At 37.5% G+C, this 261,502-nt stretch overlaps 1 protein-coding gene across 11 annotated transcripts; it reads right to left on the reverse strand.

Annotated features, from left to right (window-relative positions):
• Window positions 1–24,885: 24,885 nt before the first annotated feature.
• On the reverse strand, window positions 24,886–221,078 carry MBNL1 (muscleblind like splicing regulator 1). Of its 11 annotated transcripts, XM_059391718.1 has the most exons (12): window positions 220,990–221,078; window positions 220,782–220,904; window positions 163,672–164,668; window positions 61,415–61,585; window positions 51,151–51,351; window positions 42,786–43,043; window positions 41,532–41,585; window positions 40,448–40,601; window positions 32,735–32,770; window positions 31,951–32,045; window positions 28,906–28,980; window positions 24,886–25,706 (listed from the first exon to the last, which is right to left on the reverse strand). In XM_059391718.1, exons 3-11 carry the CDS (start codon window positions 163,843–163,845, stop codon window positions 28,924–28,926), a joined length of 1,200 nt encoding a protein of 399 aa, XP_059247701.1. In that variant the 5' UTR covers window positions 163,846–164,668; window positions 220,782–220,904; window positions 220,990–221,078; the 3' UTR covers window positions 24,886–25,706; window positions 28,906–28,923. The 11 variants fall into 11 exon arrangements, with proteins under 11 accessions (XP_059247701.1, XP_059247698.1, XP_059247706.1 ...); XM_059391715.1 differs by lacking the exons at window positions 220,782–220,904; window positions 220,990–221,078 and adding an exon at window positions 197,445–197,533; XM_059391723.1 differs by lacking the exons at window positions 163,672–164,668; window positions 220,782–220,904; window positions 220,990–221,078 and adding exons at window positions 131,225–131,344; window positions 197,445–197,527.
• Between the last annotated feature and the right edge of the window lie 40,424 nt (window positions 221,079–261,502).

Genomic DNA, 261,502 nt, shown 5'->3' on the forward strand with positions numbered 1-261,502 from the left:
CTTGAATATATTTAAGAGTAGTCTCCAAAGAATCAGGACTATGATCTCAAATTATTTGTACTGAAGTTATATGTATGACCAACATTCATTAGAATTTTGCGTGTCATTTCTTCTTCTCTGAAAACCCTTCTCTGAAAAGCTCATATTCATCCTTCAAGACTACAAATGCTTTCCTCAATGAAGTCTAACTCTCCCCTCTAGACATTGTTATCCTGTCTTCTGTGCTTTCTTGGTAACTTGTTCATAGCTTGTGATAGAACTTACTGCCATAATTACAAATTTCAAGGCTTCCTTTAAGGCAGCTAGAATATTCTATTTCTTTGGTACCTGGTAGGAGCTAAATATATTTTTCTGAGATAAACACATTGAAATTCCTCAAGCTAAAAAAAGCATCATTCTGGGAAGAAGTTCAGACAGAGAAATAGATAGTGAATATACTTTTTGGAGAAAAAGGAAGAATAAATTCATACAATTTACGTGCAACTAAAACAAGAGCAAACTAAAAGAGATGGACGAATCTGTTGGAGTCTTATCTATCTCCTCACTCACAGCAATATATTTCTGAAGAAAACATCCTACAAAAGAACAGAATTCTCTGTCTTTCCACACTGCACAAGAACTGAGGATCTGCACAGAACACTGCTTATCTTCTAGGTGAGGCCCCTGGCTTGGAGGACTTCTTAGATCACATCAAACGCCAACACTGACATCTGCTGGAAATACACACTGGACACATTTTCTGCTCTTGGTTATAAAAAGGGGGGGAAAAGTGCAAGATGATAAGAAACTACCTGAAAACTACCTCAGAACCCAAACCAAGAACTAATATATCAAGAAAATGTGAGCTTGAGCAATCTTGAACATTTCTTTCATTAAGAATATAATCTTGGCAACAACTTTTTGGTGATAAACATGGCCATAGACTTACAATTCTGAATTACTAATTCTTTTACAGGTAACCATTAGCATGGCCCCCAAAATATATTTGACATTTTTTTAAAAGCAAAATAAGATTCAATTGATTTCCACCTCACATCTTATAAATAGCACAGTTCGTGCTCTCTGGATCATAGGAAGCACTAACTCGTTTTGAGGCTTCCCTTTTCACAAGGATGAAGAACAGAGCCTTGACCGGGTTTGTGTTACTCTACCTATTCTCCTAGGTTTTCTCTTTGCTGTCTCCCTTGTGATACTATTTAGGTATTTGATAAACAGTCAAACTGAAGAATATTCTTTCCCCCACTTGTTTATTTATAAATTTTAAGTATAATCAGATGTAACATATTTCTTTCTAAACTTATTTTTCCTATCTATTGAGACATTTTGGTAAGAGAAAAAGTTCTGTGACTCAAGGAAATTATTTTATTTTTTAAATCTGCTTATTTAAAATTGTTGCTATAGAAATTAGCTCGTAGCTTCCTATCATGTGTTAAAGATGTTCTTATTTTCTTCTAAACTTACTCCGTAAGTTTTCTTTTTGAGAAACGAAGATATTTATTTCGTCCCTTTTTGCTTCTCAGTTTTTATCTCTTTATTGTAAAAATGCAACAAGTAAGCAGAAAAGGTATAGGGACACCTCAGAGATATTGGGGCTTGATTCCAGACCACTGAACTAAAGCAGCTATCATAATGAAGTGAGTCAAACGAATTTTTTGCTCTTCCAATTGCATATAAAAGTTATGCTTACACTATAATGTAGGTCCTGAAGTAGGCAATAGCATTTTGTCTTAAAAAAAGCAATGTATACACCTTAATTTAAAAATACCTTCTTACTAAAAAACACTAATCACCATCTGAGCTTTCAGTGAGTCATAATCCCTGACCATAGACCACTGTAACAAATACAGTAACAGTGAAAAGTTTGAAACATTATGAGAATTACCAAAAGGTGACAAAGATACAAACTGAGCAAGTGCTTTTGAAAAAATGGCATCAGTAGATTTGTTCTATGCAAGGTTATCATAAACTTTCAATTTGTTAAAAAAAAAAAAAGGCAGAGTATCTGTGAAGCACAATAAAATGTGGAATGACTACTTCTAAAACTCTAATTTATAGCTTACTGTATTTTAATAACATGAGCTCTCATGTAACCATCACTCAGATCAAGAAATAAAACATTGGTTACATGCTTACAAAAGCCCTGATTGCCCCTTCAGATTGCAATCCACACCCTTGCTTTTCCTGACATTTTAACCTCTAAATATACATCTCTAAAGACCATAATGTTACTGGTGGGTGCCTGGGTGGCTCAGTGGGTTAAGCATCTGCCTTTGGCTCAGGTCATAATCCTGGGGTCCTGCTGGGCGGGGAGCCTGCTTCTCCCTCTCCCTCACCCGCTCCCCCTGCTAATGCTCCCCCCCCATCTCTCTCTGTCAAATAAATAAATAAAATCTAAACAAACAAACAAACAAACAAAAAATCCATAGTGTTACTGGGGTTTTAGTTTTGTATCAGTGGGGTCATAGCACATGTTTTCTTTTAGGTTTGGCTTCTTTCAGTCAACATGCTGTAAGTATTGTCCGTGTTGCATGGTGGCTAGGACTTGTTTATCATCTCTGATCAATATTATTATTACATTTTATAATTATATCACCATGTGTTCACCTGGGTCTATCACTGATGGATATTCAGGTCATTTCTGGTCTGCTGCTGTTCCTGGTTCTAATGCTTCCCACAAGCATTCCTGTGCTTGTCTTCTGGTGCATTTACTGGCATTTCTGTTGCTTATAAGCCTAAGAGTGGATTTGCTGGGCCATAGGTTATATGCTTCAACGTCACAAAACTTTTCATGAAGTGGTTTTACTAATTCCAACCATATAGGAGTGTTTCGTGCCCTTGCTGACACTTGATATGGGCAGACTTTTCATTTCAGCAAATGGGGTGGATTTGTAGTAGTATCTCGTTTTGCTTTTATCTTGCATTGAATATCCTCTTTTATAAAGTATCCACGTAAGTCCCTTGCTCATTTTCTCTAATGGATTGTCAGTCTTTTTCTTATTAATTTCTGGAATTTAAAAAAAAAAAGTCCCTGTATTTGACTTTCGTTGGCTAGCCTCTTCAGTTTCTTACTGTTATCCTTTGTTGGACAGAATTACTTTAATATAGTTAATTTTATAAAGTTGCATCACATAAATGACCTCAGACTGAATGCTTCTTAAATCTGATGTTCTGGCAAATAAATAGCTCCATCTTTATGGATATAGAGAGCTGAGGATGAGGGTAAACATAAGGCCCATTGGCAACCCATGTGTCTTCAGATATGTTTTCCCTGCTGAGAGCTGATTGAAGTCACGTAGATATTCCAAAACACTTCATATTCAATCTGATAAAAAGGAATTTATCTCCATCCCTATTAAATCCCCCATTCTTTCTCCACCAATTGTATTGCTTGGCACCAGTGGCCAGAAATTTCAATCACCCTGTGTTCTTCCTCTCTTTCTCCTCCATACTCAATCAATCACAAATCACACATCTCCAGACTTCTGTACTTAATATATTCTTTCTCTTCCCTGTAGCAGCCAAGAATATGTACCTCCCAGATCTCCAGCTGTGTAGGGAGCACAACTGACTGACAATCCTAGCTGCTTTTCTCCTCAGTCCACCACTGCATTCATGCCAAGGCTACATTTCCCATGAGCTCGTCCCCCCACTTTCTTTTTTGGCATTGTAGAGCAGTGGGAAAATAAAGGTCTTTTAATTTGTATTCTTTTTTTTTTTAATCAACACGTTTTTTTAATTGAGATATAACTGACATATGACATTAGTTTCACATGTCCAACACAATGATTCAGTATTTGCATACAATGTAAAATGATCACCATAAGTCTCGTTATCACCCATCGCCATGCAGAATTATATTTTTTCTTGTTATAAGAACATTTAAGATCCATTCTCTTAACTATTTAACACTAGTCACCATGTTGTACATTGTATTCCCAAGATTTATTTATTTTGTGACTGGAAATTTATATCTTTTGACCACCTTCACTCATTTTGCCCAGCCAACTACCAGTCTGTTCTTTTTATCTATGAGTTCTGTTTTATTTTTAGAGTCCATATATATATATATATATATGTCCATATATAAGAGAGATCATATGGTGTTTGTCCTTCCTTGTCTGACTTACTTCACTTAGCATAATGCCCTCAAGGTCCATGTTCACAAATGCAAGACTTCATTCTTTTTTATGCCTGAATAATATTCTATTTTCTTTCTTTATGCATTCATCCATCTATGAACATCTAAATTGTCTCTATGTCTTCATCATTGTAAATAATGCTGCAGTGAACATGGGGATGCAGATATCTTTTCAACTTCATGTTTTCTTTCTTTTTTTCTTTTCTTTTCTCTTTTTTTTATTAACATATAATGTATTTTTTGTTTCAGGAGTACAGGTCTGTGATTCATCAGTCTTACGCAAATCATAGCACTCGCCATAGTACACATCCTCCCTAATGTCCATTAACCAGCCACTCCCTCCCTCCAACCCTCCCTTCCCTCCAGCAACCCTCAATTTGTTTCCCAAGATTAAGAGTCTCTTATGGTTTATCTCCCTCTCTGCTTTTGTCTTCTTTCATATTTCCCTCCCTTCTCCTATGATCCTTTGTCTTGTTTCTCAAATTCCTAATATCAGTGAGATCCTATGATAATTATCTTTCTCCGATGGACTTATTTCACTTAGCATAATACTTTCTAGTTCCATCCACATCATTGCAAATGGCAAGATTTCAGGTTTTTTGATGGCTACATAATATTCCACTGTATATATACACCACCTCTTCTTTGTCCATTCATCGGCTGATGGACATCTAGGCTCTTTCCATAGTATGGCTATTGTGGACATTGCTGCTATAAACGTTTGGGTACACATGCCCCTTTGGATCACTACATTTGTATCTTTGGTGTAAATACCTGGTAGTGCAATTGCTGGGTCATAGGGTAGCTCTATTTTCAACTTTGAGGAACCTCCATACTGTTTTCCAGAGTGGCTGCACCAGCTTACATTCCCACCAACAGTATAGGAGGGTTCCCCTTTCTCTACATCCTCGCCAGCATCTGTCATTTCCTGACATTTCCTGATATTTTTACCCATTCTGAGTGGTGTGAGGTGGTATCTCACTGTAGTTTTGATTTCTTTTTCCCTGATGAAGAGTGATGTGTAGCAGTTTTTCATGTGTCTGTTGGCCATTTGGATGTCTTCTTTGCAGAAATAGATATTCATATCTTCTGCCCATTTCTTGATAGGATTATTTGTTCTTTGGGTGTTGAGTTTGATAACTTCTTTATAGATTTTAGATACTATCTCTTTATCTGATGTCATCTGCAAATATCTTCTCCCATTCTGTCAGTTGTCTTTTGATTTTGTTGACTGTTTCCTTTATGGAGCAAAAGCTTTTGATATTGATGAAGTCCCAATAGTCCATTTCTGCCCTTGCTTCCCTTGCCTTTGGTGATGTTTCTAGGAAGAAGTTGCTGTGACTGAGGTTGAAGAGGTTGCTGCTTGGCTGTGTTCTCCTCAAAGACTTTTATAGATTCCTATCTCACATTGAGGTCTTTCATCCATTTTGAGTCTGTTTTTGTGTGTGGTGTAAGGAAATGGTCCAGTTTCATTTTTCTGCATGTGGCTGTCCATTTTTCCCAACACAATTTGTTGAGGAGACTTTTTTTCCATTGAACATTCTTTCCCACTTTGTCAAAGATAAGTTGATTATGAGTTGAGGGTCCATTTCTGAGCTCTTTATTCTGTTCCATTGATCTGTGTGTCTGTTTTTGTGCCAGTATCATACTGTCTTTTTTTTTTTAAGATTTTTTATTTGTTTATTTGACAGAGAGAGATCACAAGTATGCAGAGAGGCAGGCAGAGAGAGAGAGAGAGAGAGGAGGAAGCAGGCTCCCTGCTGAGCAGAGAGCCCGATGCGGGACTCGATCCCAGGACCCTGAGATCATGACCCGAGCTGAAGGCAGCGGCTGAACCCCCTGAGCCACCCAGGCGCCCAGTATCATACTGTCTTGATGACTACAGCTTTGTAATAGAGTTTGAAGTCTGGAATTGTGATGCCACCAGCTTTGCTTTTTTTTTTTTTTTTTTTTAACATTCCTCTGGCTATTTGGTTCCTCCCTCCCCCAGTTCCATATAAATTTTAGGATTATTTGTCCCATTTCTTTGAAAAAAGCTGATGGTATTTTGATAGGGGTTGCATTAAATGTGTAGATTGCTCTAGGTAGCATAGATAGTTTCACAATATTTGTTCTTCCAATCCATGAACATATAAAGTTTTTCCATTTCTTTTTTTTTTTTAAGTTTTTCCATTTCTTTGTGTCTTCCTCAATTTCTTTCATGAGTATTCTATAGTTTTCTGAGTATAAATTCTTTGCCTCTTTGGTTAGAGTTATTCCTAGGAATCTTATGGTTTGGGGTGCAATTGTAAGTGGGAGTGACTCCTTACTTCCTCTTTCTTCTCTCTTTTTGTTGGTGTAGGGAAATGCAATTGATTTCTGTGCATTGATTTTATATCCAGATGCTTTACTGAATTCCTGTACAAGTTCTAGCAGTTTTGGAGGGGAGTCTTTTGGGTTTTCCACATAAAGTATCATATCATCTGCAAAGAGTGAGAGTTTGACTTCTTTTTTTGCTGATTCAGATGCCTTTAATTTCTTTTTGTTGTCTGATTGCTGAGGCTAGGATTTCTAGTACTATGTTGATTAGCAGTGGTGATAGTGGACATCCCTGCTGTGTTGTGGACCTTAGGGAAAAAGCTTTCAGATTTTCCCCATTGAGAATGATATTCACTGTGAGTTTTTTATAGATGACTTTTATTATATTGAGGTACGTACCCTCTATGCCCACACTGTGAAGAGTTTTTTTTTTTTTTTAAGATTTTATTTATTTATTTGACACAGAGAGAGAGAGAGAGATCACAAGTAGGCAGTGAGGCAGGCAGAGAGAGAGGAGGAGGCAGGCTCCCTGCTGAGCCCCGATGTGGGACTCAATCCCAGCACCCTGAGATCATGACCTGAGCCGAAAGCAGAAGCTTTAGCCTACTGAGCCACCCAGGCGCCGCCCCATCTGTGAAGAGTTTGATCAAGAAAGGATGCCATAGTTTGTCAAATGCTCTTTCTGTATCTATTGAGAATATCATATAGTTCTTGTTCTTTCTTTTATTAATGTAATACTTTGATTGATTTGTGGATGTCGAACCACTTGGTCATGGTGAATGGGATCACAGTGGCTAGTATTTTGGTGAAAATTTTTGCATCCATGTCCATCAGGGATATTGGTCTGTAATTCTCTTTTTTGATGGGGGTCTTTGTCTGGTTTGGGGATAAAGGTAATGCTGGCCTCATAAAATGAGTTTGGAAGTTTTCCTTCCATTTCTATTTTTTGGAATAGATTCAGGACTATAGGTATTAATTCTTTAAAAGTTTGGCAGAATTCTGCTGTGAAGGGATCTGGCCCTGGGCTTTTGTTTGTTTGGAGATTTTGATTACTGCTTCAATTTCACTGCTGGTTATGGGTCTGTTCAGGCTTTCTATTTCTTCATGGTTCACTTTTGGTAGCTTATACCTTTCTAGGAATGCATCCATTTCTTCCAGATTGTCTAATTTTCTGCCATATATTGGCTAATAATATTATGAGTTATATTAATGAGTTATATTAATATTGATATAATTGTTTGTATTTCTTTGGTGTTTGTTGTGATCTTTCCTCTTTCACTCATGATTTTATTCATTTGGGTCCTTTCTCTTGTCTTTTTGCTAAGTCTGGCCAGGGGTTTATCAATCTTATTAATTCTTTCAAAGAACCAGCTCCTATTTTCATTGATCTGTTTTACTGTTCTTTTAGTTTCTATTTCATTGATTTGTTCTCTGATATTTATTATTTTCTCTTCTCTTTCTGGGTTTAGGCTTTCTTTGCTGTTCTTTCTCCAGCTCCTTTAGATGTAGGTTTAGATCGTGTATTTGAGACCTTCTTCTTTCTTGAGAAAGGCTTGTATTGCTATATACTTTTCTCTCAGGACTGTCTTTGCTATATCCCACCGATTTTTAACAGTTGTGTTTTCATTTTCATTTGTTTCCATGATTTTTTTTTAATTCCTTAATTTCCTGGTTGACCCATTCATTCTTTAGTAGGATGCTCTTTAGCCTCCATATATTTGAGTTCTTTCCAAATTTCCTCTTGTCATTGAGTTCTAGCTTCAGAGAATTGTGGTCTAAAAAAATGCAGGGAATGATCCCAATCTGTGGGTACTGGTTGAGATCTGATTTGTGACCCAGGATGTGATCTATTCTGGAGAATGTTCCATGCCATTAGAGAAGAATGTCCATTTTGTTGCTTTGGGATAAAATGTTCTGAATATATCTGTGATATCCATCGGTTCCAGTGTGTCCTTTAAAGTTTTTATTTCCTTGTTGATCTTTGACTTAGATGATCTGTCCATTTCAGTGAGGGGTGTGTTAAAGTCCCCTATTATTATTGTATTTTATGGTATTATTGTCAATGTGTTTCTTTGATTGTGTTATTAACTGGTTTATATAATTGGTTGCTCTCATGTTAGGGGCATAGATATTTAATATTGTTAGAGCTTCTTGTAGGACAGACCCACTAAGTATGATATAGTGTCCTTCCTCATCTCTTATTATAGTCTTTGGTTTAAAATATAATTTGTCTGATATAAAGATTGCCACCCCAGCTTTCTTTTGATGTCATTAACATGGTAAATGGTTTTCCACCCCCTCACTTTAAATCTGGAGCTGTCTTTGGGTCAAAAATGACTTTCTTGTGGACAGCATATTGATAGCTCTTGCTTTTTTATCCATTCTGATACCTTATGTCTTTTGACTGGGGCATTTAGCCCATTTACATTCAGGGTAACTATTGAAAGATATGAACTTAGTGCCATTGTATTGTCTGTAAGGTGACTGTTACTGTATATTGTCTCTGTTCCTTTCTGCTCTACCATTTTTAGGTTCTCTCTTTGCTTAGAGGACCCCTTTCAATGTTTTTTATAGGGCTGGTTTGGTGTTTGCAAATTCTTTTAGTTTTTGTTTTTCCTGGAAGCTTCTTATCTCTCCTTCTATTTTCAACAACAGCCTAGCTGAATATAGTATTCTTGGATGCATATTTTTCTAGTTTAGTGCTCTGAATATATCATGCCAGTTCTCTCTGGCCTGCCAGGTCTCTGTGGATAGGTCTGCTGCCAATATAATGTTTCTACCTTTGTAGGTCACAGATCTCTTATCCTGAGTTGCTTTCAGGATTTCCTCTTTGTCTCTGAGACTTGCTTGTTTTACTACTAGATGACAGGGTGTTAACCTATTTTTATTGATTTTGAGGGAGGCGTTCTCTGTGCCTCCTGGATTTTGGAACCTGTTTCCTTCCCCAGATTAGGGAAGTTCTCCTTATAATTTGCTCCAGTATACCTTCTTCCCCTCTCTATCTTTCTTCTTCTGGGATCCCAATTATTCTAATACTGTTTCATCTTATGATATGAGTTATCTCTCAAATTCTCCCCTCTTCAGTCAGTAGTTGTTTATTTCTCTTTTTCTCAGTTTCTTTATTCTCCATCATTTGGTTTTCTGTGTCACTAATTCTCTCTTCTGCCTCATTTATTCTAGCAGTAAGAGCCTCCATTTTTTATTGTACCTCATTAATAGCCTTTTTTATTTCAACAATGTTAGATTTTAGTTCTTTTATTTCTCCAGAAAGGGATTCTCTAGTATCATTTATGCTTTACTTTTTTTTTAAAAGATTTTATTTATTTACCTGACAGACAGAGACCACAAGTAGGCAGAGAGGCAGAGAGAGGGGGAAGCAGGCTCCCCGCTGAGCAGAGGGCTCAATGTGTGGCTCGATCCCAGGACCCTGAGATCATGACCTGAGCCGAAGGCAGAGGCTTAATCCACTGAGCCACCCAGGTGCCCCTCATCATGCTTTTCTTCAAGCCCAGTTGGTATCTTTTTTTTTTTTTTAAGATTTTATTTATTTATTTGGCAGAGAGAAATCACAAATAGACAGAGAGGCAGGCAGAGAGAGAGAGGGAAGCAGGCTCCCTGCTGAGCAGAGAGCCTCAGCTGGTATCTTTATAATAGTCATTCTGAACTCTAGTTCTAATCTTAGTAATGTCCATATTGATCAGCTCCCTGGCTATTGGTACTGCCTCTTGTTCTTTTTTTGAGGCGAGTTTCCATTTTGTCATTTTGTCCGGAGAAGAACAGGTGAATGAGAGAACAAAATGCTACAAAGGTAACTACAACCCCAGAAAAATATACACTAAACAAATTAGAAGAGACCCACAATGGGGGGAGGGAGGAAGAAAAGAAAATAAAAATAATATGATCAAGCTGATGAATAGAACAGAGACACACATTAGATTTTGTGTGTATTTTGGTCTATTAGAAGAAAATGCCTCCCAAAATTTTAAAGAAAAAAAACCCTTATATATATTCAAAAATAAGGATAAATGTGATGAAGGGATGGAATATGACTGTAAAGATGAAAATTAAAATGATTTTTAAAAAGGAATTGATAAGATAAGAAGTTGGCTGGATCAAGAAAGGAAACAAAAGAGGAAATATTGTGATCAGGTTAGAGACTAGAGAAAAGTCATGTGCTAGATTTATGTTCTATTTTGATCTGTTAGAAGAAATTGTATCCCAAAATTTTAAAGAAAGAAAAACCTCTATGTTAACAAAAAAAATAGTTAAATACAATGAAGGGATAGAATATGACTATGATAATGAAAATTTAAAGAGTTTTTATAAAGTTATTGATAAGATAAAATAGTTTTAAAAGGTTAAAATAAGAAAGAGGAAAATTTTTTAAAAATTAAAAATTTTTTTTAATTTAAAAAAAATTTTAAAAGGAAAAAACATAATTAAAAAATTTAGCTTTGAAAGACTAAAGGATCATGGGGAAAAAGCCATGAATTCTATGTGCTTCTGGAGTTCCACAGTTCTCATTGATCTGTGAACTTGGTCTTGGGTAGATGTTCTTGCTGTTCTTCTGGGGGAGGGGCCTGTCGCAGGGATTCGCAAATGTCTTTGCCCAAAACGGAATTGCACTGCCCTTGCCAGGGACCAGGCTAAATAATCTGCTTGGGTTTGTGCTCAGTAGCTTTTGTTCCCTGAATGCTTTCCCTACAGCTTTGGAGGACAGGAATGAAGATGGTGGCCTCCCAATCTCCTGATCAGAGGAGCCAAGAGCTGAGGGACCCACTCCTTAGTGCACTGTCAGAGTAAAGCAGTCAATCCCTCCCATCTCCCTGGTTTCCAGTCACACTCTGTACTGACCCAGCCTGTGACCCAGCATTTCTATCTCTGGTGCACAGTCCCATTTGGAGTCTCCAAACTCAGCAGATTTCTGTCACGTGTTCCTGCATTGCTCCTCCCAGAGGAGGAAGGAGGGGGTCTCCCTGGATCTGCCACTTGTGGGACCCCTGCTCAAGGAGCAGTGGTCTGACTGTGCCTCGGATCACAGTTTAAGGTAACACTGAGCTGAGAGCCCACTGCTGGGCTCCGTCTCTGCAGCTGGCTTCCCCATTCCAATATCTTGGAGTTTTGCTACACTAAGGCACCCTTGGTCTTTCTGTGACCCCATGGGTCCTGAGACCACATTGTCCCACTGAGGGGTCCACCCCCTGCCCCTGCTTAGTCACTGGAGCAATGTCCCTCCACAGAGCAGACTTCTAAAAGTTCTGATTTTGTGCTCCGCTGCCTGGGATCTGACCCCTCCCCCTACAGTCTATCTTCCCATTGCTTCAGATTCACTTCTCCACATGTCCTACCTGTCCTACCTTCCAGAAATTGGTCGCCTTTCTGTTCATAGAATTGCTGTTATTCTTTTCTTCTATCTCCTGTTGAGTTTGTAAGTGTTCAGAATGGTTTGATAACTGTCTAGCTGAATTCCTGGGACCAGATGAAAGTTAGGCCTCCTATGTCTCCACCATCTTGCTCCTCCCCAACCAAGTTCCTGTTTTCATTTCCTTCAGATAAATACCCAGAAGTAGGATTGCTATATTGTATGGTACTTCTATTTTTAATATTTTGAGGAAACTCCTGTTTCCTACAGTGGCTATACCAATTTGCATCCCCACCAATGGTGCACAACCATTCCCTTTTCTCCACATCCTTGCCAATGTTTGTTATTCCTTTCCTTTTTGATCATAGCCTTTGTAACACTTGTGTGATGATAGCTCATTGTGGCTTTGATTTGCACTTCCCCGATGACTAGTGATGTTGGACACCTTTTCATGTACCTTTTGGCCATCTGTATTTTTCTTTGGAAACATGTCTATTCCGATCCTCTGCTCATTTTTTTTAAATATTTTTATTTATTTATTTGACAGAGAGAGAGATCACAAGCAGACAGAGAGGCAGGCAGAGAGAGAGGGAGGGAAGCAGGCTCCCTGCTGAGCAGAGAGCCCGATGCGGGACTCGATCCCAGGACCCTGGGATCATGATCTGAGCCGAAGGCAGCGGCTTAACCCACTGAGCCACCCAGGCGCCCCTCTGCTTATGTTTTAATCAGATTTTTTTTCTATTGCTTTGTGGGGGTTCTTTATATTTTTTAGATATAAATTAACCCCTTATTCGATTGTATCCCAACACTGGAGGACTTCAAGTATCTGGTGAGCGTAGAAGATGCAAAGAGAAGGAGGAGGACAAGGTGGGGAAGGAAAAGGCACACCAAGAGGATAAGAAGGACCTGAGCCATCTACCACCATCCTAGTTCCTGGGGCAGCCTCCACTAGAGGAGGCCTACCAGACCCCAGCCCTAAATGGGCAGTTCCTGGAGCCTGAGCCCAAGCCCAGCTTGGCCTGGAGGAAAGCCTGGACATGCAGGGGAATCCACTATTGAGGAATAAGACATTGGTCTCAGGCCCAGACTCCTGGACTCACCCAACCAAGGGCCACATCCTTGCAAGTACAGACCTCACTGGAGAACCACACACAGGTTCTGGAAGTTCCAGAATGGGTGTTAACCTGGGCTATTATAACAACTTCCAGGCCCTGGACCTCAGCATCCAAGTCATGGATGTGGGAGAGTTGGGTATAGTCACTGCTAACTCCAAGTACAGCCAAGGCCTCAGACACTGCCCTCTACAACCTTCCCTGTGCGTAGAGAAGATCCTGAGCATTGCATGGTTGAGCCTGGCCTGGAGATGCTCACAGGGCCCGAGCGTGTGGCACTAGCAAACTGGAAAAAGGAGAAGAGCAATGCCAACTGCCTACAGGCCAATTTGGTGTCCGCAGCCAACACTTACAACCTCACCATCAAGGCTGTCACCTCCAGAGCCAAAGAAGACATGACATTTGAGGAAGCAGAATAGCTCCTGTGGTTCAGGATGAAGTATATGAGAGTCTGGAGGCTTCGCAGCTGAAGCCAGGCCACTGCTGCTCCTCACTGAGTTCCTGTAGCCTTGTGCTGGAGCGCCTGCCTGGCAATATCACCGTGCCCTTCCACAAGGTCAAGGGGCCAGCCTGGCAAGGTGAGTTCAGAGAGGCCATCCCCATTCTGAGAGTGGTCTTAAAGATGGAACGTTCCACATATACACACATTGTCCTTTGAGCTGGTGAAGAAGCCCATAGCCCAGCAGAGCATGGAGACTGCCCTATACTGGAGAACACTGCCCCACACCCCAGCCCATTGCCCAACAAGTAGCAAAGGTACCTGGTCCATCCCATGGAAGTGGCCTTGGGGCACGCAGATGCCCAGGAAGGTATGGCACTCTCTGTGGTCAACACTTCCGGGAACTAACTGACCAGGGGGGTTGCCACCTTCTCCATCTCGGGTCCCACGGTGTGCTCCCTAACTCCCCTAGGGTCCCTGTCCACTGTCTTCACATACCTAGCCCTCCCCACTGCATGCCCTCTCCAGAGCAGCAAGGCTTGGGGTTTGTGTGGCCCAGGGAGCAGCAGGGCTTGAGACCCTACAAGGGAAAAGTAAGGCAGGGCCAGGACTTTTCGTCCAGCCCTGAGATGGGGTGGCCCTTCATTCCTCCAGACCCAATTCCAACCCCACCTCCCTAGGCTGGTCTCAGTTGGCGCTGGCTTTAGTTTCTCCTTCCCAACATGTCTTGAGGCAGTCCTTTCTGCTCCAAACACCACCCAAACCTTCCCCCCATCCCAGTAGGAATGTCAGTCACTCCTGTCCGTCTTGCTACCTTCTGCCCAGGCTCCCCCATCCCACCCCCACCGAATAGTAAAACTAAGCCTCTCTCTCCCCCTCATACCCCTAAACGCAAAATGCAGACACAAAATAGCAAAATGTGGGGCTTCCTTAAGAGGCCACTTTGACTGGGGCGGTCTCTGTTAGCCTGGTTGAAACTTCCTTGTAACTATGCTGGAGTCTCAAACTCCTGATCTTATCCTCCTTTTTGCCCTTTGTCTTTCACCGTGTCAGATAATAGAATAATATGTGGGTCCTCCCCACTTTCTCCTGCTTCCTACCCAGTATGTTTTGTTTGTTTGTTTTTTGTTTTGTTTTGCATGTTTCATCCATCTTGGCGTCTACTTCCTGGAATGCCATTACTGCTCACTATCCTAATTCTGACCATCGTGTTTTATCACCAAGAACTCCTTTTCCTCTTTCTAGTTTTGCCTCCTCAAATTCTCTGCCAGTGGCAACCAGAATATTCCACCTGTCTATAGATGGCCTCTGAAAGTATAAACTCTTTACTGAGACCCGTGAGGGCTCTATGTCCCATGCCAGCCTGTCCAGCTTTCCCATTGACCCCTCGGTGCCTTGGATTTTAGTTGATAATGACATCAATGGCCTCGACCCATTTCCTCTGTGCTTTAGCTAAGGGGGCCTTTTCTGCCTGGGATCCCCTTCCCTCCTCTTCACCTAGATGCGGCTGCTCGTCTAATTGGCACCTCTCCAGGAAAGCTTCCCGTGTCACCTCAGTGCCTGACCCCACCAATCACCCTGTCCTCTAAGTGCTTCTAGCTCCTAATATGGTATGCCTTTGTACCTTTTCCTAATTGAACTATGACCTTCATCAGGGCAGGTGTGGTGTCTTATTTGTTGAAACTCCATAAACACCCGCTTAGCCCAGAGCAATCCTCCAACAAATACTTTTTTTTTTTCAGTAGAAAGTGCTAAACTCTAGTGATTCATGAATTTACGATCTTTAAAAACTCTCAGAAGACCAAATAATTGATTAGTGTGTTCAAGGATTTTGCAATTATGAGAGGACAAAGTGTTTGTAATTTGGAAATTAACAAGATAGAACAGCGGCTGCCCTGAGTTTTCTTCATTTCAGGATTATGGGAACCTCCACCCAGAGGGTCAGCAAAAGAAGAAAAATAATATCAAATGAAGAGCAATCCATTTTCCTTTGACAACGGTGCTGGAGGAAAAATTAAAATGTTAATACTAATGATTAAATTGTGGTTGAAATTTTGTGGTGATCTAGTTCACTCATTCAAACTTCAATATTCATATTTGAAATAAGACTGGTCAATAAATTGGGGCTTTGGAGGATTTTTTTAATGGAATAAGGTAAGCATTTTCATAATTTCTCTTATGTCTATTTCAAAATATTGTAACCATTTACCCAGGCACATGGTGGGGATGCACTTGATATTGGCAAACCGTAATTTAAAGAGATACTCACCTTCTGCCAACACATCAATCAATTCAGGTTAAAAACATAGTATTATCATATTTTGTGGGACCAAAACTCAGGTGATCATTACATCATTGAATTTAAGTTTTGGATATTGTTTGGATATTGTGTATCTATGGAAGGTAAATAATATAAAGCTTTTAGAAAGTTGAAAGACATGGGAGAACTGTAAAGCTAGAAAAGTTTGTGCCCATAGACTCCTCATCTTCTGTCTCGCTCTTCTCCATTGCTCCTTAGGAACCAGGGATCTTTCTCTCTCTTTTCCATAGCAGTTTGCATAGTCTTTAAGGGTCTAAGTTATCAGTTTGAGTTGTGGCTATCTGTTGACATCTTTCTAACTCTTCTCTGTGTTCTTTGAGCATGAGGACTGATTCAGATTAAATGTATTGTCATTGGTGTCTACCATAGTATATGACACAGACTAGCATTCTCTAAATTCTCATGGAAGAGAGAACAGGGGACAAAGGTGAAGACAAGGTGGGAGAGAGGGATGAAGAGAGAGAGAAAAGAAAGAAATGAATCTAAGTCATTTTCCCATGAAGTCTCCTAAAGCATTTAAATCTCATTATCTATAAAATGGAAAATTTCATCTCTTATTCAAGGGTTAATTAGCAGTGAACAGGTGGGAAAATTGTTTGTGGGAGAATGGAGTGGCTTCCCAGACCTTTTCAAGTCATATCAGATGAAATAATAGTTCAATAGGCCTTTTCATAGGAAGGTTCTGCTGGAAGCCAAGGAGCCAAAAATAATGATCAGAACTCTGAAGCTTGTGAAATAATTTAAAGGGGACAGGAAGGAGTAAAAAAATAAACTAACTAATTAAAACAAGATAAATATATTAAAAAGCATTCAGACTGTAGGTGTATATTTTGTACAGATCAATTTCGGCTGCAATTCTTATAATTTGTTCACAAATACGTGTCTGATGTTCCTCCTATGCTCTGCTGTTGATGCTAATTAACACAGGCTTGAGGTGTCTAGGAAAGGAATATATAAATAAAAACGTTCCGCAGATGATAGGGAAAGACACTCGCATGCAAGGCAATAGGCTCTCACTCGCAGACTTAGAAATCTTTTAAAATATGCAGAAATACTGTAAAGGTTTCTTCTCTCACCACAGACTTAGAAGAATATGTTCATAAGGTATATCACACATACAAGAATATCCCTCCCTACATGCTCCTCTCCATAGATAATGAGCTCAGTAATCACAGTTTTTATTCAAGAAGGGAGGGAAGTCCAATTAAACACATTCTAAATTACTCTAGTCAGTCGTACAGTGAAGGAGGTTCAGAGTGGGTTGTGGGATTGGAAATACCAGTGCTTTTCTCTGGACTATTTTTCAAAAAATGGAAGACCTTGAGATTCTGATCATTCTTTCTAGATTTTCGGTGGTCGCATTATTTTCACTGCCTGAAAAGCAGAGTTCAAGAGAATGTTCCTGATCTGCATGTTCAGCTGAAGCTAGGAAATAGATTGAATTAAAATTCAAGCGCACAAACATTTGACCAGCGGCTACTGAATACTAAAAACTTGGTGCTAAGCCCTGAGTGCCCTTCAGAGATGAGGAACCCTGGTTCCTCCCTTCTGGGAAGAGAGGACGAGAAGATTCGTATATCTTCCTTGGGGAGGTTCAGATTCATAAATAATACACTTGTAATGTCAGGAAGAATAAAAGAAGTATGAAAGCAGAGGCAAAAGCAGTAAGCCCGAGAACATAGAGCAAGGAATAATGAATGTCCCCTCGGTGATGCCAGGAGCAAAGAAGGGAATGCTTCTAGATGCAGTGGGATTTCCTGGAGCAGAAAAGATGAGTCAGCATTCAGCAGGAAGGATGTCTGGAAAAGGTATGCCACCAAGGTCATGTTAAGCCTTCTTTACTTCATTCAGGTCTGCTCAGATGCCACCTCCTTGGAGAGCAGCAACTTGTCCTCCACTCCCTGGTTAATAATGTGGTTACCCTGTTAGCAGATTTTCCTGAAAGTTCTTGTCTTCGAACTTTTCCAAAGACAGTTGTCTTTTTCGATAAAATTGTAATTTATATTAACCAATTTTGATGAACTAGGGTATCTTTTGGAGGGCAGGAGCATGAGGAGATAACTACCTAAATAAATAGTTATTTATTGATTTGATTGACTTAAAACAGAAAACTGTGCTATACATAGAGTGTAAATCAGGATGATAAAATCACAGAAACCAATTATAGTTTTGGAGAATTTTGACCAAAGATTATAGTAAGAGAGGTTTTATTAATACCCTTTTACTATTCTTCCCTAAAACAACATATTTATTTTACTGAGTTGGCAAGATACTTTACATAATTTTCAACTAACAGTAGTAGGTAAATGCATGTTTTGTAAGATATATTATTGTTCTGGATCTGGCAAACTGAATCACTTAAGTGGGTGGTTGGTCTAAGAAACAATGCAAATGATTCAAAGTAAAAAATAAAGGAAATATATCAAAAGTGATTTAAATAAAAAGCAACACATTTACTGAAACAATTAGAAGTTCTAAAACCCAGAAAATTTATAAAGCCTTCTATAATCCCACCACTAAAATTACTTTCCCATGTAATTATATCAATTTTGAAAAATGTTTTTTAAATACATAACACTCTGTGATAATTTGCTTAGTCATTTTCTACTGAAACCAACACTGTTCTTGGGTTTGCCATTATAAAAACTGTTGGAATTAACATACTTAATCATACCTATTTTTTCAATATTCAGATTACATCTTAAGGATAAAATGTGTTGGGAAATCAGAAGGGTAGTCAGGTTTTTGCACTCAAAATGAGAGTAATTTTCATTTAATGTTATTTTAAATTACTTTGTTATTTTAAATTTCATTTAATGTTATTTAAAAAATTTTTTTTAATTACTAATTACAAGTTAGTGGGCTTGAGACGGTTGTGGGGAGGTTGGAAATAATAAATCTGTGTGTATTCTGTATTCTATAGATCATATTTTAGTCATTACACTGTGAGCTTGTCACCATTCAATCTTCTATCTCAGAGCCTAGCACAGTGCCTGGCACATAGTTTGATTCTAACTACAGTGTATATACAGCTGAGTCAGTGCTACTTTTAAGCATCTAAAATAACCCTATGATAAAATGTGATATGGAAAGATTATGTTGATCAATATAATAAACATTTTAAATGCATTGCTTAAAGGCACATTTTTATGATTATTAATTAATCCATGCTTTTATTGGCTCTGAAGCACAATTTAAACACAAGACAATTCAAATTAATTAAGCTTCTGTATATCTGAACTATTGTTTTCAAACTGACATGGCTTTGGTAGGATATATGGTCATATTGTGCTGGAAAATAAAATACAAACTTTTAGAATGAGTCAAAAAGTACTTAATTCTATTTTTGAAATGTTCCCTGCATGTACAGCAATGAGCATGAGCCGTGGTGAATTAGAAGATCAAGTTTCACTACTTAACAGGAAAGCCAGAACTACAGTTAACACAAATAGATACAGTATATTGGCCCCAGGCTCCATGCAAAGGGAAGCATCACGGAAGAACTAGGACTGAAAGTTATAAAGATCGTGTGGAATAATCTACAAAGTGGCTAAGAATTAAACAGCAGTCTTAGGTAACCCGTACGAAGTGCTTGCTGTATGCCAGGCACTGTTCTAAGCACTTTATGTATATTAACCCAGGAGTTGCCTCCATAGCAATTAAGTCAGACGGTCTAGGGGTAGGGACCCAGCATCAATACTTCGTAAAGATCTGCCAGGTAATTCCAGACTGTAGCAGAGTCTGGGAACCACTTAAAGATCCTGCAAGTGCAAGGTATATATTCCTGTTACGATTTCTTAGTAAGGATGCACTGAGTCACAGCTAAAGGAACACAAAGTGTTGAAAAGTTGAGAAATGAATCAGGTGGTCTGGTTCCAGAGCCCTTCAGAGGGCCCCCACCCCAGGCTTTACTGCCATTTCTAATCCATAGCTTTGATTTTTATGAATTTGAGGAGATTGTCAACATGTGTCTTAAAAAGTCATTTTAGGAGGTTACGCTCTATTCCTATGCCGTTTGTTCACTACCAGCATCTGTGACATGGTCTCCCTGGGTAGTACCTAGCTTTACCACTCAAAAGCTTGTGCCCCAATTCCTTAACCTCCTCCCGCCCCCAGATGTTGCTACTTATAATTATCTTTAGAGCCCACCGAAGTCCACATCTGGAAGTTGGTTGGGCTTGTGAGAAAAAGGGGCCCAGGGGTCGAGCAAAGTGGAGCATACACTGAGGTTCTTCCTCCTCTTCCTGAGACCCCATTCAGGGCCGTCATTTTGACTGTTATTTAGACACCAATTACTGTGGCTTCTTTTGTTTAGCTTCTGCTGCAGGCTGCAAGTTCCCCTTTCATCCTGAACCGAAAGTCATGTTACATGATGGGACTTCAGGAGGGGTGCAGGGGGGAGCTAGGTTTTCTGCTTAGCTTTGCTACTCTCACTATACGACTTCAGGCAAGAGGCATACAGTTTCTTCCAGACCGGTGTACTGTGCGCCATTCTAAGCAGACAAGTGTCAATGACTCTGAGGAAGCATGGCAGTGGGGCTTGGGACAAGGAGAGATCCAGAGCCCCAAGCCCCGCTCAGGCCCGGCACACATCTGGATGTTGTTCTGGGATTCGGAGCACCCATGACACTAGGAGAAACCTACAGTCCAACTCCCAAGAGGTTTCAAGGAGAAACTGTGTCCCAGCATGGCCTCAGATTTACCACCCACCCCAAGCGCTGCTGGGGCCCAGGCCCCCTCTAGGGATGGTTGGGACCCCCATGGCAACAATGAAGAGCTGGAGGCTGGGCCAGTGCCAGCAAAAGGCACAGCGCCACTTTAAAGCCATTTCGGTAAGGCCCAATATTGTTCTGACAGATCAAGAGAACTTAAATCGCTGGACATTTAACTAGTTTCCCATTTTTGGACCCCTCTGTGATGTTAATCCAGTAGACTTTAAACTTTTAAAGCAGATACTTCCTAGGCTTTCAAGTTTCCAAATCCTCGAGTGACATTACAACACCCTATTTTCTCCAAAACGTTAAGAGTACCTCAAGCATTTAAAGTGACTGCCTCAGTCTCCTTAGAGAGTGGAGTGAAAGCAGCTAGAAAAAAATTACAAAATCTTGTTGCTAAGTGCCCCACTGGTTTGCTTACACCTTAAGTGACTATTTCCTGTGTGAAGGAAGCTACTGTTCAAAGTGTGCCTCAGTGACATTATAGATTGCTCCATGTCACTGACCTCCAGGGTAATTCCAAAGTGTAAACTCTGTGAGGGTCAAGGGTCTGTAATGAAGGAACAGCTCTAGCAACTGATTTTGCTCCTTAGATAAGAAAGAAGAAAGGAAGGACGGCTAAGACAGGGTCCCGTCTTGTGAGCTGAGGACCCCTAGTGGTCCCCGTAGTAATAGCTCCTTCCTGAACTTCAAGTGTTGCCTGGAGTCTGTGTATCAGAAACACCATTTTTCTGTTGTGATTAATAAAATACAGCATCATTTAAAGTACGGAAAATGTTACAATTTCTGTTCACTACTGTCATTAATTCTTTTTCCATTAAAAGATACCCAAATTCCTGTGACTAATTGGAGAGACTAAGATGTTTTGATGTTCCTCAAGTTTACAAACTCCTGCTTTAGACAGGACACCTACTCTATTTTTGATAAGTGGCCTCCGGAGAGCTGGGCCCACTGAGAATAACAGAAATGTTCTATAGAATTCAAACAGTAACAGAATTGTATTAATTATAAATAATATCTTACTTTTAGAAACAACAACAACACTGATCTACACCAGAGAATTTGCAGTCTTTGGCCAAATATGAAGAGGAAATCACATAGAACAGCACCTAAAGGAACGAATGAGCAAATTTCTTCACATGGGAACTTTGGCTTTCACTGGCTATTTGTGGAAATTGCAAAATGTAAAGCTATATAGGATACCAGATACAGGACGGGATGTTATTCTGACAGATCAAGAGAACTTAAACTGCTTGACATTCAATCAATTCCACATTTTTGTGAATGGGATAACCCTCACTTCAACCAAATTTTTAATTCATTGTTTAGAAAATTCACACACACATACAGGAGTTATGGCATGGCCTGGCTCAGCTGTATGTGTGTAACCGCTTTTATCCCCCTGAATCAATTACTATTTCATTACTGAAGTATTCTCTTAGATTGCCTGATTTTCTGGTGTTAGTTTCCTGGGGAAGTCAGACCAAAAAAAAAAAAAAAAGAAAAAGAAAAATTCTTTAATAGAAAGACAGTGCTCTGGAATTGATAAGAGAGAATTTTTTCCCCTTAAGGTTTCCCTCCCCTACACTCAAAATAATACCAGTCAGTACTTAAAGTGTCAGGGGAGGAGAGGGCAAGATTTTTCAGAAAAGACTGGGCAACACGTCACGTTTCTGATTCTCACTCCTGGCACCAAAGGACAGTTACCGAGAAAAACAGCCAACGCCTTCCTCGCGATGGGTTAAAACCAGATGATGAATTTTCTTATCAACACGTTTCTAAAGATAGACAGGCCTGAGTGCTTGAAAGGCGCAAAAATAATTTACTCTTCAGTCTCAGGTACGCAAATATACTTAAGAAAGAGAAGTTTTATTAGGGCAATTTCACTTTATTTTTCCATACAGCAAAGTCAACTACTGCAGTAATAATAAAATAAGCATAAAACAAATTGCAGCCCAAGACAAAATACATAATTTTAAGCAACTACAAGCAGAAAGTAAGTTGTGATTACATAATAGTAAAACCAAGCACATCTGTCCTTTCAGCAGATGAAAGCGGGAGGGTTGCCGGTAAGTGCAACATGATGCCAGCTGGAACGAAGGCTGGATACACAAATTCAGGAAACAAGTGCCCATTAATTACCACATTTGCTTTTTTGAGTGCTTCTGAGTTGAAAATTAAAACCGTGAAATTTGAACTGTGTTTTGTTTTTTTTTCACCTGCTGAAAGAACAGGATCCTACGGCAATTAAAAAACAATCACATAACAACTATAGCTACGGTGTGCTGTTTGGTTTGCCTGCTTATGGTTTAAATTTTGTGAAAGTCAATACTTGTTTTGAAGATTTTTTTTTTTTGTGAACAATAAACCACTGAAATTGGCAGAAACTGATTTGTATCATATATGTCCTTAGTATAGTTCTCTCTCTCTTTTTTTTTTTGTTTTTGTTTTTTTTCGTTGAAAGTTTTAAACATGCAGTAGTTTCGAAAAATGTACGGAATATCTGATCCATGATTTCACCTTAATGGTTGAAGTACCTGCTATTTTTGGTAATGATCTTCAGGCAGATTTGGCCCAATGGAGTTTTTGTCAGTCATGAGATCTCGGAAGGATGGCATATCTTTCCAGCTGAAAAAATCCTGGCAAACTACAAGCTGTCCACAATAAAGCAAAGCAACATGTTTGAAGGGGTATGGAGTGCTAACTCTGTGCCACTTTTGCAAGCAATTTTGCTCAGTCTGTCATTTTATTAGCCTTAACAAAACTCCTTGTAATTATAGACGTTTTTATTCAAAATAAGATCTTACTATTATACAGGTTTCTCTCTTTTGACTATATACAGAAGTGCAAAAAGTCAACCTTCTCTCTAGACGTTCCAACATGCTAAATTGCAGCATAATCAACCCTCAAGAGTTTGCACACACGCTATAATTCTCATTACGTAAACTTTGAGTATTTGGATTATCAACAAAAAGTCCCTTGTTCTATTTATTGATTATGCAGCTTATTTATAACAAGGCCTGATATTCAGGGATTTCAAAAATATTAAACAATACTTTAACATTTGAAATGGATACAGTAGAAAATAAATTTTATTCTAATATCTAGGATCTAGATCTTCTTATAATAACTAATTACAAACAAAATAAATCATCAAAATATTACTCAATTGTCTGCCAGGATTGTTGCGATAGCAACAACTTAACTTCTTACTTAGCAATGATTATATATTTATAAGATATCCATATAAAAGATCTTTGTTCTTTTAATGAAAACTAGACAAGAACTAACAATGACTGACATTCTTACACTTTAATATTAAATCAGTAAAATATAAATCATTTAGTTAACAATAATACGAATATTCGTATGACACTACATGTAATTCAAAACTGAGTATGTTATGAAGGAAAAACTACTTTAATTTTTTTTGTATTTTGAAAAATTCATCGGTAAAATCTAATAAAACAATAGTCTATAAACTGAAATGGTATTCAATTGTTAATAGAAAATGAAATCTAATAAATGTAGGAAATGAAAAACTACATTTTAACAAGAAAAATAAGTAGTATTCTATAATGTAACTAACTACAATAACATGTGAAGTCACCATTACTCTCTTAACATGATTGAAATTACATTGGTATGGGTTCCAACCCGTAATGTAATAATCTAAGGCTTTAATAGATGTACAGTACAATCAGTAAAATCAACACATCAGTCTTATATTAGAAAGCATCTCTCTCAAGCATAAAAACTTGCAGTAAACTTGGAAGTATGGAAAGTTCTATAACCGAACTTTCGCTTCTCCCATTCCATACTATAACTACCAGTGACCTAGCCCCTACTTCAGCAATTTTTAGAACTGCTGAACAGAGCAAAAATATCCATTGCTAGCTGCAACATCCAAACCACAAAAAAAGGAATTCCTTTGGATGAATCCATTCTTAAAAATTGAATGCACATCTATTTTTTTTTTAATTTTGTAAAAGGCTTTCTAAGGCTATAAGCAGTTAATCTGAACAAAATAAAACAAAACAAAACAAAACAAATCACATATAAAATTCACCCATGTACTTAACCCACCCAATTACTAGGTTAATTAAACATTTCCCATTTTCATATTTTGGTTTATCATGCATCTGATGACAGTGCTGCTTTCTTCTTTGTTTAGAGTCACTATTTTAAATGTGACTGTGATGAAGCATTTAAGCAAATGTGAAACCATTTTTGCAAAGCATTTATAGTCTTTTGACTTTTGACAGAGCTATAAATAGAAGCAAAATAATTTCCTCAAACATTTTTTTTTTTGTTATCGTGTCTCAGAAATGGCATATCCCTTTTGAATAACATGTTATACAGTATAGTATGCATAAATATTACACTACAATGCATTAAAATAATTATATATATATATATCTATTATATATATATCTCCAGTATGTGTGAGTTTATCTGTATCAAGAGAGTTTGTGTTGTGCTGTCTATTGTTACTGTAGAGTTAAATTGGCCATTTCTGAGACAGCTTTGGTTTCCAAAAAAAAAAAAAAAGAAAGAAGAAAAAAAAAAAAAAGAATGGTGCCCTTTGACTGATTAGTACTAGCAAATAAGCAACAAAATGTGGCTCTGAAAATAATAACACTGAAGAAATAATACTCTAATTTGATGTACAGTCTATGGCACTTCATGAGAATCCTTAACAACATGGTACTTAAAGCCATGATGTGCTTTAAAAGATACACAGTTGTGGTTTTGCTTGGCACATTCATCTCTGTCAGATCCCTCCCTCACCACATCTTAAAATCTATTACATTAAAAATATTACTCTTAAACAAAAATGACTGTGCATGCACGCTCTCGTCTATAATGGCAATTTTAAATACAAGGTGCACCTTTGTTATTTGTAAACCTTGAAAGAAATAAACTTATTTTTAAAAAATTATATCTTGGTCTACAGACGTACCAATACATAAGAGAATCATGGTTACACCATAGTCTGTCTTTTCCAGATGGCATGAATATATAGGAAACTAATGAGGTATGCATATCTTAATGCATAACTCTGTGCTAGAAAAGAAAGACGATGTTGTTCTTTTAGACAGGAATATCACCTCAGCACAAATATCAATTAAATGTACAAAGTGTATAGGCAACAGTGTGCAGTGGATTTCCATGTTGTCTTTTCTTCTGGTTAACATGCAAAATGTGGCTGTCTTGTGGCTGAGGGGTTTTGTGTGTGTTGCTTGACGGTATATACAATATGGCTAATGACCTCGTCCTTTACTCTAACCAAGCACACTGTCCTTTCCTCTTTAGTATGATCTACAAGGGAAAAAGAGATAAGCTTCGTTAAACCAGACAGCAGAGCAGTTGCCAATACATATCGAATATGAAAATTACGTTTCTGGATTTCAAGGGTAAATACACGGACGTTGTTCTATCTTCATATTAAAAAAAAAAAAAAAAAAAACCCTTCACAAGTACAGGTGGACCTAAATTCACACCTCTAGGAGAGTAACAGGACAAGCACAGCTTAATAAAATCATGAGATCTTCTGGAATATTACCCAATACGGAGCTAAAGTATAAAAGATATTTGGGGAATCAAGAGGCAGAACGTCGTCGAGCTCTTTTGGAGCGCAGACATTGGGGCTCAGAATTTAAGCTCGCTTAATTCATCTCTTTTATGGTTTAATAGGTTTCAAGAGTTATTACCTGGCCCTACAAAATGAAAATCCATGCAACGCTAAGTCCTGTGAAACACAGCTCATCCTGTTTGGGTGCTTGATTAGCACAGTGTATGGCAGGGGGCAGGGGGGTAGAAATTATACTTTAAATAACTGTTTTGGATAATTTAAAGTTTGGGATTTTTGCCCCCATAAAGCCAAGGGAAAAAAAAAAAATCTCTCGTGCTCCTGACAAATGAAGGTGGAAGAGATAGGACCCCGTACTTGTGAATTAACAGTTCCAGTTTTTACATGACCTTCGTTCTCATCAGAGGCTGTTTACATAGTAAAAGTATGCTTTAGAATACAATCGTGAGAATGAAAGAAGTCACCATTTTGCTACAGTCAATGACCAGTTTAATTATTGCGACTACTCATGAAAATAAGCAATCACTTGATAAATAAACACTACATTAAGAGTCGAAGCTTCAGTACAGACATATCCACTGGTTTGCTACTTGGTGAACTTATAGCCACTTGGTATCATTTTTTTCAACCTGGATTATTGCTCAGAACTAAACATAGTTACATATAATACATTTGAAACATACCCAACTGATTACAAAAGCTTGAAGTCCCTCTTTTTTTAAACATGTCAAAAGGAGAATTTTTCTTCCAAACCTACATACTACAAAGTAATGAGCATTGCTTGTTAAAAAATGTGGCTCTTGTTCAGGACAATTTATTATCAGGTTATTGAGAAAATTTATGAAGTAGACAAAAATCATTTTGAATAATTTAATTCATGATGGCAGCATGCCTCTGGTAGTACTTCTTGGATTGCTCTCAAATCTTGTCTATCTTCTTCTCCTGCCTGGGCTCATCCTCTGTCCCCTTATCGCAATGGATTATGACCACAAGGGATTCGGAACTGCTTCTCCACCACCAGCTCCTCACTCAACACACTGTCCCTTCTTCAGAAAGGCCCTCACGCCTCCCTCTCTCTATAGCAACCATCATGGCCCCGATTCACTTGTTTTCTAACTCTGCTGGAAAAAAGTTCTCCTTCATCTTTGCTCCAAGAAAAATTTGTTCAAACCTCTCTTATTTTAATATCATGTGCTGAAATTTACATCTTGATTTAATGGTCTATTCATCTTGATCTCATTGACATAGTAGCACATGGTCACCCAGAGTAGCACACACAAAAAAATCATTTGTAAATGTGTTCATGCACAGATACATGAAGGGAAACAACAAGAAGGATCACCCATCTTATTACCAGATTCAGTTTTAAATGTGGTGGCTGTTTTCAAGTATCAAAAATATTCTGAGGGGCGCCTTGTTGGCTCAGTGGGGTAAAGCCTATGCCTTCCCAGGATCCTGGGATCGAGACCCACATGGGGCTCTCTGCTCAGGAGGTAGCCTGCTTCCCCTTCTCTCTCTGCCTGCCTCTTTGCCTACTTGTGATCTCTCTATGTTGGATAAATAGATAAAATCTTTAAAAAAAAATATTCTGAGCACATATGATAGCTTGAATGCATGTACTCTGAATGAAGCAGATCCTCTCAGGATAAAAACTGGCCACCTTTCACAAGTATCTCAGTCAATGTGTTTGAAGGGAAATCACAAGAGTTTCAGAGTATTTTTGAGCAATGACAACATCTTCAGAATTATGCAACCCTCTAAGGTGACCACTTTGAAGTACCTGAAATTCATCTGGATACGTGGATGTAGGTGTACGCCTAGATTTAGTGTGTGTATATACACCTGTTTAAAGTCCACCTCTTGGGCGGCTGGGTGGCTCAGTCAGTTAAGTGTCTGCCTTCAGCTCAGGTCATGATCCCAAGGTCCTGGGATTGAGTGCCACGTGGGGTGGGAGAAACAGGGAGCCTGCTTCTCCTCCTCCCTCTGTTCCTTTCTGCTCTGCTTGTGCTCTCTCTCTCTCAAATAAATAAATAAAATCTTAAAAAAAAAAAAATCAACACTTTACATTCAAATAACCGTGTGTGTGTGGGGGGGTGGGTGAAGCATGGAGTCAAGAGGGTACATGTTCTCCTTTAGGATTTAGCAAAAAAATTTAAAAATATTAAAAAAAAAAAATGATGACCTACACCAGGGCTCAGCAAACTGCTACCTGGGAGCTAAAGTGGGCCTGCCACCTAGCTCTATACATAAAGTTTGATTGTGACAGAGACTCACCCCTTCATTTCCATATCACCTCTGACTGCTCTCCTGCCAGGAGGCTGGGGGTGGGGGTGGAGCTGAAGAGTTGCAACACAAGAGTGGCAACAGAAGCCACAGGGCCCACACAGCCACAGATATTTACTACCTGAGCTTTTCAGAAAAAGTCTACCAACCCCTGATGGATACCATCCATTTAGTTTTAAGTCCTATTTTTCTTTCTTCATGCTTGTGTTTATTTCTACTAAAAATAACAATCTAATCAACAAATTTTAATTTTCCTAAGTATTATGTATATTCACATGATATTAACATATGTATTCTAAGTGTGTATGATAAGATTCTTTATAACCCATTTAACATAAAAATGTGAGACCTTCCTTAGTCCACTCAAAACCTTCAGTACTGAAACATATGCTGTGTCCTAAGTTCATTCATTCATCTAAGCTTTGTTTAATTTGTCTGTACTTAGAGAACTGTGCCAAGCACTAGGCAGGTGTTCAATTAAGCATAGGAAGATCCTGAATTTTAAAAATAATTGAAATAACATAAAACATATAAACATTTTCTCATAAAAATTTTGAAAAATTTTCTGAAGCGCATAATACCAAGGTTATCTTAAAAAACCATTACGAATAAATACACACTATATATAGGACATAATGAACTTACTGTTTAGTGATGAAAATTCTACATCTGGGTTACATACTTGTGGCTAGTCAGATGTTCGGCAGATATTATGGGTATCTAGCAAACAAAAAATTATCTGATGAATGATCCATGCAAGCAAGCCAACAACCAAGAGATGAAAACATTTTAATATTAAATTTTTTTTAAGAGAAGTGAAATTCAGCTGTGAGGTGACAGTCCTTATCTGGCCAACATAACAGTAAGTTAATGTAGACTTAATGTCAAGGTAGCAACTCATTGTTTAAAATCTTTGTGTTAAATACTAGTCTATAAATGTTATCAGTTTTTAGGAAGTAAGAGAAGTAAAACTATCAAAAATTCATGCACAGCAATAATTGAAAGAAGCCCTTTTTGTTGGCCTACACACACACACACACCTGTGGTTTCACTTAGGGAGTCATCCAGAAATCAAAGTAGGAAATGCCTTGCCTGCTTTTGTGCAAACAATTGCTCATTTTCGTTCACCTCATGGTTTCTAGCTTTTTTTTTTTTTCCAAATTAAAAATACCAGGTATTAATTTTAAAGGAGTACTTCAAAGGAACCTGAGGTTCATTTCAGAACCTATTTCTGAATCCTGATGGCACAATGTATCGTATTATAAATGGGCATGAGAGTCCAAGTTGAGAGAGAAAATACAGGAAGAAATCAATATAGAGGGGCCTCATCACAATGGTCCCCAAAGCAGTGAACTTCCAATTTGTAGCCCGATTCTCCTCCAACCCAGAACTGTGGCCACTAACCTGGGAGCAGGCAGTGCGGTAGCGAGAGGCAGTCAGAGGACCGAAAGCACGGGTTCTAACCCGAGGGGGACCCATTTCTTGGCTGTGGAACCTTGAGCCAAGCACTTAATTACTCTGTGGCTAAAAGCTTCTTGTCTACAAAATGGCGCTCATCCCAACTCCACAAGGCTGGTGGGAGAAGAGCGGCATCGCGTCCATGAAGGCATTTCGTTGTTGTTGTCTCAATTTAGATGTCCTAGACTAATTCAACAGATTGCAATCCACAGTCTGGAGTGTAAATTAATATGTCTCTATTTTATTTCCATTTCTCAGCTGACATCTTTACACAATTGTACGGCATCGGCAAATGGCACGAAAATGTGCTCCAAGCATAATGAAGCTTCTCATACCATTTTTCCTGCTGCTGCAGGACAGGATGTTGCACCCAACAGTGTAGAAGCATCAAGGATGGGGCTGTCGAAACAGACCAAGGACCTTCAACACCAATCGATGCAGATGAAGGGCCAGCTATAAACTTCTGCATGCATGCAGGCTGCATTTTGTGGCATCAGCTATTTCCGGCATTGCTAATATACTGTAGGCATATACATATGTATGTATATGTAGATATAATATATGTGTGTATATATATATCCATTTCCCTTTTCTTTCTTTTGGTTGTAAAACAGTACGAAGACCCAAGATTATGCATGAAATGGTCACAGCACAATGCAAAAAGTAAAGTGTCCCCTACAACCCAGGTGGCCCCAGGGCACGTTGGAATTTGCTTGGCTGTAGTTCCGCTTACACCAGCAATTCTGTCGTCATCCGCGGTAAACTCACAGAGCTCGGCATCATTGATTTGCACCATAAATGGATCGTGTTGAATCCATTAAGAAATTTCTGCCATAGATTACTTACTAACATGCCACATATGCACAATCTAGTATTCTTGTAAATGAGTCTGATGTGTTAGCATAAATCCAGGGCTATTTTGACAAGCTTCAGAAAAACTAATGGTTCTTTGCCAAGAAATGTTTAAAGCTTGTCTGAAACTTTAAAATACATCCATTTTGGCAGGCTGCGTTTGAGAGTTGTATAATGGTTACACTAATAGTTTACAGTTCTTCAACAGGACGTGGTGTCCTGGGGAGGGCAGGATGCCTACTTCTCACAGCCCGAGCTACAAATTCGGATGGCACTTAATTGGCCTTTTCTGCCCAAGGGGTTACATGTTGGTTCCCATCTGATGCCGGTTCTTTTGCTTCTTCTGGCTATACTTAAACCACAGTCTGTGTGTGATCTAAAATTGGATTTGGCTCTAAATTTTTTCACATGCTATCAACTGTACTGAACTTTGCTTTCATAACGAGCACCTGTAAATTAAAGCCAAAACCTACTTTACCTAAGTCTGACTTTGATCAACCATTATTTTCCAGAGTACAATTTAAAATAGGATCAGAGAATGCTGGCTGAATCGATGTCCATTTTTAAAACTTCTAATATTCTAATAATCATTTTCTTTCATATAGTCATTCTTATAGGTCATAAAATTCAAATTTCTGAAAGAGATCCCACTTACTTATGAGTAAACTGTGAAATTGTTACTCCCTGAACTTGTACGAAATACAGAATGACTCAATTTACCATCTTTGATGTCTTTTTTTTTTCCCTCCGTAACTCTCCAAAATCTATGCTGACTAATTACAGAAATAAGAGTTCATAGGATTTTTTGTTTTTGTGTTTGTTTTTCCTCAAGAGCACTGAGAATCAAAACTTGGATGCCAATTTAATTTATTTTGAATATATAATCTGCTTATCAAACAAAACCCTCATGAATTTGTAACAAACTCTATTTACAAGACTGGTCATTTGTGGCATATAGAACGTATTTAAACATTTTGCTTTTTGTTAAGAATTTGGGCAAGCACTAAGACATGGTATATGCCAAATGTTTATAATAAACACCTAAAATCAGCTGTATTTTTGATCGGTCAAAAACACCTGCACAATTGAGACGCAATGAGAATTGCTTGTGTAAATATCATTTTAGTAGCTTTAGAAATGGAGCCGCGACAACTTTGGAGCACTTATCAATGGCATAAAAGCATTCTGCTGCTCATCATAGAGAGAATGTGTAGGCCAACAAGAGGTATCTTTGAAACCCCATGCTATTAAAGCACCCACCACAGCCCTCACGTACGCACAATTCCCACTGACCTCAATGGGAAATCCGGTGCGTAAGGGCTGTTGGATCGAGCCCTATTAGAGTTGGTTTTTAAGAAACAAAGCTGTAAATTAGCAAACCTGGTTGGCTGTGGCTGTTGCAGCGAAGGGAACACTTGTGGCAGATGTTGTTGCTGCGGACACAGTGGCTGGCGTAGCACCGTGCACCATGGGAACTTTCGGAGGGAAAATCATATAAGCAAACATACAGAAGAGTGTAGCAATATGGAAACCATGGCAACATGGAGGAGATAATTGGGCATGGTATTTATCACAGCAATAAGCCATGTGACGGGACATCATCACCAGCGAGTGACATGCAATCACAGCGCAAAGCAGGACAACATTCCAAGGAGAGAAGGGAAAGGGGGATGAAAGAGAAAAAAAAGGGGAAAAAAAGCTTGTTACCATCAAATCAAGAAAATTGACACAACAGGCTTAATTTGCTACGTCAAAAACAAGAATTTTATATAGTGTTCATAGTCAGACATTCAGAATCTACGTCAAAATACAGGTATTTACTCATTTATACAGTTATCCATTTGAATGAATGTACTTTTTCTCATTTATTATTATAAAAATACACAATATATTACTTTTATGATATAGATTTTTTGTTGTTACACACCAGAACTCATAGTCCAATCAAAATCCACCAAAGGTGACTAAAGGAAACTTGTGTGTAAAGAAAACATTTATGTGAGTCCATGTCAATTAAATAGAAAATGGCATTTAATTGACAGGTGTTAGTAAAAGGGAAATGGACTTGCCCAATAGGATATAAGTTAAACTTAGCAGTGGATTTTGAGGGGCTGTGAGGTGCACCACAGGTTTAAGATAATCAAGAAACAAAGCTGGCACCTACCAACACTTGTAGCGGGTGTCATGCACAATATTGAGCCTGCCCATCATGCATTGCAACAGGAAGGTGGATTTGAAAAGGGAAAAGAATTAAAACATCCCATCACACGTGTAATTAGGAAATTCATTTGAACAAAGAAGAAAAATTGTTATTATGGGAACAGTGGCATGTAACTGTCAGCACAATCAAATCATACAATAGCACAGTGATCAATTAGAACTAGTCTCGAGTGAAGAATAAAAGCCAGTTTAACTGTGTGCTGGTACACTTTGTTTCTCCTCATCGCTGCCTATAAATAAACGTATGCTGGGAGAAGTTGGAACTTGCTTCGTTCTTTTAAAAATCGTATCGTAATTTGTTTTGTTTTTACTCTGCTTACTAGCCATCTGGCGGCTTTGCTATTTCTGACTTTAACATAGGACTGCATTAACATTTTCTTTATATTGCGCACATGTTAAATAATTAGAGAAGTTATTTATTATTAAAATGCTAGGTAACCCAATGCACAGAACTGGCTTAACAACGTAATAAAACCAAAACGTTCATTTTCATTCCCTTGGTTTTATTTCCCTGTTCACCGTAGCGGCAACCACACAGACAGGGAAGGGGCGGTGACCATCCATCCCTACGGGAGGGGTACCAGGCAATAAATTATGCATAAAGAGAAAGTGAAACTTCAGCCTTGCCTTTGTTTGGAATTTAAATCTAGAAAAAACATTTAGAGGGGCTCTACTTCTATGTCTCAAAGTGGTTTGCTTAAAGGTATCTGGGAAAACAGACTGGTTTTCACTGCTGGGTTAGACCTTCAGGACTTCTTAGAAAAGCAACTGTTCTACAAAATTGTGCATACAAAAAAAAATCGTTGAATAGGCTTCAATGAAAACCCTGAATGGGAGATAATGAAGATCTATCCATCCCATATGGGGGCTTAAGAGTGATGTTTCAATTGTTCCAACCACGGTGTTAAGATGTTACGTATATAGTCCCTGTTCTCTTCTACATATAAACAGTACAAAATGTAATTTTTTTCTCCCGAGTACAGGGCCCTTCCCCACATAAAGAACAACTGTTCTTTCTATGAGATTATTTTAGATTTCTAGGTTTTAAAATATCAAATGATTTTATATTTCTATCTAAATCTTGGCACAGCCTATCTAAACACTAGCGGCATCTGGGATGAACATTTGTTAGAAAAATATCTGCCAGTTGAGTCTTGTCAGAGATGGCTCTATAAAACAAAGCTGCCATTGAGAAACACTGGGCTGGCTTCCCTGTAACAGCTGCAATTAGTCTGTTATCACAATCAGACCGTGGGCCCAAGGATCAGTGATCCAGCTCGGTCAAGGTCAAGGAGCTGGGGAGGCATCCTCTCAGGTGGAGTGATATTACCCGGACAGGCATTTTTTGTGGGGGGCGGGGGGAGACACTGGAATATCTCTATCATTTGCTGCTACTACCGCATCAAAGACTTGTGAGAGACAACAACAAAAACAGATCAGTAATAACAAAGACGTTAACTGGAGACAGTAGAACAAGTGAAATTTAATCCTGGGTCTAGATCCTGGGACGACATTATCCTCTCAAGGTGGGGGCAAGGGGACTGGGAAAAGAGAGGATGAGAAGATGAATGAAAAACAGTAATGTGGTATTCCAGGAATATTAGAGCCAGCTTAAGTACTGTACAGGTTGTATGTTTTAAATTTACTGTTTATTGTTATGCGGCACTTTGTCCATTATATTTCATCCCATGCATAATTTAGCCTGCACATGCCGAAAATGAGTTAACTCTCCTGTCTAAAGCTTCTGTGATCTGAATTTTAGTCTAAGTTATCTTCCTCGTTACCACTATAACCAGTGCACACAGTTTTGAGAGGGATTTGCAGCAAATAAACATAAGGCAGCAATGAAAATACTAGCCAGGTGCAATAACTCACAAAAATGAAGACATAATGCTGTAGGACCCACTTACCAAAACCAAAAATCACTTTGAAATGACCATAATATCCATCTTTACATCAAGTGAGTTGATTTATTAACAATGATGCACAAAGAGCCAATTGAAATTTTTTTAAATTTTCCACACAAGGTAAATTTTAAGTGAATGTGTTTGTCAATTTCAAATTTCCCCTATGAAGATATTTGCATAGCAGAAGGATGTGTTCCTGAGAAATGCATTACTGTTTGAAGATGCAGGAAAAACAAGTAGGAAGGTAATTTACAAATGCAATGTTTGCACAAGTTAAAAATACTTCATGGAGAAGGGAAGGATTTTAATAGAGATTTGGCTGGAGGTTTGAATTTGGATGTAATAATGTAAGCCTATGTATGGTTAGAAGTAGAAAGCTGATTTAAGGTCTTCTAAAATTTGTATCATTTAGGACTAAATTTGTGTCCTTTAGGGCTGAAAGTTCACAATCAACTGAATTAGTCTCAAAATTGATATCCGAAACAGCAACAGCTTCATACAGTTTACTTCTATTTCTATTCAGTGTTTAGAATTCTATTCGATTGTACCACTGACTTCAAGAAATCACAAATAAAACCTAGTGCTTCCTACCTTCCAGGCTTTATTCTAAACTCTTAGAACTGCCTATGAAAGTGCTTTGAGAAATTGTTTTCTGAAATTGCTTAACACTCCTTTAAACACAATCTTATGAAATGATTACCATTGGTATCCCCATTTTATTGATGAAAAAAACAAGGCATAAAGAGAGATTATAACTTGTGGTGGAGCCAGATTTAAATTCCCAAGCCTGATCTCTAATCACTACCCTGAGTTTCAAGTAAGCCATCTGCATTAATTTCATTAATTACAATAAAAGTGACAAGCTGGGAAATTTTGTTTTGTTTTGTTTTCATGCCCCTGCACCTCCCCTCTCATTCCCATTCCCCGCCCCCAAAGAAAATTTCCTAGCCTTCTGTTTCTCTACAGTAAGCCGCAGCACAGGCCAAAACTGAAGTTGCTTAAAGCACACTATTTTTAGATGGTCTTAAACCACAAGCCCACACTGAGGGGAGTATCCTACGAGGAGAGAAGAGGGGTGGTCTTCAGAGGACAGCAAGTAAACAAAAATGGTGAGGAAGAATGGGGAGAAAAATTCAAGATACAGAGGAAGGGAGTCTGCAGGGTCGTGAGGAGCTGGGCACACAGCCTGTTCTTCCACAACCAACCCGCAGGCACGGGCTGTCAAAGGAAAGGGCTGCTTATGAGGCTAAGGAGCTCAGGCAGGCACACCTGTACCCAAGGCAGCCCCAGGAACTCTGGAGTGCCTGCCTCGCTGAGACCCCGGAAGATCAGGCAAGAATCACACCAGCAGGGACCAGTGCTGGCTAAAGACGGAGAATGGGCAGCCTGTCTACCCTACTGGACCACACAGGACCTCTCTCTGAGGGTGAAGATAGGAGGAAAGGGAGGGGAGGAGGGAGTCCTGGAATCCTAGCAATGTCTGGTATTTCTATCCAAGAGGGTGAGCTTAGAAATTTAGAAGTGGACCGAATTTCAATCCAAGAAAATAAACAACTGATGTACATAGCAGTGTATTTCTCACCTACTCTAATCTCGGGGGTGAAACTCATAGCTACAACATAAGTAGACCCTAGATTACGCATGTACTAATAATTTAGTCTTAAAAGGTGAAGATTAAAAAAAAAAAAAAGTAGTACGTATCTAAAACTTAAAAAAAAAAAAAAGGAAAGAAACTTGAATGTGAACTTAATCTACTATCTGCATTTTTTTTAAGTGACATGGAGGGTACAGAACCCCAGTCATGGACTCAGGTTGTCAAAAAGGCCTAGTTCATCTCTTAGGCCACATCATTTTTTAGGACTTCATGTAAAGAGCTCATAGATGTTCAGAGACTGACTGAAACCCACCTGACCCGATTTCAAGTTCTAGCTAAATCTTACAAGCCATGCAACTTGGAGCAAATCAGTGGGCCTCTCTAGGTCCCAAATTACTCATTGGTAAAATGGGACTACTAATACTAACCTTTCAGGGTTGTTGTGAAAACAAATGAGATAATGTATATAACGTAACCAGTGTAGTATGGCACAGAGCAAACACTCAATAAAGGTAGCTCTTTTGAACAAAATATGTGAAACAGCTGGGCCAGAGGCCCGGGAGAGCCCTGGGGCTTGGAACTGGAGAGCATGTAGACCTTCCAAAGGATTAACATTATGTCTTTATTTAAACTAATAAACACTAAGTACTAAAAACACTGCTAAACAAATATTTCTTAATTCTAGCTTTAGCTCCTGGGTTATAAATTTATAATCCCTAGTGTCAGTACTGGTACGCCACGTGGCACTGATTGAATGAATGGATGGATGGATGGGTGGGTGGGTGGCTGGGTGGGTGGCTGAGTGGGTGGAAAAGAGGGAATGAAAAGAGGAAGGGAGGGAAGGGGTAGAAGAGGGAAGAAGAGATAGATGGTCAGAAGGATAGATGGATAAATGGACGGATGCATGCGTGCAGGGAGGGATAAAAGATGTGTACGTGCCATTTGGTCCAATTCTGTTGTTAAAAGTTATGAAATACAGTAATTTTTTTATCCAGCTACCTGGCTTGCCGCTGAACCCCGATCTTTTGCCGGCAACCTAGTCTGTACCCATGGTCACCTCCTCTAATGACTTAGGCAACTATGCTGCACTGTAACTTCAACGAAATAGACCTACATACCCCTGAAGTTATTACTGAAGCAAGAGACTACAGGGCTCTAAAACTCTAAACAGCAAAAAATAAATAACTTCTATTTTCTTTCCAGTTCCAATACAGCCTCCAAAATATACCTTCCAGATTTTTATACTGTGGGCAGTTAGGATGCTCTGATCATATAATTCATCTGTATGTCTGCAGAATAATGTAGTTTTTGGAAAAAAAAAAAAAAAAAACTTCCTTTTCTCCCAGGTATTATATATGAGATAGTAGGGATTTGTGGTAGGATGGATTTCCTGTAGTTCCTAACAAGCTTTTAAAAAACTGAAATAGTTGGAAAAATTTTTTAAATTTAGAAATGTCACATATAAACATCCAAATGAGGTGAATAACTGGAAAAGAAAACTCACAAGATCTGGTAATCCTGGACATCAGGGTGACTACATTAGATTGTGCAGGCTTGCACAACCAACCACCGGAGGCAGAGGCACAACTACACTACAATGTAAATGGAGCCGCAAAGGATGTGCAGTGTACAACAGGTACAACCTGCCAGGCAGATATTCCTCTGAGGCAATTAAAGGCTAAGTCAAAACATTCACTTTTAGATTGAGCCTGTGCTCCCCAGTGCCTCCCAGACCCCACAGTTCCTAATTTATTTCTTGTTCCATTTGTTTATATTTCCTGCCTGGCCCCTGAGGCATTTTAGTTTACATTCTCTGCATTACATTTCTTTCCCTTCTGGCTATCTGACAAAGTGGTTGGGCAGAAGTAAAGATGGGCTCTCCGTTTTAACCTTTTAATGTCGTAGAGCCAATTTTTTTGTACTCAAGCACGTATGACAAATAATGACAATAGTTTAAAAGAATGATGAAGGTATTACCTACTTCTTATTATGTGATTAATAAAAGTTAAGCCCCTTAAAACTGGGTTACAAATAAGTGTAACTTTATATTACTATTGCAATAATTTCATGTATTTGTTAAAATATCAAGAACAGAATACAAAATATCTCTGATGCAAAATTCATCAAAAATGCAAATATGTCTTCATATTTTCAGCACATTTCAATATAGTGTGACACATTTTTTTTTAAATTAACAACGCTTAGCTTCTCAACAGAGAGATAAGTATGATTTTGAATTATGAATGTATTTATTGTTCTACCCCTGACTTGATTCTTACCTAGCATCTTTCTTTCTCTGTCTTATCCACAGACTAAAACCTTTCTAGGGAGAGACTACTGTCATAAATATCATTGTATAATGCAGTTAATGGTTAAGCTTATTTAGAAAAGTCCTTAGTCATTAGAATGTTGTTGGAGAAAGTAACATAAAACTCACTTAATAAGACAGAAATGTTAGATTTCCTTAAATAATACATGGAATAAGTTAGATTTTTTTTATTTTTAGATTTTAAAGACATTCACTTTGAATGGCAATGTTTCATTCCTTGAAAATAAACTGATAAAGATAATCTTTAATTTCTTCAAAGAGATTATGGTAGTTACCTACCAACTCTTTAAACTTTGTTTAGTGATCTGACTATAGAAAAACTGACAGATTATTTATTGAAGATGGCATAAATCTAGGGGCATGGCAATTTATATGAAAGCCAAAAGATTAAATTCTGGGAATCTCCAGAAACCTATGTACTTTGAGAAAAAAGTTTTAATCTTATAAAAGGTAAGAGAAACATATAAAATATAAGAGAGATTTTCTCCTCCGAATGCAATAAGTACCTTACAGATCAAAAGGATTTAATTTGTATTCTAAAATGGACAATCTGCATTTTGATAGATCCTATTTCATGAGTACTAATATTTTATCCATGGTGCCTAAGGCACATGTTAGTCTAATTCATAGAACACTCCTGATACTCCAATTCATTGAATGCTGCTACAGATTCTACGTATGGATGGCCAGCTTTCAGAGCTGCACTATATAAAAAGTTGTGGTTTGTAGTAAAAACTAATGTGAATATAATTTATTCTTTTGTTCATGATTAAAAAAATAAATGATCACATGCCCTCATGGCATTATGAACCTAATGCATTTAAATACTGTCAATATAGAGTAATATATTAATGATGCTGGACCTCTGACCTACACACCTCATCATTAATTTATTAATTAGTAAGATAAAATCATCTTATTAAATAAGTCTCTGAAGCCATGGTAATTATTTTAGAAAGGTTAAGAGGGAAAGAGGAAAATGGGATTAGAGTCTCTGGCTAGTTGAATTCCAGATGATAAGTTTAATGTGTATTTTCTGAGATAATATGTTTTTTTCCAGATTCTAGTAAGTTTAATATGTATTTCTTCCTCTGCATGAAGAGCAAAAATAATAAATTTTTGAGTAATTAAATGACGATTAATGTTTCTAAATTTTATACCCTTGTGGAGAGCTCTAGAGTATGTTTATGTGACTAAGTTGAAATCAACTGAAATCACAAATGGGTAACTCAATAGTAGATGTAAACTTCCCTGGGCACTTAGGACTACTATTTCAATATTAGCTCAGGAGCAAATGATTTTAGGCAATCTACTGATTGGTACCAATAAGAGTACTCTTTATGAGCTCTGGAACACAGAGCCAGTTTTGTTTATTCTCCACCTCAAAAACAAAAAGGCTGAACAATAAAAATCAAAACTGGAAGGGTCATTTCATCAAATTCAAATTTACTCTATGGAATCATGAAGGCAAAGGGGTCTTACAGCAGGAAAGTATCATAAAATAGCTTGACAGACATACAACGGTGTTGAGGAAAGAGGAAAAAAAAAAAGAGAGAGAACTGTATTTCAATTCCAAATTACATAAACAAAAATAAATCTAGAGAACATCACACTGATCTTTCATTCACTTCTCATTAAGCTAAAATTCTCAGTTTTTAAGGAAAATCACATGAGATAACCTCAGGTCAGTTTCCACCTGTGGACCACCTTACCTTTCACCTTATCTATGGCTAACAGCAAATTATTGGGGGCGTGGCTTATCTGCTCTACCAGCACAAATCCCTGCAGCTCATCAGATTTGTTCATGAACAAGCTCAGACCCCTTACCTGGTGGGAGAAATGCTGTATGTTGTTGCAACTGCATGTTGGCTAGAGCCTGTTGGTACTGGAAAATACCAGTGTTAAAGACTGCGGTGGCACCGTTGGTTTTTTCAAGAGCAGGCCTCTTTGGTAATGGGGGAAGTACAGCTTGAGGAATTCCCTGTTTAGTGAATGAGTATAAAAAACAAATACCAGTAAAAAGAGAAAAAGAAAAAAGAAATATCAGTTGAAGGCTAAAATTGTTAGGAAGCATGAGCAAGCAAGCAGCAGAGCACTGAACTATCCAGGGTGGGGGAAAAATCCAATCAACAAAAATGAAAGGAAAAAAAAAAAGGCAAGATAAAAGCTTTAAAAGAAGCATTATTTTTGTCCAAAAAAAAACCCACAAAAAACAAAAAACAAACAAAAAAACCCCGAACCAATCCAAACAAAAAAAGAAAAACCCCTCTAGGACAAGATCACATGTTATAATGTGTTAAAGTGTTTTAAGTCCCATAATGCTTCAGGCTTTCTGTGAGAAGCCACTGATTTGGGGAAAGAAGAAAAGCTGCACTGCGAGCTCCATGAGGACTGACGAGTATAAGCAATGTTAATAGTTAATTGTACAGAGTGACTGAAACAGGTAAAATAAAAACTAATCCCACTCTGCTCCTCCCCCACCAGACCTATCTAGACATGCAAATGTCCCAGAGCATGCAAGTTTTTTTTTTTTTCTTAAACACTGAACTATAAATATTAAAAAATAAATAATTCTATCACTAAAGCCATGCTAACCAAACAGGTACATGAATATACAGTCATAAATACATTTTTAATGTCCTTAAAGTATTTCACTAGAACATTCTACAATGTAGTTAAACTGAATGTGGGCTGCTGGGCTTTTGGAATCTTTCATGGTATGATATCCGTCCAGGTACTTATAGTATAGTCTTTCCACTAATTTTGTCAGGAAACCACACTCAGTTTTTCATTGTACTTTACAATTTTATAACAGAAAAAGGAATATATATTTTTAAATTGATTAAAAAAAAAAAAACTTGTATCTACAATAAAGCTACATGCCAAGCTAAAAGGTGAAAGGTCATAGTACCAGGTCAAAGGTTGCCTCGAGGGGTCGCTTCAGTGATTTGACAGCCGACTGAGTCTTAATTAGCAGGCAGCGAGCACATGATGGCAATGGGCCAGTGGGGTTCAAGCGCATTAACATAAACAGCAAGCAGAGGTGCATCATGGGGGCAGCAGTGCATTTTTGGGTAGGTGAGAAAAAACAAATAAAAAAACAAATCATCGGAATGCCATATACAACGAATAACAAGACTAAGCATGCACAATAAAGGCACTACTGAGTTGTTATTGGGAGGATAACTCCTCTTTGTAGTTAATTACAAACAAGATACTCTAACAGAAAAAAAAAAAAGAGTGAAAGGAAGAGAGGAGGAGAGAGTCTGCCTTCTGTATTTTTGCTCAAGTATCCGTAAACACAGAAAAGACCTCTCTCGTGATTATTTTACTGTGCTGTCAAATACCACACAGTATGTTTTATGAATATTTTCATGATTAAGTCATATATTTATGTAAAAAAAAAAGGACAACATTAAAACAGCTAAGCAAAGAACAAAGAATGGACTCATTAAAATCAGCTATTAGATCACATTAAAATTTACCTTAAGAATATAGGTATCTGCTCTAAAAGATCCAATCTCTAACTCCCTGAGCGCTGCTGTCTGTCTTTCTTTCTGTATGATGGCATAGTCAAGCTTCTCTAGTTTGACAATTAAGTCTATGCCACAATATTATGTAAGACAATCTAGAGAGCACACTGTTGAAAATCTGGTGGCTAATCCTCAGAACAACTTTGCTTAAGCAATCCTCCTAAATAGTTCCAGATTATGTTATTGTTAAAAGCAAGATATATGTAGAGAAGAGTCTTGATGTGCAAAAGAACACACCGAAGGGGAACAATGGCTGATTAGATGGCACACAGAAAAATAAGAGGACCGAAAATGGCAATATCGTTAAGTTGAAAGGAGACAGGTGTTCTTTACAAAGCGGGAATTTCAGAACCCTATATCCAGAATAAGACAGAGTATTAAGAGTTAGGCCAAGGGCAGGAGCAATTGGAACCATTTGAGGAGTTACCCTCACATCTGTGAATGGTAACCTCATTACGTATTGTCTGGGATACCTGAACAAACATATCTTCAGCAAAAAAAGTAAAAAAATAAAAAGTAAAAAATAAAAAAAAAATTTTTAAGGTTAATAAATGAATAGCTTGTAGTCAGAGATAGTGATTCACTTTGCTTGACTGACTGCTAACAGAGACAGAGCTGAGGTCGCTACTCACCATGGCAGCTGCGGTGGCTGCAGCCTGAGCCGCTGCAGCCTGGTTGACCTGGTATTGGGCAGCCTTGATCTTGGCTTGCAGATGTGCGGGAGGATGAAAGTATTTGCACTTTTCCCGGGAGCATCTCCCTTTGATGTAATCCATACACACGGTGACTGTGTTGTCGTTGGTGTCAATCATTGTGCTGTCAGCAGGATGAGCAAACCGACAATCGTTTTCTCCTCTGTTGCAATTGCCTCGCTGGTACTCTCGACATACCTATGAGGTCATTAAGCGCAGGGAGCTCAGTCAACGTGGGCGAAGAGAATCCTTCTGAAGATTTTTAACTTAAAGTGTGTGCAAGACTGGTGGTAGAAGCCCACACTTGAGAAGAGGGAGAAGATCATGTGCAAAAAAAAAAAACACCAAATAACCTTGAGGAGCTCTTCATTGAGTACACAAGTTATAACCCCATTTTTAGTAGAACTTCCATGAGAAAGAAAATGCATTTTTCGTTCTAATTATGATATAACATCTAATTTCAATTAGGAGAAAAAAACTAATTAAAATTAGTAACTTTACACTGAAGAGACCTGGCAGGCCCCACTTTAACCAAGTGATCAAAATTAATAACACCAGGAAGAAGACATAATGGCATCATGTACCCATTGATAGGACACACCAAGAAGAAGGCTACCACATCACTTCCGTTGTATGACTGCCGAGACTGCATAACCTGAATTTAATCATAAGAAAACATCAGACAAACTGAAATGGGGGAATGTTTTACAAAACAACTAATCAATACTCTCCCCCAAAGTGTCAAAGCCATGAAAGGCAAAGGATGATAAGGCACTGCCACAGAGTGAACGGTCCCGGGGTGGGAGAAAGGATCCTGGGAGAGCAGCTGGTAAAATCTGACTGAGGTCTGTATTTGGTTAATTGCAGAATATCACAGAACTTGCTTTGTAAGTGATGACACGGTGGTACGAGTGGTTAGTATTTAGGTAAACTGGTTGGGTGGACAGGCAGACTATTTTTATAACTTCTGTGCTAATCTGAAATTATTTACAGGTAAAAGTATAAAAAGTAAAATCTGACAGCTTTTTAGTAAAATGTTTCCACGAGTTGTGTTCCTGATCATTAGAGATTCACTTGGTAGTTACATGAAGCAGATGGAAAAAGATTAATTTTTGTTACTATCTGCTTTATATCTGTTAATTCTGGATGGCGTCCCTGGGGAAAGGGTGAAAATGGATCAGTTCTCATGTGTCTGCTCAATTTTGACTCTTAACTATTGAAGTTTGTCATGATGGCTGCTCAAAGCAAGAGGTTAACAGCACCTTCTTCACTTGGGGTAGTTTGACCTTTTTACCACAAGAGGGCCATCTAAAACACAGAATGTCTTTTTAATATTTCCATGCTCCTACTTTGTGCTTCAAGGGAAGTTTTTGTTTTTCACCTATCTTTTCAAAAAATGAGAAAATATGCAGAACCTAAGCACTTTATTTTGGAGCACAACAAGAAAGAGAAACGGGAACCCTGTTGTGATTTTAAAAGCACAGGTTTTCTTGGCATTTGTGAACGTGAAATGATCACACTCAATTCTAGGTACTTTCACCCATTATACCCACATCCCATTACTGAGCAAAGCGTTTCCTTTTAAGAAGAATGCTATAATATATCATGCTACATCTGAAAATGAGCACTGTAAATGACCCCTTGAACTACTTTTTAAACCTCAAGCTAGCTGAAGCCTTGTGTTCCATATAACAGCAATGAACTGACTTTATTCATCACCTCATTCACTTTATTTAATTTACAAAGAGTTACTGAACAAATACTACAGGCCAGATACTCTGAGAGATATTAAGAATCTCAAGATGACTTAGGAACTTACAGAAGACCCTCTTGCTTTTTTTTTTTTTTTTTTTTCCACTGCATCTGTCTTCTCGAACAGAAGAAAACAAGGCTAACTGGGTTTTTATAATTTGAAAAGTGGAAGTGATCAAAGCTGTTCCCCTGAACTAGCATCCTCCATTCTGGCTGAGCACTGGAAATAGCTGCGGAGCTTTCTACACCACAAATTCCCAGTCCCTAACCAACACTTAACTGGATTAGGCTTAACAAAACAACCAGGACGAGAGAGACACACTTAGCTGAGAACAAAAACTTCTCATGTACGTATATGAAATTTAAGCTGAATTTATACTATCGTATGAACAAAACGCCACCTTTGCGTTGAGTCAGTGCAGTGTCCTGCAATAAGAAACTATATGAATGCATATTTCTGCGGTTAGTTCTCTAGTAATTCTGCTTTCTTGACATGCTCACGAAGGAACTAGCAACAGACAGGCTGATACCCTGTCTGTCAATTTACCTTACTCTGCCTCATGAACAAGAAAGATCTGAGAGCAGCCTATTTGTGGGCTCTTTAAGAACTATTAAAATCTAAGATTTGTTATTTTCTAAAAAACAACTATGACAGTGCCTGATGCCAGACATTTGAGCATCATTCTCCTAAAATACAACTTGAGTGCTGGGCTTTTGACTTTTTGTTTCTCTGTCTCAACATTCTTTTCACTTTCAATGATATAAACTGAGATTCAGAATGCACACAAATGGTCATTCTAATACACATTTCTCATTCCTCTCCTTCTGCTTCATGCATGTGAGCTGGTGGTTCCTGTACGTTAAGGACCAGTTAATTGTAATTTTCTACTGTTTCCTCTTTTGCAAGATGCAATTCAGGGGAATTCAAAATGTATTTAAGGGGACCGGTAAGTAGGAATCCACTTAGAATTTGTCCTAAAACTAGCCTTTTCGAAGGTTCAAAGGATTGAGTCAACTAGTTTGGCATGACTAGCACCATAGACTTTATTTCCCATTAAGCTTGAGCTATATGAGACTTTAAAAAAGGAATACTGGATAATCAATAATTTTATCAAAGTGTCCACAGCATTAGTGGCCATGAGTGTACAAGTTAATGCCAAGAATTATCTGTATTTTCAATTCAAAAAGGATTATAATCTCCACAGTTTAAAATTCTGGTAATTATGGGTAATGATCTTAGCTAACTGTATAGTTCGGTTCCCAAGACAGCTATCTGACGATATCTGTTATCTAATAATTTGGTCTGCCTAGACTTCAGACACCCATGTCAGCTACCTCAGAGGATTTCTGTTAAGATCAAATGGGAATTGTCTTTGAAATCTAAAAGGCAGAACCTCTCACTACCATTAGTCCAGAGAACAAGCATATAGATAATATAGCTAAGAGTTTGCCACTTTACCTCATGTAGTTAAAAATATGAATAAATAAATCTGAATATATAGGAATATATAGGAATGGTCAACTGAAAACAACAACAACAAACCTTCCATTAAATCTACTTCCAGGTCTTCAGTTAGTCATTCCTATGAATGAATGTATAAATCAACAGGCTCATCAATATGCCAAAATGCTGAAACCTATAGTTATTTTTATTATTTTTTCTAGATAAATGAAGATAGGGAAGTTAGGGAAATAGATAAATAGATAAATGAAGATAGGGAAATAGCTTTAAGTTGAAGGAAGAAAGGAGTGGCAGAACAGCAAAAATGAGTGGCTAAGCTTAGTAATTACTGTATTTCAAACAACTTACAAGTTTACAGCTCTTTCCTCCCCAAACAAAACTCCAACTAGCCACAGAGAATCATAACTGATGGACTAGACATTTCAAAGGGGATATGACGACATTGTAAGGAGTTATTCTAAAGCCTTATGACAGATAAAAAAAAATAAACTACAAAGACCTGTGTGCTTGAAACTTGTCATATTTTAGTAATGTTCTAAAGAAATTAAAGTAGACAAGCAGTAGCTAAACACCTTCCACAAAAATACAAAATGAAAATAATCCTATCAATAAGCTTCTCTCATTAAAAGCATCTGCTTTTCTAATCTTATTTTGAATCAAATGACTTTTCTACGTAATAGATCATGACAAATCTGTGAAACTCCTATAAAGATCTCAAGCTAGACATGCCTTCTACTATTACTCGAATCCTCATTTAGCTTTTAATGCTCTTTTTTTATGTAGTCAATCAAGACCATACTGTTTTATGCCTGCATGCGAAAAGTCACCAGACTTTTCTGTGTCCATAAGGAAAAGAAGCGATCAGCATCCAATGGCCTAAATTAGGTACTCGTGTCATGATTATGTCAGTAGAATAAGACTTCCAGCCCAAGAATAATCTATTTTAAAAACAAACCAACTCCAACTGGAAAACATCAGAAGCCAAGTGGTGTGCCCACCTTTTCTGGAATATATCTTATGTTTTTCTCATATAGACAGTTGCTATAAAAATGATGCACTTAACCAAATAGCAATCTAGTATCTTCATCAGCATCTGAAATATATGATCTCTGGTTAATTTTTTTGTTTAGTTAATGCTATTAAGCAGTATAAAGGACCTTAAAAATTATCAATTTACTTGAAATATTTCGTTATGTGCACTGTGTTCTTGCAACTGAATAAAATGTCAAATGTTCAGTGTATTGGAGGAGGCAGGTTTTTAATTCCGAGTCACAAATAACTGGACATAAGGTAAATGATGAAAAGTCAGCACTTAAATAGCAGGTGCTGGCATCCTGTGGGCTAAGTATTTTATAGACTATTGACATTTAGAATCACTGGACAGATCTGTAAAAAGACTCCCAAGCCCCACTGCAAACCTACTGCATCGGTCTATGTAGTCTATTTGTCTGCATTTTTAGCAACTGTCCCAAGTGATTCTAATCACACTGAAACTTGAAAACCACTGCTCTAGGACCAGGGGCATGAACAAGATACCATATTTTATAGCTGGAATGCTCAAAATGTAAACACGTTCCCAAGGAGAATGTTAACAAATGTTAAAAATCTGTCATGCTTTATCTTCTCTGTTTGATTACACTAAACTCTGAATAAAGTCATGTCTTTTTGTGATTAATTAATTAACTGGCTGACTGGCTCATTTATGCATTCATTTAGCAAGTTATTGGGTATCATTTATGAGCTTGGCACTATCCTGATATGGACTTTTTCTTGTTATGGGTAAGACAGCAGTTAAAAGATTTCAAAGATATTCCTCACAATATTTTTTACTTGAAAGATGCTCCCTCGTTCTCCCTTGGATACTGTTGCTCTTCATAATAAAGTACAGATATGACTGAAAACCTTAGTCCTTTCCAGTACCTATAGATTTAACAATTCCTGAAAATAATGACTGAAAATAAGCTGCTGCTTAGAAATTACAAAAAGGTATCCCAAAGTCACAGAATGGAATTTTAAAAGCTTCCCATTTCAGTGACCAATATTTAAGAGATTTGCTCTTCTTTACAGAATACCATAAATACTGAATTTTACAGCACAGAAAGTAGCAGCTAAGACTCCTAACTAAAAGGTATCCAATAAAGGATGGATAATAGGCCTACTGATACAAAGTTCATGTGTGTGTTTTACATCTATATATTTAATAAAATTTGTAATGTTTATTTATATACTTAAATAGGCTTATTTATATATTATATTTAAATAAAATTTTCAATAGTTTAAAGTGGCATGAAAAGCACAAAGACAACCTAAATGTCCCTTAGAACTTCTAACTGGAAGCGGCCCTACACATTCTCTCTTTCAACCCTCTCATTTTATATGTGTGGAATATAAAGCTCAGAAAAGATGAGAAATTCAACCCAAGGCTACTCACCTAATTAGCAAAATCGCTATTCTTGGGTTCCCATCGTTAGATTTAACATTTTTTGTAGACTCATATCAGGTGCTGTAAATATGTCAGTTCTTTCAAACAGAAGAACTAGAACGCTGATAATCTATGGCATTTTTAATGTCCTTATGGTCTAACAATGTGCAGCAAGAAGAAAGAAGTGGCAAGAAGAGTTAGCTGATATTTAAACTAACTTAAGCTTCTTTCACCTTAAAAGGAACTCAAAATTCAAACACGTACTTCAGAGTTCCATGAGGGAAAACTATAGATTTAAGTCCAAATGATAAACATGTGGCCAGTCGGCAAATAAGTGTGTGCTCTCACTGCCAAGCCATTTAGATCCTAGTATGCTAGGATCCTAGTGCAATTAGCAAGAGAGGAGATAAGCTGAAGAGAGGAAGGGTCTGGAATCTCAGTGCCGAGCAGAAAGCCATGCCCCTGAACTTCACACTGTAATAAGCTAACAGACTGTAACCTTGACATTGGAGCAGATCCTCTTTGCCAGAATAAGATAGGAAGCTGCCTTCCCACCATCAAACATTTAGATCAGAGGAATTCAGGTTGAGAGGAAATGACAGTCCTGGAGCAGCAGCCACTTGTGAGTAAAGCAGAAGATGACAAAATATACATGGCAGCTCCTCACAAAAAAAAAAAAAGGAAAGAAAAGAAAAAGAAAAAAGATAAAAGACAGAAACCCCCAACCAATGATAAAGTCGTTACTTTAATTAAACACACTACAAAGTACAGCCAATTACAGACTACCTAAAACTGTGGGAGGATTAGTTTCTAAGAGTTCTGACCACATAGCTCAGCCTTGAAAGAGATTTCAATAGAGATTTTTAAGCTTCCTAAATATCATCTCCTCCTAAGAAGTAATTCATTAAAGTTCATCCTGTGTTGCCTACTGGGTTCCCTTCAATCCACAATTACGCATTAGGAATCCAGGGTGCACTTTGGAAAGATTGGGGCAGGGGGAAGGTGAGTCACATGTTTAAGCATCCAGTAATTTTTAAATATTTACAATTTCCTAAAGTTCCTCTTATTTATGATGCTGCAAACAGCATCAATTTACTAGTGAAACAAGTGCAACTGCACAGTGACCAACCACCCACAAAGCAAAGTATATCTCTAGCACACCCTGGTCTCTGGTTCACAGGCGGCGTGCAACCAAGGTCTCAGAATCCCTTCTTGGTTCTCCATATGGTCCTCTCGTCATTAGTAGTTTTCTTCAAAATATGCACGAAAGGTAAGAACTAAGTCTGAACAAGCAAACAAAGAACTCGAAAGAAAATACGGGAGCCAGAATCGCTTGCTTCCTCCCTGTCCTATCACCTATATGGGACTGAGTTATACAATGTTTAAGAGTAGAGTTCTATGTTCATACCCAATTGGAACATCCTTTCTACGACCTCAAATAAGTTGTGCCCCGACTTTCCCCCTAAATTTATTGCCCTGTAAGATGGAGCTAATGATAGTAACTTCCTCAGAATCCTGTTTTGAAGATGAACTATGCGATGCATGTGATGGGCTGATGCTGTGTTTGGTAGATAGTAAATACCCCAAAAATACCCACTATTATTACTACCATCAAAAAAGGTGGTGGCAGTTAAAACTAGGCCGAAATCTGAGATCCCTTCTGCAGTGCATGCAGTGAAACCCTATCAACAAGAAACTGGTGCTTATTAAATGAATTCCTGCTCAACCGATGAATTATGAGTGTCAATTATGTTCACACAACAGTCTTATTTTGCCTCTTTCTCAGTAATTAACAACACTCAAAACTTCTCAGTCCTAAGTATTGCCTCATCCTAACCAGGGAAAAGAAGAAAAGAGTCATTTTGTTCCTTAGTTGGACAAGAATGGCAGGCTTCAGAGTCTCACTGTACAGTAATGTTGCCATTGTTTTTTTTTTCCCCTCATCTGGAGTTTACCAAATCCCTTCATTTACAGCCATGCCGAAATTCTGAACAACCACTTCAGTGTAAGAATTACCTTTCATTTCTCTTTCACGCTGCAATACCAAAGCACATACAACCGATCATCCTTGACTCTGAGACTTTGAGCATGCTGCAACTTCCAATTTTAAAAACTTGGAACAGAACACACTTTGCAAGCAAAGAGGCTTTGCTATTCCAACCAAAATACTGTGGGGCCTGTGAGAAACTTGCGATAATAAATTTTAAATTGCTTGATACATAGTCACTGAGCAAACTGTTGTGACAAAAGTATCAGGGGAGGAACAGAATTTGTTATTAATAGTAGCAACAACGGACATGTAGGGAGCTGTGTGCTTTGCTCACAGCTTTGCTGTGTGCCAGAAATCGGCCTCTTTAAGGGAAGTGCCATTATGACGTCCATTTTAAGGACGAGGAGCCTGAGACATAACGAGGTGAATGGCAGTCTGACCCCAGTCCAAGTCTCTATGCACCCTTATGCAAAGGGACACTGTGGTCTTTACACACATTCCATTTGTCAAACATAGCATACCTCAAATCTCCCAAAATGCTCTAGACACTAAACCAAAATATCTTCTTCGTTTTTTGTTTTTTTTTTTTTTAACCTTCATGGCCATGGAAGAAGCCAATGAACAGCACACTTTGAAAATCAGGATGGAGCCCGTGAAGAAACCGACTAATCGCTCCTACCTCAAGTCTGTCTGTCCGCATTAATTTCTGTGCGGCAGCTGCTGCAGCCGCAGGTACAGGGACCCCAGGATTCCCTGTCACCAACATTGGTGCGGTCGGCAAGATCTCTGCTGGAACCAGGCTTGGGGACACAGGACCCAGGTAGGGATTAAAGGCTGCTGATGCATTGGTGGCTAAGCTTGGTGCAACTGAAAACATTGGCTGGAAAAGAAAATAAAAAAGCAAAATTTAATTACAGGTCTTGGCTCGAATTTGCTATCCCACGTTATACATCGCTCCTTCACCCACCCCTCCATGATCCATTCCTCCTGCCCTCCACCCTTCCTCCCCCGCCCCCATTGAATTCTTTGTTTATTTACTCCCATTTGGGATAAGAATCGTTTGAAAATAAGCATTCATCAAGTCCATGATTTTCTAAAATATAATCGGTGAATTACCCATTAAATTTCTGCTGGGATTCTGAAACTTGTTGTCTGTAATACTTATAATTTCTCTTTGAATAACAGACCAGTTATTTGATACAGTAACTTCTTGTGGTCACCTCATCTTCATTTTTGCCCAGATTTAATCCCAGAAACTTGTCTAAGAAATACATTTTATAATTGCTATGTCAGATGAACTTGAAAGACCTGTTTACAACTGTTAATGGGTTGCAAGTGTCCTATTAGCTGGAATAAATAAATCAAGACTCCCAGGGGATAACAGAGTTTCACAGTCAATATAAACTGTGAATAAATCTCATGGGATATGGGAAAGATGATGATGACATGATTTCTTTTGAACACGTAAGGCACAGCATTTGGCATATTCACTTGTTGCATGTTTTTTCTGGAGAAACTATAAATATTCCACCAGCTTATCACACCCTTGGGAAATATTTAACAAAGAATTTACCTTACTAGGGAGAAACCATTCTTCATGTGAAGTCTGAAACAGAAAACTAAACAAAGGCTACAAGATTTTTCAAGGAAATATACAAGGTAGCACTGACTAAAATGTCACAAGACAGGGTTTCTGCCATAAATGCTTTCATGGATACAGGAGGGTGGTTTCTACTTGTGATACGAAGATGTGCACATCAGGAAATACATCTGTTCTTGAGTAGAATTAAATAATTTACCTGCAAGCTACTTTAGCGATTTGCTTTTCCAGTTTTTTTTTAATTTTTTAATTTTTTTTAAAGATTTTATTTATTTGACAGAGAGAGAGATCACTAGTAGACAGAGAGGCAGGCAGAGAGAGAGAGAGGGAAGCAGGCTCCCTGCTGAGCAAAGAGCCCTATTCGGCACTCGATCCCAGGACCCTGAGATCATGACCTGAGCTGAAGGCAGTGGCTTAACCCACTGAGCCACCCAGGTGCCCGCTTTTCCAGTTTTTAAAGCATAAATGTTGCATAACAATTTTCCACCTGATGGGTGGCCTATTTTTAACTTTCTAATTCAATGGGGTTTCAATTCTTGAAGTTTAATATTTTGTGTAATAATGTTTGTCTCCAAACCCCAAAAATTCATGGATAAAAATGGATCCTGTTCTTTAAAGGACTTCTGAACAATTAATTTTCTTTACCCTGTGGTAAGGAACAGAATCGTAGAATGAGGGGAACACTAGAATGCGGGGAACACTAGAATGTAGCTAATTCTTCCCTCTTACAGAAGTAAGAAGTTAAAAGAACCCTGAGTTTACACAGTATTCAAGAGAGCTTTGGAATAAAATTCTATGCAATTGAAATGTAAAAGTAATTCTTATAGCTCAAAAACAATCATGGAACACTACATCAAAAACTAACAATGTACTGTATGGTGACTAACATAACATAATGAAAAGTAAAAAATAATATATAAATAAATAAACAAACAAATAAATAAAATTCTTACAGCTCAAGAGAAATGTTTTTAAAAAATAAACTGTCCTTATTTAGTCAGGCCCTGACTTGTCCAGCACTAAGAAAAGTAAAATGGAATTCAAGTGTTGTTTTTCTTGGGGCAGTGGTTCTCAAGTCTCTATGGGTGATTTGTGCCTTGGCAGGGCACATGTCCCATGTGTAGGGCACATGTGGCAATGTCTGGAGACATTTTCGATTGTCACAGCTTGGGGGTGCTGTTGCGTCTATGCACAGAGAACTGGGATGAGGCTAAGTGACTGGCAACACACCTGAGAGCCCCTCACACCAAAGAATTACCCAGCTCCAAATGTCAATAGTGTGTAGGTTGAAAAATCCCTGTTCTAAGGGATGCACTCGTCTTTTGACTTCACAAATTGTTTTAGGACAAAATCTTTGCAGCTAGTGTATACATTCTTACTTAGAAGACCACGGAAAATAAAATACTTCATACGTAATTTGATTCACTTGGGAGAAGAAACAATACACCATACCTTCCACTGGGATTTTCAAGTTATAGTTATGCCTCCAGACGTGCTGGTTTGAATGCCATGGTTAGCTGTCCTGCCAGGTTGAGGGCTCCCGCCTGATGAAGTGGCCTAAAGGAATACCTCTGATCCTCACCCCCATCTCTGCCCAAAACACTGAAACTACCTGAGCTCTCCACATACAAACAATCAATAATTGGTCAGAAACTGGGGCCCAGAGCAATCTCTGTCCATCAACAGTTACTTGAAAAGCAGCTCATCTTACGCTGCTCCAAGGTCTAATGGCTGCTAAGTGTAGTGCCCTGGCAAGGGCTGACCTGTATCGTGAATCCACGTCGAACTTGGACTGCTCTTCAAACATATTCAGGTCGAACATTCACCATTACATACTGTCAGATACACTATGTGCAATTTCAACCAGACCAGCACTCTCATTTTCTATCAGGCATTTAAAAATTATAAGAAATTTAGCATAAAAGACCAGAAGCCCAGTTTTAAAATTTGGAGAGCACAGCCAGTCTGTATCACTCCTCTTCATATTCTATTGCTATGAATTAACAGGGATTTCCAGGTAGTAGATTTTTAATGTGTACTCTGCAAAGTTACAGAGATGTTTATGTCACTGTACATTATTTAGAAGCAGAGGTCAAACTTAAAAACGTATTTGGAGGCAAGAAAAGCATTTTTTTTAAGAAAAGCATTCTTATTTTAAGAAAATAAGACCAGTGACCAATAAAGCGCAGCTCTGTTAATTCCCAATGAATAAGATAAATTTATAATCCATGATGCATCTGAGGCAGCAGTTGCATACCACAGATAAAAGAATAGTTCTCCTAAATAAAAAATATTGATCTCACTAACTGGCAACAATTTTCCTGCTGGATTGTTTCTATAGAGGTGTCACGTGAATTGATTTTCTGACTTAATGCAGCAGAGCAAATTCAAATCTGAAAAATTTTAGGGCACCGTCACCCAAGTAAAATCTAGCAGTTTGAAAAATCTGAAACATCAACTACTCAGCAAGCATTCTCTCCAATTGTTCCCTCTTCAGATAAGTGGAGCTATTTGCTAAACCAGCAGAGGATCAATAATAATAGCTCTATACTTTGAAACTTGATCCCAAAAGCTGCCCCCAGAAAGGGCAACATTCCTTCCTTTATTTGGGGGTTTTGTAAATTTGTTACTTTCTTTTTTCAAAGAGCACCTTGTCGGAGGTAGGTCACTTCTTGGCCCCATCAGCGCCCTAATCAGATTAGTGAGGCGCTTGAACTGCCAAGTCTCCTTTCCAAAAGCCATCCCGGGGAGGGTTTCGGCAGAAAGGCAAGGGCAGATGTTAATGCTGTGGTATTATCAAGTGCCTTGCATTTTCTCTGAAGTATCCACAGGATAACATAAAACTACCTAATTGGAGTATTTGATACTGACTACATCCTTGTAATAATGACTTACAGATATCTCTGTTCCTGGAAGGCATAAAGAATGCTGGCTTATGATTGCCTTTTGCAAGTGAACACCCTGAGCAGAGAAAAACAAAATGCAACCTTACGAGTGCTGGTGCATTTATGGGCTAATCCCTGGTTTGTTTTAAATGAGACATTCTGATTCCATTAAAGTCATCAGGCTTTATTAGAAATTAAAATGATGTCCAATTTCACATGATGACCCTAGCTAAATGTGTGCAAACATGATTACTGCTATAATTCCTTCCATTTATTTTGTGCCAGGCATTGTGCTAAGGGCTTTACCTATGTTATTCGATTTAACTCATGTAACAGTAAAATATAAACTCCCTGGGCAAACACAGTCAACAACTCTAGTTGTGAATTGTGGCAGGGGCGGCTATCTGTATCACTCACTGCTAAATCCCCAGGATCGAGCTAGATGCCTAGCACATAGTAAGTACTCAATAAACATAGACAGACTAAGGGAGTGAAGGAAGGAATGTGTGAAGAATTAGAGTCTTGTCGGGTGGGTTTTATTAGTCCCTCCCATTTTGCAGACAAGGAAAAGGGCTCACACAGATTACGTGTTCATCATCGCAAAGGAGAGCACGAAAGACTTAGGATCTGGATACAGGTGTGTCTGGTTCCAGGTGATCCTGAAACCAGTGGTTCTTGGGGCCAGCCGGCCGTTAGCATCCTCTGGAGAACATCGAGCCCCGAATGCCCTGGCACTCCTCACTCATCACAATCTCGGCAGGACTATTTAAAAATCTCCTGGGTCATTGCCCTTCTATACATTACGTGGTATTCTACTACTGAAAAACAGAAACAGGTTCAGATTTCTGATTGTATGTGAGGTCTCCAAGGAGACATGCGTCCTCACAGCTTTCTTCTGAACAATGCTTTTCCCTCTACATGGGAGGTTGTTCCTGCCCAGCCCTTCTGTTTAATTCCTAATCACGCTTCAAGAATCACGACTCTTTCTCTTCAAGTTTCCCCTGATCCGCCCACATCTCCAACTATGAAGAGGGTTTTTTTTTTTTTTTTCCCTCTACCCTCTGTTACCATAGAACTCCTCACCACTCGAATTTGGCATTGATCACCACACTTGTTTACTTAACCCTCTCTTCTCAAATTTGACTACAGGCGGTCCAGTGGGTCTTCTGCACCAGGCTTCCCTCGCTCTGCATGGCACCAGCGGCTGTCATGGGCGCAGCTCCTCGGCATACTGGCTTCGTGTCAGAATTAATGCTTTTGCTGTGTTTCTCCAGCACATAAACTCACTTAGCAAACGCATTAAAATTTTTCTAGCATAGCTATGTGAACGTAAAAGAAAGCGATTTAATGTTACTTCCTCTCCACTTGACAGTGTAATCGTTAACTGGCCTAGGATGCTTGTTTGAAAACTATAATGTCTTTTAGTATTGTTTTGCGTTTGTTTGTTTTTTTTTTTTAATCCTCAGCTTTCTAAGTTTCCAAACGGTGGTATGACCATGCTGTAATGTTGTAAATATCATAGGAGCCCTAACTTATTTTAATACATTATGTGAAACAGTGTTTGTGATTTTTTTAAATGGGTAGAATATATATAATAAAGTATCTAATCAGCATTTGATGCGATTTATGGAATACAAGGATTTTTCTAGATTTTACCTTTGTGCATGCGTGAGTGTGTGTATGTTTGTAAATGCTGAACTTGCAAGCAGTACCAAAAAAAAAAAAAAAACCACCTTTTTTTTTTTTAAACTTGATAGCACATAATCAAGGTATATAAAGCCATGTTTCTGTTTCTGGGTACACACAACCCTGTACAGAAAGGAGAGACATTCCTGTAAACAATTATTTTGAATATTAAACAGCCAAAGGCTAATGGGAGTTCTCAACAAATCACATTACCAAGTATTTTTTTTTTCCTCCCCAAGAATGCAGCATATGACTAGAATAAAATAAGAATACTGTTTCAAAGTCTGCTTCTAGACTTTGTTGACTGGGCCAATCACAATGACCTCTTGGCTTTATTTTTTTAATGTCACCTTGCCACTTCAATCTTGTTTTAATGAAGTAACAAACATTTACATAAAGAAGACTCACTTCTGGCCCATCAAGTAAGAAGGTATCAGTACGTGTGGCCCAGTCCCTAAGATTCTGGCCCATCCTCGAGCTGCCTCAGAAAGCACCGGCTCCTTGACTGAAACGGCACTAGAAGGACAGGTACGTGGACCACGGATGACAGATATGGCCACGCTTTCTCACAAAGTGGCCTTATCTCAGTCACTAGTTGGGAAGCCTGGGGGGGTAAAGCACTAAAAACCAATTTAAGAATTCTAGGTGTTCCTGGAAATGTGACAAATGATGACTTCAAAACTTTCAGCACGCAGCTGCCAACAACCATGATGCAGGAACACCGGGCCAGCAAAGGTGAGGTGTCAGGAAGAGCAAAGGAGCTCCCAAGACTTTTCTGCTAAGTCCAATAACTTTGAATTTCTTATCGCTAGGCTATTTCAAATTCATGAAAGGCACAAGAATTCAACTTGAGTTATGTACCTCAAAGCAGCTAGGTGTGTACACCTTATGGGGAGCTGCCCTCAGAAATTATTAATGGCCAAGGCTAAGGTTTGGGAGCAAACCTTACGGAAAGGCACAGGAGTGGAGTGGGAGAGCAGAGCTCAGATACAGCTTTTCATAACCACTGCTTGTGCAGAGCTCTTCAAGGGCAATGACAAAAGCATGGAATCAAGAGAATTGCTGAAGACATCTTTCTGGGATGGATCAAAGAAACACACCAGATGCTTCCAAGTTGTGAGCCACAAGATATGGTCTATATTTGGTTAGGTTGCTTAGGTTTCTGGTTGGCTTATCTCTGCATCAGATAGTGCATAGCAAAGTAGTAATACTTTTTTTTTAAAAGTAGTACTTAGAAAAAATCCATATATTTAATTTTTTACATTTGGAAAACCAAATACTATAGGTCTTTCATTTCTCTTCAAAGATCATATAATAAAGAGAAATATGATCTTTTTACATTTTCCTTAGGGGCTTGGAAATGATAATAGAATTTAATGCCTATTACTTAACAATGTCTTATACAAATTTTAGGGAGTAGACACATAGGTAAATTCAGTGACTTATTTTCAACTACTTATTTTCTCATCTTATGAAATGGAAACAATTACGAGATTGTTAGGAACTTGCAGATAACATATTTGAAACTTACCACTCTATATTAATGAAGTCAGATGTCTCAACCGAGGTCCTCAACCAAGGACCCAGAGCTGGTTGGTGGGATGTTTCTACATTAGTGTTTCTACAGCACGGATGCCAGAACCTGAACAGCCTGGGTTAAAATCCTGGCCCTACCACCCACTAGCTATGTACCTTGGGCAAATTACTTAACCTTTCTGAACCTCATGTCTTCATCTCTAAAGTTGAGATAATATTATCTTCTTTATAGGACGACGGTGTGGATTTATGATACAACAAGTAGAGAGTGCAGTAAATGCCTTTAGAGTGTTGTCTCTGCCCCCAAAATGGAAGTCCTCTTTCTGATTCTTGGCTTGATGCATTTCATAACAACAGAATAAAGTCAACAAAAGAAGGAAGCTCTCCTTTAAAGCCCTACATTCCCCAAGTCAGCTCAGTGTCATCAAAATTTCTAAAAAGATGAAAACCCACCCAAGTGGGCTGGGTTTATGATGGGTAGATCACCGAGGCCCTGGCTGCCTCTGCAAATAGTGTGTTAGCATGAACCCAGCTGTACACCCCAGACTATGCTGCTATCTCTATAATGGGGCTTGTACGCTGGCTCCCGCTGATGATTCCTTTGGAACCACAGGGCCAGGTGAACTACCTCTGCCTGTCTTCCTTGTATTCAGGAAACGCCTTACATCATTCTTTCATTCATCAACGATTTTTGATTTCCCTATATGCCAGGCACAACTGGAGATGCTTCCGGATTTGGTTAGAACTCCCCAGCTCCAACTCCTCTTCGTGTTCCTTCAGCTGTGGTTTTAGGGACCAAACTGGTTTGCCCTAAAAAGATAAGAGGCTTCACCTACTCGACTACAAACCCCGAAACTGCTCAGGTACTCCCACCACTCCTGATATTATGGATCTGCTCAGAGTATCCTCTCCTTCGATAGAACCCCTACCTGGGCTGGATCCAAGTGTGTGCTGTATCTTCAAACACTAACATCTGTACTAATGGCCATCCTCTTTGAGTGACAACCATGTCTCGTAATAGTCACCTGGCTGCTTCCAGCCCTGTCATCATCCCTATTTGGTGACCCAGCATTCAAGTTCCAGTAAGCAGCTGGTCATGACCATCTCATTTATTTCTGAATATTCTGTATGATTACTCTCATCAGCCGGGCTGACTACACAAAGGATCGAAAAGTCTCAGGTGGGATTTTGAAGGCAAATTTCCTGGATTAGAGCCTTCTCTATAGTCATTAAAGCCCCAAATGCTTTAAAACTGAATAATTAAAATGACTTCTATACTTATTACAAAAATGCCACCCTGAACAGAGTATATTTTTAGACTATGATCTCAGGATGCCTTTAGCAGAAGGGTAATTCAGCATTCAAATCTAGTCATACCAGGGAAAATTAACATAAAGCCTGAATGTGCTCACAACTAATAAAAATAAATGTTTTGTCTAAGTAGAGAATTTTCCAACAAAGACACCAGGACATGTGATTTGTCTGATGGTTTCAGAAATTATGATTTTCTGCACACCACACATTTGTTACTATATTTCACAGACATGAGCATAAACATTTACGGTCTGTCCCAGGATTACCCATACAATGACCTTGGAATGGCCTTGAGAGTAAAGCTCAAGGACTAAGTCAGGAGATGGGCCAAGATGTCACAGTGAGTAGGAGCTCAATGCCATGACCAGCTCTGTATCCAGCAGTATGGCCCAGAGGTGCTGCCAGTCACTGAGAGGGTCGAGCCTGACAGTAAGCAGGCTTTAAATGTTTAAGTGGAACAAAGTATTTCACATCAAGGAGAGATCGCATATCAGCTAAAGTAGTAGCCACCCCAAGGATTTATCAGATTTTTGAAACCGTGTGAGAGGGCCAGCTGTTAAAGACACCTCCTGTCCTGTGTTTTATGCTACTGAGAATGATTATAACTAAACTTCTTTTTAAACCAAATGGAAATGTTACGCTATCCCAATGCAGATATAATACTAGCAGATGTCAGATGACACAAAAAATAAGTTTAAGATATCATATTTTAAACTGAGCCCCCAATAATGAAAAAAATATATATCAGGTTAAAACAGACACAGAATTATAATATTCTCTCACCTCAACTGTATAGTACTGATAATTGGTATCACTGCCGATGTGATATGGAGATCCCTCCCACCTCGAAATGCAATCCCCCCCTCTTTTTTGGAATGATTGGTGCATTAAGTTCTAAGAGAGAATAATAATTACATTGAGTTCAGGTGTTAAAATGTATTAGGAAAAAAATTAGTTAGCACACATGCTACAGTTAGCATATCAGAAAAATGTGGGTCTTCATATTCCCATAACCCCATAATATTGCATATAAGTTAGTGACATAAATTACTGACAGATACACTCTGATCATTACAAATTTTAACATGCATTTATATACAGAATTATTATATTACAATTAATATCAGAATACCTTTTGTCATCTAAAATTACTTAGGATAGTAATCTTACATTTTTATGAATAAATGGGAGTAAAGGTTATCAAAGTCGTTTATGGTATACATTCCCCCAAACTCCCCAAATAAAAAATAAATATGATCAGAATGAAAAGTTATTCCCATACACACTGCTCAGTAAACATTAAACCTCTATGACCAGCTACAGTTTAAAATACTTCGCGCTTTGCTTAAAAGCCCTGGGAGTTTCTGCCTTTCCTCTCCTGATTAGTTTTCTTTTAATGCATGATATTGATTCACCACTATCAGAATATTGCTAGCATTTCTAACTACAAAATAACTTCAGTTTGAGTTTGAAAGAATAACAGAAGCTCTTTTTCAATAAAGAAAATGATGCAAACAGATCCTCTTCAAGGAAGGAGGAAAGGGAGAATTTTTCTCAAAACTAAAGCTGATCTATACCAAATTATAAAAGTATTACTATTGTTAAAGGGAGCCTGAAAACGCACATGGACTATAGTGATGAGTTTGATGACCATTTTAATACCTGCAAATCACAGGATTTCACGTGAAGAGAATTTCAGGGGGAGAACAGGTCATAAGTAAATTTCCCCATGATTGAACGAGATGAGTTAACTTTGCAATGTGAAAACCGTTTCAGGCTTTGCTTGGTAATTTTGCTAGAAAATGCAAGACACCTGATACTGTTACCTATGTTCACTTAATCAAGTGCAATCATTACTTTTATACTGAAACTGAGCACTTGGAATTACAAACTCGATGAATGAGAACTGAAGATGTGCTTACCACGGGTTGTAATGGGGCACCGGGCATCATGGCATTGGCTAGTTGCATTTGCTGGGCCAACATGGCCATGTTCTTCTGCTGAATCAAGTTATTGCGCCCATTTATCTCCAATTGGGTTTTTAAGTGTGGGGGTGGATGAAGATATTTGCAGTTCTCCCTGGAGCAACGACCCTAAAAGACAAAAAGCAGAAAATATAATTTTAAAAAGATTAGACCAGTAAATCTTAAAAAATAAAGATAATGCAAACCTACCACCTGGACCTACCGTGGGTTTCTAGCACATTGCACTATACATACCCACTTATCATACATTTAGAAGAAGTAATGAATTCACCCAAATACACTATCCAAATGAGGTGTTAAGACATTCCAAAAAAGTCTTAAAGCTTAAAGAATTTCCCTTCTTTTAATATTAGCACTAATATTTCTAGTTCTAAGTTTAAAAACCTACAAACTGCCAGTGTAATCTTAAAATAAAGAATATGCAATGAAGAATATTAGCTCCTTCCAAATCTCCTGGTTAACTTTAATGAACCCAAAAGAATCACGAAGTTTTAGCATCTATTTTTACTTGTATTGAGTTCTAAGGAAATGAACTTAGAGGATTCAAGGCACACTGTATCTTCAGTTAAGCACCTTTATAAGTATCACTTTACAAGTATTAACAAATAAACTTAATTACTACTAAGCTTACAAACCCATGTATTAAGAAATTTACAGGTGAAAAAAGAAAATGCCCATATGTTCCCCCTGTACATAAAGATTAGTAAGTATAATGAAACATTGGTGAAAATGTAGCCTTTAACCTTTCAAAGATAAATCTAGTCTCCATTGACCAAGAGGTATAAATAGACATACATATCCTCCAAAAGATATATAACGTAAAATGGAGGAACAAAATGTTAGTAAAAATTAAGAAATATGAATATACCCTTTCTTTAGGGACAGTTCTTTTCATCAAAAATATACATTAAAGTCTGTAATATGAAATAATATAAAAGGGATTTAGTTCATATTGTTTCAATACTATCATCGTTCCACTGTTTTCCATATTATTTCAATATGTTCTCAAGCCTTTATAGTAAAAGGTCTCATCAATTATAACCCTGACAACTTCTTTCACCAATAGTTCTAATTAGAACTGCTTGGGAGGGTCAAAGGAAGATTCAACTGAAGCATCAATCACTTTCCTGAGCTTTCTTTGATTTTTCTAAGAAAAATCCATCTGCCATAACTTGATCTCATACTGTAAACTGACTCAGCATGCTTACATTTTTGATAAAAATCTTGTCACAACCCTAATTTGAAAGATCTATTTCTGGCTTGTTTTGATTCAGGTTTTTAGGAATAAGTTTCTGTAAAGGGCTAATCTCATAGAATACTGCCTTTCATTTTGGCAACCTTTATGTAATAAAGCATCGCTAATAATACTTTAAATCCGAAGGTAGCATAAGACAGTAGTTGATACCAAGGAACTGATAGGTCCTAAGACCTAGGCGAGAGGCCTAGGTCTCCCATCAGCAGCAGGAACTGCAAACAAAACTTAAGTTTCAGGCCTTGTATCCATGTCGAAATCGCTATAGGACCTACACCACATGTTTATTATGAAAATCAGAGGACATAATGTATATGTCATGCCCTTGGCACTGCATGGTACTCTATGGGCAAGGTAAAGGTCAGGAGCTGCTATTTGCGACCACCCCCACCCCTTTAATCGTATATTTAACAAAAAAAGACCAAAATATTGGCATGAAGGTAATTTTTGTAAAATCCCTTAGTTATGCCTATTGATATGTTCATAAAGTAACATTTATATATTTGTGACTTACTCCATTTGAAATCATGCTTGCTATCTGTTGAGATCATTAACATGCTATTAGCTTGAAAGCATCTGGATAAAAAGTAACTTGTTAAAAAAACAACACTTAGAGTCACAAAAGAAAACCCAAAGAACGCCTGGCCATGCAAATAAGCTCCTGGCTAACACAGGATGCGATCTCAGGGTTACCCAGTTGAGGTATCCTAGAGAAAACCTGCTTTTTTCAGGGCAAAGAACAATTTGGCTCTAAGTGAAACTCTGGTTGCCAGCAACTTCACATCATAATTCTTACTAATATTAGATCTATTTAAGTGAAATAAGCAAGGTTATAGCCCCCATCTCCCACCCCAGGACTCCATTACTGTCAATTCATTCTGATCGGTTTCTATAGCTCCACAAATAGCACAGAGATAGCCCTCGGCCTTGAACTAGGCCTGGCCAACACCAACACCTAAACTCTTCATCTGAGTGCTTCCCGTCACATGCACCACCCAGTCCCTCCTCCCCAGGAACACAGCTCAAACTGGAATCATGAAGACAAATCGTATTGTCCTATATACATTCTGTGTCAGATCACATCAGACCTTTCAAGAGATGCTGAGACCTTTGGTTTTCGATTTGTATTTGCCACACTTAGGAAAAATACCATTCTAATTTCTTACAAACGCTACCTTTCTATACACGTCTTGATTTGACTGCGCTGAAGCTTCCCTTTCAAAAAGCTCTGTTCCTAAGAATCAAGAGGATATCTGGTGAAAAAACAGGCAGACAAGCAGGCCTCTTCCACACAGTCTTTGGTGACAGACCTGCGGGGGGAGCCCAGGGAGCTGCATTGTCACAGTATTCCAGGTTAGCTTGATAGAGCAAAAAAACACTACAAAAACACAATTCTGCAAAGCCACGTGAATTTTTCATTGACGTGTGGTGGAAAAAAACCAGAGTGGCCTCCGCAGTTTACGTTAGATAAACTCAGCTTCCTAGGGAGTTCAGATCGTGTTTTATGCTGACTATGCAGCTGAATAATTGTGGTTTGACAAATAAAAAGGTCAAGAAAAGGTTAGAATAAACATCCTCTTCTAGAGGACTGCCTAAAACTCTGGAGAGAATCACAGCAATATACCTCTCATGAAGAATTAAGGAGAACACACCCCTGGTACCTCTCCAAGTCTGTCCAGAGTCTGCACTTGAGTTCCCAGCACCGTACCTCGGTACCCATTGGCAAAATCAATGAATGGACACTTCTTAAAAAATCCTTAAAGGTGACTTCTACTCCAACTCCATTCTGGAGACAATGAAAATAGTAGAACAAAAACTAACTCTAATACCAAACTTTGATTCAGAGCTGTACTAAGTTACTGATGCTTTTATTCAGAGGCCAGTAACTTGAACACCCAATAAAGTTCGCCATAATAAAGGGAGAAGAGGTAACAGAAGTTTTCCTTTCGTTTGGTTTTTGGTTATTTTTTTGTTTTTATTTTTTTATTTTTATTTTTTTTTAGTTTCAGCAGGGATTAAACTGGATTTTTGTAGTTTCAATGTATTTGGTGTCCTAAAACCTATACAGTGACATTCTAAAAATCTAAGTACGGAAATTCTGCTGGTATCTAGCACTCACACATGCAAATCTGTGTAAATGAACTGTGTTCTAAATCATCCAGAGATTTCACCCCAAGAGACAGTAAATCAAGCTGCTAGGATTAATGCTAAAATACAAAGTAGTTTTTATTCCTTTTTGATGGCTCTATGGTGTTTCACCTACTGCTTTATGACTGTACATTTTATCCTACACAGCTTGGTTTTTAAGAGCAGAATAGCAGCTGTGTTATTTATTTGCTGTATGACCAGATAGGAGCTAAGTGCTCTGAGTGGCCATACCTTTGGTCGAATAGTAACACCCCTACTGATTTCACTGGTGATGTGTAAGTGTTGAGCAGGATAGTGGGCCAACTGCATACATGGCTCCCGTGGTTTGCTTTTGTTGATTGCACTGACATTTATTGTCAATGAGCTTCCCAGACGACTGGCAGGCCACTCTATAGGGTCTATACCATAAATATCTTCCATGCCACTCAAAGTGGCTTTTTACAGGTTCACTGAACACAGATTTCAAAGACATAGTTGTAAGGTACATATTATATATTTTAAGGGAATGGAGGAAGTTCAGTAAAGTATCAATTCAGACTAAGTCTATTTTTCTCCAGTAATTTTTCTACATCTTTAAAAATGATCTTTCCGAAAAAGTCAAAATTTTCCCTGTGTCGTCTTAAAAGCCTCTCTGAGACCAATCATGGTCATTCAAGAGATCAACTCATCAAGTCTTTAATTTCTGAAGTTATAAACTGTTCAACTGTGAATTTAAGGGTTTTCTCATTAGCTTATGAAATGGGCATGGGTTTGTGATTTATAACAAAGGAAAATGTATGTTTAGATTAAATGTGTGAACTTCAAAATGGGCACCTGGTTAATTTTTAAACATTGTAGTTTGATAAAGTACACTTTTACAATTTAATTTTTTTTTTTATTTGAGAGAGAGAAAGAGAGGAAGAGAAAGAGAGAGAGAGAGAGAGAAAATGAGTAGAGGGGAAGGACAGAGGGAGAGGAAGAAGGAGGCTCCCCACTGAGCAGGGAGCCAGAGGATGTGGGGCTCAATCCCAGGACCTGGGATCATGACCTGAGCTGAAGGCAGATGCTTAACCAACTGAGCCACCCAGGTGCCCCAGTGAAATGTACTTTTAAATAACTCATAGTAAGATCATATATAGTACATACCTAAAAATGATGTGTATGTATATACACTATATATGTATATAGTGAGATATAAATTATAAATAAATTATAAATAATTTTATATTATATATTTTTATATATTTATATAATTTTAAATAACTCATAGTAAGAACATATAGTACATACCTAAAAATGATGTGTATGTATATACAGTATATATGCATATAGTAAGATATAAATTACAGAATAAAGATAAAATTGAATTTAACTATAGATGACAATTTAGAGATATGATGAAATTGTTTCTTAGCTATTTTTAATATTTATTTAAGAACTAACAATCAAAAATGAAATGTCTTACTTAGAAGTCAGTGAAACTTAATAAAACAAAAGAATCAAAATTCTATTTGAAAACTAGAAAAACTAATCTCCCATTGTTAGCTATAATTCTTCTATCTAAAATAAAAGGCACACTGTGATTTAAGAGTTCAGAATATAAAAAGAAAAGACATCTTGTTAAGCTGCCAAATGGTAACTATGTGGTAGAATTAAAATTACTGGGTCATATTTAGGTAGATTCTGGAAATAAAGGGACAATGAAAAACTCATAGGGGTACCAGTTTATACTCATGGGTCTTTTCCAATTTTCACTAGAAATACTGGTTTTCAGGAAAAACTGTTCAAATTGCAACCATTCATTTCAATTGTTAAAACAAAATCCATATTTCCTTTGGGACGACTGAGATACACAAATGTTTTTGAAGCACTTTCTGGCGATACTCATTGCTCAGATACTGGGCAGAAACTCTGTCAAAGGAATTTGGTAGCTTCCTATTGAAAATTCTTTCTTTTCATTTTTTCAGCTAAGTTGATAGAAATAGCTTACAAAATTTTTGCCAAAGGGGAAAAAATTGGCAGTCAAGAAATAACATTTCATGCATTTCCAAAATTGTATCTTATGGCTCTACCACGCTAATTTATGATTTTCAATTCTAATACAAGGTGAATAAATTTACATAGGTAGAATATCTACTTTAAAATCACAAGCATCTTGTGGTAGGAAATTTATGGCAGTTTAAAACATGATTAACATTTAGAAAACGGTACATACATGCAAACATGCATGCACACCTGTACAGACTCACTGTTTGTTTTCCTTTGGGTGGAGAGGAGCTTGATTAACTCTAGAAATTATAGTTTATGGGCTTGCAAATATTGAAAATACATTAATTGTACCTAACACACAGGATATTGTTGTTCCTGAATGTGTATTTCTTTACACCCTATCTGTTTCCCTAAAGGACTTGCTCCAGCTTACAAGAACACATGCATCCTAAAAGGCAGCTCAAGCTTTCTCAATCTCAGCACTCTTGACATTTTGGGCCTTACAGGGCTTTGTGGTGGAGCTGTTCTGTCCACTGTAGGATGTTTAGCAGCATGCCTGGCTTGCTAAACGGCTGCAGCACTCCTGTCCTCAGTTATGACAATGAAAATTGTCTTTCGGTATTGCCCCAGGTCTCTAGGGGGGAGGGGGGAGGCAAAATCATCTCCAGTTGGCAGTCAACTGCTGCTTTATACCTAATGGAATTTAATAGGGGCTGTATTAGTCCGCTTTGCTTGTCACAACAAACCACCACAGACTGAGTGTTTTAAACAACAGGGTTTTATTCCTCTGTTTCTGGTAAAAGTGCTTTCTGGCTTGCAGACGGCTACCTTCCTGCTATTCCTCATGCGGTCTTTCCTCTGGGCGTGCGGGAGGAGAGAAAGTTTATAGAGAAGTTTGTTCCACAGAGTCTCTGATAAGATTGCTAATCTTATCAGATCCCGGTCCTGCACTTGTGACTTTGACCTTAGTTATTTCCTTAGAAGTTCCATCTTCAAATATATCCATACAGGAAACAGGGCTTCAACATAAGATTTTTAGGGGGACAACAACGTTCAGTCCCTGAAAGGGGCACACAATTAAAAACTGTCAACCCAAAGTTATTTGTAATTAGCTTTAAGTGTTTTCATACAACACTTAAATGTCTGGCAATTTCCTCAAACATAAGATAATAGATTTGTCCTATAAAACCTGACTCAAAAAGAGTGGGCTCCTTCTAGTTTTGCTAGATTCTAATAGCTACAGCTTCTAAAAATTTCCAAGGTACGAATACGTGAGCTTCAATGCTGATTTTTTTCTTATTTGAAATTAAAACAAATAAAGACTGTGGTATATAAAAAAGTAAATAATTAAATTCCAAAATCATACTAATAGCTCCATCCACCTGTTAACCAGAATACTGGATATGCTGACTTTAAGAGTAAGGAAATTTTTTTGGTTTTACTTCCCTACGGAAAATTTTTATCAGAATAAGGAAAAGTGAGACATATACTCCTACTTTGGAAAAGAAGCTACTGAGAAAGGCTAATTAAGTAGCCAGAGAACCCAGAAAAATGATGAAAGGCTTCTGACCACCGCCTGAAATTGCAGCAAACCCAAGGCATAATGTTGTTTTTGGTCATACGCAAATGTATACATGTATATGTAAGTAATTATACACACACACACACACACACACACACACACACACACACACACATATTCATCCCAGTTATGTACCTATTTCTAAGAGCAACATATGTATTATAAACTTAGATTCCGCTTATGTTGCAAATTTAAGAAACCTAGAATATAAGACTTAAAATTTACATTTCATGCTTTATTTGGAAAAACACATACTTACAGAAAGCTATAGAATAAAACCCCAGAGAACAGTGAACTATCATTTGGTATAAATCCCTAATGTAGTAGAACAGATATATTCTTTTTTTTTTCCCCTTAGAAAATCTCCATGGGGATTTCACTGATTTTATGCTATTGTTTTGTTGTATTGTGTTTTATAAACAGTGTATTATACTATTTAGTAAATATATATAGTATATATACTCTTAATAAGCCAGGACCACGTATTTCCTATATTTTAATATAATAAATATAAAAAATTCACATGTTAACAGTATTTTTTCTATTTTCTCTTTATTCTCAAATATTATATAGCCCTTTAACTCAGACAACAAAATAGGAATTTTGTTGATGATTTTGCCCCCTGTACCTATTTCAGAGTTTTACCACGTGGAAAAGCAAGAAGATATTCTTTATACCAAACATTACTTTTCCTGTTTTAATTTCCTCATTGGATTTTCAGGCAATACCAGCAACAAATGCTTAGCATTCTCACAGAATATGAAGGAAGGAGTCAATCCTTTTATTTTGGTGGGCATTTTATACTCTCAAGTTTTCCAAACTTAAATGAAGCAAATACAGTAACACTAATTAATACTAAAAGCTTAACTTTTTAGGTGTAAATTACTATATATTCATCCAATCAACATATGGCCATATGCTTAGAGCTTAGAGGTCAATACAAGAGCTGGGAAATTTTTCTCCTATCAGTGAGAGAAAAGAGCAGAAATTTATGAATGTATTTTTATTGAAATAGTCTCAATTTCTTAAATTATATTACACCAGATACAAAATATTTTCAAATGAAACACAACAGAAGGCCAATTTAGATTTTTCCTTTTCTTGATTCCATAAAAAGTTCATATCCACACTAAACACTACGGCTCGGCAATGATTGAGACTGCCAGGAAAAGAAAGAAATACACAAACCCAGGTGCATACACACAATCTGTTGAGCGCAAATTTATAATTTTACCATGGCCTGAAAGAACGTATAAGACCCTGTTTGACTCGGGTTAAACGTCTTCTCATCAAAGTCTAACGTGATCTTAACCTACCAATTTTAGGTTTAGACGTTTCTAGCTAGTATTCAAAGGCTGTTCGAGGCACTATTTCATAGAACATTCCGAAGTGAGATGATGAAGATTCTTGGACATTAAAACCAATAGTGACATTTACAATATCCCAAAATATCCTCAACACTGACGCAAACCCAACGCACTCTAACTCAAACATCGGGATACTATGACTTTTTTCCCAGAGAACTTGGGAGCTTTAATTGCACAATTCCCATTAATCATCTTGAACGTGGCATAACTGAAACTCTACACATCTCGAGCAGCATTATGTAATGCATGAGAGTCTGAGGGGGTGGAGAAAGGGGAAAAGGCAACAAATCACACACATTCTTGTTACAAAAATACCACTCCTTTCTCCAGCAGCTTTTGTCTGTGAGAGCTCACATATACATACAATTGTGAAAGCAACAGCTGTATCAGCACACTTTTACCTGACAGTCCTCTGAAGAAATTTCAGCTTCTTCAGTGAGGGCCCACAAGGATCTTAGGCTAAGAAATGTTTGCAATCGGATGCTATAAGAAGAAATGGGCTCACCTTTTAGCGACTCCCACCCATGGCCTCTCCTCCACCCCATAGAATCCCACAGAAGTGTGTAGCCTACTGTATGAAGTTTTAGTGAAGGGTTTAATTGGCACCTACTGCCTGTCCCTATTCCAGTCTCCCTGTGCTCCCAACATGGGTCTGACCAACATCCCTGAGTCAAACCAGAGTCTCCATGACCTTGTGAAAGCCCAGTGACATTTGTTAAGTGCCAGCATCATTAAACAGTCCAACATTTCTTGGCTGCTTTTTTATGGCATCATAAAATTGGAAATGCCAGGTCACTATGTTTCTATTATTTTTTCAACTGCTTCATTATTTTTTCGGTACAGCCACTGTCAGACTTCTAAACTGTTGGTGGCAGAAACACTTCTTAAGTTTTATGGAATCCAAATCAGACACTGTTCGATCTTGGCTAATAATTAAAAACCCCAGCATTGACTTAATAAAATTTAGCGCTCTATTTGGAGCGCATGCCTTTCAATTGAGAAATATCAAAAGTTTTAAAAATAGTACCCGATTCATCATCATCCCATTATTAGGTGGATTACCACATGACTATATCTATTATATTCTTAAGGATTTCCTGAGGGTAAAAAGAAGGTATAGGTCTTAAGTCAAATGCATTTAATTTTCTTCCTTAACAATCTTTTGGAAGACTTGTTTGAGCAGTCCTTTACAGTTCCTAGGGCACTGGCAATGCAAAAGCATTCCATCTTTATATACCGCTCCAAAGGTATGTGGGGAGGAAGAGCTGGTAGGGGTGTGGAGAAGGGGCTGCTTGTCCAAGGGCACATAACCAAACCAAGGCAGTCTAACTATGGAGCTGATGCTCTTCAGCATGATGCTAGAGAGATGCATTCGAGCTGATGATCACTTTCACATTCTCAAGTATGTATGTACATATGTACGTACGTATGTACATATGTTTTTCTAATCATTACCCACACTAAAACATAGATAACTTTAACCAGAATAGGTCAGGGCCAAATGAACACTTCCATCTCTGTTGAGTTCTACAAAGGAAAATATGTTTCACAATATAAACAACTGATTTCGGAGAAGACTCATCCACATAGTATTTCCAAAGTGTAACGGAAAACATTAGATTCTCTTTCAAATTTCAGCTTATCTGCTGTTCATTTTTTTTGCCTTCAATGGGACTTCTAATGTAGGGTCAACAGTAGAAAATAACTGAACACCAGACAAGTTAAAATTCTGCTTAACACTACCCACTTCAGCAAGACATCCAGTGAGGCAAGAGGTTCTTGGATTATCTATGGACTCCCCTGACTGGCCTCTGTGATTTGGATACAACACAAATGAATTTCTGGATATATCAAATGGATATACCAATAGATACAGGATATACGACAAATACAGAAAAGGTGATTTTATATAGGGAAAAAAAAGAATATATATATTCTTTAGATACATAAATATATATTTACTTATATATTGTAAGTGTACATATAAGTATATATGTATATATAAAAGTACATTTATATAAACATATATGTGTATACATATTCTTTACATATATAAAGTCTTTATATATATAAAATGAAAAATAGAAGGGCTATAGAGAGGATGGCCAGTTTTAAGGGTTAAGTCTTTTATTCAGCAAGAGAAAAGAAACTAAAAAAATCAAAGAGGTAAAACATCTTGATGATGTGAGCTCAAGATTAATAAGACTGTTATCTTGTATATATATGAGGCATTTGCTCTGTTTGTACCTTCTAGATACACATACCTACAAATAGAGATGACCCTATTTTTAACATACCTAAAGAAAGATTTATTATTACTGATGATAAACTTAAAAGAATAATGCTATGCAGTATTTTTCAAGTCCCATTTGGGTATTTCCATAGTAAATCTTTCAGCCAAGTCCACTCTCTGGGAGACTGTAAGCTACACATAGGATTAGTGCCTAGATAATTCTTTCAACTGTAACAAACGTCCAAAATTTTGTCTGCCAGTTACATGCAGAAATTACAACACTACACTACTTTCTAATATTTTAGAGACATCATCATCTTTGCCAAATCTCAAACACCTTTCCTTTTTTGTTTTTCATTCCGACTCCTCTATAAACCTCTGGGATTCCCTAACTGAAATCAAATGTGGTCGCTTGCTGACCTCACAGACCTGACCTCAACTCCAGCCATTAAATGCTACCTCTTCCCATAAACAACAATGACAGAGCAGGAAGAAAAGGTGAGGCGACAAAGGTCCTTACCACTGCTGACCACTGTCTCCTTCAGACAGATCAACTTTGTACTTGAACAAAATGTGCTCAATGACACTGGCTCTGTTCCTGTGGGGAAAGCACTCCCTCCCAACCCCCACGTCCCCATGACAATTTGCTAAAATTGTGCACAGCCATCAGCCCTCTCTCAGACTTCAGGCTGCAGTGAGGAGAAAGACAATTGGCTCAGGAGCCCAGAACACGTCTCTATTGGATGCTGACTGCAGCAGCATAGGCAGTAAGGGTGAAAAAAAAATCTCCCGAAAAAAGAAAAAAGAGCCGTATCACAACACAGGCCATTTGAGCCTGTCTCTTTCTTTCACCCCACCCCTACCCCAGAGACTTCCACTGGCTCTCTAAGGCAGGTCCCCAAATACCTAAAGAAAGAACACTCGACAAAAGCTATTACAAATCATCACTGGGAATGAAATAAGTATTTGGAGCAAGAATCTGGAGAAAGAATTCATGTTTCTAGTATCCTCCAGTAGCTTTTTTCCACGTTCACAATAAACAAACAAGTAAAACTAGATGTGAATTATGCAAACCTTACAAACATCTATGAGAAGGCTCTTTTTAAGGCAGAAGGGTACTGAAGTCATCACTTAAACAGAGGCACTTGAAAAAACTTAATCATCACAAGGTTACTCTGTCCTAAAAGGCAATCAGAGGCTGCAGAGCATATTCTTAAGTGTTTATTTAAGAGGAAAAGTATGGAGATGTTGGGCCTCACAAGAACGCCAGCCATGGCAACACTGTTTCTTAATAAGCCAGAATGTGGAATGTACGAGGGAAAGCACAGGCTGCTGTCACCTGATGTTTTTCTCTGGCTATCATTACCAACAACATTTAGGCTGAAGGCCCCATCAGCTAAACACCACGGTTGAGCGCAGCGAGTAAAGCAACATATGCATGAATTTTACTCCCTACCTCTGGCTAAAGCAAGTGGTTGTGAGTAGCGATTGTGGTTTACCTTCCTTGGTACTGCGTGCCTGCTTCTCTCCTGAGTCACTCGGTTTTACTGTGCCTTGTTCATACATCTTCCCTCCATTCCCCTTGCCTCCAGGAGGCAGCGTCATGTCTCACACTCATGCCCAGCCGGTGGGCAGGGTCAACAACCCCAATAACTGTTGCCCTGTGTTTCAGAATAGGAAATATGTTGTCCAATAACGTTCTAGAACATTCTTTCTGCAACTTCTCCAGGACCTCTATCAACTCACATACTACAGTCCCATTTTCTTTTCATCAGTTTTATTTCCCTTCTTCCCTAGTCTCCTTCCATTGGCACCTTTTTCAGGTAACTTCTTACTTCTGTCCCCAACCACATCTTTGTACTCTGCTGCGGCCACCCAGATAAGAGCTACGGTCTCTTGTTGGGTTAATCCGCGTCCTCAGCTTGTAAGCTTCTCATATGCAGGCATCAGAGATCTGCACACAGGCCATAAAAAAGCAATTGAGCCCCAGTTCAATGGTTAACATCACATGAGCTGCCATCACAGAGTTGTTTGCTCGAATGCCAACTTCGATACTTACTAAGTAGTGAAATCTGGGGCTAATTATTCAACCTCACCAGACTTTGATTTCCTCTTCTATAAAAATGAAGGTAAGAATACCATCCTGGGGATGATGTAAGTATTAAAGGAAAGAATGCATACAGGCGCCTCAATTATGATCTGATACTCAGTAAATGGACTTCCCTGGGCCTTTCTCACTCTCCTAAGCACATTCTTTACATCCCTGGGACCTCACAACCTCTGCTTCCTATTACTCAGTCCCACTTCTCTGGAAGAGCTTGAAAGCACCCTTTCTCCTCTTCCTTCAACCTCCCATTTTCCAGAGTCCTTCAGCACACCATGAAGTTCGAATCTCTTCTAATGAACTCATACTAAGCGTCTAAGTAGCCCAAGATAGCTATGTGCACGGTCCAGCACACACACACACACACACACACACACACACACACACACACAAAATGAAATAAAACAAAACAAAAAAACACCCATCCAGAGCCAAGGAGAGAGACATGGATTCGCTAGAGTTCTTGGCCCACTGGCTATGTGACTTTATGTAGGTCTCAGCTCCTAGCTCAACAGTACCTTCAGTTGTGACACTGCATCCAAGTAACGTAGTTCCTGAGTGGCTCTGAGGAAGCTTACTTGGTTCCCGGTAAGAGCCCAATAACGCTCATTTCTCTTACCATTAGGAAAGGGCGCATCTGTATTTCAAAAGGAGTTGATAATAACAGGTAACCATTTTCTAAAGTTAAATTTAATTATGAGAGGTGACCCTTTCAAATGTCACCTTCTGGGGACATTTTCTCTCCCACTGTCCCTCCCTTCCTCCTCTTGACTTTCTTGCCAGAGAGAATGAGCTCACAGTAGTGAACTCAGCACCTGTCAAATTGTATTACAGGTAATTTCCACAAGTCTGTCTACTCCTCTAGATTAAGAACTTGTTAAAGACAGGGCTAAATCTAAGTTAGCAACCTAAGCATTTTTAGTAAATGTCTGTAGAATGAATAAGCAATTTAAGAGACAGGAGGGCATTTCCAGTGTCCCAGCTATCACATCACTGTGATGATACCGTAAGGCCTAGGCCACTGGTCCTCAGCCATGGCTGCACGTTATAAATAATAAATTTCTAGACCCAGCATCTACCTCCAGAAATTCTGATTTCATTGATCTTGGCTGGATCCCAGGCAAGCTCTCAGATGATTCTAATGACTGCTTCTCTGAGGACCATTGGTTAGTCTATATATACCAACCCACATTCTCATTTACACATCAATCACAACTTTTTCCATAGTTCTTGCAAACGCAGTGTTTGCCAAGGACTCCAGGACAACTGCTAATGTCATCTGACTCTCCCTTAACTGATATTTCTATTTCTCACCTGTCTTTCTCACAGCTCCTTCCCTGTACAGTGGTGGAAAGGGTGCTCAAGGACAAGGACTACACAAAAAGAGCTATTACCTTCCGTTCCCTTGGGCCTCGGTGTCTCAGACCATAGCACCACCTGCTTCTGAATGCCTTGTTCATAGGATGCCAAAGAGCTCATGGGAAAAAGAGGGTCAAAGGACCCATGTCATCAAGGTACCCATGAGAGCCCTCAAGTATTTTTGTTATATACTCGACTTGGATGGTATTGTAAAGAAAGAGTGTATCAAAGATTTTGTGGCATTTTAGATATCTCATAACGGTTCCTATACAATTTAGTTTCACTCTCATCCACAGTGGGCCAGAGGTCTTGGGGCGGCTCCTAAGTTATCTTTGCAGTACTGCTTTTATGACTCAATTATAAGTTGCCTATGCTAAGGCTAAAATTTTCACAGCTGCAGTAAATGTTTATGGAGGTAAACTGGCATGTCATAAATTTTCAAATAAAGGAGATATGAGGTCTCCACAGGATTATTACCATTTGTTTTGAAAGACCATTACAATGGATAGAAACCTTACCCTAATGGTGACCTCCGCTAGCCCTGTTCAGGGGTAATTACAATGTCTGTCTTTAACTCTCACAATATTATCTATCATTTAGCCTCAGGGAAGTCTTAAGAAGTGATTCTTATTAGTCTCCTAGTACCAATGGGGAAACAGAAGCTTCAGAGATTAATACCCCATGGAAGGTCCTACCTTTATGAAGTAATGAAGTTAGTACTAGACATGTCAGAGTCCCCATGCATCCCACTGATGGGTGGGCAGGATATGGGTGGTCTAAACAGTCTAGGGACTGGGGGCAACTTGAGTTTGTTGTCGCTGTTTGCTTGCAGATGCAACACAGGATTTTACTACAATCCTGAGAGAGAAATTGGAAATTGATAGGTCTCACCCTAGAAATTATCAAAAGGTAAACAGAAGGTTTCTTTTGTGTTTCTTGCAATAATACCAAAGCATACAAGTCCATGAGGTCCAAAAAAGCTAGATTTATATACAGAGAAGAAATACAGTGCATGCGCACAGACACATCTGTGCGGACACAGATGAAAGAGAAAACAGAACAACTGACTCATTGTCTCTTAATCAGACTGAAAAGGAAGCTAGAATATAGGCAGTGAATGGATGAAGAAAGAAGGGAAAGGAGGGAAGGAAGGAAGGTAGAGAGAGGGAGGGAGGGGGCAGGGAGGAAAGGAGAGATCTGTTGCCTTGTCAATTATTGTCACGGGCTTGCCTAGAACATACTTCACCTTCAATCTTATTATCTTCTAAAATGACTCATTTATACGTTTATTCACCCACTATTTCTTGAGGCCTCTCATGTGCTCAGTGCTCTTGGGCAGTGGAGACAATAAAGGGATCAGACATTATTTCATGAAGAGAAACAAGGCATGCTCATGAATAACTAGAATATAAGGATAGAAAGCAAACAATGCTATAAGGACATTCAGATAAAGAAGTCTCATAATTCGAAGGAAAAAGAGAATGTTTCCACTTAGAAGAATCAGATAACAACTTTGAAGAAGAGGTAGAATTTAAACATGAAGAGTTACAAAAGATGCACAGGTAGAAAAATAGCATAGTTTGAAGCGAAAATGACAAATAATACATTTATAATAGATGTGAGAAATAAGTGTGAAGAGCCGGCTGACTCTAGTTTGGGGACAGCTTCAAAAACTGAATTATAGATTGTCTACTTCCTTCTGTAGAGCTGGGAGAGCCACTGACTGGGGCCAAGGACACCACGAGCACAGCAGCCAAGTTATACTTCATGAACTCATCGGAAAGGAGAGCAAGAGCTCCTGAAGTGGCCGAGAGAGCGGCCAGGAAGACCAATGAAATCATTACTTTAACAGTCCAGGCCAGAGCTAACACAGACCTGTCTCCTAATAATCTCCCAGACCCAACTTTTCCACAATCTCTCCCCCTCTACTCCTATTCTAACACGTACTAATACATACATACACACACACTCTCTCTCAGCTATAGTGAATTGAACTAGGTTCAGTGTCTTTCACGAGACATCACTAGACCATGTACATCCAGCTACCAAAATACTCGCCCTGCCAGGTGTTTTTGGCCTGGCCAACTTGTAGTTTGAGTTAAGAGTCTCCAGTTAACGTCACCTTCCGCAAGCAGTTTTTGTTTTTAAACTTCCTCTTTGTTTAATGTTCTTCTGGCTGATTCCAGAGCATTCGTTACACCTTATCATAATTACATGCCAGCTGCCTGTTTCCTTCACTACACCAGGCTCCGTGAGAGCAAAACCATGACTTTCTTTTTCAGCGGCATTCCCAAAATAACACCGAGAATAGCATTAGACTAATAACAAATAACAAATGTTAACTCGTATAGGAATCTTATAAAGCAAAATGTACATTACATCCTATATACACATAATACATGTTTAATAGACATACATACATAGAACATATATCAACTATATGTCTAGCTTTCAAATGCACCTCGAGCAGTGCTTTTTCAACATCTAGCAATGTTCTGAAAATTGCTTATTGACTAACTGCCAAATTAACCTTTATTATTCTATAATTTCTTGCAACTTAATAGCAAATTCCTGGCTCAATCATTAGTCCATTATTCTGCTTCACTGTTTCCTTTTGCCAAGATAAAAACTGGACTCCACACTACAATTACATCAGAAAAGAGTAAATAGGAACTGTAATGTGGATTACTCAGATTGGAAAAGGTTACTTAGAAGTATCAATATGGGGCGCCTGGATGGCTCAGTGGGTTAAGCCTCTGCCTTCAGCTCAGGTCATGATCTCAGGATCCTGGGATCAAGTCCTGCATCGGGTCTCTGCTCAGCAAGGAGCCGGTTTCCCCCTGCCCCCCTGCCTGCCTCCCTGACTACTTGTGATTTCTCTCTCTGTGTGCGTCAAATAGATAAATAAAATCTTAAAAAAAAAAAAAAAAGAAGAAGAAGAAGAAGAAGTATCAATATGGTACGTAGCTTGGCAAAAATCCTGAAGCACTACTCAAGAGACCTTCCAATAAAGTGGAACTAACTTTTGTTTACCTGCTGTAGTATTTCCTGTTAGAATTACCACTTTCCATTTTTCCCGATTCCATAAAAACCCACAGCAATAAAAAAAAGTACATGCTTGCCTCATTTTATTCCACCAGTAGCTGATATTGATAATTTTAATGGAGGTTTTCTGCATGTGACATTTTCATCTAAAATACCTGAAAATAACAACTTTACTACCAACCCTAAGATAATCCTACAATACCATGAAATCAAATAGGAAAAGCCTTTCTAAAATTAAATGGAATTGTTCTAGAGTGGTGTAGTAAAATGCACTAGCATAAGAAAACAATAGGAATTAGCATATATGCCTAGCTTCTAAACAATGTTTTCCCAAACTCTTTCAGTGAGTCATAATTCTGTGATTTAAGTTTCACATTATCCAAAATACGTTTAAGTCTCTACATGCAACGATTTTTAGCTATTTCTGAAACTGTTTGTTTTGGCTTATTTCATCATTAGCACTTACCTATAAGTCAAAATAATTTCAAATTTCATTTAAAAAGTTGTGGTTCCTAATTTATAGTAAATTTCTCTTGTACTGAATCAGGACAACTGTTTTGGTTTGTTTTGACTAGTTTTTACATAAATTGTGCTCTGAAAAGGGAACTTAGTAAGGCAGTTTATTTTTTTAATATTAATATCTGATAGAGAATAAAATTGATCATCAAACAGACTGATAACAAACAAACAGTAATTACTCTTAAAAGTAGTATTCTACATTACAAACTGCCAGGGTTTTGCTAGAGTACACTAGTTTATATGGGGCAGGGGCACAGGTCCCCCCCACTTCTCATCCCCCACCACCATGAGTGAGTAGACAAAATTACTGGAGCCCATGTAGCACACAGCAAGAAAAGATTTATAATGTATTAGTCAATGCAGTTATTGCAGGGAAAAATTAAACAGAGTATCCTGGAAGGACCAAGAAACACCTTAAAAAGATTCAAGTACAACTTTACAAATTATCTACAGCTTTATTATTTATGTTTAAAACACATAATCCATCATTTAAGACTAAACAGCTCCCCAAATGACAATGTTCTTAACTGCCAGATTTTAAAGTTGGGGAAACTTTCAGGTTAGATCACCCATTTTTAACAGCACATCACTACTATTACATGGGTTTAACAGTACTGTCTTACAGTGTCTTCTCTTTGTATAGTCCTACCAGCTCACTATTTACTGTGGAAACTTTGTCATTTCTCCTTTTGTGGTCTTTCCAATTATATATTTAAAAACGTATTATACCCTATTCCCCATGTTTTTCCTCATTGTATTTCTATAGGTCCACTATTGTAAAAACACCTATCAATTTACCACAAACCATTTCTTCTACCTCAGTTTTCATAAATAAAGCACTGCTCACACAAATGAACAGATAGATGGTTCTTCAAAATAAAGAGGTAATCTCCAAACTTCCTTTTTGAGAATTTTAACCTACTTCTCTTTTATCTGACTGCCTATCGACACCCAAAAACCAAAAGGAAAGGTCAGGTGAAAATAGTATGAAAAGAAAAGGTGGGGTGGCATGGGCCATAAAACCCACCACAGGGTATATTTCAGAAAACAGATAATCGGTGCTATGACGTGCCCTTCATACTGTTAAGTGCTACCAAAGAGGACGAAGTACAGAGGAAAATGTGGCAGGGAGTCAGGCATTTTCACAAGCATTTTCAATTAACTTCACAATGACCGTATGAGTAACTGGTATTAACCATGTTATACTGATGGGGAAATTAAGGCTCAAAGAAGTTAAAGGACTTGCCCAAGGTTACAGAAGTAGCAAGTAAAGTTTATGTCTCAAATTCAGATCTGATACCAAGTTGGAGGATTGTCTTCTATAAGAGAGCTGGCTTCCCAGGAATCCAAAGAGTTAGAGGACCTAACAAGTAAAATAGCATACAGGTGGGAATTTCAGGCCATGCAATGGCCAGTGGTTAAACCAACCTGATTGGGATGGAGGCTTTACTCAGGGGAGGTACATTCAGAGAGTAACGGCTGTGAAAATGAGTGAAGGAAACCTCATTCAAAGTGGAGCTGGGAAGCCAGTAAGGGGAGGGGCTCTCAGGTACATTCCTCGGGGCCAGCCTGCATAGTTCGGCAGGAAGAAGGAAGATCTCCTCTGAGCCTGGCAACAGCAAGCTGCCCCGCTCTGCAGCCAATGAGAAGCCATCACTCGGAACTCTGATTTTTCTCCCATGAACTTTCGTCAAAACAATACCTCCTGACTTATTCAGTTCCTTTATAAAGGGATACTCTCCTCCTTTGCTCTCCAGACTTGCTGATGGTTTGCAGAGTTTTCCTATTCTGAATTGCAATTCCTCTGCTGTTTCCAAATAAACTAATTTGCTGCCTGAGAACCTTTGTTGTTTAATTTTTAAGGTGGACAAGGTGAAGTAAGTGGAAGTAACCTAAATGCCTAATTGGGAAATCTACAATATAAGCAAGAATAACCCATTCATTGAATGTCTTTGCTGAGGACTACCTGAATGTCAGGAAGACCTATGGTGAAGAGGACCTAAGTCATAAGGATATAGAAAGATCGGCGGCACTCATTAAACAAATCAAGAGTAAAGGTGGTTCCTGTGGCTTTATGGTACCCAACAACCCAAGACAAAACAGTTGCACTAAACTGTTCAAGCAGGTTACTGTAAGCTAGTGCACACATGTCCTCCCTGAAATTTATTATATACCAAAAGAGAAGAGAAAAACAGATTTGAATAATCAGGACTACCATAGGATACCTTAGTTTATAATAATTTATATTATTCTGTGAAGAAACGAAAATGTACCCACTCTTTTATCCCTCAAACAACGAAATAATCTGCTTTGATATCTTAAATTTATAAAAACAAAAACACCTGTCACAAAATAAAAGCTACTTATCCATTTTTTTAATAAATTATGAACACACTGGTTAAATAGAAAATAAGAAAATTAACTATGCATAATAAGGGGAAAAATATTACCACTTGTTGATGCTCCCCCAGACAGAACAGTAAACATAAGCTACTCAACTAAAGTTCTCCCAGAACCAGCCTCCCTCAGACTGCTGCTCCTTTTTCTTCTCCTCATAGCATTGGTCAGACGTGCAGTTATGGTGCTAATTTATATGTTCACTTACTGACTGACTGATCCCACTAGGGATGTAAGATCCATGGGGGCAAAGCCTTATTTCTCCTCTCTCACGGCGAGCCGCAGCTTAACAAGAGGAAAGAACGGGTCTCACATTATCCTCCCCCACGACTTCAGGATGGGAATACTGTTAACCTCGTCTCCCATTTGCTGACAAGGATTCTAGATCCTGTGAAATGAGGTCATTTGTACAAAGTCACAGAACAATTAAAGCAATGGAGACTCATCTGCCTGATTTATAGGTACTGTATAAACAAATTCAGCAGGCTATGTTTAGAACAAACATAGCATCAAGCTGAAATTCAAATAGCCGGTGGTGTTTAAAAGGCAGCAATTAAGAAAACAATCTTTAAGGACCCTTTTCATTGTACATTAATACAGTCAGACAGACTTCTTATGGCCATCACCCCAATACACTTTGAGTTACATGACAGATTTCACCCAAATGGACTATTCACAATTGACTATGTCAGTTGCTACAGTGTATCAGTATGTCACAGCTGGTTTGTAGGAAATCCATTAACAAAGTTGTCACAAACAAAATTGTTGCCATTACCCTTTGGAAAAAAAACTCAGTTTTGCCCCAGAATAGCAGTGTGGACACTATAAAGAAAATAGAATGTCTCCATCCTTCTCACTTTGGATGAAATTGTGAAGAAAATCTGATAGTTTTGATATTGAAAGCTGTAGGTTCATCTTGGAAAACCATGAAGGTTGAACTGAATGTCAGTGATAAAAACAGATTCATATAAAACTAGTTGCTCTCAATAACTGCTAGAAAAGTTCCATAAATTAGGCACCGTTTTTTCGGTGAGGTCCTTAGAAAAAAATATTTACAATAATTTTGTACTTTCTACTAAAAGCGATAAATATGAGGATTCTGAAGGAAAAAAATGACTCTTGAGACAACAATCTCTACAAAGAACTGATGGATTATAAGTAACATTCAAACTCACTGCGCCAACTACTGCACATACACAGGAAAGAGGATCCTCCATCTACAATTTTGCTAATTTCCTATTTTTCCTTCTATCTATGAATCAATATACATTGGGTGCCTAGTGGCTTATTATCATGCTGGGTGACAGAGGATAGAAAAAGAAATACAAAACACAATTCCTACCGGTAAATAGAGTCAGATGTAGGAGGGATCGTGGCATCTGACTGCATGAGAAATTTCCTCAAAAAAAGAGGAGTGGATAAAGCTGAACTCAAAAGGTCAAAGGAAATTCTTTCAGACCTGGAGAGGTCTGAAAGATCTCTGAAATATCCCACCCGTCCGCCCATTCATTGTCTTGAAAAGGTAAAACTGCGGCTTTCTTAACCTAGTAGTCCAATATGGTTCTAGAGACTTCTAGCTCTTTGTTGCCATTTTCTGGTAAGGACTAAAATTACCGTGCTTCTTAAAAGTGCTCTGGAATCTAGGATCAGTCTTGGATATCAAACAATCCTCTAGGATAGACGCTAGCTGCACGATAATTTGTGTTTGTAATCTGCATCACAGACTTACAAGGAACCAAAGTCCATAATCCCCTTCTGTACCTACTTTATTGGGAATACAATGTCACTGCATTCTAGGATCTCAGAGAAAGGGCCTCTAGAAAACAGGCACACATGGAGAGGGATTTGAGGGAGGAATGGCACAGGACAGGGAGACAGCCCAGTAAGAGTCAGGTGGGAAGGAGAGCCTTGTTTATAAAAACGACTTCTGTCACCTTCCTCCGGCATCTAGGCAAGGGATTCTGGACTCCTTTTAGGAGGTAACTCAAGGAGATAAGATAACACCATTCGAGAAACCTAGGATCTCAGGCAACGAATTGTACACCACAGTAAAATGCTCGAAAACTCAACAAGCCATCTGCACAAGGCATGTATCCGGTGAAAAACACGAAAGGGGCTTTGGGATTTTCTACTCAGATGAATTCTCAGGAATATTTTTGCATCTTTTATGAAGTTTCCCTTACATTCCTGCAAAAAGTGGAAACAGCTACCTTTAGAAGAACGCGACAGTATTGGCAGTGCACCAAAATATTCTGAAAGGCTACTTTTATAATACGTTCTCTCTTTGTGTGTGTCTTACGTAATTTTGCCAAAAATAGGAATAGGCTGGTTAAGAAGAAATGTTAAAGCAAACATATATTATTTCCAAAATTAAAGATTAACACTACGAATATTTTCTATTTCTTGCTGTTCCTTAACAAAAGCAGAAATTCTAGGATGGTTGTTTATTCGAAGAGGCTGAAGGAGGACAGGTATGCTGTTTTTCAAAAGCATTCCGTTCATATTTTGAGTTTTGAAATAGCACAAGAAATATGTAAATATGTACAATGGACTCAATTAGTTGAACTCTGTCCCCATTAACACCACTGCAATGGACCTCATATCAGTTATAGTTCTTCATTTTTGCCAGAAGCTCTGAAATGTTTAATAGAAGCATTATGCAGCAAAGAGAGGTGAACTACTTATTATTATGGATAGAGTATTACCTAAGCAGCAGTCCATATATTAAAAAATAAGGCCCACCTTTAATGATCTCTTATTGAGATTTCTTTTTTTCAAAGGCTTTATTTATTTATTTGACAGAGAGATATAGAAAGCATAAGTAGGCAGAGCGGCAGGCTCTGCACTGAGTAGGGAGCCCGATGCAGAGCTTGATCCCAGGACCCTGGGATCATGACTGAGCTCAAGGCAGACATTAAATCAACTGAACCACCCAGAAGCCCCCTCTTGTTGATATTTCTATCACATAATTTAAAGATGAAAAAAGTCTATATGCCACTATTTGCTATATATAAATCTCAAAGACCTCTAAAATGTAAATATACATTTTTTTTTTAGCCAAATGGAAGGACTTCATGATGCTCCCCTTCTTTGTAACCCGTGTTCAGTAAAAGAAACTCTTAAAAACCCTTTGCAATTCATTCAGATGATAAAAGCGAAGAGAACGCCAATACTTTCCTACCAATTCCCTGCAAACTTAGCCTGCCCCCCACCAAAATAGAATCGGAACGAATTCATCAGAATTTTAAAAATATGCCTCCCTGTGAGTTGGGGGTAGGAAGGGGACAGGCAGACAGGTTCCATGGGCCTGAGGTAATTGTGTGCTACTTCTCACCACTTCCCATTAGGAGGATGTCAGCACTTTGCCAATCAAATTTGATTTTCTTCCCTCAGAGATACCATGGTTTTCATCATGAACTATGCCAGGGGGTTTCATATAGAAAATCCCAGTGAAATAATGCCTGGCCCATGTTTAGCAAAATGCCACACAAACAAAATCAAGTCAGGCAGAAGCCAAATGCCCAGAGAATAAAAAGTGTACAGAATAAAGCCCCCCTTCCGCACCACACCACACCCCCCGCCCCCGCACTGCCAGCTTTCCCCTCAAAAGCCTTCTAGAGCTGTAAAGAGCATTGCTATTTCAGGTGTGATGTTCAGGGAAGTTGTATGAACCAAGGTTTTAAACGCAAGTGACAAGGTCAGAAGGAGGAAGGTTTACAGGTATGAGGATCTGGAAGAAAAAACAGAGATGTGGCAAGAAGTTCAGGAATTTGAACGATAATGTCAGAAATCTATGAACAGAAGCTTACACAGTTACATAACACACCTGCTCCTAGTGGTGAAGACTTCCCATTTCAAATTTGGGACCATTGTTATCCATTCTAGGAAAGGTTTTCACTTCTCCAAGAAGGATCTCCTACATGTGAAATATGCTGCAAAATTCTTTTAAAACTGACAAAAAAGACAGTGCTTCAGAGCGGGTGCTCAAAAAGCAGAGAAGATACATTCAGGTTCTAATCCCACTCTGCCACTTACCAACTCTGTGACCTTGTGCCTAACTCATAATCCTCTGGGCCTCAATTTCCACATCAATAAAATGGGACTAACTATACAATCTACCTGATAGTGGGATTTTTGAGGATTTAAATAAAAATGTGTGTATAGTCAATAGCTAGTATCTAGAAAACACCAGTAGACTATAGTTGGTCTTCTTATAAGTTTATCCGGATTTGTTAGATGAAAGTTTTCCAGTCTCTCTTACATGAGTGTATTTTGAAGGTCTCAGTTCACTGTTCTGGTAAGGGGGAGGGGGTGGGCGGCTTCCCACAAGATCACAGTTCCTGCTCTGCTGTTCCACAGACTGTAGGACAAGGGCATTCTTGCCTGTGCTTTCTAGCCCTCTCCCTGAATCAGGTGTCCCCAGGATCAGTGTTACTGCGAGTGCGCATTCTCATGGCAAGAAAGAAGGCATGATGTCTTATTTCTAAAAGCTTGATCTCAGACTAAGTAACCAGAGGACTATCCCCCATTTATACCTATTCATGTGTAGGTGTGTGAGTGAGTGTGTGTGGGTGTGTGTGCAGAAAGAAAGATAAATATATAGAAGAGGCAGAGACAGATGTCTGTGTATGGATCTGTGTATACAGAACAATCAATATACATGCATGTACAAAGGGCACATATAGAAATTAATCCCTACTCGAGGTCTGTGAAGTATTTCATGTGACCTAGGAAGGATAAATGAAAGGGAATTAGGCTCTAAACTGCAAAATCTTTAGTATTAATCTATTAATATCTATAGTCCTATTTTCTAGCAACTCAAGAAACTGCTCCACTAGCAACCAACCTTCCTCCTTTGCCCTTATTTTAGAGCATGATTTATGTAATAGAGATACTGTTTATCTCCATTAGTTCCTTTACTGATATACCCATGTAAGTAATTTACATGTAAACTATGAGATGTGCTTAGTGAATAGCCACCCAATACGGTCAGTGAAATGTTTCCAGATTTCCAGCTCTTACTTTTAACTGCTAGGTCTCTGACCCAGAGTCTTTGGCCATTTCTCAGAAAATTCTATGCCCCCTTCAGCCCTGCCTGTTTCTCATCAGAGACAGAAACCCCAAATCGGACGTAGGCAGGTGGATGTAAGACCTGAACTGGGAATCCGAAGCACCTATGAGCAACAGGCTAGAGGAAGAACATTGCTCCCCTCAGTTATAAGAATGGGACTTCTGGATTAGGAGAGCTAAAAATCTAAAAACCATTAATTAATTTTTGTTAGATCTTGTCATTTTTCAAATCCTGTTGGCCCAGTACTGGTATGAAAAGATCCTCGGGATTTTAAAGCTTTGTGTCGCCCCTCCCCCCCAGAGCCTTGTATATACCCAAATGTAGCAATGCTCCATTTCCTCAGTTGCTGTTTGTACAAACAGTGAACAAGGACATACTAAGATGGGCGGCCAACTGGGTGTCCTCTCTGGCTGGGTCACCAAGCCTACTCAGAGCACATGGCTCAGACTTCCTCCCAAGCACCAACAAAATCGTACACATGTCATGGATCTTTGGGATTGTTCCTGAATCCCCAAAACTACATGAATATATTGGATCTAGGGAAAACCTGTTAGCCTAGAAAACAAGGGCCAGTGGCTCAGAGAATGGAGCACTGTACGGGTTGCTGTAAGCCACTGACCTCCATTCTTATGGTTTCCTTTTCTCATAGACTTCTGGAATGCCCCTGGTAAGCTGATTTCCCACTTTTAACTAAATCAGTAGAACTTTAATCACCTTTCTAAGGCTACTGGAGATCAATGAGCAAGTACATGTATATACCTACTATGCACATAGGTAGCAAATATACATAATTTGTTTTCTATATTTAATTTTAATATTAATTGAATTAGGAGACACTCCTAATATTAGGAGAGTCAAAATTACTCAGGAAACATATACAGATTAGAAGGGCACAGGTAAGGTTGAACTTCTCGAACATAAATGCTTTCTGTCACTTCTGATGAAAGCAGCAGAGTCATTTGTTCATGAAAAATGCAATGAGAACACTTTTGTGGGACAAAGTGTGTATACGAGGGAGGAATACTTCTACAGAAATCTGCAACAGAGAAGGATAATTAAAAGAGGGTGACTAAACATATTTTAGTTCTTGACTATATGAAATCATCGCTTTTGAAGGAGGAGACACACTGTCATTTACTCTTTTCAGATTTTTATTTTTAGAAGACAAATTTAATCTTAATATTGCAAGTCTTCGATGTGGACAATTCTTTTCTTTCCAAGGATTTGCTTTCTTAGCTTTCATTTAATAACAGTTTTATATTCGACACCAACTGCAATGCCGTCTTGTGCTTGGTGCAGGGTTATGCTGCTGCAGTCATATAAAAATAGCAAAGGCAAAAAAAAAAAAAAAAAAAAAAATACACAGCAGACCGGAATAGTAGACCAGAATAGCTTAAAAATGGAAGCTTTTGGATAAAGCTCTCTGAAAGAATTATAATAGTTACAACACCTGATTCCATGCTGTAAAATCATTCTTCTTTCATTATATAATATTAAAATTACATTGGGGATTCATACTTCTTTCTCTCCAGACCAATAAGCTATTAAAGCTATACCAGGTCTCAGAAGAGTTCAAAATCCAAGCTGCACTGGCCTGCTGTGTCTGTTTACTTAATCTATTTTTATAACACTGCAGTAGCAGAACCAACTTACCAAATACCTGCTTCAACATTTTGCACCACATTGATTCAAGAGATAAAATTTATGAGAAGCAAGTAGCAAACTCTGTTTGTTTTTAATAAATCAATCTACTCTGCACTATTAAAGTCAGGGCCACAAGAAACCCCAGATAACACCGTTTTAAACATCTGAAATACAGCCCCAAAAGATTTTAATTTTTTTCCCAACTCTGTTTTGCCATGTCAGACAGCTGCCTCCTTCACCTGTGTGAACCAGCACACGTCGCCATTCTCAGTTTGCGCGTCTGAATGTCTGCCCCGAAACCTCGCAAGTTTCTTGATACACAATAGGCTGCTGGGGTAGGTGTATCACCTCTACAGCAACCCACGACACAAACATACTACAGCGAAATTATTTAATAAAATAAACCCGTGCCAATGAACATCCTTCATGCCCAAAAACGATGCCAGATTGAACTTTTACTTATGGAAGCATTTCTAACAATTCAATGTACCCAAGAAAAATAAGCTTGAGAGTACTGACAAGAACGGGATTTGCCAATTAAAAGTGGTTGCCATAGAAACAGGATTTAATATGTTCTGTGAAAAATATGAACATGTCATGCTTTCTCTTTAGTCATTTACATTTGAACATAAAATGTGAAAAACACAATTATAGAGAGGAGTGTAGCTCCCTAAGGGAGCATCAAACACATTCTCTTGTTCGGAAAAAAAGAAAAGTTCCTTTTCTCAACCAAAAATGAACACATGCTCTGTTTTCTTGAATTTTTTAGAGATTATTTAAGTAATATATCACTTCAGTGTATGGTGTGATTTTTTTTTTTCTAGAACTGAACTTTTTTTTCCCCCAAAGTACTCTACTAGATTTATATTTTCTGAAAGTCTTCAAACACTGTGCCCTTTGAAAAATAACTTTTAAAAATATCTTTTGAATTACTCAAGGGGAAGATCATTACAAAGGATCCTTTGACATTCTAAACACTCTAAATACCACATGTTAAAAAGTATTTTAAGTACATCATTGAATGTTCCTGACTGTTGACTCAAGGGATTAATATGGGTTAGATTCTAGCCAGATGACCATAACCAGCCACAGAATATAAAATAGTGAACTACTCGATCACTTTTATTACTGTTTTACTAACATAATCCATGACAAGAATTCTGGACATAGTGCTCTTAGTCTTCAGGTGGTGACCCAGAAGATAAATATTAATGTTTTGTAGAAATTCTATTATGCAGTTGCCAGATTATACTCCTTTCGATATCAGTGTAAAAAGCAAGTGACTCATTTAAAATGTGTTTTTGAAAGGCTCAATCCATTATGATGTGAAATGATTCATTATGTATAAAAAGAAGTTATCCTATGACTGATGAAAATAAAAAATTATTTATTCCTCCATCAGTTGAGCATAGAATTATCCATTGGGAATAATGGGAAAGGTGCTGATATTATACTTAATACCTTAATATAGTATACCTCTGACTATTCAGAAATGGTATGATTATTTATAATTGAAAGATTTTAACTGAGTTAAAATCTAAAGATTTTAGATGAAAGAAAGTAGGTGTTAGGAAAGAGGAGGCTAATTTTCTTAATCATAGAAAATCACCTGAATTAAAATAATACAAAGTATATAAGAGTACCAGCCCTATAAATTGTCCTGTCTTCCCTGTGAACATTTTATCTCCCATCAAAGAGGGCTAAAGAGTACTTTATTTAAGATAGCAATGGCTCTTGGAAGATTTAACCAAAGAAAAGCCTAAATACAAGAAGAAACATGCTTGAGGAAAAAAAAATATATTTCAAAAATACCTTACAAATTCATTAAAAAAAAAAAAAGCAAACAAACCTTAAGCTATTTACCTTTCAAATTACAACACAGATGCAAATCCTGAAACTAAGTATTGCTACCAAATAGAAAGGTTTCGTGTTCTGAGATTCCTACTAGAGGTGTGTAACCTCACTTGCATTACTTTAAAAAGTATAAGTAATTCTGAAAATTATACCATCATTACTTGGTCCTCTTTTCAGGCATAAAGAGTAAATAATATTTATCTAAATAAACTTTATGAGAACATGCTCACTAAAGATTCCAATGTGCAAGCGATACTCAAACAATCGGCCAACTCCGGACACGGCCTATCTAATGGTACAAAGTTCAGAATTATAAACACCTGACGGCACAGGTTTATAAAATCAAGACATTTCCCAAGCAACACAAAAGAATGTCTGTTTCATCAAGCGATAAGGTCCTCCCCCTCTGCAGATTGCGATTTCAAGTTTTAAAGTCAAAAGTTGGAAAGCAAACATCCTATAAACTCTGTACCTGCCAGTGAGTGTTGGAAACAACCTGCTTGGGGGCCTTATGATTTGGTTCAACAACCAGCACGACGTCAGTGCTGCCTTCGGGGATGTTAAAACACTGGCTGTAATCTAGCTGTTCTTCAGTTTCTTTTCTGACATGGGTTGCTCTTAGAGTATCACCATTATTGTCATTAATGTTGCTCGTTTTTAAATTGACAATGAAATGTAATTTTTAAAAAAATGTGACTTCTAAAAATCACTTGAACTTCGTTTGTATTCTTTTCAAACTGTGTACATTTTATCTTCAATTACTTTTCTGTAATTCTTTAGCCAGGCAAAAAACAGGGGACAATGCTCATGGGGGTAAGGCATATTTGACACATGAGAAATACTTTTTAAAGGGGCGCATGGGTGGCTCAGTGGGTTAAGTTTCTGTCTTCGGCTCAGGTCATGATCTCCGGGTCTTGTCTCTCTGCCTACTTGTGATTTCTCTCTCCATTAAATAAATTAATTTTTTAAAAAGTAATTAGTATACCTGGGTCTATGAACAAAAAGTACAATGATAGGTACCTACTCCACTAAGAAGCATTTCCTCTGAGTAGGGTTCACTAGAGCCGACCTCCACCCACCACCCCCTCTCAAGCGTCACTTTCCTTAAAATAAAACGTGGACTTCTGTTGTATACCAAGCATATGGTGTCTATAATAATTCAAATGCATATTACTTACATTTCACATTTTGAAAAGCAATATGAAAATGTTTGTCATTCTGTTACGCAAATGATCAACACGTTTCAAAGTAAATTCTCATTTAATCTAACTAAACAATAAGTCTAACAAATAATAAATCTAAACCTCCCTTTACTGGCACAGATTTACTCAGGTGCTAGGAGCACAATATACATCTGCTCAATGGCCATCACATAAAAAGGAAATCTGAGGGATGCCTGGGTGGCTCAGTCAGTGGGGCCGCTGCCTTAGGCTTGGATCATGATCCAAGGGTTCTGGGATCGAGTTCCACATTGGGCTCCTTGCTCATCAGGCAGCCTGCCTCTGCCGCCACTCTGCTGGCCTGTGCCTTCTCTCTCTCTCTCTCTCTCTCTCTCTCTCTCTCCCTTTGACAAATAAATAAATAAATAAAATCTTAAAAAAAAAAAAAAGGAAATCTGAAGTAAGTGAAGGTAAAATCTCTCTCTCTTCGTCACAAATCAAAGGGACACTCTCTGAATCATTTTCGTTCCTGTTCTTTTTCCTACATGACAGCGACACAGTTTTCAAGGTAAAAGAACCATGAAGTGTATCATAACACATCTACATACTAAAAAGCATTCATCTCGCAGCCTCAGCATCAATACAATGCAGAGCTGCCCAGAGGATTCCTCCGAAAACAGCTCGAGAGCGGACACTCGGGAATTAGTCCCATGGCAGTTATTCCGCGGGGATAACAAACCTTTGTTGATCTTGTTACAATGGATCCTTTACACCAGCTCATCTAATTTAATCTAATGTATTCTCTATTCATGAAACAGCATTTCTCTATAACCAAAAGTCTCACATCTTTGCTATTTTCAGGATACGCTTGGGCTTTCTATACAGGGCGTACAAACAGCTCTTAAGCTGTGGAGGGTCGTAGACAACTCTCTATGTTACAGACGTACTCTCCAGAAAACTGCCCAAGTGGAATTAAATAAAACTCTGGGGCTTGTGAATACCTCTGCTGAAATCAAGAGCTCCTTTAAGGGTTCTGTGTAGCTTCTAAGGAATCCCCAAGTTAAGATGGACTGTGAAGCTCCCTTCCCCAGCAGGACTTGTCAAAGAATGTGGGACTTTTCGAGGCATCCAAAAGCAAGTCAGTTCCTACAAAATCATTATTGGCAAGCAATCTGATGGAGAGGCTTTTGGTGGCTAATAGAAAGAGATTTCAGAGAAATTTGGTAGAAACTTGTATCAAAGCAAAACACTGATACCACCTTCAAGGAGAGCCCTTGTTGCCTGGGCTTTTGGAATCCAGAGGTGGCATCAAGCAGGTCTTCCCTTCTGGGGCTGACTGGAAGGGTAGCCCCTCTGTCTCTCAGGTGAGAACTACTCCTTGAAGGAGAGGTTAGTGGGAGACTCAGTACTGTGTGGGAACACCCTGATAAGTACGCAATGACAGGCAAAATAAAACAGCATTATAGAACTAAGAATGCTAAAGCAAACAAAACCAAATAAAGTTGCAGAAAATAGTAGGGTAACAGAAACTGAATTTAAAAGGCAAGGAAAATAAGTAAAAGCTAGATCCTGCCTGACAAAATAAGAAGAGCTAACAGAACAGGGCACCTATCCAAATCCCACTTATATTCTGCCATTGAGGACAACTAGCTTCAAAATGGAAAATATTAAAGATAAAATGCAGTCTGCATAGTCGCCTGGGATACATATCCAAAAGAATTCACGGACAAGAGAAGCAGTATAAAACTGAAAATGAGCTTCTAAAAAAGCACAGTTTTCCCATTTGTCTTGGATTTTCCAAGTTTTATTTTTCTCCTTCACACTTCAAATTACTTGAAGCATTAAGGAAGGGGCAGAAAAGTCTTATTTCCATTCTCTCTAGCTCCTTTTACAAATACAATGTATGATTTCTCCAGCTTTTGTCCCTTCTTAAAAATATTATGTGGCAAGGGACAAATATTCTATCAGAGAGTCATCATTCATGATGTTACATTATGATTTTAGGAGAGAAAAATATTTCTTTTCCCTTAATAAATCATTGTCTTAAGTGGCATTTGGTTTAACCACTGCGTAAGACAAACAGGGTAAGAATGGTCAGCTAGAATGGCCAGCTAGTTTTCCATTTGGCTCCTTCTATTGCCAAGTGGGTTTAAAGGCAAACCATGTCATACTTATATTGCTTACTTGATTAAACATTGCCACCTCTGCTTACTAAACAAATCTAAATATACTTTCCTTGGGGTAACTAAGGAGTGTGTTATGGCTACTTAGTTACACTAAGGTTGTTTCTAAACCAATTGACAAATATGCCCAATGCCTAATATGTTCCTGCCTCAAAAAAAAGTAGGATCCCGGGGCGCCTGGGTGGCTCAGTGGGTTGAGGCCTCTGCCTTGGACTCTGGTGGAGATCCCAGAGTCCTGGGATGGAGCCCCGAAGTAGGCTCTCTGCTCAGCAGGAAGCCTGCTTCCACCTCCCCACCCCGCCCCCGCCTGCCTCTTGCATACTCATGATCTCTCTCTGTCAAATAAATAAATAAAATCTTAAAAAAAAAAAAAAATAGGATCCCTGTACTGAAGCAGGTTAGGGTGTCAAAGAGCAGATGAAAGACAAAGTAGTAAGTCAATCAATTATTTGACATCAAACAACTAAACCCTTCCAACTGACTGGGCTGATCATTTTGAAATGAAGTTAAGCATGTTAGAGAAATACCAATTTAAGTCTTTTCTTACTCAGTTAAGTTACAAAGCTACACTAGATCACATTTTTAAATCAAAGACATGAAACATACCTTTCACAGAAACCCATGTGGAAATTAACATTTGTGAAAGGAAAAAGCAATTATTTGCCCATTAAATTAAGACCAATTTTCATAAAAATATGAATATTTGTCATATTCATTTCATTCATTTTCATGGAAAAATAAAATTAAATTAAACTTTGCTAACTATTGAATATGCTAGATCACCAAAATGAATTTTCTGATAAGTGGTTTTTCCAGTAAACAGCATACCATATGGTCCCCTGTTCTGCTATAATGTTTCAATAAGTAATTAATCAAAACATGTTCATCTTTTTATATTATATCAAAATTTTAAATATCCCAACTATAAACAGGAATTTTTTTTTAAATGATAGTGTGCATTTATAGGTAGGGTATTTTTTTTTTCTATTTTCTAGCAAGAAAGGATATATACCTAATTTAATATACCCTGGGATTTTTCTATACTCTGCCTAAAATATACAGATGTGGCTCTAGCAAGGAAACCTACAAACTTCTGCTACCTTCCCATATACCCATATTTACACATATTTCTCCAAATACAGATGTGTTTATCTTTCAATCCAGGCTTTGTTACAAATAATCTTGAGTACAGGCAGCATTTAGAGCTGCTTTTTATATAAATGTAATGTAAGTGTGAAGCTTGTTATAATGAAAGTATCTATTATAAAATCTGAGCTTAGGAGAAGATGTATGATTTTTGCCATTTGGATTAGTCTAAAAGAACGGAGGAATTTTCTCATGACTATTTTGACTATTCAAAGAATCTTCCTGTGTAATGCCAAACAAAAACATACCAATATTCAAAGGGAAAAAAATAGTAAATGCATAGAGATGTACAGTGGGAGATATACACAAAGTACATAAACAGTCATAAATGACTGAAAGAAATGCAATACAGGAAAATGCATAAATGCTGTATGGAAATACAGCATGTGAAAACGTCATAACTCCCATGTGAAGAGCTTAATGTAATGTAGTGAAGTATTACAGACAGTCTTTATTTAAGCTCACAATACTCCAGATACACTTAGCCAACACGTTGGGGGCAAGGATGATGAGGAAAAATCTATAAAAACTCTTTTCAAACCTCTTTAGAGGCTTGTACCTAGTAATCAGTGAATAATCTGAAAGTCCTTCCATCCACGCACTTGTTTTTCTGTCCATTCCTCTTATCTTCTTTCTCTCGTTTCTTCTATATGGCTCAGTGCCAGTTAGACCTGAAGATAAACTTTGAACTTAGAAGCAAGGAAAGAGTCAATTCAAGCAATTTGAAAGATAAGGAACTTTGGAATTCTCAAATTATCTCTCTTTCTTTTTCTGATCATTTCAGGCACTATATTTTAGGCATTCGAGGACCAATGTGTTCTACAACTGTTAACGTTGGATTTTTGTGGGCACTTCCTATTTTTATACTTTATGATGCATCTTTTAAATTTCAAGAGTGTGACAAAAGAAGTGTTCTCAAACACAGAGATCACAGTAAGTGATGGAGAGCGAAGGAGTTCCTTGATCTCAAGGTTATACAACACGAAATGTGCTAGTGAACAATAGCATAAAAAAATCTCACACCTAGAAACTTAAAGAAGAGTTCTTTGTTGTTGAGAATTAATATTAACTCACCCTGTCTGGGAATAGCAGTCTGTATGGTTTTCGAGCTCTGTTTGCTTTTAGAAATGATACCTAGTGGGGGTGCCTGGGTGGCTCAGTGGGTTAAGCATCTCCCTTTGGCTCAGGTCATGATCCCAGGGTCCTGGGATCAGGCCCCCATTGGGCTCCCAGCTCAGTGGGGAGTCTGTTTCTTTCCCTTCCTCTGCCTCCCCGCTCCCTGCTTTCTCTTTCTGTCAAATAAGTAAATAAAGTTTTTTTTAAAATGATAGTTATTTAGAAGGTCTTTAATTGCCTTAAAATGTAAGAATCCTGTCATGAACTTTGGTCTGTCTATATTAAGGAAATTAGAGTCCATCAGCAATTCAAACAGAGCAGAGGCAGGGACCTTAACATCTTCATCTGAATCTTTGATGAAAACAAACAAAAAAGCCAAAAGAAAACAAACTCTAAAAACCTCAAAAACAATCCAAAAACAAAAACAAAGAAACAAGAGCCCCCAACAACCCCTCTACAACTTCCTGGTCCTTTGTCACTTATTTGTAGCAATTACTAAAATGTCATTTAGAAAAATCTGTGTTCCCATAAATTTAATGAAGACAATTCTGAGCTATCTGGAATGGTTCCAGGAAAGGAAGAGGCATCATGCCCAAAATATTAAGTAAAATAAAAACAATAGTTTGAAAGAAAAGCTAAAATGATTTTAATATTTAGACCTCCAAGAAAAGCTACTATGTATCCACATGTGGTTTGCAGTGGGAGGGAAAATGCTATAATTACTCAATATTAACCATCATTGGTTGGCAAAAGGGCACACTGTGATCAGATATTTTCAGAAATAACCATATCCTACACGTATAAGGAACTCCTGCTTCAGTGTGTATCCTGTCCATTTTCTAGTGTCTTCAATAAAAATACTCAAATTTAGTTATCAGAAATGTCAGTGGCATCCTCTTACACAAGTCTTTATATTTAATTGCCATTGTTTTCAACCTAGCTTTAAGTTGTTCGGTGTACGTTACACATGACAGATAAAGTTATAAACTCAGTTGACAGCATATTCAGTCTACAACAAACATACATTTTTAGAATTCCTATTCTAATACTGATGTAACATAGTATATTGGGTATGATTTCTTAGTATTACTAGAATTGTAAATAGCTTTGAAAATCTTCAAAGAGGGAACCTTTCATAAGCACATTTTAAAAATAGTTTTCCAAAAAAAATGTCTATTTATTATAGATATATGAGGCAGGAATACCCTATTAAACATTTAAACAAATTCAGAGAGGTTACAGCCTTGCAAACATGTTTACATTATATTATACCTATTTTATAGTAATAAAATATGAGTTTAACTCAAAGAAAACAAAGCAATTTAAACTGATACATGGTATAGTAACAAGCGCACTACTACCTCTCATTTAAATAGCAAGAACAGATGAAATACTACTCTTAATACTCTGTCCTTGTGCCCTGCATTTGACCACTGTGCATTTTACTGAAAAATAAATTAATATAATAGTTTTTTACAAATCTGATAGTTTGATGGTAAAAGAAATGCAGGTACTATAGAAGACAGTTTAATCAATGTTAAAGAATTTTAAACAAGTAACAGCCAAAGATTCTAAATCATGAATGTGACCTCCAAATATCTAAGGGGTGTCACAGCATAGGTTTCCATTCTATCAACAATTTGTCTTTGTGCACATAATGACAACCAACATTTATTATCATACAATGTGTGCTAAGCATGGTTTTAAGGGCTTCTTCATATGTATTCCCTCATTTAAGCCTTTACGATCCTATTCAGTACGTACTATCATTAGCCCCAAATACAGGAGGATGACACAGTAAGTAATTAGTTAACAGTTACATGACTGACAGGTGGCAGTGTCAGGATTTGAACGAAGCCTTAACATGGTCTCAATAACCACTCTACCACCCCTAGCTACAGTGTCTCTTCTACACTACCCACAGGTCATGGTGCAGCAGGGGACAGCAAGTAGTTACAAATGAACCCAGATTCAAAGGCCCACATATGAAACAAGGACTAGGGGAGGGGCGTGGGGGGTATGCCTGGGTGGCTCAGTCAGTGAAACGTCTGCCTTCAGCCCAGGGTCTTGGATCTATTAGAGAGTAAATATCACCTTATCAAAAAGGAAGACACCTCTAAAGAAAGGAATGACTAGAGCCATTATTAATAGCTTCCAGTGAAAATCTCCCAGCTACTTGGAACAGCCTCACTGTTAGTGCTGTATTTCCCTCACTGCCATGGTTGTGGGGTTTTGTATTAAAGCAACAGGAAGTCAGCATGTGAATCACCAAGCAGGACCTCTACTCCATATCACATTCTGAGTCTAGGCAAAGAGAGGAAAAGGGAACATCAGGGAAAAGAGGAAGTGAGGAAAAGACAAACACAACCAGGAGAAGATGGGGAACCGAATGCAGACTTTGAGGTGGACCTCCAGAGTCACAGCTTCCCCAGAAGACACAGAGTGCTCCACCTCTCAGATCCTCTGCTCAAGATGGAGTTGGGACAAATGGTATGATCCTTCTGCATTTTTCACAGCAAGCTCTTCTTCCTAAAAACACACTGTCTGCCAACAAAGTGTTATTTTCGATTCCTTAGGCTTTTGACTCTCCTCTCAGATCTAATACGCGATCATCTACATAACGATTTGACAAATGGAAAGTTTCCAACAACTATTAGTCAGCAAGTCTTATCCGCCATAAACATTTCATTCTGCTTCTAAAAGAGCTTCATATTTCAGGTATAAACTGGGAGTCACAATGGCACTTTCAAAGAATCTCTCATTTAAAAGATTTTAACTATGAAGGCAGAGCTACAGCATGGTGTTAAACAAAAGATTGAAACACTTGATATAAACAATTAAAGTACAGTTGAATTTATAGCCATTCCAGACAATATGTGAGAGTATTGTCTAAGATATCTGACTCAAATATTTGTAGATAGTCTTAAGACAAAAACCTACATTCTTAATTTTATATTTTGTCATGAATTTTAAAGCTTTCTGAAATTAAACAAAACTATCTTTCATAAACCATACCTCCATATTATACTTAAAACTATGAATTTATGACTATATTGATGTGTCCTGTAGCAAGAGAAATTTCTCCAGGAAACAAAAGGGTGATATCTATACTTGGATTTTCTTAAGTCTAAAGGGAAATAAATGTGGCTAACATTGCACTGCAAATACTTCCTACCCTTGTTAAATTATACAATAACATTAAACCAGTTGGAAAATATTCCTCTCAGGATTTGAGAAATACACAGAAACTTAAGTACTAGGTCTCTATTATTATAATTATTTATTTTTATGAATTAATTACCCAAAATGATGTAAATATTTGTATGCATAATTCAACAGTAATCAGTGTGTTTATCTTGACTAACTGATAATCTACAGACTGCAGTGCATTTATGATTTCAATGGAATCAATCTTCGATTCTCTACACTTCACTGTGAAAAGAACTATAAGCAGGTTTCCAAGAGGAGCCTTTTAGCACCAAGGCTTTATTTGCAGGAGGAAAAAAAAAACTCCTGGGCAAACCCATCTTTATTTACTGCAATATATAACTATTCTCTAAAGGAGTAAAAACTCTTAACTCCTTGTAATGTACACATCTGAGAGATATTTTCTTTGCCATATAAATAAGATGTAAGAATAAGAGACATGTTTCAAAAAGCAACATGATGAAGTCAATTCTCCTTCGTCCATGGGAAAAATAATGACAGGTCCTTTTTTGACCTATGAGAATTGCCAAGGATCTGTGGGTGATGGGCAGGAGATGGGGAGTGGGGGTGGCAATCTTCCTTCTTAACAATTCCAGCATCCCTAAAATCCTCCTCTGTTCTTTTTAATCACATTTCCAGATTCAGACTGAAAGAAACACTTTATTCTTGTTTGGTAAATTTTATCTAGATGGTTCCACAGGTTATACATCAATTTCACTTTCTAAGCAATCACACCCTGCCTGTTTTCAGCTGGCTTCCTGTGACGGTGTGTTGACACCCTTGCTTGAATGGTCATGGCATGTAAGGGAAATGCCAGGGCATATCTGTCAGCTCTATGGATTGAAGCCACTGCAGTGTGGCTCCTTAATGATTCATAATGGAGCTGAGAAGTGACCACTGGCAGTGCTGCTGGGAGACGCTGGTGGCTGACACCGATTACAGAACGCGATACAGATGTTTTCCCAGCGAAGATGCCTCAGAGCATCTCGTCTCGCCGGCTCACGATGGCGCATGCCTGTTATCCGAAAAATGAAAATAGATATTCAACCCCCTCCTCTTGCTAACAAAACAAAATAAAACAAAAACAAAAAATCCAAACCAAAACCAAAAAACTAACAAGAAAACTAAACTAAACGTGTCTTTTGTTGGACTTCTAAAAAGTGGCTAATTTTCAAATAATAAATCACCGGACAGAGTTTATAATAAGAGCTGATTTTATAAGTGCTTCTTCTATAGTTGGGCTACTCTTCTAAATCATAGTTATCTTTAAACTTCAGTGTTTCTAAAGGAAAACAGATAAAGGAGATCCTCATTTGTTTTAAAGTCTTTATATGTAAAAGAGGTATATTAAAGCATTTACACAGGATATGCTATTTAGGATTTGCTTTAAAATTCTTGAGCCCACCTCACCCCACCCCCCAAAAAAGTGGGATGACAGAAGCAACAAGATTAACAAACATCAAAAATGGTCAACACCGGATTATGGTATATTAATAGTATTCTCTCAACTTCTATAATATATTTGAAAAATCATCATTTAAAATACTTACTTAGAAACCTATAAACATGGGGGTTTGTTTTAAATCACATACTTTTCCTAAATTAACAAAAATCACTTGAGAGTCAAATATAAACAAGTCTAATATATTTTCCCCTTAGAATTAGAGCTTTCATCACTTTGAAAAAGAAATACACAATACATTCTCAATTTCATTCTAGAATTACGAACCCTATCATTTTAGCCTCTTTGCTACATCAAACTATTAATGTCTAATATTCTGCAAACTATAACCTAACTGTTAATTAAGGGCAAATGAGACAGTAACTAAAGAAGATCTGTCCTAAGTCACCATCCAAACTAACTGACACTAGTAAGCAATTATTTTGATGTCCCTCATTTTGCTAACAGAGAGTAAAACAACAAAGAATGACTGTGGCATTCAAAAGCCTGCTCACTTCCCTCGCTGCCTGCAACACTTGTTTTTTCATTATGCCTACATATTTAAATTTCAGCCGTGCACTTGTCATAATCTACCCTCCCAAAGCCTCAGATTGCTGCATTTCTAAAATATAACAGTAAGCTGTAAGACTCCTTCATTAATCTTCCAACATGGACCACTTAAAAGTAAGTGAGGCATTATAGCCTAATTCAGTTAAATTTTCCATAGCATCTACATTCAGATGAAAATGTATCTGCCAGCTTATTAGGTGCTGAGGATATTACATTATACTCTGTGATGCTCAGCACGATGACTCACACAGCAAAAGAAAAAGAAAAATGGATTGAAATGGAATAAAATTAAGTGCTATAAAAATCAACTGGTAAAAATTACGCATGATAAAGACTTGTACTTTCTCTAAAAATTCCATCTTCAAATGAGAGATATATTGGTCCTTAAGACCAGAATAAGACACTTCGGATGGGAATGAAATTCAAGTTTGGAAAGTTGTTACTCAATATTCAAACAGCAACAAACCCTCTGGCTAGGATTACAAACCTAGTTTAATAGCTTCTTAGCTCCACTGTGATCACTGAGATCACTCTTCTTTTTTTCTTTTCTACTTTTAATTCTGCAGTTAATAAACTGTGGAATCTTAGAGTCAGGAGTAGGATTTAGAAATAGCGCTAAGTCAACCACCTAATCTTGTAGATAAAGAAGGAAGGCTCATAGAATGTCAGTCTTGCCTCCTCCTAGATTAGAGCAAACTTAGCCTTCTTTACGTGTTTGTCCTGACACAGGCTGCCTTGTTTGTGCTTTTGAAAGATCCCTTTATATATCTGATTGTAAAAACTTACTTCCCTCTCTTCCTACCCACCCCTATATATATAAACACATACACAAAGATTTATATGTGTGTGTGGGTATACATAATAGAGGTATCTCCTAAACTGACAGAGTATCTCTGAAGAGAAAAAGCCCCTGGAAACTATCTCAGAATTTCTGGGGGGAGGGGAAATCGCATAAACTTTCAGCCTTGTAAAAGATGTTAAGCAGAACTGTATAATTAAAATAATTTAGTCCTGTTATGCCAACCTCAAGGCTATATCACAGTTGTTCACAAACTGCTATTAAGACAAAATAAAATTAAGCAAAAGCTTCTTCATTCTATTTTCAGAAGCTAGATTTCAAAGAAAAAAAAAATTAACTGCTTAACATCACCAACTTAACCTCCAGTACAGCTTTTTAGCAATCTCCATGTTAGGGAAGATAAACTAAACTTAAAAGGCTCAATTACATCCATCCAATTTGAGGTCTCAAAATCTGAAAGAGACTTTAAGACCTCTGACAGAGAACAAATGATGAGACAATATTAATATGTGAGTTCTTTTGCCTTGTAGTGAAGCAATGTGGAAATAGCAAACATTCAAACATTTTGTCTCTTTGTTTGCTGGGACCTACAAAGTTCAGTCATGTGATAATCTTTCACTTAGCGAAGTAATAAAAAGGACTACAAAATTATAAAAATTATCACGAAATTGTTTAGGCCATATATTCATTTCACTTTTTTTTTTTTTAAAGATTTTATTTACTTATTTGACAGAGGGAAAGAGACAGTGAGAGAGGGAGCACAGCAAGGGGAGTGGGAGAGGGAGAAACAGGCTTTCCCCTGAGCAGGGAGCCCGATGTGGGCCTCGATCCCAGGACCCTGGAATCGTGACCTCAGCCCAAGGCAGACATTTAACGGACAGAGCCCCCCAGGTACCTCTGACTGTACCCAGGTACACCTTGGGGATTAGTCTTTAGAAAATCTATCTTGACATACATTTTATAGGCATAAAGTATAGTAACGATATGACACATGTGTATTTCAAATCTCCAGCAGAGCGAAATGCTGTCTAAATAAGTCACCTGCAACCATCCTGTCTGGTAGTACACAGTTAGAGGCCACCATTCTCTGCAGAGCTTCCCAAAAGAGCGGTCTGTTACACAAGGCTCATTCCAGCACGGTGGGAAACAGGGCACCCTTCAGGCAAAGCAGTCCATTTCCACGGAGCTGCCGGCACATTTGTAACCAAGTTCGTAACACGGCCCGCCCTGGATCTTTACTCAAAACCTCCAAAGTGGCTATGCCACGTAAAAGGTAGGACAAGTCATAATATAACAAATTGGTTTCTTTTTTACCTTTGTCAGAACAGATCCCCTGTCTACTCGTTTGCAATCTCTCATCATGTCTGACTTCTCTTTTTCCAGGCTGGGGGTTTTGGTCACAACTTGAAGTTAATACTTTAAAATATTTTAAAGAGAAGCTAAGTCATGTTGGCTGCACTGAGTTTGGAATATAACCTGAAGATATAAATATGTTCTAAATGAAGTGTTTAAGATATTTAGATTTCTACTTTCAAATGAAGTCTGTTCACTCATCGGTCCATCTAGGCCATAAATGTATAGTCCCGTGAAAGCTCTGGTTTTACAATTCAGGGGACATCCCTGATTACTATATCACCTGGGATGTCAGACAGGGTTTCAGCTTCCACATCAGTTCTGATGGGAGGTGGATTTCTGGAGTGATGGCAGGCATGTAATGAATGTGTCCTTCCTGACCTCCGCCAGGCTGTACATACGCTAGACATGGAAAAGTATGCAGTGGTTTACTAGAAATCACAAAGAGTGCATTGTCTCCTTGCAAGTGATCTCTTGCTGAGATAACAAAAACGCAAAGTTATTGTAAGTCACACTACAGCTACATTATACACAGATGTCTCTTGTCCTAAGGAATTTTAAATATAGAATTAAATAATATAAAATTTAAATATAAAATTAAAATATAAAAATATATAATAAATAATACAAGAAAATATAAAATGCAGACACTGCTAAACAAAGATGGTATTAGAGTCTCTATCAATTACATAACTTAAGGAATCAAATTAGAGAAAGAAGAAACTCTATTCCAGAAGTTTTACGTGAAGAATAAGGGCATCCTGAATTTGTAACATATTGTGGAGCAAAAAATTCACCTGACAGATACTCTCTTTCTGGAAAGGTTTTGATGGAATGTGGCTACTGTTATCAACACAGGTTATGTTCCCCGGGGCTATCAGCTGCATGACTGATGGGTCTCATTCTTGATTACAGTACAGGAAAAGCATGAAAAAGAATGAAATGTGAGGGTGATACACTGAAGATGATTATCCATAAAAGGGCAGGACCTGACATATGTTTTCTTCATTGCAAAATAGCTGGTACATGGTAAGTGCTTGTTGAATGTATCCAGTAAAGAAAGGATGACAGCATATCAGCTCAGTCTGTGGTGCTGATATGAACCAATTATATGACATGTATTTAAGTATTTAATTCTTAGTGCTCTCATCTCTAAAACTGAACTATCCATACCTGTCTAGCTGTTTTATGGAATGAATGAAATCATGGAAGTGTAAGCACCTAGCCTAGCACCACAATGCCTGGGATACAGTCAGTGTTTGGTAAAAGCTCACTGGGGGAAAAAAAAAAAAAAAGCTTGAAAGACAGTTTAGTACTGGGCTAAAACAAATTAATTTCATCGGGCTATCCCTTTATCTACCACCTTTAACCTACTCCTCTTTGAAACCTATTGATCTCTGAATTTAGCTGGAGGAATTCTAATAGCTCTATTTAACTTAATGATACTAGTATATCCCAACTAAGTCCTTACCACAACACCGTTTATCCTGGTATCTTGTGGCACAATCTACAAAATTAGCAACTGAGTTGTTAACATGCTAGAATAATGATTAGACTGTTGGTGTATAAGGCATGTTTAAATTACTATGGCAACTTAAATTTGTATCTTTCAATGCTCTTTTCGGATGCTACTAATAACATATATCAAAAGTGAAAAATATTAAATTTATAGATAAAAATGAAATTTTAGAACAAATGTATAGTTCCAATAGTTTAAAACCATGCCTGAAAAGGACTGTCTTTTATTTATGTTCTCATAAATTTAATCCTAATTCTGCTATTACTATCTAAAAATATAGAATTTGTCATGGAACTTCGCCTACTTTATTTGGTATACGTTTCTGTGATTGAGTTTCCTTTCTACTAAAAATATGGAAACTTCACATATATTAACTTACACAATTCCACAGATATTTCATACCTGTTCTTTCTGTAAAATATTCTCTACATTTGAGCACTCAGCAAAGTACGTTAACATTACATCTATATCATTTCTCTTTCTATATAAATATATAGAGAGGGTTTGTTTTTCCTTTTGGAGAAATGAATACATGCAATTAGCCCACGGGAAGGTTAACTGAACTACTTTTTGTTTTGTTTTGTTTATCTTAACCCTTAAAAGTCTAACCTATGGTTCCGAAGCAGGGGCAGTTTTGCTCACCAGGGGACACTTGACAATATGTGGAGACAAGTTTGGTTTTAAGAACTAAAGGTTGAGAGGACATTGCCACTGGTATGTAGTCAGTGAAGATCAGGGATTTCTGCTAAGCATCTATAATATACAGGACAGCCCCCTACAGCAAACACCTATCAGCTCCAAAATGTCAGGAGTACAGAGGCTGAGAAACCCTAGTCCACATCAGAGTCAATTTAATAAATGCCCTTCAGAAATTGATATATCCTTTTGTAACATTAACCTTGAATTAAGAACTATACTGTTTGTAGGCGTTTAAGACAAACACAGTGTGATATTTTACAGTAATATGGATAAGTTTTTTGACTTGAGACATCTGCATAAGTGATCCCTATTTACACTTCTCTGACACACTCAAGAAGCCCGTTGATCCTGCCAGTGGATCTGCACTGCAGTGAGAACAGAGAATTGAAATGTGAGCAATGGGTGCTTTGTCAGAGCGGCTGCAATCTGCAAGTCAATCAGGCTTAATTGGTCCAATAAACAAAAACATTACATCAATTATAAAAATCTCCGAAATCACTGTCATGTTTTCATTGATTAATTCCTACTCATTTACTCAACAGAAAGAGTTTTGTAGCAAGAAATAAAATGCTTTAAATCACATCCAGTATACTGCAAAGCCAGGTGTCTAATTATAGCAACCTCCCCCCACCCCCATTCACTCACTTCTTTCAGAGAGCAATGTTAGCTGCAGAGACTACTAACTCCTTATTGTGAGCTACATTTTTAAATTTTTTATGTCAGTCATCTTTGGGGGAAATGTCTGAAAGAAAATAAAATTGGTTCTGGGGTAAGAAGCATTGGCTGAGGTATCAATAATTTGGTTAATTTATTAAATGCATACTAATTAGCTAATCCTGTCATTAAGTCACTTTTACTCTTTGAGTTAGCTCCTATGACAGCAATATTTAGTCTTCCCAAATTAAAAATACATAAGACCTATCCATTTCCCAGTGGTTTTCAGGCCAAATTTAGGAAAACACAAATCCACTATCTGCCACTACTCAACCTGAACCAATCAATGGTTTCCCATACCCTTTAAGTAAACACTCAATTCCTCAGCTGAACTCACAAAGTGTCTAGTAACCTGAGGCTTACCTTCTGGCTCCGTGCCTTCCCTTTTTTCCTAACCACCCCTTAGCAACTGTCATTTCAGTTACATCACACTGCCAGCAGTTTCTGGAACATTCTGTATTTTTTTCAGGCTTGACTTGAAAATCATGGATGTTTCATTCCAAATATGTTTTATCTGTCTGGTTACACCTTTATTCTTATCCTTACTACCGAGTATATCATTGGAACTACTCAGGAAGCCTGCCTTGCCTTCCCTCTCCTCTGTTTCCGTAGTATCCTGGGGACCTCCATCAATGAGCATATTCTACTACATCCTCTAATGATCTGCTCGGTCTCCTATGTGAGACTGATTTTTTAAAGGTAAGGAGCCTCAACTGTGAAGACTCAGAACTTGGCAATGGCTGGTACGGAACAGCTTATAAACACTAGTAACTGAATCGATAAAAGAATGAATGATGGTCCTTTCATATAGATCTGGGTGGGTATGTGGGTTCCTTTCTCCACTGACAATGGTAACATTTTATTTTCTCCTAACCATCCTCAATGATATATATATATATATATATATATATATATATATATATATATATTCTATAATCAAGCTATCTACTCACTAAAGCCTTCAAGGTTCAGCTTCAGTGTCTGTTACATAGTTGCTATTTAATTAACACCTGCTGAATAAACAAATCAAGGAATGAATCCTTAAAAAGTTGTTGAGTATGATTAAACCAAGGACAGAAGGATCTCAGTGAAGGCTGACTAGCAAAAGGAGGGGATAATGTGCAAGTTATTTCTCTCTGGATTTAGGAAAACAATGTGTACGAACAAATAACTCTACTTGGCAAGTCCACTTGAAGGATACATGCATATTCATGACACCAGTATTGCAATTTTGCTGGGTTTGAAAGTTTTCAAAATAAAATTTTGAAAGGAAAAATGCCAGCAGCTATAATAAATGTAGAAGTACCTGCAGAAGGGTCAACAGAGTGCTAGGAGATCCCCACGCAGAAGAATGAGAGGAACCCCTACCCAGCTCTGGGAGCAGAGAAGACCAATTAGGGAAGATGTCACAGCAAAGGGGATTCCTGGGATGAATCTTGAAAGACAGGGATAAAGAAAAAGAGAAGGGAAGGAGATTCCAGGATGAGTGAATGAATGACCTAAATGACATAAGCACGGAAGACATTGTTTACATTGCACTCTATCAATTTAAAAAAGTTAAAATGTGTGTTAATATTACCACAAATCATTACTGAACAGATATATAATTTTTAGGTACCACTAATCTTTTTTTCCTACTTTGCTAATTTTATTTACTTTGTTTTTAAATTACATTTTGTTATTTATTGATATAAAAAATAATAGATACATTGAAAATAACTCAAACTTTTGGTATTTGCAAGCATTATCTTATTGTTTGTTTGTTTGTTTTTACATTAAATCTGAACCAACAGGGTTTGGGATATGGGCATGGGGCTTATGTTATAGTTTTTGTTATGTGATGGAGTAACACAGGAGCTGTCTTTGCTTAAAATAAAGATGAACGATCTATAGGAGGATTAAAGAAGTAATGGAATACTAATCTGATTATACACACAAGTCAAGGACCTATTCAAGAAGCATTAAGGTGAAGATACTTTAAAAAAATGACAGAATAAGCATATTAGAGACTAGAGATAATTAAACATTTGGAAATCATTAGGGCCCTGAGCCAAGGTACTTGGTTGCCATGACAAAGCCAAAAGAAGCTACAGAAAACTTGACAGGCAGGTATCCTGGGAGAAGCTGAACACAGAGGGAAAAGGCCAATGTTTTCAAGAGGCAATAAGATTATAATTTTCTAAATCTCTCTTGGGACTATGCTCTGAGTATTACTCCGCCTTGAGTTTTAGAGCAAGAGTCCAGTTTGACTGCAAATGAAGATACAGGTACTTTAAACGGGGATATTTTACCTAATGTCTGAACCCTCTTCTGGCTTTTTAATTTACCATGAATCACAAAGAATTTCCTCTTTGCTATCGGATAAAAAGGAGGAGCCAGGAACACATGGGAAGCAGTCACATTCACCAACCGGTAACGACCCCTAGAGCCACTTACTGTTGTCTTGCACTCCATGCCCCTCTCAAACCCCAGAATGGACACCTGGGGGTTCTATAATGCTGACCCCTCCGGGGATGGGCGGGAACCTGTCTGCACTGGCCACTGTTAGCTGCTGGGGGCATCTCATCTCAACCCCCATTTTCAGTGACCTTATACTGATATCCTGAAACTAGTTGTGGGATTACAGAACTCAGCAAACAGACCCGCAAACTTGACAGATCAAGATGGTTCTGTTTTTTTCCCCTCAGAGAGCAGATTGTTAACCACTTACCACCATAGCACTAGATCCAACCCATCTTGACAGTCAGAAACCAAGGACACGTCTCATGATAAATAATAACTAAAAAAGCTCAGCAATCTGTTAGTGAGCAAATCAGTTTGGATTCCTCTTATAAATCAAATGATTCGAAATTTGCATTGTCGTTTGTCCAACTTAAATGTCTAGATCCAAATATATATGCATATATAGGTCTTGCTAATATCAACTAAGAAAGAAGCCAAAACCTTTGCTGGCTTATACACGTAGTTGAAGTCAAATGACAGAACAGGTGGACAAGTTTAAATTGTGTTATTTTAGGGATATAAGGTTTTAATCTCTAGGGGAATAATTAATCTCTGTTCGTAAGTACTAAATGTAGCTTCTGAGAGTCAAATAGTTTTCCCTTACTTTTGGGCAACTGATCATCTTTCTATACCACATGTATCCATTAAAAAACAAACAAACAAAACAACAGATTCCTTTTATAATTTAGAGGTGAACCGATGTGGATCACTCAATTCTCTGGAGGGAAAGGATCACTGAACCGGTACTGTCTTATGCAATCCATATCAGAAAAGAAGAAAATATGTTCTTTCAGTATGAATAAAAGGAAACATGAAAGAAAAAAATGTCATCACTTGGATATCTCAACCCACTCTCTTCATTCCAAAGAGCAAAGGAAAGACACCTATTTCTCAAGAAGAAAACTAACTGTACATGGGTATTTCAAAGTGAATGATTCACATATTTTTTTCAAATAGCTTTTATGGTCTTTTCTATCCTTTAATGAGTCACTTAAATCCCAAAAGGTAATTTTCAACTCTATTTTCTCCTCAATCATTTGTCTTCCCCAGGCCCCCTGCCCCGATAAATCAGGCATACAACAATGCTCAAGAAGCAGGTGACTGAACATTCTACTTACAATCTTCACCAACACATCTGTTTAAATGTGCATAAATGAAAAATACCTTTAATCAAATATATCAGTAATCAAAAACACTGACATATTTATAAGTAATGAATTAACCTGCATATGACTTCATTTAAAAGAAAGTTTTTATTTAAATTCTAGTTAGTTAACCCATGGTGTAATATTTACTTCAGGTGTAGAATTCAGTGATTCGTCACTCACATACAACACTCAGTGCTTATCACAATTTAAACCTCCATATGACTTTGGGGCACCTGGGTGGCTCAGTGGGTTAAAGCCTCTGCCTTCGGCTCAGGTCATGATCCCAGAGTCCTGGGATCGAGCCCCGCATCGGGCTCTCTGCTCAGTGCAGAGCCTGCTTCTCTCTCTCTCTCTGCCTGCCTCTCTGCCTACTTGTGATCTCTGTCTGTCAAATAAATAAATAAATAAAATATTTTTAAAAAAACCTCCATATGACTTTAAAGTTCCCTAAATCACAATCTGTCTTTAAAGTTTAGTAATTCCTCTTTTATACACATTTTGACTCTTCACTGAATGCCAGAAGCTATTCTCAATGATAGGGCATATGAAGTTAAATAGTCTAAGTTAACAAATTCTTTTTTTCTTAAATACAGCCTACAAAAATACTCGTTCCTTAATTTACACACATACAAACACACCTCTTTAAGAAGAAAATTGAACGTGGACACTTTTTTTTTTTTTAATTTCTCAAGTGTTTTCTGCCTCATAGATCCTGTGGATCCCCATATTTCTAATTCTAACCATCCATACAAACCCTCACATGGGCCACCCTTATTTCTAACTCTTTGCATCTCATTGCTTTGATCATTTTATGTTATCTCCCTGAAGTTCAGATTCCCCTGATCAGTAACATCACTCATTCAAATGTGAGCCTACAGTCAGGATTCTATGGGAATCGTAACATAAAAAAAGCAAGAACAAGATGGTTAAATGAGACACCTTTTGAGATCCAATTTCTCTGACACTGTTTCCTACATATGTTTCCTCCTGTTCCACACACCCCCCCAAACTAAACCACCACACATCCTCCCAGAATTTTAATTATCCACATTACTGAAACACAAGTAGTCTTTCAAGTATTCCTCCTATGCATGCAGGGGGACTCCCCTGCTCCTACCAGGCTTCCTCTCAGGGATGGGAACCTTGCATCAAAGACAGTGTGTGAGAACTACTTCTGTTGATGTTTATATAACACATTATTATTTTCCATAATCCTCACAACAGCCATTGGAAGTCATCCAAGCAGATGCTACTACCTTATTGTAGAGGTAAGGAAACCAGCTCTGAGATGCAAAATGTCTGGTCAGGGATCATGTATTCAATGAGCAGCAATGGTCTTAACTATAATCAGATCTGCTGAGAATTGACCGGCCTCCTTCCTGTGTCACTTTTAAAGTTTTTTTTTTTTTAAAGATTTTTTTTATTTACTTGGCAGAGAGAGATCACAAGTAGGCAAAGAGGCAGGCAGAGAGAGAGGGGAAAGCAGGCTCCCCGCCGAGCAGAGAGCCCAATGCGGGACTCGATCCCAGGACCCTGAGATCATGACCTGAGCCAAAGGCAGAGGCTCAACCACAGAGCCACTCAGGCGCCCCTCCTGTGTCACTTTTAAGGACAGAAAATAACATAACGAATCCCAGCTACCACTCCTGAGACCCTCTATGCGCAAAGTACTGTACGGGGCTCTCTACAATCATATTCTCCCAGCAGCTTGGAAAACAGACAAGGCATACTTTGCAAATCAGGACTGCATGATCTCTGCTTGGAAAAATGTTGAAAGTGAAGCCCCAAAGGCACAACAATAGTTGTGAATTTGGGGTTAGAACCAGGTCTTTCCATTCCTTGGCTGTCTCCCTCCCATAGGACTCTACATTTGGGACTATACACATGGTAATATCACAGGGAAAATGTACGACTTGGTGTTAAAATATATTTGGGGAACTGTATGCACATACACAATACACAAACACACATATATACACACATACACACATCTCCTCAGGTTTAGACAAAAGAAACAACTGTATTGTTATAATTTTTAAAACTAAAAAGAGTATCATTTCTATAGTGAAGTTAATGTTCTAAAAAGTATAGTGATGGGGCACCTGGGTGGCTCAGTGGGTTAAAGCCTCTGCCTTCAGCTCAGGTCATGGTCCCAGGGTCCTGGGATCAAGCCCTGCAGCATCGGACTCTCTACTCGGCAGGGAGCCTGCTTCCTCCTCTCAATTCACTGCCTGTCTCAATTCACTGCCTGCCTCTCTGCCTACTTGTGATCTCTGTCAGTAAAATAAATAAATAAAATCTTAAAAAAAAAAAAAAAAGCATAGTGACATTATTGTAGTCCACATAATAATTTCTATGCTACCTGGAAAAGTAAATTTTTCCAGGTAGCACAGACATTAAAACATATGCCCTATTAGAAGGCTCCACTTCTCCTAGAGCAGATTTCATGAACATGTGAACTTCGGATCCTCAAAAATTACAGAAAAAAAGGGGAGAGGTATCTGTATATTATCTAAAACTAGGACACCTTTTAAAGGTATCCTGGGGGCAGGCAAACCCAGGTTACTAAGTAGTTTTCTTGCCACAATGCACATTCTAGGATTGAGTTGTTTCTTTTAAGGAGCAAATATTGGTCAAGCTATTTTATAAAGGGTTGACAGGCTGAACTCACAATGGCTTCACACTGTACAGGCACGACTGTGGGAGGCCACTAAGCAATCTCAGAAAAGAATAGCATAATAAATTCTTGGGCCAGTATTTATATATAAAAAGTATACTGGAATACCTGCTTATTTTAGTCTGAGACTATAAAAATTGCATCTGAGCATAATGAAACATAAATTAGGGAGACTGCTGTCTTTCTTAGCACACATTTTAATGAATCAGAAGGAGGTTTCATAAAACCGTGAAAACAGATGCTTGTCTTGTGATTATCCCCAACCCATGCTGTTCTGAGGCACTGGATTACAGGGTGGAGGCAAAAAGTCTTTCCACTTCACACCATTCTGGAGTTCTTGTTTCTTCCCATGAGAAACAAAGTGTCATGAAATTGAGGCCTGAAGCAATGTTTTATATATATATATTATATATATAGTGGGGGAGGGAAGGGCAGGCAGGCTCTTCTGTTCTCTGTGCTTGGGTGAGTGACACAGTCATAATGGCCACTCCTATTCCTGCTGATCATCAATTCACTTTGGCAACAAGTGTTGCGCTAAAGGGACCAGCAGCTCCACAGTGACTCCCTCATATGCTGCAATGACTCAAGCCAAACACATGGCAAAAATACATGACATCTTGTGCTGCTTCTCCACTCCGTGCTCCTGATGAAATTTACTAGAATACTACAATCAACTAGAAGCCGATTAAATAATTCTTGGATATAAAGTGACATTCAGTGGTTCATTTTCAGGCAATTTCAAACTGGTTTGGAAATATCCATTCTTTCATACAACAATAGGGGAATACTTATTTTCAGCATATGAGTCTAAATTTTGGCCAGTATCTAATGACCCACCTCACCTAGCAGTATCACATCCTCTGCTCGCTAATAAATGATTGCATTTTTCTAACTAGATGCTCACTGGACAATGAAAGAAAATAAAATCTGGGAGAGAAGGTTAATTCTATGATCTCGTAAGACTTCAGTGTTTCAAAACTTCGTTATACCTTCAATAACGTACACTTAAATATTTTATGCGAAAGCTCAAAAGGAAAGTTGGTCTCAATTTCCATGATTATCAGATGCAGACTCATAAGCCAAAGTTTAAAATATTTTGCTTCCTTTTATTCAATCAATGTCAAGTTATTTTTACTCCGTAATTCTTACTTTAATCAAAAATTTAAATATTTATGTCCCCATTACATAATCTTGGGGGTTTAAATCTGCAGAGCAAACCTAAAGTGGATATATATACAAACTCATTTAATCCTCACAGCAACACTATAAAATAGGTCATGTTATTGACCAGTTCCCTTGATGGAGTACGTGAACCAAAGGAAATGGGGCTACGATGTCCTAGCACCAAACCCTGATGCTACTTTGTCTCTCAGACACTCGGCCAGGGATTACTGTTCTTTGTTCTATCTCGTTTTGTTCTACGTACATACTTTCAGTTAGTTATTTGCTCATCCCTCCACTCAATAAGCATGCTCTGACCACCTGAGTAAGGGCCAGGCTCTAGAGAAATAATGACAAGTAATAGAGAAGGTAGGCCTCTTAGGATAAAGTTCCAAGTCTGGGGAGGACAGCAGAGTTTGGACAAAATAATTAAATTCTACCAGCAGCACTACTGAAATGACAGGTAAATGAGAGAAGCAAAGGTTTGGGGACAGTCACTGAAAAACTCTGAATCTCAAGTCCCTCAACCGTTAAAAAAGGCACAAATAACAAGTGTTAATTCTGAAGAAAGTGACTGTAAAACCACGTCAACTTTATATTAACTTCTTTTACACATTACAAATATGCTCATTTGCACTCTATAAATGATGAGCTTGGGGGAAGACACTTTTCACATGGTAAAAGACGTAAAATTACAATGAAGTAATAATTAAGACTATAAAACTCCAATTTAAGAGATTTGCTTTATAATCTTAAAGAATAAAGGGGACTTGACTACAGAAATAAGCTATAGAAAAATCATACAGTCCTTTCATTAATCAGTATGATCTTCCACCTGAATATATACCTAAAGTACTTGCCTTAATAGCAAAGCAATGACTGCAGTGCAACCACTTAGAACATGAAACATTTAATCCACTTATCATTAAAGCCTCATATGGTGCAAACTGCCAAAAGATAATACGAATAAAAGCTATTGTGCACTCCTCAGTCAGCTGCCTCTCAATTATGCTTTTTATCAACAATTTTGTCTATTGTCTGCATTCTCTCTCATTTAGGCATCCAGGTAGCAACCAAATTACTTCTTTCATTCAAACTGAGGGACTAAGTTTTAGTTTTAGTCCCTGTTTCTAATTTTAAAAGATTCTTAGTGTTCACCCTAAGGCAGCTAAAACTTATGTTCACAATGATTTCTCATCTTCTCCAATACTTCCTATCTACGGAGCATAGGCCAAGTACCCTTAATACTGGGAGGGCTGATGCAGAGCTCTCCTAAACCCTTGAACTTGCCTGCCGGATTTCAGGGTTAAGAGCTCATATGCACTCTATTTCAGAACTTCTACCAGATTCTCAAAAGGAACCATAAACTAAAAAGATGAGAATGTATTTGGATAGACTCTTTTTTTCAAGAATTAATGCACAGGAAATATATACCAAGGACTCAAACAGTAAAAAGCTATGGAATTAATATCTTCCATTTGAACTCACCCAGATGCATCTATCTACCTGTTACCCATCCACCTGTCCCATCATGCTTCCAAGAAATGGGAAGGTAAAAGACAAAGCAAAACACATAGTGGCTCGGTCAATTTCTATGCACTATTCTGTGTACGTGCCCTGAAAACTTCCTTTTCTTTAGCCTCTGTTGTGATTAAGTTGGTGGCACATGACTAATTCTAGCCGAGGGACCCTTGAGCTAGTTTAACCTCTGAGATGAGTAGAAGCCAATGTCTTCCCCCCATCTCTCTCTGTCTGAGCTTCAGCTACCTCGGAAGCCACATGTTGGAGGAAAATGGAGCAAACTTAGATCCCGGAGTCACTGGATAGAGGAGTGCACCACTGAGGTTACAAGAGCAAGAAATACCTCTTTGCTGGAATTAGCCACCGAAATTGGGGGGTGGAATTGGGGGAAGGGCGGTGCAAGGAGGTAGTGGTCGCTACTCATATCCGCTTGCCCTGACAGCTTCAAACGGAAGATAAAAAAATATATGTTTAAATCTGTCTATGCATTCATTAAAAAGGGGGAAACTGTTTATTGCAAGTGTTATTTCTATATTTTTATAAACCATTCATTACAAGCTAGACTTAAACTAGTTTATTTAGTGACATGCTACATAATCCAAAAAGTTTACATCCATGCACCTCCCTAATAAATAAGAATAAAACCTAGCTTAAAGTCCAGATCAAAACAGCTATGTGTCCCTGTCGGCATCCAAGCAACAGTAGAGAGCATTCACACAATGGTGCCAGCCACAGTAGACACGGAGCTAAGGGGGAGAGTCCCACTACACCCCAGAGGACTCAAGGCAGTAAACAATTACAGTAGGAACCAGTGTGGGGTGCCATGGGGATATCTCCCACACATGGGAATAAAAGGACCAAGGGAGGTTCTCCAAAGGAACTATCACTGGTATTGAGTCTAGAAGGACAGGTAACAGGTAGAAGTTACTTAAGAAAGAAGGGTGGCAAAGATGTTTCATGAGAAGATAGAATGATGAGAAAGCACAAATGTGAGACAGTAAGATGCGCGTATAAAAAACTGTAGGGAGGCTGTAGAAGAGAGTCTAAACTGAAGGGTACTCCAGGATTGCCTGCCAAGGTGAGCCAGGGCAACATGGTGCTTCAGTTTAAAATTCCAAAGTAAATATAGGACCTTCTCATGCTTTTCTGGGTGCTTCCGGGAGATGATAAAATGTTTGTGCAACTGCATAATGGACATGATCAAACACTGCTTTAAAAGACTTTGGATGATAATAATAATAATACAAAAAGATGAACATATGAAAATTGTCATTAGCCACATTTTACTCATTTGGATACACTGTCTCACCCTTCAATTTTCCTTTTCACTTGTTTTAAAAGAAAGAAAATGAAGTATTTTCAGGAGGAATTATAATCAAGTGGCTTACTTTAGAAACTTTACAGCCTTATATAATTTAGAAATTTAAACAGATATATTTTACTTCCAGAATAATATTGAGTCTAAAACCAAGAGAATGGTAACCAATGCATAATCTCTCTGTGACTATGGAGCTGTACTGAAAAAAAAAAAAAAAAAAAAAAAAGGAGCATTGATCATTTATGTAAAAGGTAAATAAAGTAGAGTATAACTAACCATAAAACAAATAGTAATATACTATAAACAGAAACATATTCACTCTATTTTTGCTAAATGGGAGACAGAGACTTCTGCTTGGAATTATTTTTGCTAAGAAAAAAATCAAAAAACATAATTTGACTATTCTAATTAAGGGATTCATGCCTACAGTGTGTCTCAGACCAAACTTAAAAGACATAACCTAATCTTATTTGGTTGATATGAAGAGTGGTATAAACCACAGCACTTAGGCAAACATTTGCTTTGCAAATTTTTATCTTTTCATAATTATTTTTCAGTCAAATGTTTCTACTTTCTACAATAAAGTTTGGTTAAAAATTTCATCTGGCTTTGGAAGTATCCACTTTTGAGCTCTAAGTGACATTTTGTTATGCTGTGACTTTCTTAATCAGGAAAAAAGAAAGTCTGATAAAATAACCTGTCCACCCCTTTGAAATTGAGAATTTGTTTTAGAAACAGTTTTTGAGGTTCACAAAGATAGCCAATTATAGCTGTCAGCCTTGTACTTTGATGGACAGGCCAAGACCTTTCCCCTAATAGCACTGGTTTGTGGGGTTCCTGAAATACATTACGGGATCACATGAAAGGGATCACAGTAAACAATGTATTTATACATGGATAAAACATGTTTCCACCCTCACAAATTGTATAGTCAAGGTGAGAAGTTGAACTAATGGATTTAAAAAGCAACATACAAAAAAGCGTAAACATCAGGCAGTGAGCTACCCACACAGCAAACAAGATGGAACTAAAGTAACAGAAGACCACTTTCTTCAATCTGACTCTCAGGAAGTATTTGGTTCATCTTGCTTCCTCAAATCAGCCTCTCTACCCTTTTTTTTTTTTTTTTACCCCTTCTTAATGTCTGTGACATGTGGTGCCCTCCAATATCACTACTTTAAGCAATCTTCATTCTTTTCTTCTCCACTGACTTCTGTACCTTCCTTTAGTGGGAAAAAACACGTCTCCATTGGAGGAACACCTCAAGCCTTCTACAACAATCTTTCCTCTGCTTAATTCTCTGACGCCCACTTCTTCTCTTCTTTTTTGTTACTGAATTTCTTTATAGAGTTGTCTAAACTTGTTGAGTCCTCATACATATCTTCCAACTTACTACTGACTCATCTTCTTGGAATCTGGTTTGCGCTGAGGAGTCAGCCTCCTAGCTCCCCCTTCCAATTCTACTCCAAGTGCTCTCTCAAGGGTTACTGCTTTCCTTTTCACTGCCAGTCAGTCTTCTTTTCTCATTTCTTGTCCTATCTGTGGCATCTGCACCATTTACTACTTCCTTCTTTCCTCTTTGTCCTTTCTTCTTTCCTGCCACTTTCTTTGACCTCTCTCATTTCCAACTACTGATTAGAGAGGGATGCACTAAGATTTGTCTCTACATCCCTTCTTCTCCCCATCCATCGTCTCTTTGAATATAACACAGCACTATCCTGTGACACAGCACAATCAGTGCTAAGGGAGTGGCTTTCAGATGCTTTCTCTGTAAACTCAACTACCCAGCCAAATCAGTGATCTACTACTCCCTGCTTACTCTCTCTCCAAAGAAAGAGAACACATCAATTCTAACACCTGTGTTTCTTACACTGACAAACAGCAACGCCCCATCCCTGTTCACCCAAACTATAAACTTCAAGCTTGCTAACTTTCCTAGCTTTCCTGTTGAGGAATGAGGGATAAAACACTAGCACAGTACAAAACATTCACTGTGCACAGTCTTTAAGTACCTTTTTTTTTTTCTCAAAGCGTCACGCTAATTTTCCTGAAATATCTTTGAGTGGGCTATATGATTTTATTGTTCAAGATGGACTACTATGAAGTAGGAACTAAATAATTTCCTATTATTATGACTAAGAGATTAGTCAGAAATGATATTCAGCTTTTCGAGTTCAGTAACTGCCTCCAGGCTTTGGAGCAATAGTAAAAACTTTCTACAGGAAAGCTCAGATAAAATCAAAAGCTAGTGTTTTCTTAACTGTTCATTCAGAAGTGCAAGTTTCCATTCTTTTTCACTTCTTTTTCTAGTTTTTTTTTATCTTTTCATTTCTCAACATGCCACAGATATAGTGTTACATTAAGTGATTCACTTACAAAATAAGAAACAAGTTTCCAGTTGTTCCGTTCACTCAAGAAAGCCACTGATGTTTGCATTTTCCTTAAATATTGTTTATATGCTTTTCCAAACTATGAAACAAGACACTGTAGGTAACACAAGTCAAAAACTAGCTCTATAAATTAGCACCAAGATAAATAAATGCAACAGCTAGCAAGAATTACATGGTAAGCCCTGAAGAACTGTTATTCGAGTATTTTCAAATGTCTACAGTGTGTGTTTACATAAGTACTCTATTTAAGCACAAGGGATACATTCCAGGGGAATGAGCCCCAGGAGAAGGCATGATAGCCAGTACTTGGGCTGATGAGAGCATGCTTCACTGTCAGCAAAGACTCTTCCTTTCTCTCCAAACTCCCACCTCACTTTATTTCTGCAAGCCCTGTTTCTGTTCCCAGGCTGTGGTAAGGTTTATTATGCCCTCCATGTCCTAAGACTTCCAGAAAGCCTCATTTCCATATTAATATTTAACTCCTTTCCTCAAACCTTTCTCTTTTTTAACACAGCAAAGACATCCAATGTACTTTTGGATGTTGCTACTGCTGGCTGAAAGTTTAAAACTATGTAGTGTGTGGTGCTCCTTAATAACAATTGCCATAAAATCCAAATGAAAATAGGAACAGAAAACACACTGAATTCTTCGAAACCACCATGATTTTCTTAACCTATTTCTACTTATTTTATTTAGAATGCGATAACATGGACCAATGTTTATTTTTAGAATAGTACTAACTGCCCTTTTGCTTAGGATTTCTGTTTTCTCATCTAGCAATTCCCCAAAGTTCTATAAATGGAGGGTAATTCAACCTACAAAAACAGTATCTTATAACCTAGAACGTTCTCATCCTACTGTAACCACTGCCTGTTACCACAGGAGAAATTGAGGAATTTCACCCAATTTCTTTCAGTGAATTCTTTGCAGTATTTTAAAATAACTATCTCTTTCCTAAAAATAATAACTAAGAAGAATTTGTTACCACTAAACTTATCCATTCATTCATCTACTCACTCTTTAATTTTCACCAACACACACTCATTTATTCAATAAATGCACATTTGCATATCCAGCTGTTTGATGAAATAATATACTTTGTTGATATAGCAGATTCTATATTCTCTAGTGTTAAAAATACATTTTCTCCTTAGAGGAAGGTGCTTGTTTTCTATACCTTTTCTTTCTTCCCATTACATGTATTTTCGCTCTTAGAAAATTCTTTGGGGCCACAGAAACCAGTTTCATTAATTGTAGAATAAATTTTAAATATGACTTGACTTTTCTAATTTATGGCTTATCTTGAAGGAAAAGAAGAGCCTGGACTCTCCCCCACCCCCGACACCACTATTCTTTCAAACAGATTAAAATTTATACCACCAACTATATAATAAAAACAACAATTATACTTTCAATTTTAGTGTTCACAAGAGTGATACCCAAGTGTATCATTAGTGGGCAGGATTCTGGACAAGGCTTACTTCTCAGAGTTTACTTTTAGACTTGGATTTACAGGGCTTTTCAGATAAATGAATTATTTCAAAAACAGGATGAAGCAGAGTTTATAAAAGGTACTGTGCTGTGCATTATCTCCTTTAGATTTCATTCCATCCAGGAAAGCAAAGTGATGGGTATGCTAGAGAGGACACATGATACAAAGTAACACAGTGATTAAATGCAAACCTGTCCCAGGAAACTCACTAACCCAGTCAAAGTTCAGTGCTTCCTCCACAACCTTCTTACATGATTTTTATTCTTCTCTGTCGTAAAGCTCCTGACTCCATCAAAAGTGCCACAGACATTACAAACCTCAAGTAGAAACTGATCCAATTCCCTAAGACTCAGTAGATTTGACTGACAGGTAGAAAATGGCCAATTTGAGGCCTTAAACAAGAAATCTAACTCTAAAACATCTTTCAAATGGAAAAGTATAACGTAAAAGTAATTAAAGGATAGTTGTTACTCAATTTGAGATTCTGTTAATAAAAATAAAGTGTCAATTCAATTAGCATTTTTTAAGTAATTTCCTTTCATTCCGTTACTTTTCAACCCACTGGAGACATTTAAAAAACAATTTTGGTTCTCTAATGAACCTAAAATCAAACTTTCCTCTGAGTTGAGATGTCCTGTTTCAAGGGCTCTATTGCCACGCAGCAATCTTACTATTGTACTGTTAGGTACTCCTTTGTTGTATGGGAGTGTATTAAATGTTTTTTGCAAATACACCAACACAGTTTCAGACAGGAAGTCACGAATGGTGACTATGACCAAACACAGGTCACTTTCTTTAGAGTGTTTTCCCTCTTCGTGCTGACCTTTTTATCTCCAATGACAAAATTCTCCTCGAGGAGAGAATGTACTGTTTTGATTTGGACTGCTGCCCGTCATGTTTTTTTTAAACATGGTAAAAAAACAGATTAAAACTGCCTAGAATATGTCCGGGGCAAGTTTTAGGAGAAAAACTGGTACTCAGTGATCTCGGTTATTTCACGTGTACAGGACTTCACGAGGAGTTCAACTTTTAGTAGTTAGTAATACTGCTTCAATAACATCTCTAACTTACTACCTAATTTAAACTCACCTAATGAATGCCTGAGATAAATTAAAATCAGGCATCAGGAAACAACAGGAAAGAAAAGAAAAGCTCTGCTGGGGAGTTTCCACACACAAACAGTAAGTTCAACCCTCTAGAATTCAGGGACACGACCATAAAAGCAAATGTTGGAAAGAACTATAGTGAGTTAACATGCGATTGCTGTTCTGGTGTAAATCTTTTATGGCAAAAGCAGAAGACTGTGTGTGTGCATTTCCATCTCTACGCATGCAGAGAGAACGGGAAGAGAGGGAGAGCTAGAGGGAGGGGTCCAGTTTACAGTCACATCGGAAAAGAAAAACACCTGTTAGTGGTGATTTTGCCACTTTGGACTCAATTTTTTGTTTACCTACACATTGATGTGTATTTTGCAAAGCAAAAAATTTTTAAATGTGCAATGACTTAGCACGTGATTCAAGAGTTTGCTCTTGAGATACTAGGGAGCGTTCCACACTATCTTAATATTATAGAAGCACGACTGTAACATATGGTCTTTTACAAATTAAGGAGACACAAATGTTCACAGAAACATTTGGTGTGATTTTAACTCTCAGTTGAAGTTTTCTAAACAACCGTCCTTCAGGTGCCAGCACAGAGTATTTCGGCCTTGACTGCAAGGAGCTAATGTATCTACCATTTACTATGCCAAGAGCAAGACCTGTTCCGATTACCCAAAAACACCTGTATAGCAACTTCAATATCAACAAAAAAGGTTAGTTTTAACACTAAGCATAGTTAATTTTTTTCTTTTTATTGTGTTTCATGTTTTCAAAACAGACTTTAATGGAAAGATGCTTTTTTTTTTTAAGATTTTATTTATTTATTTGACAGAGATCACAAGTAGGCAGAGAGGCAGGCAGAGAGTGAGGAGGAAGCAGGCTCCCTGCTGAGCAGGGAGTCCTATGTGGGGCTCGATCCCAGGACCCTGAGACCATGACCTGAGCCGAAGGCAGAGGCTTTAACCCACTGAGCCACTCAGGCACCCAGGAAAGATGCTTTCATCTTATTATTTGGGGGAGTATACATCACAAGGGGAAGCAAATTTGTAGTTAAAAAGTCTCAATGTTTTTGAAATCGTTCACCTTCTAGATTTACACTCTGACTTCCCACATCATCTGCATAAGCTCTTCACTTTATGTCCACGTATTACAAAACACCACTTCATGACAGTACATATTTAAAAACTGTATTTTGATGACTTCTTTATGTAAGGTTTTATATTATATATATATATAATATATATATATTATTTATATATATATATATATAAAATCAAGGATGTATGATATAAATATATATATAAAATCAAGGATGTATGATACTTTTTTCCTCAAGTGTCTGGCACCAAAATTGAGCTTTTAAAGCTAGAAATACCATTTTTAATTGTATGAAAAGCTGTAAATGGATTCTAATAGATTTTGATTCCTTAAAGTTCTTTTCTCTAAACTCTTGAAAAGTTTTTAAAACTCACAATACTTTATTCCTACATTCATTAATCAGGCTGCACTGATGGTTTCCATTTGGCCAGGTCCCTAAATCAGTCACTACAAAGAATAGGTACTGCCTTAACCCTGAATCTGCCTTAACCCTTCCCTGTCTCTAAGGGAGCCCCAGGCACCCTGCCCTTCCTTCATGGCAGCCCGGCTTTCCTATCCCTTTGGTGGCCACAATATCCTTAAATGAGTTCTTCTCTTACTTATCAAGCATGCAAAAAGGGCATGCTTTTTTACTTAGGGTCTGGGAAAAAGTTTCCCAGACCCTAAGTAAAACACCGCAAACAAGTAGAATGAACATCCCTGACCTCACAAAGTTGAGAATCTAGCAAGGAAAGTCCTAGATCTGACTAGCATTCAAGGTTAAACATTGACACTCCAACTTAGCCCAGGTTAACTCACTCTCCCCAGGACTAGAGCCCCAGCTGCTGGTCTGGGTTCTGCTTCAAAAAGAAAGACAACAAGAATGATAATCCTACCATGTGCTTAACTGGGACTATTCTCATCATCTGGTGACATCGATGCCAGTCCTTGTCATCAACCCAGACGGACAGAAGTTCACCTACCTTCTGGATGGAACCACCACTCCATGTCTGGGTCAGTTCTGATCTTCGATATCTTTCCCCCCACCCTTTCTCACTGACCTGCCACTGAGGTAAAATGTCTTTTGATGGGGAAAGCATATAGATTCTTGGAGAATGGAAGGGCATCTAGTCCCCAAGATCCTGTCCCTATCTAATACTGTCTGGGTTTCTGATTTTCCCCATCCACGCATTTCATTCTGTGAACATACTTTATTTTTAATAAATAATTCCAAATCTATCAATTATTAATAAAAGTCACTTACTAGAGGTGCTCTTTAATTTCCATCATCTACTGTCCACGATAATGCAATACAACAGATGCTATTATTAGTTTCATATACAGATGAAGAATTGTAAAAGGTTATGTAATTTACCTAATATCACAAGCTGGCATGTGGCAGAGCTGCAATTCCAATCCTTGAAGGCTCTACCTCTAGAGTTGACTCAAAACCACTAAACTAGGCTACTTTCCCCATCAGCATACATGACATATGATTTATGCATCATAAAAGCTATGAGTACACATGGAAGCAGGGTCAGAGCTCAGAGACAGGATAAGGTTTTGCTTCACGTTGTTGCTACTGTGCACGGAGAACATACATGTTCCTTTTTCATTTGGTTTTCCCCAGCAGGCAGATTTTTGGTCTGAATTCTGACTCAATCACTGTATACTTGTGTGACCTTGGGAAAATCACATAATAGCATGACCAATTTGTTGGCTATTTTCTATATGATAGCCACTGCGCTAAGTGCTTGGCATACACTGCCTCATTAAATTAAATTAAATCTTCACAAAAACCCTGACAAGGAGATGATATTCTTCATATTTTAGAGCATGTGAGACTATGACTGAGAGAGTAAGCAGCCTTTTTCTCTAAGGTCAAAGAGCCAGTGGGTGAAAAGTAGTCCAGACTGAGCTGGAAGGAGGCTCGAGTCAAAGCATCTTGATGGCACTATGCCATGACAAAGGGAGGACCGCACTGGGGTCCTAGCATTCAGAGCCAGGGGTTACAACTAATTAGGACCTCTGCTCATTGTCCATAAGTCCGGAGAGTTCTCATTCTCCCCAAGAAAGGAAAGGAATACACAGGAAAGAGTAAACAGTGTACACTGAGAGGTACCAGTCTTCTGAGTTGAGGGATGGCAGAAATGAATACTCAGGGATCGTTACGATGGACATTAAGAACCTTATTTGGAGAACTAGCCTATGACTTCGAAGACTTACAGTGAACAAGTACTTTGTTGTTGTTGTTGTTTCTGAAATAAGTGTTATAAATTTCTATCCCAAGGGATGCCTAGGTGACTCAGTTGGTTAAGCTGCTGCCTTCGGCTCAGGTCGTGATCCTGGGGTCCTGGAATCGAGTCCCTCATCGGACTCCTTGCTCCGAGGGGAGTCTGCTTCTCTCGCTGCCTCTGCCTACCTCTCTGCCTGCTTGTGTGTACTCTCTCTCTCTCTCTGGCAAATAAATAAAATCTTAAAAAAAAAAAAAATCTATCCCAAAAGTATTCCAGCTATTTTATAAATTGAACTTCCTAAAAAAGAGCATTCAGAGTTTACATTCTTGGTTTTTCTCTTAGGTCTGTACTGGGTCTTGAGTCTATCTTGGGCATCACTCAAGGGGACTGGATTACAATTATACCTCCTAAAAAAATCACATTAAAGGAGGCTGGGCAAGGCCCTATTAAATGATGACAGGTATCCACTCAAGTCAGGGAGAATTTGGATTTTGAAGTAATAATTCTAAGTCAGGCAACCAGACACTTAGTTAATAAATACACCATATAATTTCACATACATATAATTATTGTAGCACTGAGAATGTGCACTCTTTCCACTTTCATATCACAAGTAAACAGACATCTTTAAAGATGCAAGCTGAGGGATTTTTTCAACTTTGGAAACAATGGAAATCAATTAAAATTTTTTGCTTAGAAACAGAAAATGAGCTGCCTACATATACACATGGGCCTAATCTTTTCAATTTTAAGAACTTAAATTTTCAGAAACCTGTCATAAACTAGGATCGTAAACTAAAATAAATGGCATGCCAGAAGTTCAATACTCCCTTCAAACAAAAACATTTTAATGATTCTTTTGCGTACTTTTCCCAAAATCCTCATATAAGGAAAGCCACACTAAACAAGGCAGACATAAAAGGGCAATTCTAAAGGCCTCAATCGGGCTACACTGTGGGAGTGAGCCCGTGTTTATCGGTCATGATTGGACACATCTGATGCTGCATGAAATCACTTTAATTCCTAGAGTCTATTCATTGCCCTGAAGACACAAACAAGATGGCCACTCGAATGGACCACACCGTCCAAACAGAATCACAGAGAGGCAAGTGAACTGGATTGGAATTCAGTGATTTGCATTTTGGTCTTGGCTCTGGGCTTAAAAACTGTGAATTAGCAGTCCTCTGTTTCCTTATCTGCAAAAGGGTCATTCCATTATTTATTCAATAGATTTTTCTATTCAGGTAGTGGCTAAGAGCTTCACGGCACCAATATTTTGTATCATGTACCTTTTTTGTACATCCTAAAAAAGAAATCACTAAAGTCTAAATATTACTGTACTGAGTTCAGCTTATGTGAAGTTACCTTGTGAAGCTATCTTGTCCCTTAAACATTAAACACAGTGGATACCACTAATTCATTATGTTCTGTTAAAAATATTTTAAGTAATTTTAAAGTTTTAAGATAATTTTGTAAGGGGAGCCTGGGTGGCTCAGTCGTTAAGTGTCTGCCTTTGGCTCAGATCATGATCCAAGGGTCCTGGGATCGAGCCCCGCATGGGGCTCCTCACTCAGCAGGAAGCCTGCCTCTCCCTCTCCCACTCCCCCTGCTTGTGTTCCCTCTCTTGCTGTGTCTCTTTCTGTCAAAGAAATAAATAGAATATTTTAAAAATGTAAAAAAAAAAAAATTTTGTAAATGCCTAATGTCAATTTCTCTATCTCCATATTTAATTATATTAAATATATGATTAACATAATAAATAATCTATAACACAGTTTCAATTCTTGTCCTAGAGGAATAGAAGAATTCTAAATAAACAGAAAACGGAAACATGGTTTGTAAGCCAACCTGAGAATAATGCAAACTCTTGGCTTAAGACTGTGCCTTACATTTTCAAAAACAGTAAACTCATTATAAATAATATAAGAATTAAAACATTACAGTTTTCCTTTTCTGTTTTTACATATGAAATCAATTATCCAATTTAACGCACTAGAAACTAGACTTCAAAACATTCCATTCACTTATACTCTTGAGGTCTAGAGGAAATAAAATTGGGATATTTTCAAGTGTAAATAAATACTTTGTTGCACCTCTTTTAGTTTTAAAAATAAGCATCCTAAATAAGCACTATCAAAGAGGAGCTTGATTCTTCATTTTGTACAGCTATTTCGTAAACATTCTTCTTTTTCATTTTTAAAACCTGTTACCGATTTAGTTACTGAAATGAAGGAGTTTCAGTGTGACAGCTAATAGCCTGAATTCCAACTACAGGGAATCCATTAACAGATTGAGTCCATGTGGAAAAGAAAACAAAAGAAAAAAAGAGACATAAATGGAGAGTAGGGCCACTGAAGATCTCACACTAGAAGAGCTGCTTTAACCTCACTTCACAGATTAATGCTTATGAATGAGGCAGGGTAAAGAATAAAGGGTTATAAATAATGCTGAAGAGATGATCTGTGTTGTTTACTCCAAGATGCTGGTGAGCTCTCTCCTCCACACCCACCCCCCCAACACCTTTCATCCAGGTTATTTACACCCACATGGAGTGATTTTTTTGCCAAAAAATTAGGGGCAGGGAATCAGTCCCTTTTAAAAAATGAAAATAAAGGCCTAAAGAAAAGAGACTGCTACATTTAGAATGCTAAGCAGTGATATTTGACAAAGGACAATAACATACCCTTGCACTACCAAGATCTAAGCAGCTCTTCCCCTTCCTTTTGAATTAATTACGGCTTTAGAAATTCAAGTTTAAAGAATTTAAGGGTATAATAATTGAATGTTTCTGGTTTTGAACATTAACAGGTAAATAAAATACAGGCTTTGGGAAACATGAATAACTTCTAATTTATTTTTGACTGTTTTAACTGTTTTCATTCTCGAGATTTCTCTTGCTGGATACACAATACAGATTGTGAAGAAGGAAAGAAGTGCTTCATAGATTCCGATCCAAAGAATGGAAAAAATACTTTTAAAAATCTATTCGATCTAAATTTAATATAAATAAAATAGGTTAGAAATGTTAACATCAGACCCAATTCCTAAAAGAGGTGTTACCCAAGAGGTAGTTACCCAAGCTAAAACTCATATGCTGGCTTCATCATCAAGCAGAGTTCCCCAAGGACATTCTTTAGCTCTTTAGTTCACATTAAATCCACGGCTATACGTTTCTAGCTTCTAGAACAGCTTCCTGGAGAAATCAGAGTCTTACCTTTACATATCTTCCGTAGATGTTTCTTGGTGCTTTGAAAAGTCCTGAGGTCTATGTCAAACAGCCATTCTCTTGCTCCCAGGGTCTTAGGGGCTTGGAGAAATCCCAACACCTGCTGCTACCACTGAGTGTCGAGACTAGAAGAGCTTCAGGGTTTTGACAGCAGGATCACTGAGCCACAGCCAAAGCTTGGGAAGCCTTAACAACTGAAAGCAAGTGTAGAGGGCAACATGGTACCCAGCACGTGCTCAATTGTAGCAGCAGGGGGAGGAATATTCCTGCCCTCACAAGGGTACAGAGGCAGCCATCAGGGAACCCAGGCTCTGTCAATGGACAGGGCGGAGGAAGTGGAGACATGACCGCACAGCACAAGACCCTGGGGTAACGGAACAACTAGCACAGAGCTCAGGTAGCGCTTGAAAAGAATCACCAAAATTCCCCGACAGAACACAAGAAGCAATGGCGAAATGCAACGAAATACATGGAGACAGGCCATTCTAGCATCCCATAAGAGAGCCAAAAACACAGTTGGGGGAGGGATACGGAGCTCTAGTTCTAGAAAGAAAAGTAAGGAAGACATATTACAGTACGCCTACTGTATTTAAGCTTAAAAATCTAACATGTGACATAAAAATGCCTAAATCCTGTCACCATCACATTCATATTAAGAAAATTTACAAATACAGAAAACCACAGGGTGCTAATTCACAAGGCAAGAGCAATTAAAAGGTAAAGCTGTCCATTATTAGAGGAGAAAATGTAATAGAAGTGTTAAACTGAGCTGATTTCTAACTTGAGAAATCATGAAAATTGCTTTTTCAATAAGAACAATGAATACTTTATCAAATATATCTCTTTCTACTCTGACCAGATTGGGAAGACTGAGGAATTCAATCAGATAAGAAAACAAGAATATGAAGAAAAAGAAGCAAGTGGGCAAAGAGCATTCTGAAATTAGAAGAGGAAGACACAGAAGAAAAGGCAAGAAGAAAACAGGAGGAAGTCAGGAAAATGGAACTAACGTACTAGGTGTTAATGTACAGTCAGCTAAACAGCTCATTAAGACTCTCCTGAAACTGGACTTCATAATACCATGTTTTCCAGATAGCTCCTTCTAGCATGTTAACCACCGTTCACAGCTCAACGGCTCACAAGCCCTCAGGAGCTCACCTGGAGGAGCCCACTGAGTATTAACTATCCAACAGGTACAAGAGACAGAACCTAAGGCAATTTTGCTTTAAGGAGCTGGATAAAATCAAGCCAAAAAGGAAATATAAATTCTGACAGAACTTTAATAATTCCTAATATGTGCCAAAAAAAAAAAAAAATCAGCTTTACTTGGGAATGATCATTTTCTTTTTCTTTTTTTTTCAAGACTAGAAACAAATTAACCATGGGTGCTGTCTTCTGCTTGCTTCATAGTTAAATGAGAAGAAAATCTGCCGGTTGATGGCAGCTCTGTGTGTGAGATTTAAAATCCAAGTTACAAAAATATGAATAATAATCTTTACTTGGAATCAAAAGGCTGCAATCAGCTTGTATTAGGAAAGGTGGATTCCCATCCCTCACCATATAGATAAAAAGTGATACAGATATACAGTTAATAAATGACAATCAAAGCAGCTCTTGCTGGGCAAATTTACTTATACCCATAAGGCACGAAGGGTCCACCACTCTTATAAAATGGAATAGCCCTTACACTACGTAATAGTAAGCACTTCCCAGGTAGCTAGTACTTTAAATTTAAGAGAACTAAGAATTGATAAGGGAAGGGGGTGTTGAATCTGAATTTCCCTTTAGAAATAATTTTATTGTATAAACAGTACCTAAGTCTAGATGTTGAACTAAAACTTAGTATTTTCAAACACAGTCATTTCAATAGGATAGGTTTGGATAAGAAAAGACTGAGTGAGCCCCTATGGTAGAAACCAAATGGAAGTTTGGACTTAAAAAAAAAAAAAAACTAATAGTCTGATTTCGAATAAAATATAGAAAACCAATTACAGTCGGTTTTTGACCTACGCTGTCAGTCCCACTCACAAACATCAGTTTCAACCATCAAACCAACAAAAACTAAAACAATGTGTAAGAGTACCAAAAAGTGAGTAAATGTCACCAAATGTGACACAGCAGCATGTATGCATTTAGAGAGCTCTTTAGAATATATGCTGTCTCAGGATTATTTTCAGTGGAAACAAAAAATCCTTACTGGCTATTTAAAAATATACATTCAATTGCTACTTAATGAGCCTACTAAGGTAATAAGACCATATAATCTAAATTAGTGTTTCCCTGTTGTTAAGCAACACAAGGAGAGAAATTTTTGACAAATGTGCAAACAATCATATCCCTGTACTTAGCCTGAAAACATAGCAGGTGCTCAATAACAACTCATTGGCTGAATGGTGCTACCACAGGGGAGAAGGCACGCCTCAAAAAAGTGTGTGTGTACAGGGATGGGGGGGTGTGGTCAAATAAATTTCTTAAAAGTTCCACAGTTATCTTCCTGCATGGTTTGTCATGCTGCCATAAATTCCTAAACTTGATTGTCTACCTTTTTTATGCAATACCTATTAAGCAGAGATTATCTAGGAAAATTTGGTCTACAACTTTGTAGAAAACTTAGGTCTATATCTTACGTCTATATGTATAGATCTTCTAATCTTTTAATGAAAGACACAGCTGAACTATTAATTGGTAATATCCATGTGTGTTCTAAATTATAAAAGGGAAGATATATATTTTTTAACTCATATGGTAGGCTTTGTCAAAATGGGAAAATAAAGTTTTAGAGTGAGAAAAGGTGAGATAGCTCATTGAAATTACTAATTTTACCTACAGAGAAACTTGCTCAAGGAACTACCTTGAATTGGTACATAAATATATTAGCAATGTCAAAGACCCATCCTATGCAACTATCTGACTAACATATCCAATATCTTACTAAACTGCTTACATAATTATCTTAAATTGAAAAGAATATTCCTGGCAAGAATTATGCATACTAAATAGTTTCTTAAGTTAAAATTCTATACTCTATTGCTGTTTAAAAAAGGAAATGATCATTTAAAATGGAAAGGAGGAAAAATTGCTTTCATATACTAAAAAGTCTTTTTTATTTTTTTTTTAGATCATTGTGGATCAAATGAAAAACAAGAGTAAAAAATAGTGGAAATTACAATGGAAGCTGTGTTCCATGGATTGAGGTATCTAACAACCTTCAGGATTAGTATCTTCAAGTCGTAAGCTAGGAATGCATATGAACTTCATTTATGGAATATATGTAAGATCACAGATCAGGTCACAAGTGTGGAAACTGTGACTCCCCTCCAAAACGATATTCTGACGTTCAGATTATCAGAGGCCATTTTCCAGCGGGCGCCATGTCAGTCCTGGAGAGATCAGCCCTTCCCAGAAGATATCTTTGTGAACTGGCTCCCCATTTGCCTTATTCACTCACCAGCATCCATTAGCCAACTCCATGCTTTATCTTCAATAGATAAGATACGGCTTCTTCTTGCCATGGTGCCATGAAAAGGATCCAGAAGGTTCCCCTTAAACAACACTTCCTGAGTGACTGCTGCAGCACCAAGAGTAAAGGATATGCCAGGTCAGCCACTTTTCCTTCCCAGCAGTATTAGCAGCAGCAGCAGCAGCAGAAGCTGGAGCAGACCATTTAGACCCAACTCCTTGCAGGATGCTAGCCAAAGCACTCTTGTTTATTCTACACCTAGACAGAGTTTACCCGTATGTTTGCACCTTTCCCAGAGTGTCAAAACAGGTGTTTTCCTGTGATCATGTTTAAAATCTGCTCCCAAAACAAGGTGATAAGTATACTGTCACTATGAAATTCTAAGCTTCTAATTCTATGGAAAACATGTTCTTAAAGGTTTACTTTATTAAAAGGTAGCTGTGATGAACCCTCTTAAGAATTCATTCGCACTCCTTACTCCTAATAAGCAGGTGGATTGCTCTAAAATGTCCTGTTAATGAAAGAAAGGATGTTACCATATAAAATAAATGCCATCATGCAATACTGGTCACTTCTTTCCTAATGTTCTATCTGCCTTCTTGGCACAGAGTCACTTTTTGCAAACACTGTTTTCATAATCTTTACAACACTCCCAACAGATGGAGAAATATCAGGTCTTACGATCTTTATTTTACAGAAGGAACAATGACTTATTTGCTATTATATTCTATTCCCATTTTGATGTTACTGATGAGTTACTTTTCCTTCCAGTACTGTTCAATTTAATGAGTGGCTAGAATACGGCTGCACAACAGAGTGGACAGGTAACGTCATTAACAAAGCATTTCCTTTACTGAACTGATTTATCCAGACCTAAAATCCTATAGATAGGAAGAGTATCTAGAGATTTTTTAAAAATTTAAGTAGTTCAAGGGACACCTGGGTGGCTCAGTGGGTTAAGCCTCTGCCTTTGGCTCAGGTCATGGTCTCAGGGTACTGAGATCGAGCCCCGCATAGGGCTCTCTGCTCAGCAGGGAGCCTGCCCCCCACCCACCCCCCACCTGCCTGTCTGCCTGCTTGTGATCTCTTTCTCTGTGTCAAATAAATAAATAAAATCTTAAAAATAAATAAATAAATAAAAATAAAAATAAATTTAAATTTAAATAGCTCAAAACAAATTTAAATAGTTCAATCAAGGATGAGTATAATGCAGATTACTCTTTTCCTAATATGTAAATACTATTTACTTATTAGAGAATAACTGTGAAGAGTCATAAATACCGAGCACAGGAACATTGTTCCCTGCCTAGCAGAGAATACCAATTCTCATTAGCAAAATGGAAACCCTACATCCACAGAATCTTAGTATGTAATGTTTCTTGTATATTAATACTTTTCATGTTCACTTCATCATCAAAGTAATAACAGAAACAATCACTGACACTGACTGAATGCTCACAAAGTGCCAGGCACTGTTCTTAGTGCTTTAAATGCGTCATCCCATTTAATCTTCACGGCAACCCCAGATCAGATATTATCACTACCTCATTTTGCGAATGAGGATACTGAGGTGCAGCCAGGTTCCATCACAAGTTCTAAGTCACAGAGCTCGCAACTGACATGGACCCAGGTTGTCCTGGTCAGAACTGGAGCTCTTCAACATTTTGCTACAACTGTCACATGAGTTTTGGTTTTCATTGCTTTGTATATTGCCTTTAACAAGATAGACATTAGAAAGTGTTCAAATAAAATTAAGATTTAATAATAGCTAACGTGTATCGTACATATTGTGTGCCACAGAAATTCCGTAAGTTCTTGACATGCATGTGTTATAAGGTTCACAACGCCCCAACAGGGCATTTAGCGGGGTATATTGGAGTAATCAGAGGTACAGAGCATCAAGGGAGTGGTCAACAGTCACATAGCTACTAAGGAGCGAGTGTTAGCTCTGGATCCAGGAAAGACAGCTCCTGAAGTTGTGGTTTTATGCCTACCCCTGTCCTCCACTGCCTCTTGAAAGCTGATGGTATGTTACACTGAAAGAAAGGGAGTGAGGAATGTCAGGTCTGGCTGGAACCCTGGTGGGAAGAGGGCATGTTATTCCTGTCTCTTCCCAAAAAGTTAATATGCATAAAGTATGTCCATTTATATAATACAGAAGTCTACATCCATTTCTCTTAATGATATTTAGTAACATTAATTTAAGGAATTAAATGTTTCACGTGATTCTCAGATTTTAAAAAAATCAAGGACACTTTCAGTTTTCACATTTGTCCCGAATGTATCATGTCTTCAGACGCACTAACAGGACAGTAACATTATTATCACCACAGTACTGGTCATTCTGTTTAGGGGATTACCACTGCTGGCAGCCATACTTCTATTTCATTCCCATCATTTAATTATACATTTAATTATGTGCAGGACCAAGACAATAATTGTGAGATTAAAGGAAGCCTCAGAAATCTGAGGCTCATCCCTTGAGATACAGGCTGAAGCAACCTTGGACTCGGACACCTCCTTGAATATTCAGCAGCTGAAATGACCTTCTTTAAATTAGTGCTTGAGGACACAAAGTCACCTGGGTCATCTTAGCTCAAATCAAGCACCTACGGTCACAAACATAAGACTGGAAAACCAGAGAAGAATACTGAAACCAACCTATTTCTTTAATCTGGCAGCAAGCCTAAGTCTCTGGACTAAGTTTGGCTAGCTTCAGCTTTTTTGGCTTTAACCTAATAGAAATTAAAACAAGAAACCATGAAAACTTCAGAGAGCAAATACAGTTATGGTGAAGGTATCTTCACTATAACTAAATTCTAAATTCACCATTCACTAAATTCTTTCAGAATTTAGCCACAAGCTATAAGAAAGGCAACTTGTTTGGTGGCCTTTAGCAAGAAGGTATTTAGGTGCCCATGTGGCACAGCTCAAAGTGATACATACTAACCTATTTACTCTCCATTATTTTTAAAATCAAGAGTTTCCAAAGAAGGAAGATGACAATTCTTTACGTGATTTCTAGACAATTATCTTCTCTGCAGAATTCCTTGAGCGGTGGCATTAAACACTGTACCCACATAAGCTTGATTCACTCTTTGGCTGACAACAAGATTTAAATTTATCTGTCTTTGATGTTAACACCAAATTAACACAAAAGTTATTCAAAAGTTCTTTTAAAACACACACACACATTCTGACATCTTTCAAGTTAGAAAAACAAAGTAACCTCATAGGCTTTTATATAAGATAGAGCATAACAAATTATCTCTATGACCTTGGCATTATTAAGTAATAGGCTAGAAAGATCAGGATGCCTTTATGCAGTCATCTGAATATAAATATATACATATATGAACATATATTTTTCTGACTGTTCAAGTTATCTACCATAGCTACAATTATTATTTCTTGCTGATGTTAATGACAATGTAATTAAAAACATAGAAATCCAAGCTTGGGTCCTTTTGAGACTTAACATTCAGAAAGATAGAAAACAACAGAAGTCATATTTGTAGATAAATACATAAGCTGCTTCTTACTCATCAACTCTTACTGGGTATACTCTCTTATTTAATTCCTTGAACTTGGATTTATCTGGAAAGAAACATATTAATAAGCACCAACCCTAGGCCATACTTAGATTAAAACAGGTATGGCTGCCAAGAGCTACCCACATTCTTCTGAAACTAAACAACGCGTTATTACCAATTCTTAACTAATATCAAGTCAGTCAAGAATAAACTGATGACCTAAAAGTAAAAAGCTCTAATTGTGCATTACAAATTCCTGAGTCATTTTGTCCTCACAACTTTATGCTTTACATAAACCTAAACGCTAGCTAAAGAAAATCTACAAGCAACTCAGTATGACTTAGTGTTTCCAAACCAGGAAAAGGAAGGACTTTCAGTGTTCGAGATAACGTTTGTTTTCTGTAGTCTGGAAAATAAACATTTCCTATCCAGTTAAGCAATTAAGCACAGGGACTGTGTGTGTGTGTGTGTGTGTGTGTGTGTGTGTGTGCGCGCGCGCACGCGCGCGCACGTGAACGCGTATGTGTAAAGTGCTTGTGTTTGTGAGGGTAAAGGTAGAAGGAGAGAGAGAGAGAAATGAGATGGGAAAGAGAAAGATTTTTTTAGAAGTATTTAGTGTTCACGTAACACCAAATTTTGTGCTGAAGTTAGAATATATCTCAGCAAGTTATGTGCACATGAGCCACGAAAAAATAGCAATTTGTCAATAAAATCAACAGGAAATGCTTACCTGATCATATATATATATTTCTATTAATTCAAAGACACAGAATGATATATTACATAGTTACAAAAAATAATAGAAGTCTTGGGCTTCTAAATTGGATTGATTTGTTATCTTTGTTTCAATATAGATAAACCATTTTCTGCATTTAAATAATGTTAACATTTTTTTCCTGATAGGAGAATAAGCGGATTTTGTCCTGATATCATGCTTATATAACACTAGACATATCTACTTTATTTTAATACATTTTATGTAATTTATTGTTTACTGGGGTTACTGAGCAATGGCCAAGAGAAGTAATCCTTTTGTATTTGTCAAATATGGATACGAATGTAACCTATCAAACCACGGTTTAAGTTGTCAAGGTATGAGTAAGAGCTTGTACTGCAACCATCCATCTTCCCATGTATTAGGTGGAAATGCATCATACAAGCCTCTGATTCATGTCTGGGTACAAGATTATAAATTAAAAGGGCAAGTAACACCTCCATGTCAGGTATATGGCTACATCTACTAGTTCAGTTAATCCTCATTGCTCAGCTTTGAGGCAGGTATATTACTGTTCCCATTTGACAGATAAGAACATTCAGAGAGGTTGGAAAATCTGTCCAGCAAAATCAGAATGTCCCTGACACCTTGGGTAGAAACTAGGGACTAGTGAGATTACACACACACACATACACACACAGGTGATATTTACAATGTACACTTTCTTGGTTTTTGTTATAGGGATTGTTATATATATCTTTTAAGATGCACAGAGAATCATAATTTATATCTTTGAGGATTTTTTTTTAAACGATTTTATTTATTTGACAGAAAGAAAGACAGCAAGAGGCAACATAAGCAGGGGGAGTGGGAGAGGGAGAAGCAGGTTTTACCACGGAGCAGGGAGCATGATGTAGGACTTGATCTCAGGACCCTGAAATCATGACCAGAGCCCAAGGCAGAGGCTTAATGACTGAACTACCCAGGTGCCCCTATCTTTGAGGATTTATAGAAATCTTCAACTATTTGGAGACTGCTACTCCTTCAGTTGTCAAATAAGAAAATGTAAAGGGAAAATTATTTCAAACCAAATAGCAGACAGATTTTAAAATATCCAGAAGGCTTTAATTTTATCATTAAAATCAGTCTGTTTTGAAAGACATGCATTTTCTTTATACACATCTGACACTGCTAGCTGACCTAAGCCAAGTCAACTCGGCTAAGGAATAAACAGTACTCTTTTATTTGTACCGGGTTCTCTTAATGCTGAATAGAAAATTTGCCTGTTTTTATTTTTGTTTGTTGTTATTATAAACTTTATGTTGTATAATTAAATGTAACCAGTATTATTCCTTTTTTAGGCCCAGTTTCACTCCTAAATTAGCTTGTATCTGTCTCTTAGCACAGGCACTTCCAGTTCTACATTCCTGTTTAAAATATTTCTTCCCCCTCTCTCCACCTTTTTTTTTCCCCTTGCAGAAATGACTAATCTTCCTGTTATTCTACTCTGTCAGTTTTTCCCCTGATATTCTTTTCATGTTGCATAACATTTACTTTTCAACAACTCCTTTTAGAATTTTACTACTGTATCCTTGATGCTAGCCTTCCATTTTCAACAGATTAACACAGTCAATGTTTACATATTAGCAAACTTTTTTGTCAACTTCTATGCCATTCAGATTAAGCTATCTCCTGAAGTCAAAATGCAACTATTCCTTCAAATGACATAATGTAAATGTCCATCTGTTGATCTTCAAAGCTAAATTCAGTCTAATCCTTCGTTATCAGACACCACCATTAAAGGGCTTAGCTTTTTGTCTCCTTTAAGATTTCCTGATAACTATTAGCAAAGCAACATAATGCCACTTCTTTTAAAATTCTCTTAAAAAAATAAAATAAAATTCCCTCACTTTCTAGGACTTTTCCCACAACATCATAAAACGTATTAGCATAGACTGACAAGAAGAATGTAAAGTTTTTCATCTTTATGATTTTCAACTGAAAAAAATTATTTTAATTATATGTCAAGAATCTGACTTCTACTCTAATTTTAAGTAATTGTAACAGCTATGTAGCTACATACTATATGAAGATGAGTAAAGAGTAGAGTTTCTATCCTGGAGAAAACATCTGAGTTTTAGAATTACAATAATTATGTAAATACATCTAAAATATACGACATAATATTGCATGCCTAATAAAATGTTAAGCATAATCTCAGATTTACGTAGTCCATTTTTTGGCAAATTCAATATTATATTCATTATCTCCTAGTCATAGAATCCCACAGGAAAAGCAGTAACTTACTAGTCCTATTTACACTGGCTATTCATACAAGAAGATGGCCACAATGTTTTAGAAATCGTACATTTTCTAAAAGCCAAAAACACCTCTAAAAATCCTAACAAAACACACTTTAATTACAGGAGATAAAGACATCCCTAAAATGTCACCCTCACTTTCTGAAAATAAAGGTCAAATAATGTTTAAATATTTGGTTAAGTTAAAATAGCATAAGATCTTCCTATTTACTTTTAGTCTTGGGGGTAATCCCCATTATTCCCTCTTCTAACTTTTTCAAATAACAAAAACTAAAACTTCTTGTTTGTCACATATAATGCCCTATATGGAGACATCTCATTTTTCCTTGGGCAGCACAAATAACTTTCCAGCCTCTAACTTATTGTCCCTGTTTCAGACTCTAGGGCCAGGGACTCTAAAGTCAGCAAAAACATTCTTGGTTCGGGGCGCCTGGGTGGCTCAGTGTGTTAAGCCGCTGCCTTCGGCTCAGGTCATGATCTCAGGGTCCTGGGATCGAGTCCCGAATCGGGCTCTCTGCTCAGCAGAGAGCCTGCTTCCTCCTCTCTCTCTCTCTCTGCCTGCCTCTCTGTCTACTATGATCTCTCTCTGTCAAATAAATAAATAAAATCTTTAAAAAAAAAAAAAAGCACATTCTTGGTTAATATTCATCATATAGGACATCAAATGTTACAGTAACCAAAACCAGATGCATGTATGTGTTTATTTTTTTTAATTACATCACATTATAAGTAGAAAACAAATCCAAACTATATATTGTACCAGATTTCAGCATCATTAAAAGTGGGAACACGAGAAATTGTGCCCCCTTAGTGTGATGCAATAAAAAATACAGAGCACCATCTAGGAAGTATCCTCACCAGATAATAAATAATAATATTAAATTGCATTACAAGTGAACTCAAGTCTAGGTTTAATTTTTAGTCTACAGAAAATCAGGGTGATGGAAGAACAAAGTAAACATCACTGTATAAGGAAACAATTAGAAATTGTTTCCTTCTAAATTGCTAAATTTAGAACTTCAAATCTTCTTCATGACAATGACTGAATTTTTCAACAAATAAAGGCATAGGGAGAAAAAAGCAGAAATTATCATAATGTAGAAGAATCTTAAAAGATACAATATCCAAATGGAGTGTGCAAATCCTATTTGGATGTTCATGGGATCACTCCGCCTATAAAAAGGCTCTTGCAGTAACAATAGGGTAAAAACTGAACAAAAAGTGGGTACTAAGTAATATAATTATTGTCAATTTTGATAGATTTGGAAGTAGAATTATATTTAAAACAAGTTATAATCTGTTATAGATACACACTAAAGAACTTGTAGGTATACTAATAGGATGTTTGAGATCAGTTTTAAAACACATCAGGGATTAAAGGTATGTTGAGGTAATAAAATAAGATGGGAAAAATAATAACTGATGCACACAGGATACAAGCATACAAAATGTTGATTCATACATCAAAAATAGCACTGTATTTTCTATAATTTTGTACATGTTTAAAAATTGTCATAATAATTTTTTAAAGCTTCAAAAAAAAAAAAAAAAAAACCATAAACAGAAAGCAAAAGAGAATGAGTTACTGCCTGGAAGAATAACCAAACTTTGCTATATATCTGACCCAGAGTCACAAAGCCTAGTTGACAAACTAGACTTTGCTTTTTACAATTTGATCTGGCTGACCTAATTCAATTCATTCATATCTGTGAACATAAATATCTCTATATGTAACAGAAAAAAGACTAACTTAACCTATGTCAAACATATATATACACATATATATTATATATATGGAAATAAATTACAAACTTAAAAAATCTGAAAATATAGCTATCATTATTAAAATGTTTTCTTGTTCACCTTCATGTCACTTGTGTATGTATCATTAATTCAATCAAATGATAAGGTCTTCAAGAGCAAAATTTGTGTCCTAGTCTTTCAATCAACAACTGTTCAACATATGTTCCTAATAGGCCTACTACTTATCAAGTATTCCACTAAACAGTGAGAACACAAAGGTGGCGAGAGGGATGGAGGGAGGTACATAATTATGATTTATGTCCCAAAGATAGTTACAGAGATATGAATGGGGCACAATACAGACACAAAGAGACAATAACATGGTTAGGGCTGGGGTATGGAGAAGCTTCCTAGTAGAGCTAATATCTAAACTAAATCTAAATATGAAAAAAGTTTACAGAACTATTTTAGGGAAGGAAAAAAAGTTGTAGGAAGAAAGACAGAAAGGACGAAAGACTTTATGCTAGAAAGCAATAGAGCTTCCTCGCAACAGGGCACTATCACGAACACTCAACGTTACAGGCACTAGGCCTCAGTCAGTGACCCACTGGACTCAACAAAATGCTAAGTACTTAGTAAGGGATCAATAAATATCTATTAATTAATACCTAATTAATACCTATTAATTAAGGAAAGCATGGAGAGATAAATGCTAGTACTATTTGACTGCTCACTGTCCACAAGCCATTTTGCTAATATATTGAAATAAATGTTTCTTTTTTTTAAGATTTTACTTAGTTTGAGACAGTGAATAAGAGAGAAAAGAAGCAGGGGGAGGAGCAGAGGGAGAGGGACTCCCTGCTGAGTAGGGAGAATAATGTGGGGCTCAATCCCAGGACCCTAAGATCCTGACCTGAGCCGAAGGCAGATGCTTAACCAACTGAGCCACCCAGGTGCCCTGAGATAAATGTATTTTTTATTCAGCCTCACATCAACCTCAAGGTGGGTCCTAAGGGCTAAAAAACTTGTTCAGTCACTCCATCAGCAAGTGGTATATTAAGCGATGTTCTAATGGTTTCAAACAATGTGGAAAGAAAATACCTGAAAATAAAATTCTATGTGGCTATTCTACATGGCCAATTGATTAAAAAAAGAAGAGAAGCCCACTATGAACAGTGAGCACTCCTTAGTATCTAAGTAGCTCTCTGGAGGGGAAGGACTTGAGTTGTGGCATCTGTCAATTTCCATGATGTAAATACTCCCACCACCGCCAATTTCAAGCTGCCAACATGACACCACTTAACCTAGAGTTGGGAAGAGATCTTTATGTGGGCCAGCTCCAGCACACCACTGGCCATAGCCTTCAACAACCCATTCAGGTAGAGAGTTATATTAAGAGGCTAATTATATGTTCAAGAGGATAACAAACAAATCAAAGAAAAGGTTCAACTGCTAGCTCTGTCTACAGGAATCTGTATAAAAGCAAAAGCCAATACAAGTTTGAAATTAATGAACTCCTAAGGAATAGAATACAATGTATGAAAGGCAATGAGAGTCCTCAAGGAAACATACATTTTCTGTGAATGAAGAGTTGACAATTAAAATAGTATTTTCTATATGATTAATGAACTGTGATTACTAAATGATTTCCTATTAAACTATTCCTCCCTCAGGTAACACATAAGGGGATTTATTTCTAATTAGAAAAGTTAAAAATGAAAACACAGTTGAAGGCAATTATTTGGTTTGGGTCATCAACAGACATGGCAACCAAAAAAGGGGAGATTACTTTTGCATACCCTGTGTTTTACAAGATTCCTGCCATATAAAAGGTGTTGAATGATACTGATCAGAAAGAAGAAAAAAAAAAAGCCATCATAGAACTAGATTTATATACTTGCAGCTTATTTATAGTTAAAGAATATGAAATACATGTATATAAAGGGGGAGTTCAAATGATCAGTATTAGTATATTTACACCATTGCTTTAAAAACATTCCTTTAGGTTACTCATTTAATAATAGCACTGAATGAATAAGCATAGTTAGAGGAATTTTATATGTGTACAAAAGGGAGTAAGAATTATTAATATTAATATATTGATCCTATCTCCTTACAAAATCCCTTTATCATTGAACAAAAGTATCCAACAAATAAATACATCTAATAAATATTTCATGAAATATAAAACAGATTTTTCAATAGAATGCAAATATAATGTTGAAGAGAAGCAACTGGTGATTAGCAAAGCAAAAAAAAAAAAAATTAAATTAAATACAAATTTCTTGAGAGGTCTAGCAACCTTAAAGCAGATGTCTCCATTTGGGGCATGTGGGCAGTCCAGTGATGACCTGTGACTGAATATCTGGCTTTCATAAACCCACAGCCTGTCTATTAACAGAATCCTGGCTTAGAGAGACTCCAGGGGGGAAAAAAAAATGCAACCCATTAGCACCTCATTATGCTATTTAATACACATGCAAAATAAATGCAAAGGATGTTTCTGAGCCTTGTTAGAGTCTCTATCTATATGTTGTTTTTTCTGAATAGTAAGTCCCAGACAGCTTTTCCTGGGTCTATTTGACTATTGATTTTTATTCACAATGCTTATCAAAGGCAGAAGGATATCATTTTTTTAGTCCCCTGCCTTACAGGAAAAAAATTCACAGAATAAATGACTAAAAACAACAACAAAAAATCAATCAACAATACTTGCCAAGTATATAAAATATCTCAAACAACCGATTTTGTTACTTAACTGAATTGACAATTTTTTCAGCCCAGTTATCAGACTGAGATGAGAGTATAGGTGTATAGTTTTATCTTTGCGGTATCACAAGTAGTTGTGCCGTAAAAGTTCAAGCCAAATAATTCTAGTGTTCTATACACAATGTTGATTTCATTTCCTTGAATAAAAGAGCCCTGCAAAGAGATGACTGTGTCAACTTTTAATGAAATGTATGGTCTACTTTGTAACTATAATATCTATAATTCATTTTTTTGTAAAGCTTGGAGGTGGGATAAGGAAGGTTAGAGCATGGATCAGGAGCTAAGATTTCAACTGATATTCCACATTTTGCCCCACTTTAATAGTAGTAAAGCGTTTTTTATTGGAAGTTTACCATGTGTCCAGCCTATGGGCAGACATTAGAGATTCACAGATGACAAAAGACATAGTCTCTGCTTTTAAAAAGCTTCCAAGAGAGGGGACGTGAGGGTTCAAACTAACCACAATGGTCTCCACTAGAGTACGGTAGAGTTCTGTGTCTATTGACACTGCATTTCCATGCAGTAAAATAATCTTAATAAGTAATTTATGTGTTCTCATGTTTCTATATAATGGTAATATTACCTAAGTTACTAGAATCCTATCTAAAACAAAAGTGAATAGGCTTTGGGTCAGAGATCAAGAGATTGCCTTAGGCAATAATTGTTCTGTTCAGATTAAAAAAAAAAAAGCAAACAAAACAAAATTAAAAACTCAAGAGAAAACAAATACTGCTATCTCTTCCAGTTAGTTTCAAAGTGGATCTGACTACATAGTCTTTTAAAATTAACACGTCACTATATTGCTATACAAGCAGGAAACATGACCTGGAACAGAGATATGGAGTCACTGATACTAAACTCCTTACAATGTTCATGATAAAGAATGGTACACACTAGGCTCAATTTGTTATCTCCCAAACATTTTCATTATTTCCCCAACCTGCAAGATTAGAAATTTAGACTAGCCTCATAATTACCAGCAAACAAAACAAACATAATACAGAGATCTTCAAATTCATCGCTTTTGGGCATTGTATGAAAAGGCTCCCTGCTCAGGACAGGAAGTATTGCTTCATTCCAAGGGGAGATGCCCTATAGAGTCTGTATCTCTTTAAGATTATTATCAAGGTCTTACCTTTTCTGAAAACACACAGTTTGCAGAAAAGCACGCCAAATCTAAAATAATGGATCAGCAGAACTTATTCTCTAAGCAGATGACATTTACAAATTGTGACGCTCCTTGAAGAGGGCCAGTAAGTCTTGAGAAGTAATATATCTTAATGTTCAAGTGGCGACTGTGGCAGTTGTTACCAGCTACATAATTACTCCACTCTAATCTTAATGAGCCTGAAGTACTAAATTTTTAATCTCCCCTGATGACCCTCTTCAAAGTGGATAAATACAGGTTTCTTCTGAAATACTTAATTGCTAGGACTACTGGTATCAACACATAATCTGGATCACTTTTGACCCTCTAGAACTTTTTATTTTCTTTTAAAACAGCTTATATCATAGAGCCCCTAAAATAATTCCTGGAGGGAAAAAGTCATGAGCAGGTTAAAACAGGGCAGGGTCTAGGCATTTATACCTTTCAGAAGCCTCGACTCTTTTTTCTGCTTCGGGCTGAAGATTTACAATACTGTGAAGTTTTTACACTTGGAAGGCAAAACTTTTTTTTTTCTTTCTAAAAATAAAGTGTGGAGAAATTTAAGTGCAACAGAGATACATGGACCTCCCTATAAATAACATGTTATCTTTGCTACTATTACTTCTACAATAAAACAACAATAATTACAGTTGCTATGGTTGCAGTCTGGTACCCAGAATGTTCCTCTCATAATAAACAGCAACAGTGATCTAGGCTCATCTCAACATTTTCAGTAGAGTTTTTTGTTTGTTTGTTTCTTTCTTTCTTTTCTTTTTCTTTTTTTTTTTTTTTTTTAAAGGAAGGAGGAAGGAAGAAAGGAAAGAAAAACGAAACTGATCATTGCTTCTATCCTGGTAATATCACTTCTCCCTATGCAACTTTTGAAGGATAAATATTTTTCTACATGAGCTTGATACTTTTCTAACAAAGCAGTTTTATTAACAGAGAGTTAATACTGTTACAAAAACAACTGTATTTTGCCCCACTGTACCCACCAATTATCATTTCCCATTAGAGACATGGGCTATACATACAGCCATGCATCAGGAAGCCTGACCAGGTCCCTATGCTCTACCTGTACAAAATAACAAAACACAGCGTAAGTGCAAATAAGGGCCTGTTCCAGAAATTTACATCAAGATAACAGAAACAAATCCATTAGAGTGCCAGAGCAATTTAACTGCTTGAGTTCTACCATAAATGAAGGATTCCTCAGAGAAATACTTATAGTTATATGTTACTATTCAACACATGTACCCCTCCACAAAAAAATTCACTAACATTGAACTTAAAAGCACATTAAATCAGGGTGCCTGGTTGGCTCAGTCAGTTAAGCATCAGGACTCTTGATTTTGGCTCAGGTCATGATCTCAGGGTCCTGAGTTCAAGACCCATATCGGGCTCCCTGCTTAGCAGGGAGTAAAAATAAGATTTTCTGACTCTCTTTCTCTCACTCTGTCCTTCCCCCCAAAATAAATGTAAAAATCTTTTTTTTTTTTTTTAAAGCACATAAAATCTGCTCACAATTATTGGTCATGGTCAAAAAGAAACATTGCTTTCAATTCATCAAACACTTAATACATGCCAAGGATATTCAAAACACCATACATACAGTGGTGATTAATGTAAGCTTCCCATTCTTAAGAAGCTTAAAAGCTAGTGTGGGGAAAATGAAACATGAACAAATGAATTGTAAGATCAGGTATAATGTGATTTGTCTGTGACACACAGAATGCTAGGGAAAAGTAGAAAAGAAAAGTTATTCATTCCATGGAGTATGTCTCATCTGATAATCATTGTATAATAAGGGCCACTTATGAGTAAGGCCACAGAGACAGAATTAAATTCATCCATCACCTGCAACCACAGGCTGGTTACAAATCCAAAAGTTTAGCAACAAACAAAAAGCATCTATAAGAATCAACTGGCTATACAGAACTTCAAATATAGGGTATAAATACAGGGTACTGTATATTTTATTATAATCTTAAACTATGTTCTATTCCTCCTTTTATTAGCAAACTCAGGTATAGACGTACATACCTTTTAATTTTTTTTGGAAAACCTGCTATTATATAGCAAAACACCGTAAACCTTTAATGCCTTTAATCAAGGCATCAGAAGAGCCAAGGAAGTTCTTTACCATTAATAGCAGCAAATACCAGCAGGTCAGTACCTTGACCTTAATAGCAGTATTTATCCACCAGGTGTGTCAGTAATGCCTTTTTTTTTTTTTTTTTTGTAATGCCATTTTCATGAAATGAGACAAGATAATCCAGTTTTTGCTAGGACCTACTGACTAGTCATATTTAAAGGGCCCCGATGATCTTAGGATATTTAGGACTATACTTGGGCCCTAATCTCACTGGTGCCTCCTTGGTTCCCCTAAGCAGTAAAACAGATGGATTGTGAGACATTGTTTCTAAAGACCCTTCTAACTGCAATCCCAAGAACCTATGGATCATAGGAGTTCGATATTAAAAGCAATAAAAAGAAAAACATCTTCTTTCTTCATGGAAAACCTAGCACCTGAGGTTTTTATTCTTAAAATTCTTATAAAGCTTCACTTGCCAAGAAGTCGTTGACTATAGAGTGATTTGCCTTGACATAGTTACTCTGGTAAAAACTTTAAGTGGAATCACTGCTAAATCTCATTTTCTTTCAAGTTATTTCAAAAATACTAGAAACCCTTCCAATGGTACAAATAAAAATGAGCTTAGTATGTTATATTCCAAATTTTCAATATTAACCTCATATTGAAAAATCATAATAATCAAGGGTACTTAACTAGCCAGGATATTAAAATTCGAAAGCTGGCTGCAGTCCGTGAATGACTGCAGAGTGTCTTTTATTTTTTAATCTGTATTGATTTTATTTCTATACTTCAAATTGACATAAGAGCTAGTCATGGCTTAGAAACAAGATTTGCAGCCTGTCCTTTCAAAGATCTATGCAGTAATGATAAACCCCGTGGTTGGAATCCATTAGGCTCACACTGAGCACTGTCCCTGGGTGAGGAGGTGGTGGGGGAAAATGTGTCTTTTCAAACCACCTAGAATAGAATCCGTAAACCCACAAACGAATGATTTTCCATCGATCAAGCCCTATTTTCACTCAAATACAGTTTAAAACCACGTGTGGAATAAATTTTATCAACCTAAAACATTTTACCTTTAAGATTATGATGATACAGCTTTATTTGTGCCACTGGAATAAAAACAAACAAACAAACAAAAAAAAAAAAACAGTTCAAAAAATAGAATGGCCAATGTTCTGCCATGATGGTTGAGTTAAAACTTACAATGCTATTAACTAATTTCTTGTTGCGTTTCAAGACAATATTCATTAAATAACTGGAAATGTATGAAGAAGTATCCTTTTCAGGAGTTTTGTCATAAGATAAACACGTTTTAGTGATCAAATCACTTTCAGAATGCTTGTAACTTGAGATTTCATTTTTCTTCCAACAGTGACCTGTTTTTCTCTAGAACAGTTACTCAGAAAAATATTTTCAGCTAGTCATAAGAATGACTTCCTTAGAAGCCCTTTCCTTTGTACTATTAAACAGTCTGGAAAATTGCTTGCTTGACTCATTCATGCTGTCAAAATACACTACAGGCTTAGGCTGACCATCCATTTTCCATTTCCTAGAACACATGTAATTTATGTATGAAGTTCTAAAGTTCTAAAGGAGCAGCATTTAGAGTTTTAGTACCACTTTCATGTGTTGATAGTTTATAAGACTATATCCACACCCACAAAGGATATGTCTGAGGACTGCTGCTTACGGAAGAAAAGTTTCACACATTTAAATCCATTATACTTAAAAGGTAAAAGGTAAGAGGTCACAAGAACAAAAGAAGGTCTCTTTTGTTTTAATAGACTATGTTTTGTTTTGTTTTAATAGGCTATCATCACTTTTAATTTCAGTGCTACAAATGAGACTCAGAAATTCAAAGAGAACATATAATAGTTATTAGGAGATTACTCTATGTGGAGTTATTTGGAGATACTAAGAAATAAAATATGTTAAAAAAATGAAATTCTGCCCCAAAAAATAAGTTATGAGTCAAATAGGTCATCTCTGGAACTCCACATTTGTTGACACACATTATAAGACTTAAAAGTAACACTTTTTCTTTTATCAACTGGCTATTATAATTAATAGAAAACAGATCACAAAATGAAAGGTATACAATAAATGAAAACCTGTTAATTATAATCAACATACATTAAATAGCATTTTTTAGGGAACAGAGATCATAGGGAATGTCATTTAGAGAGAAAAATTATTTTTGAATCAGAAATCTAATAAAGACATTAATGAAATGAAGTGACTCCACCTTCTTTCTAACTATGAATAAGAAATTACTAAGTAGGTGAGAAGATATTTGTTCTCTAAATCCTGTTTTAAAATTTATCTACAGCACTAATCAGAAAGCAAAGCGAGCTCTGTGTCAGAGTCTGGAGCATGCAAAGACTTCCAGATGGTTTTATCCTTAGGAGAAAAATACATCTTCTACATAGATTGTGAAGTCGTGGCAAAAATACTATGTTCCCTGAACCTCTCAGCAATGTTAAAAGAGCGATTGTTAACCAGGAGCATATAGCTGTTTAAAAATACATCCGGCCATATTTCTTGGCTTAGAGATTCCAAGTGAGTAAGTCTAGCTGGTAGGGCAAGCGGTGGTGGGGAGCAGAATGGGGGAATATGCTTTCCCAAGACTTTTTTGCTTTGTGCCGGAAGCCTGGAAAAGTACCCGAGATGCTGTTTGGCACACAGTGGGCATGCCACGTAAGCTGTTGACTCACTTGGAATTAAGTGGATCCTACTGTTAGTAAGGTTGATCACTAGGCAAGGGAAAGGCTTGGGTCTAGTAGGTATTTGGAGCGTAAGTGGTCCAATTGACAACATCTCATATAGTCTGTTCAGTCCTAAGCTTTTCCCATTTCTGCTGTTAAAAGTTCTAAGATGGTAGGTCTTTTGAGTCCAGGATTTTTTTTTTTTTAAGATTTTATTTATTTATTTGATAGAGAAAGACACAGAAGGAGTGGGAGAGGTAGAAGCAGGGAGCCCTCTGCAGGGCTCAATCCCAGTATCATGACCTGAGCTGGAGGCAGATACTTAAGGACTGAGCCGCCCAGGAGCCCCCGAGGCCAGGGTTTTAATGGGCATTTCAAAAAATAAATAAGAAAAACAGTCATGTTATGTTCCCTCATTCTTCAAAAATCAGGCTAGCCAAATTAACCAGAGGTGACAAAAGGTTATAGATCAAAAAGACCTAGAAGGTAAACATAGGGAGAGGGTGATCCTCTAGTATTCTGAAGCAAATGTATTCTGAAAAAGTAAGCAAACTTAAACGTAGAGTTCCTAATCCAAGAAGGATTAATAAGGAGCACCTTTATTAACATGAAAGTCACTTTCATCATCAGTATCTCAATATTGCTTCCTAACTCAATATTTCCGTAAACGAGAGAAAAAGAGAAAGAGACAGAAAGAGAGAGAGAGAACGCACAAGTGCACGCTCCTCGACCGTTGATGCTATCTGTAGAGACTTGTCTGCTGGAAAATGTTTATTTAACTTTGGTTTGGCTCCTACCTTGGAGCTGATGGGAAATAAAAACTTTTCCATGGATTAGAGCCAACTGAGCTGCTAAAACAAAAGGTAACATTCATCAGTGAACCATGGCACCATGATCTCATTCTGAGGGTTAATTTTGTTTTTACCTTGAGTGTGGACTGTCTAAAGTTTCGAAAAAAATCAAACAATTACTGTTAGAGAAACTAAGTGAATATCAGCCTTATCTTACATGTTGTTATTTACATGGAAAAAAAATTTTTAACTATGAAACATGAAAGAAAACAGAAGATAAAAAGAACTCGTTTGATTCTGAGCTTATTTCGCTTAACTTTCCATCTCCTCAAGCCCCCAACCCCCCACAAAATGTGAGTGCCCCAGACACATATACATCTGGCTTATTACTTCTACCTATCTCCAGTAATATGTAGTTTCAACAAGAAACCATTCTTAAGGAGAAGTGAATTTTTATCAATAAAACATGAACATCTGAGGGTGCTACCTCCCTTGATTTTTGAAAGAAAATCCAAGGTTTTACCCAACTGCTCACAAAATATCAATTGACAATTTAATCCCAAGAAGGCTTTACTGCATAATTTTTGCAACCTCTAAAAAGTTGAAGACAAATTTTACTTTCCCTGCTCCCAGAGGTCCTCCTGCACTTTCTCCTAATTGGTTCACATGTTAAAAGCCTAAACAGCCAACTCAATCAAACAGACTGTAAGCATCTCCTTTGAACACATATTTGATCCTTTTTCAACATCAAGTAATACAACTAACTCATGGCCACATACTACATCAATGCGCAGCAGAAGAGAATGGGTAATAATCGATATCCTTAGCAAGAAGTCAGTAGCACAGCTGAGTAAATCAAACAGTAAATGCACAACTCATATCCTGGATTAGAATGTAACAGAATGTATACACAACTGCAAAGGAAAACCTGAAGCTAGCCACGAGAAACTACTAGGCTGTATTATTCCTGAAGAACCAATAAAATCAAGAAGCTGGGATTTCGCCCGGCTTGCTGCAGAAAGCATATACTCTCCTAGGTCTAACCAGAGTCAAAAGTCTCAAGCTCGTGAATTAGGCAGCACCTTGAAAGACCTGGGAGCAAAGGAAACCATTTCACAGAGCTAGAGCTGGATCCCTGTCAATTCGGAGTAATAGTGAAAGGGGAGAAATGAGGATGTGGTGAGTGGGGACGAGCATGGCCTTGGATACTTCTTTACACCTTTAAAGAAGGAAGTGCTAGATAGTTCACCAAGTAAGTGAGTGTATACAGGCCTAGAAAGAACGAAGTAGGGAGAGGGCAAATCATGAAAAAGTGGGACTTTAATATTCAACCTTCTACTCTGTGCAAGTATTTTATTGAATAAACATCAATTTTATTTTTGAAAAAAGTCCTAAGTGAGTCTTTTAGGAAGTAATTTACATAAATAATATAGTGTTCAAAATATCAAATGTGAATTATTTACTTTAGACCAGCATAGAGCTAAAGGGGCATTAGTTTTAAAAGAAATGAAATTCAGAACAGATGGCTACAACTACTTTTTCATTCATGGGTAACAGCAGTTAGAAATGGGTTACCATGCACAGACAATGATATGAACACTGAATTATTTCATTAATACTACTCTCAATGAGTTTACCGTCAAGAGCTACATACCTTGAGAGGCTGAGGGGTATCTTCTCTTGATAACAGATAAGTAAAAAAGCTAGGATGTGATACGGCATATTTATATACATCATCCAGATAAAAGTTGGTTTTGATTTTTTAATCAAGTAATGGATAGATCCCTTTGGGACAGTAAGCAAACTGATGTGGTATTTATTCTGATATAAGGCAAGTTCCTCTTACAATGGGAAAGAGAACTTGGACTGAATTCCAGCACCATGACACAAGCAAGCACACTAGCAGCTCCCATGTACACGGACTATTTATAAGGATGCAGACACTGTGTGAAGTGACCTGGATTATAGAACTGATCTCACGGACTCCACATGAACCTTCAAAGCCAACATCCTGAGCCTCCTTTTATAGAACAGGCGCAAAGTGACTGACACACAGTCAGTAAGATGTAACCGACAGACCCAAACCCAGATCCAGCTGAATTCTTGCTCTGGGCTCTTAACCAGCTCTTACTCTTTGCCTTAAATATTTTTGCATATAGCTTTGGCAAGTATTCTGAAGATCCTACTTTGATGAAAAGTTCCAAGGTAGCACTGGGACTAAGAGAAAACCACCAGTGGCCATTTTCTCATTATCCCTGGCACCAATATTTATTTGCTATAAAGTAATATTCATTATAAATTTCATCCCAAGAAAAAGAACACAGAGGCTAAGCCAGATATTCAGAAAACACCAATCAATCAATCAACCTAACATTGAAACAAACTACGGAAGAAAATGCCCAGAGAAAAGAAGTCAAAGAACAAAACATACTGCTCACTTTTCCTGTGAACAATTTTGTCCTACACATGAAATAAGTTTGACTTTTACATCGTTAGACACAAAATAAGTTTGACTTTTACACCATTTGAATTTATATTTCGAAGACAACTGTGTCAAAAATCTTTCTAACTAGCTGTTTGACTAAACTGATACATTCAAGAAAATGGCCCCAAGGTTGGGAGTTTCTAATTATTCAAAGAAAGGATCCTCCTAATACTTGTGACTGATGTTAAAGGTTGTCTGTTCGCTTTTCTCCACGCTATCATTCATCTAAATGAACGGCTCTGTGAGAATATATATTTCCCACAGGGCATTTTAAATCATATAATGAACACTAATATTTGAGATACATCTCTTGACAGTCCAGAATTACAATTTAAACTATTATTTACTAATACCCAGGAAGCTAAGGTATTTTATATTCTTAAGTCCATGTTTTTCTGAGAGCAAACATGCTTTTTCTGCCATATCGCAAACAAAATGCAATCAGTGATGCTTATATTAACACAGAATGCAAAAGTCTTAAGAATAGTGTGAGCTATTTTAAAATTGAAGTATTCGTGTGCAAAAATTTCCTCTCACTGAATCTAGATATTTCAGTAATAATAATATAATAGTTACCATACAAATATACAAAGAACTAAAATGAACTACTAAAATTTTATTCTGAGCTCATTTTTAAGCTATGATATTAAAAGTTATTATAAACACATAAATGAGACATACACTATAGAGACCTATAGCATAAACTATTGCAAAATGGTTTGGCTTTTAATTTTATACAGCATAACTTAACCAAGACTTACAAAGGCTTTTAAGCATATGTTTTGGCTTGTTTCCAATATTATCATAAAAGCCCAGTAAAACTCATAAAATAAGAATGAAATCTCAGTCTCTCACAAAATAACAGCTCATGCATTAGAAAAATTTTTATTATACTATTTCTTTGACTAGAAAGCACATTCTATCTTCTGCAAAAAAAAAAAAAAAAAAAAAGGTAGTTATGAAATGAAAACCTACTGCCCTTTACTTCCCTTCTAAGCTTTGTCTTGGAATCCCGAAATTCTCATTTGTTTTTTTCCCACAGCAGCCTATTATTCTGATTTGCTAAATTGATTCCAGTCTGGCATGACTTCCAAAATTCTTCTTGATCTAACGCTTAAGAGTTCTCGACATTATCAGACTTCAAGCTAAAATGTTAATATAAATTTCCCACATTAGATGAGAAAAAAAACCTCACTAGTGATTATTCAGGGATGGTTTTTCGAATTATGAAAAGTGGTAGTGATCGTGATTTTAAAAACTAGAGTTGTCTTAAACGCAGGCAATTACAGTTACTCAACAAATACTTGCCCAACTATGTCCACTGTTCAAACAAGCGAACTCACTGATACACTGATAATGAACAATGTATTTGGTTTGCACAAGACCACAGTGTTGGGCTTCCTAATGCTGCCCAGTTTATACTAGGGAAATTCGGAGTGTAGGCTGAAGGCACAGGCTCTGAAGACAGGCTGCCTGGGTGGAATCCCAGGTCAGCTGCCTCCAAACTGTGCCACCTTGTCCAGATTACTCAATCAGTCTGAGGTCTCATCATGTTATATCATCAATAGTTAATGATCAAATCAGGAATGCAAAATTAACCACTTCTATGTGCGCTACCTAAAAACCAATCTGACTCAGGTTGCTCTTGCTAAATGATGGAACGTGAGGATGGGTCTGGTATAAATCTCTGACCATGTAAAAATCAGTAAACCTGTTCTGACTAATACAAACACACAGCTTCTCTTGCAACACACATAACCGTAGCTGAAATTCATCTGTTATTCCTACACTAACTATGCAACAGTTTACCGTGTTTTTCATAACAAACCTCCTCAGATACATGACGACATTTAATGCCTGCTTATATTTTACATGGGCAAATTTATGTTCTACTGGGAAATCTTAAAATTAAAGAACAGAAGAGTTAAAAGAATGTCTTAGTATTCTATGATCATTCTAATTTTCATTGTACTCCTCAGAAGCTCAAAAGTTTTGGTAACCACTGGTCTAGTAACACCCAAAAAGGCAGGGGCCCTGTGAGTCATTCGCCCTTGCAGCTGGACTGCCCATCATGATGTCTGGTACACAGCAGGTTATGAATGACGAAAGCGGGGGCGGGGCAGGGGGTGGGAATGGATTGCTTTCCTTTGGTTGATATGCTTTGGTTAATATGCAGAAGTGGCAAAAACTTGAGTCTGCAATTTCTTTAAACTCCTAAACTTTTAGTATAAAACATGTTTCTGGGGAAAATCTCTCCTCCAGCATTATTCATCCTCAGTGCAAAATACAGAAGCCAAGAGTACCTAAGAAAGAGTTTTTTAAATAATAAATTTTCATTTCTCACTACGCACACCTCACCCACTATATGTATGTTACATGTTAAGCTACTATAGGTTAATTATAGTTCAAAGGCTCTGCAGGAGCCCACCTATGCAAAAACGTACAATGTAGATGACTCTTCTTCAGTGTAGGTCATGACTCATTAGTTCATGTGAGTGTAAGTCAACCTGTAGGGTTTTTTTTTGTTTTTTTTTTTTTTAAGAAAATTGGATTTTCTTATGTGGACATTTGTTTTCAATGTATTACTGTGCTATGATTCATGGAAGGCAATGTCTGGCAGTAAAAGTGTATAAGAGAAAAAAAAGTTCAATAAATAAAATCAGGATGATAATCTTTTCTCGTGGCTAGATTGAGATTTCATTAGTTTCCACTTAACCATGAAGAGATATGAGATAATGTGAAGAGAGATAGTTCATTCAGAACACAGATCTTTCTCAACAGGATTCTTTTTATAAATAATGAATTCTTTAGTTATTTCTTTCTTCATGGTTCAATTCTTGGTTGCCTCCCTTAAAGGAGAATTGTTTTATGAAAAACAATGTCATCTACCAAAGAGGAACCTTATTTGGGGCATGATAAATTTGGCTGTGTTTCTCTCCAAACAACCCCCTTCCTTTTTTTAATTTGACCCATTTGGTAAGCTAACACTCTTTAGTTTTAAAAGCTTCCTGGGACTGGGAGATGTCACTAGACTTATTTCCAGTCATGAACGATTTTAGGATATTAGATGAGCAAAGATATCTGAAAGCAAATTAACGTCTGAATGCAGTAACATGGAAAAGAATGAATTACGGATGTAATTTATCCGTCACAAGCAGATCCTAAACACTGATTATGTCCATGCTTGTGCAGAAAATTGAAAATGATAGAAAAGCTCCCCAGCTTTTCTAACTTTAATTTTCCATGTTATACTTTGCGTAATTTACTGTCAACTATTAACAGCAGATGCTTCTTGCCTTATTTGAGAACAGCCTGGACATAAGTGTAAGTGACTCTGAAATCCAGAAGCCTGACACAATGAATCTGAATTTTATGCGGAGAGATCAATTCTGACTCAAGAGGCCTGGAGTTATATGGGGTCTTAAGGAAACAGAGTGCTGGATTCTCATTAAATACTAAGTCTCAACCTAACATGAACAGAAATTCAAATATAAATGTGGTTGAATAAATGGAGACAGCTTCAGAAGAATCCTTCTGGGCCTAAAAAATATGACTTGGAGTTAAAATATAGGTGGTTCCCAAATGACCAATGATGACCCAGGGATAACTACCCTACTTTGGTGGCCCATGGCTATGGGAACTCTCTTAGTAGGGATTCCCTCTAGTTCTCTTCCCACTTACAGTTTGAGAGTTAGTAGTTGTGAGAGGGAATGGAGGGAAAAAGGAAAGATAAACCACCAGAGGCATTTCTGTCTCCCTTCCCTAAGTGCCCTTTCCACAGACCCTCTAATCGCTGTGGAGAACTTCCCCCTCTAGACTCCATCACCACCACCCATAATATATTGGTCTCCCTGTTAGCAATTAGCCCCTTAAGGACTTCGTTTTTTCATATCTGCCTACCCAAAGTTTGACACAGTAAGTGTTTAAGTTATACTCCTTGAATTGTGGCATACCCATCCCCTAGACCTGCTGGACACCTTTCATTTCGTATCTGGGTCTTTATTGCTGTTCTTCTCACTATGTCTTACAATAAAATAGCCAGAACACAAAAACATATTTTTTTTTTTTAGTTTTGATATTTTCACTATCCAACTGTGCTACTTAAAAGCAACAGTATCCAAACAACAGCTAAACTTTTGAAAATTTTAGGAATGAAAGGGAACAGAAAAGAAGCTCATCAATAATATTAAGTTCCACAGTGGACCAGACTCAGGATTAACAAGCTGTACATTTGAAAAGAAAGCAGGCTGAGGTTATTTGTTTGTTTGTTTGTTTGTTTTGAGGGGGAGGGTAGGTCACTTGGAAGGCACTGACAAAGAAGTTTTCCCACCCTGAGTAAGCTTTGAACTACAGTCCATCATCCCATACGATCTTTAGTCCCTACTGATTCTGAACCACTGCTCTGTGGCCAGCCAGCCCTGGGAACAGGAGCAGCCCAAACATGAAGCTGGGGAACCTCTTGCAGTTCCTTGCAGAAGTTTAGGAGAAACCCCTCTCCTGCACCAGGCCCAGACGAATTTCTGGAGGACTAAACTGAAACCGGAAATGTACCGTTCCCATAGAAACAGTTTGACAAAAGCCATTATGGTCTATGACACTAGCAATACTTAAGATGTATGAGGAGATGGCTCTCACCCTGCTCTGCGGAACCCCATGGGTTTCACTAATAACCCTATTTTCCCAGGTTTCCCAGGTAGTATTTGTACTGAACTTTAAGTCGAGCATCCTAAGAGTTACTTGACTTCCCGGGGTTGGCCCGATGACTTAACCACACCCCTTCTGTGGAAAATGCTTTCTAAACAATTAAAACTCAGAATATGGCTTTTTTTTTTTTTAATTCATTGGGGGGGTGGCTATCTCATCTCTACAGTGACTACCTACTGAAGATGACTAATTTAAAACCATTTTCCAGTAAGACCATACACTTAGAATATATAATCTTAAAAAGTTGGTGGCACCTGCTATTTTGTGGCTATCTTGTATTCACTTACTGATTCATTTGTGGACTTTAAATATAATTACCTCTGATTATTCACTGTTTTAGGCTACCTGTTGTAAATCTGCCTTAAACATTAATTTTTATTCTTAAGCACTCCTTTGTTGAATCCTTAGGATGTGGATATGTAAATTAAGAAGCGAAGTTTTAGAGGAAAGTGGTTAAAAGGGCAGGCTGCGAAATCAGGTGACCAGGCTTGGAGTTCACATGTTACCAGCTGAGTGACCCTGTGCATGTGGCAATCTGTGAAGTGGGAGGAATATCAAGAACCCTCTCCGAGGTTTTGTGAGCACTAAATACTGTGAAAAAATTAAAAGCACTGAAAATACTGACCAGTATATTACAATTTTCAATAAATATCAACTCATTTTATTTCATAGAGAGGAAATAAAAATAAAATATATTTGTGGAAGAAGCAGAAACAGATGCCAGAATAACTACAGATTCTTTTGTTGAATAAAGTCACTTGAGACCTGTTCTTATGACATGCATTCCGGTTACAGTTCAGTTATAATTATATAATCGTATATATATGTATATATACACACACACACACTGACAAAGGAAAAATTTTAAAAAATGAAGCAATTTTCTTTTTTTTATATAAGTAAAAAAGCAATCCATTTGTGATATTCCAGGTTTTAGTGACTAAATATAACATGATTTAGTTGTCTAAATGTCTCTGGTTATCCAGGACTGAAGACTGATGATATGTTTACCAAGATAAGAAGATGTAAGTTTCTCTTCAGAGGTGGTCTCCCCTCAGCAACCCCCATACCTAAGTATTTTTCAGGAAGAGTTACTTGATTCTGGATTTTTCTTCAAAAAAAAAAAACTCTCTTTCATCCTCGTGACTACCCTCCTGAACATTCATTCTTCCCTTCTACCTTATCCATCCAGGGGCCTAGTTTTAATCAGGACAACAGCTAAAGGAATATAGTTCCCACAAATGAGCAAAGAGGGAAAAGGGGATGAAGCAAATCAGGAAACAGACTCTTAACTGCAGAGAACAAACTGATGGTTACCAGAGAGGAGGTGGGTGCGGAGATGGGGGAAATCATGAAGGAAAGTAAGAATACACTTATGGTGATGAACACTGAGTAATGCATAGAATTGCTAAATCGCTAAATGATAAATCTGACACTAATATAACACTGTATGTTAACTACATTGGAATTAGAAGTAAAAAAAAATAGTATTTTTAAAAAGACTATAGTTCCCAGCCATCCTTGCTGCCAAAACCAGCCAATGAGCGGCCAGGATAAATCACTAGGTGACGCTCAGAGGACGAGAGGGCAAAGACGCCTAAGTAAGCTAGGATGTGGTTGGTCTCTTTTGCCCTTGCCGCTTCCCACTTCCCAGAATGAACCTACGATGGCTGGGGCTGCACTGGACATCTTGCAATTTTGAACTAAACCTCAGGTTGGAAGCTGTGTGCTCCTCAGGACTAAGGATGAAGACAACCAAGTTCTAGGGACAGTGACGTCATCATATAAGCCTGGACAACTAACATATCAACCCTTAATCTGTTTATGCCATATGCTGGAGAGGGAAAGGCTCTATTACTTAATGCTGGACACAAGTCCTTAAAGACAAAATGTCTAAGTAATTTCTGCATATTCAGAGAGAAATATAAAGAAGGATCAGAACCATTGGTTCTGAAGCTAGGGACTGTTAGCAAGCTGGGAAGAACACAGAGATATCACAAGAATGAAAGAGACTGCCAAGGCCCAAAGGTGTCCAGGTGACACCCATTCAGTCAAATTATAATATATGAGGGATCATAACTATCAGTATTTTCAAAGCACAAGTCCTTACAGTATAGAAAATTTTATCTCTAACAATAAATCAAACTTTACCTCAAAGTTTTTCAAAAATGTGCCAAAATACGATAGATAAGGCTTTAGGTGATGTGCATTTGATGTTATTTGCATGAAAAATATGTATTTGATAAAACCTGTGCACTTATTATAAATGACTATTAGGATAAGATCTCCTCACCACAATGACTCGTGTATAATGAAAGTCACAAAGAAATCACATTCTTTAAAAAAAAGAAATCACTATTCTAATAATCGATTATACTTCAAACAGCTAAGTAATTCTAATGAGGCTTTCCACTTGCTTTTACTGGTTTCTGCTTATTAATAACTATCATTAGTGCTAAATCAAACACTATCTATTTAGTTAATCCACTTCCCACTGACTGTCATAATTTTGGGCCTGTTAACATAGAAAATTGCTCCCTGATTTAAAAGCATGGAATGTGTTTTTGCTAAAGTTAAAAAAAAGAAAGAAAATTTCCTCAATAGCATCTCTTTGTAAGAAAATAAGAAGCTTTGTCTAAGACTGCAGGAAGGCAGAGATATTGCTCAGCATGAAAGGTAACAGATTAGTGATGTTGATAGCTGAAATCCTCTACTTATCCTTGGCAAGGAGAATGACAGAATAAACTTCCCAAACGAGGTCCCTAGGTATCTGTGCTGGAACTGAGAAACATTCAATTTCTCACCTCTCAAGTGAACTGGGAATATGTCACACACATCCTGGATAAAAGATCTGCCCCACCCTAAATGGATGGGGCAAATCTTTTAAGTAACAGCCTTCTACATGGAATTGTTTTGAGGCTATTTATGGACTCAGAATTCTGTATTAGTTCAGAAGTCTGAAATACAATTCAAGGTTGAACTCAATTCTAAGTGCCATATTGCTTTAGGTGTAAATTGTTTGTCACACACAGAAACTGAAGGGAGGTTTAAGGAGGGAAAAAAAAAAATAGATGCAGGATACCAAAATCTTACAAAAGGAAACAAAGTAACTAGTTCTAGAATTAGAGCCTTAGGTAGCATGATTCAAAACATGACTTGAAATTTGTCCAAGTTTTAAAATTTTAACCCATTTAAAACCTATTTTTCTAAAAAAATTCTCATTCTAAGAATATGAATAGGTTAACTGAATAAAACTGTAAGTACTGGGGCACCTGGGTGGCTCGGGTAGGTTAGGCATCTATCTTGGGCTCAGGTCATAATCCCACAGTCTGGAACTGGGCCGCATCTAGGGCTCCCTGACCTGTGGGGAGTCTGCTTCTTCCTTTCCCTCTGCCCCCTTCCACCTCCACTGGTGCTAGCTCACTCTCTGGGTCAATCTCTCTCTCAAATAAATAAATACATAAATAAAGAAATACCTTTGGGACCACTTTATAATGTCCAGTTATGTTACCTTGTTCCTGTGTGATGAACTAGAAGCTTGATTTTCCCTTACTGGCTTTAAGTTTTCTAGTTGCTCATTTATCTGGATGTTTACATATTTGTATGTCTTCTAATAGCTGAATCCATGTATTCTGTTAGGTCTTCAGAAGCACCTTAAATGTGTTCACTCAGGGCCCGTGAGCCCCTGCCACTTTGCAGTGGAATCTGATCTCTGATATCTCTATGACAAATCTGATTGGCTGGGCTAGAAATGTACACAAATGTGTAGAATAGTGAAATGAACCTTAATTATCTAAAACAAAACTGCCTAACTTGATAAGAAAACAAGTGAGTAAAGTTCTCAAAGGTAAAAGAATTTTGCTAGATTTTTAGAAAATAGATAGTAAATATGAAGGTTATAAATATCGCCCTTCCTGCTGCACCTGAAAAATGAATGGATATCTGAAAAAGAAAAATTCAGTAAGCAGTAGTCTTTTTGTACTGATCACAGGGTGAAAGCATACTTTTTTGATAGCATAAGTAACTTGACATCACAATAAAATACATTCCAGGCTTTCTTTAAACAACTACCTAAATTTTAGTTGAGTAATTATTACTGAAGAAAATAGGTAACTTGCCAATTAACTGTTATTTAAATCATTTCTAAATATAGTATTTTAATGGCAGCTTTCAGTGTTGACATTTTTCTTCAGGTTTTGGGTTTTTTTTTTCCCTCTTTGGTATCCCTTTCACAAGCTATAAATAAATCCTTTCCATCCTAAAATAATCTACCTTTTCAAATGTTCACCATTTCTGAAGTAACGAAAACACTCGAATCTATAGTGTGTAAGCAATCTCATTCTCAATTTGAATATATTCTTAGACTGCTGTCAATGGAGACTACAAGTACAAAAGCAAAATTAAGTGAGAATAAAGTGTATAAAATAGTGTTTAATTTATAAACTAACACACAATATTACAGCTTCTGCTCTCTCTTCCTGTTATTATTCTACTTCCAACATGCTTAATATAAACACATATTCCTAATTATCGTGTACTCTCATTTCACTTAGCAACACATCTACTACGATACAGAATTCTGTGTTTTCACACAGTACATTTAATCTAAGTTATTTAAACTTGGAAATCACCGATATGCAACTAAAATACTATCAGCTAAATTTCCTTCCTATTACCTTCAGCAATATACCAATTGATTTCTTCTACGTAAATACTGTCTTGAACTGTTCGACTTCTGTTTTTAATGAAACAAATCCTCTTCTAAGTAGAAGTCTGCTACGAACGTAAGTCACCTGGGAGCCTGGCCAAAGTCTGCAACAGCACAGCTGAAGGCTACAGCCATTTCACAGGGTCCTCTCACAGAGTATTTGGTTTGCTTTCCTAACTTGCTAAAAATAGTAGATTACACAGGCTACCTCCATCTCATGGCTCAAGAACTCACAAAAGGCTGGACTATGGATTGTAGGAAAACATACAACACAATTAAAGAAGTCAGGATATTACAAGCTTTCTAGATTCCTTCCGTTTACTCTCTGAAACAATACATATGTTCTAGCGGTTATTGGCATGGAAACCTCATAATGCTCCCAAATTTCAGAACTTCAAGCATGAGTCACAGAGTTACCTTTAACTGTTAAAGTATGTTTTTGATCTATTTTAGCCAAAAAGTGTTAGTTATAAATACATATCTAAGAAAGGTGGCTTTTGAAACAAGAATACTTAATTACATATTCCAAATCGGTTAAATGAATTCTTAATTTGATTATTTCACTAACATTTTAGGAGCTATTGTTCTGGGTATGAACCTCCACCACAAATAAATTTTGTTTGTTTTTCTCCTTATTCAAATCAAAATATTTTCCAAGTTTTAGACAAGATAAATTAAATTCCAGTTTCTCTTAGAAAGACAAAGAACGAGGACAAAGTTTGCATTGATTAGCTGCTATAATGAGTTCATTTCATAAGTAAATTTAAATCTTGAAATTACTCGTTATTAAAAAAAAGTCCTTGATGTGGCAGTTCAATCTTGTTAACCACACAGCATGTCATTAAGCAATGCTGCTGTTTTACTCAAAGGGAGACTGTTCTGTGTCTACAAGTGAGCAGCCACTAAAAAAATATTTTGAGATGAGAAAATAGCAACTGAATTTTAACGTTTCACAATGTTTCCAAGTGCTGTGGAGGCAGGTCTTCTGTGAAACCACTCAATGTCACAGCCAAGTTTAATGTCCTTCATTTGGTAGCTACGAGTGCACCATCAACTCTCTATAGGATTAAAAATTGGATTTACTAGTAATTGGGTCAAAACAGGGTTACTTATGGACACAGCTGGTTACCGACAAGTGTAATTAGCCATTTGCCCCTCATTTTATAGGCCCTCATCTCTAATTACACCTAAATTCAGTCAGCAGGAACTCAGGAATATATATTCACAAAGGTACAACCACTGTGCCCTTCGTCGATGCCTTTCCAAGGAAAGTAAAAGAAATGCCCGAAGATAATTCCTAACTTTTGGCTTATTGATCTTTATGACTATGACATGAAGAAATAATCTAATACTATTAGATACCTTTGTTGTTGTGAACACTTCCCTTGATCTACTACTCTGAAGATAATATCCTTGAGTCTTCGGTGAAAACTTTGGCAAAGTAGGAGCCCAAGCTAAGCCAAGAAGCAATTAACTGAAATAGTCAACTCACACGTTAACTCAACACATCAGAGTTAGTTAGGAGTTAACGTATGAGTAGACTACTTCATTTAATTCACCCCATGTTATTAAAGAAAGCATTTTTATTATAATAGCACTTTTTTTTTTTGTAAAAGACAAGATGGATCTATAAAACTTTTACTTCTCTACAGATGTAGAAACAATAGTGACTCCCCCCAACTCCGCCATCCACAGATTCAAAGAGTGAATTCTACTGGCACATTAGTTTTTAAAGGCAATTCAATTAAACCAAATAAGTACCAGAAATCTTCACATTTCTAGTCTTGACCTTGAATGTCAGAATAAAGACACATATGCTATCTTATTAAAAGGCACATTTTCAAACTTGATACCTGAAATACGAACCAATGACATTTCTGAATGTCAAGACATATTAAAGCAGATCTTGTATTCAGTATTATGTTGCCCAACAAAAGCTAACTTTTAACACTTCTAGCTGAAACTGTTACAAATTTCAAAATGATCAGGATCCAACAAAATAAACTAAGTTATTTTACATTAGAAGTTTAGGAGCTAAAAAAAAAAAAAAAACAATCCAAGTACTCATATTTAAAAGTTTCTGCTTATTTATGAAACTCAACATTCAACAAAGTTTATGCCTCAGATAGAGTACTGGAGCAGGAGAACCTTAATTCCCTATTTTCCACAAAATTCACTGCTTCTGGCCTTAAAAGAATATGCTTATACAATACAAAGGAAACCCACGATTTCATAGTGTTAATATAAAAACTCTAGCCAAGTTTAGCTGCCTAGAAATCTGTTCTTTTACAAGCAATGGTGCAGCACCTTAACAAACAAGGGAAAACATATCATCTTCATTCAGCTATTGCCATGGCCTTGTAAAATCAATCTAAGCATATGCTAACACACCTATCTATCTATGTTTACTATTTCTATAGACATTGACATTGCTATAACTAAGTAAAAAGTATGCTGATACTCTCTTTTAGAAAAAAAAAAAATACTGCATTAAAGGACTGATGAAGTTACTCATAACAAACAAAGTTTGGCCAGACATGGCTCTATTGCTTCTCAATAAAAGTCCCCCTCCCCCAAAAACATTAGTAAGAACACACCGTATGTATAACTAAACTATTAACAAAGCAATCCATAATTCCAAACTCAAGGGACTATATGTCCATATCCCCTTTATTCAATTATTGCGTATCCTTAAAATAATATAATAGTTACTCACTTTCAATGAATCAAAGCAGGCGATTACTCGTCCATTTTCAACTTGGCAGCTTTTCGAAGGATGTGCAAATTTACATTCCGTGTCTGGCCGTGAGCAAGTCCCCCTTTGGAACTCTCTACATACTTCCAGTGTTAGCCATTTTGTGTCCCGAATTGGTGTGACACTAACAGCCATGTTTAGATTTTACAGGTAGTTAAATTTTTCAGTGAAACCAACAAACCCAACCCCCCCACAAAAAAAAAAAAAAACCAGCAACAACAACCCCCCCCAAAAAAAGCTGAACTGATAAAACTGTAAAATGATGGTGAAAATGTCCCCTCCAAAATACTTTTTTCCCCACTCCCTGCTTTAAAAGTACATGGAAAATTTTGTTGTCAATATCAAGGAAAAGATCTCCCACTAGAAATTCACAGCATGAAACTGTTAATTCAAAGAGGTTTTGGTTTTTAGAGAAATACTAGACTCATAAGTAGATGAATGTTTAAAAGTAGGGCCTCGAATCAGCCTTGTGCTCTCAGTAACCCCTTCCCAGTGCCAATTTGGAGCCCAAAATGCAAGCATGAAAACGTGGCAGACCCTCTGACACCAAATTTCCAAGCTGCTTTCAGCAAAGTTGTCTGAAAGGGAATCTCCTCACAGCTGAATTTGCAATGGAGTTTGGTGGTGCAATCGGTATTGATTAGTTTGGCATAGACAGATGAAGCAGTTTAGAGCAAATCGAGAAAATGATTTTTTTTTCCTCCTTGATTTCCTGGCAGAAGAGATCTTACTTTTTCAGCAAACTTTTCTTTTAAAACTAAAGCAGCCTAGGGCAATGCCAGATACTTAGAGCTTTTGTCTTGATTATAAGTAGAAATGGGGGTGTCTGGGCTAGAGGTGGAGGGTGGATGTGCTGTCGTCACAGTCTAGCTGGCAGCAAGCAAGGCAAAAGCAGAGACTGCTCTAGAAGCGGGTCCAAGCAGCAGAGACGTCAGGAAAGGCACTTCTTAGTACCAACCTGTAGAAAAAAGAGATAGGTTAAGATTTACTAAGTAGCACTTCACTGATGTCCTACAGTATCACAACCTTGCCATGTGCTACCAGACTAAGTAATATTCAAGTCAGCTTTTCTGTCTCTCTGTCTCTTGCTCATTCTGTCTCTCTCTCACACATACACACACACACACACACACACACAATACTTACAGTGAAGCATATTGCAGCCAGCCATCGTAGATTTATTAAAAAAAGGGGCCGTTTCCCCTTGTGAAGCAATGCATGATAGAGAGATAACCAATCACAGATAGTGTTGCAGCAATATTCTGGGCAGAAAGCCAATAGTGTGGGTTGTCTTATGAAAGGTCGCGCCTGTCAGACGTTCATTACTATGCTATAAGCACAGAAAATGTCCATCAGATGTGACTTATTCCACTGCAAGAGGACGAGCATGTGGGTTTTGAATTTACCCAACATGCAGTTAGTGGACTAAACCATGTTAGTTTCAAAACAGCTTCTAAGACAAGTCCAAGCACTTGAAGATCATTACCGGTGAATAAAGGCAAGGTTTAAAAATTGCAGCTGACTTCCAAGCTGCTTTTCCCTCCGGCTCTGCGCAGGGACAGGCACTGAACAGCCTGCTCCCGCTGTCCTGACACGTGAATAAAAAAGGAAAGGGGTGTTTACAAATGGTACATTCTCCTGACCTATCCAATTCACTTCCTTCTAAAGCCCAAGTCCTGCCCCTCCACTGAAAGCAGCTCTCATACTGTAAAACTATTCCATTCAGCCGGCAGACACTTTGTCAATATATCACAGGCAGGCGAGATGCGCACAAAAGCATCCTTTATTTGAACATTTTTGAAGCAGAAGCTGAGGTCATGTGGGGAAAATAAGGAGTGCAGTGTTGTCAGTGTGTCTGGCAAATCTGAAGTCAACCTCAAGGGGGAAGGTGATTCCATCGCAGAAACATTAAATATTAAGTGAGCAATTTGATTTGGGCAGCACGATGCACTTCGGAGGTACGAACGAAGCCGGAGGTTGGGGGCTGGGGGCTCCCCTGTTGCCCAGTGATCTACTATGAGACTGCTCCTAACAGCAGGGCGTTTTTGCCTCTCACGACTTACTTTCTCTTTCAACCGGGATGAAAAAACTTTCTGAAAATGCTTAGTACTTACAGAAACAAAAGTGCGTAGGTTTTTTTTTTTCTTTTGAATGTTACCAACAAAGGAAACAAGGCTTTAATAACTCCAAAAATTTCCCACTCCACAGAGGCACTGGCACAATATAATAATGTTTGATCACACTTCTTCTAAGGCCAAATATGGTCAATTAGCATATGGTACATGTGGAACCATGATTTGGAAACCGGAATACAGGATATAAATGTGTAAATATAGAACCTGAATAGATCTACCTATGGATATCTAGCAGAATTCTGAAAAATTTTCTTTTAGGATTAATAGTGTCTTTCTTCTTTTTTTTTTTTTTTTTTTAAGATTTTATTTATTTGTTTGCGAGGGAGAGCAAGCATGATGGGAGGCAAAGGGAGAGGAAAAAGCAGAGTCTCCACTGAGCCGAGAGCCCAAAGCAGGGCTCAATCCCAGAACCCTGGGATCATGACCTGAGCAGAAGGGCAGATGCTTTAACCTACTGAGCCACCTAGGTGCCCCAATACTGTCATTCTTAATACTAATTTAAAAACAAAACAAAACAAACAACAACAACAACAAAAAAAAAAAAAAACTAGCAGAAGCCAGGTTTAAGGAACACTGTAGTAAGACTACAACTTAAAAAAAAGGGGGAGCTAAAAAGAACCAACTCAAGAAATATTTTTATTTTCAAAAAACTTTCTGGTCCTACCTCCTAAATATATAAAAACAAAGTCAAGTTGGTCATAAACTCTAAGATTCATCCACCCTCCTGACTCTGCTCTACACTCGGGATTTCTCAACTACTCCAGACCTTTAGCATGTATCCAGCTACGGCCAACAACCTCTTCTGTCCTTCTCTCTGGAATCTTCAAGTGCTTCACCTGTAACCATTCACCTAATTTGGAAGCCAGCTAAGATGTCACTTCTCCAAGAAACACCCAAGATGTCACTTTCTCCATCTCCACCCACCCATTTATTGGCACAGCCTTTTCTGAATTATCTTTGCATCCCCATATGGTGTGTTACTCCCTTCTATGTATGACCCACTAAATTATAGGTCAGAAACAATGTCACTCGTCTCAGAACCCCAGTGCCCCGCACAGTGATGGAAAATATATGGAGCTCTGTAACTTTGGTAAATTAAATGATTGATTACTACATCCGGACTGGAATTACCTTTAGGGCACAGAAATACATAAACACACATATGAACACACCCTATAAACAAATGTATAACAAAACACATGAACACAAACACACACACCATCACTGCCTCTATCAATTATTCTATTCTCAGGTCACAGGGGCCCTCCCACTGCCCAGGAATCCTCCCCCAGCCCTGGACAGCTCCCTCAGACATTCCACACAGCAGCTTTTCTAAAGCTTCAACACTTTCAAGCCCTTCCTCCTCCATATTCCTCTCCCTAGCAGCAGATGATGGTCTTACATGTCACAGATATTTCATAGTGAAAAGAGCAGCTCTCAGGCAGGAGAGAGAGGTCTCATCTTCCCACCACCCATCTTTAAACAATCTTTCTGTATGTTTCATTTTTCTCTTCCAGTTTTGCCTTCCCTTGCACACCGTAAGCATCTGCCTTGACTCACTCCTTCTCAAAACACCCATTCCCTTTACATTCCCTCTACCCGTGAATAACCGGCCTTGACCACATGCTTTCTCTTAGTCCTCAACATACCGAGGTAGCTCTGAACTCGAGGAGGTGGTGTGGCAGGAGAAAGGGGACCCTGCCTAGCTACGTGTCCTTCCTCTCCCTAATGCTCTTCATCAGTTGTTCCCAGACCCATGTCTAAAGAGTCATCTCCATGTGCCGTTTTTCTGCTTCTTCAGTTTTGAATCTGTATCAGTGTGACCTCCACACTCCCTACTTTCTGTTCAGCAATGGCCATCAAGGCTCCAGTTTGAGCCAAATCCAAAGACTACCCAAGTCCTTATGTTTACTTGACCTCTAACAGCAGCTATAGTTCTCTCTTTCTTGAACCTTTCCTGTCTTGAACCGACACATTCTAACCTTTTGATTTCTCCCATTGCTGCCCCTGTAGTACCCTCCCTCAGAGAGAGGAGCTGCCGAGAGCTGGGAAGCCTCTTGGCGTGTACTATGCTGGTGTAGCTCCAGGAATGGTTACGTGTTAACCCTTTGTTTGGTGTGACACACTTCCTCATCCCTTTGGCTTGGTAAATCCCTTCTTATTTAAGTTGCTATTCAAATATCACCTTCTCTGGACGGCTGCACCAACTATACTAAACACTATCCATCTCAGAACAGCCTCGGTACGTTATAGCTCTTGGAACTTTGGCCCCCAAGGTTATAAATTCCCCGACAACAGGGCCTACCACCACTTTTTATTTTATCCCAGTTCCTGGAACATAACAGATGCCTTTAAAATGTTTGATAAATGAATAAATTTTATTCAAACTCACAGGAATAAACATGTATATAAGGACACATCCCCAACAGCAAGGAAATAGTTCATCATGACCTGCAGGGCCCAGGTCCCACAGCATGAAAAAGGATAATGGTATCACTAGAAATATCTTCATTGGTCAGTGGTTATGTCTAAATACAACCACAAAATCCATTTCCAGAGTTGATTATTTTTCCTTTTTTTTTTTAACCATGCTCCAAGCTTAATCTCACTCAGGCACAAAACACACTTTAATTAGTAAAATGCTTGCAAATGGGTATTTTGGACATTTTTATTTTTCTGTAGCAGAGATATTCTACTCACTTCAAAAAGAGTTCCTGAAAAAAATTATAGATAGACATGTATTTGTAAGTTCAGTACTATTTTAATTGCCAAATGTATAGGCAAAGATGATAGTCAAAATGTTTCCTATTATCTAGGCACAGAGACTGAGCAGTCAAAATGGACACCAACCTTTATGCTCTGTTAGTGTAGCTGCACCAGGCAATGAGTGTTGCAGTCCTTGATATGGGGCACTGGGGTAAAGAACTGAGATTATATCTAAACTTCTGGTATCAGATTATAGTACTATTTTATAATCCTCTTTATTCAAACAGAAGAACTTGAAGGAAGACTGGAAATCTTCATAGTTGGAAAAGGATCAAAGTAAATTAAGATTGTGTGGGATTTGGATCAATACTGAATTCTCAAAACATTATTTCAATTAGTAATGGATATTTATTCTAGAGATAGAGAAGGTGCTTAAAGTGTATGGGTAATGTCTGCATTGTAAGAATTCTTACAAACCTATTTGTTCTAAAATTATGTGTTGTTTGTAAATATTACTGAGGAAAATATTTCTACTGTAAAGATATTTACTAAGAGGTAAATTGTTTCTGAAGGAAATGCTTGACCTATACTTCAACATATTATAATAAACTTCCCTGCACCAAAAAAAAAAGAAAAAAAAATTGGACCATTTAATAGTTTTGCAGTAAGAATCAAACTTCTTAAAACGGATATAACCACAAGCCCTCTGGTACCTATTGATCAAACTCCAAACACTAACTGAAGAGCTTCTCCCATGACGTGACACATTCTACAAATAAGCATGTTCTGCTGTAAGAAGCAAGATCCAGTTTCTCCTTGAGTAATATCAGAAATCACATACATTTTCTACTTTAAGATACGAAGAGGGAAATAGGAAAAGACATGAATGTAAAGCTGGAGGGTAGGAAGCTAAGAAAAGGATCAAGGATAAAGTAAAACAGTGTGGTATATTGCTAATAATGAGTCGCACAGTATATATTAGCATCAAAACGGACAGTGGATAGCTTTGTATGGCTACTTAAGGGCTGCCTACATACTGCAATAGAGGCTAAATGGGTGCTTGCAAGGTAGAAGACTGAAATTCTGTTTTGGAGAACTGGATGGCTTCTATGAGCAAGGCTAAATGTCTTAGTCATATACGTGTGATCATCATTTCAGTTCTTTTGAACCATATATAGGGAGTTTGGTCCTACTGCCTCCCAGAGCAGTTAGCTGGGAATTTGGGGGACATTTTTCATAAGCTTTTGATTTTGAAATAGCTTACATATTAAGGAAGTTAACAAAGTAATTATTTGAGGTTTGGTTTTATTTTTTTTTGTTTTGTTTCACTTTGTTTTATTTTTTATTTACTAAGACAGCTTCAACATAATTGGAAAAGAAAGTCAATTTCACCACACAACATTTGAAGTTGACAAAAAGAAGCCCCTTGCCCCAAACCATAACTTTTCCCCCAGACTCACTAATGTCATCAAGTCCATAATTAGCAATGCATGACATTAGTGAATTAACTCACAGTACAATTTTGTCCAGGTCTTGCCCCAAATATTAACAGATTTCAGTACGCAAACCAACTAGGCATTTCTGGAAGCTGTACAGCAATTTCTCTACTCATTAAGGTACTAAATAGAGTAACAAGACCGTTAGTTATTACAGGGGGAAAACTGCAGTCTGAATGGGTTAATGCAGTCTTCAGCAGTATTCAACTCCATATAACAAAAAGCTGAGATCAGTGTTTCTCAGCAAGGGGTAAGCACACTACTGGTAGCACCCATGGCCATTTTAAGTGAGGCAGAAACAACATATTTTAATAGATGCTTCAGAATGCAAAAACTAGCTCATCAAGCCTGTGATTACATGGATAGCATTGCTTAGAAAGAAGCTAACATTTAATAAAAGTAATTTAGAGAGTAAAACTAATATACCAAAAACAAACAAGCAAACAAAAACAAAAACCCTAAGTAAATATATTGGCAAAAATCATGAAGGAGATATGAAAATAACTGAAGTTTTAGAAATACTGCTGAGAAAAAAAGATAACTTTTAACCACACATGCTGACTATTAATGGGCCCGGCCACTCGGACACATTGCACGGTGTTAGAGTGACAAGCTGCTGCCAAGAAAAGGAAAGTTTACTAAACTCAAATAAGTCATCTATGGTCTGTCAAAGTACTCCTTTACAATTCTGGAGGGCTCTATATCCTAAATCACCAAGTGATCCCTTACCAGAAGGATAATGAAGGGGCCATGATTAGAAGATACACTATTGCCAGAGATTAGAATTCCAAAAGCAACTAATTGAATAGCACTCAATAGAAAAATGATTATTGTCCCTCCAGTGTTGATATTTAAGACCAAAGAAAACAGGAAGCTTCGATGCAATGATTAAAAAGTGAATTTTGAATTGTCTCCTGTATCAGGCAAAATTAAAAAAAAAAATTTAAAAGCCTTAAGACCGTTAGAAGATAAACATCATGATGGCAGTCTGTACTTCTTCTGTATACTGGCTCACTAGCTTTGCACCTAATTTGGTCTTCATCTGGTCCCTACTGCAAAGTTATCTTCCTGGAAGCTTTTCCAGCCACTATCAAAGAGTATCCAACTTTCTGTTCCTCTCAACACCAGCACAGGCTTGCCAGACCTTTACCTTTCTAAGAAAGAAAAGGAAGAAAAGGAAGAACCTTTTTTTTTTCTTTGAGGCACTTATTAGTATTTGGTGTAATATTATGTAACTATTTTACTATCTGCTTATCATCTACTTTTGCCATTAATATGTAAGTTCCATGACAGCAGGCAGCTCTCCAAGCCAGTTCTCCACTCAACAGCCAGAACCGAAAGTGCCTCATCCAGAGAAAGCCAGCAGTCTGTTTGTGGGATGAGTAAATATTTCTTAGTATATCTGCATACTAGTTTGTAAGTACTTTACAAAAGGTACAAGGCCTGTTTGATACACTAGCTCTGTCACCTTTATAACTGACTGAAACCAGCATCAAACTCCACTCACCGGAAAGAGAGCATGAGGCAATGAAGTCAACAAAGACTGTATTTATGTACCTCCTCAATTATGAATTTGATGGAAGATTTTCTTATCCACAGAATAATGTGAAATAGTTACATGTGGCTTTGCAAATTTAAAACACCTAAATAATCATCTGTGACTTCCTGACAGAATCAGTCTTCAGTTCTGGCAAAAGAAGGGAAAATTTGCAATTTTTTCTGAGGATATTCAAACAGGCAGCTTTTTAACATTTCCGGCTATTCTACAAGAAAGTATAATGACATAATACTATAATGTCACTTTATCGTTCTTCAGGAAAAAACATTAAGCGTATTTAGTGTTTTGTCTACTTTACATATTATACAAAGAAGTCATCTTGTTAACCTTAACACAGTCATTTCTGAGCTGTCCGTATCATTTAATATTTCAAAATAACAAACAGGAAATCAGTACACAAACTACAACAAAATTAATAATGCTGCTAGGTGCTCAAGAGCTAACAAATCTCGCCATTCTGGCCATTTTCAGGAACAGCAATACACTGACCCAAATGGAATCTACCAGTGTGAAATTAGCATGACAAAACTGAGAATGCCAAAACGTGATATTGTTATTCTCAGTGCAATGCCATAATTATAGACTTTGATTCTAAAGTTTACCCAAATGAGTTAATTTTATTTGGCATAGTAACTGGGGGCACCACAATCTTAGTTTTAAATTTTTTACATTTCTATCTTTTGAATAGTATCACCTAACTTCCTACAAGGTTGGTGGCACTTCAACTTAAAACATGTTTAAATATGATCTCCATTGCATGAGAAATGGTAGCAAATTCATCTATGCTTCCCTAATAGTGTTATTGCCCAACTCAAAAAGAACTATGAAGTTGGTCAGTGAGAAAACATGGCGCCCCGTGCATCAGTGAGATCTGCTACATGCATACCTCTCTGTCCCACTGTCCCAACTTTCCTTCCAAGGCAGAAATCACTCTCACAACTGGTGGTCATTAAGGTCCTCTCCACAATTAACCTGTGCCTGTTTTTCACTTGAGCAGACTCAACCAATTGAGCTAAATTATAAAGTCTACATGAGAAGAAATGACCATATATATATATATATATATATATATATATATATATATGACATACATATGTATGTGTACATATATTTGTGTATATATATATGTATAAATATATGTGTGTATACATATGTACATAGACAGTGCATGTGAGTCAGAGTACACCAAAAATAAAGTATATCTATTAGAGCCAGATTTAATCATAGTTGTCACACTTCTCAGAATTTTTAAAATCCTAATGTGGCAATAACCCTCAATACTGTCAAGTATATATAAGTACAAAACCTCCACTTTAACAGATGAATCTTGAATTTCCAGATAGGTCTGATTTAAACCCTAACACAGCAACCTCAATCTGGGAAATTTCACTGATTTATTTCTATTGAAGACAGCCCAAAATATGTGGACAATTATTAATCATTATGAGAAATCTAAGTAAAATGTATGTTAATAGTTAAATAAAGAGATCTCTATTATTATAAAGAGATAATTATTCTTCAGAATATAATGAATGAAACCAATTATAAATATAGTATGGTATTATATTAATGGATCCAATTTAAGTAATTAGTGGACTTCTCATGACACAACATAGTACATAAACAATTTTTTTCCATTTAATCAGCAAAAATCTCTATCATTTTACAAATGTATCTCTAACTGCAAACTTTACAAATACTCAGTCAAAATACTTACTGCAAACTTTACAAATACTCAAGCTATAAATCATCCTATAAATATAAATCATTCTATAAATATTTCTATTGACATATTTAACCTTAAAATCTATCTTTTTAAATAAACTTATTTCTGATAACAATAAAATATTAGAATCTGTTTAACTTCAGCTTTTAAAAAAATCACAAATTCACACACACTCACATATAAAGAAGAATTCTATTTTCCCTAATTAATAGTGAGTCAAGACCCTATTGCTTTTCCCTAATTTAAAGGATGAAGGAAGATATGTAATGAAACAAGGACATGCACTGGTAACTCCTACTTTCACTTCAGTGTAGCTTAAGTATCCTTTGAAGAAGATTCCCTATAACTCACACACTTAACTAAGTCTGAGATGCACGCAACAACAAATTATGCTCACATTGTTGCAATTGCTATATAATAACCCAGATCTTCAAGCTGAATTTTGCAGAAGTCTAGAATTTTAAAAGCCAGTCCACATAGGGAGGCATATTTAGTTCATACCTATAGGTCTCAGTATTTCTTACAGGGCTTAACATAATTTTTTTTATTTGAATATAGTTGACACACAATGTTATATTAGTTTCAAATATACAACACAGTGACTGGACAAGTTTATATATTATGCTACACTCACCAAAGTGGAGTTACCATCTGTTACCATACAATGCTTCTATAATATCACTGAAGATACTGTGCCTTTTATTCCCAAGAATTATTCATTCCTTAACTGGAAACTTGTATTTCTTACTCTTATTTCCCATTTTGCCTATCCTCTTACCCCCTCCGCTCTGACAACCATTAGTTTGTTCTCTGTATTTATAGGTTTGATTCTGCTTTTTGTTGGCTTATTCATTTTTTTTTTTTTTAGATTCCACATATTAGTGAAATCATATGGTATCTGTCTTTCTCAGTCTGATTACTTCACTTAGCATAATAACCTCCCCCTAGGTATGCCCATGTTGTTGCAAACAGCAAAGTCTAATTCTTTTTATGGCTGCATAACATTCCTGTGGGGTGTGTGTGTATGTGTATGTGTGTGTGTAAATATACCGAGTTTTTATAAAAAGAGAAACACACTGAAATCTGCAAGTCTGAAAACATAATATTAACTGGAAAGAGGATTTGTCTATATGATACCTGCTTTTTTAGCTACATGTACACTGTTTACCACACCTTTGTGTTCCTCTAAGTCCTTGAATTTCTAACATATCTAAGAACTGAAATCTCATTATAAATGCATCAAATGATGCAGACCTAGAATCTCTAAGTCACTGATACACAGGATCTTTTTGGCAGACATACATGAAAATGTCATGTCTTCACAGAACTCACATTCAGAAAGAGATGTCAAATAAAATAAAAACCTATGAAGTGATACAATTAGGACTATGAGAATAAAGGATTCTCATATGAGAGTTATAAGGCTCAGGAACAAATTAAAATTTGGACCAAATACAGTTTATTTAAGTTTTAAGCCTCTTTTCTCCCTCCAGACCTAGACTTCCATTCTGCCAGTGACTACAATAATCTAAATAATTCCGAAGTCAATTGACAATCTGCACTCTTAACTATGGTTCTGCTTTTTGGGGGTACTGTGAAGCAGGGTATAAATTATACGGCTATTCTCTGTATAGAGATAGAAACTACTAAATAGTGGAAGAGATAGTAAAGTACAAATTAAAATGATGAACAAAAATCTCTAGCAAGTAATTTACATGAATTACATACATCAAGTCTACATCTTTTCTTTCTCCCTTTCATTGGTTTTAGACATCGCTAAATGAATGCTTTTCAATTATAATAAATTTGAATTATACAGAAGGGTTTTAATAAAGTCCAGCTGAACGCTCCCACCCCACTCCACTGCCAAATCAGACCCCCTACCATGCCAAAAGTAACCTCTTATTAGTACAGTATATGCAGTATATCTATGCGCATTCACATACACATAAACATTCCTACATATACACACTCATAAGTTTATCTTATGGAAATTATGGAAGCACACTAACAAGCATATTTTTCTGAGGCTTGCTTTCCAGGACATAAGATGACCTTTCTTTGTCAATACACATAGGTCAATATAAATACTTTTCAAAAACTATGTATTTTTCCATTCTTTGTCCATTTTTTTTTAATAGCAGCCACCTAGGTTAATGCAAACTTCTCATAAGCAACACTATAATGCATGTATAAAACTATTCTTACACTGAGTGGTTTCAATAACATACTTACAACATAATGTATATGTATATAGTAACTACAAACAATGAGCTTCTTATAAGAAAATTTTCACCAATCTGTGCCTCCACCAACAGTGAACACTGCTTTTCTATATTGCTAAATCTACTCCAGGCCTTTAAAAGATACAATCCCTATATCTAGACTGTAAATTTCAAAAACAACAACAACAAAAAGATTGTAAACTTCTGTTGTGGGAATAGGCCAAAGGTATGATGCGTCTTTCCTCCTAGAAGCAGAACTTAAAAGCTTGTCTTTGTATTTCACAAAATATTTTCAACCGTTAGCCCTCAGAATGGCAGCTAATCAATGAAAACATTTGTAAAATCAGTTTTTCAACTCCCATTATCTCAAAATAAACCATTTTACCGTAAAACAATCCTAATGTTTACATTTTGTAATAATTTGCTGAAGAACAAGAACTGGGAGTCTGAATGAATGTCTGGGTTGACAGAGTATCAAAAAGGACAATATACAGCTTACTATTCTTTTCTTATTAATAAAAACAGACTGTGTAGTTAACAGAGTCTGCAGAGCATGTTATATTTGGAAATCACTGACAGCACAATGTCATATGATTAAGGGAATGCTTTTTTTTAACACATTATTTCTACAAATGTCAGAAAATATCCTGCTCCCCCCTATCTCCTTTTTTAGACACAAATTGACTAAAGGAAATGGTTTCTGACAACTACTATAAATAATGCAAGGCATTATCAAACTAGCTAAGGCACAATAGAAGTGTGGTGAACTCATGTAGGCCTACACACATTTTCTCATGTGGTAATTTCCCCCGAGGCTGGGACTCCTCATGTAGTCATTTCTGACCCTGGAGTAGAGGGCTTTCCTAAGGCACCAAGTCCATCCAATTAAAAGGACAAAGGTAAGTATGTATTCTTGTAGGATTTTGCCAATAGACATATGTCCTGTTAGAGAATAAAACATTCTCCCCTCACTCTGCCTTCCTCAAACTCTTCCTTAGTTACTAAGTAACAGCTCACAGAATAAACAAGTACCAACATACGATGGTTCGCTGGCAAAATATAGGCATTTTGAATGCTTTAATTCTTTTTCACAACGTGACTTTACCATGTTGTCAAGTGTAAGGTCGGTCTTGCTTCTCCTAGGAGATCAAAGATTTCATTCTTAGCATTCTGTACTTTCCAAAAGAGTACACGGACTGAAGAGGCTATGAACAAACTAATATGGGATCTGACGTTTGGGTCCTTTGCTAAATAGAAAAAGAACACCCCCTTCTTAGTTATTTTAATTACCTATAAGGTTCTGCGATTTCAAAAATGCTGTCACACGTGGAAATCCCAAGAGCCGACCACACCCTTCTAATGAGACAGTGATTAAGGTTCTGTGTGTCTCCATCAGCATCAGATACACTTAAAAAGCAATGACCAGCTTTCCATGGCCAATTACAGTGCACTGATGGTCACTAATAAACTCAAAGAACTGCCAACAGTTTATTAACAGGGACACTTTTTGTTCTTGGATACTGATGCTCTAGAGTCTTGGACTATCTGCATCAGTCACCTGGGGGATGACTATTAAAATATATATATTCCTGGGGCACCTGAGTGGCTCGGTGGGTTAAAGCCTCTGCTTTCGGCTCAGGTCATTGATTCCAGGGTCCTGGGATCGAGCCCCACATCGGGCTCTCTGCTCAGTGGGGAGCCTGCTTCCTCCTCTCTCTCTGCCTGCCTCTGCCTGCTTGTGATCTGTCTTAAAAAAAAAAAAAAAAAAAAAAAAATATATATATATATATATATATATATATATATATTCCTAAGGCCTACCTTAAACCAATTGAGGATAAAGACCAGGAATCTACATTTTAATTGAACTCCTCTGGGTTATTCTTAATCTCATTAAATTTTGGCAATTATAATCAACTGAACCTAAAATATTACTTCCACCAGACTGTTTCCTAGATATCTACCCAAAAACTTCCAAAGAACTCAGAATATCTGTCCTGAAAAGTCGGACTATTTGAGATTTGGTAACAAGGCTTTTTACTAAAATCTATGAATTACTTTAAAAACTTGACCCACCTGCAAAATGTTATGCAAAATTCTGTTATATTCACTTTTTAAAGTATCATTTTTAATCAGGCACCATGCATGTTCCTCCACATCACTCTAAGATACTACTCATCATGTCTCAAACCACTTATATTCTCACCCTGTTCAACAGTCACTCCAAGTTAGCATGCAAAAGTTACTTAGCTTACTAAAAAAACACCCAAAAACTTCCCAGTATATCTGAAGGAATGCACTGGTTATATTTAAAAGGCAATCATAATGAGATCTTCAAACTTCATTTTGTTCTATCATTTAAATGTCCAATAAACCATTATGTGTATAAACACACACACTAAATTCTTTAAAGGCAGTGATACTTAGATTTCTTATTTCTCACTAACAATGAGAATAATTTATAATAGTGAAGTCATTTTGTAAAAAGATGAAGAAACAATTAAGCACCTACTCAATCACCACAATATAAGATCAACTGTTGATAACATAGGTATGTATGAAATAGGAATTAATTTATGAATGGATGGGTAGGTATCTACATATGTTTGTGTGTGCATCTGTGTATGCGTATCCAAAGAATAAGGAAAAACTTTTATGAGGGAATTAGTCAAATCATGGTCTTCATATATAACAAAAAACTAGCTCTTCATTTATTTTATTTAGTTAAATTCAATTAATTAACATATAGTGTGTTATTAGTTTCAGAGGTAGAGTTCAGGGATTCATCAATCTTACATAACACTCAGTGTTCATTACATCACATGTCCTCCTTAATGTCCACCACCCAGTTACCCCAACCCCCACCCTCTCCCCTCCAGCAACCCTCAGTTTGTTACCTATGATTAAGAGTCCCTTATGGTTTGTCTCCCTCTCTGATTTTGTCTTCTTTTATTTTTCCCTCCCTTCCTCTATGTGTCTCCATTTTGTTTCTTACATTCCACATCTGAGTGAAATCATCTAATTGTCTTTTTCTGATTGACTTATTTCCTAGCTCTTCATTTAAATTAAAGTAAAAACTCTGTTAAAATTAATGGGGGGGGGGAGAAATTACTTAATCTTCTTACAATAAGAACCACTTTACTCTGGATAAAACTACAAACTATGCTCTCTCTTTTATTAAGTAATAAACCCTTGAAGTGATGAACTTTTGAGAAGTTGGTTTATGCTACATTTCTTTTTTGAGTTTTTATACAAAATCTGCAGGTGTTCATCTGATTCTTTAATAGCAAGTTTCTACTGGAGGAGCCAAGTAGAAAAATTTGTTTTTTCCTCCAGAACACATACATTCTATGATTGTACAACACAGCAAATAGTATTTTATATATAGGTATACAATTATTTTTACCTGATTGTTGCCATTTGATCCTCACAGCTCTTTTTTTTTTTTAAGATTTTTTTTTTTTTAATTTATTTGACAGAGAGATCACAAGTAGGCAGAGAGGCAGGCAGAGAGAGAGAGGAGGAAGCAGGCTCCCCGCTGAGGAGAGAGCCCCATGTGTGGCTCCATCCCAGAACACTGGGATCATGACCTGAGCCGAAGGCAGTGGCTTAACCCACTGAGCCACCCAGGCGCCCTGACCCTCACAGCTCTTAAGAGTTGGTTCTATTATATTGCCCTTTGTGAACAAACAAACTGAAGCTTATACGGTTTGACTGACTCACTTAAGTCCCCTAAGCCAATTAAATGGCAGAATCGGGATCCCAAATCAGGTCTTCTAATTCCATCTTTAAAATTTTTTTCACAACACATGCTGGCAATTTAACATCAAGCTTTACAAAAATGACAATGACCATAACTAGGATAAAAACAGAGAGAATGAGGCTGGAGTGGGATATGGTAGAGCAGCAACAACTGTATCACCCAGGGTTTGTGCTGAGATTTAAGTGAAAGAAAAAGGCTCGCATATAGATTCTAAAGGAGATAAGATGGTCCCTTACAAAGCTGAGAGATGGTTGCTACTGTCCTTGTATGTCCATGGGTATTCACTCGACACTAATAATGTACATTTAGGGATGTGAAAATTACACACCATGTCTATTAGCTTCTTGAGACTGTTAATCAATTTTAATCTAGTAATTAATGCATTACAGGGTTGTAAATACTCAGTAACTGATTTCAATATTAATTGTTGAGGAAGAGGTCTGTGAGCATGATTTTATTTTTGTCTGCCCTCTGAGCAAGAAGAACCCACATTTTCTTCAGAGCTTTCATTACAGGAGCTTAAAATGTATCAGCTAGAAACCTTCCCTATAAGTAAAACGAAATGCTGCTCTAAAAGTATAAAATTGAATATGTGCTAAGCAAGTCTGCATATAGTAAGGCTGATCTATATCAACTACTAAAACAGTGTTTGAAAAGCAGTGAAGGGGATAGAGTAACTGTCTAAAACACTTCTAAGCCATGTAGAGTTGGACAGATCTTTTGACAGCTGTTAAAACTATGGAAAAGTACACTAGAGAGAAAGCACTAAGGGTTTGAAACAGCATAAATGATACTTTTCTTTTACATGTAACAAACCTGTTCTGTATTATATTAGTTGCCTTATGCCACAAAGAAATGGTAAATAATGCATTGCTTTCAAACATGAAGGTGCAAAGTCAAAACAATTAAAAATAGCTTATTTATTTTTTATTCGTTTATTTATTTTCAGTTCTCTTTTTTCTTCTCCACTCTCCTAGAAAAAGAAATATTTTCCTAAAAGAAATCCAAATATGTCCAACACATACAATAACCTTGTTAAATGAATAAACACATTCATCAAAAATAAACAATACACAGATAAGATTATATCTATGTCTTGATTATATAAACAGTTTATTGATGGCCCTTTATACATAACCTAGACATAGAGGGTATTTTTTTTAAGATTTTATTTATTTATTTGACAAAAATCACAAGTAGGCAGAGAGGCAGGCAGAGAGAGAGGAGGAAGCAGGTTCCCTGCTGAGCAGAGAGCCCTATTCGGGGCTCAATCCCAGGACCCTGGGATTATGACCTGAGCCGAAGGCAGAGGCTTTAACCCACTGAGCCACCCAGGAGCCCCTACAGAGGGTATTAATACATGGATTCAGCTGTGAAGAATTTACCACTTACAGGGGAACATAAAACAAACACACCTTTTCTGTACACAGTTAAAAAAAAAGTGAGAAGTACACAACAGAGAGAACAATAAAGTTCGGGGAGTTAAAGGAGAGAGGTCAGGGGTGGTTTCATGATGCATAAGACATTTAAGATGGAAAGACAGAAGGATGAATCTCATTTGGTTAGAGACAAAAAGGCATGGCAATCCAGAAGGCAGGAATAGAGCCAGAAAAGACAGGGGTATGGGAAAGCACAGAACACGAGCACTGGGGGAACTAGTCCGAATGGAGCACCCACGTGCCATGGGGCTGGTGGGAAATAAAGCTGTGTTTGAGGACTGGAACCAAATCAGTAAGGGCCTTGAAGGCCAGGCTGAAGAATCTGGGCCTCACTTCTTAATTAATTGGAATTCATCCATTCCAAGATTTCACCCAAGGACGGAGTCAGACTATTTAACTTAACACCCTAAGGGCTAAAAATAAGACCATACATGAGATCTGAAGAGGTCCTATTAAGTAAACTCGGGATTTTTCTACTTCCTAAAGCTTTTGCTTTGGTTGCCAGAAAGCTGAGAGATAAATTTAGGGCTCGATTTCATCTCAAGTACTTGTTTTATCCCTTTTCCTTCTAATTGATTTGTTAGGTCTCTTTTTTACAGTCCTATTTTATGTGCACTTTACTGTTATAAGCCGACTCACATCTTTTTGGATGGAGCATACATCACACATAAAATGGAAGTAATGTTTGTCCTGGTACCAGGTAAGGTTGTAGATGGGATACTTAGAAGTTTCAGAAGAGAAAAGAGAACTTCTTAGCATTCACCATCAAGGGGTGCCCAGGTAGCTCAGTTGTTAAGCGTATGCCTTCAGCTCAGGTCATGATCCCAGGGTCCTGGGATGGAGCCCAGTATCGGCCTCTCTCTCTCTCTCTCTCTCTCTCTATGTATGTGTGTGTCAGATAAATAAATAAAATCTAGAATTCACCATCAAGTAAAGTGTACTCCTCTAAAAATATTTCACCGAAAGATGGTCATGCTGGATGAGGATACCCAGTTACTGCAAGGGACAATTAGTCTAAAATCTACAACGGCTGGGTTCCGCAACCTATTTTTTTTTTTTTTTTTTTTTGGCCAGGCTATCCAGTTTGACCTTCCATGGGAATCAGTGTTCCTACTAGATGCCAAAATGACCTTCTGAAACTTACAAGGCTTCCAAGGCTACAGATATTTTCAGCTGTATCAGCCCTGGCTGTCACAGCATTCTGCATGAGATTGAGTGGCAAACCCGAGCCTCCTGTACCAGTCTGACCTTTCAAACTCAGAATATTGCGCTGCCACTCAAAATTGAGTTTTCTCTTTCTGCAATACTTTGTGATGCCATTTCTCTTGCATAATAGTAAAAGCATATTCTAAGCATACAGTGGTACTTTTCTTTACATGAAAATAAAATACATCCCTGATACATAGGAAACGAACATGGATAGAGTTCTCATTTGTTTATTTCATGTAAAATAAATATTTACTGACATCTATAAATAATAGGTTTTAATCACCTGAAAAAATTATTTAAATTTTGTGGCGTTAAGAACTATAATAATATGTCATTATTTCTGCAATGGCCAATATAAAATTTGAGGGTTGTCTAAATTTTATAATTGCACTTGTATAATTATATCTGCTTATGTTAACCATTATGTATTCAATGCCTACCACAGTGCCTAGAATATAAAAGAACCCAAATTAATATTTAAGTGAATGTTGCAGAATCTGCACATTTAATTATACTTCATTTATCACAGAACTATTGAAGTGAAATATAGGTGCTTCATTTTCTTGCCAAAAAATTATTGTATTAGCATGGCATATTCCTCCTAAAAAACATGCCTGACAATTCTTGGTATGTAAAGGGAATGCATTTTCCGAATCCATGAGTGTCAGGTCATTTATAAACAAAACTGTTGATGTATGAATTGGTTAGAGTTGAACACCAATGGAAGAAAAGAGCAATGGAGATCAATTTATTAAGACACAGAAGATTCTTAATAACATCTCTACCAACTGTTTGATCTCAAGCCTTAAAAACTATTGGAGTGATGGTGTATTCAAACTGACACCTGCCTATCAGAGTATCTTTCATTTTATTTCCACGTAGGGTCTACATTTTCATAAGTCCTGCTTGCTATCAGTGCAGAGAACCAGAAAATGGTATTAAATAAATACTTCAGAGCAAATTCCTAAACATTAGTTGGTGAATGTACCTGTTTGCCTCATATAGTTATTCTACTTTTAACTGTAACTTATGTACTACTCCATAATCCTTTATAAAGGATACGTACCTGGAAGGACGGTAGACCAACACACCTACAGGCACACAAGACATACACGGGCACGTGCTCTAATTACCGTGTTAGGGATATTGGGGAAACAGAACGTTCAATCAGACATCTTCAAGTGAATGTCAATTCTCAATAAAATGTTTTATTATTTTAATATTGGCAATAAGATTTCTATATTTTAGTGATGAGAGAAATGAACTGAATCCTCTAATGCCTTCAATAATGCAGCTGAATAAATGAGAAGCACATTTGCAATACTCTTTTTGGGCTTGAGACATTTCTTAAAATGTGCCACTTAAAGTCATCCAACTGAGCAATTGGCAGAGTGCTCTGTCATTCAGAAGTGACATCAGAAACTTCACAGGTGGCAAAGATTTTGAGTCTAAAAGTAGATTCTGCTGATCTCGGTGAGCGCCGGGGTAGAGGGTATTAGGTGTGAGGAGAACTAATACTACGCAAACCACACAGGCACATTAGACCATTTGATCAAGCTCTTCTTTCCAAGCCAGCGAAACTTCAAAGTCCACTTCATCATCTCTTCTGCTGTTTTATGACCACAATGCTTCCAAAGCCATCTCTCACATCTTCCCTTCCTATAGTCTTTTCAGAACCAACTTGGATTAGGTCTCAAACTGACAGTGCTGTCAATATTTGTGTACTTAATTCATACCAGACGAATGGAAACAAGCAGACAAACAGCAGAACCTCTGGGTTAGGATCATGGCACTCCCAGTACTGCACTACATGATCCCTGGGCAAATTACCTGACCTTAACCTTGCCAACTGACCATTTTCTCACCTGTAAACTAGAGAGAGGGACGGCACCGCCCAAATCTCAAAGCACCATACACGAACCATATATGGTCACATATGGAACACAATAAGTTGCTGTTTTTATAATTATTACGATTGCTAACAGGCTGATCCTTTTGTGGTTTGGTTGTTTTCATTATTTCCCTAAAAATGGACCTTTTTCTTTGGGCTGTAAACGTCAGAAAAGCAGATCTATCCTTAATTTCTCTTGAAAATTTCAGTCAAAACCTTATCGTGAAGCTTTTTATGCCGTGGGCTTTAACGAAAAATGTTTTTGATTAAAAATGAATAACGGTAAGCAATAAAAGAAAAATTCTGAGTCTTCTAACTGAGACTGCAGCTTAAATGCTGGAAACGAGGGATGAACACTTCACAGCTGAATGGGGTCTTAACAAAATACGCATAGTTGCACTTTTTGGAAGCTGGCCTACAAAATACAGCTTTATTTCCTGCTCACAAAGAAAAAGTTGGAGGAAACAGAGCACCATGTGCATATCCAAAACCTTTTGTCATTAAAGTCAGGTATAACACACATCTCTCTTATAGTCTTTGCTTCTCCGTTAACACGAAAGTTGCAGGCTCTGAAACTTGACTGTCAATATGGAGTGATTTACTCTCCTCATCAAGGTGTGAGCATGGAGAAGCTTCCGATAAATTGGGCGTTCCCCACCTTTCTCCCAGAGTGCCAACCCCATAAATAAAGTAATCTTTTCTGTCTAGTCTAGAATGACACTACATTTGGGTCATGCTTCTTTATCAAACACTGAGACAGAAATACAAGCAGTTTAAATATGAAATCACATAATTAAAATAAATCATGGGATGGCTTTGTCTTTTCTCTCACATACAGAGCGTGTAAAGAGTTAATGTGTCTACTGGATGGTTTTAGGCAAATTCCACACTCTGCCCACAGGCAGCCTATTCTTGGCTCCTGTGCCCACTTTGTTTTGCCCGTACATTACTTGTGAATATTTCTATCACTACACTGGAAACTACTTTAAGAACAGGGCATATTTTACTCACCTCTTTATCCTCTGAAGGACAGAGCATGATAGGTAGCCCATGGATACCCCATACTCAATCGATATTTGCTAAATTAACAGAGAGGGTTTTCCTTTGATGCCAAAAGCAATGGCATAAGATTCTTCCATTTTCCTTCCCCAGACATTATATAATTTCATTTGGTATGTGTTCTAAATAGCTCTATGAAGAGAGGAATTTGTTAGCAAAGTGACATGTTGCCAGCAGAACAAGTCTTCAATTAACAGTTTATCTCTTAAAATCGTAAGCTATGCCACACAGTGGCTGAGAACACAGACTGGTGTGTGAACGCGATAGAACACGAAAGCATAAAATAACCACATGAGGATGATAAGTGAATTCAGCATGCACCCTGATCATTTGTTTCTCGGTGAAGATTTTAGAGCATCACATTATTGGTATGAAAGTACATTATCTTCTGGAACCTCACTAAGCTTTCTCTGAGAGCCTCCCAAATACAGTGTTGTAACACGTCACACGAATGCAAGCCCTTACTCCCTCTGCTGAAGACGGGAGGTCTAGTGTGTTTTGTTTTGTTTTTGTTCTAAATCTAAGAAACAAAGATTATAAGCATTTGTCAGACTATATGACAGCCTCAAAGCAAAAAGATGAAATTTTATTTGCCAGCCTTTGAAGTTAAATTTACACCTTCTCAACCTAGGTCAGTTGTGGCATGGGTGAAGTTTTAAAGTCACTGTATCATAACTATAGCCACCCATTCCCAGCGGAATCCTAATAGGGTAACAAAGAACGTGGTTCTGAAGTAAGAGAAGACTGGGCTTCAATTCAGTTTTGCAGCTCACCAGCTGTGTAACTTTAGGCAAGTAGGTTAACTTCTCTGAGTCGTTGTTTCCTCACTTCTGTGAAGAGAATGGTGGCTCCTGCCACAAAGTCCTGAGTTCCCTAACTGCTGAACACCACTACGAGATGGTTCTTTCATAAGAGAATGTAAACTGGCAACATCTCACAAAGAAGACACTCAAACATGGTAGCCAGCCTCATTACCTGCCCCCCGTTCATACTGTTTCCTTCCACCTTCTGAACAGAGTGGCAAATTTCTCTTCCACACAGCATGCCTTGACTATTTGGTTCCATAAAGCTTCCTTCTTTGGATTTTCTTTTTTCTTTGAATCTCTCCTTTGGCGATTATAGAGGGCCAACACTCAATTGCAGGGGCTCCTAGATGGTTTGGTCGGTTAAGCCTCTGATTCTTGACTTCAGCTCAGGTCATGATCTCAGTGTCATGAGACTGAACCCAGAGGTTGCTGAAGAGTCTCTCTCTCAAATAAATAAATTTAAAAAAAAAATCTTACAAAAAAAAAGGGGGGGGGGGGAAGCACCTGGGTGGCTCAGTGGGTTAAGCCTCTGCCTTCGGCTCAGGTCATGACCCCAGGGTCCTGGGATCGAGCCCCGCATTGGGCTCTCTGCTCAATGGGGAGCCTCGTTCCTCCAATCTCTCTCTCTGCCTGCCTCTCTGCCTACTTGTGATCTCTGTCTGTCAAATAAATAAATAAATAAAAATCTTTTAAAAAGGAGTCTCTCTGTCTTGCTCTGCCCCTCCCCCCACCTCCCACACATGCCTGCACATGCACTCTCTCGTTCTTTCTCTAAAAAAATAAAATAAAAATACTCAGTTGTACTGTCCGCCTTTCATGTCTTTCCCTCCAGCTCAATTACAAGCCAACGAAGAGAAAATACATAATTCTCCTTAGAATCCCCTGTCCTGACCTACTGTAATCCCTTATCTCTAATAGGTGCTCAAAATACGTTTGTTAATTAGTTATTTAGCAGAACACAAAGGATGAATTGATTTCCCTGTATTGCTTTATTGTTAACATAGTAAAATAACTTTTTAAGTGAAAAGATCTCAGCACTTAGCAAACTTTAATCCATTACTGAGAAACAGGCACAATAATTTCTTCCTGTATTAACTGCTCCCAAAACAATATTTACTTTTAAAATTCAGCCCTCAAAAATAGATTTCTCTAAGTTATTTCCTACATGCAATTTTCAGTAAATGTGGTCCCCCAGAAAGCATTAGGAAGAATTATGTTTGAAGGATATATTTTTTTCAATAATCTCAATTGTTGTGGACATTTCAAATTACTTTTTGGAAAGGTCATGCAATGCCTCAGAGAGACCCTACACCTGGGTCAAAGATTTGCTTGTATTCCCTGTTGTTCACTTTTGCTATGTTCATCAAATCTCTTCAAGTCTTCTGGACGGGGTATTTAAAAACAAATACTTACCTGAATCCACTAAGTTGACAATGCAGCTTTCCCTAAAATGTCTGAGCAATGAAATTCAAATAATGGCTCAAAATAATTCAGAGTAAACTTGTCTAGTTAAAATTAGCCCAAGGAATAGAGAAAGCAAAGCAGAATTTCTCATTTTAACACTGTTTAATCTTAGTTAAAAAATGAACACTTTCTGAACATTACCTCAAACAGCACAACAAAATAGATTTTACCGTATCTTCATAGCATAAGGCAAAAATCTGATAAGGAAAATAAAAATCTAATAATAGAAAAAAATATGTACTAAGTGTGGCTTTGACATAATACCACGAGGCATATAAACAAAAGGTGAAATAAACCACTGTTAACACGATTTTCTCTGGCTCTATATAAACACGCTATAAAGACATAAACAGTGCAATTTTTATTATTTTTGGTAGATACAGACCATCTAAATAAATAATAAGTGGTAAATATTTATAAATAGAATCATTTTCTTGAAAACCATCTTCATTTCATGGGAATTTTTCTATGCATGTTAAATACAACATCATCTATCACTGCTCTGACATTTTCTGCTTAAACTACCTTAAGCCGTTTACTTGTAAAAAGCATCGAAGGACCTTAAGCAAAAAGGCATGTGAGTACTGCTACTAAGCTTTCTATTCTGTCTGAACTAGAACTATCCTCACAACACCAGGAAACTGTGAGCTCAGGTAACTGTTTATTTATTTCCATACGTACATCACTCTGTTTATAAGAATGTATTATTGTTAAGGAGTTTTTATTTCCAGGAAAAATAATATCACAGTTATACTGATACCTTCCCGAAAATAGCAAGGTCCAAGTATAAATGTCAGTCACATTGAGCACATTGCAAACTTGCTTTATCATGTATCTGTGTGCCACCTGGTTTATCACAGAGGACAGGTGACACCGCTTTTGGCCAGGCGGTTCTGGTTCCTTTAATAAGAGACCAGAACCGCCTGGCCAACATGAAAGCATTTCCCAGCAAATAACAATATGTCCCTGAAGACAAAATTATGCTTACTTCAGAATTACCAATTTGGGATGAAGTATCTGGTGACGTTCTACAGTTCATCCGATCCTGTGCTTTATTTAAAAGAGCTAGACACAGAAACGAAATATTTTAAGAATTTAACATGCGTCTTCTACTCAATCGAGTTATAGTTCCTGATAAAACACAATTTTAAGTATTTTTCTCTTAGTGACATTTTAAAATACAGTTCTTTAACCTTTATAAAGATTTTATTTATTTATATATTTATTTATTTCTTTATTTGAGAGAGAGAGAGAGAAGGTGATAGAGAGAAAGAGAGAGAGAGAGAAAAAATGAGCAGGGGGAGGGGTAGAGGGAGAAGCAGACTCCCCACTGAGCAGGAGCCAGATGCAGGACTTGATCCCAGGACCCTGGGATCATGACCTGAGCCAAAGACAGACACTTAGCTGACTAGGCCACCTAGGCACTCCATAGTTCTTTATCCTAAAAGAGTGCACAAGTAGCAATGTAATGAACAGAATTAACATTAAAGATTAAAACTTTTACATAAGAAATTTTTGATGAAAAGTTTAAAAAATTACTGTATTTAAATATCATTTTTACATTGCCTTTCAGATCCACATCTAAACAGTTGCTACATACATCCTATGGACCGTAGAGGGGGATCCCAGTCACTTTTCCCCCAGCATATAGGTCTTTCTTTTCATTTCCTGGCATTCCCCTCATCTTTTTCCTACAATCTCTACTTCATCCTATTTGTTTCCTATCCTTCTTCTATAAATTGTCACTGAAATGCATGCCTGTAAGGTTACAGGCCTAACCACATGTCTCGTGATCCCCATTGTGTATCAAACCTATACCACCTGCTCTTCAATGGCCCCCTCTGTACCAATCTCCTCTCCCACCTGATTCCTCCCTTCTTCCTACCCCACATGCTGCCTATCTCCCCCCATGTCTTTTCTCTCTACCCTCTTATTTCTAAATGCTGTAAAAGTGTGACTCTGCTAGAGAATTACAAATGTTTATGGTCTCAATCTCCTATATGCATCTAGCACAAATATTTTTTTAATCTGTTTTTATTCTTTCATGTACAAGCACAGGTTCTAGAACTGGACTACCCTGATTCAACTCCTTCTTGTGTTTCATGTTACTTAAGAAATTTTAGACAATTAACTTGCTGGTGCCTCATTTTCCCATCTATGAAGCTAATATAGCACCCATCTCACAGGGTTGTTCTCAGGAATCCATGAATTAATTCATAAACCCTACCGTAGCATATTGAAAGCAGTCCAAAAATGTTAATAATCTTCATTATAGTTCTTATCCTCATTATTCTTTATCATTGGAGGCAAGAAAAAAATTGGTTAAAAACATGGATTTGGAACCAAGACAAACAACAAGCCTCATAATTCTACAAATGATAGATTTCTAGTCATGCTACTTAGTCTTGAAGATATAAAGGTCATAAGGCCTACTTTACAGCTGTTTAAAAAAAAAAGATTAAATGATATATTTTATTAAAAAATAAACTTTTTATTTTTATTTATTTTATTAAAAAATAAAAAAGAACTTTTTTTTTTTTTTTAAAGATTTATTTATGTAGTTCAGAGAGAGAGAGAGAACATGAGCAAGAGGAACAGAGGGAGAGGGAGCCCCAACTCTGGGGCTTGATTCCAGAACCCTGAGATTATGACCTAAGCCGAAAACTAAGAGTCAGATGTTTAACCAACTGTGCCACCCAGGTGCCCTTGGAATTTCTATTATTAATAATTATTTATATGTTTATCATTTCACAGATATAGAACACAGGGATTGTTAAGAGTAAATGGTTTCCCCCAGGCCACATACCTGGTCAGATCTGGTCTATAAAATAAAGTCTACACATTGTGAAGTTTGTCTGTGCCAACCTCCCAACAGTCTCTCCATTCAAGATACAGACAAAAATGTAATAAACATATACAGATTATAATCTGTATATACAGAACATATACAGATTATTATTATCATTTTAAAATGATAATAATAAAACTGATATCACCTCTTACATTTGGTGAATGTTCTACTTTTCAAAAATTAGCCCCCACTGAGGTCTGGTTTTTGTTGTTCTACTTACACTGCAACAAACATTGGATTTTCAAAACAAATTCAGAAACTCTTTAAAGGATGTGATGTGTCTTTTCATAATACAGCTTTTTTGAAACTAAAACTTAGTAAATAAAAATATCAGTGAGGGGGCCTTTGGCTTGGGAATAGAGTTGCAAGTTCAGCTAATGACTCAGAGGTTTTCCTACCAACCTTTCCCCACACAGCAAGCCCTATGCCTTCCCTTCTTTCTTTCTGTCACCTAACTTGACTACCACCACCCAAACTATGTTTCCACTGGGATAAGAGCTATTCATCCACATGGAGTGCTAAAAGGTCATGGTAAAGGTAGTTCTTTCTTACAATCAGAGAACACAGAAATAAGTAAAATGTGAAAGTGTCACTGTCACTATCACTATCATCAACAATGCTGGTAAACGGATTGCTAGATATGTGACTACAAATTTTGCATGCAATAGGCTCTGAATGGTCTGTAAGTTCTAATACTACATCAAGTTCAGAAAATATCTTTAACGATGCTCTAAATATGAACTGCGTAATGCCTTATTTTGGCATTGATGCTATTTAACATGCTTATGATGTGTTTTGACTATTAAACTGTAAAGTCTCACTGTTTATATTTCCTCACACTCCCACTGCATATATTATTGTTACCATACTTTCTGGCATTTTCTGGAAGAGTCTATTCAGTCACAATCACTGTAGACAGATGTTAGTAGGATAGGAATGTAAATACAGAAAAGTACAGACAATGTGACATCTTCCACCAACTATGTACTTAAAATATTATTTTTGAAAACCCACAAAATTGTATTCATAAGTGGGACACTATTCCCTGTGTCTATACCTTCTGTTTTTATTACTCCACTTTTCTTTTATTCAATGTCATGTTAAATTTGATACTCTGGCTGTTTCTGATTAAAATCTCCTGCCAATATGTAGTTCCCTCATTGTTGTTCATTATGTATGATACATTTCTTTTCCCAAAATGAAATCACTGCTTTTTAAATATATTTTAGTATTATTTCTACTTCTTAACTTTAATATATAGATTTTTAGCAAACAACCTCTTTATAATTGTCAGTTTGCTTTCAATCTAGTCTTTGGCAAATTCCCTGCATCCACTGTTCAGCTTCATTACCCATTCTGGTCTTCTGACACAATAGTTACAATCTGTTGACTTCAAAAGGTGATATTTTATGGTATTCAACAGTAAAACTGATGGCAAAAGCTATCTATATTCTAGTACAGGACATCTGGAAATCTCTATATTTCTACTAGAGAAATGAACTAAAGAAATGAAAAAGAACACATACAAAAATCCTGTGTCTGAATGTTAAATATAAATGTATGAAAAATATGTAAATAGTCACTAAATAGATATAATTAAGGCTGGCTTAACAGAACACTATTTTTGCATGGTTGAAAAATAAAGAATAGCTTTGGTTTTCCATTATTTATACATTAAGACTGTTCTCTTTATTACATGTATTGGTCAGAGCTACATTAAGACTTATCTTTCCTTATCTGTACTTCCAAACCATGTTGCCAAGCCACTGTTTACGAAATACCACTTTCTACTTAACAGTTATTTTCAAAACTCTTACTTCTGCTACCAGACTGCCACTTCTTTGAAGATCAAGTATATTTTGATTAAGTTTGGTAGATCTCACTGAGCCTAGCTTACTATTTTGCCCCAATATATATTCACTTAAATCAACATTACAAAATAGAGTATCTCAGCAATGTCATGTTTACTTCATATGATTAAACTTGTTCCCATGATCCTCAGATCTTGTTAGCTCTTTAAAACAAGTTCATGCTTAGTTAATAGCTCCAAAACTGTTTTAAAATTCAAAATATACAGAAAACTTAGTTTTTTTTTTTTTTTAAAGATTTTATTTATTTATTTGACAGAGAGAAATCACAAGTAGATGGAGAGGCAGACAGAGAGAGAGAGAGGGAAGCAGGCTCCCTGCTGAGCAGAGAGCCCGATGCGGGACTCGATCCCAGGACTCTGAGATCATAACCTGAGCCGAAGGCAGCGGCTTAACCCACTGAGCCACCCAGGCGCCCAGAAAACTCAGTTTTAAATATAAGTTTCTCTTAAAAATCCTTTGGAGGAAGAAATACCAGCTGGAGAGGGACTATGGTTGATATTTGCATAGGCAACAGCTTTTAGATTATATGATATTTAGCACAGTTCCTTTTAATAATATGGCATTATTTAACAGCCAGATTATTTGAGAAGACTGCACGCGAAGCAACCGCTTGAGCTAAAGCCGACCCAAGCCAGATTATTTGAATAAATTAGCCTTGTCTTGGGAATACTCAGCCTTCACACAAACACTCACATAAATATTGTGTCCACATTTCAGAGGAGTATTACCTTACCAATTCTTATTCACCTCTTTGGGTATAAAAAAGATAGAACTCTCAACTTCTTAGAACAATTTCCGAAGAGATGACAGTTTTTCCTTTGGAGCACATACACTACTGGAAGCATAACAGTTATTTCAGAAACCTCTTCACCTTTTTAAAAGCACTGATCTCAGTGGAAAAGGAATTCTTCACTCTATAAAATATGGTTATATTCCATCAAAAAGATTAATATATCCTGAACTATTTTAACAAAGGATAATCACAGAAACCTGAGTAAGATCTCAAAAACAGTGGGGAAAGTGCCAAATACATAATATTTAATACTGTAACATAAATGCTTTAAAGATTCTTCACTTTTATGGATGTCACAGACACAGGTATTAAGATGTCTCTTGGAAAATGTAAATAATTATCTGTAAGAAATGTACTAGGGTCATTAAAACCTAATAATAATATGTAAAAAACTGTAACTGTGTATTTGCTAAGTGCTTTTTTAAGGATATAGCTGTAATGTTTACATAAACATACATCTTTATAATATAAAAATACTACATAAAAATCAATTTCCCTATCTCATCTAAAAATATAAAATATGTCTAGAGACACTTAATGCCATATGTCAATAGCTCTTCTTGAATTCTCTGCTTAGCAATCAATAATTCTCCAACCATTAGAGAACATGTTCCATGACTCATCAAAAATGATATGCAAAGTTAATGGGGATCAGTGTTGCCCTCCACACCACACACATGCATCGACACTAATGGTAGTTATACCTCATACAAGGGGAGACAGATTCAAGATGGCACCTAGCCAGGAGGCAACTCTTCCAAGTTTCTCTATAAAATCTGTCCTCCCCGCAAAAAAGAACCCACTATATCCACCCTGTCCTATATCTTTGGCAGCCTTGAAGGAAGTAAAAGTAAGCATACTTTATATGGGTAGAAAAGAACTGCATTTTTTCTAGCGTAACACTGTGTATGGCAAAATGTACTTCAGTTATGAAAATATCTGCGGGGAATGTTTCCAGGACCTATGCCATTGTGCTTTGTTTGCTAGTCAGATGCTTTCTCAAGAATGTGTTCAAATTATAAAGACAATTATCTCTGTGTATAGAAATCTTTCAAAGCCCGTATTACCACAGAAACCTATTTTTACCTTTCTTAACATTCAAAACAAGGTCTTATAGCTTACAAGTGAAAATTTCAATCCTCTGAATTTATTAATCTTTGATTAACACGTGGTCAGGAGTTTGTCTGGATTTACATGATGTTTTTATTTTCTAAGGAAGGAAAGTCATAGGATAGCAAAATACATATTAAGCATTTGAGGATAATTGCTATTTACCGAAAACTCTATTTTAAAATAAATTTTAGTGACTCGTTTATGTTTGGTAACTTCAGGACAATGATAACTATAGTGTCTCTAAAATGTTCCTAAGTAGCAATCATACTCTATTCTGGCCTTTGAGAGGTGTTAAGACTCATCCCCTAATTATAAGCCTTTTCTCTGTTATTACTACCTCACCATTAAATCTCTAAACTAAACAGTAGTTTTGAGGAAATAAAAATAGATGTTAGGTAGTGTGTTTTCTCAAATTTTGGTTACAATGGATAAGAAAGACAAGGTATTTCTATGTATAGTAAACTTCTTGAGCTTGTAAAAATAAAATTCAATTTTATTATATTTTAACCAGCAAACTCTTTCAGCTTCCTCTCACAATGCTGCTTCCCTGCTTTATTCTAGAACAACACTACCCAAGGGAAATGCAATACAAGCCACATTTGTTATTCTAGGTGTTCTAGTAGTCATATTTTAAACAAGGAAAAAGAAGCAGGTGAAATTAACCTAACAGTATATTCTACTGAAACTGATATATCCAAAATATTATCATTGCAACATATAACCCATATACAAATATTAATCAGATGTTTTACATTCTTCCCTTCATACAAAGTTTTCCAAATCCAGAATGTAAAACTTAACTAGCCACATTTCAAATGCTCAACAGCCACATGTGGCTAGTGGCTGCTGCGCTGCACGGCACATTCTAGATTTCCAAAAATATGAAGTTTTCTGGCCTAAAAAGCCACCACTTCAAAATCTTCCTATGTAATATCCTCTATAATCAGTATTGCTGTTGGGATTTTACATTAAGACAAACATTTAAGTGAATATATTTCACTTCCTTGCTCCACTCCTCTGACCCTCATATCTATTGCTCATCCTGATAACTTTTTCTTAAGGGTCTAGGAAACCCCAGTGACCTATTCTCTTTAGCTCCTTCTGAGCAAGATCTAGGATGTTCTCTAACCTGTGCATCTTCCATCACCAAGCAGAAAACCAGAAGGTGCCGCAAGGCTATTCTCTCTTGGTTTCCATAAATAGACATATCAAATACAGGTCTAATGAACCACGACAGTGATAAATGCAAGGGCAGTTTTTTTGCTTATGATGAAAATAGGAAATTTTAATAATAAAGTAACACACCCTTATTCAATGAGAAAAATGATTTTACTCCCCCCACCACCACCCTCGACCCCAGGAGAAACCTTGGGATACTCTTTTCTTGATCTGGAACAGAACCCAGTGCTTCATTTCATAGGAATTCTGTGCCCAGAAGAAGAACAGAATGTTGGAAGCAAAATTTAATGAATTCAACTTGGAGTCTAAGTTTGCTTCAAATGTGGAAATGTAAACACAAGCAATAATATTTTAAACCATAAAACACTCTGGATTCTCCACTGGCATGGCTGCATAGAATATCACACTTTTGTTCTTAGTTACATGAGAAAAAAAAATTAAACTAGGCACATGTGAGCCTTTCTGAGTCTCTTAGTAATAATATAACCTGATTATTATGTCTTAAGTGACACTGTAATTATAGACGGATGGATGAACAGGTTTTCTGGTGCTGACCCAACCTGTTCCCTAAAACACAAAAGGCAACTTTTGTAGTTCTCCCTGAGCAAACCCCCATTAAACAAATAAAACTAAAAACTAGGTCTACACTTTGAAAAAAGGCCTACCAACACAGTAATCAAAAATAAAAAAAAAAAAAAAAATTCCCCCCTATGCAAACCCAAAAAAAAAAAAAAAAAAATTTTGAACTACAGTTGTCACCAACTTTAAGAAAGCAAAGATACAAGTGACAACAATGTGCTTTCTCAGGCTACAAAATAACATTATTCAGTGTCTCTGGCTATAAATTTACATCTAAGACATTCTAAGTATTGAACTAAATACTCTTCCGATGAATTTTAGAGTCGCTGAACTTTCATTTTAACCTGCCTTAGTGATAATATTTTATCTCAACAGCAGGACAAGGAGAAACACCAACACTCTCAGGAGCCCACACAGATAACGTGGAGTGGATCACTTATGCGGGTATAGAATAGTTAGGTCCGAAATACCCTCTGTGTATAAACAGACACTGTGTTCAGACCCAGGAGGGAGGAACACCGTGTCCACCGGTGTAGTATTTCAAAGCGCCTTGCAGAGGGCCTGCAAATCCGAAGGCATTAATTATGACTTCTCTCTCGGTGTATTAATTTGTTTAAGAAACTCCTCAGAGTACGGCAGAGTTTACCATCCGTTTGCTATCGCCTGTCCCTGTGCTGGTGGGCACACAAAGTAAAGACAGTGGCAGTAACCTTTCTGGCAGCTTCTTACTCCGTCTTAATCCTAGGGAAGCCCCCTCCACGGGAATACACCACCAAACCCCAGCAGCCATATATCCCCCCCCCCCCGCCCCCGGGCCGGGGAGAGACTTAAGAACACAATGACTCTTCTAGCAACACCCCTGTCGTGGTAAAGTGCTGTGAGAGGGGCAGGCATAAGCTCCACCGTATACCTGCTCGTGTTACAGGCTCTGGAATCAAAGTATTCTCACATGACACATTACTACCAATAACAGATTCCGGCTCCGTTTCAAAAAAAAAAAAAAAAAAAAAAGGGGGGGGGGGGGGGGGGGCACATATTTGTCCTGCTTTTGTCTAAAAACCAGAACCCAAGTACTAACTACTTTTCATTTTTTTCAGTCTTTCACGAAAGCGATTCAATCAACCGACTGCGGCTCCACCCAGAGAGCGTCTATACTTACTTTTCTTACAGTTTTTGAGTGACGCACTACAAAACGATGGAAAAAAAAAAAAAAAAAAAAGAGGAGCCCTCTCATGCAGGGCGTCTTCCGCCCTGTAAACTTGGCAAAAGGCAAACTGGACTGAAATACAGCAGTCTCCATATAAGGAAGCCCAGCTAAACATGTCATGCGTAATTTATGGGTAGCAGGCAGAGAATTAACCTTTGCGTGCACATATTTGGCCCAGATGAAAACCGGGCTGGATGGCAGCCCCGGGGACAGGGATGCGGGCTCTCTCGGGAGGAACCGTGGCTCGCGTCTGACGGACTCGCGTCTCCCCCCCACCCCCCGACGAAGGTCATTAAGTTGTAAGTACACTTCCACGCACCTGTTTCCTTCCTTTCCCCCCTCTTTCCTTCTCGCCCTCTGTCCTTCTCTCTCTTTCTGTCTAGACTGCCAGACTGGACGCCGGCTGCGCTCTGACAGGGTCCGCAGCGCCCGGGGAAGGGCTGCCCGGGGCCGGGCTGCAGCGGCAGCCTCCCGCGCTCCCCCGAGCCCGACACGGCGCGCGATCGGAAGCCGCCCGCCGCGGCGAGCCAGCCCCGGCGGCCCCGAGACGCAGCCGGCCGGAGCCCCCGCGCACTTCCTCCCGCAGCCATGGACGGCCCCGAAAGAGTACGAACAATGCAGAGCCGCGGAGCCGCGCGAGGCAACTGTGAAAATGGAAACTTACCTCTCACATTTTTTTCAGAGGCAGCCCGACTGCCGACCGAGTGCCCAAGGCATTGTGGGAGTCATGATTCCAAGAGGCCCGCGATTTAAAATTGAACTTGTCAGTTCCCGGTCACGGGAGCATGGTGAGCGCCACAACTCATTCAGCTGCAGTGAAAAGACTGTTGCATGTCGCTGTGCAGCCTCTTATCGCCGAGGTCTGGTTTCCGCCGCTGCTGCGCGGCCCCTCCCCCGCCCGCCCAGCCCCACCAGGAAGCCCGGGGCGGACTCGTCGAGCTCCCGGACGCACGCGGCGGCGAAAAAAACGCTCGGCAACTTTCCGCCGCCCTCCCGCCCTCGCCCGGGCGGCCCTGGCGCCCCTCAGGCGAACCCAGTCCGCAGAGGGTGGTCGTCGCCGCTCGCGGGTCGGCGCCGAGGGCACAAGGAGACCGGAGCCGGCGCGGGCGAGGTGCATCCCCGCAGCCGACCGGTGGTATCTTCCATCTTACACGTTCAACATTATAACAGCCGAGCTACATAGTGCAAATGGGACGCACCCCTACTACTTTCCGCTCCTTGCAACCAGCCGGGCCGGCACAGAGGTTCGTTGTTTTTTTTTTTTTTTTTTTAAAAGAGGCCGGCGGATGGGGCTTTTTGTAAGAAAGCCGGCAAGGTTAGGTTGAAGGTGAGAAATCAGCTCGGCAGAAAACGGTAAGGACCTCATGGGGCTGCCGCCTTAAAATGCACCACACGGTTTTTGAACCTGGATGGCTCACAGGCGGGAAAAAGATCTGCAAGACTGCCAGGCTGTCTCTTCCTCAAGGAGCAGGGTGTCCACAGTTTTGCAGTTCCTCAGTAAAACTGTCACGCAAGCACAAAAACTCCCACTGCAGCTTCCACTCGAGCTGGTAAATAATGTTTGGAACGTAAAATCCCCTTTCTTCCCAACTCTGCATTACACGATTTATAGGAAGCAGAGACCCTTCTCTGGAAATAAAATATCATTTTCTGAAATACTGGAATATTCCAAGGCAAGTAAGTCATATTATTGTTGGAGCAAAACAAACCACGGCCCCAAATCATAATTCATTGGGTGTTATAAGATGCAACGCGGCTCCACTTTGAATGGAAAGAATTCTGGATTAACATGATAATGTTTTGGAGGGTTGGGGGCAGAATTTTCTTTGAATTTAAGGAAGTTCGATAACTTGTTCAATAACGATTCTAATTTAAAACATCGGTTCCATGTTTTGGACACAGTGTGGAATGAAATGGTGGATATGGTGCCGTGTTCATCCTACAACTTCGTTAAGTGCTATTAAAGAGGGTGGGGCCGGCTTAAGGAGGAAAAGGGAAAACATTGTGAAAGGTGCTAAAGTTCAGGAATAAGAGGCATTAATAACAGACTTGAGTTCTAGCCGTTGGCTAGATCCCCAAAACAGTAAATATTGTGCATAGTTCCCTTCCATAACAAATAAATTAATTAATTAAATGGCTCTACTTCTCAGTGTTAATTATTGAAAAGTACCCAAGTGCACACACAATTGAGGCAAATTAAAAAGGATACCGACATTTTCTCAGAGAATAGGAAGGGGCACTCTCTATCTGCCAATTAGTAGCAATGAGGAATTCCTTTTTTTCTAATTCAGCATTCATTTCAACAACTACATCAAATGCCTACTATGCCAGAGATACAAGAATGGATAACCCAGTCCCTACCCTCCAGGATAATACATCTACTAGGGAAGAGACAAATAAACCAATTATCTCTGCCTGAGGGATAAATGCTAAAACGGTGTTGGCAAGCCAAAGGGGGCCTGGCTGGGGAGGGTTAAGGAAGGCTTCCTGGAGGAGTTACTTTCAATAGGTGCCTTGAAAGGTATATAGCAATTAACAAGATGGAAAGGGACTTGCGTCTGGTCAAATGGAGAAAAGAGCATGGCAGATACAATGGACCTGCCAGCTTTCCTGTCAGAAGTGAGGGAAGGATAAATGTTGGGGAGTGGCAGGAGATGAGCTGTAAGTAGGTCTGTTGTAATCCAAGGAGCCTGAGCTTTAGTCAAAACTGGTGAACTGAAGAGTTTATACAGCAACGGGATAGGTAGAGTTTGGACTTGTAGTTCAGAAGATCCTGTAGTAGCAGCTTGAGGGTGAATGGGAGTGTGGGGTGGCGGCCCATAGAAGAAGGGTGAATGGGTGTGGACAGACTGGAAAAATGACTCATGCAGGGAATGAGGAAGGGAGGAACTTTGGGAGGCTCCCAAATCCCTGGCTTAGCCTACTGGATTGTTTGCTACTTGCCTTTTAATGTCTTCCATTTGCCTTTCATTCTCCATGACAACGGCCCCTGACTTCTGAGCTGGGCCACCTATGCATCTGCAGGCAGGTTGGCGCCCTAGCAGGCTTCCACGCACCTCTCAGAATGTCCAATGAACTGCTAAGGCCTAATCCCCGTTGTAGGAATTCATTTTCAATTGTTCTCAGACCCTTGTAGACTTCCAAGTTAGAACTTTGCTGTTCTTTTTCCTTGTGAATTAGAAAGTTTGCTGTTTGGAGCAACATGGTCAAAAGCAGGACTTTGAACCTGTGTATGGGGCAAGAGGGGAAATTATTTTTCCACTTCAGCACTGAAGGAGGGGGGAAGTTCTGGGAACAAAAGAGAAATTGAAACTGAGACAGATTTTCTGCTCCACCGAACAGAATACAAAGAAATACAAGAAAGACCCTTGAATGCTAGAAACAGCAAAATAAACATCCTCGTAAATGACAAAGAGGAGAAAAAAATGTTGTTTTACATTAGATAAAAGAAAAAGGGGTGGTTAAGAAAAACTATAAACTAATTGTCAATCTAAAATTCAAAAAGGACTCAAAATAAATTGTGATATAAAGCTAGTTTGCCACAGATTTAGCTTAATTTAGTATTATTGATAATGCTAGAACATGAGTAATGACATTGAAAATTTTGAAGCACTGTAACAAACCCAGATCGTATGTTAAAAATATTATATCATGTTGCCAGCTTTCAGCTACCAGTAGCATTCTAACCACATTTTAAATTGTGGAAATTATTAAAAAATCATTAGTAATAAAAAGTAAATAGTTTCCCATTTAGAATACCACTGATATTCCCTCAGTGCCAGGAAAGCATGAGCAGTATGGTTTCTTTTGCTTCTGTGAAATGTACTTAGAGTTCATGGGCTCATGAGTGAGTAGATCCATAAGTACAAAAAGAAGGTCATTTGTGGGTGGAGAGGGAAATTACAGAAAACAATTTCAGATGAAATAAAACTGCATTTTCAGATAAAGGAAAGAATGTTCACTGTAGGTTCTTGAAATATTTCAGACCATTCAAGTCTTAATTATACCAATGAATCCCAATAGAAATGCAGTTAAGGAGTATGGCTTTTAGAGATAATATCAGTTGGCTGGTTTACCAATAATATAGATAAAGGAAATGGTGGCATTTATCTTTTTCACTCAAATGGGAGTCTTTAAGGCACCTGTATAACTGTGTGTGAGTATGTGTATGAATTGTATCTTCCTTGTCCTACAAACCACATTTATAGTTCAGTAAGTTCTAAGTGCCTCCCAAATGTAATTTGGCTTTCCTGGCAAAACAAACAAAGAAAGAAACAAAAAACTCAATGAAAATATCCTAAGAAGGTATGTTTTTTAAAAGTCAAAATATGAAATTGTCTTCAATCGCTGATCCAGGAATGCTGCTTTTATTATACCAGGATAAAAATAATCCATTGCAAGACAGTGCCAAAACAGACCCAAATGTAGATCTTTTGCATTCTGGTCCACGTTTAGATACATATGGTTGAGAGAAGAAGCTTCTGGAAGGCAGGGAAGAGTTGGAAACGTTTTTGTATGGAGAATCCATTTTAAGCAGATACATTAAATGTGCCTCTATTACATTTCACAGTGGAGGAGGGAGGCACTCTTTTATAGCTTGGATTCAAACTTGTTTAGGTATGTGAATAAATAACACTGATAGAGTCAGATGACTTTAGTTTATCTTCAAGGACCTTATATATTTCCCAAACTAAGTTTTTAAAATCATGCCCAGTATAAATAATTTATATTCTATTGCATATTATGTATATATATATATATAGTGTGCTGTGTAATACAACATACTGTATGTATAATTTTTGTGCCGCTTAAAGTATAAATCACATAAGTGTGAAAATATTAGATTAGAATCAACATATTTGTCTTAAAATGTTTATAAAGACTAAAACTGAGTTACAAGTATTTGGACATATCTCAATTAAGCTATTATACCTAAAACTTGAATCTAAATCTTCAATATAATTATTTTGGCATCCAGCAATAGGACAATATAAAAAATACACTTCAGAATTAAAAATTGAGAAACACAGAATTTAAGTTGGGAATGGAGCGTTAGAGACCATCTGGCCCTCTTCCTTTGTTAGACCAGACAACATTGTATAAGTAAATTGGCACCGTGACGGAGCAGGACTGGCATCAATGTCTTCTGACTTCTCAGGCCATTTACTGTCATTGGTTTTCTTAAAAACACTGGGGGCAACAAGAAACTCTAATATAGGCATAAAGTTCCCCAAGTTTAATGTAAAGAAGGGCCATGCAAGATTTTCAGTATAGTTCTTTACTCCTCTATTTTTTCTTTCCTTTTTTCTTTTTTCTTCTTTCACACTCTTTCTTCCACTTTTTTCTTTCTCCACTCTTCCATCCTTCTTTCTGTCAGAAAATATTTTTCACATAATCCCTCTGTTCCAGATTTCACAAATGTTTATTGATCATCCATCATGCTAAGTCCTGTTCCAAGTACTACTGTTTGAGATATGACCACAGACCAATCACTACCCTCAAGGAATTTACAGGCTGCAGAGGGAACCAGGCACTAAACAAGGAAGGAATAAATATAAAGAAACAGGTAAACATGGGAAGCAAGTTCAGATGGAGCTAAGTGCTGTCAAATAAGAGAAAGCAGGTTAGCAGGACTAGGGAGGGAGGAAACAGGACTTGACCTGTTCAAGGGCATGGTCAAGAATTGAGGTGGCCTGAGATCAGCGAAGTCCTCAAGGAGAGGCAGAACATCTGCAGAAAGACCATTCAAAGCAGTGGGAACTGCATGTCCAGAGCCTTGAATCCCAATTTCGCACTAAGGCTTCAAGTCCCAACAGTGAATAAAAACAAACAGGACGCTACCTTCAAAGAGCTTATATTTAAGTGAGAAAAACAATGAATCCTAATCAAATTAATCACACTCAAAATCGACAATTGGGGGCGCCTGGGTGGCTCAGTGGGTTAAAGCCTCTGCTTTCAGCTCAGGTCATGATCCCAGGGTCGTGGGATCGAGCCCCGCATCGGGGGCTCTGCTCAGCAGGAAGCCTGCTTCCTCCTCTCTCTGCCTGCCTCTCTGCCCACTTGTAATCTCTGTCAAATAAATTAAAAAAAAAAAAAAACTATTAAAAAAAATCGACAATTGTAGTCATGAGACTTGTGGTCTGTGGGAACTATCCAAGTGTTTGGTTGTATTAGAGTTTGGGGGGTGGGGGTTAGAGGTGGGGGATGGCATGTGATCCAGATTTGGTTTTCACAGAAATAACTAGAGTACTCTCTTGACCACTAGTGTGGGGGCTAATGGTCTAGTCCCAGAGCAGAATGCAGGAGGTGCACCAAAAAGAGTGGGCTCTGCTAGGAGAGCTAGGGGCAGCAAATAGCTGAAGGGCAGTGGAAAACCCTTAGCAGTAAGATACAGTATACATTAGAATCTTATATCTGAGAACTGAAGAGAATCTGTAAGATGACCACCTCCAAGCCTTAAAGGAAGTGAGATTTATGTGTGTGTGCGCGTGTGCACGCATATGTGCACTTTATTTCTTTCTTGAAGTCAACACAGTATAGAAAATTCAAAATTACTGAAAATAGAATATTTTTATAAAAATCAGCAACGATTCTAATTCCCGGAGATAGTCACTGGTCGTACTACAGTTTTTATATCCTTCCAGGCTTTTCTCAACACATTTTTTACATAGCTGACATTGTATATATGCAATTTTGTGTTCTGTTTTCTTTCCCACTTAATCTCATAGTATAACTTTATAAGACAAATGATATCTCTCATATCATTCATCTAAACCTTCATTTATCACATGAGGTTTTGGGGACTGGACAATTAACCCTTGACCAAAACCTCACAGCTAATGAGAGGTCAAGACTGCTGCCCCACAGTGTAGTATTTCACAATCTATATCCCAGATCCTGAATTAATGTGTGTAATATTTAATATATTGACATTCTACTTGGGATATACACATGTTTTTTTTAATAAGAACTGTCACTAAGGAAAAGGAAATGGTCTTTTAAAAAGCAGTTACAAAATAAATATGGGGATGCCTAGGTGATTCAGTCGGTTAAGTGCCTTTGGCTCAGGTCATGATCCCAGGGTCCTGAGATCGAGTCCTGTGTTGGCTCATTGCTCACTGGGGAGTCTGCTTCTCCCTCTGCCTACCGCTCCCCCTACTTGTGCTTTCTTTCTCTCTAATAAATTTCAAAAAAATCTTTAAAAATTTAAAAAACAAACAAAAATAAATATGAAACAGGTAGCCAGAATGCCAAAGTGGGCATATTATGTACGCATGTTTATAGTGTATAATTACATGTAATATTAAGAAATGCTTTCTACCATCTCATAAAGTTGTGTGTATGGCTTAGCCCAGAATCCCCTGTAATTTTTTAGAAATAGTATCTAGTAAGTCTTATAGCATGAATGTTATAGTATAACTATTTTATATACCATAATGCAAATATTTCTATCTATTACCTCTGTCCATGAAGAATAAAAGCATCTGAAAATATGGCCATTGCCTTATTGGTTCCTAAAGGCAAACAAATTTATGAAAATGCCAATAGCAAAGCTGGTTTTTCCTTTCCTGAATGTCTGTTTTCTCTATCTACTCATCTCATATTTGAAGTTCTTTCTTTGGGTTTCTGTGATCATTGATGTCCCTCCCTTTCCTCATTTCATTGTTGGGTTCTCTCTGGATCTTGTCGGCTCCTCTTATTCCTTGTTACCTCTCTGTTTCCTGAAATTACCTTCAGATAGCTTCTCAACAGGTGTCCTAAAGGCCTCTTGAGAAAGGACAACTTTTGTTGCATTAATAAATGGTGGGAGATTCATATACACATGTTTTTCTTTTTCTCCTCTTTGCCTTTCCAGTAGTGTGGACAGTCAGTAGTACAGTCATGAATTAATTCTACTGTCTTAACGTAGGCATCGGTATGCTGGCTGTTGCTTCTTAATTCATTGAACAAATATTTATTGGGCACTGATTATATGCCAAGTGTTGCACTTGGCACCGGAGATAGAGAAATTATTAAGATTTCTGCAAGGTACTCATGGTCTAGTTTAGCTGGGGGGTGGAAGTGAAGGGGCAGATGTGGGTGGGGGGGAAACACCTCACACTTTCAGAAAAAAAAGTGTAGCAAATGAAACAATTCAATTAAATTCAATAAACCCTGAGTGCTCACCATGTGCCAGGCAGATGGTAAGGAGTCTAGGGCTATGCCAGGCCTTGCTCCTCACGGACTCCCAAGAACTGGCAAATGGTAAAATTACCTGGCACGTGTTAAGTGCTTCATGGCAGAAAAACAGTAAAGTCATAAAGGGTCATGAGACGGACAAGCAACTTGATCATAGGAACACTTTTAACAAATCACTGCCCTAGCAATGTGAGAAAGTTTGTTCTTCTTATTTTTTAGGCTGCTATTAGCCAACTGAGGGCCAAGACTAGCTCCCAGACAGCAGGCTTCCCCATCTCACCTTTCCTGAATCCCAGGCTTGCCTTGCAACTCTCTCCTTGCTTCCCCCAGGCCTTCAACAACTAATCCTCAACTAGGTGATAGGAGATTATCTGATTAAAGTCATTCACAGAAAGGTGAGATTGAGGCTTAACCTTTCAAAAGTAATTAGTTTGACAAAAGATAGTTGGATAACCCTAAGGAACCAAACCGCTATCTAACAGAGCTTGGAGGGCTCTGGTGAAGGGCCTCTCCATCTCACCCTCCCAGACACCCGCCACCACCCACAGTTATGTCTTTCCCTATTTCCTCTCCAGAGATAAAGAAGAAGGGAAACTGGTGAATTCAGGAATGTGACAGGACTCTAATGGCACATAACCTCTCTTTGCAGTCTCCCAAGAGGCAAACAAGGTGGTATTTATGGGTCCATCCTAGAAATGGGGAGAATGAAAGTAAGGCAGTAGTAGTTCCTGACTTTGGCTTCATTTGGGATCCATGGAGTGAAATCCAGACCAGACACATCAGAATTTCTGGGAGTGCCATATGAGCACTTTTAAGTTCCTCAGATGGCTCCAGTGTGCAACCAAGATGTCCTCCTACTGAGCTAGAATTCAGGAAATGTAATTACCCAGAATCAGCAGCGATCCATTGACCTGGTCCACGTTCTCCCTTTGGCAAATAAGCCCTATTTGGCTTGAAAGAAACAGTGTTCTCTGCAGGAATGTTTGTCTCAAATGGAGTTAGGTTTGGGTAAACCGGTGCACAGATGCACCTAGACATGTGGGAATCCGGACTAGCTGTCTGGAGCTAAGGTGGCAGAGCGTGTTTATCACGCACCTGGTAGGACATGGCGGCTCTAAGCAACCTAAACACGTTTCACTTCGTACCAGGTGAGCGTCCGTGGTCTGTCTGTGGGCTTAAAAACAAACTAGAGACAGTCGAGTCCACACAGAGGATAATCCTACACATTCTATAAGGCTTAGGTTGCTATTTATTTATAATTCCATATCCTGCCTCTTTCCAAGAAATTGTAATCATGAGCACTCCTTGAGAATAACATTAGGGTCTCTGAGAGATCTAAAGCATCTTAGGCCACTTCTTTTTGGATTTATTTGTATTGAACTATAGAATGTGTGTGTATGTCTATTACATAAAAGTGTGCATATATACACACGTGTGTGAATATGTGTACGTGTATATAGATATATACATATATAACTTTTTAAAAAATAAAGTCTTACAAATTCTTATATACTTTATGAATTCATTCAACAAAGTAACATGGTTAAATCATAAATACAAATACATTAATAGGACATTTCTCATTCAAATCTCATTTGCAGGTAACATTAGAAGTCTTAATTTACGGTTGTTGTGAATGTGCCTTTGGTCCCAAAGGCCGCACGCAGGTGGCTCCGAATGCCCATATTTTCTGCCACAGGCTTAGCAATGAGTAACTGCCGACAGGACCTGATCCCACTGAGTCTTCCCAGTACTGAATGTATTTTTAGACGATGTTGAACATTCTTTTCCCTTTTCAAACTTTTTCTGGCTGTAGGTCACCAGCTCCCCAGTAAAGGCGGCATTTTCACTGTCTTTTTGCTGTCGACTTTCTTCTCCAGCTCACAAAGAATCACTAAGCACCTGGCATAATTCCAGCCTTTCCTAGAATCTGAGACTATAGAATGAGCAAAACAAGACCTCAAGGCTCTCAAAACATACAGTCCAGCCCGCAAAAGCTATGAAATAGTAAATAATTATAATCAATTAAGTAAACAATATGAGTGTGCACAGTGTAGTGACAGAGAGCAAGAGTGTTAAACAGGTGAATCTAAACTCAAAAGATAGACAATGATCATTATCTTTATGATCTCTCTCTCTCTTTTTTTTTTTTTCCCCACACGATTCAAATGTCTAGAATTACAGCCACGGGAGAGCTGTCCCAGTACTTACACTACATGTCTTCCGTGTTGGAATTCCTTTTAATTTGTAAGACAGAATTCTATTCCTGGCTGCATGAAATAGTGACTTTATTTCTGTCGAGATGCACGTTGTCTGCCATACAGGCCCCGAGGGCAAGGTTTGGGGAAATCTGTGACGGATCTCTACTATGCCTCCCTTGCTGTGTTCTTTGCTGTTTACATTCGTTCATTTCTCGGGTTTAGTCTTTTAAGGTTATGACATCTACAACACAGAGCCAGCTTCTCTCTCATACTTTCAGACAGTGTGGCATGTCAACTTTTGAATTAACCTATGAAAATCCAATTGTATCATCTTTTGTTTCACCAAAGTTAAAGGCTCTTTTTTAAACTTTGTTCCTGGATGTAATTTTTTTTCCTGTTCCTGAATATAATAGCTAATATGTGCTCTTAAAAAAATAATGTATCAAGTGCCTTTAATAGGAGTTTATTAATTCTGTTCGGGTGCCATTGTAAAGATGTTTATGCATGAATATTCTGGACTAGCAATAGAGCGGTAGTCTGTAACTCCCACCCACAAGCTACTCCCATGCACAGTGTAACTTCCTTCTACAGCGTCAAGACTCCCACGTTCCTACAAAAGCACTTTCCTGTCATTTAGTCTTCACAATTAAATAAAGAAAAAGTTTAAAAAAACTGTTTAAAAGAGGCTGGCCACTCTGGGCCTCTCTTTTTGTGAAGTCATTCTTCCTGAAGATGGTCTAAATTATAGACTTTGCCAGAACAGTTTTTCCTCTTGTGAAGACTTTGAAGTCTGTTTATTCTTACAGCATTCTGGTAGGTCTGTCTAGGAAGAAACTGTAAATAGTTTGTCAGGGTTCCTAAATACCAAGAACTGTATGTGGGCCCGGAGAGGTGTTCACTTTGTTAGATTAGACTTGAACTTGTGGAAAAGGGCATATGTGGCACGAATATCCAACTTATATGAGATGGCCAAAATTAATTATTAAGAAAAAGGAGTATATGGGTGATGCTTGGTCCAACGCTGGATATTTTCCTCACTGTGATGGAAGAAGGCAGCTGAAGTGAATCTATTTCATTTATGACTAAATTCCCAGATAACTCAAGAGAAAACACAGCCTCTTGGGATTACTGGCAATTGGTATACATGTGCCAAATACGACACATGGGCCAGCATCCACTGGCAAGGGTCATGGCTGCTACAGCCTTGTCCTTCTGCCTGTGTTGTTGGCTCCTCTTGGAAATAGCATAGCTCTCTCTCACCAAACTGGTGCAATGGCTTGCGTAGGCACCACGCTTTTAAGCAGAATCAGGTTAAAATATAAGGGGGTGTTATTTCCAAGGCTTCTGCTCTGTCTCTGCCTCAGCTCCTATGAAATAAAGACAGTCTTTGGAGTCTGTTCTGAGGCACAGATTTCTAGGCAATGTACTCTCCGTTTCCTGCTAACATAAACTGTCTACCTCATAGAACTGTGATAATGAACGATTTCACAGGAATCGATCTAACGTATGTCAGGCCTTTGACAAATTACAGCTATTGTAATAATTTCAAATTATGAACTTAAAAATATAGAATATTTAAAGAACAAGCACATGTGAAACTTCAGATCTCTTCAAAACATGAGCATTAAAATCAAATTACAACTTTAAGAAATTTACAGCTATTGTTTATAAGATAAAAGATCCTTTTACAGTTTCTTGAATGGACAGGTAGGATATAATCAAAAGGGAATCAATCCAAGATGTTCCCTAGAATGATTAACAGGCACTTTAGAAACATCACTCCTCATTGACCAGAGCACAGCTTTCTTTTGTCTAACTTTCCCCCTCCACTTTATGAGAAGAAACATGGGAAGGACAAGCCAAGCCAAGAAAAAGGCATCTATCACTTTAAAAAAGAGTGTATGATGCACAGTTGCATTGAAACCACATCCTTCAGAGCTGTGTGTGTGTATGTGTGTGTGTTAATGCAGTCAGAGCTGTTAACATAGGATAAAAATTTAGTTGTCTACTTGCCTCTTTTAAGTAATACAAGTCAAGAGATGTTCCAGGCATAGTTTCTCTTTTATTTTTCCCCCAGCTTTTACTCCTACCTCCCTAAAAAATGTATCTCTCAATTTCATCAGAACAAACACCCTCAGAGCTCTAAGTGAAGAAAATAATGATTATGTGTTGCTAAGTACTATTTAGTAACAAAGGCTTGGGCCACAGGAATGGTGACATCACCCACAGAAAAAGGAACATTTATACTTTTGAAAGAGATTCTTTTCCAACATGATGGGTCACCAATCAGAGGAACAAAGCCGAATAAGGCAGCAGGAGAGGACTCCTAGCCCTGGAAAAGGCATCTTTAGCATCTGATTCTGGAGTCATGCCTTAAGCCCACGTGCTCTTTCTACGCTCCCCTCCCAAATCTAGTTCGTGTCAACAAATGTGTACTATTCTTACTGTAGAAAACCTACTATTCTCATACTTTAGTATATTTGCTTCTTGGTGAATCTGTCCATCTGTAGTAAGCAGCAGGTCAGGAAGCGGCTTTCTGTTTCAAGAGCGTTCCCCAAATAATCACATCCTGCAGATAGCCATGCATTTACACACGCATACACTCAGAAACCACACACCATCTCACACTTGGCAATAATCCAGTGACACGGTGAGTCATCAGACCCACGTGTTTGCACAATACAATGGACTGCATCCCTTAAATAGCACGTAAGTCATCTATAGTCTTCCACACTTCCCAATACCAGTAACATAATGATTTTCTATTTGGGTTTTGTCAGAAACACTCAAAAGTCAGCTTGTGGCTCCTACAATATCATGTCTGCCTGCCTTGGGGAAGTTACCGTTGTGTTCCTCTACACCCCACCCTTGTCATCCTTCTATTCACACTCAGTCCAATGCCACTGGTAGGGTTTTGTTTTTTTTTTTCATTGTCAGCTCTTAACCCAGAAATAGAAGCAGCCACACTAGTTGTCATTAGCTTCTCAAGTATATGGGGATGCCACTTGCTCGTGTCCCTAATAGCTATTAGGTTTGTTAAAATAATAATAATAATAATGATAACAATAATAGCAATGGTAATAATAACAAAAATAACAATAATAATACTGATAAAAATAATATGAAGAAGGAGAAGAGAAAGAAGAAGAAGAAGAGGAAGAAGGAGGAGGAGGAGAAGGAGGAGGAGGGGGAGAGGAGGAGGGGGAGCAGGGGGAGGAGGAAGAGGAAGAGGAGGTCCTTTTCAGGAAGATATTTTATATTCCCTTCCTAAATCACACTCAGCCTCCCAACTCCCACTCAAAAGTTGTGTCCGACTAATTCTGGGATTTAAAATGTAATAACTGGATGATTTCAATCTCTTGGGATAATATAAATAAATCAGAGGAAATTTATAATTGTTCTGAAAATGCAATGTCAATACCTGCTTCTTATAATAGGAACAGGTTGATGCTGCAAGGGTCCCTACCGTCATTGGCGCTGGGATTTGAGAAGAATCAATAAGAGGACATCTGTTGTCCCCAGAGACTGGAAAACAGCTTTTCTCTAGACTTACCTACTTCATATCCACGCAGAAACTAAGGCGCCCAATGACCCCATTACCAGACATCAGGCTACCTATTTTCAGTGGCCATGATCAAGGTCAGCTATCCCACAGCAATTGTGCTGAAAAATCTTAGATTGACCAATTCAAATAATATTTAAGCCCTTTTCACTTTTATCAAACCCACACCTATTATAAAAATGAGGAAAAGGTAAGAAATGTAGTTAACTTGCGAAGATAAATTCCACTTACTTGAAATTTATCTAAATATAAAATTTATCACCTGAGAAAGCTTTTGACCTATGTAGTAATTTTGCTTCTCTTCAAACAACAGTTTTTCCTACTCTGTATTAAACACAGATAATGAATGGATCATTCATTGCACACGGTTCCCCAGTACATACATGTGCCTGTCCTTGCAAATATTTGCTCACTCTGTGTAACTCCTTGCCTTGTCTACAATCTCAGTAACCTGGACCTTTGTCAACCCCAGGTCCCTTGCTTCATCTCCCACTACTCTCTGAGACTCGGAGTCTTCTTTCTCCTTCTCAGAAAGGCAGATGTCCTTCCTGCCTCTGCACTTGCGTATCACTCTTCCCAGGGGCTTCTGCATGGCACCAGGCTTCTCATCATTCAGGAGTTAGCTTAAATATTTCCCTTCCTGAGAGGCTAGGTAGGGAAAGAAGCTTCCCTTCTCTGTTTCTCTATCCTTTTACTTTGCTGAATTGTCTTCATGCTGCTGTCATCATCTAAAATTCCCTTTTCAAAAATTCACTTGTTAACTGGCTTACTCATCGACTTCCCCCCAGACTGAAGTTCAGCTCCTCCAGGGTAGAAACTTGGTCTTGGTCACCGGTATCCCACAGCCTCTAGATGGGTGCTTAATGCATAATGCTTGATATATGAATACATGTGTATATGCACTTCAAAATGGAAACAGAAGCTTCTCACAAGAATTAAAACCCTCTCTTCGCATAGCCCACTTCCTGAGGAGAACCACAAAGGCGGGGTCACCAAATACCTCTTCTGGCAGGACCACAGAAGAGAAAACAAACAAACAAACAAACAAAAACCAATACAAAACCATGGCTCAATGTTAATTTCATGTACTGTTGAAATGTTTTTCCAGTTCTTTGACAATTTTCTGAGTTTTTTTGAAAATGTATTATCCCAATTCTTTTCCTCTTGATGAAAACTTGGATCATTCGACCTTAATGCTGCCTCCCCCAGGGAGCCTTGTGCCATGGCTGCACCAAGAAGTATAACCCCCAAGTATTTTAATGTCTCAGGTGACTCCTTACATTTTTCATAGTGTGGCTGAAAATTGACGTCTTTTGAGATTTTTCCTACTAGTGCCTAAGAATTTCAGAGGGGCTGTGCCATATAATATATACATTTTTAACTGTATTTAAACCAAAGCTTTGCCTATTCTGTTTCTCAATGTAAGTTCTAAAGGCAGTGTATTAATTATAAAGATCCATTGTAGAGACAGACACACCAGGATCAGTTTGGTAACCACTATCAAGTGAACTCTCTCAGAACCTTTTTTTCCTTAAATCTGTAAAATAGTAATAATGGTACTTAACTCACAAAGTTAGTGAGGGTGTTAAATTTGTTAATCATCTGAAGCATCTAATACATAATGTTATCTTAAAACTGGTACTAAAAATGATATGCAATGGTACTAAAAACTAGTACTAAAAAATATAACAGCAAAGCTATTATTATTAACATTGTCATCATCATCATCTAGGACCTAATAATCTCAAGAACCAAGACCTATGTTTATAACCTTAAACTTAATCTGTTGGATATTCACACAAAACAACTCCAAACAGTTTTCCTAGAATAGCTTTAAAATCCACTTCAAGATGAAATATAAAACCAGGAAATAATTACAAAACAATATGTGAACTATATGCATAGCCATGAGGCCAGCGCAGGCAGATGGTTAATCAGGAAAGAATTCTGGAAGGAGATTGCTCTTCCATCTGGCTTGAGGGAAGCAATGAACCCTAACTGGCAAGGGAGGGTGGGCACATGTTTTTCTTGGGGGTGAGGGCAGAGGCAGAACAAGTGCAAAGGCAGTGGGGCAGCAAAGCAGAGCAATTGCCCCCAGGATCCTAAGAGATTAGTGGTACCCACTGTGAACCCGTCCCTTTTAGCTGCATGGAAGACAGCCAATACACAAAGAAGAGAATTCTCGGTCTATTTGTTGTCTCCTGGGACCACTTCTTTTGTTGCAGTTCCTTTCATTCTGTGTTAACAGAACTATCCCACCTGACAACTGCATTGCACAACAAATACCCATGGCCGCCTCTACATGACCTTGGGAGATAGTTGTTATTTTTGTCACATTTGTTTTATTTATAAATAAGGCTCAGAACTGTTGAGGCCTTGTGCTTACTCATCACTTGAATACCTAGTATGTTCCATGCATTTTTCAGACATTGAGGATGTAACATGAACTAAACATTTCAGACCAAACCCTGCCCCCATGGACCTTACATTTTAGTAGTAGAAACAGACAACAAGTAATTAAACAAAGAAATAAAGATAAAAATTTTATGTAACATTGAGTGTTAGCAAGAAAATGAAAATGAGACGAAAGGATAGACAGTGGGTTAGGGACACGATAATAAAATACGTACTCGGTCATGGAAGACACCCTTTAGGAGGGACATTTGAACATCTGAATAAAGAAGAGCTGTGTCACAATAATGTGTGAGAAGAATATGCCGTGAAAAGATGGGGAAAGCACGTGCAAATTCTCTGAGTCAGGAATGAATTTAGGATGCCCTAGAGGCAAAATAAGGAGTGGAGCCAGAGCATAATGAATGAAGGATTGAGAAGTAGGATATGAGGGTGGAGATGTAGGTAGAGGACAAGACACATACGCAACAGAGAGGAATTTGGATTCTTTCATAATTAAAATAGGAAACCATTAAAGAATTTTGAGCAGGGAGTCACGTGATTTGACTTCTATTTTAAAACATCATGCTGGGGGTGCCTGGGTAGCTCAGTAGGTTAAAGCCTATGCCTTCAGCTCAGGTCATGATCCCAGGGTCCTGGGATCGAGCCCCGCATCGGGCTCTCTGCTCAGCGGAGAGCCTGCTTCCCCCTCTCTCTCTGCCTGACTCTCTGCCTACTTGTGATTTCTGTCTGTCAAATAAATACATAAAATCTTAAAAAAAAAAAAAATCATGCTGGCAGGAATGCAAGAATTGAAAGAGGGATTTCTTAATATGCTACAAGTAGAATGGAGATGTCCAGAAGAAATGATAGTGTTGTACACTGAGCTCAAGATGGTGGAACGGATGAACCTGGTTGATGCTGAGATATTTTTTGGAAATAGAACTGATGGGCTTGCCGATAAATAGAATATAGGTGAAGGAAAGAAAGAAATTAGTAATGCTTTTGACCTGGATAACTGGGTGTAAGATGGTGTCATTTATCAACCAAAGAAGACTGGGCAGGGAGCAGAGAGAAGGGTGATCAATGAGAGGCTTTCTTTTGGACATGTTAACTTTAAGATGCCTGGTAACATCTGAAGTTTAATAATCACTTTGAGGTATGAGTCCAGAAGTTGGCAAAAAGTTAAGAAGGTATGAATTTTTTTTTTAACTTACAGTTATGGTGCTAGATATCTGAATAGAGAAGAGAAGTAACCATCCAAGATTCATAGTCCATAAGTGAGAGAATAGAAACTGAAAATGAATCTTGAGACTGACCCACTTTCTCTTCCTGCCACAAATATCAGGATGCATTCATCGTTATGAATACGAGAGAAGAATATGGGGGAGTGCTAGGGGCAGGAATATTCTAGAAAAGGTTGAGAATTTGTCCAATGCTATGGACTACACAAATTCATGGTTGCTTCTTTCTTTACCTATTTTTCTGTAAATCTGATGATACATGCACATTTAACTTTTTTTTTTGAGCATTGGAAATGTTTACTATATGAATAAATATGAAATAGTATTTTTCTAATCTCTTTTTTTATATTTTCTTTTTTTTTTTAGCTTTTTATTTCACATTTAACTTTTAAAAGCCACTCTGGAATAATAAATTCATAAGGTTGACAAAATACCTCTGATAACCTACTTTCTTTTCTAAAATTGTCCCTTTTTGGAATATCCAAGAGGATATTAAATTCAGACTAATTGTAGATTGAACAGAATTGAAATATAAAGATAAACGTTTAGCCAATAACTCAAACAGGTATTTCCGAATTGTATCATAATATCTGAATTACGATGATCAGATTTCTTTAACAGACATGGCTGGGACAAGTAACACTTACTCTCCATGGCTTGGAAAAAAATTAAAAGCCAATAAATTAAAAAATAAAATTAAACCAGTAACAATGCAGAGGGGAAAAAAATTCTAAAACTGGAAACAAACAGAAACAAATGAACCTGGTTGTGGGTATTATGGAGGGCACATAATACATGGAGCACTGGGTGTGGTGCATAAACAATGAATTCTGTTACTCTGAAAAGAAATTAAATAAAAACAATTTTTTTAAATCAGATACAGAAATAAAGGTGCATAGAGATAGTTTAAAAAAAAAAGAAAGAAACAAATGAACCTTATTATATTTCAAATGAATACTATGATAACCCTACATGGAGAGAAAGAAAAAGAGGCAGGGATGGAAGGAAGGGAGAAAGCAGCATGAAAGGATTCATCCAAGCAACCACAAACACGTATTTGGTGGGTTATGGGTATGTGGGGTAAGAAGTGCATACAGACCCAGAATTCTTTTTCAGTAGGTTTGTTTATTATAGTGGTTTGGGTAAAGTAATTCAGAAATTATTTTAGATGTTTTATAGAAATGAGTAAATAAGTAAACATGCTGATGTTAAGATCCAAGGCTCACGCTATGGAGGAAGGAGCACACAAACATGGCATAGGCGAAGGCAAGAAATAACCTTCTGGGGATGGATTAGAACCGGAGATATCAGATAAACTCATGATGCCCAAAATATGTGTGTATAGATACAAGAGTTTTTATGAATTCATGCATGCTTGTGGGTATGCATACTATGTGCATTTGCATTGGTCAACAAACAAAAACACTCCAGTGGCAGTGAGTATACCTAACCCAGATCTTGGCCTCTCATACCATTCCCCATCAAAAGAAATGAGATGTGGGGTACCTGGGTGGCTCAGTCATTTAAGTGCTGACTCTTGATTTCAGCTCAGGTCATGATCTCAGGGTTGTGGAATCGAATCCCGTGTCAGGCTCTGGCTCAGGTTTGTGGGATCAAACCCCATGTCAGGGAGTCTGCTTGAGATTCTATCTCTCTCCCTCTTCTTTCACCCCTCTCCTTGCTCTCTCTCTTCTCTCTCTTTGAAAGAAAGAAAGAAAAGTAAAAGAAAGAAAGAAATCTTAAAAAATAAAAGAAAGAAAAAAGAAGAAATGAATGATTCTGTGTTTGGGATGGGATAAGTACAAGATGAGGTTAGAAGATCTTTTTACACCAGAAAGTGTTCACTAACATGATGGAGGCATGCCACAGGGACATAGGAGCCAGAATAAGAGGGCTTTTTGAGCACCATTATAATTAAGGCAGCAAGGAATTATAAACCATTGGAGAGATAGAAATTCATGACTTATTATCAGTAACACATACACAAATTAGTAATTAAATACAGGAGAGAAGGGAGTTCTTTTGCTTACATTAGAATGCAAAAGACTGACTGAAATATGCAAGGAGTGCTGGAGCTGGAGAATCATCATTTTCTAACTATCACGCATTACAGTAAAGACTGCATCAGATGAGAACATCAATTAATATTAAATCCAAAGGGAAATGTTTCATGAGGAGTTGTCATTATAAAGTAGAGAAATGAGGCAACACTTTGACATGACAGCCTAGGTTAGCATTACTAGTGGGGCACAGGATGAGCATCTTGTGGCTCTAGATACTATGATCGCATGAGAGGAGACATCACCTATGCCATATTCTAGCAAAAAATGCATAGCCACAATCTCATCATAAGGAAATGTCAGACACAGACCAATGAGGAAACACTCTGTTAAAAAAGAAGTCTAAAAGAGTAGTCTAAAAAAAAAGTCTAAAAGAATAGACTTTAAAGTTTTCAATTTCATAAAAGACAAAGACATGATGTGGAAATGTTCCAGATTAAGGGAGGCTAAAGAGACTTTGCAACTACATGTAACACATGACTCTAAACTGGATTCTTTACTGGAGGGGAACATACTATAAAGGGTATTATCAGATAAATAGCAAAATTGGAATATGGGCAAGTGTTAGATAAAAGTATTGTATCAATGTGAATTTATGAAGTAGATATTGTAACCGTTGCATAAGAGACTACCTCTATTTTTAGCACTTACAAGCTGAAGTCAAGGGTCATGTTTTTTATAACTTACCCTCAAGTGGTTTGGAAAGAAAAAGTGGAGACAGAAAGATAGAAAGAATAAGAGCAAATTATAATATAAAACAAATAGAGTAAAATATTAAGATCAGGCAAATCTGGGTAAGGATATATAGGTATTCATTATGCTATTTTTATTTTTACAACTCTTTTGAGCTTGAAATTATTTCTTAAAAAAATTTAAAGTAGGTGAAGTATAATAAGCATTTCTAGTGAACATTTAAGAGACTCCAATGGCATCAGATACGATTTTTACTCAGAAGGCAGCCTAATTGCCTAGAGAATGTTCTCTTCTCCAATTCAGACCTGTTCACCAATACAGGAAAAGCATAAAAGCATTCTGCTTCAATTTTTTTCTTATGTAAAATGAAAATAAATCGAACTGAGGTATGATTAAAGAAAAATGCTGCTAAATTTATTTTTTTCAGAATCAGAATTGTGGTGACTTTTTTCATGATCATATTACTATTTGTGTTTGTTTCCAAAGTGAAAAGAATTTTTGAGGCTGTGATAGCCACCCAATATTGAAAAAACCGAGAACTTAAAATGAAGTATCTGTAAAGTAGAATAACAAAGAGCTGTGACATTTTATACTAACTTGTGGAGTAAAACCAGTAGGCTAACTTCATTTCTGATTTACTTCCCATGGTTCCAATATGAATTAATTATTTTAATGCCATTTTTCTCTCAATTTGGATCTAAAACTACAAATCCACTGTTCTCCTTACTAATACTGAAAAATTAAGACCTTTAGAAAATAATGAAAAGACAAAGCTGGAAAGCATCTAGAAGACATCAAATCTAAGTCCCTAATTTTAGTTCATATAAAATAATAAAAATATCAATGATGTTAGGGAAGTATTGGAAATCATAATTCTCAAACAGCAAATAATTTACATTTTAAAAATTAAAAAATCACAAAGATATAAAAGTTATATTTTCTAGAACACAGATGTGTACATTATACTTCATAAAATATACCCTTTTAAATGGAAATATTCAGAAATGTAAAAGAACCTGCCTTTATTCTTTATATTTGCAGAAATTATTTCCCGTATGAAAATGAGATAGATATTCTCTCTTACAGAGCACATGTACTTCCAAAGCACATATTTTTGTGAACACAATAATTTTCCCATTGAACACATATTTTTATTACTAGAATAAGTATGAATATGTTACATGTGGCACTTATCCAGATTTAGAGGATTTTTGTTTCTGAGTTCAAAACATGCCATCCCTCTTAGTTTGCACCCAAACCACGATCTTTCTTTAGGGCAACAAACTCTCATCTACTTTTGCAAATGAAAAAATGGCCGAAAGAAGGGGAAACCAAACAAGTGTTTCAATGCTTCAGAAGTTCTTTTGGAAGTCAACTTATTTATGTTGAGAACAAATAGCATCATTGTTTCAAAGTGAAATTATTATCTGAGCCGTAATATATTTGCCAAGGTGGGATAGAGCCCTCTAGAAGCAGGTCATTCTCCTGCACAGATGGGGGGCTCTAGAAAGTTCACACTGTGAAGGAGGGCGCAGACACCCACTAAGCGGTGAGATTTGTTGGATCAACCCTGGATTTCAACAATTGGACGGATGCTGAGCAAGATCACGCACACACCACATAGTCAACCATGTCTTACTAATTCAGAAAATTTCACAGTACTATGCTGCAGTCACCCAGTTTCAACTTAGATTAGATTCAATGAAAATTTATGCCTTAGGGTGTCGCCTGAATGTAATCTTAACGAAACAGTAAAATATTTATCTTTAGTTCAAAAGTTAAAATTTGTGTATTCCAGTAATAAATTATTTGCAATATTATATCTAATTTCACTTCAAAAAATTTGGATTTGGGGGTGGAGTCTAAGTGCTTTTTTCTTACTACACTGTGTGCAAGAAAAGCAGAAGCAATGCATCTTGTTATCCTCCTAGTAATGGTAAGATCGGCTCCTTTAACAATCTGCGCGACTAAGGAAACTCAACCAGGTAGCTCTAATTTTTTTCTGTAAATATGATTTTGTCACAGAAAAAATTTTAAATTTATTTTCCTTAAGCTGGAGCTAGGCTGTTCATTCAGAGATTTCAATAGTTCACAACCACCACCACCACTACCACCACAATACTTCCAACTTGCCAGCAAGATAGGATTTTCTCTACTTCTTGGGCCTTCATTTGCCATTCTGAATGACTGTATGTTGATCAATTTAGATTGTAACCTCCTTGGGCTGTGTTTTTCTTGGTTGTTATCAGTTATTCAGTGTAATACCACACTATGTATGACAAACACACAACACTTAATAGTTTATGGTATCGAAATATCTCATCCTTAAAATTCTGGACATTTAAAAATACTACCATCTTCCCCCCCCCCCCCGCCAAGAGAAGGACATTATAAGTGGTTTTGTTGCAAAGAACAATGATGAAGTTCTGGTGTGTTTAATAAATGTGTGATACATAAAGATGAACATACACAATTTTAATGGATTCCTCACAACTACCAACTTAATTTTAAGATTTTGATCTAGTTAAGAATGTCAAATTTGAGTCCACAGTTCACTGACCGAATTTATAACACTAACAGTCTGTTTTCCTTCTCTCTGTAACCAAAAGACAACAAGTCCTGTCACAGCACATTGCATGAAAATAAATTTTTAAAAATACCCTATTTTCTAGGTAATGTAATAGAACGCATGTGATGGCTTGTTTAACCAAACTGGTTAAAATGAAGTCCGTTAATTTATGGAATAATGCAGACTTTCTTTTTCAGAAGCCATGTGATTATTCTAATTAAAAAAATTAAATAAGCATTCATTTGATTAAAAAAGGATTTAAAAATTGCTGTATGATAAATATAATTCTATTACATAGTTAATATGTATATACATTACTCTAGCGTGGCACAAATAAAAATAATTCTGCTGGATTTAGATTACTTTAGAATTGCCTAATAAAATTAGTTTCTGCTTAGTTTGATCCCCAATTATGAATCCAAATGGTCTTACAGTTCTTGTCCAGTTTTGAGCATTAAAACTACAAATAAATCTTAAAACAAACATAAATTTCTAAAATTTGATTTACTTACTTTAGTTACATTTTTAAATACTACTATCTACACTACAAATTGCTTTTTCAAAGGTATTTCAATATCATCAAAATGTGATGATATGAAAAATAATACTGAAATGTAACACCTTAAATAATACTATGTATTTTCACAGTAAATAGAATCAAATGCAAGAATATCTTTTTTTACATAAAATGTCCGACTAGTCATAGGCAAAATGGACAAACAAATATAGGTAGGATAACTTACAAATGTTAGGAATTTACTCGAGCTAGGGGAAGAAAAAGTTTTCAAATTTATATCAATACAAAAGTTCTTTCAGCATTAAACTGTGTACAAAATTATGAAAAAAAGAGAACTTGTTTACTTTTCAGTTAAAATAATTTGGAGATCAATAAGCACTTCAAACTGGCCCAGCTTTTCAAAAGGTTTTATGTAAAGTTGAAATGGCAAACTTACTAAACTTCATCTAAAATATTGAGTACTTACTTGAAAATGATCAGATTTATCTCATCGATTTCATAATCCAACCAATATTTAAGTTGTTGTTCCACAAACAGAAATCCAAGCAATAAAATGAAAAATAGCAAGCGAACCCTTTCTTCTTACCGCAATGTCTTCTTTTCCGTTGGTTGTTAAGCTGCTTAAATAGTTGAGGTAACCAGCATCTCCAAGGGCTCTGACTCCACTCAGTTCTATTCAGTCAATTTTTTTTTTCTCTGCAAAAGGACACTACCAAAAGAGGAAGTTGTGAAACACCAGAGTCATTTTGCTTTATAAATTCTATGGAGAATGGAAAAGTCTTCACAAACCTTACATTTAGAGTCATGGGGACAGGTTGTAATTTGTTCATTTATACATACACAATTAACACATACACGAATTTATAGGTGTAAGCAAGTTTTCAAAAAGTTAAGTTATTGAAATATATCCTTGATTATGCAATGCTCATTTACATAAGGAAACATCTCCTCTGTGGCCGAAAGATAATCATAGAAAAACAAAATACCGCTCTATGCAGACGAAAACTGTCAAGCTGATACATGAGGAATAAACTTGCTTTTATAAGGCTAATTAATTTAAACTCTTTGGAGTATGACCTAAATGCTAATCTGACTGGAGACATAATGTAAAAACAAAATAAAACAAAACAAACAAACAAACAAAAACTTCAGTAAACGGGCATTTTCCTGGAATCTGGGTAGTGGTTTTTTACCTACAAGCCTTAAGCTTCCTTTCTCATGAGTAGCTGCCTGTTACATATAGATAAAGCATTGCAAAACTGAAACTCTTGCTTATCCATAAGCTACGGTCTCTCTCAACTTCAGCCACAAGAATAAAAAACAGGTGCAGGTCCTGCACTGTTGAACTTAACCGGTCAAGTTTCTACCAGGTTGGAGCACTAACTGAAAATATTTATGGGATGGTAAGGACAATGGTGGAAAAAGGACCAAAAAAAAGAAAAAAGAAAAAAGAAAAAAAAAACCCTTTGATCAAAGCCAACACTATCGCCAACCTCAAATAGAAGGAAATACTCATATACATACTTCTCCCAGGTTACTGAATAGAAGAAGCAGATGAACACCAGATGAACAGCTGCAATTTGTTTGTGGCAGTTCCCCACCCCCCCCTCGGTCCCTTGCTGTTGGGGAAGGGAAGGGGGGCGGGGTGGATTGCAAGAATAACAGTAATTATGCAAACCTCCACACACTGCAAGAACCACTTTCTGGACTTTGGAAACTACCATGCTCCCAGGGTATCACACTCTGCTTTTCACTTAACCATATTTTCAAAGGGGCAATAAAGAGCAATTAGGGGATAATGAAAAACGGAAACATTTTCCCCTTTCACCTAAACTCCTATGTGATGTGAATTTGCAGGAAGTAAAGATAAATGAACAAACAGTACTAAGAAAGCTGCCACAACAACAGCAGAACACCAGAGCATCATCAATATAAAATTGGACTGGAATTCTTTACTGAGATACTTATAAGAAAATTCTTGAAGAAAACGTTATTAATGAGATTAACATCGCTTAGATTCTATGTGTTTTGAAAAAATTTAAATGTGATCATATTTGTGAGTTTTTTTTTTTTTTTTAATTTCATTTATTTATTCATCACGGAGAGAGGGAGAAAGAGAGAGTGTACAAGCAGGGGGAGCAGCAGGCAGGAGAAGCAGGTTCCCAGCTAAGCAAGGAGCTCTATGCGAGACTTGATCCCAGGATCTTGGGATCCTGACCTGAGCCAAAGGCAGATGACTAACCGACCTAGCCACCCAGGTGTCCCTAAATATGACTCTATTTGACATCTGTTATAAAACACTAGGTCCTCCTGCCAAAGACCCAGGCTCAGTACCGGAAGCATAGTGCTGAATATCGATCGATGGTTTTAATGTGCTAGCTCAGTGTGTGTGTCCCTTTCACCTGGATGGTGGATGCGTGTCTCTGTTTCTCCAGTGATTCTTTCCAGGCTGGTGAATATGATCAAGGGTCCCTCCATCTTAGACAGTTCTCCTCTGACTGACCTGTCCTATGACTTTCCCATTTGAAAAAGTTTTCGTCATTGACTTCTTTAATGTCTTCATAGTTGTGTGTGTGTGCGCGCACACACATGTGTTTGTGGGTGTTTGGTAGAACATACATAAAACTGACAATTTTTTCATTTTATGCTTATAGTCCAGAGACATTAATTATATGCATGTTATTATACAATCATCACCACCACCCATCTTTAGATCTTTATATCCTCCCAAACTGAAACTCTATACTCATTAATAATAATAACTTCCCATTCCTCTTCTCTGGCCCCCACCCAGTCCCTGGCAGCCACCATTCCTCCTTCTGTCTCTATGAGTTTGACTTCTCTAGGTACCTCATGCAAGTAGAATCGTAGATGATTCATCCTCGTAGCTGGCTTGTTTCACTCAGGTGCATCCCAGGTCACAGCATATGTGAGAATCTTTTTTCCTTTTTAAGGCTGAATAATTTTTCATTATAGGTATATGCCACATCTTATTTATCTGTTCATTCGTCAATGGACATTTGTGTTTGCTTCCACTTTTTGGCTATTGTGAATAATCCTGCTGAGAACATGGGTGCACAGATATTTGAGTCTATGATTTCAATTCTTTGGGCTATATTCTTTTTGGGTATATACCCAATAAATAGAAATGGCTAGACTTAAGTATTCCTTATTGCTGGATCATATCATGATTCTATGTTTAAATTTTTCAGGACCTGCCACGCTGCTAAATTCTCCTGTATTCATGCTTCATCTTTCTGCCTTCTGGTTTCTGCTTCTCCTATTAACTGAGACTCTTTTGCCAAAGTCACCAAAGGTCTATGTTAGCAAATCCAAATGACACTTCAAAGCCCTCTTGACTTTTTTGCGGCATATGCCACTGGTGATCACTTTCTTCTTATAGACGTGCTCTCTGTGCTTGAGTTCTTCACCCTCTCCTTCTGACGGCGTGGCAATCTCTTCTTTGACTTTCTTATAGGGTTCCTGAACTGTGTTCATCCGTTAAACATTGCTGATTCTCAGGATTTTGATCTGGGCCTGCTCCTCTTCTTATCCACAAGCCCCTCAGTATACTTCCATGGTATCAGTTGGCAAATACTTACTGCTCCCACACCTCCATTTCCAACCTAGATATCTCCCTAGAAAATTTTGACCAGTACAAAATTCAAGATTGTTTTGACTTGTGATCTAGAGAAAAGCATCTGCATAAAGGGCCTGAGATCAACCACATTTTTTACTTCTATTGTTTAACCTTGGATAAGTCAGCTAGTACTTCTGAGCCCTGTTTTCTCATCTGTAAAAGGGGGCCCGTTAAAAACCACTTTGGAGAATTATGGGAAGTTATTTTCCTAATATCCAAAAATTATAAAATAAAGAATATTTTGTTGTGTTTATAGTATAAAAATACAGATAAGGCAAAAGTTCATCCTGTTTCCCTCTAGCATGATTCTTCATATATATATATATATATATATATATATACACACACACATACTCACATATATGTATATGTATATATGTATACACACACACATATATATACATATATATGACACAGAATGAAATAATTTTGTGGGTCTTTAAATATATATAACATCACAGTATATTTTTCACTATGACTTTTTTTTAACTTATCAGTATAGCTTGAAGATAGAGCCAAGATATTCTTTTGAACTGACTCATACACATCTAATCCCCCATTGATAAAGTTTATGTAATTTCTTCACAATTAAAAATAGTGTAGCTGGTCAACAGCATTATAGATGCCTCCTTAAAAGTATGTACAAGACTTTCTTTAAGGTTAAGTATAGGAAAGGAGAATTGTTGGACCACAGGGTATATATGTTAAAATGAAAATTGTTACTGCTAAATTGCCCAGTCAAAAAAAAAAAAAAACCAAAAACAAAAACTTGACCAGTTTGAACTTCCAACATTTCCTGTTTTTCCACTCTATTGCCACTACTTGATATAATCAAACTTTTAAAGATTTGCCAATCTGATGGGCAAAAAATTGGTGTCTTAATATTTTTAATTTGTATTTCCCTGATTACTTTGGAGATGGAACATATTTTAATGTTTGTATCCCCTTTTGTATTTCCTGTTTTGTAAATTGCCTGTTCATTCATTCCAGACATTTGTTGTTTGGATAATTGTCAGCTTTTTATTGATTTGCAGAGTTAAAGTTACCTTCTGTTTTTGTGTATTGTAATCCTTGTTCTTTTTTAATGCTCCAGTTATTAAATACTGTAGCTTTTTGAGATGATCCCAATATTCTTTGATAATATCCTTGCATTTTGACACAATAAGATGTTCCAGGCTCATATTGTCAAGTTTCTAAACTTAGCCTTTTCTCTAAAGGGCCTTGGTTCCTCTTAGTGGGACCGGGGTTTTTGAGACTGCGATTTAGACATTAGTAGTGCTTTTGGGTTATCATTAGCATTAGGAATAAACTGGATTATTGCAAGCATTAGCAGTTAGCTAATATAATGTTAGTTATTTCTATATGCGAAACAGTATATATTTGGAAGATGTATTTAAATATGTACTAAGGTTTTATAGCATGCATTAATATTTCTTCATATTTTGCATTAAAGTAATTTAAGAATAACATATCTGGGGGCACCTGGGTAGCTCAGTGGGTTAAGCCTCTGCCTTCAGCTCAGGTCATGATCTCAGGGTCCTGGAATCAAGTCCCGCACCAGGCTCTTTGCTCAGCAGGGAGCCTGCTTCCTCCTCTCTCTCTGCCTGCCTCTCTGCCTACTTGTGATCACTCTCTGTCAAATACATAAATAAAATCTTAAAAAAAAAAAGAATAACATATCTGGTACAAGAAAATATTTTCTGTTAAGTAAACACTGGGCACTAGAAAGGATATTTTGAGAAAGAAAGGCAGTAACATAGTCACTGTCATGTCTTGCGTTTGGACCTTTCAAAATACCCTTCCAAAGAAATTTCAAAAATCATGTAGACTGGAAAAACATTACATAGTTTCTATATTTTTCATTTTTTTCTTTCACGTTTATCATTATGATTCTCAATCTACTTTCTTTTCCTTTTTTGCTCTTATGCACTTACCACTTAAAAGTAAGTAAAAATCTTTGTATTTGTCCTTGAAAAAAATATTTCAATTAGAATAAAATAAATATATTCATGGTTTTAGCCACCATTCTTTCCCAAGACATATTTCATGGCCACTTTAAAACTACTGAAGTAGCAACATTTCAATTGCTATCTGCAGAACTCAGTGGTGAGAGAAGTACTTCTGATTCACTGATTTTATTTTTAATTTATTAAAGAAATGGCTTTAATATTTAAGCATTCATGTAATAGTCTTGTTTTGTTTTGCACAGCTAGAGAATTGAAGAGGAAAGCCCTGTCTGCTCATTCTTAAATACATTTGACCTTCAGGTTCTTTATCTGTAAAAGAGACTGAGAATACCAACTTCACCAGGGTGCCGTGAGGATTAATTGGCTCTTACAGGTAAAGGGCCAAGCACATTAAGTTTCCTGATAAATATGATGCTGATAATTCCGGATCTTATTTGAAAACCACAATTGGACAAAAACATTTCTTCTAAGTTGTGAATTTACTTATTTAAAAGCATTACAAAGGTTTACAAATTAAATCACTAGTTTTACATTTATATTATATTTATTGTGTTTGTTAAGAAAAAATGAATTAAAGGAACCAGGACTATGGGAGATTTGTGGAGAGTCACTTATTCGTTCATCCATTGAATATTTATCATCTGCTCTATGTAAGGAGGTGTACTAGGGACTGGGAATACAAAAAAGAATAATTGAACTTTGTAGGTTATTCTGTTGTTCTTGCCCTTTTCTATCCTGTTGTTGTTTTTTTTTTTTTTTTGCCCGGAGGCTGATCTCTACACAGGGAGGTCCTTTGCTCTCTTCTTCCTGGTTACCATTAGCCAATGGATGTGTAAGCATGAGAAGGAAAGAGAGAATTTGGAGTATGTTTTTATATCCCCATCATCCTGTAAGGCCACAGTTTGAGAAGTAGCTACCTTGCTCCCTCTACAGCCATGGCTCCTCTCTGGATGCTTCTCTTCCTCAACTAGACCTCTGATCAAGTTCCAGTAACACAGTTCTTCCTTGCCTTTCAGGTCTAGGGGTGACAACAGCTTTCTACCACTACAAACCCCCAGGTGCTTTACCATACCTGGTTGACTCCTACTCATTTCAGCACCTGTCAATAATCCTCTCACTTAATGCACTATTTCAGGTAAAATTTAACCTACCTTAGTCCCAGCATGCAATCAAATTCCACATGTTACTTTGAAAGTGACATACTAGAAGGGACACAGTTTCAGAGGAAACGCAAAGATGGAAAATTACGGAAGATGTACTCGGCTGGGGGAATCCAGGATCACAGTTCAGAGCAAGAGACGAACTGAGACTTGAAGGATAAGGATAAGGAGGACTTCAGGGGTATTTAGCAGGGCTGGGTTTGTGGGGGGGAGGTAGGGGGAGGAAGGGAATTGGAAAAGAAACAGAAGTCAGAGAGAGAAAGCCTTCTATTTAGGGAACTGCCTGAAATATTTGGGAGGGATAAGTCGGGGGTGGGGGTGAGGGTAGGGTTAGAAGAGGGGATCATGAAGGAGCACATTAAAATAAGCCAGAGAGGAGGCATCAGAAGAAGATGAAGGGCGTGGTAAGGCACAGACCATGAAATATGACCACTGAAGAAGCAAAAAACAAAAAACAAAAACAACAAAAAACTTTTAACATGAGCAATCAGGGCTTTGGGGTATCTGCACTTTTTCTTATTCTTTACTGATTCTCTTTCTTTTGGTAATAAGTTTCATGATTTTTTTCAGCCCATGTAAGGGGAGGCACTGATTACCCTCACATTCTAACTTGGTATGAGGACATGACCAATGTCTGGCAAATGAGTTTAATCCTTTTCCTTTGCCACAGGGATTGGTTTAAAGATGAGTAGGCGATTCAAGCCAGCCACTGAGACTTATTTCTTGAAATTTTAAGCTCTGCTTTTCTTGGGTTGGCTGCATGGAAGACCAAGTTCTGAGGATATAATCAGAGTTCCTGACTCCAACTACGCCTGAACACTTATTTTTGTTCTTTTCATTTACTGAATCAAAAATTCTTAGATTTCTGTCACAACCTCCAAAGTCTTTTACATCAGGAAGAAAACTATGGAGGAAAAGACAAGTTTTATTTGAAGTGTAAATATCAATATCAAGAAAAGCAAGCTTTTCATTGTCCCTGGAACAGCACTGTCCAATGGAAATACAATGCAAGCCACATCTATCATTAAAATTTTTTCAGTTAATACATTAAAGAGAAACAGCTGAAATGAGTTTTAATAGTGTTTTATTTAACTCAATATGTAGAAATATTACTATTTCAATATGTAATCAATTCAGAAAATTGCACCCTGTTTAATTTTTAAATTTAAATGTAATTAAAATCAAATACAATGAGAAAATCAGTCCTGGGGCACCTGGGTGTCTCATTGGGTTAAAGTTTCTGCCTTTGGCTCAGGTCTTGGTCCCAGGGTCCTGGGATTGAGCCCTGCATCACATTGGGCTTTCTGCTCAGCAAGGATCCTGCTTCCCTCTCTCTCTCTGTCTGCTTCTCTGTCTACTTGTGATCTCAATCTGTCAAATAAATAAATAAAATTTTTAAAAAATAAAAAAAAATTTTAAAGAAATTCTAAAATAAATAAATAAATAAATAATAAAATAAAAAATCAGTTCTCTGTCACACTAGCCACATCTCAAGTGCTCAACAGCATCAAATAACACAGCCCTAGACTCGATCCTAAAGTACAAGAGTTGACAGAAGTCTAGTTGAAAGTGAGCCTATAGTCAAATTCTAGGACCTTAGAATGGGGAACTATTTAATATTTTTGAACAGGGAAATGATGTGAGCTAAACAGTCGTTCAATAAAAATAATCTGGCAGTTTCAGCGTCCTTAAAGCTTTCCTGATTTCCCAGTCAAATTAATGATGCCTTTCTCTATAATCCTCTTGCACAGAGTTGTAAGGACACATGTCAGACTCTCTAGGGACAGAAACACTTATCCATTTTGAAAAGGCAGCCAGAAAAATAATCTGTTGTTGAGCAGGAGTCTCTCAAGACCTTGCCTATGCATTCTTTTGTCCCTAATGAGATTTGGAACATTCCCATGGTATTAAGTAGTGTACCAATTTCTGAGTCCTGCTTCTGGATGATTTCAGGTATAGTAGAATGATAAAATCAGATGTCAGATACAGAAACAATTAAAAGCTTTTTTTCTAATGTATGCATTAACTAAAAGACCAATCCCAATTCAAGACCTATTCAGAGAAACAACAAGAAATCTTAGAGTCAAGAAAATATAGCATATACCGTCAGCTCCAAAGGGGGAAATTATGCTTCACTTTGTTCTTGTTCCCTCCCAGTTTCTTGCCCGTAGTAGGTTTTTTGTGTGTTTTTAAAAATTTTTTATTTTTTATAAACATATATTTTTATCCCCAGGTGTACATAGATCACTCGGCATCAAGGAAATACAAATCAAAACCACAATGAGATATCACCTCACACCAGTCAGAATGGTTAAAATCAACTAGTCAGGAAATGACAGATGCTGGTGAGGATGCGGAGAAAGGGGAACCCTCCATAGTAGGTTTTTTAAAACTATGTTTTTTTTAATGGAACGAACAAATTTTAAAATAGTCTTTCAATCCTTCTTGGATAACTAATATAAAATTAAACGGGACACTTCAAAAAGTTTAATTTTTAATCGACTTAACATATTTGAATAACTTCTTGATTATTTTTTTCTGATCAACATTCCATTTTCTATTTTTTATAAATGTAAAATGATTTAAAGATACACTTTTCATTCCTCAAACATTCACTGCAATTTTAATCAAATGATTATATCAATTCTAAGAGTCTTCATGTCCTAACAAATGAATCATGTTAACAGAAAAAATTTTGTAACACCCTTTTTCTGTAAGAATGTTTTAAATTCCTGAACAAAGTCATTTTATATGGTTAGTGAAACATTTTGTTTCAGCCAACTGGGTGAGGGCTATGTTTATTGTTTCTGCAGTGAAACAAAGAAAGGATATGTTCTCCTTCCATGGTACACAACCGCTACAACAGAGGAGCACATTTTCAAATGGGGGTCAGGTCAGGAAAAAACTCCCCAGGGGAAAGTTGCTACAGACGAGCCACACCCAAACCTAGAAAATGTACTGTGACAGCTATAGGTGATAGCAACAGCAAACCGTTGTCCCTGTGAGTTAGATGTGACTGCTTTTAGAACAAGACTTCTAGGGAACAATGGTGTTGTGTAGTGTTGGAAGCTCTCATAAAATTATACATGCACTTCATATATTTGCTTTTTGTTTGGAGCGATGGATGAGATGCATATTTAAGAAGGTTATGGGGATTCCCAGTTTTGGGGACTGGAAGCATCAAAAAGAGAAAAGGTATTTCTTAGGGGGGAGTTTAATTTATCTATTCTTGGAAGGCAGCTGTCTTTGTCAATAGATTTAACTCTTTTTGAATTTTGAAGACCAGTTCTAACTGTTGATGGTCAGTATGGATATGCACGTGGCCACTAACAACTGAGCCCTTGGTAATCATTACTGAGAAGCTTTACAATGTGCTATTTTGTTGTAAAACATTTGCATGAGCTGAAATACATTCCATTCTTCCTAAAAGCCAATTTTACCAGCAGTTACACAGCTTTTAGAAGGTTTCAAATGAAGTCACTTATGTTTCACAGTGACTGTAAATTCACAAAAATATCAAAGCTCAAATCTCTTATTCTGTCTTCTCGTCTAAATCAGTGGTTTGCAAAGTTTTCTAAGTGTCAGGGTATGCTACGCTTTTGTTTCCTGAATTTTTTTTTTTTAGATACACACACACACACACACACACATATATATATATATATACACACATACAGATAATATATGTGCATATTTACATAATATGTAAATATGTAAATATGGTGGATGGGATTTATAGAAGCAATATGTGATTATCATAAATGTACAAGGAGGACAATATAGATCACTCTTTGTTTCAATCAATTGGGGATGATTACAATTCAATATTTATGTACATTCTTCCAGATTCATATACATGTATATATATATTTTCAAAAATGGATAACATAGAAATATAGCAGAATCCTATATAACCACATTTCTACTTTTATTATTCACAGACTAGGAAAATACATAATGACAAAGTTACTATCAATTCAATAATACTTCTTATTCACATTATCACCTACATATATTTGAAAGGTAGTAGCATGTATTCAGACAGAACATATATATCCAGGCTACTGAAATACCTGTGTATGTATGATCTGGAAACCTTTCATAAGAAGTATATCCCACACATTTAGAACCACTGATTGAAATCATTTAACAACTAGCCATGCTTCTATGGCTGTTTTTGATTACATTCAAAGCAATTTCAACTGCCAGAGCTTCCGTTGTCATCAACACACACATGGAATATTTCTTACAAATCAGGATAGGCCTCAACTTGCAAGAGAAGATCTTGGGAATCAGTTTGTCTGATTATGTAATTATGTGACTTCAGGAATTAAGTATTTGTGGTTCTTACACTGAAGGTGAATGAGATACGTCAATAAATTTTCTTCCTCAAACCTGGGAAGACTTCTAAAATGAGATAAGATCTGGAGGAAGTCTTTAAAGAAGGAGCTATAATACTTAAGGAAGTAAGTTGGGCAAATGAAGTTTTCAGGGAAATGTGTTGTCAAAATCTCAGAAATATCCAGTGAATATCGCACTGAGAAAGAGCAAGAGGTCAAAATTCACAGAATTTATATCAGAAGCAGAAGTGCCATTTAGAAAGTGAAATATTTCTTTTTAACTTGGAGACAAAATTCTAAATAAAGGCAAGTTCAGAAAATAATATAATGAACACCTGTGTACCTACTACCAGAATAAAAAATTATTAATCTCTGGGTATCTTTTTGTTAGGTATTTTCTTCTTTATATAGCTTCTATATCTTTAAAAGCCAAACCTTGACGCAAGGTTGAGTAAAGAATTGGGGATCTTGCAAAAGAGACTGGAAAGGGGAAAAACCTTCAGGAGAAGTAACTCCTGGGTAGTGTAAATGGCACACACTCAAAAAAACTTTCAGAGATGTGAGTCACTGGAATTATTTAAAATTGCAGAGACTCATCAAAGAGGGAAGGTTAAGTATGACATGATTTAACATGTTCTAAGTAACTTGGTTTCCACAGTCATTTCATTACAACTCCTTAACTGATTAATTTCAGAAATACAGACACTGAGTTTTATTGGAATATGACCCAAAAGTTTATTTGTATCTTAGTTTGTCTAAATTCCCCCATAGTAATAAGATTATACTTTATTGTTAACTTTCCAAAGGATTCATAAAAGACTACTTACATAACATGGCAGCCAATATTACCTGCTCTTTTAAGTTCTTTGACGCGTCATGCATAGTAAACAGTGATTGTTAGGTGTGGTAATAGTATGGTGATTATATTTAGGAAAAAAAAAAAGATTAGTTTTCCATGGCTATATAACAAATTACCACAAGCCTAGCAGCTTAAAATAATAATCGCACAGCTTTTGAGGATCAGGAGTCTCACACAGCATGGCTGGATTCTCTCTGATCAGGGTCTCAAACTGCTGACACTAAGTGACATTCTGGGTTGCTCTTCCCTTCTGAAGCATAGAACCAAGCTCATAGAGGTTGCAGACAAAATTCAATTCCCTGGAGTTTTAGGACTAAAGTCCTCATTTTTTTACTTGCTATTAATCAGAGGTGCTCTCTGCTCTTAAAGACCCTACATTTTTGCTGCCTGGGCCCCTCTATCATTAACATTAATGGATACTATCTTGCATGTTTAGATCCTCTCATGGGATGAATTTTTGACTTCCTCTGTCTCTGATCTCTAGACCTAGACTCATGTGATTAGGCCAGACCCACCCGAAAAAAAAAAAAATCTTCCTATTTTAAAGTCACCTGATTTAGGATCTTAGCTACTTTTGCACAATTCTTCACAGCAATGCTTATGTTAGTGTTTGAATAACTGAGAGAAGATGTGCATACATAAGGGCCGGACAATCTAGAGGAACTACCTTGAAATTCTACCTACCATAAACCCTATCAGTTAAAGGTACATACTGATATGTGAGGATAGAATGACATGATGTGTGGGATTTGCATTCAAATAATGTAAAACCAACAAAGAAAGAGAGTGAGGAATAGATGCAAAAAAATTGGCAAAATTTGAGTTTTGAAACTGAGTGGTGGGCATTTAGGGTGTTATTCTACTATTCTTTCTGTTTCTGCTACATTTGAGAATGTGCATTAAATTTTAAATAAATAAAAATAAATAAATAAATAAATAAATTGCCATCTCTCAGCCTTAATCCTGAGACCCACACTTTGATTCCATTAAACTTCATTCTTCTGACTATAAGTTAATAGTTTGGGTCCTTTCTTTCTTCTGGGTCCCTCATCCAAGCTTTCCTCAGCCCTTTAGAGCCCTGAAGTAAACTGGGACTGAGTAGAGCCCAAGACACATCTGGGATGGCCAGAATGGTGGACGTTAGTGCATGGACAAGGACTAGAGCATTTGCCAAGGTGAAGATGAGGAGTAGGTGTGAGATGGTGATCTCTGGCCAAAGGGACAATTGTGATCAAGTGAGCCCTTCCAATGATTGGAAGGGGTAAGGAAATCAGGACGCCTGAAAAAGAGGAACTGTATTCCATATAGAGGAGCGTTAGCAATAAGTGTAGAAAGAACGACAGAATTAGCAAATCACCATTATGCAATCCTCAATGTAACATGAAATTTAGACAAGGATAGAAGATATATGTATATTACTTGGTGAAAATTTATAAAAAACAGAATTTTCTCATAGTTTTAAAATATCATCATACAGATAGTCTTTTTTTAATTATAAAAGGAAAACAGATCTTTACAAGGGAAAGATCTTGTGATGATTACCTTAATTGGTCTAATTTAAAATCATCCTTAGTGACACACTATAATTTATGTGACTCCTGATTAATGCAATGAGGATTATACGCTATCACGTATATAATATTTTTGCCCAAAAACGTTAACTTGAATCTGATCATAAGGAAATAATCAACCAATCCTAAATGTGGAGGTTTTTTACAGGACACCTATCCTGAACTTGCTCAAAATTCAGTGTTATTAAAAACAAGGGGCACCTGGGTGGCTCAGGTATTAAACGTCTGCCTTTGGCTCAGGTCATGACCCCAGGGTCCTGGGATGGAGCCCTTCAGCGGGTTCCCTGCTCCTCGGAACCCTCCTTCCCCACTCCCACTCCCCAAATTTGTGTCCCTTCTCTCACTGTCTCTCTCTGTCAGATAAATAAATAAAACCATGAGAGACTATGGACTCTGAAAAACAATCTGAGGGGTTTGAAGTGGCGGGGGGGGTGGGAGGTTAGGGTACCAGGTGGTGGATATTATAGAGGGCACGGATTGCATGGAGCACTGGGTGTGGTGAAAAAATAACGAATACTGTCATGCTGAAAATAAATAAATAAATAAACAAGTAAATAAATAAATAAATAAAACCTTTTTAAAAAACCCCAAAAACCAAAAAAAAAAAAAAAAAAAAAAGACACCCAAGAAGCATAGGAATTGTTTTGATTAAAATATTTCAATGAGATTAACTAAATAGATGAAATTTGACTGGATTCTGGTTTGCAGAGAAAAAGTTATAAAAGACATGTTGGAGAAAGAAAATTGAACAGTAGATGTTATAATCGAAGTACTATAAATAATCTTGAGGTAAATAACTGTGTTCTGCTTTTATAGGAGAATGTCCTAGTCAGGATGTGTTCTAAAATAATTAGAGATGAAGTGGCATGGTGTTCAACATACATATATACATGTACATACAAGCACATATATGTGTGTGAAGAGAACTAATTTGACAAATGTTCACAATTGATGAAGATTATATTGGTGTTTATTGTGCTATTCTTTCAGCTTTTCTATAGGATTAAACTTTCAAATTTAAAGAAAAAAGTGGCACTACCTTTCCTGACTTCAGTGTCTGTATCTGTAAAATGAAGGGGTTTAGAATAAATCATTTCTAAATTCTTGACTGTTCTTTGATTCTATGTAAACTGGAACAAAGAAGGCAACAGTTAAATTATTCAAGAATTTAACAAAATAGATTAGAAGGATAAGAAAGTGCTGTAATGACATGGGCAGTTAATTTAAAATGATTTTGCAAATAACAGATAGTCTACTGCCTTGCACATAATTAGTTTTGGTTTTTTGGTTTGATGATGGAATTATACTAAAGCACTTTAATTCTTTCAAAACTTTAAATATATCAAAGAGCCCAAATTATTTCTACTTTGAGAATAATAGTTACATGGTTGATAAATGTAAAGAGATTTATTTATTTCATATCAATAGCATATTTTTTTAAGAAAAATAGAAATTCATCAGTGATTCCCTATCAAATATTGTGGACAATTTTCAAAAGCTATAGAAAGATTTTATTTATTTATTTATTTGACAGAGAGAAATCACAAGTAGGCAGAGAGGCAGGCAGGCAGAGAGAGAGGAGGAAGAAAGCTCCCTGCTGAGCAGAGAGCCCAATGTGGGGCTTGAACCAAGGACCCTGAGATCATGACCTGAGCCGAAGGCAGAGGCTTTACCCCACTGAGCCACCCAGGTGCCCCCAATATTATATATTTTTAATATAAATTTATAGACTTATAAATTATGTATTATTCAAATATTAAACTGATTATTGTCTACTACTATTTCTCAAGGAAGAAATTTTTTATTTAACAGACTAAATCCTTTGATTCCCCAACCATGTAGTAAATTAGAAAAAATTGACAATCCTCAATTTATGAGCACTGATTAAAAGTTAGATCTTGTTAAGTTACATTTATTATTAAGTGGCAAGATTATAGGATAGAAATATTTTAAAGTATACTCTAAAAGCAAGAATTTCAGCTGTTTTATTTGAAGATTCTGAAAAACACATAGGGTTGGAATAAAATGTACTAAATTGTTGATGAATCATCTTTCTCCATGGTGACATAGAATATTATTCAGAAAGAGAACAGTGAAGAAGTTTCTTCTCCAGCTAGAAAGTAAACTTTCAGCAAGTAAAATATTCCTTAAACGATTCCTTGCCTATATTATAAATATTAATCAATTTCTTTATCAATGATTTTTATATCCTCTTTCCTTTATTTATTTATATTGGAGTAATTTATTAAAAATCATCATGATCTAAATCATAATTTTTTATTTAAAATGATGCTGAAAGAGAAGAAAATGAAAATTACCTGAAGTTCAGATTTTTTACTCACTAATTTACTATGTATAAAGTAAAGTTTAGCTAAGTATAAAAGAAAAATTGATATAATAGGACATGATAGACCTGGGAAAGTTTTGGACAGAGAATCAATATTGAATATTAGTCTCAGGCATATTTTTTGAAAAAAATAAATACCATTCTTAGAATGAAAATGACATGTATTTCTCATTGAAACTCTCAGAGATTCTTGACAACTAATTCCAAGATCTTGCCAGTATGTCTTGACACTATATCTAGATTTTCTTGCTAAGCAGGAACATCACAGTCCACGGACTTAAGCATCAATTAGTTATTTTGTGACTAAAATAGTCTTGTCTCACTTGGAAACATCCAAACTTATGGATACATTAATTTTTTTAAACATTGCTCATGTAATAGACCTACATTTTGAAATTATTTATTCTTGTAAAATGCAAATGTAAATTTATTGAGAGTTGAAAATAAATTCTGCTTTCATCTACTGATAGTGTCCCACTCTTATCTCACAAAGAATATTAAAATGGCTGAATTTTTACCAAATGTAATTTTCAGCCTCACATCACATGACACATTAGTTATGAGAATTTTGATTTTTATATATATGTATATCCAGATATATATGGATATAAATACACACATATATTCAATATATATTTGTTAATTGGGTGATTCAATAAATGAAATATCCTAGTAACTTAGTAGGTGCTCAATGTTAAGGGATAAAAGTGCTCATGTAATAAATGCTTTTTTAAAAACTTAACGTGAGGATTAACACTTAAGAATTTAAGTTGAGACCAGTAGGTTTTCTAATAGACCTGATGTCTATTAGATTTCCCAGATTTTAGTATCATATTTCTCTCTTACTTTTTCTAACACTTAATTGATTTCAAATGTCAGAATTACCAAAACCTAGCAATTTTTACTATGAAAGGATTATCCCTTGTTCACCGTAACAGAATCTGTTTAATATTGCTTAACTAAACAAGGAGGAAATATTAATTCTACTCTGATTAGTCACATGCCAAATTCACATCTTTGTCTGATTTGTTTGCATCTGTTTTATTTTAGCTTGGTCAAGAAAACAATAAAATCTTGAACTGCACTACAAAAGACCAGAAATGTGACTGAATCAATGAACTACCATCCATGAAAATAGTTATACTTGAAAGGGATATTATTACAAGGAATTCCTATAACTAAAATGGAGATGGGAATGTGGTAGTATCTTCATGCACAGTAATTATAGCTCTCCAATTCATAGATTCCATGTTGGATAAAATAATCTGCAGAACCCTGACTCTTTTGAGGCAGTTTTCCAAATTGTCTAAGGCGAACTCACTACTGTTCATGCTGCTGAATGTTTGAAGTTAAAAAAAAATCACAGGATTATTGCACTATGAAATATGTTGCAAAAAGTTCTTTGCTGTTTACCTGAATAAAGTAGTAATTTTATTTAGGATGACTTATACTCATAAATTAGTATATTTAAAAATATGATTCTATGTACTTACAAGGTTTACACAGCCCACCATTATTATTAAACTTTGGGTGTCCTTGAATAAAAATTTAGGTCAACATCCCACATCATTTGAGTATTATTATCCCTCTAGGGCCCATAGTATCTGGGCCCTATAATTCTGCATCTAAAAGTCACTTTTTTCAGTTAAATTGTATTATGGAGATATAAGTAACAATATGAAAACATTGATACAATATTTGAACAACTTGCATCCCATAAAACCTGTGAATTTTCTGATTCAAATGGAACAAAATTATTAAATTGTGTGTTTACTAATACTTCATGACGAAGATTATATTAAGATCAATCTTGGTAGTAGTGCTATATTTCTCATCCGTCTCCTAGGTTAAAAACTATGATGATTTTGGGGCACCTGGGTGGCTCAGTAGGTTAGAGCCTCTGCTTTCAACTCAGGTTATGATCCCAGGGCTCTGGAATTGAGCCCCGCAATGGGCTCTCTGCTCAACAGGGAGCCTGCTTCCCCCTCTCTCTCTGCCTGCCTCTCTGCCTACTTGTGATCTCTCTCTCTGTCAAATAAATAAATAAATAAATAAATATTTAAAAACAAACAAACGAACCAAAACACAAACAAACAAACAAAAACCTATGATGATTTCTGTCTAGCTAGATCTGCAGCTACTTCCTCTTCCTGATTTGGAGTGAACAATAATTACCTAACTCCACAGTTATATTTAAAACCAGGTTTCAAAAATTTTTCATAACAAAACTTTCTGTCAAATCATCTTGAATTTCATTGAAAACATCTAGAATAGGAAAGAAAAATCAACTACTAAGGGGACATTCCCTTTCTGTTATAATAAATTAATTATGCTAAAAGTCTATGTAATATACTTTTTTATTTGAGCATTTTTTTTTCAAGTTCCAATTTAAATTCTAGCTAGTTAACATATAGTATACTATTGACTTCAGGGATGAGTTTAGTGATTTATCACTTACATATAACAACCAGCACTCATCACAATATGTGCCCTCCTTAATACCCATAATCCATTTAACCCATCCCCTTGCCCACCTTCCCTCCAGCAATCCTCCATGTGTTCCCTATAGTTAAGAGTCTGTTTCTTGGTTTGCCTCTCTCTTTTTTTCTCCCTCTGTTACCTGTTTTCTTTCTTAAATTCCACATATGAGTGAAATCATATGATATTTGTCTTTCTCTGATGACTTTCTTTGCTTAATATTTTGCATAATATTCTCTAGATCCCTCCATGTTGCTGTAAATGGCAAGATGTCATTCTTTTTATGGCTGAGTAATATTCCATTGTGTAGTTATATCACATTTTCTTTTTTTTTTTTAAAGATTTTATTTATTTATTTGACAGAGAGAGATCACAAGTAGGCAAAGAGGCAGGCAGAGAGAGAGGAGGAAGCAGGCTCCCTGCTGAGCAGAGTGCCTAATGGGGACTCGATCCCAGGACCCCGGGATCATGACCTGAGCCGAAGGCAGGGGCTTTAACCCACTGAGCCACCCAGGTGCCCCAATATATCACATTTTCTTTATCCATCCATCAGTTGATGCTACATCTGGGCTTTACCATATTTTGGCTATTGTAATATCATACTTTTATTTTCACTGATGTTTAAAATTCGTTCCGATGGGAGCCTGCAACTCCAGATACTAGGATTGAATAGAACCCAATTCTGTCCTCCCATGCATCTCCACCTGATCCTTTTTTAAAAAACATTTATATTATTTATTTATGTATTTGTCAGAGAGAGAGAGACAGGTAGAGAGCAAGCAAGAGAGAACAAGCAGGGGGAGTGGCAGGCAGAGGGAGAAGCAGACTCCTTGCTGAGGAAGGAGCCTAGTACAGGACTTGATCCCAGCGTGAAGGCACACGCTTAACTGATTGAGCCACCCAGGCATTCCACCACCTGATTCTTCATCTAGAATACACATCACTCTTATCCCAAAAGTGGTTTCATACATTCAGTCAAAAATTTAGATGAAAAGTATCTTAGAATCTCTTGAGAAGAGAGAAGAGCAACAACTTAAGAGAAAACAATCAATTATTCAGGATTTTTTTATTTTGTATACACATAAACACAGTGGTCAGAGAGGATCTTATGTGTTAAAAGCAACTGAAGTGAAATCATAAGCATAAAAGGAAGTCATGCTTGAAAAGAAGGATATTTCTGCTTTTGGCCATGAGGGAGTAACAGAGTCTAGAATTAACCTTAATCCATAAACAACTAGGACACTGGGCAAAATATAGAAAACATCTATTTTCAGAAACTGGAACACAAGCAGTGCAACTAATGTTTCTGAGAAAAGAAACTAATGAGTTGAGCTTCTTGCAAGAAGGTCATTTCTGGGCTGTAGTATAGAAATGGAGAAACCAAAATGATCCTGGCAATCTCATTGAGTTGGGGAAATATTCCAATTTGAGTAGATTGCAGAAGTTAACTTGCAGGACAATGTATCTGAAATAAAGAAACCATGTAGAGAAGGAGCCCCAGTCTATGAGTCTTTGGCTGAATATCAAATACATAAGAATAATATGAAACCTCTTAAGTACAGACTAGGAGTGTCATCCAAGAAAGGAAAAATGACATGGGAGCTCTAAGCTGAACAATTCCCAAATTTCACACAGAGCTGGGAGTTATTTGAGTTCCCATCAGCAAGAGCAGAGATGCCTTCTTGAATACACAGAACATTCAGTAGAATCTACAGAAGGACCTGGGCTTCTGAGAAGTGGGGCTAAAGTTTCCCAGAATAAATGTTCTAGATTTTCCCTAAAATGACTTAAAGAAAACTCAAAAGATCAAATTTACAAAATGTGGACCACATCTGATAATCTTTAAAGGAATACAACAAAATCCAGCACTCAGCAACCTAATTCAGTGTTTGGCACCTGACAAAAAAAATTACTAGATATGTGAAGTATAAAAACTTGACCAGGGACGCCTGGGTGGCTCAGTTGGTTAAGCAGCTGCCTTCAGCTCAGGTCATGATCCCAGTGTCCTGGGATCGAGTCCCACATCAGGCTCCTTGCTCAGCAGGGAGCCTGCTTCTCCCTCTGCCTCTGCCTGCCATTCTGTCTGCCTGTGCTCGCTCTCTCCCCCCCTCTCTCTGATAAATAAATGAAATCTTTAAAAAAAAAAAAAAACTTGACCAAAAGAAAAAAAAAAATCAGTCAGTAGATGTAACCCCAGAAATGAAAGGGATGACAAAATTGTTGACAAAACTTTAAGATTATAAATATGTTCCATATCCTCAATGACATAAAGGAAAATGTGAACATAACAAGGACACAAATAGAGGCATAAAAGAGAAACCAATGGAACTTCCAGAGATGAAAATCAAATATCTGAAATGAGAAAGTCATTGGATGAAATAACAGTAGTATATTCATTTCAGAAGAAAATATCAGTAAATGTAAAGGCATAGCAAAAGAAGTTACCCAAAATGAAACCAGAAAAAACAAAGACTAAACAATATAAATCTTCAGTGCTCTGAAGGACAGTATCAAGCACTCTAGTTTATAGGTAGTTGGAGACCCAGAATGAAATGAGGGGCAACAGAGGACAAAAACAACAAACAGAGTTCCCATACTTATGGAAACTACAAATTTTCAGATCCCCAAAGCCCACTGTCCCTTACAAAATAAACACAAAGAAAACTATCCCACCATGTAACGTAAATAAATTGCTAAAAAAACAAAAAACAAACAAACAAACAAAAAAACCTTTTGAGATTGAAGATGGGTCTAAAGACAGGAAGGAGATGGAATTAGGATCATGGCTGAGAAAAGCCCAAGAAATTAAAGCATTCCATTGTCATTCCCCGAAGGTTTACAACAGGCAGGGGTAAATTTTTAAACTGACTTTAGTTATTGGCATTTTTTTTTTTTTTTTAGTCTGCCATTAAAAGTGAACAAAATTGAGGATACTTACTATACAGTTAATAAAAAACCTATAAATTACTCATAGCCAAAAATATTTATTGGATATATATGGGGGGTGTGGGGTGAGGTCAGAGAGTAGGATAGAGAGAAGCTATGGACTGTGTGTCACAATTAAAATTTTTAGCTACTTCATCAGGAGAGTCTTTCTTGAACATGCAGAATAATGTTATGCTACTTTAGAATTACATTCATATTCAAGGGCTCTCAATTAGATATTTTATCCTATAAATCCTCACTTTTCCATCTTTCTCTTTCCTTAGGTTTTCTTTATTAAGGCTAAATCATAACATCAAAGAAAAGAAAAGGAAGGATCAAAATTCTACACATCAGGAATAACAACTAACAGATCTTCTAGGGAGCATTCGAGAATCAAAGAGAGAAATGAAAGAAGATACCAAGGATTCAAACTCTGACTGGACATCAGAGTTGAGGATGAGAGTTTGGTGAAAAGATAAAAATGTATGTATAGATGGAAAGATCTCACAGAATAAAGGACTATGGACTAATTCCCCAGAGTTTATAGGCCACGGACCACCAAATAATATTTTAGTTCATGTAGGTGCTGTTCATACTATGGGGCTGTTGTATAGTTAAGAGATATCTTGAGTTACAGTTGCCAAGCTTCCCTTGATGGTAAATGGAAGGTATGAACCCCAAGGTTCTTGCATTCTTGTTGGGGTAAGATGACACTGGCTGTGAGGATACTGTGAGAGCTGAGGTAGGAATGCGCTATCATAATGAACAGATAATCTAGGGGTTGAGTGTGGAGGGGGCAGAGGTTTAGGAGGTCCATTATTATGCTCCCGGAAAGACTATGTGATATGTAGGAAAAGAACTCAGAAATTTACATATTCCCAGGTGCCCAACATATGGTCTTATTATCCACATGAGTATATTTATTCTTGCCATCTCAGAGATCTGAGGCATGTGCTGGAGTGAGAGGAGTCCTGGATGGGGGAACTTGGTGAACTGACCTCTTCATCAGTTTTTGCCATCAACCAACCATATCATCTTCAAACCACTAAGGCTTAGTTCTTCCATTTATAAAAGTTGAGGTTGGGGCTATTTTTTTTTTAAGATTTTATTTATTTATTTGACAGACAGAGATCACAAGTAGGCGGAGAGACAGGCAGAGAGAGAGGAGGAAGCAGGCTCCCTGCTGAGCAGAGAGCCCGATGCGGGGCTTGATCCCAGGACCCTGAGTTCATGAATGACCTGAGCTGAAGGCAGAGGCTTAACCCACTGAGCCACCTAGGTGCCCCAAGGTTGGGGTTATTTTTAAGATCTTCATCAGCTCTGATGTTTTTTGAACTTTCAAAAAATTATCTAGGTAATTTCAAAAATCTAGAAAATTGTATAATCAACATCCAGGTTTCCAAACTTCCAAAATATGACATTTAAGAATGAAGGGAAATAGATTTTTTTTTACTTGTCACTTGTCTATTTGTATTCCTTAAAATCCTATGCTCTTTTTCCACTGCCTTAGAATTCTTTTCACTACATTAAAATGAAATATAAAATACCTAATATACTTAAGTCTAATGTAACAGCCAACTATTGGTAGAAAATCACCTGGAGTTTAGAAGTAAATCAACCACTCACCCTTCTGGTAGTACTTTTATAAATACTAATAGAAATGTTACTTGTGAAGATTGACTAAGGACTATACAGGATCTGACGATTTTGTCTCACTTTATTACTCACACATCTTTAATTTCTTTTTTATCCTGATTTCTTTTTTGCACATTTGTAGCAGGAGCCCTAAGAAAACAAGTCAAGGACATTGACTGCGTCCTCTCTCAAACTTCCACCCCACTTGCAAGTTTTCTTTCTTTCTTCCTTCCTTCCTTCTTTTCTTTCTTTCTTTCTGAGAGAGCATGCAAATGGGGCAGGGAAGGCAAAGGGAGAGAAAGAGAATCTTAGGCAGACTCCATGGCGGAGCAGAGCCCGAGGTGGGGCTCGATCTCATGACCCTGAGATCATGACCTGAGGCAAAATAAAGAGTTGGGTGCCCAACTGACTAAGCCACCCAGGGGCCCCTGCAATTTTTTTTTTCTTTTCAGATTTCTTCCCTGAATTTACGTTGACAGAACAACTTATTTTACCCATTTTCTTTCTCTTCTTAAAGAAGACACACCAATAAATTCCTAGTGATATTTGTTAATTGTGGACCTCAACAGAGGCATATTTTTAAATTACTGAGTGTGTTTCCCTGGCTCCTGAAGATTTTCAATTTTTAAATTTTAAAAATATCACCTTTTATTTTTATTTTAAAGCATTCAAGTGGGAACCCAAGCAACCTATTATAAAAGGAGCAATCAAGCCACTGCATAATAAACCATAAACTATACCAAAAACATGAATTGAAATGAGGATTGTCATCTCAGGAACTGTCGCAATCAAAAGATTTAGAAGTTTTCACCATGAAGATACTGGGTAATTAGTTTTATTGTCTATAAGTTTGATTATGCTTATTTATAGGAATCTCAGCATCATTCCCTCATTAAACATTAATTGAGCACCTACTGTGTTCCTAGGCTTGTCTGCAGGTGGGTATGTGGTGGTGTTATGCAAAATGTAAAAGGCATACATATTACTAGTTAGGTGAAGCCCATGATGGTCCCCTAATTAGATGCTCTGAGTTGGGGTGCAAATAAACAGTAAATAGTACTTTACATAAGAAAAAAAAAAAAAACTGGGCATAATAATCTCCAAATCCCATCCCATAATACTTGTAGTACTTATAAAGTTATCCTTATGTGTCAAAACTCCAAGTTACAGCATTTTGATTAAAACAAGACTCACTTTTTGCCTCCTTCTCTTAAGATATGGACCGATAATTCTAGAATCAAAAGGTGCTAGATGGGATGCCTGGGTGGCTCAGCGGGTTAAACTGCCTTCGGCTCCGGTCATGATCTCAGGGTCCTGGGATCAAGTTCCGCTTCAGGCTTTCTGCTCATTGGGGAGCCTGCTTCCCTCTCTCCCTCTGCCTGCCTCTCTGCCTGCTTGTGATCTCTTTCTCTGTCAAATAAATAAATAAAATCTTAAAAAAAAAAAAAGGTGCTAGAGGAACTTTAAAATCATTCAGTACAGTGGTTTCCAAACTCACTTGACAGAGGCCAGTCGGCTGCCCCAGGTGGGTAGGGGGAATAGTGATGGTTTAAGGGGCAGACTGGCTGAGCAGGTAGACCTCTGGCATAACCAGAGCAGTAAAAATAGCTTGGGGGAGGGTCCAGTGCTCTCTGTTACACCCTTAGCATGGCTTTGCAAGTCACATATTTACATGGTTTGTCTAGGCCCAGTAGAGACTTGAATTTGAAAAGCTTGCATTATGTCTTCACCTTTCTTTTTTTTCATTCCATCTTTCCCCTCAATGTGCAATGTGTAAGGAGGTCTATTTCTTTGGCTGATGTTCTCCTAGATAGCACATTCCTCCACGACCCAGAGGGAACCAGAGTTTTAAATAATTTTCCTTTAATTCATATTTTTATTAAATAAATGAATTTCATGCTTTGTTTTGGGTAGAGATTATTAATGCATAGTTTTGGAATTATTTTTCTTTTAATAGACTATTTGTGATAGCTGAAATTACAGATCTAGGCTCGGAAGTCTGATTAATCTCATTTGCTTTAGATTTCTCACAGAAAAAAAGCCAAGCTGAACTACTATTAACCCTCAAATTCTTCATAACATTTAGAAGAAATAAAAACTGAACAAAAACTTATGTGACAGAAATAAATGGTAGAGGAAAACTTCCAACTTCTATTTTGCCTGTTTCACTGTTCAATATGGTAACCACTAGTTCTATAAGATTATTTAAATTTAATAAAAAAAATTTTAAAAATCGGTTCCTCAGTCATGCTAGTTACATTCAAGTTTTCAATAGACATACGTGGCTAGTGGATACTTTCCTAGACAGCTGAGACTAAACAGTTTCCATCATTACAGCAATTCTATTGGACAGCCAGAGAAATGGAAAAATACTGTAAATTGGAGAAAATTGCTTGTCAGCTCTAGGCACGAAATCTTACTTTCCCCGTCTCTTGTCATGGTAAGGAAATTGTGACTCTGTGAAAAGAAAATCTGGTGTGTTTGTTTTCCTTCTGACATTTCTTTCAATTGTCATTTCCTCTTGTCTGCCTTATACTTCTAATGTCTCATCCTTCCTGCTCAGTCTGCACATTCAACACAGAGACATCTACCATTTCTATCCACAACTCCCTTTCCTGCTAAATAAAGCAACTTCTCCACTGCCACTAATATTTGCTATAAATTGTCATTCTGTGACTAGAAAAGATTGGATTATACAGACCCCAGGAAACAGCTTTCTGCCTTTGATGGGTCTCCAGTACATATCTTTGCCCCCAAGGATATGGAACAGTGCTTGAGATCCCACCATGTTACTGAAACTGTTGAGTGTTTTTTGAAGTTCACTACTAAAATGCAAGTTCCTGGCTGCTGTGTAGCAATCTGGTGTCCATATGCAACTGTTGGTAATGTAACAGGTTAATGCCCCTAGGTATATAGAACCTGGAAGGAAAGGGGCACTGGCAACTAGGGAGGGCAGAGTTTGTTAGCAGGAGCTTTCACAAAATGCCAGGTCGCTTTTGAAAACAGACTTCCTTGCAAGAAAAGATGAGACCAAGAAACATAGGGTGTTTCATTCAACACCTTGGGAGAGGTTAAACCAGGCTTTGATACTGGATCTATGGATTCTCTTTTGTGCCCTTGGACACACTACTTAACCCCCTTAACTTCCATTTCCTGCCCTTAAAATGGGTCTAAAAGTAACTTAGGATAATGAAGGATGTGGACACGAGGTATAGCTCTGTACAAAGCACACACTTTCTACGCAAGTACTTGAGAGTTGGTGAATCAGAGCTGGGGCCAAATCCAGGAGATTTCAAAGGGACAGTAACACAGTTTCCATGGTGTATGGTGATGAACACAACGGGCACACCTGGAGCAGAATATCATTAGATCATTATCCAAAGGAGACTGGATAAGGAGATTGAAAGTTAGAGGAGAGATAAAATGTAGGGCTTGGTAGAAGCTGTGTTTTTGCTTTTGTTTTTGTTTTTATCTAGCAGATTCCCTCAAGGACTGAAACCAGAAAGAGTGAACTATTTCTCATTGTCTTAGTTTCTTTCACCTGTCTGGTTTTCTACTGACCTTAAATATTCTTTTTAGTTACAACTAGAAAATAAGTGTATATTGGGTATATATCTATGTCCACGATATCGGTATATTTTTCCCTTTAGGGTTGGTTGGTTTGTTTATTTAATCTAGAGGGGCAAAAAGATTTTAATTTTACCAAAAAAATACATGAAACATGATATAGGGTGGTACAGAGAGTCATGGGAACACAGGGGTATCTACTCAGAAAAATAAACTTCCCTTTAGCTGCTAGTAAAATATCCAACACAGAGCAAATGTCATTCCATGCAGCCATGACTCTCAAATCATGGTTAACTTATTTAAATTATTGGGGTACTTTCCCTATGTCCTTCCTATTGTATCTTCTTCTTCTTCTTTTTTTAAAAAAGATTTTATTTATTTATTTGACAGAGTGAGAGATCACAAGTAGGCAGAGAGGCGGGCAAAGGGAGAGAGGGAAGCAGGCTCTCCGCTGAGCAGGCTCTCCGCTGAGCCTCCGATGTGGGGCTCTATCCCAGGACCCTGAGATCACGACCTGAGCGGAAGGCAGAGTCTTAAGCCACTAAGCCACACAGGTGGCCCATATCATATCTTCTAATATAAATCACCTAGAATCAAATTTAAGTATTTAAGTTATGAATGTCTCAGAAAATTACAACAATATTCCACTTATCAGTAGTCATCATTCATTAACTTTACCCATTTGACATTAACATGAAGAATACCTGTAATGTACTTCTGATCACCACAGAGCTATCACAAAGTGTTCCTTAAGATCATCATTTATTTTTGACTTTATGTGCAATTGTAACAAGCTTTTTTGTTTGTTTGTTTGTTTATTGTTTATTTAGAAAGTTCATAAAGGCTAACTAGTGGTGGCAAATAAGACGCTCTGGAAATGCTCAAATGTGAGCCAGAATGGAATCTGAATTTTGAAGAAGAGAATTAAGGAGATTTTGTTAAATAATACTGTTGTTTCAATAGCAAGGCAACGCAGAATGCATTTTAAAAGGCTTCCCGCAAAGTGAGTGCAATGGAAAAAGAAGGCATTAAAAGTGATAAGCTTCCACTATTTTCCAACTTATGAAATCTTACTTTTATTGGTGATGAGTGATAGACGAGGTGTTATAAGACCTTTAGACATAGTATTTATACCTTCAAAATACTGCCTCTGATTTCTAAAGCCTTGCAACAAAGCTATTATAAGCTTTCCTTTCTAAGCTCTGGTGCCAATGTCAGAGGAAAAACCTACTCTTTAGGAAAGATTTTGAGGAAAATTAAGATCCTATCTTGTGTAAAGTTCAAGTGATAGAAAAATGGAAATAGAAATTAAAGGGTCTGAACTCATTTAAACCAAGTTATTAAAACTTAAATACACTTAGAGAGTGACATGTGATTTATATCTAATTTATCTCATACTGGAAAGAGTGACCTAAGAGTCCTTATGGAGCAAGAGCCAAAGAATCAAAATCCTGAAGGAAAAATAGAAAAGAAATAATCTTCGGAGCAGCTTTTCCAACCAAACACCATCCTAAATATCTACCTCCCAGAATAATTACAAAAGGTTCATTTCTTACATAACAGTTAACTTTGCAAAGAGCTAAAATTAAAAAACAACAACAAAATTTGTGTGTTTAATGTAGAAGTAATAATAGAATAGTATTGTTGGGACTGCGCAGACAAAATAGGGTTCTCATTGAAAATAAAACTCCAATTTAAACTAGAATGTTTATGAATACCTCATTCCCACCCCACCTCAATTTTGGGCTCAACTTCTTTTGCACTATTTCCACAGTCTGCTAATTAAAAGATCTCCCTGTCTCTCGCCTTTTTTTTCTTCCAGTTTATCATTTTATAAGATTCATTTTACAAGACTAATCTTTCTAGAGCAGTGCCGTCCTATCTCATTTCACATTAAGAAATCTTCAAAGGCTCCCATTTTTAACTGAGTTAAGACAAACCCATTCAGCTGCACCTTGGATTCCTCTATCCCAGCGATTTTTCAAATGAATTCTCTGGAATCCTGATGATGCAAACAGGTGCTGCAGGAGTTACATGAGATTTGGGCCCAAGTGCAGTGGATGTTGAGACTGTAGCTGTTTTCTATTATCCTGGAGTTCACACGGCCGGAGCATTAAAGGAGTAGTTGCACTAAATTTGAGTTTACAGAATAACTTTAATTATTACTTTGACATATTTTTCATACTAGGGTTATGCACAAGATTTTATTTAAAAAAAAACGTTTGATTTTCTAAAAGAGTTTGGGAAAGGCTTGCTCTACAAATGCAAATTTTTTAAAGATTTTTATTTATTTATTTGACAGACAGAGATCATAAGTAGGCAGAGAGGCAGGCAGACGGGGAGGGGGAAGAAGTCTCCTCATTGAGCAGAGAGCCCAATGTGGTGTAGTTTTATCACCAATTATGCCAATCAATCTCCTGTGTAAAGTACCATGCTGGTTATTTACCAGAAATTCCCTCCTCTTCATCCCATTCCCCAGGTCCCCACATTAAATCTTTCCACGGTCATCACAGTCTTTGCCGATCCTTCCATCTGTCCAACTTTCTCTTTACTCTGCATCATGTTGATGACACCCTTTGGGTTTTTCCTCTCTGTTTCATCCATACTCCATGCCAGATTTATTTTTCTTTAGGACAGGAATTATCTTATTTTGTATTTATTAAATGATCACATTTTTAAAGAAAAGAATTAGGTACAAGAATCTAAAAGTAAATATCACCACCATCACTGTCACCACCAAAACAATTCCATACATGCTGCCTTTTGAAGCGTCTCATCCAATTATAGGTGTTTTTTAATTAGGAAAGTATGTAACGTATGATAATTTCAAAAAACATATGCAAAATCACCAATATTTTAGAGTAAGTTGACAATATGGTAAAATATGATTGCTATAACAGGGATAATGAAAACAATAATTTATTGAACATGGGATAGATCTTTCATATTTTCTCCTATAACCTAATAGTTCTCCAGAATGGGCAGCATCTTGCTTTTAAAGAAGAGAAAACTGATACCCCAAGAGGTCAAGTCTTTTGTTCAAGGTTACAATAAGAGTGAAGGGGCAGAGTCAGAATTCAAATGCTGTCTGTGTGGCCCCAGAAGGAATGCTCTTTCCGGTTCCTCACATCATCACTCAGACTAGAAATAAGGAAAATAATAATAACAACAGAAAAAAAGGAAAAAATAACAACATATGAATAATAACAATTCATATGTATGAATTCTCCATGCAAAGAGATTTGAATGTTACTATTCAATGCTTAGAGACTTTTGCATGTCTGTTATAGAATTTTTGCTTGAAGGTTTCGCATGATAAAACCCCCACTTGGACTGAAAACTGCCTTCTCAGTCACTGAGCATTTCACTCTTCCTGGCTGAGATGAAAAGCTCACACCAGTACAAGTGACAACAAAAGGAAAAAACTGAGAAAATAGAAATGTTATATCCATACTTACAGATGTGAACTCAAAACTTAGACTGCTTCTGACAGTAGAATAATAATGAAGAGAAAAAATACACAGCAAGTGTTAGTTAAACAGATTTGTGAGTAAGTCTGGGATAGCTCATCGAGTAGTGGTTAAAGCTAACTAACCTAAGAGACAGAGACAGACTTCGTATCACAGCAGGATGGAGTAGAGGTATTGATCAAGGATCAAGATGCCCTTGAAGTACATGAGCGTCACAGACTTGCAGTTCGTGCCCATGCTTGCCTCTGGGTTTGAACGAATGCCAGCAATGCGAGTCTCCTTGAGAGACCTACCGCCTCTTCACCAATGCACCCAGGTATCCTTTGTCAGTCCTGTTTTTACCTTCTCTTCTTGGTTGGCAGTCTTTCCAATTTCAATCTTAGCCTGAAGCACTCTGACTGGCTAAAAACTAGTTGCCTCATTTGATAATACTTAGCAATTCAAAACTTATCCTTCAGTCATGAAGCTAAATTATTACTTTGGTGGCTGCTAAGCAAGCTTAATATTTTTCACAACTTTCACCCTTTTTACAAAAAAAAAACAAGTTCAGGGTTGTGGGTTTTTTTTTTTTAATTATTTATTTATTTGAGAGATCTAGAGACAACATGGTGGTTCAAGAGCTTGCATGAGCATGGGGGCTCTGGGGAGAGCAGCAGAGGGACAGGGAGAAGCAGACTTCCTGCTGAGCAGGGAGCCCAGTGTGGGGCTTGATCCCAGGGTCCTGAGATCATGTCCTGAGCCAAAGACAGATGCTTAACCCACTGAGCCACCCAGATGCCCCATCATAACTTTCACTTTCGTCATTTCTTCTTTATAGAGTGATCCTGTAAAGTTTGAATTCCTAAGTTATAAGTAGTAAAATGACAGGAGCTGCAGATATATTGAAAAGTAGCTCCTGTGAACACCACCTTGAGACAAGCCTGAGAGTACTACTAGGGAGAAAAGATTCAGAACAACAGCAATGCCCAGGGGAGGGTTGTCTCTGGGGGGAAGGGGAGAGCAGAGGTACAATTGTTAATCAGCCCCAGGGCTGAGGGTTCAGTTCCAATTACCCAGACACCAGTTATCCTAGACTGTTTACAAAGTCTCCCTCTGACTCTTCCTCTTTCTTCTTCCCCCAACTCCTTTTCTCAACTGTCCCTCCCTCCTCCCTCCTCATCCTTAATACTCATTTTCCTGACCTCATCTCCTCTTTCATTCTATATTGATTGATCTGAAGTATGACTTTTCATTTCATGAGAACATTTCTCCAAAGTCAGAGTGAGCAGAACCATGTTAGACCATAATACCACCGAGATAATGTTTTTAATTGACAAATAAGAAACTTTGTGAATAGGATAATCACTACTTAAAAGATTTCACTTCTTATTTAGAAATTAAAGGTGATTTATATCTATTGAAACTAGCCATCATTTTGTTTCAAAATGGGAAAACTATAACTAGCACTTACTGAATTTTCATTATGTGCCAGGTACTTGGCTAAATATTTTACATGAACTTCCTCATATAATCTTCAAAATCAGTACCTATCAGTCAATAGGTACTATTATTATTATTATTACTTAACAAGTAATGGAATTGAGACTTACAGAGATTAAGCCATTTGTTCAAGGTCACACAGCCAATAAGTATTCTGACTCAAGACTTGAAACCAGATGCTTCTAAAAAAATAAAAATTAAAGTTGTGTTCTTAATCACTTACATTTTCACAGATTTTCAATTATTAATATTAAGCCACATCTGATACCATTTTGGCCAAAACTACTCTCCTAAAGCTATTATAGAATAAACTGAATGAAATGCAAAAAGCAGGCTGGTTAAATTTCACAGAGAATTCGTTTGGGTCAATAATAGAGTCAGTTCCAACAATAAATTCTGCTTACATTATATTTCTCCATATTATGGTCAAAATGGCTTTTTTTTTTCTTCTTGTAGAAATCTTTTCATGTAGCATGGTAAAATGGTCTAAACACCATTCAACAACTCTCTAATTAAAGTCTTTCTCCAAAAAATGTTCTTACAACTGGAAAAACAAGGACTTTTTTGGGGGGGAGGGTTGATAATCTTTTAACTTTAATGAAAAGATCTCTTTAAGAACACAAGGGAAGCAAGGGCAAAAACGAACCATTGGGACTTCATCAAGATGAAAAGCTTTTGCACAGTAAGGCAAATAGTCAACAAAACCAAAAGACAGCTGACAAAACAGGAGAATATATTTGCTAATGACATATCAGAAAATGGGGTAGTATCCAAAATCTATAAAGAACTTATCAAACTCAACAAAGAACAAATAATCCAATCAAGAAATGGGCAGAAGACATAAATAGATATTTCGGCAAAAAAGACATCCAAATGGCCAACAGACACATTAAAAAGTGCTCAACATCACTCAGTGTCAGGGAAATACAAATCAAAACCACAGTGAGACACCACTTTACACCAGTCAGAATGGCTAAAATTAACAAGTTGGGGAATGACAAGATGTTGGCGAGGATGTGGAGAAAGGGGAACCCCCCCATACTGTTGGTGGGAATGCAAACTGGTGCAGCCACTCTAGAAAACAGTATGGAGGTTCCTCAAAAAGTTGAAAATAGAGCTACCCTACAACCCAGCAATCGCACTACTGGGTATTTACACTAAATACAAATGTAGAGATCTGAAGGGTCACACGCATCAGAATGTTTATAGCAGCAATGTCCACAATAGCCAAATTATGAAAAGAATCTAGATGTCCATTAACAGATGAATGGATAAAGATGTGGGATGTGTGTGTGTGTGTGTGTGTGTGTGCGTGTGTGTGTATGTGTGTGTGTAGGAATACTATGCAGCTGTCAAAAACTGAAATCTTACAATTTGCAATGATGTCAATAGAACTAGAGGGTATTATGCTAAGTGAAATAAGTCAATCCGAGAAAGACAATTATCACATGATTTCTCTTATATGAAGAATTTGAGAGACAGGATGGGGGTCATGGGGGGAAGGGAGGGAAAAAAATGAAATAAGATGGGACCGGGGAGGGAGACAAACCATGAGAGACTCTTAATCTCAGGAAACAGACTGAGGGTTGTGGGAGGGGAGGAGGACAGGAGGGATGGGGTGCTTGGGTTATAGATATTGGGGAGGGTATGGTCTATGGTGAGTGCTGTGAACTGTGTAAGACTAGTGAATCACAGACCTGTACCCCTGAAGCAAATAATACGGTATATGTTAATAAAATAAAACAAACAAACAAACAAACATAAAAATGATATTTTTATATTCAAACCCTGTGCTGACCTCCAGGTGTGTATTTGGAGCTGCAGTGTTACAGAGGATTTATTGACATTACATCATTTTATTATCTCCTGTGAGGAAAGGGTCTCTGAGACAATAAAAAGGTCACCTGGTCTAGGGTCAGACCTTACTTGCTCTAGTCAGGCTCACCATGATAACAGAGACCTGCATATGAAGATTAACCACTCTGTTCCTGAAGGTGTCTATCAGGAACATCATCCCACAGGCCAAACTAAACGATAGCTTTAGCCCATGACGTCACAACCCACGTGACCTCAGCTGTCACGGTTGTATGGGCTTTTACTGTTGGTTCCCCATACACTAGACTGAAGTCCTGTGTATCTATACCCATCTAGTTTAGGTTTGTGACTTCTCTCAGGGCACTGTTATTTGGGGCATTGAATACTTTTGGGGAGTTTGTTGACTTTGAGAATCAGCTCCCTTAGCCATGGTCCCAGCATGTGTTGAGATGAATCCATTTATTTATGACATTTCATTGTTAAAACTGAGATGAAACTTTAAGATCACTTAATGTGTTACTTGAATCAGTAGCTCCATTTCTTTAAGTGGAATTTAACAGGAAAGCTCAATTTAAAAAATATAGCTGAAGAGAAGTGATGGTAAAGTTGAAACATGTGTACAGAAATGAGAAGGTCTAATCTAATATTCCCCACCCCCACCCACCATACACACCTATTCAACCTTGTTAGAGTACAGCCTTAACATCCCTGATTTATTTCAACTAATCTTGAGTCCCAAGTAGGTTGTCCAAAGTCACTCAAAAGTCTGGGACCCCAAACTCAAACTCAGTATACCAGCCAAGGCTACATTTTTTCTTTTCTTTGACAAAGGGTACATGAGTAGGGTTTGGGAACAGAGGAAAAGGAGGGAGAGAACCTGAAGTAAGTCCCACACTAAGCACAGAGCCCAATGAGGGGCTCACTCTCATGACCCTGAGATCACGGCCTGAGCCGAAATCAAGAATCAGACACTTAACCAAGACACCCTTGTGCCCCCAGGTCACATTTTTTGGACACATAAAATTAACCAATACATTCAGGGTTTTTAATCCAAAAACCTATGCTCTTTCTGTTATAACAAGGTTTAGATCCAACAGAATAGAAAGGACAATGTAGTACGTGTTCCTTGTTGCTTATCAAATACTCATTCTCCTTTCCTTCCTCCTAACAAAACATAAAATTTTGAGGTGAAAGCCAATGAACCGATCTAAAATATCAAATTCTCTAATCTCTTTTAGAGTAATTGTTGGCCAGTGAAACCCAAGGAGAAGTTACTGGGAGCAGTTTGGGAAAATCTCTTTAGAGAGGCAAGCTGGTTTGGCAGTTATGTGGCCACATGGCCTCCTTTGTCTCACCTGGAATTTGGACCTGGTGACTGAAGCTAGAGCAGACATCTTGTGATCACAAATGTCAAGAGGATCAGAGACACCTAGGTCTTAATGTTTTGGAGTCAATGAACCAGTCAGTACTAGTAACTATGTCCAGATTTCCTGTTACATAAGAAAACGGAAAAAAATTTTTTTTCTAAACCTCCCTTAATATATGCAATCTAAATCCTTAATTGATACAGACAGAGACACAGATAACTACAATGAAGCTCTTGAAAACTGAATAATGATGAGAACTTTGTGCCTAAGGAAGTAAGGCAAAAGGAACAGGGTTGATATCTGCTAGACATAATGAACACATCGAACACTGTGGGAGACTTAATGAGGCAGAGCACTGGGAGACTGAACAGCTGCCATGAATTCAGCAAAAAGGTAAATGGACAGAAGCAGTTATGGGAAGAAAGGAGGTGGACATTCAAAAGACCTAAACTGCCTACCCACAAGATGAGGAAGGACACTGGCATGAATTACAGTGAAAGTTGATTTTTTTTTTCCTTTGAAACTTTCCAAGAAGTGAAAAGTTGAGAGAAGGGCAAGAACAAATGAACTGCCTTCGTTACCAACCTCCACTGTAAGATGCCTCCTGACAGGCCCTTTGAAGAACTTGACCTTGACTGGTTTGTCAATATAAGCTCCTCCTCATCCCAAGGTTTTCGGCACAAAGACTTAATTAATTAGACCCTCTATCTTGTGACTACAAATGTCCTTCGTAGTGCAAGAGATGAATCACAAATCACTTTTCTAGACATTATATTTTAGGAGAGTGGGGTGGAAAGAGAGAGAGAGAGAGAGAGAGAGAGAGAGCAAGCTAGTATGCTTGAGATGATTTAAATTAACTCCTACCTTGAGGCTGAGGGATGTCTCTGAATTTTCCATAGCCATCCACAATCTTTCCTAAAGATACATTTCTGGTGAGCATCTAGTTTTGAAGAAAAAATGAGGGGTTCCCAATAGTGGAGAAGGTAGAGAGGGGAGAATTTGTGATTCGAATTCTCCACACAGAGTTGAGATGGGGAAGCTTCAATGGGTGATATAGCACAGGAGTCTTAGAGGGAAGTGAGCACAGAGTATCTTCGGGGAAAAGAGAATGGAATAGGACAGGTTTTAGTCAAGTTTAAAGCCAGAGATGTAAATGAGAACCCACATGCACCTATCTATACATGGTCACGTCAGTAGGAGTCCTAAGCTTCGGGACAAGACAGAGGTGAGAGCAAATACAGGGTGAGAGTTGTGGCTGAAGATCCTGACAAAGGGAGATACAGCTTGTCTCCTTTTCTCCTTCCCTCCCTTCCATGTTTCGGGACCATCAGAAGTACCACGCTTATTTTCCTAGCCAAGTTTATTCCCCCCTATTCTCTCAAAACTTGGGGGGAAAAACGGTTCTCTTTCATAGTTCCCCTTTGAGGAATCTTTTAGAAAGCATAGAAATGTAAGGTATTTACTCAAGCACGTTTACCACCCTTCTCCCCTCATCTGCTGCTAGGAGCAATTCTGCTGCTTCATGCAAAAATACGACATTAAGTATGATTTTTGACAAGGAAAGATACTTGCTTTTAAAATTTCCAAAACAATAGAACATGAAACTCCAAACTTATTATGATTATAATGTACCCATAAGCTATCCAAATTCTTCCAATAAAATAATAATTTATTAAATAAATATAGGTTCCTGGCAAGAGATTATCTAATTCTCTGAGTAAAAGGCATCTAAAGGAGCTTGACTGGTACCATACAACTACCTGTATTTGCTTTTTTTCTTCTATCCTTCAATTCCCTGTACTTTTGTCGCCTCAATTTACTTTTGGCCAAACAGCAAATTGGTTCATTGGAATCTAACATTTGTTGAGAATCGACTGTACAAACATGGTTTCATTTAATGCTTGAAATGAGCATCTCAATCTCCGCACGCACCCCCCTCCGAGATTCAGCCACTTGCTCAAAGACACTCAATTAGTAAAAATGGTAGAGAATTTTCATTTTCCTTGAATTCAGTTAGCAACTTAAAAAAAAAAAAAAGGAACTTTATTGAATGAGGATAAATCTGGATGTTACCTCAAGTTGTTTTCAAAGGACGTGGGTGGGGAAAGTATAGGCGAGAGTTAAAACCAAGAGTGTTCTAGGCAAAACTGATTTGAATAGAGTCATTATGCTAATTTAATAATGAATACCTGGAACTAGAGGAACTTTGCTGGTAAAACAATCATAGAGAAAATGAAAAATTAGCATTTTTGTTTAGCAATTTTCTCTATGTAGAGAAATATGGCTTTATGCAACAGAATTTGTAAACATGGTAGATTCTGTTTCCAGTGACCCAGCTGGCAGAACTAGCATACAGCAGAATAATGAAAGAGCTTCCTTAGGGGCGCCTGGGTGGTTCAGTGGGGTAAAGCCTCTGCCTTCGGCTCAGGTCCTGATCTCTGGGTCCTGGAATGGAGCCCTGCTTCAGGCTCTCTGCTCAGCAGGGAGCCTGCTTCCCCCCACCCCGCCCCCACCACCTGCCTCTCTGCATACTTATGATCTCTGTCAAATAAATAAATAAAATCTTTAAAAAGAAAGAAGAAAGAAAGAAAGAAAGAAAGAAAGAAAGAAAGGAAGGAAGGAAGGAAGGAAGGAAGGAAGGAAGGAAGAAAGTTTCCTTAGCAGTCTTCACAGACCCTCACCACTACTCCTACACCTCTCTGGGGCTCTTTGTGATTTGCCAGCCACATACCTGTGACTTCCCAGAAAGGCAATAATGGCTAATGAGCTGCTTGGTGGTTGTTCAATCACAAAACAATTTTCCCACTTTTAGGCAATAGGACAATTGTATAAATGACAGATTGCTTTCCATATTCAGCACAATAAAGGATTACATTTCAAAACTGTTTTTTTCTTTGGTGGGTCCCCATTTTCTTTTAACTTAAAATATCCCAGAAACTAAAAATTCATTAAATATATTAAATTAAAATACATGAAAAATTTATAGAAGTTTCATGTAAGACATTTGAAGTATGCTCTGCGATGCCTGGGTGGTATGGTTAGTTAAGTGTCCAGCTCTTGGTTTGGGCCCATGTTGTGATCTCAGGGTCATTAAGTCGAGCCCTGCATTGGGCTCTGTGCGCAGCTCAGAGTCTGCTTGAACCTCTCTCTTCCCCTCCCTCTTCCTATCCTGCTCATGCTCTCTCTCTCACCCTGTCTCTCTAAAATAAATAAGTAAATCTTTAAAAACAAACAAACAAACAAACAAACCAGAAGTATGCTCTGCTTTCTTTCCAAAAGGACTAATTCCTGAATATTTGTTTAATTTCTAAAGCAGCAATGATTACAAATATGACAGACACAAACTGCTTATTTTCCACGTCTTCTCAGAGCATAAATACATATATTCAAAATGAAGTGGTTTGGATTTAAGATTTTATGTATAAGAATTCATAGACAACCTAGTTTTACTATATTTTAATGTTCTAAAATAGGGCTATAATCTTTTAATATTGTTTTATATATTTGAACCGTTCAAATATACCTATTAAGAATAAGGTTAAAGTTCAATTTTTAAAAAAAAATAAAAATAAGGTTAAAGTTCAAAATAATCTATTTCTAAATGCCACAAAATTTTCTGATTATATTAAAATATTATGTGCATACTTACACAAAATTAAAAATAGTCAATACCTCAGCATTCCTAAAAAAGAGGTTATGAGGGGGCCTGATGAGGGTCTGATGACCCCTCTCAGCATCTTCGGTCCTTAGCACAGTACCCAGTATATATTTTATACTCAGTAACATTTGGTAAGCTGCTAAATTTACTGAACAGCCATGAATTACTTTATTATCTGTTAACATTTTTTTATTGCATGGTAGAGGAAATCTAGACAATTTTAAGCATCCAAAAATTCTGACATAAATTACAGCATAAATCAATAATCAAATTAATCCTAGACTAGGACCTATTGGTTATAGGATACTTTCTGAGATGCGAAGCTATTTCAAAATAGTCCATGAATAGCAGTAGTATATTTAGGTAGAAATACTGTGTTTTCTAAACATTTTGTCTTAAAATGTTATCCTCTGAATGGGAAATTATTTCTTTTAGTGTTAGTTATATTCTCTTGGTGCATATTTAACATTTGTCTATTGTGAGCAAATTCATTCACGTTATAAATCTTGCCTAAGGACATTCCCTCTTTCTTTATGCTTTTACTGGTTTCCCTTCATGATACCATTTTCTTCCTCAAAAGGACATCTCTACTTGTCCTACTCTCCCAAAGCAGAACCAGGAGGATGAGATATTATCCCTGCTCCTCAGTCTCACTCTGGCTCCATGGTTCTGTAGCCATCGCTCACCAAACCCTTCTCTTTTGAAACCTTTGCGTTGTTACTACTTTCCTTACAGTGTCCATTTACTGCTCTCGAGGAGACTCAGTTTCTACAACTTCAACAGTTGGAGTTACGTCTATCTTCGGTTCACTCTCTACCACTGTGATCACCCATTGGTGTCCCTTCCAACTCCTTGGCCCAATTGTTCAACTCCAGCAGAGACACGCTGGTCATTGCTCAAAAGTATTACTTCAAGGGGCGCCTGGGCCTCCAGCTCAGGTCATGATCCCAGGACGCTGGGATCGAGTCCCACATCAGGCTCTCTGCTCAGCAGGGAGCCTGCTTCCCTTCCTCTCTCTCTGCCTACTTGGGATCTCTGTCTGTCAAATAAATAAATAAAATCTTTAAAAAAAGAAAAGTGTTACTTCAAGGTCGCAGATTCTGAAACCTGCCTTTCAGTCCACAATGTCCGCTTCCTTACATCGGGAGCTAACATACTTCTGTGGTATCTGTTCCTTTGTCCACATCGTGACTCTTGGGTTCTAATACTTTTGTACTCTCTTTAGGGTGAGAAGCCCCGATTTCCTTAGCCCCCTTACTAAGTTTAAGAACCCATGGTCAACCACGTTTGCTTTCCTTTCCTTAGTGCTATTCCCCAGTCCTGGATACATTCCACAATCTCTTCCTTCACTCCTATTCCGTTGCATATTGTTCAAGGATATCAGATGGAGATGTGTCTTTCAGGGACATGAATTTCTATTCCCTGACCTCAGCTGGGTTTTCAGTCCTTTTCAGTAATATTCTTGAGTTTTTACTGGCTGATTTTTCTCTTGATTGTCCTTGCTTGTTATCTAGCTAAAACTTATTTCTGACGATCTTCCTGTCAGCAGGTGATCCTTGTACCCTTTTATGGAGAGGATTTAGGCAACTGAATATGAACTTTCCACTTGTCTCCTATAATGTCAAATGGTCTCATCCCACTGACCTTTTCTTTCTGCTCTTGTTATAGAGGAAGAGAGATTCCTCCATTTTCCTTGTTAAACTTCATCACCTATATTTTTTAGCCTAATTCTTTTTCCCATCTCCCAAGAACACTGTCTCCCAGCTCCTTTAATTTCCCTTCACTTGCTTTTTTCAGTCAATCCCTCTCCGCCCCCACCACACTGAAGGCAGGCCCAAATTGTCACTGAATGAAATAAACTTTTCTCATTATTCTTATTTTTTTTACTTATTTTTTTAAACTTTTCTCATTATTGTATTCAGCTTAAGAAGCCATCTTCTTTCTCTTACTTCCTACCAGATTTCTTTAAAAGGTAGTCTGCTCCTTCTGTTTTCTCTTCCTCCCCTGGCACTCTCTCTCTCCAGCAACTGGGAGTCCAGACTTGGCCTCCTTGGTGCATTGGAGCAGTTTCCCCCCTAGAGAACTGCACAAATCCTTACATCCAGGGTCTCTTCCTAAACTACTCTTAATGTTTACTCTAATACCACAGACCGCTTTTTTTTTTCCGAATGTCCAAATCATCTCCTTAACAATTATTTATACTGCTATTACACACAGTACATGCAACAGAGGTAAGTATTATATGGTACCTTTCTTTAGGAAACCCACAAACTAGAGATGGAACATACTACTGAAGTTAAGAGCCAAGAGCTACTGTGACAGAGAACAAAGGGAATGATCAGCTCTACCAGGGAGTGCTCAGAGCAGCCCCACTAGTGTGGCGCCTTCACCTTGTGCGGGGACTGTTTCGTGTTTGCTGGGTGGAACAGAGGCAGGTGGGCGCTGCAGACAGATGCAACATGCCTGAGGCACCTGCTTTGGAAGTACATTTCAGTAGCTGTAGAACATCAGGCTTTCAGGGTGCTGCACAGAGACTAGAAAGGCAGTTTGAGATCTTACATTAAAGGACCTTTTAGTCCTAGTAGAAGAAGTTAAACTCTGTCCCAATGGTAATAGCCAAAAGAGACTCCTCAGATGTAAAACTTCATGGTGTGATTTGTCTGAAAGAGAACAGATTATAAATCCTCTGAAACTAACCTTTCATTCACTAACATTTTAATTAAGGGACACTTTATCCTCCTACCTCAGTCTTTAAAACGTGTACATCCCTGTCTAGTCTGCCCGCTCTGATCTGGCTCTCTATCTCTCTTGCTAAACCCTGCTCATTCTACTCTGCATCGCCTCCTGCAACTTACTTTCCATCCCTCCATCTTCCATGTCCAGATTCAAGCCTCACTATTAGCTCTTGCCTAGATTTCTGAAGCCATCATACCTTGGGATCCCAGACTCTAGTGTCTCTCGTTGACTAATTATTTCCTACAGTAGTGGTGCTATGAAAACTCTGCAAAGAATAAACCAATATGCCAAAC

This window comes from Mustela nigripes, chromosome 2, assembly GCF_022355385.1.
Source record: "Mustela nigripes isolate SB6536 chromosome 2, MUSNIG.SB6536, whole genome shotgun sequence".
In the NCBI taxonomy this organism is placed as follows: Eukaryota; Metazoa; Chordata; class Mammalia; order Carnivora; family Mustelidae; genus Mustela; species Mustela nigripes.

Coding starts and splice junctions, on each gene's coding strand:
- MBNL1 (XM_059391718.1), bottom strand. CDS start 163,845: ATGGCTGTTAGTGTCACACCAATTCGGGACACAAAATGGCTAACACTG. Junction 61,586..163,671: donor CCTGCTTTGATTCATTGAAA/GTGAGTAACTAT, acceptor TTTGTCTTTTAG/GGTCGTTGCTCCAGGGAGAA. Junction 43,044..51,150: donor TGCGGACAGACAGACTTGAG/GTAGGAGCGATT, acceptor ATGACCTCATAG/GTATGTCGAGAGTACCAGCG.